The sequence below is a fragment of the Nilaparvata lugens genome, chromosome X (assembly GCF_014356525.2).
Source record: "Nilaparvata lugens isolate BPH chromosome X, ASM1435652v1, whole genome shotgun sequence".
NCBI classification, from domain to species: Eukaryota; Metazoa; Arthropoda; class Insecta; order Hemiptera; family Delphacidae; genus Nilaparvata; species Nilaparvata lugens.
In genome coordinates this window covers 17,047,017-17,335,374 of record NC_052518.1, presented here as the reverse complement: position 1 = coordinate 17,335,374, position 288,358 = coordinate 17,047,017, and the positions used below count along the sequence as shown (strand labels likewise).

The 288,358-nt window shown below is 33.8% G+C and overlaps 7 protein-coding genes and 2 long non-coding RNA genes across 29 annotated transcripts; 3 read left to right on the top strand and 6 right to left on the bottom strand.

The window, feature by feature from the left end:
• Window positions 1-26,299: 26,299 nt before the first annotated feature.
• On the bottom strand, window positions 26,300-47,787 carry LOC111049443 (sperm-associated antigen 7 homolog). 2 transcript variants are annotated; one of them, XM_022335515.2, is made up of 6 exons: window positions 47,587-47,787; window positions 44,046-44,113; window positions 42,662-42,750; window positions 41,989-42,160; window positions 37,425-37,605; window positions 26,300-35,475 (listed from the first exon to the last, which is right to left on the bottom strand). In XM_022335515.2, exons 1-6 carry the CDS (start codon window positions 47,663-47,665, stop codon window positions 35,354-35,356), a joined length of 711 nt encoding a protein of 236 aa, XP_022191207.1. In that variant the 5' UTR covers window positions 47,666-47,787; the 3' UTR covers window positions 26,300-35,353. The 2 variants fall into 2 exon arrangements, with proteins under 2 accessions (XP_022191207.1, XP_022191208.1); XM_022335516.2 differs by lacking the exon at window positions 47,587-47,787 and adding an exon at window positions 46,768-46,858.
• Window positions 47,788-51,758: 3,971 nt separating this feature from the next.
• Window positions 51,759-77,580, top strand: LOC111049441 (UPF0183 protein CG7083). Its single transcript, XM_039442556.1, has 11 exons — window positions 51,759-51,981; window positions 52,983-53,065; window positions 54,330-54,413; window positions 55,139-55,182; window positions 56,394-56,553; window positions 59,182-59,398; window positions 59,566-59,771; window positions 60,431-60,513; window positions 61,887-61,983; window positions 72,636-72,782; window positions 73,762-77,580. The coding sequence occupies exons 1-11, from the start codon at window positions 51,918-51,920 to the stop codon at window positions 73,819-73,821; spliced, it is 1,245 nt and encodes a 414-aa protein (XP_039298490.1). The 5' UTR covers window positions 51,759-51,917; the 3' UTR covers window positions 73,822-77,580.
• Window positions 77,581-78,147: 567 nt separating this feature from the next.
• Window positions 78,148-148,433, top strand: LOC111059974. 3 transcript variants are annotated; one of them, XR_005573196.1, is made up of 4 exons: window positions 78,148-78,755; window positions 140,875-141,271; window positions 144,032-144,144; window positions 144,815-148,433. It is a non-coding gene; the product is annotated as an uncharacterized LOC111059974 (long non-coding RNA). The 3 variants fall into 3 exon arrangements; XR_005573197.1 differs by having other exon boundaries at window positions 78,151-78,800; window positions 140,940-141,271; XR_002606660.2 differs by lacking the exon at window positions 78,148-78,755 and having other exon boundaries at window positions 137,631-141,271.
• LOC111043952 (calpain-A) lies at window positions 80,018-115,036 on the bottom strand. 3 transcript variants are annotated; one of them, XM_039442549.1, is made up of 10 exons: window positions 113,353-115,036; window positions 94,934-95,134; window positions 93,517-93,586; window positions 92,237-92,354; window positions 91,338-91,472; window positions 90,184-90,355; window positions 87,696-87,877; window positions 85,260-85,513; window positions 82,182-82,336; window positions 80,018-81,294 (listed from the first exon to the last, which is right to left on the bottom strand). In XM_039442549.1, exons 1-10 carry the CDS (start codon window positions 113,533-113,535, stop codon window positions 81,058-81,060), a joined length of 1,707 nt encoding a protein of 568 aa, XP_039298483.1. In that variant the 5' UTR covers window positions 113,536-115,036; the 3' UTR covers window positions 80,018-81,057. The 3 variants fall into 3 exon arrangements, with proteins under 3 accessions (XP_039298483.1, XP_039298485.1, XP_039298484.1); XM_039442551.1 differs by lacking the exon at window positions 113,353-115,036 and adding an exon at window positions 112,461-112,894; XM_039442550.1 differs by lacking the exon at window positions 113,353-115,036 and adding an exon at window positions 102,119-102,521.
• Window positions 129,945-134,257, top strand: LOC111059975 (glycine-rich protein 23-like). Its single transcript, XM_039442553.1, has 2 exons — window positions 129,945-133,156; window positions 133,278-134,257. Exon 1 carries the CDS (start codon window positions 132,484-132,486, stop codon window positions 132,910-132,912), a length of 429 nt encoding a protein of 142 aa, XP_039298487.1. The 5' UTR covers window positions 129,945-132,483; the 3' UTR covers window positions 132,913-133,156; window positions 133,278-134,257.
• Window positions 148,434-149,023: 590 nt separating the features above from the next.
• On the bottom strand, window positions 149,024-223,343 carry LOC111059973 (rhophilin-2). Of its 16 annotated transcripts, none has more exons than XM_039442538.1 (14): window positions 223,226-223,343; window positions 216,959-217,261; window positions 172,015-172,130; window positions 164,411-164,539; window positions 161,839-161,914; window positions 161,024-161,101; window positions 160,034-160,158; window positions 158,444-158,702; window positions 156,848-156,946; window positions 155,209-155,482; window positions 152,978-153,172; window positions 151,121-151,350; window positions 150,121-150,273; window positions 149,024-149,284 (listed from the first exon to the last, which is right to left on the bottom strand). In XM_039442538.1, the coding sequence occupies exons 2-14, from the start codon at window positions 217,175-217,177 to the stop codon at window positions 149,147-149,149; spliced, it is 2,091 nt and encodes a 696-aa protein (XP_039298472.1). In that variant the 5' UTR covers window positions 217,178-217,261; window positions 223,226-223,343; the 3' UTR covers window positions 149,024-149,146. The 16 variants fall into 16 exon arrangements, with proteins under 16 accessions (XP_039298472.1, XP_039298468.1, XP_039298471.1 ...); XM_039442534.1 differs by having other exon boundaries at window positions 150,115-150,273; window positions 223,226-223,327; XM_039442537.1 differs by having other exon boundaries at window positions 150,115-150,273; window positions 223,230-223,311.
• A 4,021-nt stretch (window positions 223,344-227,364) lies between these two features.
• LOC111048591 (dipeptidase 1) lies at window positions 227,365-234,987 on the bottom strand. The gene is made up of 5 exons (XM_039442552.1): window positions 234,815-234,987; window positions 233,441-233,766; window positions 231,082-231,157; window positions 230,263-230,401; window positions 227,365-227,518 (listed from the first exon to the last, which is right to left on the bottom strand). Exons 1-5 carry the CDS (start codon window positions 234,985-234,987, stop codon window positions 227,417-227,419), a joined length of 816 nt encoding a protein of 271 aa, XP_039298486.1. The 3' UTR covers window positions 227,365-227,416.
• A 2,541-nt stretch (window positions 234,988-237,528) lies between these two features.
• On the bottom strand, window positions 237,529-260,055 carry LOC120354801. Its single transcript, XM_039442554.1, has 4 exons — window positions 259,778-260,055; window positions 258,306-258,427; window positions 256,690-256,858; window positions 237,529-237,730 (listed from the first exon to the last, which is right to left on the bottom strand). Exons 2-4 carry the CDS (start codon window positions 258,334-258,336, stop codon window positions 237,544-237,546), a joined length of 387 nt encoding a protein of 128 aa, XP_039298488.1. The 5' UTR covers window positions 258,337-258,427; window positions 259,778-260,055; the 3' UTR covers window positions 237,529-237,543.
• Window positions 239,442-248,733, bottom strand: LOC111057924. The gene is made up of 4 exons (XR_005573198.1): window positions 247,862-248,733; window positions 246,428-246,554; window positions 243,041-243,160; window positions 239,442-239,579 (listed from the first exon to the last, which is right to left on the bottom strand). It is a non-coding gene; the product is annotated as an uncharacterized LOC111057924 (long non-coding RNA).
• Window positions 260,056-288,358: the final 28,303 nt, after the last annotated feature.

Here is a 288,358-nt window from a genome sequence, read left to right as displayed (position 1 = left end):
ATATGAAAAAAGTACTTAAATGTACGTTCAAAGACGTTGGAGTGGAAAGGATTTGGCACTTCTACTGCCACAAGCGGTAGAGTGTGATAATTTTGTTCTATTGATGGTTCACTGTTTCATGGTCTCGGCGGGAGAATAGAACGATTTCCTTCCTTGTGCGTTATCCACTCAGCTTTAGACGATGTTGCTATCCAGTTATATGTTTGTAAATGTTGAATGGAATTGGTAATTTGAGATTGGAAATTAATGAGCTCCGAACTATCGCATCCAAATCAATCACAAAATCGAGAAATGTCACTTTGTTAAAACAGTCTTTTTATCCTATCTCACCGTCAAGACGTATTATTGGCGATATATGAATAATATTAAAGGAATGCTTAGTAGAAGGTGTGATTGGTTTGCAAATCCTTGTTTCTGATTGGCTGACATTCTCAAAATAATAAAAAGGCCTAAAATGGCACTTGCTACATGTAGTTTAGAATATGATTGCTCTTGAAATGGTGGTTGAAGTAAAATGAAGTTGAGATACTATTAACTATTAGTACTATTTATACTGTACTATATTTTTATCAAGGTCATGGGTCTTGGGTACCCATCAGTCAAGTTGTGAATATAGGGTCATGAAGAAGAAGTTCAGAGAGACAATTACAGTGGCAAAATTGAACTATAACTGCAGAGTGATCGGCAACTCGTCTTATAAATGCAAAGCAGCCTGGTCAATCATAAACAAACTGAAACCTGGATAAAAAGGACAGAACATAATTCCAATTCATCCAGATACGTCTATGTAGTTTTTTTCGCAAAGTGTGGAGAAATAAGAAGAGAAATTTGGCAGACTGATGTGTCTTTTAGGGAGTTGTTGGAGAATTGCCCTGTCACCAGTGCAAGCTTCAATTATTAGAAGTCCATCACTCCTGAGGACTCTATTCTCAGAGTGATAAGGAATCTGAAATCATCAAGATTCAAGGACTTTCATTTCTTCAAATCTCCTATGAAGAAAATTGGTGAGTGGGTCGCTAAGCCTTTGTCGGTGTGCAATAATGCCTCATTGAGGGAAGAAGTTTTTCCAGATTTTCCCAAGATTGGCTGTGGGTCCAATTTTTAAGAAAGGAAACATAAAAGATCCAGTTGTCAATATTATCCCTGTCTTGGCTGAAGTTTTCGATTGTATCATTTCAGAGCAGCTGAGTTCTTTTTTGGAGAACAAGGGCATTTTTATAGGCTCCAATTTTTGTTTTCGTAGGGGAAGATCAACAACCAATGCCATTGATGCTCTGCTTACGAACATTCTCTATGAATTTCAGAGAAGAGGTTTTGCCTGGGGTACATTTTTTGAATCTAAATATAATGAATTACTGATACTATTTTGGAATAATAGATGTTGAAATGTTATCTCTATTAAATAAATGATTGATGAATTGAATAATAATACTCATTCATAAAAAGTGTCAAGTAATCCATTAAAAATACAATACGGTACAGTACATTCTTCAGCTATAGTGTTAATAATTAGATAATCTCTTATCAGATTTGATTCTTTCGTATCTGTTTAGAGATCAAGGCATGTGACATACTAATTTCTTCATCAGCTTGCTACTAAATAGAACGCCAGACTAATAATTAATACAATAATGTCTGGCAAACTGGAGACGTATAAATAGAAACGATTCTAAATGATTCATTGATAAAAAATCCTGGAGTTCATTGATTCACTTTGAATCGTTTTGTATTTCCGGTCTATATTCTACCTGTTAATCCTGTTATCTTAGAACCGATTTCATCTGGGGTTTGAAAATCAATATTCAAAATTTAATTGATTGGTTTGGAACAATGGTAAGTATTTATTCATTGTCAAGAATAATGTTCTTATCTGGGTATATAGAATGGGAGTGAGTGTAGGATGACATTCAACTCTCATCAAGTATCAATATATTATACAGAGTTAGTGAAGATTATTGAAACAGGTTAATATTCCTTTTGCAAGATTGATTTTCAAGTAGGCTTCATTGGGGATTCTATTCAAATTTACAATGCAAATGACACTAATGTAATAACATTGAAAGATGAAATAATAAGGTAGTCCTTGTGCTATTTTTCTTCCAAATTTATAGGTGACAAAGTCCAAGATAAGGTTAGAATTTCACGTGTACAATTTTTATAAAATTTTAGTCCAAAATAAACATAAAAACTATAAATTTTGAATTTAGATGGCTTGAAATTAAAAAAAAAACAAAACCATTTTTCTGTCGCATCTAAATTTTGATCCGCCATCTTGGATGTCTTTGAATCCGTCATATTGAACTTTATTCCACTTTTTTTTTTTAATGAGAAGGTGTTAAAGATTATCATAAAAACTACGACTACGCCCCGCTTCTGACTCCAGCTGTTTAAAGTCTAGAACTCAGCTAAATCCAGACCTCGGAAACCGGCCCTTATAGTAACATCTACTCACATATTTAACACTTTGAACGGAAAAGTTCTATCTGTCAGACTTTAAATGTACTTGTTTATATCATTTTTGTATGCTCTATTAGTATCTTTAAATGTGAAATACGGTTAGAGTTATCGATATGCGTTCTTCGCCATTCATTTTCTCTTGAAATTCTGTATCGAAATCATGTGTATCATATGACCACCTTACCATTTGAAAAAAATGAAATTGACTGAAGGCACATATGTGTTACAGCGATACAATCACTAATTCATTTCATAGCTATTTAGAACGAGGGTTTCATTCAGAAATTAGTTTTCGGCATTAGAAGAAAATTGAATTTGTATTGAAATAGACAGACGATGATGTCTGCATGAGCCTACAGTTTCACAGTTTTAGGTGGATTCCGAACCCCCGACATGTGTTCTAGAAGACCACAGCTTGGAAGCTGTTGGAGGAGTTTTCCTGAAGAACCCACCCTTTCAGCGTAAGAACTAATGTCACGGCGCTTATCTATGTAACCTGAGCGATTAGATATGTTTGTGACTGCTTGGACAATAACTCACCGAAAGTGGTTTCACATTGCTCAGGTTACTTCACAATATTGCTCGTTTTTAAAGATGTGAAAAATAAATACTTGCTTGAATATAAATATCAGCATGCATGTTAAATTCTAGATGGGGTCTTGTCATGCAAATTCCTGATTCTTCAATATCTATGAGTTGTGTTGACAACCACAAGTATTTCGATTTTCTGGAAGCCTATCTCCAGTATGTTTAAGGCATCCTTGTATTCACTTCTCGGTGGAGGCACCCAATGGGAGGCCAGCTTCAACTCCCAGAGTACAAAGCATCAGATGATATCAAACCATTGGAGAGTATACTTCTACACAAGTAATCCTATGATAATAAGTGAGCAATTTCTGTTTATATGATGTATGTATGTCACCGGATCTCGAAAACAGCTCCAACGATTCTCACGAAATTTGGAACAAAGTAGGTTTATGATATAAAAATTCAATTGCACTGGGTCTCATTCCTGGGATAACTCGCTGAAGGACAATAGAAGGATAATTCATCCTTGGAAAAACAGCAAAAAATTTCGTCGTCTGTCGATAATGGAAGTGAGTGAGCGAGTGCGTGTTTGGGAGTGAGACAAAATTATGCCTCAGCTGCTGAACTATTGCATTCAATCCGCTGATCTCACGAGGAATATTATCCGACAAGAAATTAATCGACAAGATTTTGTACTCCAAAGCGAAGCTTGGTCCCCCGATATTTTAACTGAGAAGACAAGAGATACGCTCACATCACCAAGTATTATGCAATATCAAAGCTTTCAAAAATTCGGTACACCAATAAGTATTATTTTATAATTTTAAACACATTTATCATCCATTTCAGAAGTGTTGGTTAATGATTGATTGACTGAAGGGACGATAATATTTTATCCTCATTGAATGCCAGAGAGCCCCATGTCCAATGCCCCATGACACCCTGAAAGTCCAAATAAACTCTACTTCCTCATTGTAACTTATACTCATAGCAATGACTTCCCTGACCTCACTAAGGATGACACCACGAGACCATGGAATTCCCAACTCCATGAGCTCTAAGAATTCCCCACACCATACGGGTTGGTGGGAAAAAGTGGTACCTAATCATACCCAGTAACCTCCAAGTTCAGTGGAAGAGGCCCGCTGGGTCGTACCGGTGCTTTACCTAATAAAACGTAACACTTTCGATTGGTTGAGTCGTCGCCGTAGTCTTTGGCGACCCACTTTTGCCGCTGACTGTACCTCTAGAGTAACACTAGAGTGAAATCAGGTCAAACACTTTCACTTTCTACAGTGTGTCTGTGGGTCTCTGCGCTGCGCCACTACGCCGCGTCTGCGACTGTGGACTGCGCCGCCCTGCTCTGTCTGTGCCTGCTCTGTCTGTGTTCTGCTCTGTGTGCTTCTTGCTAACGACTGTACCCTTAGATTATGATCGTTGCTGTAACTCATGTGTACAAGACATAGATAGATTCGATCAGATCCCTTTATTTGCGTAGATTACATGATAATTCTGACTGAGTAATTCTGACATGATAATTCAAGTTTAAAATAATCGAATAACACTATTTTATAAATCTTAGAAAGTAAGAATTGAAGAACTGTTCAACAGCGGGAATAGTTGTTGCAAAAGATGCAGGCCATTTTGATTATGTAAATTGCTAGTTATTATTGTAGCCTATATTCATGGATCGGAGAGGTTAAAACTTATCAATTCATATCAAAACATCAAAAAATAGAAAGGATATGCGTTATCCATCACCACTTTACCGGGTTAATCCTGCAGAGATTTAGGTTTTTGATTCCTTTTGTATTTAGAGAGAAAGAGGGAAAGAGCGCTGATATTGTTATCTATTTGAGTACATTTCATATAAAGAAGAGAGAGAGAATTGAATTGAATAATTGCCTTTATTGAGGGCGGAGTTAGAACTCTAGGTCCTCTCTGCCACACAACCCTAAGAGTGTGTGAGAGAGAGAGATTGAGTGAGAGTATGTAAGTGAGAAGGAGAGAGTGATAGAATGAGGAGAAAAATAATTCCTGAAATGTGAGAGATGGATAGCATCAGAAAAAATAGAATGGTTTATAGATAAAGAGAGAGAATGTATGACTGATAGAAAGAGCAACAATGGTTGAGACTTCAATAGTTTTATGATAGTGTTATAAATGAGAGAGTAAGGAATAGAAGGCTGCAGTAGAAATGAAAGGGAAGAACCCTCTGGTGATGAGGGGGTATGAAGGATTATCATATTAATATACTTGAAATATAAGAACTCAATTTTCATGATTTACACTTTACAAAAAAGGTAGATACATAATATTACATAGATACTAAGTATAGTAGCTAAGTAGCTAACCATAAAAATGATCAGACGCCTTCGGCACAGGCTTATGAACCTTTGCTTCTTTAACCAAGACATAGAGAAGCCTTCTAACCAGCATAGAGAAGCTTTGAATATATTATGCATCTGGAGATTGTTTATGCTAAAAATATATATTTGATGAGTAAGATTGATGGAATAGGAGATGTAAGATGTGAGGTGTATTCCACTATGGACGAAGCTAGAAACAAATTACTTGGCTAAAAGAGAGAGACACAGTGAGAGATATTACTTCAAGTTGGTGTTAGAAAGAAAGAGAAACAGAGAAACTGGGAGATTGTGAGAGAAGGTAGAGAGGTGAGTGTAAAGATTCAAGAGAAGGGAAGAGAATTCTAATTCACTTTTTACGGTGAATTTAAGCTGGAGAATAACCTGATGAACTGTTTTACCAATCAATATTGATATTTACAGGGCGTAAATTTTCTTCAGACCTTTTGCAACAAATGTAATTATTGAGCCTGCTGTAATAACTTAGAATGAATAGTATGGGAACTCCCAAGAGCGAAGACAGACTTGCTTGCCGTTATCTATTCCAAGTAAGATAAGATGCTTGCACCATTTTAAACAATTTCGGCTTAGGATACTTACCAAGTGAGATGTGCTTACTACTTATATGAGATGTGATAAGACAAGTCATGTTAAACTCATTATCAGAAAAATGAGACCAAAAAATGTAATAGAATAATGTGTTGATGATTTATGAATAAATCCGTAGTAATCGGAATGAGAAACATAATCAGTGACGCCTTTGGTAATTATGTGCTCACATAAGAAATAACCTATTCATTTATTCAAATTGGTTTGCATTTAAACTCATTTGCAGGTATCAAGTGTCAAAGGAATGATGACAATTTGTAGACCTAATCACTATCTATTACAAAGATGACAAACATGATCGATATTGGATGTGTGTCCTATTTCCTGAGTCATATTTTGCAAGGATATTGCCGTTAATTTTTTGTTAACATTACGGATTTGGGATTACTCATTTGCCAAGACATACATTAATATAAACACGCTAAAATGTCAAATATGGCCCATTACCATAAGATATAGCTTCAAATTAAAAAAATTTGTAGCAACAAATTAAAAAAAAATTGTCAAATTTAAAAATCGCTATGACTATTTGCAATCTAGATAAGCAGCAGGATTATCTGTGTTATATCGCATAAAACTTGCTAAAAACGGAGATTGATAAGTTATAAAAGATCCTCTGCTTCAACTGAGAGATTATTCGGGAAATTCATTAGTTGAATCAATGAGTGGTTTGCATAGTGATCTACCGCATAATAAATGGCTGCGCTGATATTTTATGGAGTTACTGTTATGAATAGAAGAAACTTTTGTAGTATCTTCCACTTCCATCGATAACATGAATGAATTAATGAGTTATACTCAATAGAATTGAAAAATACAGTAAACTGTTATTACTCTATATTCAATACTATTCGATTTATTGCATGTAGGAAATCATTCTTTATTGGATCTGCAACCAAAATGTTTGAGTCCCAAGTTTTTTATTAGAAAATCTTAGAAATATTGCCAGAGATACGCCCAAATCAGCGGTTTATCTTTGTTTTCGTGCGTTTCTTTAGCTGTTTCAAGAACAAATGAACAGAAAATGTTCAAATTGAGCAGGCCTACAAAGCTTAGCTAAGGTGTTGAAATTGACAGAAGTTAAGGTGTAAAAATGTTTTATGAGAATGGTTTTGAAATAAGATCAAACATTCCAGCGGTTCTTCTTTTGCGTTTTCTCAGCTGTATAGCTGAGACAGAATAGACAGAAAACGTTCAAATTTAGTATAGAGGTTAAGTTAGGGTCCAGAAATTTTATGTTAAATGGACTTCAGTTTTTCGCTGAAGATACGCTCAAAATTGGTGTTTCTATGTTTTCTATAGTTATGAGTCCTCTATATTTTTGCAGCTTTCTCATTATCTAATAAACAGAAATTGCTTTACAGTTTCGCCTAATATTTTTTGGGGGTTAAGTAAGTTCTTGCAGGGTGACTGATCTTGGAAGTCTCAACTCGATACACGGACTGAGCTAAGGTAATTGTGCTGAATTGGATGGTTTCTTTTCTCTAGCTATTCATTGAGTTTTCAATGCGTTTTAAATATTCTAAATATTATGGCAGGATTACTCCTTATCAAAATCTTGTAGCCAGAAACGTGCTTATTAAAATTTCCCAGTAAACTGCCTTCTATTTCCTCATCTAATGATAATAATTCATGCTCACTCTTATTAGCTGGCATCGTGGCAATAAGCGGAGAAGTGAAGGTTTCCCTGATACAAATTTCCTATCTTGATTTTTGTTGCTATTTATGTATTTTTGTAATTGCTTCTATTGAAATTGCATAATTTTCAATTCAATTCTCTACTTCTAATTTGTTTTGTTAGTTACTAGAAAATTCTTTATTAATTGTTGTTGTTCAATAGTGCCTCATAATATTGTGTTTCGAGTAGGCGTACTGTGGGTAGTTTTTGCCTCGGCCAATGATACATTTCGAATTTGATAAGTGAACCAACGGCCAATCATATTATCGCTCCATTCTCACTATTTATATTCTGCTGCCCGGTGTTCAAGCTTACAGTTTACTAAGATTGATTCGGTGTAACAATCAAAACAAGTCTCTCAAATCGATTCCGCAAATAATAAGTTGTGACTGTGTTGTTTTATTCAGTACTATCTCTGTTAAAGAATATACATAGTCACAAGAAAGGACTGCTTGCCGCGTTACTCCGCTGCATTTCCATTTTCCAAGCTTTTTCTCGTGGCTGAGAACATCTATAAAATTCATTGGATGCTTTTACGCTCAACATATAAAAAAAATTACCTAATATATTCTTTACCTGAACAGATTCATCTCTGAGAAAGAATAAAATCTTTTGAGAAAATGCCCCAAAAAATCAGAGAAGCAAGTCTTTTCCTGATTCACCTTCTATGCTCACTGTGGATTAGAGCTATTTATAAGGGTTGTTACAACCCAGTCATAGAAGCCTCCTTAAATCATTCACGAGAATCTCTCTATATACATAAATTTAAATCACAATCTATGAATATATAAATCTTTTAAAGACTCTACTTCTCCACGTTTTATATATACATTGAAAAGATAAACAACTTATAGCTACAAACTCACGCTTAATAGTCTACTGATGAACAAAGTATTCAATTGAAAGTCTCAAAAACTATTATAAATGATAGGGTAAGGATGTATCATAATCTCAATATAGATGTAAATAACGTTTATTACCCCATTTTATATTTCTATCGCATCGAATAATGTAGAATTATCAATAATAGGGTGATTACAAAAAGTTATTGGTATTTTTTATATATTTTCTAGTATTATACTTGATAATGACGTGACTGGCCGAAACTAGTTGTGTCTGAAAGAAAACAGAAGAGTACTAGTAATTTCATGTTATTAAAACATATAGTCAACATTAACAAACATATTAAACATTACAGTATGTGATTTCATGTTATTAATTTTATGTTTCCAGTAGCCCTATTGAAATAAAAAATTTAACGAGTAATAGGACTGCTCATAAAACAGATCCCCTGATTCAATCAGTACTTAAGTTATCTGCACTTCTTGGAACAAAAGCACAGCCCAGCAATGCACAAATCAAGCCGAGTGTTGCATCTCCTATATTTAACAACTTTTTATTAGAACGATGAGAATATCCTTTGACAATTTATAATCACCGAATGCACGTGTGTGGCAGTCTGATATGTCTGGTACGTGCCAAATCGGAATTTGGCAAGCTCAACAGCTGTATGTTTTTTGCAGAAGTACGGGAAGGGGTTTGGGGAGTTCTTTTTTCATTCTTATTACTGCAACGTGTAGGGAGGGACTGCAGTCCCCAACTGCATTTCCTGCTTCTGAAATGCATACCTGCACCGCTACATCAATTCAATATGAACGCTCCCACATTTTTTACTCTTCTTTTCCATTATCCTTTACTTCCTAAAGGCCTACTTATCATATGTGCAAGTTGGCCTTGAAACTTCAAAGACTAACTAAAAAGATAGACATTTCAATTGCATAGTATAAAATACAGTAGTTGGTAAAAGTAGAAAATGAGAGTTTCTAGCCTAGAGAATGAGTTGAATGGAGTATCAAATTGAATTCTGTTCAATTTAGTGTGAAGCTGTGGATTGTGAAGTGTATTATTGAGTTGTGAGAATACTGACGTTCTTGTTTGTAAAAGTGCCATTTCAATAGGCGTATCAGGGTACATACGGTATTGGGTAGATGTCGTAGCAACTCCAATGTTCAGAAAAAATAAACAAAAATTAGAAGCATAAGTACTCTCAGTTTGTTTCACAGAAACAAAATTATCATAAATTGAACTCAATTGAGTTTATACCGTTTATAATACACATATAAGAATATAATTATGTATAAATGGTTGTCTTTGGCCCTGTTCAATTAAATAGCATATGTATATTATACATACTATACATAAGGCCGTAGTCTAATGGATAAGATGCTGTCTGTATAATTCAGAGGCCCGGGTTCAAATCCCGGCCCAGCCAAGATATTTTTCTCGGGCCACTCTTGTGTTTCGGATGGACACGTTAAGTTGTCGGTCCCGGCTGCCAAAAACAGTCACAGGTCATGTCAGAGGCAAATCAGATGCAAAAATAAACTAAATTGGTGCGACATGAAAACTCTGACACCAGACCTGAGCCAGCCAGGTCACTCGATATTATTATTACTATAAATAATATACTACAGTATTATACTATTCTATTTCATACTGCATCGATCTCTAACATGGGCATAGCGGAGGAGCATTCGAATCATAAAGTGAGGAAATACTATTATTATTGAATTATTAGATTATTTCTATTATCTCTGACTCGAATAGAATACTCTATACTAATTTTTGGGTATAGCCGTATGGAGGATAATGTTGAGGCCTGTTTAGTTTTCATTGACAATTCCAATTGAAGGGTTCAAATCAAATCATTTTGAGTTCATTGACCAACATTATTTGAATATTGAAAGACCACTTCTTCTAAAATAGGGAAAGAAACAAAGAGCTAGGACAAAAAAGTCGGGAAAGAATAAAAAAATTCTATAATATTGAATAAGACATGAGTAGGTTATATCATCAAGAAAACATACTGAAACATAATGTAATGAAACTAATACATGAATATAAAACCATTTCTGTTTTCTCATACTGTTATTGACCGAACGAAGTGAGGTCTATGTTTTAACTCGGATTTTCTTTTGTCTGTATGTATGTAACGCATTTACGGCCAAACGCGTTCATAGAATTGTATGAGATTTGGCAAGAATAATCCTTTTTTAACTGCGCGTCTATGTATACACAAGGTTTTTTTTGAAATTTTGCATTTCAAGGATAATATGAAAGGAAAAGGAATTTTCTCCTTATTACTACAATATCGTCTACACTGAAGATAGGATTAATCAGATATAGATCTATTCATAATCAATCAGCTGACAAGTGGATTATTCATTGCATGCATCACACAGATGTCTGGAGAGGCCGGTAAACAGGTGACACCAGTTACTTGTGGAGGAGAAAACTGCGTGAGTTCTACTGTTCACAGAACTACTAGTTATATGATTATAATTATATAGATACCAAATACAAACTTATCGTAGTAATTTGAGTACAGTACATCAGGAAAATGTACCGTACAGAGAGAGAGATAGAGAGAGCTATAACAAGACCTTGAAAATACGAGCTGAATAAATATAATCGCAAAAAGATTGGAATGGAACGAAAATCATTAGTTAGCGAAATTATTTATAAAGTACTAATAAAGTTGAAACTGATTATACGATAAAAATTAACAAATATCACTAACCTATTGGCATAGCAACCTCTATTTATTATCAGGATATCATTGCATGCACTAACACATTCTCAACCAAATAAAAACAAACAAAAAATGCTTCATGCAGCTGCAATTATTCATTAATTCGTGATAGTTTCCCCTTCAGATAAATAAGTCATTTTCGTTTTTAATCACACATTATTTGTAGGAGGCTATCAATGTAGGTTACGAATTTTGGCAAATGACCAGTGCAATAATGCAGTTCGGCATAGGAGCAGAACGGAGGTCAGATATCGTTCTAACGTGGAACTGTGAATTTAATGATGAAAAACAAGAAGAAGAATAAAAATTGCATTATGCACTTCCTGCTTTAGCTGTTGATACTAGATAGTGCTCAGCTTCCCCTCGCTCATTGCATCTCACTCACTCCAACTAAAGTCAAGTTGAAGGTCATGCCAACATCACCATCTCGGTGCAGTAATGCAATTGGAACACAATGATCGACCTTGGCGGGAATTTCTGTGTGGAAAATTTTCCCTCTGCTCTGACAGGAGCAGATGGTTGGCTGAGCTTAGTCCATTTTAAATGCGCTATAATTGTTTTTTCCTGCATCTGGGAAAAATCAAGGGAAATTTCCGATCTAGTAAGAATAGATGCTTTTTCTGAACTATGATGCATATAGCCTACTACTAGGTTTACACCATAACTGGCAAATTAAATTTTGAAGTTGAGACAAAATTATTTTTTGAAGAAAAAATATAGCCTACATAGCACAGTAATCAGATTTTTGTCTGAATGACTACACAAGGCGCACTAAACTTAATTTGAATAGATTTTTATAGATGGATAGATAATTACCTTTATTTATCGCACTTTAAAATATAACAAGTATTGTGAGCGAAGTTGAGGCAATAACATCCCCCTCTTCTACTTAACCCAAAGTTATAAGTAGTTGTTTCAAACGATCAAGCTTTCAATTAACCTACGAAACACAATGTTGACGCTTTAAAAGAACTCAACATTCTTCACGCAAAATATAAATATCATATCAAATAATTCATATTAGTTAGAGTAAGAAGCAAACTTTTCAAAGCTCTAAAGATTGCAACACAGGAGTGGTCAATCCAAATAGCAATGTTGAGAAGAAAATTATCTAGGTGAGAAATTATCTAGCGGGTAAGAAATTACCCGCATACAAGTCTATAATCATGGTATGCGGCAATAATAATTATACTATTCATCGTTATAAACCTTATTTTAATAGAAAATTAATTTTGAAATTCTTGATCTTCTCAATTCGATGTTGAAAAATCAGCTATAAAAACATTATAACGTGTATACAGAACGATTCTTCTTATAACAGTACTGTATTATCATAATATCTCAAACAAAATATTCATAGGAGAACTTATTCATAAGTACTAATTCTGATTGAATTAATTTAAAATACTTGGTGAACTATTTTGCTGATATCACCATTAGAAGAAGTATCATTCCTTGCTCAACCAAGAAAGTGAGTAGCCGGATAATCAATGAATCATTCCTAACCCTACATTCCAATTTTGACAAATCAAACATTTTTTCATTCAAAATCTCATCTATTATTGCTTTCTCAGCTCACAAGGTTTTGTGCGTCATCCCAGAATTTCTAAAAGCGATTATGCAAAAATGTTGAAATTCTGGACAAGGGTTCAGCTGAAGACTCAAAAATTAAATTTTTTCTTGCGTTTTCAATTAGTTTTCCCAGACTTTTCGCGATGCAATTGTTTAGAGCCAGTTCTAATGTCAAGCTGAGAACTAGAAAGAGTATTTCGAGAGATTTATGTTCCAAAATCAAGCTTACAATGGATCCTTTTATGAGATAGATAGATAAATGTATTTGCAGTCTACAACATTAAAAGTGATGTGGGCGAAGTTGATACAATAAGGAATATAAGCTAGAGTTGTTTGGCGAAAAATTATAGTAAGTAGTGATAATTCAAATCTTTATCAATAAATTCATTCAACAAACCGAATTGGAAGTCAAGCCCAACCATTGATAGATAGAAAATGCATGAGCATGAAAAAGTTTTGGATTGAGTCTTTTCACTGTTCTGTCGAATAAAATAATAGAATAAAATAGAATGACTGCCTTTATTTTTGACCTAGGAGGGTGAAGTTAGGGCGCAGTCGGCCCTCTCTTACACTTAACCCTCAGCTAAGCTAAACTAGCTCAGATAAGCTAGTAGTAGAAAATTAAAGTAACATCTTTACACTTTGAAATAATACAATTAGTGTACAAAGTTAACATTTCGATCTTCAACTTGACCCTTGAAGATTACTTAATTGGTTGGGCTAAAAAGTAGTGCAATTATGATTTTGATAATATAGCATAAATTGTATTTTTCACTGCACTGTTGAATAGGAAATGTATGAATGAAAGAATAAATTGAACTTTCAAGAAAAAAAACAACAACTTGAAATTGCAAGCATCAAATAAATATTCGAGCAATTTGTAGGAATGCGTTCAAGATGATTAATAATTGAATATTTATTTGCTCCAAAAGATTACGGAGCTATAAATATGAATTCGCATTTGAAAGGCATGAACGTATCATGAACTTGACCCCATTAGTATTGGATTTGCGATTCCAAGTTCATTGGGTCCCTTCCAATCTAATAACTTATTGTTACACAAAACTCACTCTATGATCTTGTTTTTTATGAGATAGAGCCTAATGACACGCCTACACACACTATTATTATTTTGATGGAGAGTGACCGAATCACCTACTGTAATTCGATTATCGGATATGTGCACAATTAAATAAATCATATACGGAAATAATGTATGTTAACAATGAAGGTCATTTCTCTGGTATCACGTGAAATTATTTCAACATTTTGCAAATAAAGTTGGCGAGAAGCAATTCACGTTTTTACTACCTAATCAGTGCGAATTAGATTAATGTAGTTTTTTTTCGATTATCATGCACAAATAAAAACCTATATATTGTGTATACTTTTCAAGTTCCAATTCATTTCCTTAACAGATACATTAATGTGCTCATCGAATTTATTTATTTTAGCACTCAAAAATGCTGAATAAAGGGGAATTATGCTGTAAAAATATTCAATCCTAATTATAGCATGAATTGCACAGTAAGTTATATGTCATGAATATATTTATATTTGAATTATTATAATCCATTCGTAGAATAACAACATGACTATAGCTTTGAATTTAGCAAAGTTTGAAAAGCTTCAACTAATGTCTTTCTTAAGCTAAAGAATAATTGATAATCTAGGAGAAGTAGCATAAAGCTCATTCTTAATTATGTCATTATTACTAATAAGCAAATAAGTAAATGGTTAATAAAACAGTATATGATTTTATATTAAACTAGCCGTCAGGCTCGCTTCGCTCGTCATATCCGTCTAGCCAGGGGGCTCCGCCCCCTGGACTCCCGACTGGGTCGTCCAAAAATGTGATCAGCGGGCTCGCTTCGCTCGCCTGCATTTTTCATTTGAGCATACTTCATTCCATCAGAAAGTCAAAGTACAGTACTGAGAAAACGCAGAAAAGATGAGAAAAACGCTGATTTTGGGCGTATCTTTGATGAAATATTAAAGTCACCTCATCACAAAATTTTTAGACCCTAGCTAAACCTCTGTACCAAATTTGAACATTTTCTGTATATTACTTGATGAAAGAACTGAGAAAACGCAATAAACCGCTTATTTGAGGCGTGTCTTCATTTTATTTCAAATTCCTTCTAACACAACATTATTACACCCCAGCTGAGCTTCTGTAGTAAATATGAACATTTTCTGTTCATTTATTTATTTGTTGATATAATTACACATCATTCGAATATGATCGGGATAGAACAACAGGCATAGCCCAAAACTATTCTGTTCCCAAATTTTGATAAATGATAAAATGTCCGAAAAAATAGGTTATGTTCTTACTGAGGAAAGTTAAAGTTCAAAGTTCTGTCCAAAAATATATATGAGCTAGAAATTTTGAATTTAGAATAATTGAAATACCAAATTATAGTCAAATATTGCACTTAATATCACCGCACCTTGAATAAATTAAGTTATTTCAGAAAATATTTAGAGTCAAAAATATGCACACAACTCGATAAAGCTGAGAAAGCGCAAAAAAACTCTGGAAAAACGCAGATTTTGGGCGTATCTTTGGAAATTTTTCCAAATCCGTTCTTAGTGCGCCTCTAAAGGGACAACTGAACATACCTACCAAATTTGAATGTTTTTGGTCCGGTATATTTTTAGTTTTGCGAGTGAGTGAGTTGATCACAGGAAGAAATAAAATGAGTGGGGGGGTTGATCATATGCTTTTGCATGTGGAGTCATGTATAAATCTATGATATTGAACCGCCGTAAAATGACGACATTGCAGTTTTCCTAGCATTACATTAGATAATGTCATTTTACGGCGGTTAAGTATTAAGTTTAATAGACGTACATCTGATAGAGTATCTGACTTCCAAACTAGTTGTTTGTGAATATTTTAGTGTCAAAGCAGTGTGTGTTATTCATTAACGAATTTTTCCACGCGACAGAAAAGACCATGAAAGAGAAAGGACTAGACTTGTCAGAAGATTATAGGAAGAGGAAAATAAAAAGCTGTAAGAAAGTATGGATAATCCTATCGCAGTAGGAGATCAAGGTCACTGGGGTACAGAGGAGACTGTTGCTTGAGACAAATGTAAGGAGAAAGAACTTGAAAGAGTAAGAGGAAGAGAGAGAACGATGAGAAGTAAGGAATTTATTATGATGCAAAGAGAAGGTCATCCCCACGTGAAGTAGGCCTCAAATGAACAGAGAGAGAAGTGGCTATTGATGCCATTAGATAATCGGTCGTTTAGTTCAGTAATAGGAGAACATGAAGGAAGGCAACACTTAAACATAGAGTTGGAAAAAGAGGTAGAATCGTATAAACACAAAAAGGTACTGTATAGGTAAGATAGAGAAGAATATTGAGAGAAAAATAGTCAGAGAGTTCGAGAGAGAATGAGTGTGAAAAAGAGAGAGGGAAAAGTGATTGATGGAGTACACGTGGAGAATTATTACACAAAATAATAACAGAAAATTTGAATGGTAGGTTCAAAGTGTTGAGAAGGCTTCTGCTTGATCTTGATAAGTTACATCGATTTTACATTTACATCAACATTTTTTGGTGGAAACTGTATTGAATTATATTGAAACAACATACAACAATATAAGGTACCTCGTTTCTGTTTTTATGGAGTTTGCTCAACTACTGAGATTTCTATAGGTGCATACAGACTTATGCGTCACGAACACATGCATTCCGCTTTTTATCAGCTGATGGAAAGCGAATTGCGAGTGTTCGTGGCCAGTGGCGTATATAGAGAGAATTTCGTGGGGGGGGGGAGGGTGTATCATATAACATTGGTGTATTGGATCTAAACTTTGTTGGTGAGACCGGGGAGCGTGTGGGGTATGGAATACCGCCCACCAAAGAAGAGAACCGGGGACTCTCCCGTATTTTTTTGTTAATATGTTATATATTTATGAAAATTTATCTTCTATTTGGTGCGATTTTACGCGATTTCCAATAAAAAAACTAACATTCCATTCAATTCTTATTGTGTTCAGTAGGTCACTAATTAATTATTCTATTTTCCTTAAAACATTACATAGTCCCATAGTTCTTTAGATTAAATAACACATACAATAAATTGGAATGGAATTACATTTTTCATTCAATTATTTCCAAAAATAATGACTTTGTAGTAGCCCTGAATAGGCCTAATCATTATTAGATAGCCTGATAGCAACATGCTTTAAATTTGGCTCCAAAGCAGTTTTAACAAACTAACAAACATCTTTTAGTCCAGGAAAGGTTATAGAGGGAAAAGTTGAGAAGACAATTTTTGACTTCACAGTTTTGTTTAGGGTAGTAAGGAGGTGAACATATCAAAAGTCCCCACCCCTACCCCCTGTGCTAAGGGGGTGGGGGTGGTTTAAAGTTACCATTTTTTGGTTTCTCGCAAAAACTCAAAAACTATGTATCCTATGTAAGGACTTGACTGTCATTTAACAAATTAAAGCTTACATAATCTCCTACAATATCCATTTTCATAAAAACATATGCTTATCGTGGGTTTGTAGAGCATTAAATTCTCTTTGAAATGATGTATTACTTCATTATTCAAAGTTTTCCTTACATTGTTATAGCAGCTTCAATGTAGGGGGTGACATTTTCATTGCTGCAACAAGTATCAACTCAGCGGTTCCACACCTTCAACAGAGGGGATAAAGATGCGTACTTTTGCTATGTTCACCTACTATCTAGTCCAAATCAAGCTGCAAAGTCAAAAATTGTGTCACAGACACCCCCTTCAAAAGTCATTGTCAAACGATCAATTGTTGCAGCAATGAAAATTTCACCCCCTACATTGAAGCTGCTATAACAATGGAAGGAAAACTTTGAATAGTGAAGTGATACATCATTTCAAAGAGAATTTAATGCTCTACAAACCTACGATAAGCATCTGTTTTGATGCATTGTTGGAGAGTTATAAGCCCTGAAAGAGCAAAACATTGGATAAAAACCTGTTATTTTAACAATTACACACCTTCAAGAGCAAATATCTCGGGAACTGTTAGGAATATCACAAAATTCCACTGAACAAAAAGTGTAGAAAATTTATCACGCTTCATTTTTGATTTGTTAGTTATATCGGTTGAACGCATTGTTCTCAAGATATGTTATTAATGCTCCATGAGCTCATGATCGATATAGATTTTTCCCATCGATTTTTAAAGAGTTATAAGAGCAAAAATAGAAAAAAAGATTAGTGGCAAACGTGGTTTTTTTAAAATGTCACACCTTCAAGAGCGGATATCTCGAAAACAAGAGGAGATATAGAAAAAGTTGTGGAAATGAATATTGTAGGAAATTATGTAAGCTTTAATTTTTTATATGTTAGTCAAGTCCTTAGGAAACATAGTTTTTGAGTTTTATGCGAGAAACCAAAAAATGGTACCTTTGAACCATTTTGGTTTAAACCCTTAGCACAGGGGGTAGAGGTGGGGACTTTTGATATGTTTACCTCCTTACTACCCTAAAGAGAACTACGAGGTCAAAAATTGTCTTCTCAACTTTTCCCTCTATACCCTTTTTTGAGCATTCATTGCCTGGACTATTTGGCTTAGTTTTAAATTAATTTACAGTATTTTTCAAGTTTTCATGATTTTTACTTTACTGCTTGGACTTGAACTTTGTAGTGGGAAGGGTTGGGGGTCTTGAAGCAATATATATTGAATTTCTTCATAATAATAGAGGGTGAAAAGTAACAAAATTGACTAACTTTGGAGTGTTATCTGACGAGTACGAACAACTTGAGTACGAACATCGTACTCAAGAATGTGTTGAAAACCAGAATTCACCCACAGTATCCCTGCTTGTCGTAGGAGGCGAATAAAAGGGACGCCAAGGCAACTCCAGAAGTTGCCTTGCCTTCAAACCCACGGGATCTATAGTGAAATTCTTCTCTACTATCTATCTACCCCATCAGGGCAGTTTCAGAGGGGCAAAAAGAAAAACCCAAGAGACTAGAGATGGGTGAAACTCCAGGCACAAATGCAGGTCAAGAGGCTGAGTCGAGGGTGGCCGGGCGCCAGGCGCCCTAGAGGCAGTTTGGCGTCTCCTCTCTCAGCGGAAGGACCTACAAAAAGACCAGGAATGGAACACACGTAGGTCACAAGTTTTGGGTGGAGAGACCAAACTTCACCACTGCTCAAAGAAGGGCGGGCATTTAGGCAAATCTTCTTGGGAGAGGAGAGGCTTTTGACCCTGCGAAGTTTCGGAGGGGAAAAAAGAAAAACCCAAGAGACCAGAGATGGGTGAAACACCAGGCACAAATGTGGGTCAAGAGGCTGAGTCAAGGGTGGTCGGGCGCCCTAGAGGCAACTTGGCCACCCCTTCCTCAGCGGAAGGACCTTCAAAGTAGGCCAGGAGTGGAACTCATGTAGGTCACAAGGACTAATCAGTCTGAAGAGACTGCCAAGCATATCACACTGGATTGCGACAAGCAATCAGGTGATGAATGGGATGTTAGTATAGGGAAAACTCCTGGTTCTTGTAAAGGACACAGGTATTGGTTTGCCTAACTAACATACTACTTGGGAACACAATAAGCTACGGTTGACGTGTAGGGTTCTTTGAACCTTTGGATCCTTGAATCCGTCCCTTCAAAAACAATAAACAATAATAATACATTTCAATCTGCTTCTTTTTTAATATAGATAGTGGAACGAGGTAGAAAGACTCGGTTGGAGCAGAGAAAACTTCTATTCTTCTATTACTAGCGTTTGTTTATTCTATGGTTGGGGGAATTGAGATCATGATGGAAATAATTTTATGCTGCTTTTATCCTAGTATATATTAATGATCTGACAAGTGCTGCACCTGATATAAGATTAATTATGTATGCAGATGACACAACTGCTCTGGCAACAAGCCCCGATCACATCACTCTTGCAAGTAAATTGAAAAGTGCACTGTCAGCAATGTCAAAGTGGTTTGAAGCAAACGGTCTATCGTTAAACTATAATAAAAGCCATCTTATTCAATTTAGCTCTGCTCGTAATCAAACAGCAGTGAACAGAGTACATCTTCCAATAATTGAAGACAGTGTTAAAGTGTCCTCTTCAACAAAATTCCTGGGACTTATAATAGATCAGAGTTTTACTTGGAAGGAGCATATTCATTCAGGTCCTTGCAAAAAAACTAAATCAAGCTTATTTTGTGATTCTCACCCTCTCTCACTCACTAGACAAAAGCACCCTATTGGCCGTCTACTACGCATATGTCTACTCATATCTAAGCTCTGGAACCATTTTCTGGGGAAATTCTGTTGATAGCGGTAAAATTTTTATAATCCAGAAAAAAATAATAAGAGTCATTTGTGGATTGAGATCAAGAGATTCTTGCAAAGCATTCTTCAAAAACCTAAACATTCTAACGCTACCATCTATTTTTATCTATCAATTGTTAGTTTTTGTTAAACAGAATTTAGATAAATTTCAATTCTGCACAGATAATCACGGGTATAATACACGTAATAGTAGTCTCATTGCTTTTCCAGTACATAGGCACACAGCTCTAGAAAAAACTCCATTCTACTCTGGAATACGTTATTTCAATAAATTATCTGCAGCCATCAGAAATCTAGATTCAATAAACAAATTCAAACTAACAGTCAGAAAAATGCTAGTAGAGAAAGCCCTATACTATGCTGCCGAATTTTAATTTGTGAAAAGGGGCTGTAGAGTGTAACTTAACTTTTTGTGACTTTCATTTCCATGTGAATTTGATGAGATACATCATAAAGTGTATTTATTTATTTTACTTTCAAGAAGTTAGAACTAAGTCTTTTAAATATAATTTTGTTCTAGTATTGACATGTTACCAGTCAAATGAGTGTTACTCAAAAATTGATGTAATGTGACGATAAATAAATGAAATACAATCATTGGCAAATTTGTGAAAACGAACACAGGATTAGTGGATTGCATGTAATATGTGTTACAAGCTGTTGCAAATTTAAACCTGGTGTTGATAAACGTTAAAAATCTGCGAAAATTTTGTTTTACAACCTGCAACTTGAAAATCAGTATAAATTGAATCAAACCTCAGTAGTGTGATTGACTATCGACTAATCAGAAATATAAAATATCATGGGCCAAATAACATGAGATTGCAGCGTCAGCAATAGTGATTTTAGCCACTTGCAAAAGAAAAATACCGAAGTATCTTTAACAAGGGTTGGTTTTCGCAATGCAACCCAAGGGGAGCCTCTTGACCTTGACTGTTCTCCAGACAAACAAGGGTTGGTTTTCGCACAACCCAAGGGGAGCCACTTGGCTATTCGCCAGACCACCCAACTAACAAGCCAACCCTACACAGGTGGCTCAGCTATGCGTACTGGTTCGACATGAATTGTAACAGTATAGTAGGGATAATGAAGATATTGGTGAACTTGATATTTTCAAGCTCAAAATTTATGTGTTTTTATAGAATTATTTTGTGAATTTGAAGTTTGTTTTATGTTTTTACAGAGTTTTATTATTATTCTACATTTAAAATTGTCTGTTTTATTCTGATTTGTATATTCAGATTGATGATTAAATTGAAATTGACATGACCTACATAATATTTGGACAATTTAAGACAAAATTAGGTAACTGAAGAAGTTTTGGGCAATAGCCTGTTTTTTTCTTTTCCGACTAGACTGTATTGTTTAGGCTACTCAACCTCTATCCAATAAATAAAATAAAATGCTGTCTGAGAGTGGACAGTGCAGAGTTAACTTAACGTTTGCCTATCAATTTCTTCCTTCAATCATCAAGGATGAATGAATTCAAATATCCAGTTTTTGTGTAGTTGAGAAGTTAATATTGTGGTAATTATTCATATTGAATGAAAAAGGCTAAGAAATTGTCAAAAACCACAGATTCATTGATACTTTAAACAGAGATTGACAATGGTGTAATAGGGGTGGGGACTTTTGATAATTATGTTTACCTCCTTACTACTCTAAAGAGAACTGTGGGGTTAAAAATTGTCTTCTCAACTTTTCCCTCTATAACCTTTCCTTGACTGGACTAAAAGATGTTAGTTTGTTAAAACTGCTTTGGAGCCAAATTTAAAGCCTGTTGCTATCAGGCTATCCAATAATGATTAGGCCACTAATTAGGACACGTTTGCCACTAATCTTTTTTTCTATTTTTGCTCTTATAACTCTTTAAAAATCGATGGGAAAGATCTATATCGATCATGAGCTCATGGAGCATTAATAACTTATCTTGAGAACAATGCGTTCAACCGATATAACTAACAAATCAAAAATGAAGCGTGATAAATTTTCTACACTTTTTGTTCAGTGGAATTTTGTGATATTCCTAACAGTTCCCGAGATATTTGCTCTTGAAGGTGTGTAATTGTTAAAATAACAGGTTTTTATCCAATGTTTTGCTCTTTCAGGGCTTATAACTCTCCAACAATGCATCAAAACAGATGCTTATCGTAGGTTTGTAGAGCATTAAATTCTCTTTGAAATGATGTATCACTTCACTATTCAAAGTTTTCCTTCCATTGTTATAGCAGCTTCAATGTAGGGGGTGAAATTTTCATTGCTGCAACAATTGATCGTTTGACAATGACTTTTGAAGGGGGTGTCTGTGACACAATTTTTGACTTTGCAGCTTGATTTGGACTAGTTAGTAGGTGAACATAGCAAAAGTACGCATCTTTATCCCCTCTGTTGAAGGTGTGGAACCGCTGAGTTGATACTTGTTGCAGCAATGAAAATGTCACCCCCTACATTGAAGCTGCTATAACAATGGAAGGAAAACTTTGAATAATGAAGTAATACATCATTTCAAAGAGAATTTAATGCTCTACAAACCTACGATAAGCATATGTTTTTATGAAAATGAATATTGTAGGAGATTATGTAAGCTTTAATTTGTTAACTGACAGTCAAGTCCTTACATAGGATACATAGTTTTTGATTTTTTGCGAGAAACCAAAAAATGGTAACTTTAAACCACCCCCACCCCCTTAGCACAGGGGGTAGGGGTTGGGCCTTTTGATATGTTTACCTCCTTACTACCCTAAAGAGAACTGTGAAGTCAAAAATTGTCTTCTCAACTTTTCCCTCTATAACCTTTCCTGGACTAAAAGATGTTTGTTAGTTTGTTAAAACTGCTTTGGAGCCAAATTTAAAGCATGTTGCTATCAGGCTATCTAATAATGATTAGGCCTATTCAGGGCTACTACAAAGTCATTATTTTTGGAAATAATTGAATGAAAAATGTAATTCCATTCCAATTTATTGTATGTGTTATTAAATCTAAAGAACTATGGGACTATGTAATGTTTGAAGGAAAATAGAATTAATTAGTGATCTACTGAACACAATAAGAATTGAATGGAAATCGCACCAAAAAGAAGATAAATTTTCTTAGTCTTTTTCATTCAAAATATCCAGTTACTCAGGTTAACCCATGTCTTCTGTAAATCTACCAAGATGTTCGGAATGTTCGTGGGAACATGATTATTGTTCGAAGAACGATAACACAGATTCGGCACTGTTAGGATATGATATTCGGCACTAGATAGGATATGACTTTTGATAGTGTTATAATAACTAGATAGACTGATGAGTTTATCAGTCGGAAATAGGTGTAACTATAGTATACAGGTCTACTAATCAATATGACTATTATCTGGTATTTATCATTAGCTATTTTGATGGCCATATATGTCTACGGTCTACGGTCGCATCCCCCCCACCATGGATCTGACACTGGACAGATATTTTCTCTAATAAACGATATATTGAATGGAATCACATGTGAAGCAATGTTGCATCATGTTGATTGCTAGTTACACTGGTGTGCTAGCCTACCATTCAGAAACAGCTGCACATTCTCATGTGAAATCACACTTTCAATTGCGGATATCTCGAAAACTATAGAAGAATTTGATATTTGATAAAAAATTGTCTTCCAAACTTTTCGTTCTATACGCTTTTTTGAGTATCCATTGCCTGGAGTTATTCTTCGCTGCTTGATTTGTTGGTGATAAAGATGCTCGTTGAACCGTGCAATAATGTTGCTTGTTAAAAGCTCAGATGTACGAGCCGCAAAAAATGGTAACTTTAAACCACCCCCACCCCCTTAGCACAGGGGGTAGGGGTTGGGACTTTTGATATGTTTACCTCCTTACTACCCTAAAGAGAACTGTGAAGTCAAAAATTGTCTTCTCAACTTTTCCCTCTATAACCTTTCCTGGACTAAAAGATGTTTGTTAGTTTGTTAAAACTGCTTTGGAGCCAAATTTAAAGCATGTTGCTATCAGGCTATCTAATAATGATTAGGCCTATTCAGGGCTACTACAAAGTCATTATTTTTGGAAATAATTGAATGAAAAATGTAATTCCATTCCAATTTATTGTATGTGTTATTTAATCTAAAGAACTATGGGACTATGTAATGTTTGAAGGAAAATAGAATTAATTAGTGATCTACTGAACACAATAAGAATTGAATGGAAATCGCACCAAAAAGAAGATAAATTTTCTTAGTCTTTTTCATTCAAAATATCCAGTTACTCAGGTTAACCCATGTCTTCTGTAAATCTACCAAGATGTTCGGAATGTTCGTAGGAACATGATTATTGTTCGAAGGACGATAACACAGATTCGGCACTGTTAGGATATGATATTCGGCACTAGATAGGATATGACTTTTGATAGTGTTATAATAACTAGATAGACTGATGAGTTTATCAGTCGGAAATAGGTGTAACTATAGTATACAGGTCTACTAATCAATATGACTATTATCTGGTATTTATCATTAGCTATTTTGATGGCCATATATGTCTACGGTCTACGGTCGCATCCCCCCCACCATGGATCTGACACTGGACAGATATTTTCTCTAATAAACGATATATTGAATGGAATCACATGTGAAGCAATGTTGCATCATGTTGATTGCTAGTTACACTGGTGTGCTAGCCTACCATTCAGAAACAGCTGCACATTCTCATGTGAAATCACACCTTCAATTGCGGATATCTCGAAAACTATAGAAGAATTTGATATTTGATAAAAAATTGTCTTCCAAACTTTTCGTTCTATACGCTTTTTTGAGTATCCATTGCCTGGAGTTATTCTTCGCTGCTTGATTTGTTGGTGATAAAGATGCTCGTTGAACCGTGCAATAATGTTGCTTGTTAAAAGCTCAGATGTACGAGCCGCTTATTGACTACGGAACATTGTTATCTACAAAATGTATACACTATTCGTTAAGTTCTGTGAAAACTAACAATCACTGAGTCACTTTTCACAAAACCTTACAAATAAGCGATATTAAATCTTTGCTTCATTGTGACAGAGATTGTTATCCATCATGAAATTAAAGAGTAATCATCCTATTTTTCATACCCCAATCCACCATCGGTATAATACATTTCAAAACAAGAGTAGCCTATTCCATGTAGATCTTCACCATTGGAAACTAAACGTTTTATTGATTTAATCAAAGATTAATAACTATTCTATATTTCTGAATTCCTTACGAGACAGTAAAAAGTAGAAATCGCGCTATGAACAGGAATGTTGAGTAAAAGTTATGAAAATTTTCTAATACACTTTAGACAAGAATTAAAATTTCAAACCATTGTAATAAGTGTTGTTTTGTCAGAAGGTATACTATCAATTCCACCATAGAAAATGATAATTGTGGAAGGAGTTACGAAATAAAATACAATTCATCAATCTGATCGTAAGAACAGCCATCATTGGCATTGAACATCTTCACAAGAGAATCTATTGAGAATAATTTCATTTCATCTATCAATCTATGTTGAAATATGATTATTAAAAGTGCCTTTCGGGTAATAAGGGTAAAATACATTTCGAGTACACATTTTTCATCTTTTACTGGAGAATAACTTGCCTTTCCGAGCGAGTCCTGAAGTAGAAACTATAGTGAAGACCACATTATGACAGTATTATTTGATTTACAATGGTGTTTTTATCCTTGTCTAACATTTAACAAAGTAGATAGTGCTATCCTTTTATAGGTCCGCGACGTTGCTAGCCGTATTTTAATAATGCAGAAATATAATTTATTAACAAAATATTAAATCTCAATAATGAAAATGTATTATTCAATCATTGAAAATTATTCTTTCTTGACGAATAAAATATAATTGACCATTCCAAACAAGAACAGTTAGTATTTCTTCAGATTCACCGGTATCAGCTATGATTTATAGAAGGCAGTGGCAAGTCAACGCTGCCATCTTACCTTTCTTCACTACCATTATAACGTGGATCTCACTACAGTCAATATGAATGAATGAGTAAAACACTCAATAACTTTCCACATTCTGTTAGCAAACCTTGTATAAGAGCTTTTCAAAATCTCTATGCAACTGAATCCTGAATATTCTCTTGGTTTATGAATATCTAGGATCTAATATGTAGCAGAGAGAATTAGATTGAGAATGAGAAATTCTAGTGTTTATAAGGATTTGTCAAATAATAGGCTCGATTTGAAAATATTTCATACATTTAATACAGGAAACTTGGATCTGCAGTATTTCAACACATATTTTATTCTCTTCCATGAAAGATTATAAAGATTATGTAATGAACATATATTTTATATTCTACATACATTCAACAATACTGAGGTTCGATAAGATATTGGGACACAATATTCTGCATTATATATCAATTATCGTCGATAAAAAATATATATATGAATGATTGAAATATAACTAAATATTTTCAAGTCAACTAATAAATTTGTGTAAAACATAATCTCCAATATTAATTCGAAAAATAATTTACAATAACAGAGAAACTTGAGTACACTTGCATGTGAAGTAAGCTAATACCAGCGTTTTTGTGTTACTCTGAAAATTCAAATTATCTAAATTATCCTTAATTATTGAAGTTCTACTGTAATTGATTGAAAATGAGAAGTTGAAAGTGAATTATAGTAAAAATTGTTGATCAAAATATGATTTCAACTTGTAGAGAAGAAATTCCATTATAGGAAGTTCAGAATAGAAAATCTCCACTTCCACTTAAAATAAACGTAATATATAACGAATCTAAGAATTCTTGGCTAATTTACGTCAACAATTATGATAATTATATAGAGAAAATATAATTTTTTCCAAGAAAATTGAGTTACAGTATGTATTGTATTGATCTCCTTATCTTACAAAATGCTGAATTTGTTAAGGTATTACATTTAAATTGTATACCAAGTAAAATTTTTTTCTCAGTTGGAAAAGATTTCTCAGTCGGCATGACTTACTTGAAAAATACAATAAAAAAATTTCTCAACATTCAGTCTAGTTAATAATATTCTCAACGAAACAGACAAGAAAATACAAAATTAAAATTTGTGCATGCACCTCGATTATTATTGTCCGAAATAGAAGGAGAATACTGTGCGTTAATAATTGTTTGATTTTGAAAGATCTATAAAGAGGTGAATTAATATAACCTTAAGACGGACTTTGAAATGACATACACTCAGTAGATTCAAACTAAAGACATCTTCTTCTTCTTCTGACTTAACAGCTTTGCCTCTCGCACAAGAGCCCTCCACACATTACGGACACGCCTTTCGTCTCCATGCTATTATTTATTTGTAGATACAATCACAAATCATATAAATATGATTGGGAAGGAAGAGCAGGCTTGGCCCAAAACTATTCTATTCCCAAATTTTGATAATTCATATAAATAACATAATTAATTATCCCCATCTTTGGAAATCACCCTCCAATTCATAACAGAATAATATTATAATTAATATTATATAACATCGGTTGCGTAGTCTCCCCTCCTGGTCTTCTGCTCTCCATCCTGGCCTTATAAATTGCTTTTGGCACTCGATGTTCTGCCATTCTCTCAACATGACCAGCCCAGAGCAATCTTTTTGATTTAATAAAACGGAACACATTCTCACCTTCAAGAATTTCATTTATTTCATCGTTCGATCAGAACTTAAGACATTTGAGCTGATATTCTCATTATAATGGACATGTTTCCTTATATTTCTTGTATTAATTTTCTATGATATGGGAAAGGGACATACAGTTTGTAAAATTATGTTCAAGATGTTTTTGTTCAGCTGCATTACATATTGTGATTATGCAATCTATATTTCAACAGTCTTGAAGAGCCAGCTGGCCATAAGTTTCTAAGGAAGGTGGTTGATCAAAATATGAGAAGAGAAGATGAATGCAGATTAAAAGAAAATATGAATAGAGAATAATAACGGAGGCTGTGGATCCGAATGGTATATGGACAATACATCCTGTTGTGTCTCCGGTTTGTGAGAGAGGAGGTGGGCAAGTTGTCAACGAGAGAATCGATCCACAGACGGAACTTAAGAGGAGGAAGCATTATTGAGCTGGCTCACCAAGACCATGGACAGACATCCATACCTCTCAACTATCTTGAACTCTCAAATATCAAAGTACTGTAATACAATGATAGTATTTTCATGAATATACCTTCTTTAGATGCTCACCTATTGAAGAGATGTTAAAAAAGGCTCATACCTACTATTTCCCTGTTCTCTGAGTTGACAGAAACGTATCATTCATGCTTTGAGGTTTGCCTTGAACACTGTGGCTTTTTGCTAAGAGAGTATCTGCGAATTTTCACCTGGCTTACCTGGCTCTCAATCAAGATGTACAGCAGGTTGCCACAGAGAATCAGGGATTTAGAAGCAGGCAAATTTGCAAGGACCATGAAGAGATGGCTGCAAGAGAATCCTCTCTACATCCTAGATGAGTTCCTGGAAGCTCATTTGAGGACTTGATAAGACACTACCCAGATGTGACACTGCCAATCCAGGATCCTGGTCATGATGGAAGCGGAAGGTAATAATGGTGAAGGTAATAGAAGGAAAAGCAGACAAGGAAGATTTGGATTCTGATTTTCTAACTGTGGTGAATTAATAATTATTATTAAACGAAAATCCAAATTAAATGCTATATCTTATTTTATATGAATTACAACATTTTATTTGGATTTTCGTTTAATAATTATTATTAATTCATTATCATTTGAATAATTGCAATATCTCAGTAATTTCCATCTGTGGTGAAGCACTTTTTAGGGAAAATTCTAGAAGTGACGATAGCAGTAACCAGGAGGAACTGCAAGACTCGACTGTCAACTTCTCCCCTGTGCGTGGCATGAATGAGGTCATCAACATTTGTCGCAGAAATGTATCAGGTGCTGCCATCGCATCATCGAATCTGAGGAGAGACGAGGCGACCTCCTTGTCTCGCAGCGAACAAGTCGTCAAACTGAACAAATTCAACCACGACCGCTTGGCCTCCAAGCAATAACGTCCAAATAATTGACCTTCAATAATGTACACGGATCATCGAATCACTGAGTCAGTTGGAGAGGACGAAGAAGAGCTGACAGAGGATAGAGTAAGAGTGAGGAGAGAATCGCATGCAGTTGAGCGGAGGAGAACGGAGAGTAAATATGCCAATCCTTGTAGATTATGATGATGATGACATTATCCAAGCCTCTCCAGCTTCCAACGTGAACGCAACATGCAACAACATCAAAAACAAAACCCAACAATTTGTCTACAACATCCGTCACCAAAGTCCTGTTTGGTGGTTTGTGAAGAAATACTTGTCCCTGATTCTGATTGTGAGACCATTGCCCGACGAGTTGTCAAACCGATCCGACAACTCAAAACTGTTTACTGGCTTTGTTTAGGGAAGTCGTGAGAACTTGAATGCTATGAACAGAGTCATCAACGACATCGATCAGGAAGCACCAAAACGAAATCACTGAGAGTGATGGGACTGACGTTATCTATTTTGATGAGCCTTTGGGTGCACAAAATGTGGAAAGAGAAGTTTCACATCCCAGTTCTTCCGAAAAAACTGGTCATGATGTGACGGGCAGGGAATTGAGAATACCACAGGTGTTGTAGGTAATGTTAGTAATATTACCAGTAACGATGATAATGTTGTCAGTTCCTCATGTCCGAGAGAATTCTAGACGAACCTGAAATCTAACCAGCCCTCCTGCCTCCTTCCGCACATGAGCAAGACAGAGATCTCCCACCAAACATGTGAAGCCTGTCGAGAATGTAAACTCGTCAACCGGACGTCCAAGTATTGAAGAAGATTATATTCCTATTGTACTTTTGAAAACCGAACTGCCACGTCAGTCCTAGAAAAATATCGGCAAAGAATCACGGTGATAGATTGAGTAATCAAGAACGAATCCTCGAAGTAATGATGTGGAAAGTGAGGATTTTGACTGTGCCTAAAATTGCTGTCGGTTGCTTTTTAAAGACAAAAGATGAGATGTACTCCTGCAAGCAGCAGCTAAAATGAGAGCAGCCGGCAAAGTTATTGCAGGGAAACACCTAACGAATCAATAAAGAAGAAAATCTCACAAGAATGAGGTCAGGACCAGTCAACAGTTTCCTCTTTTGATTAATTCGGAGTATACAGTATATATAAGATTATTCAACCCATCGCAAGTAGTTGAAGGACATTGTGGTGTTTCGAACTCCACTTAAACTGTGGATCCGTGGTGTCCTAATTGAAGCAGTTGCAGGTGGAACCATCTCGAGAGGTTTCCTTCGCCAAATAAAACTATCGATAGTTTCTAATATTGGACTTCAGTTCTTAGCAGTGAAGATATAACCTATTTTTTGAAAATTGAATAATTTAAGATATTTATCTCGGGCCACTCCCGTGTTTTGGATAGACACGTTAAGCCGTCGGTCCCGGCTGCCTAAAAAGCAGTGGCTAGGTCTTGTCAGAGGCCCTGAAATTGATCAGTTGCGACCTGAAAACTCTGACACCAGATCTGAGTCAGCCAGCCAGGTCACTTCGATATTATAATTATTATTTATAAAATTTGGGAGTAGAGCAGTTTTGGTTTAGGCCTGTTGCTCTCGCTCAGTCATATTCATATATTATTATGATTTGTGTTTGTATTAATGAATGAAATAAATGAGGTTCTATTTGAGCAACTAAGTTTATCATTCAAATATTGATACTGGTATAATAAAAAATCACATATTAAGATTGATATAATATAATATGAATCAATCCTCAAGATTGATATGATTTGAAATAAATATTGCTCCTACAGTGATGACTGATAGTAGTAATAACGAAATAGATAAATAATCAATATTAGTTCTATACAAATATATAAATTGCGTGTGTCATAGAAGATGATTGTATAAACTAAATCAATAAAAATTAACAAAACAAATACATCTTTAATATGATATGACGAGATATTACACGAGAAGGTGAATATCATTTAACTTACTTCAATGTGTTTTATTAATAAATGATCTAATCTCATACTAAGGGGTGGATAAATGAATCGACTTGAATAAAAAAAAAACAAAAAACAACAGTACTAATCAAACTAGAAATTATAAAACTAATATGTGTTCTAGAGATATTTATAGCTTATTTACAGAAAAAATGAGAAATAATTCGATTGAACATGACAAATTAATATTAATGCCTTTTGGTAACAATAAAACTTATCTACAGAAAATTGAGAAATAATTCGATTGAACATGACAAATTAATATTAATGCCTTTTGGTAACAATAAAACTTATCTACAGAAAATTGAGAAATAATTCGATTGAACATGGCAAATTGATACTAATGCCTTTTGGTAACAATAGAACTTATCTACAGAGAAATGAGAAATAATACGATTGAACATGGCAAATTAATATTAATGCCTTTTGGTAACAATAAAACTTATCTACAGAAAATTGAGAAATAATTCGATTGAACATGGCAAATTAATACTAATGCCTTTTGGTAACAATAAAACTTATCTAAAGAAAAAATGAGAAATAATCCCCCTGAACATAGCAAAAGCACTAATGCTTTTTGGTAATAATACCATATAATAGAGATCAAACTTGACTTTTTCACAATTGAAACATTCTTTCCTCACAATAAAGCTACTAAGAGTACCCGCGAATAACTATCATTATTCTCTCAAAACCACTTACAGGCTTACTACAAAATAACTTAACAAAGTTATAGCACCATCGTGACACTTCAGAAGGTATTGGTGAATAAGTTGGATAAAATAGACATTACAAAATATACTAGTATCTAAAACCATCAAAATACACTCTTCCTTAGTGTTGGGTCTAAATAAGCTACATTAGTGTACAGTGTACATAGTAATAAGGAACTTCCTAGTGACAAAAATTTAGTTATAGAATACATTCACCTAGATTTGTATGAGATCTGAGATAGTGCGTTTGTTTAATAATGGTGATCATGCTTAATAGAACCAAAAAAGAAAATAAAAAAATCATGCTGAATAGAAGCAAAAAATGAAATAAAATTTGTCACCTGGTCATATGGAACTTATAATAATATATTTATCTCATATTGATCAGGATTTTACAGTTTCAAATTATAATTCAATGAACAGTCATTTGTCATTGGCAGAAAGATTCTTTATTTGTTTGTTTTCAATATTGACTGTAGCTTTCCTCTATTTAATAACAAACGTGTGCTCGAGCGATAGATAAAAATGTTATTGCATACTCGAGGTGACTTTCATGTTTAGCATTGACGGATAGTTTATTTATACCCCAAAATTATCTTTTTGGGGAGAGCTCGTTTGATAGGACTGATAGTAAAGTCCATCTGATCTAGTGAAGAGGATAGGCTTGTTTTTTATAGGTTTTTTCTGTCGCAGTTCGGGCAGTATAAAAAAAGAATTGTATTATTGGAGAAGACAATTTTGTCCGATTCATTAGTTCAGATAGTTTGATCTTTTATTTTAATTTGTAAAGTCGCGTCTATCAGTGAATTCCAAACGGAAGGGCATCTTGAAAGGTAGGTGTTTTTTTGTTGAGATCCATTTCATTTTATTACCATAACAATTGAAATCTTTGCAGCCAAGCGAGTAGCGTTCATATTTCTTTATTCAAGAATTTTTTAAATATATATTTCAAATTGAAATAGTCCAATCATAATATTCAACCATATTACATTCCGGGACAGGTGTCTTCCTGGGACGGGTCCTCACATAACCTTGCAGAGGGTAGAGGATAGGCTTGTTTTTTATAGTTTAAAAAAAAAATTGCTCAATAGAAACCATTGCGTCATGAAACCCCCTACCAACAGAGTTTGGCATACAGTTTGCTGATGTCATTGTTATCACACTTTTTGCAAATCGACCACTGGTGAAAGCTTTCTTATTCACTGTTGTGCCGGGTGATGAGCTGTCCACTCGGCGTCCATGATGGTTCTTCTTCTAATGCCTGAAGAGACCAACCGTATGCGAAGGGATATTCTCCTTGTTACCCTCACTTTCTCGTGTAGCCCATTCAACGCATGCAGTTGTACATCCTTTAGCATTCTTGTTTCCTTTACAACATTCGTAGATCGATGTTCGATCGAACTGTGGCCGCAGTTTCCCCCAGTGATACAGACACTGCTCAGAGGTCAAATACCTCCCATCTTGTGAAAAAAAGTCACAATGCCACACCTGAAACATTTCCTGCCTCCTTGGCACTCACTGAGCTTCTTCAGGGATGTTGCTGCGGGAATCTGCGCCTTGAAGTCCGGGTTAGAGTTTCGTTTTATGAGAGTTGTCCCATAGTTGAAGAATTTGGGCGCAAATTCCCTAGCGTTCACATCTAACCCAATGATTGGTTTGGTCGAACTGCTCACTTGCCGCTGTCTTGATTGGGCTTTTGCTTCTTTTGTAGAGGTGAATGTTGTGGATGGTCTTGGAGTGATTGATGGATGGCTTGAAGACAATGGCGTGGCCAGAATAAATGGAGCTTTACACAGAGTATCCCATCCAGAGGAGATCATCAGGGTTTATGACGCACTGCTGCAAGTGATGGATGATGGTCATATCCACACCGGATATCCCCTATACCCCCATACCAACAGAGTTTGGCATACAGTTTGCTGATGTCATTGTTGATCACACTTTTTGCAAATCGAGCACTGGTGAAAGCTTTCTTATTCACTGTTGTGCCGGGTGATGAGCTGTCCTCTCGTCCGCGAAGGGATGTTCTTCTTGTTAGCCTCACTTTCACTCGATGTTCCGCTGCTTCCACCGTCTTCAGCACAGGTGGCTAGGAATTTGCCGTTCGGGCAGAAATCCATGTCAAGAACAGCGCCGCCATGTCCTTCGAGTGACGTCATCATCCAGGGGTGCGCGAAGTTGGTCGGCTTTTTAAGAATAAGAATATGTTGTTTGCCATTAAACAATCAAATTGTATTCCTTGCTTCGTTCGTCACAAACGAAGCAAGGAATGTTTGGTTGCGCCGCCAGATTTGCTTAACTGTTGCTGCTGTTGCTTGTGTTGTTTGCGACGCGCGTTGCCTGCGCCATTCGCGTGATGAACGTCCTGCATATGCGCGAGCACTTGCTTGCTGCCGACGCCGCCGCTTGCACTCTGCTCACCCACTAAGCTTCCAGATCGATAAAAGCACTTAGTTTTGTATCTTCTGGAATGCCGATGTCAGAATGTCTTCGATGTTCTTCAGATTGAATTGAATGTACAAACAACTTAAACGAACTTGGATAGTATTGACCAAACTGTTCATTCTCTAATAATACAATTTTTTTTAAACTGCCAAAACTGCGACAGATAAAACGGTATTATAAAAAACAAGCCTATCCCCTTCACTAGATCAGATAGACTTTACTATCAGTCCTATCAAACGAGCTCTCCCCAAAAAAGATAATTTTGAAATATAAATAAACTCAATGCCAAACATGGAAGTCACCTCGAGTATACAATAACATTTTTCTATCTATCGCGCGAGCGCACGTTTGTGGTATATAAACTTAATTACCTATTTTGTGCGGTATATAAACTTAAATACCGTAATACTGTAAGTAGTAAATTTTGAGCGCATTTTTCAAATCTCAAATCTTTCCCTCGATCTTTTAAATGACAAATGAGAAAAAATAAAATAGGAAAAATTCAATATAGTGATATATCAAGTAAGCATGATAGAATTGGGGGGAATTCAGAGAAAATAATAGCTGAAAACGAAATGAATAAAAAATTAAGGTATCACTAGATTTGAATAACATAAAATTGTGACTAGTACATTTTGAGCGCATCTTTCAAATCTCAAATCTTTCCCTTGATATTTTAAATGACAAATCAGATTTATGGGACGACTGGATGATTACCACTCTATGAACACGAAAAATAAGATTGAGAACAAGATTATTCTTCTTGACCAGTAGAAAAAAGTTTAGTTGCACATCAATTTTATGGTTTATTTCTAACACTTACACTGACTGGGAATTTCATTGTAGGTGATACCACACTGGGATAAGACTTATTCAAACAAGTTTACATATATCTACGGACAATGGAACCAATAGGTTCAATCAATGCGACAATACAATGATTACATAAACATCAATGGTTTAGAGATACAATTATGTCTCAGGGTAACCTACTACCACTCTTTCAACAAGGTGGACAATCACATTTTCTGTGAATAATTGAAGATTACCGAATACTGCAGCAGCTGTTACTGAGGATGCTTTTAGTAATCTGGACTGCCAGCAGCAGAACTGTTTGGGTTATCCAGCTTCTGTCGTTTCTTCGATTTTATATCGGCCAGAGTTTGTTCAATTGATCTTATATCCTTCTTATTCTCGCTTGGAACTGGAAAACAAAATTTAGATTCAAATATATCCAAATGGATTCAATTCAACATTTATTTGAATATATTATTGAATGAATCGATATATGATATGTGCGAAATTAGAGAAAGTGCAAAAGAAAAGGATAGAATAGAATAGTTTTTATTGAACAAAATTAAATAAAATATACATGGATCTTGTGAAGTAAGTGAGGTAAAAGAAAGTGCAATATACATTATTTCTGTAAGAAGTGTTTCTTGAGTTCCTTTAGGGATTGCAGCAACAGCTGCTTCTTATACTTTAGTAATTTCTTCTTCAAAATAAGAGTATCTCCAGTAGCAGAGATCTGCAGCAACTGCTTTAAACCCATTTCAGCAAGATCAGCTGTTGGTGAAGACACTTATACACGGTCCTTGATGAAGCCACCAAGGTAAAAACCGCATGGCGTTAGTAAGGTGAGAATTACGTAGAGTTTGGACACTTGCAGCCTATCCAGTTTAACTTACTCTAGTGGTTGCGGCACGCACATGCAAACTGGTGCAAAAAAAAATCTGGTGTGGTACACTCACACAACTTTCCTTGATCATTGATCTATAAGCCTCATTAACGAGGATAATTTGGGGGAATAACATTATATGCCGATTGGCGGCTAAATAATTTAAACTACGATTATACTATTGTTATTGAGTTCAGAGTACATTTTCCTTTGTTTGAATTATGGAATTTGAGGATTTTTTAGAAGTTGTCAGAACAGATGTTCTACAAATAAAATATCGACATGAGTTCTTTTGAATAAAGTGCTCTACCTACCTACCTCACGCACGAGAAGGAGGTTACAAAGTAAATTTCTCAAGGATGGGGTGGACCCCCTGTTAATTTCTCAGGGAGGAGACTCATGCCAGTTAATAGAGCTGATTTATAACTATACAGGGTATGAATTTGAAAAAAATCGGTCAAGTCATTTTTGAGAAAATCGTGATAGAAATTCAACAAAATTCATTCTTCTCAGGAATATTACGGAGCTCCTGCAATTTTCCCAGAAATGAATTCAGAGTCATGTCAGTTGATAGGGCTTATAAATAGCTATCTAGGGTATGAATATGAAGAAAATCGTTAGAGCCGTTTGTTTTCGAGAAAAACATGGTTTTTTAGCTAATATCCGCCATTTTGAATCGAATTTTATTGAATTTCTTACCGTCGGATCCTCATGGGATAAGGACCTTAAGTTTAAAATTTCAAGTCAATCGGTTAATTAGGAATGGAGTTATCGTGTTCACAGACACACACACACAGATCAACACCCAAAAATCATGTTTTTGGACTCAGGGGACCTTGAAACGTATAGAAAACATGAAATTAGGGTACCTTAATTTTTTTTGGAAAGCAATACTTTCCTTACCTATGGTAATAGGACAAGGAAAGTAAAAATACTGTTTGAGATGCTTTTTCATGAAACTGTAAGTTTAATGCAAGAAATATTATAAAGAGTTGAATCTCCAATATTCATGTAAACATAGTGTTTCCGAACTACCTACCAATATTCTAGGGCAATGTTCCTGGGTACGAAACATATCTAAATATTATAATTTAAAAACTTTCTAAAAGTCCTTAGTTACTCACCCAGCTGCCATTTCGTTTTTGCACTGTATTTTTATAAATAACTCAAGAAATACAATTTTAAAAGACCGTCATTTCGTCTCATGAATTAAAAAAATTGTCATAATTTTGTAGCTCTGCATAGTTGTCATGAATGATTGTGCGAAGTTTCACTTTCTGTTCAGTCATTAATTGGAAAATACAGTAAGTGAAAAAAATACAAAATGGCGGCTAGGAGAGTAACTAAGGACTTTCAGACAGTTTGAAAATTATATTTAGAAATGTTTTTTTACCCAGGAACATTGCCCTAGAATATTGGTAGGGAGTTGGGAAACAGCCTGTATAAACTCTGTATAGTAGAATAGACCTACTTACCGAAGCCATAGCTTTTGTTGGTCTGAGTAACCCTTGCAGCATCTTTGGCAACTTCAGTGCCAATTAAATGCTGGTACTTAATTTGGTAATTGGTCTTTGGTATTATTTTTCTCGGTCTTGCCTTACGTTTTGACTTCTTTGCGCACTCTTCAGCTGCTTTTGCTTTTTCAGCAAGCTTTCTCTGTAATAAATCAATGTATTGTAATTAAAAAAAGAAGTCTTTCTGAATAAGACGTGTCCATTTATGCCTAAGGTAATAATATTACTACTAATAATGATTTGCGGTCAAATACATTTATTGATTCGAATATATAATATTAGAATACCCTATTCCACCCTCTAGGTTTCCTAATAATTGCGAAGTATTGCTACAACGCGGACTAGCTACAGTCGGATATGGGTCGGGGTCAGTAGCCGTACTGAACAGGTGGAGTTACCGGACCTACACTTCTCCCTCTATCCTGATTCTTTACCCTCTGCTTCTTTCGCGAGATTTTTAATTTCAGGGGAAGAGTGTTTGTCCGTGCCGTTGCTGGCCGATTCGGCCTCGGCCTTTGGAATACAGGGTGGGTATTAAGGGAGATTAAGATAACCCTATACAAGGAGACGGATCTGACTATCAGATCCCTACCAATAGTTCTATTTATAAAGGTAGTACGCAATCTGAACCAACTGCGAATTGACGGCGAGCAAGCTGTACCTGCAACCCCGGGATGTGGTTTTTCTATGGGGTTTAAGGTGAGAGCTATGGGGTAAAGGTATGACGGAACTATGGAGTTATTAGTAGTATTTAAGATGTAGTTAAATAGGGCACGGTATAGGGTGTAAGCTATAGAGAATAGGGTGCAGGGTATGAGGTATACGGTATAGGGTATAGGGAACAGAGAATCAATAATAAGATTATTATTCTCTACAGCAAATAAATATCTGCTCAATAATCCGCAATCTGAGAATTGCGCTCTAGCTCTCAGCAGGCTGGACCTGCTAGCTAAACATAGTATATCTATTTCAATTTTATGATAATTAAAGTTTGGAGGATGAGGTTTCGGGTGTCGGATTTCTGAATCGCGAGCCTGCAGCTGCGAAAGGATTTTCAGCAATTCTGAAACTGCTAAACAGGATTTCCGCGGTGACTGCGCGCCGGTTATTAAGGGCCAATCTGTGACTGCCCTTAAGGGTATGGGAATCACTCTCAATCGTCCGAAACGCTTTTAAATTAATAGTCACTATGTCGACTATTATGAGAGAATAGGGAAGGGTTTACAAGGATTCTCCTAAGCTTCTCGCTGGTCTGAGAACCGCGACTGGGTCGATCTCTAATCTGTGACTGAGATCCTGCTCTACATAAGGTTTCCTACACCTCTCGCTGGTCTGAGGACCGCGACGGGGACGATCTCTAGTCTGGAACTGAGATCTCGTGCTAAACAGGAAAGGAAAAATTAAGGGAAAGAAAGAGAGAGGATGCCGCAGTCTATGAACTTCGGCAAGGGAGTCCTCAAGCTGTACCTGAGAGCTAGAAGGATTTTAGAATAGGGAAAGTGAAGAGAAAGTAAGAGAAAGGATGCCGCAGTCTAGAAACTTCGGCGAGGAAGTCCTCAAGCTGTACCTGAGAGCTAGAAGGATTTTAGAATAGGGAAAGCGAAGAGAAAGTAAGAGAAAGGATGTCGCAGTCTACCAACTTCGACAAGGACGAACTCAAGCTGCACCTGAGTTCTCTAGGAAAAGGATTGGATTTTTCCTACTTGGAATTACAGCAAGTCAGGAACTGCTGAGCGAATTTAAAATACAGGGCCACTCTATAGTATGAAAACTAAGCAAGGAAAATTTACCATAAATGATAATAATCTCTCTACAGGGATAAAAATTAATCGAGAAAACTTTTCTCAAAAAGAATAGGGATTTTCCCACAAGAATAAAAATTAATTGAGAAAAACTATTCTTAAAAAGGACAGGGATTTCCCTACAAGAATAAAAATTCAATGGAGAAAAATTACTCTTTAAACTGAAGGCCACTTTACTACAGAGAAGGAAAAATATACGGACTACCAGTCCTGACATACAATTACCTGAATCGACGTGGATACTGATACGGAGAATAGCGAACCGATTCCCACTTCCCGTATTATAATTAAAAACGTCGTGAAGCGACAGAGTCGAGACTTATAAATTAAGTACTCAAAAATAACCCGCTACAAGAGCCTAGTTAAATTTCCCACTTAACTGTTTGTAGTACAAACTTAAGATCCCTTACAGGTTTCAAAACCAAGAATAACTCGTTCTCCCCCAGTGATACGAATTTAGGAAAAATAACCGACAAGAGAGAAAATCCCCCAGGAAGTTCTATCTTCGAGTTGTCCGGAACTCGTCCTACAATATTCTATATTAACACAAAGTAGAATAATTCCCCTAGAAATAACTAGTACCGGGAACGTCGTAAGGAGAGGAGATTCGCGACCCGATCTCACGCTCAACCACCGAACAACTGCTTCTCTCCCAGGTCTTCTTGAAGCAGCACCGGGTTGCTGAAAATTAGGAGGCCGGGGGAAAAGCCGACCAATGGGAGTCTGAAAAGACGATCACGCCACTAGTCATGTGACAGGGTTTGACTCAGCTGCTCCTGATGTTAAGGGTGCAGCTAATGATGACAATGATACTAATTACTACACTAAATCAGGCCGGTAAACAATATTTCTCACCAGAAATTACAAGAAGAACGATACCGACTCAACTCGGTAGTTGCCTATCGCTTTGATGATACGGCTGCTGCTAATGCAATACTAGATACGAGAACGCTCAGAGTGGTAAACAAGATCTGGAAATTTCTAGTTATAATGAATCTGTTGCTGATGATTTATAGGGGTTGACGGCGATGGTGATGATGCACATACACAACTACAAGTCCAACAAAATATATCTGGAAGTCGACCCTATTCTTATTCTAAAATAAAATAAATTTGCTAAATTATACATTAGACGACGGCTCTACGTCCGTCACAAAAATTCACTTTGTGACAATAAATACAGTTCTAATAACGTATTTCATAAGGGCTACTTGATTTGTTACTTGAAAAATAGTCCCATAGTACACTTTTTATAAAAAAACTTTCTTATATAAAATCCAAAAACAACTAGTTTCAGATGTTTTTAAAAACTAGAAAATGGATTGAACATCCGAAACTAGTTGTTTTAGTATTTTATATGAAAATGTCTTTTTTTTAAGGGTACTATTTTTCTAAAGGGGAATATTTTTCAACTGAAATAATATTATAGATTTTACACATTATTGAGAAACATTTTGGAATGTTTATTGAATTCCGATTTTGAGATTGAATACAAAGCAAATTGATTGAATGTTATTACTACGGATTTTTTAATTTTACTTCTGACTTTAATATAATTTGAAATATTGGAGACTGTGAATACATTTTATAATTGGGAAATATCATAATAACGTGGTTTTTCAAACGGTCAATGAATATAAATAGTATATATGACAAACAATTTCAGATTTTCTTTCTGCTTGTACATTCACCCAATGTTTAGGGTAATCACTCAGACTGTAGAGTGATCCTTGAAGTAAATTTGATGAAAAATCGAACAAAAAGTATTTAGAATATTTAGATACAGTAGTTTGAACTGATGGAACGGTAATGTGGTAAGTTCATGTCTTCAATCTTGTATTCTCCTATAAACGTTATGACTTATGACGTTATGAGATTACCATACTCCTCTGAAGCATTTCACGAGGAACATTCCTGATTGTTCATTACCACAGACAAGAATGAATCTGTGGCATAACTCAATGCTTCATGTGTACAAATGTATTAATCTACATTTGGGGTTTTCAACTGAAATCTTCCTAGAGACCTACAGTGACGATGAAATTCTCACAAAAATTGTATAGATGAAAATGACCGCATTTAACAGACGTTAAATTTGTTCTTTCATTGATCTATGTTGTGATTTGTCTATGCCAACATCAAAAGATATGAAGGATGTAAGGTGCTACATACCACATAAAAGTTTTATATTCTTAAAATATCATCTTCCCACATTACTGTGTTGATAAATTATGAGAATGTGATACTTTTGTACGTTCTTTCTATCTACTAGGGCTTTATAATTATATACATAAAATTACATATCATTATTGATTTTTCAGATTGTATGGACGGATTTAATAAACTGAATTTTGGAAGAGAAAAGCCTAAATAATTTTGAACTGTAAATCGTCATACAAAAAAAATAGTTTGTTCTGTTTAAAATTAGCTAGTTGACCGCTGAATCCACCATTGTACCGTTGAAGTTTCACGGATCCTTATATCGATATTATTAAGCATGTTATTTTCAATTATAATGATGAACATATTTTTTTAGATTATCTGTACAGGGTATAGTTTAATATTTTAGTAGTCTATTCATAGTTATATTCATAGTAAGCATAATATCATCTTAAAAGTCAATTATAATATTGAATAGAACTTTTTCAAGATTTTCTGAACAAAATACATTATTATTGAATATCGTGAGTTCTGGAAAACGAAAAGAGTACCGTAATACTTACTTTTTCAGCCAATTCCTTTGCTTTCTCTTCATTCCATTCTTCGCCATTTCTAAGTGTAGCGATTTCATCATCACATGGAGGATAATCTCGTTTATAAACCATTGTATGTCGATCATAGCCTTCTGCTCCAAATGAGTATGCTGTCATGCCAGCTATTTCAGCTACGTCGTGACTGCGATAAATGAAAAAGATCAATAAATACAGTAATCATAGAAATCTAGGGGGAAAAATCAAAACAGTTTATTGTCAAAAAAGTAATACATGTCATAGCAAAGTAGAAAAACAATTATTACTGAAATCTTGTTAGAAAAAGTCTGTCAAAATGAACATTTCAAAAAATGTTGAAATGAATTTTGAATGATTGTGACAAGAAATTGATTTAGTTTCATGAAATAAGAACACAACAGAAATGCTTGATCCAAGTGACTGATTTTCAAAAAAAAACAACAATTATCAGTCCAGTGTTACTCAATATTGTAGGTTTTTGACATTTAAGATTGAATCGATCAAAACAAGTTTTGTAAGTTCTTATTTCTGAAGAACAACATTTGTATTATACTTTCGATGTGATGAGGTTTGTCTTGTCGATATGCTGTAAACCTCTGAGTTGCATTATCATTTTCATGTAATACATTCTCAATAACTTAATAAAACATTACAATTTAATACTTACATAATACCACGGAATACATGATCCATAGGTTCGAACTTCAGTCTTTTTTCGTTTTCATCCTTCTGAAAGAGATTAATCCTTTCCTCGACCTGAAAATTAATATATATTATGACGGAAAGCAGTAAGAAAAATTGTTTATAAGGATGTTTCTGAGTCATTAGACAAGTGCTTTTGAGCTATCAAGACATTTAACTGTATAATATATTTTTGACGAAGGTTCTGGATTATGATCCAATACGTATGTTTCACTTATTGATGCTTGAAAAAAATCTTCATTTGAAAATCATTTAATCAGTTCATTTATAACATAAAATAATAACACAGCAAAAATATAAACATTTGAAATAAGAGTGACCAACCCTTCAGCCCAATTCGTAAATAAATATCAATAATCTTTAGATAAATTACAGCCTACAAGATCTCGTGTAACATTGACTTATATAAATCAATGAGAAAAATATTCCTAGTTACTTTGCAACATCGTTGCAAAAATATGCCTACTAAAAAGAGATGAAATATCAGATTCATGCAAAATGAGAAATTTGAAACATTTATCTAATTTTGATGTTATTATCAAGAAATAGAAAGAAAAATAAAAATCTTAGTACCCTTTTTGAAATATTCAATCACAACATGTTTCGGACATTGATGCCATTTTCAAGAAATATGTGAGTTTGAATCTCTCTTGGAATCAAAATCTATGCAACCTATTGTTAGAAAATTTTATCTGAACTCCAATATCTTACCCAAATACCAATCAAGAAGTCTTTGACTTCAACTGACTAATTCTGTTTTATCTGTACAATTAATTAATTCTAGATTCTTCAATTATTGAATATAATTGAAAAACAGGCCTGTGTGTGAACAACTGATGTCGTGTGAATATAATGTGTAGACCTATGTGAATGATTAAAACATTCAAATTGATGTGAATTCAATGTTATTCATAGAATGATGAGAATTTTATTTTGCACTTTTCTATTATTTTTTAGTTGATGGTTATTTCATTTTATTTATCAAATGAAGTTATTTCTGTAATTATAAATAAGGTAAATTATGTAAACAGACAATTATTTTTTGTCATAATTTTTGTATTGATGTGCATAATAAATACATTTTGAATTGAATTGAATTTGAACACACATAATTGAATAATAAAAACACAACATTATGTTGTCTAATTCAATTTTTAGAGTTTCATTTATAGACAGTTTCAACTTCCTCAGAAACTGACAATGATGCCATGAAAATTGAAACCTGTATCAATAAAACTATATACTCAAATATAACAATATAGGATTTGGATATTTTTCCAATTTCTATATTATCCTACAGTCCAATTTCTATTGACACTTTTCTTTTAATAATCAAAGCTTTTTCTAACCTTCCTCCTGAATTTACAAAATTTTTCTTTCTCCTCACTCCGCATACGTATCATATCCTCTCTTTGCTCTGAAACATATAGAAAGTATATTGCAAAATTAAGAGAATTACAAAAGACGCTTGAGAAAATATTTGGATTTTTATCGTGGAACTGGCCCAACGTGGAACTGTTGTATAAAAGAAAAATGACACAATGATTTTTATCTGCAGGCATATTCATGAATATTCTGTATGTGGCTTTCATTGATTATTCCACACACACTTATTTTAGATTAATGCAAAGCACTTTACAGTTTTCAGTCTGCAGTTGATTATCAACTATCAAACATCTAGAAAACTTTGAAGAAATATTTCATTCAAACTAAAATGCGAGAGTGATAATGGTTGACGTCGGTCCCGGCTGCCTTAAAAAGCAGTCGTTGGGTCATGTCAGAGGACCTGAAATTGATTAGTTGCGACCTGAAAACTATGACACCAGACCTGAGACAACCAGGTCACTCGATATTATTATTACGTAGGCTAATTCAATTTATCCTTTTTTAGCTGCGTTAACACAAAACTTCAGCAGCTCAAGCTTATGGTCATCTTCCCTTTCATCATATCAAGCTTCATGTGAATCTTAATAAGGCACACACTAAATTAATGGTCCTTGGGTTTTGTTTGTTCCATAATAATTCATATAATGAATAGTATCACTTTCAAGAGTATTGAGGTTGACAAGTGCTTGGATAAAACGAATCACATCTACATAAAAGCTTACAAACAATCCACATCTCAACTGAATCCATTCTTAAACATTATATAGTCGACGTTTTATATACACTATTTATCAACAATACATCTCTTATGGATAATGAATAGCACACCAACTACTTGTTCAATTGCGGTGGCAGCTGGCAACTTACCAATTATTTCAAGGCCCACATGAGTGGGTTTCCCTTCATGAAGAGCCACCCTACGGAATAGGGAAACTCATCAATTCCCTCTATCCCTTGTATAGAGTAGAGCAAAGTAGTACTTGGATTGATTGGTAGGGAGTTAGTTATAAGACTGAATTAATTTTGCAAGTCTTCATTCAAAGTCTACATTTTTGTAGACACTGTAATAATAAAGTTTTGGCAGTAGGCAGAAAGTGGAGCAGAAGTTTGCTTATTTTAAATAGCGGTCAATTGAAATGGCTATTATAATAATGATGGGACTGAAGCAATCCACCATGACTGTATATCATGAGATAGCTGGAATTTTAATCTTTCTATTCTAAGGTGTCATCAGAAGTGGGTGAAGGTGCAACGCAAATTTGCGTAAGAAGAAATAATTTCAATAACAAAAATGCTATACTTCTCCAACAATCCTCTATATATATAATCGTTGCACAATGTGCAAGTTGCTTCTATTCCAATATGGCACCCCATCGATGTGTTTCTTGCCGTCATCAACTGTTGCACCGGTCAATAGCTCCAGAGAAACTAATGGCATTAAGAAGAAGTTTGCATGTCAATTGCAATGGCTATTAGACCAATGAACAGATTAGTACTTGGACTTCACCCTTATGCAATAAAGAAACTAACAGAAAATTCATTTTGTATAAAAATAACGTGATGACTTTTGGTGAATTACAATTTCTCAGCAAATTTGCGTTACATCTCCACCCACTACATGATGATGCCTGAGAATGGAGGGATACCAACTTCGAACTATTCCATTAAATTAGTCATCAAGGATAAGTCCCAACTTCGAACTATTCCATTTAATTAGTCATCAAGGATAAGTTCCACCTAATGACAGCCATTTACTAAACAGCCGTGACCATCAACTAAAAAAGCAAACTTCCCTGTCCCACTCTGTATTTACTACCAAAGCTTCATTATTGCAATGTCTTTATCTAAAAAACGAAGGCCTATTATAGAGGAACGGAGGAGACTTGAAAAGATAATTTTGCAAATTAGTTCAGTCTTACAACCTACCTAATTTATCTTGTCAGCTCTTCTCTGTAACCTGCTAACCCGTTTAAAATTCTGACAGAACCTATCTTAGAAATATTACCATAACAAGAACTTATTATTAGCAGATGTTAGAATGATTTTGTCAAATCTGAATTATAATGTGATATGTGGTAACTTTCTATGTGATCGTTCCAAGTTTCCATGACAATTTTTGGTGATATTATAGAAATTTAAAAAGGAGGGAAATCAAAATATTTTGTTACTAACAATTTACTGACACCTTATCCTAAAATGATCGACTACATCCAGAAGTCAAAGGCTTTATGATGACGTTTATAGAGCACCATACCTACCAGGTCTCAAAACAGGATGCTCATAGTCTTGAAATTTATAAGAACCTTTTGAGGTTCATGAGAGCTCTTTGCTAAGTTCTGAGATGTTGCGTTTCGGCAGACATGCTCGTTGGCACTATGTACCTAAATGAATAAAACGGCGGTGATGGGTACGTTTTTTGACAAAATTTTAATAATTGGAAATATGATTATCCAATTGGAAATTGTGAGATTTCAATTAATGAAGACAAATTGTTGAATAATAATTCTCAAATTATATTCCTCACTTAAGAAAATAAACAAAAATAACTTAATACAAATGAATAATATAGACTAACCTTCTAGGTTAATAGTAGGCTATAGCATAATATTTACGATGTAAATGTTAAAGGATACAATATATTATTTCTTTGAATATTCCAGTCATCTTACACTGCATAATACTTACGGCAATGAGAAAATCGTGCCAACGAACACACAAAGACACCACTTAACAATAATTTTTATTAAATTCTTAGGCATTCGAACTCAAATAGCTCGTCTAACAAAATCCAACTTGCTACAAAAACTTTGCCCAGATTGGCGGTAAAACTGTAGGACAATCTAACCTCAAAACTGTCCTTTGAAATACATTTTTTATTATTTAAATTTTAATGTGCATGGCTAATTTATTATTTTCCTCATTTGTAATATTTCATTACTTTATAAACTGTCAAAACTAAATTATAACAAAATATTATGTACTATTATAGTACTATTACATTATCATGTACAAACTATTTATGAAATGATTACTGAATGTGGCGCGGGATTTGTATCATTACAGTTCTTATTATAATTTATGCAAAATATTTCTCCAATAAAACCTTGATGATGAATAATCAGATGAAAATAGTCTATGAAAAATAAAAAAACCAAATAATCATTACCTAATTTAATTTGAACATCATATAAAAAGGTACTTTACTCTCTGAGTGACTGCAAAGGAGAAAATTTTGTTTGATGCGCAATTGAGCAAGAGGGCTAGTTGTGTTTGTTTTCATCAAATTATCAGGACACTTTATCAAGTAGGGAACCTTCAAAAATTAAAGCAACACTGATTGATAGATGAATTTCAAATGTTAGAATAACAATTCTCGTTGAACCAAGCTGTATTTAAAAAAAACAACGCCTCCAAATAGGTAATTCACCTCTTCTAAGGTGTATTCGTAAAGAGCAAACATAACCTCTTATTCAAACAAAATAACGAATTCATAATTCAACTTACTTTTCATGAGCTCTCGTTGATCATCACTTACAGATGGTGGTTTATCCATGGAATTTATAATAGAACTCAGAAGATCCATATTAATCAAATTGAAAGCCTAAAAAAATAAGACAACTATACAAAATAAAGCGGTGCGTAAACTGCAAAAAAATACAGGCAATCACGGAGCAGCAGTGAGCAATTCCCAGATGCCCAGACCCCAGATAGATAAGGCGGGACGTTGAGAGCAGAGCATAGAGGTGCCAAATTACGGGAAATAATGGAACTGAAACAATTCATGCATTTTGCAAAATCAAGCAAACTCAAACCTTCTCTTTTTAATATGAGGATCAAAATTCGACTAGTAATTCATAATATGCTTGGTAAATGAATTACAGCAATTAATTCATTTTCATCAATTATTGGATCCAAGCTCCAAAGCTTGATAAAAGCCTACAGAGTAATCATAAATATTACAAAACATCGCTAAAGAATGAAACTGCAGCAAACAATATTTAAGCCTTGTACACACGTCCGTACAGATTCGCGCGAACAATCGTATGTACACATGCCTCAACATTCACTGTACGTCCTTGTGGACGCGATCCACGTTTGCCTCGGCATTCAAAAAGCTATCTGATTTGCAGACGACACGAAGCAACATGACAACAATGACAACATGACAACATCACAACATGACAACAATGGCGTCATTCCATCATTGAAGATAGTTATCACAAATTGCAGCAGTATCATTTTATTTCAATGACTTATATAATAAAATCAAAAATAAAACTTGACAAACGATGTTGGTGGGTTGAACGATTGTAGGTTGAAGTAAGGAAATAAATTGCTACATGACATAAGATTGACAATTCAAACTTTATTAGGATGTCAAAACATTATCTTGTTAATATACTGAATCTAATTCAACTAGTTATCTAAACAAATGATATCATCATGAGGGAAGCAATAACTCCACAAGAACGGCTCTAACTTTGAGATTCTTGGCATTAGGCGATTCATTTGTTGGTTTCCAATATCTATTCTGAATCTCAAAAAAAGAAAATTTCTACAATAATTCCACAAGTTTTGATGACCTAATCAAAGCACTTAACACTGTCTCACAAAATTGACAGTCTTCTTTGAGGAAATTAGCCATAAATTGGATCAAATACTAAATTGCTGCCCATTTTAAACTAACTCTGCTCATACACATGACAAAACAAGATTCTCCAAAAGATTAGCTAGAAGATTTACCTTCAAGGGAATACTAGTTCAAAGTTTGAATAAATCTCTCTATAGATAGCCTAGCTATCTAAAACGTATAATATCATATCGAAGATTACAATTTTAATTAACAACTCTGATTGATAACATGAAACAAACACAAGATGATTTGATAGCCACAGTAAAATAATATTTGAGCTATACTTTCTTGTAGGAACCCTGTAGAGAAGCTTTTTTCACTTAAATTATGCAGTTCTGAATTTGTTAATCATGATACAAATATACTCCATGCATGTTTCTATTTAAATATTTGACAATCCACATATCCTACAAAATTACAAAAATCCTACAATTGACAATTAGTTATTGGATCATAATTTGAATTGTCATTCATCAACCTAATTCATTGGAATTAGGTTATGACGCCTTCAATGTTTACGTTTTGCCTCACCCGTATGGCAAAATCGCGTCCACACGTACATTCAATGCTCGCCCGAGGCGCCTTTGAGCACGCCAAAATACCGACAGGGTTCCGGTTCGCCCACATGCCTCAGCGAACAGTGTCCACACGTGCGAATGCAAGCCCATACACGTATGCTCACCCGAGGCAAACGTACATGTGTACACCGTTTTACATTTTGTTTTGACCGTTTTAGCCTGGTCCCTGGTGGCCTGGTGGGGTTTTTAGGCCTATAATGAGCATAGGTAATGACTATTTATTATTTTATTTTTCATAAACTATTTTTAGCTGATCATTCCTCATGGTTTATTGGAGAAATAATTTTCATAAATTATAATAATAACTTGGTAAAGAGTAAATGAAGAAACATAATATATTACCCTATCCTAATATATGTCTACTTCTTTTGTTTTCTGTCCTTTACAAATTCAAAAAGACTTTTGCCGCCCTTATCTGCTTCAAGATGGAAATATATCATATTAAAACGGTGTACACACGTACGTTTGCCTCGGGTGAGCATACGTGTATGGGCTTGCATTCGCACGTCTGGACACTGTTCGCTGAGGCATGTGGGCGAACCGGAACCCTGTCTGTATTTTGGCGTGCTCAAAGGCGCCTCGGGCGAGCATTGAATGTACGTGTGGACGCGTTTTTGCCATACGGGTGAGGCAAAACGTAAACATTGAAGGCGTCATAACCTAATTCCAATGAATTAGGTTGATGAATGACAATTCAAATTATGATCCAATAACTAATTGTCAATTGTAGGATTTTTGTAATTTTGTAGGATATGTGGATTGTCAAATATTTAAATAGAAACATGCATGGAGTATATAATTTGTATCATGATTAACAAGTTAAGAACTGCATATGTTAAGTGGAAATAGCTTCTCTACAGGGTTCCTACAAAAAAGGATAGCTCACATATTTTACTGTGGTTATCAAAAATCATCTTGTGTTTGTTTTATGTTATCAATCAGAGTTGGTAATTAAAATTGTAATCTTCAATATGATATTATACTGAATGAAAAAGACTAAGAAATTGTCAAAAAACCACTGATTTATTGATAATTAGAAAGACCGGTTTCGGTTATTACACCATTGTCAATCTCTGATAAACAATATGATAAACAAGAAAGTTTATCAGAGATTGACAATGGTGTAATAACCGAAACCGATCTTTCTAATTATCAATAAATCAGTGGTTTTTTGACAATTTCTTGGTCTTTTCCATTCAATATGAATAATTACCACAATATCAACTTCTCAACTACACAAAAAGTGATTTCATACGTTTTAGATAGCTAGGCTATCTATAGAAAGATTTATTCAAACTTTGAACTGGTATTCCTTAAAGGTAAATCTTGAAGCTAATCTTTTGGAGAATCTTGTTTTGTCATGAGTTGGTTTAAAATAGGCAGCAATTTAGTATTTGATTCAATTTATGGCTAATTCCGTTGAAGAAGACTGTCAATTTTGTAGAACAGTGTTAAGTGCATTGATTAGGTCATCAAAACTTCTGGAATTATTGTAGAAAATTTTATTTTTTTTGAGATTCAGAATATATATTGGAAACCAACAAATGAATTGTCTAATGCCAAGAATCTCAAAGTTAGGGCCAATCGTTCTTGTAAAGTTATTGCTTCCCTCATGATGGTATCATTTGTTTGAATAACTAGTTGAGTTAGATTCAGTATATTAACAAAATAATGTTTTGACATCCTAATAAAGTTTGAATTGTCAATCTCATATCTTATGTCATGTAGCAATTTATTTCCTTACTTCAACCTACAATCGTTCAACCCTCCAACATCGTTTGTTAAGTTTTATTTTCGATTTTATCATACGTAATTAAAATAAATGATACAGCTGCATTTTGTAATAATTATCTTCAATGATGAAATGACGCCATTGTTGTCATGATGTGGAAAATTTACATCTACCATAATCTTCGTGTCGTCTGCAAATCACATAGCTTTTTGAATGCCGAGGCATACGTGGAACGCGTCCACATGGACGTACAGTGAATGCCGAGGCATGTGTACATACGATTGTTCGCGCGAATCTGTACGGACGTGTGTACAAGGCTGAACAGAACCTTAGATCAGTTACTTCTATAGAAGTTCTATAACTGGTCTAAGAACAGAACAGCTGATAATGAAAATACTATGCAGACAATGACAGCTGACAATATACAGCTGGGCTGCAGAATAATGAGGCCGGCTACACTACTCATTGGCTACTCGAGCGCCCTCTACATTGAAGATTGTAAATGAGCTGGCAAACGGGAATCCAGCACTATAATATTTACTATAAAAATGTATAAGATAACATTTTATGACCAGTAAATTATAAATGGTAGTAGATTGGAATAGATTTATGGTATAAGTTATCCTGTTCCCATAGGAATTATCTTATTTTATCTTAATAATTAGTGAGGACTTCGAGTACTCTCGTTGTACAACTCGTTGGTGCTCGACGTTGGATACTTCGAAACGACTTGGAGCTAGTGTAGGACGGTCGTATCGATGGTTGGCATCAATAACATTAGGACTAGGACTAGCTTGTAGGACAAAGGCATTGTAAATACGTATTTTTTATTTTCGTAGTTTCAATTATTGTTTTTGTGACATTCTGATTTGAATAATAAACTTTAGTAATCATGCTTGAGCTGGAAATCGTTCCAGAAAGATCTCTTGGCTGTGATCATTGGGAATTTGTTTTAGGTAAGAAGTTAAATCCTTTATAAGTGTCCTTATAAACTACGTTTTAGTTTAATTTTTCACATTGGGCATTACAAGGTTTTATTCATATATTGTTATTAAATCATTTATCAGACTCAGTTAAACGCACAAGATTTTAATCCAAATCTCTTTCAAAAAGCTTAATCATTTGTTTGAGAAAATTGAGCATTATCTACATTTCTATTGAGATACTGAAAATTTTATTTTTAAATGGGAGTGGTTCTTGAATTGGATTGCGAATTTGATTTGTGAATATTTCATCGTTATTTCAGCAACATGACAACCTAGTTATTTCATAGTACATTATTTTTCTATTGTGAATAGCTTGGAGTTATTGTGATCCGTGTCACTTATGATTGTGACGAAATCACTGATAACGATTCTGAACGTGCTGCCAATAGAAATTTCTTTATCACTTTCAAGTGGATAGAATAAATCTGCACATTTCTCAGGTTGAATTATTTCATAGCATTGCTTTCCATTAAATTTCTATTCTGCTGGGCAAAAATAGAATACCTTTGGCTTAAATGGGAGGGTTCACACAATGACAGGATGCAAATGTGTTAACACTACTATAAAAGAGCCCATGTCATTCTTTTTTTCTAGCAGAAGATACATTTATTGGAGAACAGTGCTTCAGGAGATGAAATTATCACTGTCTACCAACTAACTTATTTTTTTTTAAAACTATATCTTTTTTTGAAAGCTATATCCACTATTTATCTTAGTAATTCACTTAATATTTATTATCAAGTTTTTAAGTTGTGTAATTATTATTGAATAAATATTTCAGGTAGACTAGATAATATTGTAATGCTTACATATCAATCTGTAGCCTATTTAATGTTTTGTAAGGCAATAAATGTTTTATTCCAATTTGTATAGGTAATCAGTGTGTTGTTGGATGCTCATATTCAGAACTGAAATCTGTTTCCTAAATCACTTGATTTATTCATACTCCAATCTCATTTTTCTTTCTACAGGCATGCATTTTTCCCAAGCTGTGGCAATAATCCAGTCACAAGTGGGTATCATCAAAGGAGTACAAGTCTTATACTGTGAATCGGTAGGTAATGTAGGCCTAATCACTAGTTTCTTCTTTATCTTTCCGGCATCCCAAACCAGCTATTTAGCATTCATAAAAATCAATTTCCATAGCAAATGAATCTTAAATGAAAATACTGTTGCAAATTCAATTCATAAGAAATAGCAATTCTAGTAGCAAATGAATACTGAAAAATGAAAGAAAATTGTTCCCAGTTCGAGATATTCTTGGAATTTGAGTCATATTTATAATGATAATAGCATTAATATTGTGTTACCTGGCTGGCTTGAATCAAATAAAATATTACTTTATTTCATAATGCACTTTACATCAATATTATATATAATCTTGACAACATTACCGGATCATTATATTTGTTGTCAGATTTTTCAGGAAACAACTACTGATCAATTTCAGGGCCTCTGACATGATTAAAACGACTATTTCCAGGCAGCCGGAACCAATTAATCAACTTGTCCATCCTAAACAAGTTAACAAAGTCTTCTTTGTTAAGCGTGGGTTAAAGAAACTCACTGTTTCAGTTGTCCAGTCTGTCTGATAGAAACCGACCGCGGTAGGGTCGGATTCAAATGGATTTTATGATAGAAAAATTCAGATTTAAAAAAATCTAATTTTAAAATTGAAATCTAATAAAATACTTGATGAGAAGCTAGCACATCATGACTCAATCTCTTTAACGGTATGACCTCTCTTTTGGGGCCAGCTCTGCTTGCAATGATCTTGCAAATCATCCATCATGGTCAAGTAATCCAATTCTATGACTCTAAATACACTGTGTTTAAATACTGGCTACATAGTACTCATAAAAAGCAATGAACGACAATATTTTGACTTGTAGAAACTATTCCTTATTCATAGACTTTATATTTTTCTTTATTCATTGACAGAGTATTGATGTGCTATAACACTGACATTGACTGTGTTTTGTTTTGACGAACATGTACATGCAAGAAAAACTATTAATGTATTATTATTCCCAGTTGTTTGTGATAGCTACGGATAAATTATTTGGAATTCAAGTTAGATATCATGAAAAAGTCATTTTTGTAAACAGGAATGACAATTGACTTGAATTTCATATACCTGTAACCTGTCACTATTGCTGTAATGTGCTCGGTAGCGTTAGTCACTGATTAAATTATCGTGTTGTTAGGGTTAATGTAGGATGTGAACCTCTTCTCTTTCACATCTGAATCGAATAAATTTGTTTAATAGTTTAATAATGATTGTGTGAATTATTTTGATTGTTTATTTTATTTTTCAGAACCCACTCAGTGCAGATCTTTGTATCAATCTCTCGCAGGATGGAATCAAATTGGTATTCGATCCTGTGGCCCAAAGACTGAAGGTTAGTATCCAATTGTATTATGTATTAGGTCAGTATTCAATTGAGAATACTATGCTTGATTATTGAGACACACATTCATTCGAATACGTTCATTGAGACAGAAATTTCAATTGATCATTGTTATATTGATACATATTCGCTAGAATAAGTTTATTCAAACAAAAATTTATCATTAGACAGTCGCTTTGCTAATTTAAAATTGTTTTTAAAACTTATGTAAAATGATCTAGTCAACAAGATGAACAAATAAAATTAATACCATACATGCAACCTATTCTGTATTCGTATAAATGCTTGCTTCAGCATCTGGTTGTAGGAATATTGCCTAATAACAAATAATAATATTAATATTAATATTACATTAATAACAAAACAATGTGATTATAAATAGTCATGATTATAATAGGGCATAAAATATATCGTGTGGAACAACTATTACGTGCATTTGATTCTATGAAATTTACCAAAAAAAATTCTGAGTGTTTTTGCGTTGTATTCTAATATTATCTATGATTATAAAGTTATGTGTTATTGACGTATGTGTATCTGCTGTATATGCAATGCAAATTATATTTTGTCGTTCATTGTTTTTACAAGTATAATGACAATATAAGATATTATTTATTCATTGAAAGAAATCATTCAATAATTTGTTGGCTAATCACAAAATTTATTACGTCCAATAATTGAAGAAATTCTTAACTTAACATTCTTGTGTTTTACAGATCATTGAAATCTATAACATGAAGTTGGTGAAATTGAAATACTGGTAAGTATACAATTCAAAATAAAATAAATCCATTTTTATTCACATTACACATGAAGCACTGATTTTATGACTTCAAATGTGACGGTTCAAGATAATAGAAAATAGAGAGTAGAGCAATACTCATACACTAGATTTAACTACACAGCATCCAAGGGCTTCGTGGCTGTTCAAGGAAGATCATAAGGAATTCATAAGTTATTGAGTAAGTTTTTGAGGAATGTGGACTCATGGTATTTATGAAATGAATAAGTGTAACAATATCATATTACAGTGACAATGGATCTTGAGTGAATCAAGAATAATTCTTGATTCAAACAATGAAGAGTAAATTCAAAATGGCAATTTTTGTGGTTATTTAGACATCGAAATAAAACGAAGAAAGATTTGTTTGAATAGTCTACAATTTAGATTTATTAGTCTATAATTAAGGTAAGTCTATATATAGGATGTACTTTTTTATTCCATTCTTGTACTTCAGATATCTTTATTGAATTGGGATGAATAATTACCATTATATTATTTGTATTTCAATACATAGTGAAAATTCAGAAATCAATTTACTTTTGGAAAAGTCTTTCGTTCAGCAATCGATGTGGGAAGAAAGTGCAGTAAATGGGCTTCTGTCAATGATTTTTGAAAATTATTACCTGGACAGATCAGGTTTGTTTCATACTGTGAAATTCACGCCATTTCTAAGATAAGCCATTGCACTCTATAGAAGTGCAGTATATGGAATTTTGTGTGAACAGCTCAAATTCCCAACCTAGCTTTGCCAGACCTAACTAACCTTACTGGCATAAGTTAAGGAACTTTGTGCGAACATTTTTTAGATTCTCAACCTAGCTTTACCAGACCCAACTGACCTAACTGCTATATGTTAATTTAGTGCACTACAGCCTAATGTGGCATATGATTAGTCTGAATTATGAGCTTTCGGTACACTTGTTGTTCGGGTGACCGCTAGTTGGCCAGTAAACCAACTTCCAGTTATGTGGTGTGTAAACCACTTGAGTGTACGGTATTCACTGTTGCTACATACTCAACGGTACTTCATACTCATCATCATCATCATCATCGTCTCTCCCGATATTCATGCTCATGTCTGGGAATCTTCACCAGCGAGGAAAAACATTGTTATTAGTTTCAAGTTTATTAGTTAGGCTACTAGTTTATTTCGAAGACCAAGATTTATGATTATGCTTTTTTAACAGTGGAATAGAGTTCAACTCTCCAGAGGTCTGCCCCAGTATTCAGCAAGTCGAGCATTCATTTGGAGCCACTCATCCTGGTGTTTATGATCCCGAGAAGCAGACCTTCGTTTTGAACTTCAGAGGGCTCTCGTTCTCATTTCCTGTTGACACGAAATTCCAGGTGAGAGTTGCAGGTGTGAATTGTATCGATCTACAGTCCGATTCATTCAGGGAGTCAGAATATCACCATTGCTTGTATTGACACTTGTATCCTTCTCTATTTCTAGTTCAATGAGTAGCCCATAATTATGTCTTACTTGATCGTCTTTGACGTTTTGTCTATCCTGAATGTTCTAGCTTAAGTTCAAGTAGCGACTGTGAAAATCTTCAAATTTTCATCCTAAAAATCTATTGAAAGTAATAACTCAATTTCTTACTTATGCGCGAACAGCGCATTGTTGTACATAGAAGCAAATTCGTTGTATTCTAGACGGTTATTCCATAGTTACCTGGAAAATGTTCTTTTATCATAGATTTTTATAAAGAATTGAATTTTGTAATCACTTTGTCAATAAATTGACGTATCAAAAAAAAATCGTATTTTTCCAGGTTTTATACTACATACCTGATTTTTATCAAATTTTTCCCCCACCCATGGAGCAAGATTGATTGATTGATTGATTCTTTATTGATTAATACAATATGTACATCATCAAAATGATAGGAAGAGAAAAAATAAGGTAACCTTTTGCTATTCCTTTCCCAAATTTAGATAAGGTTACACATAGTCCGAAATAGGTTGTCTTGTAGTTGTTCACTTAACAAAATTTTCAGTCCTTAATTATTTTCACAACATAGATTATTAAATTTAGATGCTTCAAAACCAAAAATAGAAGAAATATTTTACAAGACATGTAGAATATTAAAAATTATAAAAAGATTATAAAATCTGCATTGTGAAGATGCCTATATTCTCCGTTTATGGAGGTATGCCACTGTCAGGAGTATAAAATATTCGAGATATCAGCTATCAACAATGTAGCAATTTAAAATTAAATATATTCGAAAGCACGGTTATGTGAAAGTACTTTCTCAAGACGATTGAAAGACAGTCTCAACAAAGAGGTTTGCTTTATAGAAAAATACATCATCTGCTTTTGTCTCCCGAGAAACATGACTACTTTGGTCTCTCATCTACTTGGAGCTTCTTGATGTTAATTGGACTGTAATGAAGACCAAATCCTTCATTTTAGGCCTAATTTCAATTGTTATAGAAATTCTAGTAATCATTTTTTCATTAAAATAATTTTGATTAATAATTAATAAATAATTTTAACGATCTTGGCTGTTTTATTGGATCGATTCACATGCCGTTTTAAAAACTACATTTGAATACCTGTTGCACATTACTAGTTACACTAGTTATATACTAAGAACCGTAAACTAAAGATTTCAACCTTGAAATTACGCGACTCTTGAGTCAGACTAAACTTTTAACCTTTTTCAAGTGTAAACTCTTATTTACTAAAAATTTAATTTCCTTTATAAATACTCACACAATTATTACTCATTCTTTTAAAAAACTCTGTCGACCTCAACATTTCTCTGACGATGTCTATCTTCTATCAATAAATATTCATTTTATTTATAATATTCAGCAGGTTTGAAGTGCTCGGTTTACTATCACAAGTGTTCTGTGTACAGTTCCTTCATTACATATATTTTTCTCCCTTAATCTCACCCTTCTACTTATGCTCAATCCTTTTGTGAGAATCATCTGCAAAATCATTCTATTTTGCTGAATAGTTTCCAAAGTTTTGTGGATGCTTTGAAATGTATTATGGCCAAAGCCCCATAAAAATAAATATAACAGAATGCGTAGAACAATAATTGATGCGCTTCTAAGAATTCCATCTGTATCATATGTTTAAGTTTATCATGTAAATTTAGGCTTATCTGTATCACTCCTTTTGGTCTTTTTCTGACAAAAACTAGGAATTTCAAGTATTTAATAAGTATCAAATCATATTCATCATATGAATTTATCACAACATGTTTCTGGTTATTTTAGACAACCAAGAACGGCGAGAATGTTTTCTCAATAATGCATCTCAACGTCCATCAATTTTGGAAATACATTATTCCATGATCACGATTGAACTTAGCCTAAGTTAGTTGTGGAAAATTGAGTTATTCTAAGAAAATATAAAATTTGTTATGAAACATATTTGTTCTCTAGTAATTGTTTGGGGACCTCAGTATAGGGAATTGGAGACCCCTAGCTCAGATCATCAAGTTCGAATTCAAATTCTTCATCCTTATAATCATCTCAGGTCTATTTAATTGAAGGATAGGTTGAATTGTGCTTATCAGAAATTATTTCACACATATTCATAGGCAGAAAAAGAGCTCAAACAGGCAGCCAGTATTCAAATACTCCTTGTATATATTTTCCGATGCAACACGTTGCTTTTTAGAAGACACAAAATAGCATATGTTGCTTATGGAAAGATACATTTTCAAAAAATTTCGATGTTTTGGAACGGGTAGAATGCCTAGTGGCCCTCCGCCGATTTGCAAAGCTACATGACTTTATTAAGTGATTTCCTTGTTGCACTTGAATGCTTCATCTAATTGAAATTTTTGTTGTTTACTTCGTCTATTATCTGGATACTTGTAATTTCAATAATTTTTTTCTCAAATTTTAGTTAATTAACCAGTTCAGATTATCTATCAACTTGCATTTATGATTTACCATTTGTTTTTCTGATCAACAATATTAATTTCTTATTCCATTTTGGAAATTTAGCCACGTTACTGCCACGGTCTTGGATCCCTTCAATTCCCTACTGGAGCTTCTCCTTGTGTGTCGAGGACTTGCATTTACACAGGACACAGTCTCGTTGATTGTGTGCCGCCTATCTTGCCGCTCGCTTGCTACTGCGGTCAGGTGTATCTGGAGAAAGCTGAGGTCATCAGAGAGAAGGATCGTACATGTGGACTCCGTCTTCATCTCTATTTGGAAGGTGAGACTTGAATAATATTATAAATTACTTGAAAGTAAATTTTGAAACAAATTCACAATTCATTCTATCATGGTTCAGATGTTCGTAGACCAATACTCAGGACTGAAAACCATCATTATCTTATAAAGTTTATTCTCCCTCTAACTATTCCCATCTATTGATTGCAGGATTGCCAACCAGATGTAAAAGACAATCGCTGGTTCGGGACATTTGGCTGGGTGATACTTGTCAAGATGTAGCTTCACTTATCGGAGCCCCTCAACGTATTTTCTATAAATCTGAAGACAAAATGAAGATACACAGTCCAAACGCTCACAAACGAGTTTCCACTAGACGTTCAGATTATTTCTTCAATTATTTCACTCTTGGAATAGTAAGTAACCAAATATTTGTTTCTAATGGATGATATCTAAATAAAAGGATAGAATAAGAATACAAATCATAACTACTAGTTTCGGAGATCATACCATCGTTCATCGTCACTACCGAAACTAGTAGTTATAATTTGTATTCTTATTCTATCCTTTTATTAATTTCAAAGGGTACTATAATTATTGTATATTATAAATAAAAGAAAGTAGCCCTGCATTCATACATTTCAACTAAATAAAAGGATTTACTTGTATGTGGATAATGATGAAATCAATCAACTTTGCGCTTGGTGGGATTGGAACCCTAGACTGATCCGACAGGTGTTCCATAGTTTGATAATGCCTTATCCAACTGATATATCTTGCTATCGCAGTTCTCATTATTATCTTATTAGTCGAACATAATTATGAGCATCACAATTAATTGACTCCTTTTTGATGTTTAAAGAATTTTATAGAGTAGAATATCGAATTCGGATTTGATACTTAAGCACATTCATGCAATGGATTGACTGATTCTGCTTTAGTTTTAGATTGATTCAACTAATGTTTGATTAATGATTTTAATCTACCTGAAATTACGTTTGTTTATCGATTGATTGGATTAATGAACGCATTCAGAATAACCCAATCTTTTAAATAATTCACTTTTATCTTCTAGGACATGCTGTTTGACGCTAGAACACAAAAAGTGAAAAAGTTTGTTCTTCATACGAATTTTCCCGGACACTACAATTTCAACATGTGAGTAGTAAAAGTACTGTTTTTAGGCGGGCTATTTGATCAATGTTCGACGTATTTTAGTTTTGTGTAATCTTCATGATGATAAATTTATCAATATGTGATATTATAGTTATGGCTGAGTATTGTAAATAATACTTTATTAATCGTAAGACGATCTCAAGATTTAATGATTTGAATTTGAATAAGTATAGTAATGTTTATTCTAGTTCTAGATTCAATTCATAATGCAAATAAAATTGAATACTCGATAGTCTGAAGTAATGTCATTCGGTGATGTCCCGTTATCAACGGTGATTCATCGAGGTATCGTAGTTACCACATCAAGTATTTGAGAGAAAAATTCTCAGCATAATTTTTGGAGGGGTGCTGTAGGATGGAGTGTGGTGCAGAAGAAAGAATAGTGATCTGTACAACATGTATGGTCACACTGATGCGCTGGCTCTAATCCGAGTAGGTAGGCTTAGGTGGACAGGCCATGTTGCAAGAACTGATGAGTCATTTCCACCAAAAAAGATAATGGATTACAACATGGAAGGTAGAAGACCTCCTGGAAGTCCAAAGTCCCGGAGATGCAAGAGTTGTTGGGGTCAGGAATTGGAGGCGTGCTGCCATGGATAGAATAGAATGGAGGCAAATGTTAGAGGAGGCCAAGATACGCTTTGGATTGTCGAGCCAATGATGATGATGATGATGATAACTACAGCAAGTAATTTACGTTTTAATGGTAGAGTCTCGAGTCCTAACGTAAAATGATTTGTTAATTTTTCAATTTTATTTACGATAGTAAATACTAGTGATATTATCCCAAATACTCAATAATAATTGATTTCAAGGAAAACGTTCTACTGTGAAATCAACAAATTAAGTTGCACAACAAGAAATTGAGCAATAACCATTTTGATCTTAATGATGATATGGAAGTTCATGAAAGTTTTTGTATGTAGGTAAATTATTGCTCAACGACTATTTTTATCGGTAGCTTTTCTTAGCTTTATAACTTCCATTGTTATTTATTAATAATTTATTTCAATTTCACTTTTTGTGTAATTGAGAAGGTGATACTGTGGTAATTATTAATATAAAATAAAAATAATTTGTCAAAAACCACAGATTTCCAATAAAATCTTGCACGAAAGCCGGTTAAATTGTAATCGTGATTAATTCCACTTGACTAGAACCAATCAGAGAAGACGTCTTATCAAAAAAGTCTTCTCTGGTTGGTTCTCATGAAATTAATCACGGTTAGAATTTAGCCGGTTTTTGTGTAACTGGGCCTTAGTATTTCATTTTCATTTAATATTTCAATTTCATTTATCACTCATGGTATTTGTAACTAAAACTAAAATTTCAATTATAAATTATTCATCTTTCAGGTACCACAGATGCGAGTTTCATTTGAGTTTCCCTGCTGACAGACACTTGATATGTACAGATTCTAATTCGGATAAAAAGACTGCACCTTCGATAATCGTGAGTGCAATTCTCAATGTTCTGTTGCTTGCTCTCTTCTCTCTTGGCTCTTTAAATAAGTCTATGTCGAACATTTCCATTTTCAATCACCGATTGTTGTGTTTTAATGCATTCCACTTATTCAATGGAATTTTCACTTATTCAGAAACGATTTAGAACTTCTTCTTTGAAGAACTGCTATTCATTACTTATATTTGAATATCGTTGTTGATCCATTCTCTCACTGAGAGATGTAATTGTGATGAGTGAAGTTAATCACTATGAAATGAAAAAAAAATCCCAGTGTGTAACTCACTAGTGTTGAATAATTGTTTTGTGCTGGTATGTGCACATTTTTGAGTCAGGAAAGATGTTACTGGTCAATAATGTGCATATACTATCACTGAACAATTATTATAACCAACTTATTTAAGTTATCTTATTAAATGGCTTCAATAATTTCCATCACTTTATTTCAAAATGTGATGAACAGTAAATATAAATACAGCTACTGTATATTTCTTAGATTTAGATGTATAGAAATTCAATTTTCAAGTATGTGTCTTGCTGACATTGTAAAGTTTGTTCAAATCCTAGTTTAATAGATTTTCTATCAACAGTTTTAACAGAAAGAACATACACCAAGGGCCGGTGGTGACATTTTAGAGTCTGAACTGAATTTAATCAGCTGGTGGCTTCAGATTTCTCTTCATTGTTCATGTGATCTGTCCTAATTTTTTTGAGGTCCAATGTAAGTTTACTGTGGTTAAACATGTTGAAATTTGGATGATTCAATTTTGATTCAAAGTTTTCGAGTGATACACATTGATAGTTCTCGATAGGTTCAATTTTGATTGGTTGAATGAAGTTTAGAGTTTTATTTTCTGTAGTGGGATTCTTAATTGTACACAAAGCACGACCGTCTGTCACTTTAACTAACGACTCAGGAATTTCTAAGCGCGGCTGGTGATACAAAGTGTTGAGGTTCCACAACATGCCCGATTCAATGTGTGTGTGAGTTCTTCCATTTAAACCAATAAGCAAGAAGCACCTGGATGCAAAATGCCGCATCGCCCCTCCTCAGGTGTATATCCAGCTAAAGTTTTTTCATTTCTAAGCCTTTGATGTTTCTGTAATGTAATACACCATCACCATTCACAATGCCATTGACCCTCATGCAAACAATACGCGATGTTCTGGCTTCAATGAGATGACTTTCTATTACCTTTTCATTTGCCTTCTCTCTCTGATCTAGATTGTGGTAGAAAATAGGTAGTTTTTTCCCCACGCAATATTATTACATTATTTACAAAGTCACACGAGCATTCCAATTTCTTAATGTTATCTAAGCCTAACAACAGATCAAATTTGTCATGAAAATCAAATAGATGGAATTTCAATTTTTGTTTTCCTAAAATTTGGATGTCACAACTTAAGTTCTCTTTTGAAGTTCCGTGAACTGTGGTTACTTCGAAGGGATCTTTTACCATCGTTTCTTGTCCGAGAAATGGTTTAATAAATGATTTTGTACTTGCGGAATCGATTAGTATTTTCAAGTTTGTTTTTGGGTCATAGAAATACGGTAGCTCATTATCGGTGTCTCGGAGATTCATTATGGAGAATCGTTTTGTAGGCTGGTGTGGCCTAAAAATGGTTTTCCTCAATTTCATTGAACTTTTGTTCGTCAAAATAAATTTGACTGTTCTGCTGATTTTCAAGCGATAGATTTTGGAATTCGGGTATTTCTTCGAAACTGTTTGTAGCTTCGTGTATTTGATTTTGTTGCTAGTCATTTGAAATAGATGTGGATTTTTCTTGGCTGGTCTGTCATATGTGTTTCGAGTGGAAATACTCATTGGGGTATGCTGGTACTGTTGTTGTTGTGGTGGTGGTTTAGGGTGTTGATACTGTTGTGGTTGTCGAAATTGTCTGTTTAGAAATTCTCGGGGTTGAAACTGGTGGTGATTGTGTTTGGAATTGACGGGGTTGAAATTGATTTGGGTTTCCTTGGAAATTTCTTTTGATTGGCGGGTTGCCTGACAGTTCATTGAAAACAGGGGTTCTTTTTTGTTGGTAGTAACTTGCTAAGTTTGATTTTTGGTGATTTTGTGTTGGAGTTGGTGTCATTTTGAATTGAAAATCGTTACACAACATGTTGAGTGCTTGTTCAAGAGAGCTTGGTTTTTCGTTCTCATTAGGGAACCGACGGGTTCACGTAACCCTCTCAGAAGTACTCTTAATGCTAATTTCGATACATACTGGCAAAGGACATTGGAGGCATGCGGTTCTTTGTTAACAAAATAAGCGATTTGAAGATTCAAACGTTTTTGGATTCTCTGATAGAAGTTGAAAGGTGTTTCGCCAGGTTCTTGCTTTAATTCACTCAATTCTAGATTCAAAGTGAAACAGTCCCTCTTGTCTAGATAACTAGTTAGCAATACGTTTTTTACGTCAGGCCAGTCATAGCTACCTGAACTACTCACTACTTCATTGGCTTGACCTTTGATTCAAGATTCAAGATTTCTTTATTGCGAAAAACATTTATATACAAATGCATAGCATCGTCATAATAAATTAAACATGGTAAATAAAAAGTATTCAAATTCATAGAAATAAAAATTCAAACACAAGCATACAAACAGCAAACAAAAATACCCTCAAATTAAAAACTCCTCTTTTCTATACGGGCTTTTTTCTATTAAAATATTTTTCATGGTTCTCTTAAATTCACCCACTTCTAGCTCCTTCAAATGTGCAGGAAGCTTATTATAAGCTCTTATACCAAACTCCTTAAAGCAGTTTAATGTATTTGCATAATTGCACTGGTTCACTCTAAGAGATTCAGAATCTCTTGTGTAATGGTTGTGAACGTTGCTATTCACAGAAATACTTGCTAAATTAATTTTTACATACATGAGACATTCAAGAATAAAAATAGCTGGTACTGTCAAAATGTTGAATTTTCTAAATAAATCCACACAATGAAAACGACTATTCACATTAGCAATGACCCTTACTGCTCGTTTCTGTAACACAAATAGTTTCTTTACATTCGTATCATTACCACAGGCTACAACACCATAATACAAATGAGAATGAAGATAAGCAAAATACACTGAAATTAAAACACTCTTGTCAACAATGAACTCCAATCTATTCAATATAAAAATTCCCTTCGACAGTTTGCCACTTAATATTTTGATGTGTAAGTCCCATTTTAAATTGCTTTGAACTGTTATACCAAGAAACTTTGCATTGTCAGGTTGTAATCTAAATCCAAATTCCAAAAGTTGAGTTTTGTCCTTATTAAGACACAATGAATTAGAAGCTGTCCAATCTTCAATTATCTCATTAACCGTATGCAAGCTACCAGAAAGACTATTATTTATTATTTGAACAGCTAAATCATCAGCAAACATAAAAGGTTTTACATTTTTACAACTAATTGCTGCAGGAAGATCATTAACGTATATAATGAAGAGGATAGGGCCAAGTGTGGAACCCTGTGGAACACCTGATGATACTTTTAAATAATTAGAAAAACAGCCATCGTAAAAAACAGTTTGATATCTATCACTCAAGTAAGAGACAATAAAATTGGTTGACATATCATCGAAACCATAAAATTTGAGCTTTTGTAATAGGATCATCGAAACCATAAAATTTGAGCTTTTGTAATAGGATGGGATGAGATATTGTATCAAAAACTCGGCTCATGTCATAAAAGCTGCCTAGTAGATTACACCTCTCATCAATGGAATAGATACAGTTTTCCTTGAATTCAGATATAGCTGTATTTGTGCTTCTATTAGGTCTGAACCCAAATTGACTATTGGAGAACAGTGAGTTATTTTCAAAGAACTCAACAATCTGACAATACAAAATTACCTCAAAGATTTTAGAAATAACTGGAATGATAGAAATTGGTCTAAAATTATTATACTCACTTGCAGAACCTTTCTTGAAAAGAGGAATTACTTTGACAAATTTCAAGCTATTAGGAAAAACGCCATCAAGAATACAATCATTAAACAGAGAGCACAGTACCTCACAAATATGAGGAGAAGCCAGTTTCAACAAATGAGAATTCAAGCAATACACATCAAGGCAAGCACTATTCTTTAAGGAAAGTATTACACTATGAACCTGCTCAACACTCGTAAGATGGAAAAGAGAAAGAGGGGTTTGAATTTGAAGAGTTTGGCAATGAGTTTTTGTAATTGTCAAGATAATGAAAAACGTCATGGACAGGATCTGCTATTGAACGCAATTTTTGATCTACACTGTCAATAAAAAAATCATTGAATCCATCTGATGTATGACTAGATATTTTATCACCTTTAGCCACTTCATTCCTATTTAAATTTTCTCTGACTATTGACCGCAATTCCTTTGGTTTATTTTTGTCACGCAAAATACGATTGTTATTGTAATCGAGTTTAGACTTTTTTACCATCTTTTTGAAAGATCTTTTCAACTGATTGATTATACATGCTTTTATGAGTGGCAGAACAGGAAATCTTATAGAGGTCGTACATAAGTAAGCATTGTTCCTTTATATTTTCAATCTCTTCAGTGTACCACAATAGTTTTACAGGAGGACATCTGCCACTTTCTACACATCAGATGGGAAGAGCTGCATCAGCAATACAAAGAAATTTATTTAAAAAATGGACAAATTTATCCTCAATACTATTGATTGCATAAATATCTAACCAATCAGTTCTTGCAATTATTGATTCAAATCTAACAATATTAGAGTAATTAAGTGGCCTGATAATTCTTTTGGACTTATTATTACCTCTTAAAGATTCTAAAGCTGTATGATCAGTCACATCAAGTTGGCAGCTAAGCACTAAAGCAAAATGATCCGAGACAATCATCGGCTCAACCTCTGCTGAGATAATCCTTTCAAAATGAATTGATGTAGCAATATTGTCAATACACGTCCCTTCACAATGAGTAGATTCACCTGGTCCAGTAACTTCATTAATTGTTAAATTGAGATTGAAACTTGACAGCAAACAACAAGACCATACTGTTGTTAGAATCCATCATCAAATTTACATTAAAATCCCCACAGAGGATAATGCTAGCATTGGAACTATTATTGCTATTTAAAACATCAAGCATGCCGAAAAGCGGCTCTGTGAAAGCCTCGAAATTACTCGCCAAAGGTACACGATATATTTCAATGCTAATAACATTATATTGCTCAATCAAAACAGCCGAAATCTCACAAACCCTATCGACGGATAATTCAACCAAAAATGGAACTTCAACTGCAATTAAGGATGACTTTACACAGATCAGAGATCCACCTCTTTGCCCTGTAGGCCTGCAATATGCGCTGATGCATGTATAGCCACTAATTTCAATATCATCCAGCTCATTTGAATCCAACCAATGCTCAGAGACACATAATATGTCCTCGTCAAATTTGTAGTTGAAACTTATGAGTTCATCCAATTTATTTATCAAGCCTTGAACGTTCCAATGAGCAACTACTAAATTAGATGACTGATCAATTATACGTAAACTATTACAATTATCATCTGTTGTTTTACGTCTGTTAGTTTTTGTGCTAGTAGGATATCCGTTACTATCTGAATTTATACAATCACTATCAAGTCTACTCAATCTAAATTCATCAGATTTTGTCCTAAAAAACAATCGGTATCATTGTTCTTCAAGGGGATTGGGTCAGGTATCAGTTCCTTATTGCCGTCTAGCTTATGCACAAATTCCAGAATTCTATCAAATACAAACCTTTTACCTAAAGAGTTCAAGTGAAGTCCATTTGATGTATGGAATCTTCCCCCTATATTGTTAATATTAACAAATGATACATTATTAATTTTTTTACAAATAATAGAGTTCTCTTTGGATCTCCTTATTGATTGCCGACCGACCAGCTTGGGAGGTCATGCCTGTGAGGTACCGAGAACACCAGCACATTCCCCGATCGACGGCTCTGCAGATCGCGTAGTTTGCTTCTAAGAGCAGAATGTAACTCCTTCCTTTCATTGCAAGCTAGATCGTTTGTACCGGCTAAAAAAACACTTATATCATTGGCGTTCACTTGACTGCTCTCCTTCACCACCTCCCTGAATCGAGCTCCAGGTTTAATCATACTTGTGAATGTATGAGTATCATCTTTAAAGTATTTGTACAAATCCCTCCCTTGGCTATCAGCATAAAACTGAATATTGAAGGCCCCAGTCCTAGTAGTCCTTCTTCGCTGTGTCGGAGAAGCAGCTGACGAAGAGCCGCGTGAATGCGTTCTGTTCGGAATAACTCTGCTGGCAGGTGACGCGAAATGTGAATCATCTTCATCTAATATTGCAAATCTATTTGCAGTTTGAACTGATGGATTCAAAGTACAACTTTTAGATTTGGCAGTTTGCTTAGGTGTAATATAATCATCTGTCACGAATGCTGGTTGAGATAAGAGACGAAGATTTTCACAGTCCGATCTTACAAGACTAGTTATCTCATTCTTTGAAGCTAACTCCTGTCTCAGTGTAAACTGACTTGTTTTCAACGTCTTTATTTCTGATTTAAGAGATTTTATTTCTTCATCAGCTAATTCTTCGCATTGGAGAGACTCTTCGAAATGTTGCTTTCTTTTATTTTTCTCTATTTCCAAGGACTTCACCAGCAACTGATTTTCCTCAGCCATATCCTTGAGATAATTTTGTAAGTCAATATTCACCTTCACCGCCGCATCGTATTTGTTGAAAAGTGACGTAATTTCAGGCACTAAGTCAATTATTGCTTCGCTAGAGTATTCATCACATATCATAGATAAAGTCCCGTGAACAGCTACTGCCAATTCCACTACTTCTTGGTTAATAAGGTCATCCTTCATATTATTTAAATTTTGATGTATGTTACAACTCGCCTTGTCACATTCATTCCGGGTTCTAGTCATTCTACTTGATAGTGTGAATCCCAATCTCAAATGATGAAAGAGGAAGGATAAAATAGGAAATGAAGGAGGCGCCAAGAGAGTTTTCAAGGCCTTGGTTCAGGTGAGGTAGCTCCTGAGATCAAAGGAATTAAAAAGAGGTTGAATGAAAATGAGAGGAAATAAATACGGCGATTCTTTGAGCTAACTGCTTTTGGCTTGTACAGAGATAATGATTATATTTATATCTATTGGTAGGGGTATTCAATGAATGACTATGAGTAGTAGGCCCACTGTCAAACTTGTTGCATCTATCCCACTTGTTGCATCTATAAGAAACCTTGTTATCATTCGTCAGTAGAGAAAACACTGATTTCAACTAAAGTAAATTTCGATACAGTGAAAGAGAAATTCCAAGGGAAATTCCTTCAAAATCGGTAATTTCTTTTATATTAAAGTAAGTTGCATTCTTGGCTTATCTCTCTGATTGGAGGACAGGAATTGTAGATTCAGTTCATTGAACAAAACTCATAATGAAGCACATAAATAGGTCTATCTCATACAATCAAGCGTATACTCACTACTTTTCAAGGTTGAATCATTAACCAGTTCTTAGTCGGGGAACACTATCACAAAAAATGTATCAAAACTTATCAAAAACTCATGTTAATTGATTAAATACGACAGAGCACATCTGCAAAACACTACACTGTAGGAACCAGGCCTATCACTTTTATGATTTTAGATAGAACTGTTGAATACAAATACTCATTTTGAAAATCATTGGGTTACTTTTTACATAAAACTTAGCTACTAACTTATCTACAATGGTTATGAATCTGTTCAACAGTGTTGGTTTTCCAAAGAACTCAGGAATCATGTCAAGATACTCCTTCTTGAGAACAGGAGTAGTAACTGGTGGTACACAAGATCCTGCTGCTGGCAATTTAGGGGCAGGTGGTGCTGGATTCATTTTCAATAAGTAATGATGAATATGTGGGTCAAAAATGTCACAATAATAAAATAGTTCAAAAGATAAATAATTGCTTCTACTCACAAGATAATATCCAACATTGCACTATGATTTCTTAACACTATTTCACTGATGACAATACGCACTTGACACAAATGAAGTTCTCTGTGGCAATATTAACTTGACACAAATGATGTTCGCGACGACTTCTCAACGGTGAAAACCGACGAATTATTTCAATGTTTCGGAAAATTATTTTCACTAATTTCACGAATTGACTAATTCTGAAGCCGTCCTACTGACTGCGCCAGTTATAGTTTGTCAATAAATAAATTACTTTTTAAAAAACAATTTTATTTATTACAAAACATTACTAAGTTTTTCATGAGGTCCGTTCGCTATGTGCGCTAGCGAGGAACTGAGCTCTGAATACAATATTGTCTTCCACTACGACTATGCTGACTAAACAAGTTAACAGTGATTCTATGCAGTTTTCACTCATATAACTTATATGAATGATTATACAGGCTGGGTGAAAAGTCTGAGAACGGCTCAATATCTAATACATAAAGGTATTTTGATGGTAGGTGTGATTGGGGATCCTACTCAAATCGAAAATACCACTTTATTATAACTTTAAAAATCTGGTGCGCCATCTTGAATCCACTGGCGTAATTACCGGGGTGGCAGTTGCTACCCCAGAATTCCCAAACCATTTTTTTCGCCACCCCAAAAATCTTAATAATAGGCTGTCAGATGAATTGGCAATAATCAGGAAGTATTAATATCAGTTATTCAAAAACAAGTGAAAAAATTAATACGCAGTTTATAAACTTGGCACAATCTTGATTCGTTATTGATCTTGTCTTCTCTCAGAAACATCCAAATATAATGCACACAATAATATAGCTTTCATGTTAAAAAAGTCGACAGTGGGACAGTTCAGAAATGTAACGAAAATAAAAGGAAGAGCAGACCTTCTTGTGAAGTCATCTTTGAAAACTGTGTTTTCTCAGATTTTTGAACTGTACCGGATTGTAAAATCCCAATGAACACAGCTTCCTGTGAAAGATCGTTTTCGTGCCTTCGTAGGTTAAAAACTTACACTAGAAACACAATTGGCCAAGAAAGGTTGTCATCATTGGCCCTTCTGGCAATTGAAAGGGATATTGACATCGATATTCCCAAAATAATTCATGTTTTCAACTCGAAAAGAAATACAAGGCTTCATTTTGTTTGAAAAATTATTATGTTTCAATAGAATTGGTTTTGAATAGAAAACTTCAAAAAACATTGCTTATTTTAATATATGATTGACACAGATGGAAATAAATTGGAAGTAGCATTTGTTAAAATGCTAATTAATGAATAACAGTATTATTTACAGCATTTGATTGGGATTTTCGTTTAATAATAATTATGATTGACACAACCCAGAATTTATACCCATAAATTTTACTATTTGTATAACAGAATTTATAAAATTATGATAGAGTCTAAGACCTAAGATTGAAGATTGTATAGAAAAATTTATACGGTAATATTGATTATTCTATATTCTAACATTTGGACTCAATAATAAGTTGCATCAAAATAATTTAGGAACTTTCAATTTTTAATTCTCAGTACAAAATTTTCAAACTCAATAAAAAATAAACAGAACAATAGGTATTAGAGTCGACTATATTGTATATAGTAGCCTGTATGACATCTCAATAATATTATTGATGTTATTTTTGTTTACACTAATACAGAGTGTTATTGTTAAAAAGCTTGAAATCTTTGGCCTTTTTTCTCATTTCATCTTAGAAGTTTCACTAGGCATTTTCTTGAGTAGAATACGTAGTTAAGGTAAAAAATCCTCACTGAAGTAGCCAGGGAATTTCTCACCAGGATTGGACAATATTGTGTGCTGTGTTTGGGGAAACAAGAATGGAATCCAAGACTTGGAAAAATCAGGTCTGATTACAATAATTTCACCAGCACATGCCACTCTACGTCAGTGGTACTTCTCCCCCCTACTATTCGCTCTCAAAATGTAAAAAAAAACATTTTACTAAACAAGACATATCTAATAATATGACCAATATGTATAAATTAAACATATTTATACTTGCATGGTATGTATAAAAGTTGAAAATTTTAAACTATATCATTTTAATGCCAAATTCAAATCAATGTTCATCCATACCTACCACAACACCCTCCTGCTTTGAATAGTATTGATTAATAATGTGAATATCTTAATCTGAATAGGTTTGAGATATCGATATGCTGCTTCCATCATTCATTTTTTCTTGAAATTCCGTATCGAAATCACATGTATCACATGACCACCTTCCTATTTAAAAAAATAAAGTTGCAATCAAAATGGCGGATCCATGATGGCGGACCATATTTTAAAGTCTTAGTAGAGTAGTATATTCAATTTAAGTAGGATCCCCAATCACACCTACCGTCAAATTACCTTTGTGTATGAGATATTCAGCCGTTCTCGGACTTTTCAACCATTCTGTATATTACTGTACTTCAAAGTGATATGAGAATACGTATCGACATTTTCCTTGGCATTACGTTCCTCCATTCTCGTAATAGGTAATACAGGTGCTAGGTAACACATATCCAAAATGAACAAGCTTAAAAAATAAATTCGAATCATGATTCATCAGTTGAAATTGTAGTAGATCATGATATAGATGAATTCATTATTACAACAATTGAAGTATTCAATTGATTATCAATGGATTTGGTAGACCAAACTGATAATAGGTTGTATTTACTATGTTTCAGGTCTCGGCGTATTCTAAATGGGACGTAATCTCTGATCAGTTGAAGCCTAGTGAGAGACCAGTAGTACTTAACCGGGCTTCTTCGACCAACACAACTAATCCATTTGGGTCTACATTTTGCTACGGCTATCAGGATATGATTTTCGAGGTAGATTTATATTAACACCTTTGTTTTCAATGCTTATTTGTGATCACCTAGTTTTCAATAATTATCGTATTTATTTGTATTGTTTCTCTGATAATATTTCTTCACTGTCTTTGATGATTATATTTCTTCCATGTCTTTGATAATGATTGGCATTAATTGACCGAGCGAAGTGAGTTCTAAGATTCAAGTCGACGGTTTTGCATTTCTCTTCATGTTTATATTTATGTTCCGCATTTACGGCAAAACGCAGCAATAGATTTTCATGAAATTTGACAGGCATGTTCCTTTTTGAATTTCGCGTCGACATATGTATAATGTTTTTTGAAATTTTGTATTTTAAGGATAGTACAAAAGGAAAAGGAGTCTCCTTCGAACGCCAATATTACCGTAAAAATCAGACTATAATTATTCATCATAAATCAGCTGTCGAGTGGATTATTAATTGCATGCAATGACGCATGCAATTAATATCTCAATGTAACTTGATAAAAAATCAGCAGTCGTGTGGACTATTTATTGCAAGCAATGAGGCATGCCAATTGATAACTCGAATTAGTATATTATTTTTTCTTGACTTTTCTCTGCTTTCAACTCGGTAAGCTTTTGATGATAGAAGCATAGTTGTTTACAACAAATTATTGTCGATACAACAACCCAAACAGTCATTAGTTATTTATACACCGATATCTCGCCAACACGTCAACGCAGGACATAAATTCACTCTGATGGACAGTATTAGAGGAGGCTGTTGTTTTTAATTGCGCGTGTTCTACTGTTCACAGAACTACTAGTCTAATTTTCATTACTTGTATTTTAACTGATATTTGCACTCATCTAATTTTCATTACTTGTATTTTTTCTGGCATTCCTGTCTTTGATGAAGATTTGTGATGACCGGATTGATGACCGGATCCAATGATTGTGTTCTTTGTAATAATTATTTTTTCTGGCACTCTAAACTTCCAATGTTTTGTTACAGGTTATGCCGAACCATCATATAGCATCTGTCACCTTGTATGCCACCAATGATGATGTATGACAAAGGAAGAGCGATGTGGCCCTAGTTCACAGACGTATTTGTCTAAGCACAGAGTTGAGTCGTTAATTGAATATTATTTTAGTTTTGATTTGATTAGTTGAAATTCCTCTGTAAATATTTATATCCACTACTCTAGGCTCATATGTTCAGTTGTCAATTAAATTCACAGCCTTCAAGACGAGTTGCTGGTATTCATAGGATTGTTAGATTGTAAAAAATAACGAGTTAAACGGTATATTTATTCCCGAATGATAAATAAGGACTTTCCCTTTAATTATTCCAATTATCGTCATTATTATTTGATGACAATCATGATATAAATATGATTTTTCACAGCCCAAACAGAACTATTTTGCAGCTCAGTGATAACAAAAATGAAAAAGTATTCTAGACAATTAAAAAATGAGTTGTATTTCAGTTTGAACCGTTATTAGTTACCAACTACTGTTTGGGGTAAAGCAGTCACGAAAATCTGTACTTTTAATTTGTATTGTGAAAATCTTGCTGATCTGTTCCCTAACTAGTTAATCTACCATTTCCAGTGGTTCGCCCCAACTGATAGTTAATGCTTTCGTAAAGTATCATAAAATAACAGTTGAAGGATTGGAATATCATTTCATCGTGAAGTCGGCGAATGGTTGCTAAAGGCTGATTAAATCATAATATCTCAAAATCTTTCAGTTACCACAAAACGTTTAAGAATTTTCAAGTGGATAAGTTCATTATAAAATATCTCAACTTGCTCTCCTTATCACTAACCTTGCAGCTTTTTTTTATCTATCATTGTTATGCATCTAAATTATCAATATTTTCGAAATCTGAACACCAATTGAATTCATATTAAATTTTAATTATGTTATTTTAAGAATCTCTATTTATTAAGTTTTATTTCTATCATATTAAAATTTAATATTTAAATATAATTTAATATCACTCTACAATAATACAACATTTCATGCATGTTTCACTGTGTGAATCGTACAGTTTACTCGATAGTATAGTATAACATTGAGGTATATTCATAGCTCATGCAATTCCATTATTCACATGTCTACCTGACTAAATTCTTCTCAAGTCCAGTTAATTGATAAAAATGAAAGTGTTTTCATTGTATTACTCATTTTCCCAAAGTAATAGTTTATATTTTAAGAGTACCCAACAGTAATAGTTGTAGCTCATGGTTTTCATCATCATTAAATTGAAAGCTATATTATTAGTTTCCTTTCAATGCGATCCTCAAATGAATAATAGTTTGATTGACCTGTTAGGCCGTCAGGTTTCTCAGTAGGTAATCAAAAAAAAAAAAAAAATCTATGAAACACTAAGTATTTTTCAAGACTATACAAATATGAAATAAAATTGTTTTCATTGTATCACAACACAAAGTAGTATATGCTACATTTTTTATCATTAGACTTAACTCGACAGAAAATAATGAATTTACAACTGAACCAGTAATTTATAGTACAGAGCCACTATTGACTGCCTCAATTTCCTTCTCATCCTGCGATATCTGTGAGGTAAATGATAATCTTGGATAGTGTGACGAGCGTGCACTTGTCCCGGCTTGGATGATGGATGAGCTTGTTGTCGGAAGAGGTGATGATGAGCTCTGACCACTATTACGACCACCACCTTTCCTCAATTGTATCATGGCAACGTGAGGTTTTACAGTCTGCATTGATCTTAATAGGATCAGAACCCCATTTGACGATTTTACTTTCTTGTCAATATTTCTTTGAAAAAAGGGACATATTCGAGTGAGTTGTTGACAGAATTAAATTTAAGTTGAATTATGTCAATAAACTATTAAAAAATCAGAATAATAATGTATTTTAGGCTAGGCGTTCCTTCTCTCTTGAGAAAAGATGAACATTTTTTAACGTTACAAAAAAATGAAATAAAATGAGTGCATTATAAAAAGCGATAAAAATCAATAAGACAATTTAAATTTTAAAAAAAATGTTTAAATAGTAAAAGAGAATAAAAATTAAGTGCATAAGTACATTTTTAAAAATTTAATTTCCGACCAATATTAACAATTTTAAACTATTATAGAAAAATCCCCACATAAGTGTAAGCTAAATATCAATACCTTCAATAATATAAAATTCCGATTACATAGTTCACATAGGCACACAAAGTTTTTATCATAAGTTATCATTAAGAAACCTTATTTTCATTTGCAAGTCATCATGTTTTATATACTAATATGTTCGAGAATCACTTTTTGATCTCCAATACTATCATTAAATTGGAATTTTCTTCTTAGTAGTGAAATTTAGTAATTCTTAGGTTATTTTTATTAATTTAGTATAATTTGTAGAGTTAAACATGGTAGTTCAGTGAGTGGTTTGTTTCAACACGTTATTTTGTAGGGGACAGATCTCATTCGTTTTTGAGCCCTAGGAAATACTAATTTATTATTTTGTGTAAATTTCATGTCAGGCTTTACAAATATAATTGTAGGGAATTAAATAGGTTAAAATAATTTTTGCAAATTCACCCCCTGAAGAGAATGTACATCTTTGATGAAAGCTGAAGTAGTTGGATTATAACCATGTGAATCTTTATTCAAACTGATACTCATCTAATTAATCCACAACTTCCACGAGAAAATCATGATTTCATCATTCCTCTATACTGAATTTATGAACATGAATGATCCAATGTAAATTTTATGTGATATCAATGTAGTTCTTGTAATTAATCAAATCAAACAAAATACCATAAGTATTCATATTATTCGTGTATAAATCAATACTCATCCTTCAATCATATAAGAAACTTGGGTAATATTATTTCAAGTGAAATCTGTATGACAGACAGTTAGATCTACAATTATTCTCCTCTAGCATACTATAAAACTTTGCAATGCTCAAAGCTTCAAATTTGAATCAAAACATTAGAAACTTTATTTAATTAATAATCTCTAGCATTATCACAGCCATTATTATCATTATTAGTTTATAACTTTTATTGTTATTATTAACTTAATTATTAATACTATTATTATTGTAATCAACGTTTTAGTTTTATTTCACCATTATTGGTGGATTATTTTTTGACTTTTATTTGTTTGAGGCATTTGATGGTGTATCGGAATTATAATTCTTCCATCTTTATTTGTTAGTTTCATCCATTATGTTTTCAGGATTTCTATTCTCTAATTCTAGAAAGGGAAAAATCTCCCTGTAGTTCATGTTCCTCTTTCCAATATTCAAGAACAGGCACTACTTAATAGCTATAAATAGAAAGTTATACAAAGACTATCAACCCTCCATCATAGACGAAAATGTCACGATTTTTACTAAAATATCACCGATTTTTATAATTATTATTAGTATGAAAAATAAATGCTATTTTTTATGAAAAACTGCCGAAACATTCAGTATGAAATTCAATATTAGAAATTGCAATATTTGCAATGTATTTTAATATGTATCACGGCTATAAATAATATACTCAAATCACTTGGATTATGTAAATCCAAATAGATACGATGTCGTAATTTGTTTGCTGATATGTAATGAAAATAGAATTAGATTCACATCTCGAATTTGTATAATGTGTATTATAGTTATTTATTACAAAAGGTTTTTTATTTTGATAAAGATTATCTACAAATTAGAATTTGATGAAAATTATCAGGAGATGAAAAATGTATTATCAAATAAAAATATATTTTATTCTTTGTACATAAATTATGTGCAATTTTTTAAATTGTTTCAATAAACATTCATTTCAAACTTTTGTGAATTGCATGATTGTTTTATTTCTTATTCCTATCTTCTATCTATACCGTGTCCCACTAGGTTTACACGTTTAATTGTATATTACGTGCCCATTCATGCACCGAACTTTTTTAAATTTTACACAGTTTACAAATTAGGTTCTAAACATAATCTGGGAAAATTTCAAATCCCTAACCTTCATAGAAACAAAATGGCGGCGGCCTATCAAAACTTTTAATGAATTGGTAAAATTTTCAATAAGCCGCTATTTTATTTCTACAAAGGTTAGGGAGATGAAATTTCCCCAGAATATTTTTAGAACCTACTTTGTAAACTGTGTTGAATTCAAAATCATCTAATTTCTTTTTCCAGAGATTGAAAATTTTAATGAATTGGTAAAATTTCAATAGACTGCCATTTTGTTTCTACGAAGGTTACGGAGCTGAAATTTTCCCAGAAAATTTTCAAGTACCTACTTTGTAAACTGTGTAAAATTTTAAAAAGTTCGGTGCATGAATGGGCACGTAATATACAATTAAACGTGTAAAGCTCCTAGTGGGACACGGTGTAAAAAAGCAAAATAGCACTGATTCATTCACTCACTCATTCACAATCAACAGAACTAAAAATCTTCTGAACCAAATACGTTCACATTTGGCATATGTGTTCAGTTGGCCTTCTAGAGGCGCACTAACAATGGATTTGAGAAAATTTCCGAGGATACGGTAAGCCCAAAATCTGCGATTAGATTTGTCAAGTTCGCCACATCGTATCATTGTGTTTCAAAGAACTATTAGACTGAAATACAATAGTTCTCACAATACCCTAACAAAGTCTCTTGATAAGAAATAACTGAATTCTATTTATTATTTCTGATAAAACATAATTATTGTGTTTTTGTTTCATGATAAATGAATTAATATAGTGCAGAGGACGTGGGTGTATCTGTGCGGAAGTGTTTCTGTCACTATCACATTCTTTTTTCCTTAAAAAAAAAATCCTTCTACTAGTGGGTGGATTGGAATTGACGCTTTGTCTATTGAAGTAAACTAGTATTCGCTTCACTTGTGATTGAGCTTTCAAACTGATCAGTGACTTCTCTCTACGCTCTTTCTCCACCTCAGCGTCAGCACCTCCTCCACTCTCTCTGCACCTCAGGACTTCAGCAGCACAACCAGCAAGTAGGCAATAGGACTGAAGGTATCTGGTCACCTCCACTACCATGCATAAACTCTTTCAGTCAAGGTACGAATTATAATATTGAAAATTGTTGGTTCCTAACTGTAAACATTCTGAAACCAACTGTTTCCCTATATCCTGGCTTTTCAGGCCAATAAATTGGTAACAGCGTCATGGATGCTTAAAAGTTGCTAGTTGATATGTAGAGATAATTGAGATATAGGCTAAATCAGAATATTGGAATAAAATGATGGTTATTTATTGGTAATGTGAAGTGAAGAAAGTATTGGTGATATGAAAAGTAACATAATTTATTATTTATTCATTTATTTCACGTTCCATAATACACTATTCATTTATACAGAAAAGGGTCAACAGGCCTAGCTCAAAGCTGTTCCCTTTCCGGATTTTGACAGAAGTGCCAATATATCTTAATAGTATTAGTGATTATCAATTATTGATAATCAATTACCAAGGGATTGGTATAATCAATTAGATTCAAATTTCGAGTTCAAAAATAATCAAACCAAAATTTAGAATTTAAATGGACTAAAAACCCAAAACAATTAAAATATCGCATTCTCGAATTCATTCAATCTTTGGCAATGATTTAGAAATACAATCCTTTTTTTAGAAATGTTCGTATTGATGTGGCTTCTAGTAAGCGAGTCATTCATTAACTTTATTCATCGATTGACTTTTTTCATCTTCTACGATGATTCAGATACGGTACCTATGGGCTATAAAATCTTATATATCCAAAATTAATAAATTTAGTTCTTATTTACAATTTACATGGCTTTGAGTGAGCAAATCTGTAACTCTATTTTTTATCGATTAATTAATTTATTTCATCCTCATTTATCTCAGCTCATATTCTATACTTGAGGAAGAGTTCTACTGTTTCTCTCTCAAAGTGGATCCCCCATTGTCAGTATACGTGTCCGAGTCCAGTTCAGTGAAAATATTTCTCCCAACAGAGCTCGTGGGAGGAATATTTCCTCTCAACCGAACACGGGCACAAATATTTGACAATCATTTTTTAATATGAAGTCCAAACCCGAATGTAGGTAGTTTATTCATATACCTACTGAACATTGAAATTTCCTAAAAATATCTTTCCTGTAAAGATGCACTCTTCAAAAGAACAATAATTAGAACAATTAATTGATATTCAATGAGAATAAGAAATGGCGAGAACAGTTTATAAGTGCTTTCTAATAATTTGAAAAGATAGAAAGGTGACAAATGTACGTGGAAAATAATAAAATAACGAAAGCAAAAAACTTCATCAAGTTGTCTTCAATTCTTTTTTATAGAGTTTATTTAACATCAATTAACGTGATTATAAAATTCTACACAGTCCTTATAAAGAGTATGTATAATTGCAATTGATCTTCTACCAGGTTAGTTACGATTTGTGACTGCTTTTCAACATTGACTATCTTCCCATTAATTTCAATTAAATGATCATGATTCACGTGTTTGAAATCCGTTCTAAGTAACATTCATTATTCAAACGATGCTATTTCGCTACTAAGCTGGTTAACTATCCGTTGAATTCTTTTTTTACTTTATTTTAGAAAAACCATAACATACATTAGCATAGTGTACGTGTTAGCTTCTTTTTCAGCTTTAGAATCTAACATTCGAATAGCATCTTTAGCTGAAGAAACTACAATATTAAATTCTTGTACATCTATGCTAACTACGACTGACCATTTATCATCAGTGATCAATATGATTGTCATCTTCCTTTAAAAAAACTAAACCGGATTTCAAACAACAATGTTCTTCTTCACTCGACTGATTTCCACTTCGTATTATCTCAAGAGACAAGAATAGGATTCCTAAAATAAAGAAGGAATATCTTTACAAACTAAATTCTACTATTTATTTTTCTAGAAATTATATTATATCATCTGGGTTGTTGCTATGAAGGTAATACTTTAATAAGAAATTATGTACAATTACTTTGTAATTGTACAAGATCAGACCCAGACTGTCTGAAGTTTGATCTGAAAATGTGTAGGGTGCTTAATCCATCAACTAGTTGCGAAATTATTATTAATAATTAATGTCATAATCATTTAGACGTGAAGGCAAACGTCGTTCGCGTTTAGGCCTTATTGATGCTTGTGTCTCAACATTGTCCGTGTTTTGAGCTCCAATTTGATTAGAGTTTTCTGCTGTAACATTAGCTTCTTTTTCAGCTTTAGAATCTAACATTCGAATAGCATCTTTGGCTGAAGAAACTACAATATTAAATTCTTGTACAGGTATGCCAACTACGACTGTCCATTTATCATCAGTGATCAATATGTCATCTTCCTTTAGAGAAACTAAACATGTAATTCTTGGTCTCGGAGAAGACGCGTAGTAGGAACTCGCCCTCCTCGTTCGGATCGAATGTGGAGGGCACGATGCAATAGACACCGGGTGGCAGCTTAAAGCGAGCCGTCACCTCACGCTGTTTGATGAATTGAGTTTCCGCCACACACGCGTTGTACTTGAAGAAGTTCAGGTCCAGCGGTTTCGGAAGGTTATTTGCGTCTTCCATCTGTCACGAACCACAATAAAGAAACTCATCAGTATCAGATACTCGTTTATCAGTTACAGACAGTAGAAAGAATTTGTTAGTTGCATTTTATAGTAGAAGAAATTTATCAGTTACTGAATTCGGTTTAGTAGTTACCTATAGTAGAATAATAAGGGACTCATTAATTACTGAGAGTAGAATTAATAAAACGAATGTAATGTTGTTCCAATTTAGGGTGAACAATGGACATTGTTCTTGAAGAAAACATTATTTATCAATTAGAAAATATTTGGTGGTGGGAACAGTGAGTAAAAGGAATGAAGTATTATCAAATTGAGTGGTTTTTCTAGGTCTTCCAACACAAACTCATAATAATGTATTACCCTTAGGCCTGGTTGCACAATAGCCAGTGAAATTTTAACCGTGATTAATTTCACGAGAACCAATCAGGGAAGATCTTTTTGATAAGACGGCTTTTCTGATTGGATCTCGTGGAATTAATCACGATTAAAATTTAACTGGCTTAGCATTTACTATGGGGTATTATAACGTGGGCCCCACTATAGAGACATAGCGAAAGTAAGTGAACCCTTTCTGACGAAAGTAAGTGAACCCTTAATCAAATTTGATTTGATTTGAAGTGGTATTTGATAGAGACATAATTGGAAAATTAGAAACAATGATATCGATAGTATGATTGAGAATTCAGTATGCACATTCCACACTAATCCAGGTCTTGAAAGAGCTTCGTGAAAAAAGTCGAAGACTAATTACAAGTTTAGTAACTGGGTAACAGTAGAAGAGTAGAAAGAGCAAACAGTAGTTATTAGGACTTGAAAATAGAAGATTTATTCATCGGACCATAATACAAAATGGCAGAGGAAACTGATAATTCTGAAAACACTCACATGGTACACGGCAAAACCAATGTGTAGACTCTCAGCACCCATTTTGCGCCTGTTCTTCTGCATGAGAGCAACAAGGACAGTACACTTGTCTTCCTCGTCCTTCTCATCAGGATCAGTCAGAGTGATGATGTATTGAGGATTGTGCCAGAACGTTTCTGTGGATTTCAAATAACATTCATTTATAAAAAGAAACATGTTGTCAACTATGATGGTAGTAATGATTACAGTAACTATATAACCAGGATATATAGTTACTCTGTAGTAACGATATACTGAAGACAGACATAAACCAAAGAAACATGTACGGTATTCGATATCCAATGAATCTTAAAAAAAGAATAAAGGATGCCATGAGAAAATTATAACAAGTAGTAGAATTATAAAGTTGGAACGTAATAATTTTTAGATTTGTACCGTACAATTTGTTTTGAATTGTGTTCACGTTTCCCTTACTTTTGGATTTTGTTTGAAAATAATTTTTAGAATTACTCTCTTCAGACATTAAACTCTGAAATTTCAAAATCAAGAGCATACTATAACATTCAAGTTAAATAAATGTAGGTAGTATATTTTAAAGTGTCTTTCTTTACAATGAGACACTTTTCCAAAATTGCCTACATTTCTGTATTGAGCTGTGCAATCTCTCATTTCGAAAGCAGCCAATGAGAATATGGCATGAAAGAAGAATTCAACTTTGTTCCAAGAAAACTAAACTGGCATACAACAGTTCTCAAGATCTCAATTTGATCCTTAGGTAGATAATGTATTAAAATATTTACAAAGAAGACGTGGAATAAAAATAACCTTACAAATAAAAAAGAGAAAAAATGGTACCGGTAACAAAAAATTCAAAGTTTAAAAAATTAAATTTTAATTTCAAAAACAAAATTGAAGGGTAAGTATTGATTATGTTCTTTTCAAGTGTTTAGAAACTCCAATTCGATTCGGCTTGACAAATTCATCCTATAAAGTTTTCAATATAATTCAAAACTTTTTTCCAAAGGACAATACCTATTCTGTCGCAGTTTGTGGAGAGATGGTTTTAGTTAGAAGACCTTGATAGATGAGTTTTTGTACGTGAACAATATTGGGTTACATGAATTTATAAATTATTATATCATTTCTATCTAGGATCAGCATTTATTTATGGGAACTTTAACAGATTATCATTTTATTACTTTTGAATACAGTGCATGTCAGTTTTTCTTCTAATCACAGTATTCAGGAAATGATTTTCAATTTTCTGATAATCAATATAAAATTGAAACAATTATTCAGGATATGATTTTCAATTTTCTGATAATCAAAATATCAGATTGAAACAATTTAGATGTTATGAAGGTTTCCTTCATAACATTAGAAAAATAAAATCACACAATGATTTCAAAAAAATTCTTTTAAACTCAACGATTATAACATTTATTTTCAAGGTTAAATTTTTTGGCGATAATCTGACTGTCTTTATCGCACAAGTTAAGCGATCAATCTAGTTTCTCTCCCATTCCAAGGGATTCTTTTCTTTCACGTATCATCGAAAGTCTGTGTAAAATAAGTTAAGACTTTGCCTTCAATCCGAAAAGATTACAGGGTTGCCAAATCGTGTGAAATTGAAAATTTCCAATTTAACCTCAGAATTAAATGTAGATATCTCATCCCCGATATCCCAGTAGTGCTAAAAACGTTTCAGTGTTGAAAAATTCAACTTTTTTGATGAAATTGGATACATCGAGTAAATTGTTTTTTTCTTTTGAATATCAGTTCTCACAGAATGAATCAGAGTCTCGTAATGCGTAAGAACTCTATATAAAAATAACGGGGAGAATGTCTTCTTTCTATTGGTGTTTGGATCATTTTTATCCGACCTGTAGTTATTTTTTAATTCATGATTATGGAATTCGAGATCTCTCAACTTGAATCTCTTATAATTAACCTGGCAGCAATTGTGTACTGGCGCTGCCAGTGTCATGAATCTTAGTTAGGTACATACATTAAATGCTATATAGTTGCTACTTTAAAAACTTAAGCAAAGTATTATACGGCCATTGCGGTACAAGTGTATATTCATGTGTGAACAATGATAAAACATCATTTAGAAAAAAAACAAAAGCGCAGTGTTATTAAGTTTGATAATAATGAAATAATACTATATTGATCAAGTATGAGCTAAGGAGAAAAATGTAAATAACTGATTACAAAAAATAAGAAATTGACCGAACATACATGAATATTATTGTAACTGAGTTATGTGATGGGCTCTTAGGAGAGAATTAAAAAATCGTTATCTATTTATTAGTTTTGAAATAGCCAGTCTTTTGCTATGGATGAAAATTCTTTCGCAGTTCTACTTTTTCTACTAGCTTAAGTAGAATACACATTGCTAGATTATATTAATGATTTAAATCTAATCAAAATCGTTGTTATCCTTTTTGATTCATAGAGCAACTCCCGTGATGAAATTTTGTTTTATGAAACATTAAGATTTAATGAAATATCTGTACTCCCAGGTAAAGCTCTGAAGCAGCAGTGCCCAATCAAATTGTTTCTCAATAAATTTATTTGAAATAAGTTCTTCAACTTAACCTAATGAAGTGACAGAACTAAAATCTTGTTTAGTAACCATCCTCAAATTAATTGCCAACCTGATAAAACTAGACTGTTAATAAATTTAATTGCCAATTTCAACCATAACAATTGTTTCAAAAAGGTACTCTCTCTAGATTATAGTTCTATTAACATATTGTATGACATTTCAATATTATAATTAGGAGATAGGAAGAAGAAGAATATACATGCTAAAAGACGAACTTCAACCCTTCAAAAACCACCCTTAAAGTTGAAATATCGTCGAAAGATTTCTTAGTGAGCACCTAGGACCTATAATAGAGAAGCTATATTCTGAGTTTTGTTGCAATCCATCCAGTAGTTTTTCAGAAATCATTATCAGTGAGTGAGTGAGTCAGCCATATGAATTTACCAAGTATCGATATGATCAAGATAGAACAACATTCTTGGCCCAAAACTATACTTCTCCCAAATTTTGGTATAGCATGTGCTAGGAAATGGGTATGAGGGACTCACCCGGATTGACTCTGCAACCACCAGCTGTTGCTCCCCTCACCCACTCTCCCTCGAACACACTCATCTCCCACTTCTTCTTGTCGTGCTTAGTCAGCATATTCTCAAGCAGAGAGTCCGGGCTCAGATTGCAGATATCCAGTTGGTCGAAGCGCTGAGTGAAATCCCGGTACGACATCCAGAACTCGCCGTCATACGAGAACGTCAGCCCCATCTCCTGCTTCGCAGTCTCCGGAATATACTGCCATTCCGGTGATCTGGAAGTGAATTGCAATAATAGAATAAAATAGTCAATCTCACTTATCTACAGCATTCCAATAGCATTGAAGAATGCATGATAGGTCACCTTGAAAGTGTCCTTCCAACCTTCAATTAGGTGATCTGGAGAGTAAATTGCAATGATAGGATTGAAGTTTGGTTGAGTACTTACTAGGGTCCAATCGCAAATTGGTTCGGCTAGATGTCGTCATTTACAGCGGTTAAATGAGATTGGTTTTCTGTGCAACTGGCCGTAGGATTTGCAAGAAGATGTAGCTCAAGTAAATTTTACTCCAGTGTTTGTATCAGTATTAATTTCTGCATGGTTTGTGAAGCACGCAATCAAGATAATCACTTTTCAACGATATACTCGCTGTCTATTACACCGATTTAACACTGTAAATATTTCATTTAATACAAATTCATCAAATTCGTCATCCTATAGCATTTCAATAGAGAACTCATGAAACTTTGAAAGTTTCTTTCCAACTCTTCTCAGCTGAGAAAAATAGTAATGGTTTTATCGATATATAATTATGATTCTCCAATGGTGATTTATCAACTTCAATTGAAACAAATGGGATTTTTCAAAGATTTATCAACTTCAATTGAAACACATGGGATTTTTCAAAGATTTATCAACTTCAATTGAAACACATGGGATTTTTTAAAGACAATAATGGAGTATTACAGTAATTTTTTTAAGGTTCCTTCCCAAAACAAAAACGTTGAATAAACTGAACACTTTTCATAAGAACGTTGCGTTGTACAACATTGCTTCATAGTGGGATGAAACCGTAAAGGTGCGTACAGATCTACGCGCCGCGAACAAGAGCAATTCACTTTTAATCAGCTGATGCCAAGCTTTTCATATCTGTATCTTACCGTTTCTGTAAAAATACATATATAATCAGCTGATTAAAAGTGAATTGCTCATGTTCGCGGCGCGTATATCTGTACGCACCTTAAGACTTCGTCATATTCTATATTGAAACTATGGAGGGAATCTGTAGAAAAAATTTCAATTTCCAATCGATTTTACATCTTTTTAAGGATAGGATACAACAATAACATCTTCATTGTTATATTTCGAATTTTTATGCAAACTATAAGTAATAATAGGTATTGTTTATTGACAAGGAATTGAGAAGGGAAGTAGAAGTTTTGAAATTTAACTACTTTATTATCTCTCTAATATGAAGTCAATAAAGCAATGCTTTTCAAGTGGACAGTGTCTACAATATTCGAATAATAATTGAAAGTAAACAATGTAATCATACTATTACGAAGAACCTAGCTTTCTTATTTACTGAACAATTTGGAAATTGAATAATGTTGACATAGTTCAAGATGTGATTAAGCTCTTACTTTTCAAAACAAATCAAATCAAATGTAATCACCAATTAACAATAGTATTACAATAAAATAAATAAATAATTGGCGTGGCTAGAAAAAGGAATCTTGTGCTCTAGCCACGAGTTCAAACATTCCTCACTATATTAAACATGATTTTAGAATTAATACAACTCTTATAAAAAAAATAAAAAATAATCAAGACCAGTATAATACAGATAGATAAATAAAATATACAAACATATAATTAATGTAAAGTAGTTAATCTTATGATATAACCAAGATACTTTGGTTATATCATATGATTAACTATTTTACATTAATTATATGTTAAATCAAATATTCAAGATCGCTCTATAATTCCAAAACAGATTAGTGGACATTTGCATACTTCAATAAACATATTAATAACATCAAACATAATTATTTGAGAAAAATTGAAAAATATAATTTCTTTAGCAATTAGGAATTTTAAAGTAATAATTTATTTTCACCCATTCCTTTATTGAAATAAGTTTAATTGTTATTTTTGTAGTGATAAAGCACTTTGATTATAAGAAGCAGGTTACACGTGCTCCGCAAGGGGTTCTAATTAAGAACTTGACAATCTGAAAACTTGACCTACTGAAATCTTGGAGAATTTAAAATAGGCCTATAACTATCCTTGGTAAATTGAGAATCTATGTAAAATTTCAAGTTAATCAGTAGAGTAGATCAGACGTGATGAAGTGCCATTCGTGAATTTCCTATCCTGTACATGTATAAACCAGTTATTTCTTTCATTATAATTATAGATGATCTGCTGATTTACAGGAAATGTTCACTCACTTGTCACTCCATACTCCATTCCATTCGACTCCATCACCCCAGGGATTTCTTATCCTTAGTAGAGGGATTTTGCCGGTTTTAGTTGGGGTGGTAATGTCTACCAACTTTACCTCAGTGATACTGTAGGCATGTCCCCTAACCAGGCCTTCTGATGTTCGAGCTTCCCATGCATTCGGATCAGGCTGCAAAATACACAGAAATCTATCAAATTATTGTAAATAGAGAGAATTCAACATTGGAAATACTATTGATGAATCGAAAGAGCTGTCATGCTTGTATAAAGCATGGTAATCCAGTCACTATATACATTGGTGCAGGAGATGCACCAGTTGAAGAAGACGGTAGTTGTCACGCGCATGTTTGTGCTGAATTTCCGGTGTAGCTGAAGCCTTTTTTTATTAAGTCATCTGTTTTCAACGGATAAGTTTCATAAATTTCCAATAGGTGTTGAAAACCTCGGTTGGTGGAGATGACGCAATCTAGCTCTATGTCCACTGCGCACACATTACGTGACCCCTACCGTTTTAATCTAAATACCGTGAATTGGTGCTTGAAATTTATATTGTAGTTCTGATCTTACAATATATTGTTTGGATACAAAAGAGAAGTCCAGAACCAATTTTTTCATGCACAATTTCCTTGTGCTAGATACAGAGTGACTCAAAAACCTTGTATTTTCAGTTCATATGTCAGTTTTCAGCTATTTCCGCCGAATCCAGTAATCGGAAAGAAAAATTCGCTCCCATGTTTTTATAACTATAAAATTCTGAATAAAATGAGATCATAAGAAACTCTCTATCTTCAATGAGTATAATGAGTTATGTTTTTTCAATAATGATTATAATTTTTAAAGAAAATCAATTTTGATTAGTTTTAGTTTTTCATCAACAATATCTTCCAAATCAAATCAAACTTCCGGTTACCATTTGAATGTATAATTCAAAATCCCTCTGGGCGTGATTTTGGGCTCTACAATCTGAGACCAGGTAGAGCGCTCTGTCTCATATAAATTTGCAGGTAAACCTGACAACAATGCTCTTTGTACCTAATTTTTAGCTTCTACCATCATCACCAACTTTATTGTCATCACATTGAGATTTCGCACAAATGATACAACTTAATAAGATCATCTTCTATCAGAATCACCCATTAGATGCATTCGATTTAAGAACACCTTAAGAATCAAAATTTCAAACATGCATAACTTTTGACACAATGATGGGATCTCATCGTACTACAGTTCATTCTTCTGGACTCGTCAAGGCGGTTCAAATTTATGAACCATAAGTCGAATTTTAAAAAAATGGAGAGTTCATCCTCGGGTGTACTTTAACCAGAATTTCAATACCCCCAAAAATGGTCAATTTCTATATTCAAAGCTGTGTATCTCGGTAACCCGTTATTATAAAAACAGTACTTGATCTTGAGATAAAGCGCTCTACATGATTTCAGATTACACCTCCTTTTCAATGTCTATTGATTGGACTATGGGGAGAAGGTGACGCTGTGGTTTGAGAATTTATGTTTCCTCTTCAAGTTCATCATTCTCAAGGCTTAACTAACTTGAATGAATGGTACCGTACTATCTAAAAAATAATCAAATTTGGATGCTCTATATATTCATCAGTACAGTACTGAAGGTGAATTTTAACCAGTCAATAGTCATGACATTCAACTGTGAAGAGGAGGGAATATCACTGGAGGAAGCAAGAATGGAAAAAGTTGAACATTCTTTCTACTTGGGGCAGAAGATTGGAAAAGACAGTCGATGGGGAGAGATCACCTGGAGAGTTGCATTGGGCTGTCAGCAACAACAGCTGTCAGAGCTTCTTTCAACCGTTTGTCTACAAAAATAAGACATTTCACTATTTGAAAATATTAGTTGAGATAGCAGGACTATCTGGCATAGATAATATGGAGAGAAATTTCAAGAGAAATTCCTCAAAATAGGTAAATTAGTCAATGAAGAAGAAAGTTGCGAACTTGGCTTATCTGTGTAGCTAGACTAGTATTTTTCCATTCAATACCATTCTCAATAATGGAAATCCTAGAATGAAGAGGCAAGTATATTCCTTTTCTTCAAGCTTATACTCCTCACTATCTTTCGTATCCGATAAAGCTCATAAACAAAAAACTGCCTTAGAAGTCATCAAAGACCTGTATTGATTTGTTTAAAAACACAGAGTAGACTCATAAGCATTCAACTGTAGGCTTCAGGCCTACTACAATGATTCAGGCCCAGCAAAAACAATTCAGGATGTTCCTGGGAACATTATTTGAGGTTAATTGAATTGAGTGACACTTGAGAGGTCATTACTTTAAGTGCTCTTTGGGGGAACTAGAGTTGAGGAGCCCTAAGTGATAGTTTATAGATACAGTATTTGTCGCTGAATTGTCCCTGTATACTCGACGGTTTCCATATTCAAATCGCTTGGTCATAGCAATTAAAACATGATTTATTATCTGTATATTAATTGGTTGAACTTACATAAATTGAGCATCCCATCAAAGATGACCTTTCATGTGCTTTTTCCATTATTTTGAACAGGTTGGACGGTGTTTTGTCCCTCAAGTTGTAAAACTCTGTGACGCCGCCAGTGAAATCCTCCAAGGCTTCGGAAGCACTACCGCCTTTCAGCGCTTCGTAAGAGCCATATAGTCTGAAAATGGAATCTTTAGAAATTAGAGAATGATACATTACAGGAATATATCATTTCTAAAATTCTACAAATCGTAATTCATGAAATATTATAATATTATTTCGATAATTCAATGAATTAGTTTATTGAGATCTTACAGTTAAGCAGTATTTTTAGAAGAATCCTTTGAATGTGAAACATATTCTTTAGAAAAGCCACCAAAACCAAAAAGTGAGTATGATGGATGCTGCATTTTTTCTCATCAATTTATTAATTTATTGAACAAATCGGTGCTGCAATTTCTCAATTGATTTAATAATTTGAGCAAATGGATACTGCAATGTCATCAATGTCTTTATTGTCATTAATGAATTTGCACAAACACCTATCATTGAAAATATTTTTTCCAGATTCAATTTGAGTTGCATAATCAAAAAAATTGGTCAATATGAAAAAAGTAAAAAAGTTGGAAAAAAGTCACTTCATGTAACTCAACTCTCTTTTGAATACTGGAGGGAACAGTTTTATGGTGAAAGCCTCTAGGCTTGGATTCAATGAATAATATTGCAGTGAAAAAATATTATCACAGAAAGGAAAGTAGTGTAAGAGTAGCCTAAGACACTATATTTTCAAAAATCCCTCCCGAATTTGTCGAGAATATCAGCTCAAATCTTTCTATCCAACTTACCATCACTCTTCCCACAAGTGGAGTTTTATGAGGGCTATGATTGATTCAGTTTGTTTATTTGAGAATGGTATGAATTTCTCGATAAGTTGGAATAGGAACAAAAGATAAAATTGTCAAATTGGCGAAAAAAGTTTCTGAAATAAAGGAAACTGGTATAAACTTGATGAGTTATGACTTTCAGGACATGTACAGCTTAACAAAAAATCAACAATGTTGATTTTTAGCTCAAAAAAATCAACAATGTTGATTTTTTGTTAATACATGTCCTGAAACGCCTTCAAGACAACGCTTTTCTAATTTGGACTTTCATCTTACTTGGCATAAGCCTTCTCTAGCAGAGCGCTCCAGAATTCGTTCTGTTGTTTGGAATGCAGGAAGACAAGCTCTCCATAGTAAGTTGGCAGGCGATCATCTATTACCACGTCCACCCACTCACCGTACTGCCAAAACCTACAACAGTATAAAATATTCACAAATTTGAGAATATTAGAATTAATAAAAATGTTATCAAATATAACTATCAATTTTAAAACAACATCCATGGAATAATGAAGGCACCTAAGTTTCCAACTATACCTATGAATTGTTGAACAATATTAGTATAGTACCACATATTCATAGTTATGATAACTCATAGTTATACAGAAATTCAATCGAGGATTCAGTTTGGTCTATGAATTGTTGAACATAATTTCAAAATTACAATTTTTTTATTAAAGGTGGCAACGACTAAACTGATAGTTATTGCTTATTAATTCATTTGAAAATGAAAAGTAAGTTCTATTTTTCGTTTGATTTCGGATGGATTTCGTTCCACCAGATTTAAAAAAAAATGAAATTGACTTTTGGTTATCATTACAAAAATTTATTGCATTTTATCGATTCACCCACAAATATTTTTTTTAAATTCTGTATCAAAAAATAATACTAACTTTACGTTCCTTCAGAAAAATGAGAGCGCAACTTCATAATTCAGTAACGCTGTCCTTGAACTAAATTTTATGATGCAGCTCACTTACTTCAATAAGCATTTCTTATGCTCAATATATCATTTGTGAAAAAGTATGGATATGCACAAAAAAGCTTTATCTAGTACCAACATCTGAATGATGAATAACGATTATTTTGATAGTATTCAATTTAAAATTTCAGCATTCCTTAATGACGTCAATGCAACAACAACTGCCAGTTGAAGTGAACTCTGTATGACCAACCTGAAATGGAAAATGCCCGCATAGTTGTCTTGGAAGCTCTGATCGTTGGGCACGACTTGCTGGAATAGGTGCTCGTGCGATGTCAGGTTCGCTACGGCCGCCAACAGCCAGCAATCACCTTGAAAATAAAACGTCCTTAACCTTCTAGTCGTATCCGAGGGACTCAGGCAATTTTTGATTCAGTTATAATACTGCTGCCGTTAGCGTTACTATCTATTGTGACCAATGTAAATTCTCAGCGCTTCAAAGCGGTATTATTTATTCCATATAGTCCAGTCAATATAGACATAAAAAAGGGGGTGTGCTTGCAATTTATATTGTAGCTCTGATTTTTCAATATATTATTCGGGTACATAAGAGAAGTCTAGTACCAATTTCTTCATGTAAAATTTCCTTGTGCTAGATACAGAATGGCCCAAAAACCTTGTATTTTCGGCTCATTTCCCAGTTTTCAACTATTTCTGCCAAATCTGGTAATCGGACTGAAAAATTTTCTCTCGCCTTTTTTTAAATTATAAAATTATAAATAGTATGTGATCATTCGGAACTCTCTATCTCCATGAGTACTGAGTTATGATTTTTCAAAGATGAGTAAAATTTGAAGAAAAAATCAATTTTGATGAATTTTAGATTTTAAATCAACAATATCTTCCGATTGTTACCATTTAGATGTATAATTCAAAATCCCTCTTGGCGTATTTTTGTGCTCTACAATCTGATATCAGGTAGAGCGCTCTATCTCATATAGATTTCCAGGTACACCTGACAACAATGCTCCTTGTATATTGTGAAAAACACATAATTTTCAGCTTCAACCATCATCAACAACTACATTGTCCTCACGTTAATATTTCGCACAATGACATGAGTTCATGAAACTATGTTCTATGAGAATCACCCGCTAGATGCACTTCATTTCAGTATTTTCTAGTGGAGAGGCGCCCATAAGGACACCTCAAGGATCAAAATTTCAAACACTCATTGACACAATGCTCAGATTTCATCGTACTACTTCATTCTTCTCGGGTCGTCAAAGCGGTCCAAAATCATGCATAATAAGTCAAATTCGGTCGAAAAATGGAAAATTTATTGTTGAGAGTACTTAAGAAGCCCATATTCCAATACACAAAGAATGGCCAATTTCTATATTCAAAGCTATGTATCTCAGTTTTTTACATCTTGCACACTAGTAACAGTTTACATGCATCACACATTTTAAAATAATTACCATATATTTATTTGTTCACCAAATTATCATCGATGGAGTTGATTCTACTCACCAAGTTTTCCTTGTTGAACATCAAATCTAGTGGCCCCTTTCACGAAAAATTGTGGACCATTGACAATTTCCTGAAGCAAAAATAATAATGTCAGTTGATGGACAGTTACAACCATACAGAACAAAAATAGTAGGAGAGGTTAATACAAATAGAATAGGCTGCATTCTATTTAATTCTATACTACTCATGACATGTGCGCATGTGACTAGTTACTATCAAGTGTTATTATACCAATAGATCATGTAATAATTCATTGTTGCAATAATCCAAGACATTCTTAGAGAGCTATTCTTAGCTATTCTTAGCTATTCTTAGAGACATTCTTAGAGACACTCAACGAAGTAAAAACTCCCTGTCCGCATCTACTTATCTAGCTACTCTAGGATAATTATCCGAATTTTATGAGGAAATCATATTGAGATTTAACAGATTTATTGAAGTATAAAGCACAGCGGATGAGAGTCCATTATAAGGGAATAAAATTTCTTAGCTATTTTGTCTCCTTCAGTAGTTATGAAGTTTTTGCTGAGGGCGATGAGGCTTGTGCGTGGGTGATGAGAAATGAATGCACCTACAGTTTTAGAAGGGCTCCGAACCACCGAGAAGCGATTTTACAACTCATGAATAATATCAGAGGCTCAAAGAAGTTGACCCAACGAAGGAAGCAGGCGCATGATAGCTTATCCTTATGCGCATATTTATTTATTCATTCATTTTCATCACATACGAAGACTCACAGAAATCCATAAAAAGCCTTATTTACACATGTAACTGGAACAACAATTTAACTTATATACATTATGAAAAATAGTAAATAAAAGGAAGCAAAAAGCATTTACACAGTTGAAATAATCAAATTAATTACATTATTATAAAGGAAAATGTGAAAAAAGAGAAGATGAAACAATCTTTTCGAAAGATTCTAGAGAGAAAAAAATAGAAAAAAATAACAACAATTTTAAGATTACAGGAAAGAAAATAATTATTAAAAAAATACAGGGAGGACATGCTTTCTCTATGATTTTATATTATATGTCTGATAGTTGCACTCCCGTGCAATGAGTTATACATCAATTTCACAGTTGAATTTCATAATAGTCTGAATTGATGTTCAATTAAAATATTTACATATGAAAATCGTTATTTCTATCATTTCTTTAATTATTGGACACACTGAATTGGCATTTGTGATGTAGATGTCCTATTCTTTCTCATTTTATATGCTCTAGAATTTTCTATTTTTTACATTAAAAAATTTAAATCCTATTAGGTCGCTTCCGACAATTTTCAAAATCCTCTCAACCTACATCCTACATGCACACAACAAATAGTGGATAGCGATTCATTTAATTTTGATTCGCTGAGTTATTACACTCCACAGCAAATTAAAGCTGTAAATTAAGATGTTGTGACTAACCGTGGGCCTTTTCCACTTGATAGATTTGACATCGAACGATTTGCTAATACTGGGCGATTTGCTGGAAGAGAGCGACGATTCGACCGCATCGAACTGCGAGTCCTCGAACAACTGACCGCTGGCCAAACATGAGTCGCGGATCTTGTAGAAGTCCTGAACGTCATCGGCCCACGGACGAAAGCGTGAGCCATCCTCTCCAAGCTAAATCACAATCACAACAGAAGAGTGCAATTAGATAATATTATGTGATCGAATGGGCCAATGAATAAGCAGCACAGCATTTGAAAAATAATTCGAAACATTAAGCTGCGTACAGACTTGAGCGCCATAAACAAACGCATTTCACTTTGTATCAGCTCATTATCACTCATTATATCTGTATCTTACTACTGTTTCTGTACAGATACAGATATAATCAGCTGATGAAAAGTGAAGCTGCTATAACAATGAAAGGAGGACATAATATTATAAGGAAATGATACACCTGATGTTCATATTCAAACAATAATAATTGAAAGTGAAGTTAGTAAGAGAACTAAAATTAGTAATTATCTAAAAATTACAATTTGTACTTCTTCAATAGTAAGAATTGTGAGATGAGTAATGAGGTGTTCAATACTGATTGTAGTGGACCTACAGTTTCAGGTGGAATTCAAACCACCGGGACGTGGTTTTCCATTTCATGGATCATATTCAAAGGGATTGGCTCAAGGGGTCACCATTACCAAGGAAAGTAAAATGTTCTCTACGCTACTGCACGTTGCACACCAGTCCATGCGGTTACTAAATGGCAATGCGTTCATTTCAATTACCGTATTGTGCAAAATTTCATTACAACGGGAGTAGCAGGCGAATGATTCTTCAAATAACTTATATCTAAGCGATATCTTATCAGCGCAAACATTGATTCAAACCGTTTCTCAAATATATAATATCATTATATTCAAGGAGATGCAATATTATGGATAAATGTAAATATTTATCATATTTGAACAATCAATCAGACATGAATAAACAATCGACCATTCATCAAAAATGTACATGTGCATTGAATACTGTCACTTTACATTTTGTTATAATACTATACTTTCCATTTCAAATTATGAGAAAAAAACACTTGGGAAGAAAAAATCAACTAATCAGTACAGATAATGCACGTCATACAAATTCACTGTATCCAAACAGAAAAATCTTTCTCGAATTTGAGGTCCCAGCCATTACACAGGATTATGTGGAAAAATATCATACTCTACATTATTAAAAATAAAACCAATCAAAACTCATTAAGCTAGCCAAGCAAGTACTATCGACTCCATTCGAGAAACTCAATTGTCAATGAAGATTGTTAATTTGATACCTTGGACCGGACTCCTCAGATACGGAGTATACTATTTCAGTGGTAATAGTTAACAAATTATCATTTTATGATGGTTGAGATGAGAGAGAAACATGAGAAACTTTCATATTGTAGCATTATTTCTCTCTCAAATATGAAGAATAAGGTCCAAGTTGATCTTTCAATAAATTATATTATGTTGGCTAGATAATTTGATGTTATCATAATTTTGTGGTTTTGATGGTTATCTTCTTCATACATTTTATTGTTTGACAGAGTTACAAAAATTCACGACATCAAAAAAGTCCATCAAAAGAACTCAACAATATACTATATCTCCATACCTACAGTATTGCATAAATTATAATTGATCAATCACTTGTGGGTAGATTATTGTAGACATGATTGTAGGCTACTAATCAACTTATTTTCACCGGTGCGAGTGTTTTAATTCAAATTTTGGAATCTACTCCAGAGTTAATTATCTCGTGATTAAATATTGAAAATAGTGGCGTGATGTTTTTTATGAGTAATTCATCAATTTGTCGTTAACCAACCCTTGCCTTCTACTGATACACGCATAAATCCTTGAAAGCTTGACGCCCAAGGTCTATTAATTAGTGGCACTGATTTAATTTACTTGTTATGGTGTGGAGGCTTTTATTGTAAAGATTAATCAGTGATAATCATTAATTTATTTATTAGTGGAATGGAAAATTGTTTACAGTTTATTTGGTCCACTGTTCATCAGTACTGAGGGGTCTCTTGTTCGAATGTTTGACTTCATTTCGTAACGAAATTAGTTAGTTGTTCTACTTCTAATAATTACTTTTTCATTTAAAACGTTTTTCTGAAAATTAATGTTTTTGCAAAATTTACACTCATCAAATGAATATTTCCTACAATCTCAATGATTCCAATACTATTTATCAGGCACCCAATTCGAGGCGGCAAAGAACCTGGTTATCCACAACCTTTTCCCACAATCTGGTTACCCAATCTTCAGCTGACATATCATTATATTTTCCATGAATTCTTCACTGGGGACGGCAAAGGACATGGTTACCTACAACCTTTCCCCCCTCAAGCAGCAAAATTGTTTGAGTTGAGCCCAAATTATAAAACTTGTATGACATGATGGCTGAAGAATGGATTCATAAAATTTACATCGCATTTTCATTGATTAATTCTTTCCTGTGTGCGGTAAATGATCTCGTTACCTTTCAAGCTTTCCCCTCTCTGGGGGCATATTAATGATCCCATTGCTTTAGCCTGTGGTACTTTTCTAAAAGTTGTGTGATTCTAAGTGATTGAATAAACATAATTTCATTATTTTTATTTATTTCTTGATGACGATTAAGATAATATGATAATAAATTATTGTATTTCAGCCCAGTTCTTTGATAGATAGATAGATATATATTACGTCTGGTTGGCCTCAGCGGCGTCAGACAAGTCAAAGTGCTAGCAAAAGCGAGACTACATTAATTTTTCATGAAATTTACATCTAGTATATAATTACTATTTTGTCTTCGACTCTATTACAGTAATCAAAATAGTCCTTCAGACTATAAAAGCACTCCTCCTTTAGAAATAATTTCAAACTTCGTTTAAACTCTTTTCCCGCAACCGAATTGTTAGTACTTGGTAAATCTTTCTACCAATATAACTGGGTTTTTCTTCATACAAAGTCAATCTATGATATTCCGAGAAGGTACTCTTATGCCGTGTATTATATTCATGCGTCTTATTAATAGTCTGTAGTGAACACCTTCTAATATATACACACATTTCCAAAATATAGAGACAGGGAACACTGAGAATCTCCATTTCAATAAAATAGTCCCTACAATGTGTTTGTGGATGCAACCTCAACATAGTGCGCAATGCTTTCTTTTGACAAATAATGAAAATTTGCTGAAGGTTACTCTCTCTAGCTCCCCGTAGGGCCACGAATATGTAATATGTGACTCCACCAAGCAATGGTGATAGACCGACTTCAATAGACGCTTATTATTTAATTCACTTAAATTCCTTAAGGCAAAAATTTCACTCGCTATTTTACTTTCAATCTTATCCAATTGTTCCCTCCAACCCAGCCCCTTCTCCAGTCTCACTCCTAAGAAGTCCGTTGAGCTCTTGATTACCAATTCCGACTCTCCAATGAATAATTTAGGTGTTTCATTGTATCTTAACCTCCTACTCTTATGGGTTTGTAGACACATATAATTTGTTTTCGAGGCATTCAACATCAATTTATTATTTGCAAAAATTGCACAGACTATTTATCTTAACATAGGATTCAATTTCCAATTTTCTCAAGTCTTGACTCCTTGTCACCAGGGTTGTATCATCTGCAAAAACATACAGATTCTCAATGGGAACCGACCCTGCAACATCATTCACATAGATCAAGAACAACAAGGGGCCCAGAATAGAACCCTGAGGGACCCCAGAAACAATTAATTTAGGCTTTGATCGTGTGAATTTTATTTTATTTTTAGTTTCATGTTGAATCTCTGTGACTTGATACCTGTTTGTCATATACGAATCCATCCATTTCAATGCAGAGCCCCCAAAACCATGAAGTCTGAGTTTATTCATTAACAGATCCACATTTACACAGTCAAAACAAGTGTTTACCGCCTCTCCCGACTCAATCGCATCAATACAGTAGTTGAGGAAATCTATTAGTAACAATTTAGTAGACTTGGATCTGCGGAAACCATATTGCTTATTACAAAGGATGTCGCTATCCTCCAGGTAATCTATAAGCTGATTACGAATGGCTCTCTCCAATATCTTAGAAATAACCGGAAGCAGAGAGATTGGCCGATAATTATTCAAATCAGTTTTGTCCCCACTTTTAAAAAGAGGTTTGAGTCTTGCTGTTTTACAGCCATCAGGACAAATTCCTTGTTTTATTGGAGAATTTATCAAGTGTAACAAAGGCGAGACTATTTCTCCTACACAGAATTTTACCACCTTCATACTAATTCCATCCAAACCATATGAAGATTTTTGCGAAAACTCAGAGATTATGTGTTTGAGGGTGGATTCATCTATTTCAACAAAATTCAGCATTCTACTTTGTACTTCAGGCTCTTTCACACTTTGCGCCCTCTTTCCACCCTCTATTCTATCACTAATTGATTCTGCAATGTTAACAAAATGTGTATTCATAATCTCTGCTATCTTTTTAGGTTTTTTAACAGTCTCGTCCTCATTCCTCAAAATCAACTTCTCAACTTTTTTCTGACCCTTTCCCCTAAATTCGTTTACTACTTTCCAGGACTCTTCAGATTTATTACTGGCCTCTTTCATCCTTCTGTTATACCAACAAGCTCTAGCAAGTGCAACATTTGTTTTATACAATCTTTTAGCTTGCTTGTAGTATATATTATTTTCAGTTGTTTTGTCGACTTTCCATTCCTCATAACGGTCTACCATATTAATCTTAAGATTTGTAATTTTCTCATCAATCCATTTTATCTTATTGTGGTAGATCTTCTTCTCTTTGAAAGGACACGAAATATCAAAGTGATACAAGAATAGTTTGACAAAGGTATCATATTTCTTGTGAATATCATTTTCACTGTACACATCAGTCCAATTCTCAAGTTTCAATCTATTCTTCAACTCTAGAAGGTTCTGGCGATTCAAATTCCGTGCAATGAATTTTTTAAAACGACCAATTCTCCCAGTTGGCTGTTTATAAGTGATAGAAACAGCATGATGATCAGATATATGACACTCAATCACCTCATGTTTATTGACTGGAAAATTTGTACAAATGTTGTCAATGCAGGTTGACGTCAGCTCAGTAATTCTAGTAGGCAAGAGAATCCTCAGGTTCAGACCTAGACTCTTCAATAAGTTAATAAAACAATTTGCTGCTCTATCTTTCTTCATTATATTTATGTTAAAATCCCCCCCTTTTATTATTCCATGCGAGTTCAAAAATGGCTCTAATGCTTTGAGATAGGCACTCAACTTTTCAACAAATATATCAACACTAGCATCAGGACTCCTATATATTGATGACAGAATTATACGTTGATTATCCAATTCCACCTGTATGTCACAGCACTCAAAAATCTTTTGCTCGGAAAAATTTTTACCCACCTCCATTATCTTTAAACTCCCAGTCATAGTTGAATCATTTTTATAAATAGCGACCCCTCCCTTTCTCATATCTTTTCTTTCGAAATAATTCAAGAGGGAATAATTGTGCAATTTAATTGAATTTAACTTACCATCAGTCAGCCCATGCTCGCTTACAAGAAAAAAATCTGGAGCTTCATCTTCCAAAAATATTTCCACCTGACCCACCTTATCAGCCAGTGATCCTACATTGAGATGTATCACTTTGATCTGTCTTTGTTTTTCATACATTTTTCATGGGGAAAACGAACTTCTACATTAATTTGTCTGTGAGTGTCTTAATCTTTTGTTGAAAGTAATTAGCGGATTTGTTTCAAGTTTATCATGATTTAGGTTAGAAACATGATATCCATCCTTGTCCTCAGTTATCAGTTTAAAATAATATCGTCACTCTTATTTTGAACGTCTCCACGATACACAGGCAAATCTTTGAGGAAGATTAATCGAGTAAGCCGATTAACCACTTTTACTTTACCTCAAATGCAGTCCATGTCTTGTGAAGTCGTACCGCATGAGGAAAATTTGCAAGCTCTATTATATCTCTATAGAAATTTCCAACCGAGTGAGTAATAAAATGATTTGCACTTGGAATATCATCTTTGCAGGAATCAAGATAATGTTGAGGAATTGATGACAGAATAAGATTTGGCCTGGACGAAACCGGGAGAAATTTCTTGAGGGCTCTATCGATCGATAATCTATATGGGGCCTGGAAGGAAACATCATTTGTCCCACCCATTACAACTACATAATCGTCTGTATAAAAGTTATATTTGAAATATAAATAAAGGAGGGAACTCACAAAACATTGCCTACATGTCAAGCCCTTTCAGCTAGTTTCAATTTCTTGTGAACGTAAATGCAATGAAAAGCGAATGGATAAAACGCTGGAAAACGCTGATTTCAAGTTCATTTTTAGCGTAATTTCGAATCACACTTCTTTACCTTCACACACTTCATTTCGTAAAGGTAAACCTTATCTGAACCTTTGTATCAAATTTCAACATTTTCTGTCAATTAGTCTTTGAAGAAGCTGAAAAAACGCAGAACAATGAAAACCCGCCGATTTTGGGCATATCTTAGGTGTCATTCCAGAGCCTTCCTAAAACAACACTTTTGTACCTAAGCTGAACTTTCGTAATTTTTAATATTTAATATTTCCTGTTGATTTTTTCCTCAAATAAATATTTCCAGAAAAACCGATGAATTTGGCAATATTTCGAAGCCTTCTTACTACAAATCAGCTGAACTCCTGTACTGATTTTGAACATTTTCTATTCATATCTTGTTCTGGAAGAAAGCTGAAAATGATGGAAAGCCCATTAGAAACGCTGAAATTTCTCCTTTTTCAAGTGTATTTCTGTCAATAGCTCAAAAACCTTCTAATGTAATATTTTAAATACCTTAGCTGAACTTACTGACTTTGAAAAGTTTCTGTTCATCTGTCCTCGAAAATGCTGGGAAAATGCAGAAAAATGCTGGAAACATGTAGATTTCAGATCTATTTTTGAATTATTTTTTAAATCCGTTCTTTGTGTCAAACACCCCTCCCCCGCCACTAACGTTTGATTAGCCCCTCCCGAAACCAAATCCTGGATTCGAGTACCTACAGTCCATAAAAACTAAAAGCGAAAGCGTCCATAAAAACTATTGGCGAAAGTACACGGCATATCCTACTTACTTACCACTTTGAATTTAGTCAACGACGGCATAGCCACAGTTCTGGTCTCCTTCACAATTTTTGTAGGAACATCATTCTCCTTATTTCCCGACTTGAGATTGTCCATCAAGTTACCGACTCCATTCAACAAGTGCTCGGTGTGATCAGAGTCGTTGACACTCATGTTGATATTTATTTGTAATTCAAACTGCTTTTACAACACGGTGGAACACAAAATCAGGTACGGTAAACTACACTGGGAACTTGCACTGAACAAAACTAGGGGGCAAATTTCACTTGAAAATTAGAGAAAAGTTTAGAACAATTGATGATAAGCGACTTGGTGCATTGAAGCTATTGAGAGTATGACACATCAATAGTAAGACCGCAGTTTGTCCTCACAGCTGTGATATGGCTATGTCCTACTCCCTACTAATGGATAGTTGTCAACTCAACCGTGTATTTATACTGTATCCAGCCTTCTATCAACAATGAGTTGTCTAGGTTTGGATAGTCATCTGCATGCATGCATAGCTCGTTTTACAAGCCGTAGAAGGGAATATTCACTAAGATGTTGATACTGCATGCTAACATGAGAAATAAGCTGGCAATTATTCCATTACTTGCACCTCGGTATAACACAATACCCGGGTAGAATAGGATTCATCCGTTAGGGTTGTGAGTAACCAGGTCCTTTGGAGCGGTCCTACTGCCATGAAGCTGACCCCAGCATATCGAGCCAGAAACTTGAAACATATATTAATAGTTGGGGCTTAATTTGGGCTTTTAGAAAATCCAAGATTCAGAATCTCGGCTCAACGGAAAATAAGGTGTATGCATTCATAAAATGGTGTGCGAGAATCAAGGATAGTATATAGCTATTCTATATACTATTCTTCATACTTGCTATTTACTATTCTTGGGCGAGAATAACGTTTAACTTTTAGCCCGTTACTCCGATATTCAAAATGAAGGTGTCATTTGATAGCAGGGGCGGCTCCATGACGGTTTCTAGGGAGGGGGGGTTCATGTCAGGATAATTTTGACGCAAAAAATTATATAAAAGAAATCCAACTTGCAGGAAAAATTTTGCATTCAACAACTTCTACCTTGATGTGTTTTAAGGAGCTTGGGGGCACTAAGACCCAGGGGCCCCCGTGAAGGGTTCCATAGCCCTGAACTGGGTTATCCATATAAAATGGGTGATAAATAAGTTGATAAATCTATCCAGCTGAAAAGATTGTTGTATTCAACAATAAAATAACAAATTCTATCTTGTTGTGTCTGAGGGCCCTGGGATCTGGGGCCCTGAAGCACAGAACCATCTACACTAAAACAAGTCAAATCAATACAACAAGCAGAACAATTTTTAGCAGATAAATGTTGAATTAAACAAGCATTCTACCTCTAACCTGCTTGAGTTTGAAGGACTTGACGAGAGCCCCTGGACCCAGGGGCCCCGGGAGAGCCCTGAAGTACAGGAACCTTCACACGAAAACATAATTCATCTATTCAGCAAGAAAAACATTTTTGAAGTTGAATCAACAACAAAATTCAAGTTTTTGAATTATAATTATACAACTCATTTGATGAAACTATAATAGAGTTTGAATTGAAATCTAGAATTTCAATTTTGAAGCAATTATTGTTCCCATACTTCCTCTAAAGCTAAAGACACTCCCGAGAAATTTGCAAAAGGTCAAGAAAACTAAGAGCAATATATTAAAATATACTCTGGAAATAAAATTATAGTGATAAAAGAAGTAATATGATGGAAGTACTCAATGATATGTTTAATGAGAGATGAATGCTACAATAATGAAGAAATGGATGATGAAATAATGGAGAGATGAGTGAATGCAAATAATTATGAAGTAATGACAAAAAAGTAACCTAAAAGAAAAGAGTTTGTTCCGTACCTTCTACGTTTTACTTTAAAATGTTGTAGGTAAAAGAACTAGGTTGAGTGTTTGAGTTTTTGTAGCCCAAGAAGAGTTGTATATTATATTATATTGATATTATCATCCTTGTATTCTCACAGAAATTGAGTGATATTTTTCGAAACTTTGGAGAATAAAGAATGAAGCATGAGCAATGAGTTCAAGGCTTTGCTCACTCTTGGGAACTTTTTACTTGTGAAGTATTTTGATTCGGATACTATCAAGTTACCAAAATGTAACATATTTCTTAGAAGGAAACTTTTCAATCATTTAACTGTTTGAAAAATGAGTGCCTAAACTTGAAATCTAAGGTGAGATCTATTTCCGGAATGGTAGCTGGTAGCAAATAGATATGGGATTTTGAGGATGCATTCTTCAAGATATTGTTCATCTCATGAAATATTCTATTTCTGAAAATAAAAATTCTAGGAAAATTCCTCCCATTCTGAAAAGACAACCCAATTTGAGTATTTTTTTTAATTGATTAATATTGAGTTATGATTAAGATATGAGATTTATTGTATTCCAGGCTGGTTCTTTGAAATTGGAGATAGGAATGATAACCTATAGAGAACATTCATGTCCAACTCTTTAAAGTTTCAATCTTGTCATAAATTTTAGAATTAATGCACTGAAAAAAAATCCTTCAACTCAGCATCGTCTGAACCTATGTATCCAGTTTGGACTTTTAAGCTCTTTAAATTGCATAGCTCTCTAAATACAGCATTTGTACACCTCAACTGAACCTGTTTACCAAATGTCAAACTTTTCTGTTCATTGGTTCTCGAAAAAAACCAGAGTAACGCCGATTTTGTCCTTCCAACATACATTTTCTAAACTATATCTGACCGCTTGAATAAAATTTCAACACACATTCTTTGTCAATATTAGTTCTTTAAAAAGCCGAGAAAACACGTTAAACCCGCTGAAAAAGCGGTCCATTCTAGCGGTATTAGTCCAGTCACGAGGTAGTGAAAAAGGCCGTTAGCGGAATTAATTACGAAAACGCAAAATTTTTCGTGCAATGGTTCTGGAGTATTACACAGCTTAAATAGTTGATTTTCTTGCCCTGGAGCTTTTTACAGAGTGCCCCGTAAACCAGAAGTTTTCGGTTCTTTTTCCAGCTCTTTGATATTAACACCAAATCGAATCATCGGACAGTAAACTTCACTCCCGCCTTTTTTTTTAGGTAATAAACTTTCGAATACAATGCCATATTTCGGAGCTCTCATTGAATGCTGAGTTACAATTTTTCAAAAATGAGTCCAGGGGGTTAAGTAACCGGTCGGAAAATCAGTATTTTGTGATTCCAGGCTATGTACTATGATCTATGAATCCTGCGAAAATTCATTAGTTGCGCAAAATCCTGTTTTTTCTCTTTGTTGACTGGGCTAATATTAGGGAAATATTGAACAATTACGATCTTTCGATCATGCATGGTTATCGTGAATCAATCTGTGAAATACCCGATAAGAGAAATTCGAAATGTGGTCGTGGATGTAGAAAATTTTATCATTTTTCACTCCAATAAACGATTCTATTCGTACGATTACAAGTAAATAAAAAGTTACAGCTCAGTAAATGCCGAAGTTTTTCCTTTTATTACGATTATACTAATAATCAACCGCCTCTGAATAATTGCCTCTGATACATTATAGGAACTAGTGACTGGTCTCAAATTGTAGAAAATTGCATGTACAATTGCCTAAAATGTATCTTCAACCATTTTTCTTCATCGAAAACCACGTAGAACATGTAATGAGAAAAACTCAATTTCCATGATTTTTTGAAACGAGCGAATCGAACTTTCCAAAAATATATTTTTCATGAATTTTGTCACTTCTTTTCCCTTCGAGGCAAGCAAAAATCGTTCTTGATCGAGATACATAGGACAAGTGGCGGCTTTCACATGATGATTCTACGTCTCAAACTTACATGATGATTCCACTTTTTCTCAAACTCTATCTCTATTGAAAATGAAGATAGGAAGATTTTGATTTTTGATTTGGATTCAACGATCCCAAATTCTAAAGAGTGTGAGTCACATTTTCGAAAATACCCGAAAACAAGGGAGTTATGGCTGTTTTTAATTTATCTTTCTATTATCATATAATGAAGATTTTGATTTTTGATTTGGATTCAACGATCCCAAATTCTTAAAAGCGTAAGTCACATTTTCGAAAATACCCGAAAACAAGTATTATATTATTTCCCTTTTAGGATAAGATAACTTAGATTGTATCCGTGTAAAAAATAAGTTGGAATATTTATCTTGATTCCTGAGAATACCTGAAAATAAGGGAGTAAAATAACATTAAAAAAACCAAAGTTTTCCTGCCGACCGAAAAATAGAAAATAGCTCTTCTGAATTGTCAAATGAATTCACTTATGAAATTTATGCTTATCATAACTATGTCTTATGACTAAAATTAGGTATAAAGTTTAAACTAAAAACATTCAACAGATATCCAGATCACTATTTTTATATCTTTCCATTAACTTCTTTGTTTCCTATGGCATTAGGTTTGCGCCCGACGTTTTCACATAGACATTTGTGTGAAAATCATAAAATTGATGACAGAATACATCATTGTATGGATCTTCGAAAGCCAGTTACACGCACATCGATTATTGGACGTTCCATTTTTGGCCGTCCTTATAAATTCTACCAGATGAAGCGCAACTTGTCAAAAATCATCTGTTTGATCTAATAGAATTTATAAAGACGGCCAAAAATGAACGACAAATGAACTCGATGTCGATCGAAATCGACCCACTCAGCAATTCTAATATAAACACAAGTATTAGTTTTCGTTTTACTTGAAATAGAATGATTTATTTTAGATATGGAGACTATCTATATTGTTGAGCTCTTCTTATGGACTTTTTCAATCCCGCGATTTTTTGTAAAATATATGAAAAAAATCGAGCTACGCTCGACCAAAGTAGAGAGCCAAGAATTTGGTTTGACGACTAGACTTTGAACTCTGTCAAACAATAAGATATATAATTATTATCAAGAAGATAACAACCATCAAAACAACATCAAATTATCTATCTAACATAATACAAATATTAAAGGATCAACTTGAACCTTATTCTTGATATTTGAGAGAGAAATTATGTTAGAATATGAATCCTTTTGGTTCTCTCTCATCTCAAACATCGTAACGTGATAATTTGTTGACTATTACCAGAGACAAATAGCTTATTCATCATTTGGGAAGTCCGGTTCAAGTTGTCGAATTTATTAATCATTAACTCAAATGATCAATCTAATAATATTGTTATTTTATACTATCCTTCCTCTATGTGCTATTACAGTACATACATGGATCTACTCAGTTGATTCAATTTCAATATTCTCTTACAATTTTCCAAAGTATCTTTCTCAAGTAGCCACTCAAGATCTACAATAATAGGAACTCAGAGGTGGCACAACCTGGCGGAGGCCTATGCTCGGTTACTGGCTCAGTTTTCAAAACATGGATAAAAATTATGAGAAAAAGACTGTTGAAAAATTTTCCTTGAATAATCATTCCCTGCGCGGCAATGGACCTGATCACGTACTTCCTTTCCCTCCTCTGGTAGCGTAACTGTTGAACCCAAATCATGAAAGTGCTATAAAATGATGGACAGAGACTTAATTTATCAATTTTCATAACATTTTTCTTGAATGATTCTTCCCTGGGGGCGGCAAGAGACCTGGCTACCTGCAATCTTTCCATCCTCCGGCAGCGTAATTGTTGAGCTCCAATTATGAAATTGGTATAGCACGATAGCTTAAGACTCTATTCAAAGATATCGAAAATTAGGTCTACTGCTATTACTATAATTATACCGCTTACATAATTTGGGCTGAACGCTGCCAGAGGAGGTAATGGTTGTGGGAATCCAGGTCCTTTGACATCTTCAGAGAAGAATTATTCATGGAAAATGTGATGAAAAAAGTTGATCCATATCTGTAGCTATCATGTTACTTCAATTTCAAAATTTGGGATCAACTTTCTTGCTGCCAGAGAGGGGAAAAGGTTGTCACAAGGTACTTTGCCGCCCCCAGGAAAAAAATAATCCATGAAAATATGATGAAAATAGTACTTTGGTAGATGTATGCCTGCATAATAAATAAATAAAGCCTTTATTTCTCCAAAACATACAAATCAAAATCAAATCAAATCAATTTATTCCTCTTTATAAATACACATTACAAAAAATTATAGAAAGCATTATAGGAAATTTTCTTCACATGGGCTATGATGCCTGTGTGCGAAGAAGAGTCCGAATCATTTAATATATTCATTCTAATTCAGAGGAGGAAACAAGAGGAAAAACTAACTGATGAGAGAGAGAGAGAGAGAGAGAGAGAGAGAGAAGAAAAAAAAATGGAAGAAGAGAAGAGAAGGGGGAAGAAAGAGAGAATAAAAAGGAGACAGATAGATAGAAGGAGAGAGAGAGATAGTAAGAAGAAAGTACAAAATAGAAAAGTTTTAACTTGGGTCGAGGATCATCCATCAGGGCCGCCAGGCAAGCACATGCCAGAGACGGACATAGCGAATTAAAAACAGATTATTATTTCCAAAAAACTTTCTAGAAATGGTAAACACCTGGAAGCCCAAATTTAAATTTTCCTTCTAGATTTTTCAGAATTAATGTTCAAATTTAATCTATGCTACCGTATATGAAGTTCCATACGCTAAATTGTTGCAGCCCAGAAGTGTGTATTTTTAATGCTGTTATAAGACTATGATTTCCGAACGTCCGTGTAGCGTAACGGTAAAACTCTAGCTTATGGAGCGATGGTTCCTCGGTTTGAATCCCGATTTTTCCCAATTTTTTTGTTCTTAATTTTTTCTCTCAAAACGTATTATTATCAATTATTTTTTGAAGGAATTTGTTTTCATTACAATTGAACTTGGATTTTATCAAATAATTATTTTTAATGTAAAATTTTGCCACCAGTACAAATTAAATGAACATAGTCTTCATGCTGTAGGCCTATCATTGAATTTCATTAAAAAAACATGAATAGATCACAATAAAATAAGTAATAATTTATATTCTTCAATTATAGTGTAATCAGACACGAATTTGCAGGCTGCCTGATTCAAATGTAGGAGGATCTAATCGATACTAAAATTTATTGATGTATTGGAAAAATCAATATGATTCTGTGAGATTTTCAAGTATTATGTCGTCTTCAGTTTTCTATACTATAATAAAGGAAAGAACTGGCTTATACACGTAAGGAATAGGGAATTATGTTTGACGCATCATCACGTCTGAAATATACTCAACTGATTAATTTGAAATTTTGCATATAGATTCTTAATTAACCGAGGATGGTTATTTATGCCTATTTTCAGTTCTTCAAGATTTCATTACGTCAAGTTTTCAATTTGTCATGCTTCCAGTTGTTGTATAGAAGCAGCTGAACATTTCTTTTAAAAGGAACATTAGATGATAGGTATGATTGGGGATCCTATTCGAATAAAAATAACTGGTTTTCTGTCGCATCAAAACCGCACAGATTTCTCAAACCGTTCAAAAGTTATTCTCATTCAAAGATACTGTTATATCATCCATCTATCCATCATCTTTACTATAATAATGGAAAGAGCTGGCTCATACACGTACGTGATGTAGGAAAATTATGTTTGACACATCATCACGTCTGAACTACTGGACTGATTGATTTGAAATTTTGCATAAAGATTATTCATTAACCGAGGATGGCTATAGGCCTATTTTCAAATTTCGAATTCTTTATTACGTCAAGTTTTCATTTTGCAAAGTTTTTAAATAGACCCTTGCGAAGCACGGGTTACCTATTAGTATGGAATATTTTCAGAAAGGGGCAGGACAATCATCGCGAGAAACGTTCTCCACCTCCAGCGGGCACCCACAGACTACCGACTCTACAGACAGAAGATCCTCAACTCTATCATCTAAATCAAAGTTCATCTCAGCAAAGAAGAAGAAGAAAGAAGAAAGAAGAAAGAAAGATATATAATAAAGAGAGAAGGAAAAAAAAACTTGCTTGGTTTTTGGATAGAAAAAAAAACTCGCCGCCCGGGTCCACCGACCAGACGTGCCGTTAATAGTAATAATTATTGTGTATAATGAGTGAAGTGCATTAAATAAGGAATGCCAAGACAGATACCAGTAAGAATATCCGCATAAAAGCTAGATAGATTCAGAGGCTACTCCATTACGAAGTAATGTATAAAAAAATGCTATAAGTTTATAAAATAATAATACTAAAAAAATAATAAAATGGAATGGGCTTTAGCATAACTAATACAAAAAAAATGTCTATTCGAAGAAAGATGTGGAAATATTATTAAAACAGGCAATGCTAAGGATTTTATATCGTAATTTTGGGCAGAGGGACAGAGAAAACAGATAGAGAAATACAACTCGTGGAAGCATATCATTTATCAAAGTGAGTGATGATAAGGACCGATAAGTTTAAACAGAGTGCAATATAAATGTCAATAGTCAATCGCTTTTCAATAATTATTATATTAGTCTGCTCGACCACTATTTAAGTTTCAGTGAAGAATAAAACATCAATGAAAAATTATTTATACTTTAAGCTAATATGATTTTTCTACTTTTCAATAATTATTATGTTATTTATCTCGACCACTACTTGGGTTTCAGTGAAGAATAGAAAAGTCAAAGAATAATAATTTAAACTCTAAGCTACCGTGACTTTATACTTTATCAATTCATCCTCAAGTTAACTATATATCAAAATCACAATACATCGATCATAAAAACAATTTATACTCTACGCTACCACGATTCTATACTCCATCAATTTATCCTCAAGTTAATATAATATGAAAATCACAATACATTGATCACTTCATCGTTGAGATATATTCTGGGTATTCTGAGGCAGATAATAGTCTTCAAGAGCTATTCCAGAACAATAACATCGAGAGGCAATGCTCGCCTACGTACATGTAGGGGAAAAGGATTATAATAACATAAAAAAGGAGTCATGTAGAAACAATAATAAATAATCAATAAAAATGCGATGAAGTATGCCAATTACTTGTGCCAACATTACGTGCCAATATGAAAATGCTGAAATATTAGTGTCTTTAAGTTAGCACAGTAGATATTTATTATACCGTATGTTGAACAATAATCATTTTTTATCTGATTAAGTGGTGTTTAGTTGTAAGCAAAAATTGTCATAGCCTAGCATGAATACAATAACATAAATTATAAATAATAATTGAATTAAAAAATAATAAGTCAATTTTTGTTTACATGTTAAGAGTTGCATGGTTTCTGGAGAGAAACATGAAAGCTTCATCTTGCGGAGCGTTGAGAGAATTTATTTTTAAATTGTAGCTAACTTCTTTTCTCCCATGCCAGCAACATAATCTACTATATATCTCTTTTCTGTATAGGGCTACTTGTAATATAAATATAAAGAAAAATAAAAATCTCAGTACCCATTTAGAAATATTTTATCACAACATGTTTCGGACATTTATGCCATTTATGGCATATTCTGAATAATGTAATACAGCAGAGCTATTTATATCTTTATGGTGCGTTTATATAATATAGTAGATTATAAACATGTTGTGATAAAATATTTCTAAAAGGTTACTGAGATTTTTCATTTTTCTTTATATTCATAATCTACTATATTATATAAACGCACCATATAGATATAAATAGCTCTGTTGTATTACATTATTCAGAATAATACTAATATGCACGTCAACTACTGTATCTTTTGTATTAGAGAACACGGATGTAGGCTATGTTATTTATTTCCATTTCAATATGAGATGATGATGCATTGCACTTCATTGGACACGGTATTCAGTAAATTTTATTGTATATATAGTGTAAGTAGGCCACCTTTAGGCATTGAAGATCTATTTATCATAATTGTATTATTTGCTGACATTATGAATGCAATAATTATACCCATCATATTACTCTAAGAACTAAAAAAATACACATAATAATACGGGATAGGTTCAAAAAATTTAAAAGATATATAGATCATCCTTACTCCCTGGAAACCCTAACAGCTTCACGCGGAAAACAGAAAATAATAGACAATTTAAAAATAAAAACCAAATGAATAATTTCCCCCTTAATTACTTGAAGGACCCATATATATATATAATATAATTGTTCTTAACATAATAATATTGTCGACAGGGGAGCATCGCTGTGATAGTAGTTATCAGCCACTTTGGTTTGATTGGCCTGCACTATTTCACGAAGGTGACTCTCACGCACACGCATCTTCCTGTCACCTACGTTAACCTTTATTTGGATAATGGTCCCTGACAGCCAGGCCTCCGCAATTTCGCCTTTTTTCACAGCTTCTTTAGCTTTATAGAGTAAAGCTTTGTTTTCTGGAGTTGAATGATTGATCATAAATACCTTAATGTCCTTTGGAAATGTCGGGTGGATATCGGATGCTTTCAACTTGGCCATTTTACCTGCGGCTATCCACGAATCTCGCTTCCGTCTAGATATGAATTTGCCAATAATTGAAGAAAGACCTGTCCTCTTATTTTTTGGAAGTCTGTGAGCGATTGAGATCTCGTCGCCGTTGTACCGTACTCGATCTTGAGGCGTTCCGCTATCGTAGACAGAAGCTCGTACACGTTCTCGCTTTTAGTTTCAGGAATGCCTACTATTTCTACGTTGCATTTACGGCTGTATTCACGACACTTTTCAAATTTTCGTTTTCAGCTATAAAATTGCGCAATCAGTTTCTACTTTACTGAAGTTTCGCGAAGCCTCTTCAAACGATTTTTGCAGATCGTCAAATTTTTGACTGAGGTCTGAGGCAATGGTAGACACATTAGCTATGTCATTTTTTAGGTCACGTATTCCATTTAGGGCCGGTTTCCGAGCTCGGGATTTTGCTAAGTCCTAGACTCTAAACAGCTGGAGTCAGAAAATTGGTTTACCAAAACGGGGCGTAGTCGCAGTCATTGTCATAGTCACGTATGAATTAAATTTCGAAAAACTAGAAAATTGAACACAAAATAAAATAAAGAGAAAATAGTGTAAAGTTTCAGCTATTTTGAATTATTTAGGAATGTTTTATTCCGTCAAGGAAAAACGTTTCCAATTATAGAAATGAGAAAATAAAAACTACAACTACTGTTATAAAAGCTGCGACTACGCCCCGTTTTGGAAAGCCAATTTTCTGACTCCAGCGGTTTAAAGTCTAGGACTTGGCTAAATCCCGAGCTCGGAAACCGGCCCTAAGAATCGCAGAATCAATGTTAGTGTTTGGATTGCCGTGAATGGGTGAACTTACAGTTTTATTTTTACTTTGGACGCAGGTATCGCATTTCCAAGAGCTTTTGGTAGCAGCACTCATTTTTTTGAATTTTTCTAAATCACCCAATCGCGTACAGGTAGCATGAAAAGAATTAGAACAAACAGAACACTGTATCATGTCTTCCACGTTTGAGTCCGAACACGCACTGCACTTGGCCATAGCTGAATGGAATAATAGAGAAAAAAACTCACTCAAGAAATTCAATCTAATAATGTAGGGAATGAAAGTTCAAAACGCATTAAAAGATTCCCATTACTGAATTCAACAGAACACGACAGATTCACTGAACAGAAAAAGACACGCCGGTCGGCAGAACGAGCTAGTTGCTGATTAGATAACTCTCATCGACCCTACCTCGACCACTGCTGGTCGCAGACTAAATCATCAATGCTCAAAAAACATAATTATAAAATTAATATGATTTACAACTCAAACAAAAAATGTGATAGTAAAATTTTTCAACAGTCTGTTTCTTATAATGTCCATTAATGTTTTGGAAATTGATCCCGTCACCGAGCATAGTTCTCTCTCAGTTTGTGCCACGTCTGACGATCTCTGGCAGCTACCATCCAATTCGCTTCAGCCATTCTGACGATGTCGTCCTTCCCCCTCATCATTGGCCTGTTGACGTTCCTCTTTCTCCATGTTGGCTCCCATCCATAGAGATCTTCTTCGTCCATCTTTCATCTTGTCTTGAAATATGTCCTGCATATTTCCACTTCAATCTTCTTGTTACAGTGACACTCCCAGCTTAACTTTATTCTTGATGGCTGCGGCAAGAATTCCTTGCATTCGAAAATATTAAATATTCAAAATGCTCCTTTCCATTACCAATTACGTTTCTCGAATAGAGTCAATAGTACTGGCTTGGTTAGCTTGATGAGTTTTAATAAGTTTCATTCTTATTATGTAGAGTATGATGTATTTTTTACATAATCCTGCGTAATGGTTGGGACCTTAAATTTAAGAAAGACTTTCCTGCTTGGACTATTGTGTCCTTCCTTATGCTGCTCTTCCATTTTTTTTGTGGAATAAATGATTTCTTTAAATGTACATCATATAATATTCAGTATCCCAAACTTCAATGGTATATTGAAATAGTGAGTGCGCTTATGCAATAGCTATTTGAATCTTGTTCTTGTAACTTGTAGTTCTATACTTTTGTGAATATTTCGTATGAATTTCGAGCGAATGAATTTGATTTGATTTGGTTTGTGCAACTAGTGCAAAGTGACAATTGCTGTACCAAAATGAACATTTACATAGGAGCCTTAGGCGAGGGCGAAATAGTTTCTTGAGTAAAGCAAAGGAACTTTCCGAACATATACACTAAATTTACTAAGGTTACTAGATTTTTCCTACAGTGACCATTGAATATGGGAAGTTAGTAATTGGGGGTAAAAATGCCATGATAGGCATAATAGATTTGTCTGTGTCATTTTGTAATTGATAACACATTTAATTCAACGGATTTAACTTGAAGTGAATTCAAAGGAGTGAAGTTCAATTTACTTGGAGAAAGCTGACGTATTCCTGCTACCTTCCTCTCTGGTTGTTTGGATTGTTGTAACTTTCAACTTCCAACTTCCTGAAAAAAAATATATCAAAATTTAAATTCATTTTATTGAGCCAAAACAATACATATACAGGCCAAGTCAAAAAATAAGAATATTCAATAATATAAACTTAATTCAACATGCAACTTACAACTTTCCACTTTCAACTTTCAAATTCTCCAACTTTATAGAAATCTGATGTATGGAAAAAACTATCTCCAAATTTACTAAAAACTGTGCAACCTGATGCTTTTTGATGCAAGGAACACGAATCTGTCACCAGAATTCTGATATTCGCAACTAAGACTAAATCTAAGTGCAAGTGCACATGTGCAAGAGTGTGTGGTAATTAATCTCTTTGAACACAATTAAAGTTCACAAAATTGAATGATACGTTAGTAGTATAAAAAGGAGGACTCTGGGACACAAGTGTCCCAGAGTCCTCCTTCACCCCAAGGTCACCCATGACGTCATAACCTAACCTAACCCAAGTTTTTGACCTAACCTAACCTCAAGGTCACCCACCTAACCCAAGTTTTTGACCTAACCTAACCTCAAGGTCACCCAAGATGACCTAACCTCAAGGTCATCCAAAAAAAAAAAATAAAAAATAAAAAAATAAAAATAAAAAAAAAAAAAAAATAAAAAAAATAAAAAAATAAAAAAAATTAAAAAAAAAAAAACGATAGATAATAAAAAATCAAAATTAAATAAAAATAAATTAGAATTAATTTCACGACCTTTGGGAGTGGTGGGAGACTGTTTGGGTATATATATGGGAGCTCCTAGCCATAAGAGCTATCATTGTGTTGCTGACCTAGTTGGAGACGAGTTGCTGTTTTTAGTGTGTGCTACAGTGCAGTTAAAGTAAGTACAATCTATATTGTTCATTATTATTTTAAAAGACCCATTTTGATGAAAATACTTTATGTGGGGATGTCTCCTCACACACACATCATGATGATGATTCAGTTTGAGAGAATTTTAAAAGACCCATTTTGATGAATTCTATATTGTTTATTATTATTTCAAAAGATCCATATTGATAAATACTTTGTGTGTGTGTGGGTGACTTTAAGATGTCTCCTCACACACATCATGATGATCATTCAGTTTGAGATAGAGAATTTTAAAAGACCCATTTTGATGAATACTTTGTATGGGGACTTTAAGATGTCTCCTCACACACACACACACACACACATCATGATGATCATTCAGTTTGTATACTATTCATTTTTTTCTTAAAACTATTCTTGTTGAATGGGCATTGTAAAATCCAACCCTCCCATACTAGATAACCACCCATACAATATTAGAGAACCACCCATACTAACGGCATGTATGTCGTTTTCATGAGCGGCAATGGTTCTAATGATCAGGAGCACCCATCCTACCTTCCCCCTATCACGAAGTAGATCCTAGACCCCATTCACACTCCCCACCATACAGCTCCCTACTATCATCCCCTAGAACATTTAATAAACATCTATGAACCTCCATCCCCCGACACACACCCACACATCCGACCCTTGATCCTAGATATTGATACCGATACTGATTCACAGCCTTCATCCCCCCACATCTGTTGATAGTGATGAAGGTATATATATAGAGTTGAAGACTGCATACCATAGGTATACAATATTGTATTGCATTGTTCCAGATGAACAAAGCTGCATGATGTCGACAAACAGCAAACTCAGTGGACGAGTTTGTTGTTCTGGAAGAGGCATTTAAATCTTGGCTCAAGACTCTATACTACAATAATGCATACAAGGATGAGCCTGCCAAAGATTTCCACACTTTTCTGAGCGGTCTGAAGGATAAAATTGTTCACATCATCAGTCAGCAACACCAGACACATGGAGCAATGAAGTTCAATCTAGTATTGGAGGCAACATATTTCCGCAGCACCCTTGATAAGAACATCCTCGAACAAGAAGAGTTTCAGAATGTCACCTTCAAAACTCCAAACTACACCATCTTCAGTATCATCAATCTTCCAGACATCATCAACCAAGCGTGCATGACCCTACTGGATGAGGAGTCGAAATTCAAAGGAAATTCCAGTGGATGGAGTTTGCTTATCATCGATGGATTGCTCATCAGGATTAGCAGACATATTCCCCTACGTGGATCATCCTACATCAGTCTTTCACCTCTTCTATCAGCGCGAAAGGCAATCATCAATCCTATAAACATGGACCAGCAATGTTTCAAATGGGCTATCCTCGCCAAACATGTACAAGGCAGTCATCCTGAACGAGTCAACGACCGATACCATCAATTGGAGGAGAGATACAACTTTTCAGGCATTGGATTTCCCACTACCATCAGTCAAATCGATAGATTTGAGAAAGATAATCCGGGGGTATCAGTTAATATTTATGGTGTGGATGAGAAGAACGTTATATTTCCGAGAAGAGTTGGAAATGCAATGAAGGCAGATCACTTTGATCTTCTCCTCCTCTGTGAGAGTAATGATGATGATGATGATGATGATGAAAACAGCACCCTTGAGGATGACAATGAACATAAATCAAATAGCCACTACTGCTACATTAAAAATTTTGAAAGACTTGTAAGATCCCAACTCACAAAACTTAAAAGTAAAATTATCATCTGCAGACGATGTTTCACCCATTACACCCTCGACAGAGATGGAGAACGCAGGATGGCTGAGCATGAGGAGTATTGTGCTAGCAATAATACAGCAAGAATCATCATGCCACAGGTTGGAAAAGATGGTAAACCTCCAACCTTGAAGTTTGAGAAACATGTGCAAAAGTATAGAGTACCTGTTGTAGCATACGCCGATTTTGAGTGCATCCTGGAGAAGCCTGATGGAGACAACGAACAATGGATTGGTAAAGCTACCAAAGTTATCCAGTATCATCGGGCAATGAGTTACTGCTTGTACTTTGTGCGGGACCCTGATTTAGAAGATTCCTGGCTGACAATCACTAACCTAATCCCTCATGACAGCTTCAACGACCTCACTCCTCCCCTGTCATTATATGTTTACAGTTTTTTTTGTCTACTGCCCAATATCTATTGGCATGTTGCAACAGGTTGACCAAGATGCAAAATATCAAAAGATATCCATTGTGGTGTAATGGTATACAACCCTGTATACTTACCCCAACAATTGGGACCCGACATCAATCTATACCCCCCTGAAGGTTCGAACCTGGGACCTACAGCATGGAAAGCAACACCGCTAACCACTACACCACAATGGATATCTGTTTATTTGATGTTTTTGAATCCTTGTTAAGCAGCTTACTCTGTATGACATGGTAAAGGATAATGAAAACTCAATAGGAAATTGTTCAATTCTTTTTTATATGTACGTGTATGTGCTACAGTGTAGTGAAAATGAATTGAAAACGTTCCAATACTTTTATTTTCAAAATTTATTACAAGTAAACAATACATTTTTTCTGGAATTTGTTACATCGAGATAAATCTTATAAGACAATACATTTCTGAATTCTTAAGCATAATGTTACAAGTATACAGCAATACAATTTTTAGAATTTCAAGCATCAAATTGTTACATCAAGATAACTCTTATAAAACAATACATTTCTGTATTCTTAAGCATAATGCTACAAGTATACAGCAATACATTTTTAGAATTTTAAACAAATTTTCAAGAATTTTAAGCAAATTTTCCAAAGTATACAACATCTTTACAATACCTATTGATAATACAAGCCAATCAGTTTATGCATTTAGGCTTCGGAACATGGAATTCCATTTTTGAAAAATTCCAATGTATGTGTACGATTACGATTTTTCAAAGGTGAAACTTCACGTTTGATAACACTATACCCAGTCATATCAACTGGATCTTCCCCCACTCTTTTGAACACTGTGTTGGTATACATTTTGGGCATGAAACAACGTGCATAGTCATACTCTCTTTCTAATTCAGCAGTTATTCCCTCCCCATTTATACTGGTTACACGTTTCACATAGCGTAAATTGATCTGTACTCCTCTGGGCATTTTGGCAAGATTCTCTAGGGTGACAGGTTTGAATACTCTACCCTCTCTGAAGATTGCTCCAGCTATCTCTGCATTGTTGGCAGCATTGTTGGCAGCACCATCAGCGGTTGGGGCGGCAGTGGCATCAGAGGCTGTGGCAGAGGTGTCAGTTGTAGCGGAAGCATCAATGGTAGCGGTATCAGTTGCAGAGGCATTGCATGGGGTGGTAGATGTGGCATTGCATGGGGCTGTAGTGACATCAGAGGCTGCGGCAGCAGAGGCATCAGCGGTAGCAGAGGAATTCGGCATCTGTAATTTCCATATATTATGTTAATAGTTGCTCATTACATTTCTACTGGTAATAGTTTGACCTATATTAGCGACATCCATAGTTGTAGGGGTACATGTTTGCAATATATATAATAAGCAGTATTATTATATTATTTTTTTTTTGTATCCATCATAACTGTCATGCATAGAAAGAGGGTTGGAAGCATTGTTCATGCAGTGTTATTTGATAAAGCATTGAAACTTAATTTTTCAATGTCTAACCTTATTTATTCTGACGTGATGGGTGTAGCTGTACTGAGGGGTATGCTTAAAGGAAGGTTTGGGGTGGGAAGGTTGGGTCATCTGGCACCCACATTAATCGAAAGTCTCCATGGTTCCAGGGTTGGAATTGATGTGGTTGAGGGCGTGGCTGGGTACTTGGGTTTCTTGAATTAGCACTGGTTTGGAAGCATGGAGGAGGAGGAGGAGAAGGAGATGGAGGATGAGGAGGAGGAGTAAGAAGAGAATGAGGAGGATTTGATGTAGAACGGTTAGGCTGCTGGGTAGAATTGTTGGAATGTTGAATACTGTTTGGTAGAGGAAGGCTATTTGTTTGACGGTTGATATTGTTTGGTAGGGGAATGCTATTTGTTTGACGGTTGATATTGTTTGGTAGGGGAATGTTATTTGTTTGACGGTTGATATTGTTTGGTTGGGGAATGTTGCTATTGTTCAGAGTAGGATTCAGAGTTGGGCAGCTAATAGTAGGATTGAATGGTTGTTGTGGGTGATTGATAGGTTCGCAGGGTGGGGGATTGATAGATTGTGGGCCATTGACACAGAATGTTGGATTACGAGTTTGGGTAGAAGTAAGGCTTCGATTTTGTAGGTTGTAAGGAGCAGACCTGTAGGAATGGAGGTTATTGTTGTGGGGAGCTTGTCTAGGGTTGGGTCCAAATGTAATTGGTGGTAAATGAGGATTGTTTGGAATGAATTGTACTTCCATTCTACCCCTTGACATCAGTTCATTGTAAGTCCTTTGGTCTCCCTCATCATGAGGTACCCACATTATCACTAGACGTCCTCTAGATATCTGGTCAGCAAGGTAGGCTGCTTCAAGCCTGCTGTTCATGTCAATACCATTGGATCGGATCATGGCTGAAAACGACATACATGCCGTTAGTATGGGTGGTTCTCTAATATTGTATGGGTGGTTATCTAGTATGGGAGGGTTGGATTTTACAATGCCCATTCAACAAGAATAGTTTTAAGAAAAAAATGAATAGTATACAAACTGAATGATCATCATGATGTGTGTGTGTGTGTGTGTGTGAGGAGACATCTTTGTGTGGGGACTACACAAAGTATTCATCAAAATGGGTCTTTTAAAATTCTCTATCTCAAACTGAATGATCATCATGATGTGTGTGAGGAGACATCTTAAAGTCACCCACACACACACAAAGTATTTATCAATATGGATCTTTTGAAATAATAATAAACAATATAGAATTCATCAAAATGGGTCTTTTAAAATTCTCTCAAACTGAATCATCATCATGATGTGTGTGTGAGGAGACATCCCCACATAAAGTATTTTCATCAAAATGGGTCTTTTAAAATAATAATAAACAATATAGATTGTACTTACTTTAACTGCACTGTAGCACACACTAAAAACAGCAACTCGTCTCCAACTAGGTCAGCAACACAATGATAGCTCTTATGGCTAGGAGCTCCCATATATATACCCAAACAGTCTCCCACCACTCCCAAAGGTCGTGAAATTAATTCTAATTTATTTTTATTTAATTTTGATTTTTTATTATTTATTGTTTTTTTTTTTAATTTTTTTTTAATTTTTTAATTTAAAAAAATTTTTTTTTTTTTAATTTTTTTTCAATTTTTTTAATTTTTTTTTAATTTTTTAATTTTTTATTTATTTATTTTTTTTTTTTGGATGACCTTGAGGTTAGGTCATCTTGGGTGACCTTGAGGTTAGGTTAGGTCAAAAACTTGGGTTAGGTGGGTGACCTTGAGGTTAGGTTAGGTCAAAAACTTGGGTTAGGTTAGGTTATGACGTCATGGGTGACCTTGGGGTGAAGGAGGACTCTGGGACACTTGTGTCCCAGAGTCCTCCTTTTTATACTACTTACGTTGATACACTGGGTGCGCGCACACATGCTGCTGCTAGCGAGTAGTGTCTAAAGCTGACTGATATCGTGCTGTGTAAAACACTCGACTAACTCGAAAAATCTAGACCCCCATCCACGGAAATGGGGATATTATAGAATGTACTATGATCATAGTACGCGACAATTTGTACTTTTCTTGTGCCTATTTCCATGAACATTTCCCAAATCTGACTACTAGTTCAAGGATTTTCCGACATAATTGTAGAAGAAGGGTCAGTTCCAAAGGGACGATAACTTCTATCTTTAACATTTTCTTCTATATTTTACAACTACCATTTTCAAATAACTTACAATAAGCTACAATAATTAAAGCAGAAGTCAATGAATCATCACAAACAATCATAAATACAAATGAAAGTACAAATATTCCATGAATGACAGGATTAGAAATATACATAAAATTCAATTTAAAAAAAATTGTTTTTTCATGTAATTTATTTCATTTTACTTTTCAACGCGATTCTACTATGAACTCCAATTTGAATTTATCCAAATAGTTCCCCATATTTCTACCTCAATATTCAATTCTCAAAACTGTAATCAATTAGACTCAATTTTAATATTTTCCAACTTCGAGAAACGCTTCCGGTTCGGAATGTTGAGGAATTGTATGAATCAGAGAGACACTTTCGAGAGCAGATTAATATTTATCACTTTATCCACCTTTAGAAGAGGAAGAAGTCCTTTAGAAGTCTCTAGATACTTTTGAGATGTATTGACATCTTTGCACCTCGTTGGCCACTTCGAATGAGGTAGTCGACACGGGCAGGAGAGGCAGGAGAGGTCGGGATGGAGAGTCACTCACTAAATACGTGTTTTTCAGACTATGCTTCTGAATGACCAAAATGCGTTAGAATCTTCCTTGAGGAAACACCAGTCTCTCTCATGAAAGGAGATGTGAGAGTGAGAAAAACCTCTCTATATCTCTCGACGTACACTACACAGAATTGAATTTTTCATCTATTGAAAAATCATAGAACATGACAATATCAAGTTTATTTGTGCAATCATTTTGCTGTCAAGTACCGTATCGATGGTGCTTTATGGTGTGGTAGCTCCTCAGCTGCTCAAACTTATAGTGTCTTCACTTCTAATTTTTTATTAAACTTATGTGTCTTCTTATTCTAAATATTTATGCAAATTTCCACTGCTGATTTGTGCAAAAAAATCTATTTGAATGTTTTTTTGACTTGATATCGTCCTCTATGTTGATAGAATCAAGCAGAATTGACATAATGTGTTCAGCTCTCAGTTGAACTTGGACAATAAGTAATATCACTATAATAAATATATAATTACCACTTATGTTTGCCATACTCTTCGAGTGTGACTTATCCATCGTAACCAAAGTCAATATAGTTACGAGGAATAGTATAGAAACAAGCACCAACAGGATGAACGATGTAGAGTCGGCTGGTCTTTGGGACGTTGTCTCCTAAAAACTGAAGCTTTGTGGCCTCCACTTCACGAGCTAAGTCATTGATAGAGACACCTGTCGTGGTCACTTGATTTCGCTGTTTTAGATTAAGAATTTCGGACCTGTCACTTGATGCATTGGACAGTTTATGAGGAAGTTGTCTTTTTTCATGGCAAAATATCATTATCACCAACAACTGGAATAATGATTGATGTTCGATTCATGTCAATCGTTAGTGGTACCAGAAGTTGACAGGAGCAACATAAATGTGTCTGAATGTACGTAACAATTCTGAACATCCTTCAGTACCGTATCCCTAAACCTTGTACCTGTCTTGCTTGAATGTGGTTCAGCTAACGAGCACTCGCGCACAATACGAGTAGGCTCGTGTACACTGTAAATTCAGCCGTTCGTTTCTTTGAATTTGAATAGAAACGGTTCGAATTGTTCTGATATAAAAACTTTCTTACAGTATCTTTGCACACTTGTCCGTCACCGATAAACATGTCAACATGTGGTAAACGCAACTGTTCGAAGGGATCATCACTGGTAGGTTCGGAGGGTACAATGTATATAGTTCTCCTGCACACTTTTTTACATCACAGTGAGTCATTGTGCCTCTCATAAGATATGTCTGATATCTTAAGACTTCTTGCACTTTTGTCACCATGTATTCTCTGTTAATAGTGTCCAGGAAAGGTATAGGTTTAATGGACTAAAGAGTAGAGTAGCGGTTAGGAGACTAGAAAGGGATGTCAAGGAATAGGCAAATTCCGGTAATAGTAGAGAGACAGCGTGTACGGTTACAAAATGATAGTACTCATAGATTTGATCAATTTCCATAGTTGTCAATAACAAGAACCCGGCTGGCGATTTACTAACCACTTGCTGTATTATCAAAGATAAGCTTTGTTGCTTAACAAGCAATTAGCCCCATATTTAATTGCAGAAGTGTCTTCTAAAGATTGTCGTAATTCTAAAAGTTCTTTTTGGACATAGAGTAATGAAAGTTCCAGCTCTCTTATCAAAGAACTGCATTTACCTTGCAAGAGCTTGTTCTACTAATTGCAACTCTGACCAAACGCTAAGATTTGTTCGACTAGCATTTTCCAAAATGGTTTCTAAAAGTGTTTCATTCAATACAATACCATGATTTTGAGTATCTTGATCAATTGCAACTCTGACCAAACGCTAAGATTTGTTTGACTAGCATTTTCCAAAATGGTTTCTAAAAGTGTTTCATTCAATACAATACCATGATTTTGACTTTTAACTTGATTTCTGACTACTATTGAACCAAATGTCTTATAGCCTGTGACTGAGTCTCTACCTGAGAAATGTTATTGTTTAGTTGAACTAAATCATCATCAAATAACACCAAACTTTCAATATAATGCATCCAGTGTTGATAAAACCATGTTTCACTCTAGTGATATTAGAAGCTACGAGACTATTGGCAACATTGATTAGGACGGTTCTATTTCACTGCTTGGATCGAATGTGCATCGAACATAGAATCCTATAGATTTCAGATGAACAAACATACATGATGAAATAATTTCATAAAATTCCTGCACATGTATGTTGACCACTACTGTCCGTTTGTCACCGGTAATCTGTAAATCATCCTCTTACAGGGATACGAAACCTGATTTCAAGAGACATTGTTTTTCGTTACAAAACTCATTTCCTTGTCCTATCATCACATGGAACAAAAGGAGAAATCCTAGAATATAAGATAGATAGAAAATTTCTATCAGAAAAATATCTGATAAGAGTAGGCTAGCTAACATGAAACAGCGAATACACAATTGAGCATAAGCATATCATATAACCTTATTTCATATATAAGCTTATGTCTATCATAAGCAAATATAGGGCCTATTTCTATTTTTTTTCTAATTACTTCATGATATTAGGATCATCTTGTGCGGTTAACAATAGAAGAGAACAGCTTAATCAATCGACATCATCATGGTTTTTACCTGGTTTGTGATGAATCTCGAATTCAAATTCAGATAATCGGAGAGCCCCATCTCGCTGATCGAGATGTAGGATCTTTCAAATTCAATAGCCACTTAATCTTTTATTAGGAGCATAATTTGTTATAACAATGAATTTACGACCAAAAGTAGCAACGAAACTGTTTGGTACTCCATACTAAAGAAAGTAGGCCTAACTCACATTCGGTTGCAGAATAATTGGTTTCCGCGTGATTTAGTTCAACTTGGGTTCTACTTGCTTGGGCAACCGCAAGTTCTCCCCATTTCTGTGGAAGTACGGTCCTCAAATACAATTGAGAGGCGTCCACACTCAGTATAAATAGTTTACTGAAATCTGGATATTTTTAAATTGGGCTCTTACATGAAGCAACTTTTAATGTTTGAAATGCGTGAGTTTGAGGTTCTTCCCATATAAACTTTGTATCCTTTTTAAACAATTCAACTGAAGATTAGTTCGCTGAATGGGCTGCTTCAGAGAAGTTATCTATGTGTCCTCAATAATATCACACTGGCCAAGTCATGGGCCAGGCTTCGGAAAGTATGGATTCAAGATGAATGGAGTTTATAATGGAAGGAATACACTTTTTGTAAATGTTCAAACAGCAGTCCAATTACCTTCGGTTAATAGAAACATCATGAAACGATGTCTCGAGATGGGAGAGCAGAGCGTGAGAGGATATGCAAAACGATGCGGTGGATAAGTTCACACAATAGCTGACAGAATAGGAATGATCAAATAATTCGAGTACGAGTTTAGAGGAAAACTGCAATCCACCTACGCGACTGTAATCCATTCTTTTTCTGGTGAGAGAGAAAGAGCAAGGGTGATTGAGTAAGTAAAACTTATGCCCCAACATCAGTACTCTCCTATTCACTACAAAGGGTTCAATATCAGTTGTATTTGTGTGTTTTGAATTCTTGTACACTTCTTTTTTAACTTTTCAGGATTGGGACTTATCCATTCTCCCAAAATTAAATGTCTAAGATATTCTACTTGAGATTCAGCAAAAAGGCATTTCCATTCCTGAATGGATAAATTTGCTAATTTTAGTTTCTGAAAGACTTGTCTTAATCGACATGCATGCTGTTCTATTGTTAGCCAAAAACAATTTCATCCAGGTAGACTTAGGATTCATCATCTTCCATACCTGCTAAAAGATTATCTGATAGTCACTGCATAGTTGCAGGTGCATTATGTAATCCAAAAGGTAGAACTTTAAAATGATAGTGTTCTCCAGTGGGTGATGTAATGACCCCAAAATGGGTCAGGCTTTGGAGGGTTTTGGGTTCGGAAATGTTTAGGTTTCTAGATCAGGATGATAGAAATGACATCATCCTCCTCTCTTCATAGCTGCCTAAATGATCTTGATTTGCAGGGGCTGGGGATTGGGCTGGGGTTGAGGATCGAGGTCTGCTACTTTCAGCTGTGCGGGATGAAGGCGGTGAATCAGTGTCAATATCTAGGATTGAGGGTCGAATGTTTGGGTGTGTTGGGGATGGAGGTTCATTGATGTTTATTTGAAATGTTCTAGGAGATGATGGTCGGGAGCTGTATGGTGAGGGTGGGGAATGTGAATGGAGTCTGGGATCTATTTCATTATAGGGGGGAAGGCGAGATGGGTGCTCCTGATTATCAGAACCATTGCCGCTCATGTCTGAAAACCTGAAAACAACATACACACCTTCATCACTATCAATGTCAAACATACTGTGGGGACAGCCTAATTCTATGGCAAAGACTTATTATACGATTTTAGGTTAGGATGGAATACAACCACCAACTCTATGTATCAGAACCCAATTCAGTATTCAACTTAAAACTTCCAATACTTGAAGCATGCAGTCTCTAACTCTATGTATCAGAACCTAATTCAGAATTAAACTCTCAACTCGCATCATACTCTATGTATCAGAACCTAATTCACAATTGAACTAAACATTTTCGAATTTAATTGACAGTCTCAAACCACCTACTTCAGAATTCAACTCAATTTTTTAAAAATTTAATTGTCAAATCAGGAATACAATATATATATATAGCCATAAAATGCACTGGTACTTACTCTTAGATGATGATAATAACGAAAGTAATCCAAAACAAATACAAAAATCACACACACACACATACTGACAGCACAACTGCACAAGACACAAGGAGTGGGACCCTTGCAGATAAACTCCTTTTATAGCAAATCCCCAGTTATTTATTTTTATTTATTCTCGATTATTTTTTATTTATTTTTCTTTTATTTTTTTTATTTTTTTTATTTCATTTTATTTTAATTTTTTTTTAGGTAAGGTTAGGTTAGGTTAGGTTTGGTCGTCTTGGGTGACTTTGAGGTTAGGTTTGGTCGATTTGGGTGACCTTGAGGCGGAGGAGGACTCTGGGACACTTGTGTAGATTTAAAATCTAGACTTTTATAAGTATTAAACTATCCTACATTTAATTCTTTAAATATCAACTATATTGACTTTATCAACCATATCTCAACAAAATCTTATTTTTCAGGGTTAGGACTTATCCCTTCTCCCAAAATTAGATGTCTAAGATATTCTACTTGAGATTCAACATAATGGCATTTCCATCCCTGTATGGATAAATTTGCTAATTTTAGTTCTTGAAAGACTTGTCTCAATCGACATCCATGCTGTTTATTATTCGAAAAAAACACTACACTACAAAGGATTCAATATCAGTTGTATTTGTATGTGTTTTGAAATCTTGTACACTTCTATCTTAACTTTTCAGGGATAGGACTTATCCCTTCTCCCAAAATTAGATGTCTAAGATATTCTACCTGAAATACAGCAAAAAGACATTTCCATCCATGAATTGTTAAATTTGCTAATTTTAGTTTTTGGATGACTTGTTTCAATCGACATGCATGCTGTTGTATTGTTCGCAAAAAAAAAAAAAAAAACTATGTTATACAGGTACACTAAGGATTCATCTTCGTCCATACCCACCAATAGATAATCCAATAGTCACTACATGGTTGCAGGTGCATTACATAATCCAAAAGGTAATGTTAGTGTACTCCAGTGTGTGATGTAATGACCCCGAAATGGGCCAGGCTCTGGAGGGTTGTTTTTGGGTTTGGAAATGTTTAGGTTTCTAGATCAGGATGGAGGACACAGTCCTTAGAAAGCGAAAGTCCTTTTACTACATTTAATCCTCAACATGATAAGCATCATCATCATAAGCAATATTGGTACCTTGAGACGAAGACGAGATGTAGACCAGGGTTTGGCCCAACAAGTAGAGCGAAGAGGTAGATCTGTGGAAAGCGTGTGTGTACTAGCCCAGTTACTACAAGAATGTCGCGAGATATGAATTAGATCAAAGAGAAAAACGTGAGATCCACCCACGTGACTTGACATCGCTCTCTCTCTCTCTCTCTCTGGAGAGAGGGGGTGAGCACGTATGAGGCATTACAGTATTATGGCTTTGAGTGAGCGACCTCGTAGCTCTATTACTTATTCATTGTTTAATGAATTGATTCATCAATTCATTTGATCTTCGGCAATGATTCAGAAATACAATCCAATTTTTTTTTAGAAATGTTTGAATTAATATGTCATGAATTAATTGTCATTATTTTTGTGATGGAAATCACCTTCATGGCAAATGTATCATTTACTCTCGTTGCCTGGCAACACTTAAAATAAAGTTTGCTATCTTGTGTTTGATCAGATGACTGGCCTCCTAGTGGAACAGCTAGCAGCCGCGGACTGCAAAACTCACAGGTGGCAGCCACCCGCAAGGTTTCCACGATGAACATCATTGTCCCCCAGGGCTCTCTATATTATGGAGCAGGAGGGTCATAGTCTAGCAGCAGGTCCTCGTTTATTCATAGCCTTTCCAAAACCATGATCTCAGCCCGGTCGAAAAGCCTATCAATAATCTCGATCACCCCCATAGAGTTTTGAGGAACTGCAGGATAGCAGGGGTCTCTGTCTCACCAATACTTCACATTCTACAAGGGCAACATAATATGAAACGTTAACTTTATTAACTGTAGGACTAGTTTTGAAAAATGTCGAGGTGAATCCTTCAAGTTTCAATGGAATCGGACCAATTCCCTAGAGCTGTGACATTCTCTATCTGAGCAAGAAAATCTCCTACAGAAACCCTAGATGGATCACCGTGCCATGGCTCAATCACATTGGCCAAGGCAAAGTCCTTTACAGTCATAGGTATACTAGGTGGTTCACATTGCCTTTTTATTTGTTCTACTGCGACTTTAGTCTGTTCTGATAACGGGTTTGTCCTCTGTGACGATTCTCCAGAGATAACCATTCTGAGGAAGGTTCAGTCCCAAATACACGATAACTATCTTCTACAATAGTATCCTTTGCTTCACTACGAGCAAATTTTGTCTTTTCCTTCTCCATGGACTTTATAAACCTTCTATAATCAATGAACATCCCTGTTGCATCTAATACGGGTTAACTACGTCATCTTCTGAAATCAAAGTACAAACGTATGATACATTGGGTCTTGAGTCCTGACTAATGACTTTTCCCTTTCCTATTACAGTGGTATTCGGTTCATTGGTGTATTAAAATTTTTATGTATCAAATATGAAGTCTTTTTTAGCGCTATTCAGAGTTTCAGATAGAATGTGTTCCTCTCCATTAACAGTATCTCCCTGAACAACTTGATAGTAATAGATGGTTGTTTGAATGTCTCTAGCAGCAAAAAAAAAAATATATATATATAAGTGTTATGATTTGTTCCACTAAGCGTCCTATGAATACAAATTATATTTGAACATATCTGAGACATCATTTTCAAATTTCTAATAATAAACTACATTGAATACTATTCATGCTCACAGCGGAAGTCAAAGAATCATTATAATTACAAAGTCAACAAATATAAATACAAGTACAACTACAAATACTAATACTCTATGAATGAGAGAATTAGAACAATACATAATTTAAATGTATCTCTTTTATTCATTTAATCCATTTTGCTTTTCAATGCAATCTTAATACTTTCATACTCTCAACCAACTGTAATTGGGATTTATACTTCAATATCGAAATTTCAAATAATATTTTAATCAATTGTACAATTGGACTGCATTGAAATATTTTTCCCAACATCCTGATTACTGCCAGCAATGTAGTGAGCCCTATATGGGCCACATCATCGAGAGACGTTTTCAGGTTACAGAATATTGGAATAGAAGGAATAAACACTTTTTGTAAATCAGAATTATTATTGAGTTCTTTCAGTTAACGATAACTCTAGTCATGGTTGTTCACTTGGCACCTCTATGGTCACTTCAAATGGGGCGGTTGCTGTCCCAAAGGCCGGGCGTCGGGGTGGAGAGTCGTGTGCTAGATGAATGTAAACACTATTTGATTCATAGTCAGAATGCCGCTAAGTGTGTAGATTCTCCCTTGAGAAAAACTTATCAAAACTCTCCACACCCACGAGAGACCCTGTCATGAAGGGTAAGAGACAACTCATGTTCTCTCTACATTCACTACGTTCCACTACAACCACCTCAACGTAATATGAACATCAATAGATAATGCACTTGGAACGTTCCAATCAAGATAAGAAATGAATTTATGTCAATTGGGAAAAAATTTAATTATAGGGAAATTGAATATTTCTTCAAAACTATTTTTTAACAGATTTCTGTTATCCATATACTCTTCCTCAAAAATATATTATATCATAATATCTTCATAAAATCTAATAGAAATACATTATATTATGAAAGACTAACCCCGTACTTTACTATAAATCCATCCCACTTAAACAGGGTATTAATAGTATGGAAGGAAAAACATAACAGGAATGAAATTCACATTTTACATTAAATCCAGAATAAATTCATTGAATTCAAATCCACTACAGAGCATCTAGTCATTGATTGAGACACATGATGTGGTCGCCTTTAGTCACCGCTGTAGATTAGGAATTTACGAATCCCGAAGTGGTCAACTAACGTATGGGATGTTTCATGGAAAGGTTGTCTTTATGATCGACTAATATCGCTTTTATAACCCAGGTAATGGTTGATGTTCGATTCATGTGAACGTTAGTGGTACCGGAAGTCGACAGTAACAATACAGATTTTACTAAAGGTACATAAAAGCCAAGTTCTGAACGTACTTCAGTATTCCTAAACCTTCTATTATCTGACTTGAATACAGTTCGGTATTGAACTAAATTAACCTTTGTATTGGCTAACTCGAATGTTGGTTGTTTGGGAATACGCTGATTCAAGCTGTATATCTAGTCGTTGAATTTCACTAATTTTGAATAGAAATATTCTGATAAAACAAATTTCTCGCAGTATCTCTGCACTTATGCAGAAGATATATTGTTCGTCTCCAAAGAGCATGTGGAATACTGTAAGCAACTGTTTGTTTCGTGGAGCAGCACTGGTAAGTCCAGAAGACACAATGTATTAATATTATATTATATTGAATTCTATAGAATGTATGAATGTATTCATGTAAACAATGTATTCATTCTCCTGCGCACATGCTAACATCACTGTGAGTCATTTTGACATATCGTTGTCAGTCAGAAGGGTTGTTACTATCGAGTGTGACATGTAATCTAAAATTTCTTGGATGTCAGAACACCTGCAGGGTACATCTTCCAAGCAATTAAATGGTTGGAGGAGACGTAGTTTCTTTTATACTCATACAATAGGTTAGATGATGACTTGGGTAAATAGTTTGTCTATGGGTGAATCTATATTCTATCATGACATCAATTGCAGCTAAGTATTCCTCTTCATTGTAGCCACTCTTCCCCATCATTATTATCAGATCTCTCATGTTGAAACGTTTGTTAACTGTTGTCATCAAATCTCGAGTTAGTGTGGGAAAGGCGTTATTAGTTGGGATTCGATATGGATGATATTTTATACAGGATGGTAGCTGATCAATGTCTACACCATAGTAAAGAGCTTCAACAGTTGCACACTGCGCCAATTTGTAGAGGCTGGGAGGGTCTGTCATCCTGTAAAAATTGAATTCAAATGTTATTTTATTGCACATATATAATACTGACTAGAATAGATAACCATCACTGTTGTTGATAGTGTGTCAAACCATCATACAGTTGGTTAGGGAGTAACATATTGGGAGCAATGGTTGGGGAATAGTTTGCAAATGGTACACCACTCCATTGCATGGCTGGTAGAAGTTCATCACCATACTTATCCCTTTAAGAGATCTCTTCTGGTGGTGGACAAGGAGTTTCCACACTTGTACCAGCTGCTTCATCCAACCAATCCTCTTCATCAATTTCATAATCTAAAATCTCCTCAGCAGGTGGGGGACTGCCTGCTTGCTGTTGTCTGGCTCTGAAGGCAACTCCCCACTCAGGGTTGTAAGGAGGAGGTAGATCATCCTCAGGTTCAACTGCATTGTAAACCTGAGGATCAACTATCTCCTCCTCATCCTCCCACAGCTCAATCCAGGCTAGGGGCTCCAATTCCTGTGGAGGGGTTGCTGGCGTTGGAGTCAGGTTTTGGCCAGAATTCTGCAATCCCCAGTTCCTAAGGTTCTCCTCTGAGTTTGCTAGCTCCCAGTTCTTGCTAGGCATGGGAGGCGTGGGAACTCTAGGGATCACCCAGTTCCTTGTGGAAGTTTGCATTCTTGGATCCTGCGGTGAGGCCAATTGGTGGGATGAAGGGCTACTGCCAAATTGAAGCTGTCTTGGCCTCAGCTGGTGGGATGATTGTTGGTGGCAATATGGCTGCTGTTGGTGGGGTGACTGTCGACGGTGGGGTGACTGGTGGCGGCGGTTGGATGACTGGTGGCAGTGGGGTGACTGGCGGCGGTTGGATGACTGGCGGCGGTGGGGTGACTGGTGGTGGCGGTTGGATGACTGGCAGCGGTGGGGTGACTGGTGGCAGCGGTTGGATGACTGGCGGCAGTGGGGTGACTGATGGCGGTGGAGTAACTGGTGGCAGCGGTTGGATGACTGGCGGTGGTGGGGTGACTGGTGGCAGCAGTTGGATGACTGGCGGCAGTGTGGTGACTGGTGGCAGTGGTTGGATGACTGGCAGCGGTGGGATGACTGGTGACAGTTGGATGACTGGTGTGGTGGGGTGACTGGCTGCGGCGAGATGAGGAGCTGGCTGGCAAATGAGTTGTCCCCTGGATTAATTGTAGTCCCTGCTGGATTGATTGAGCTCCCAGCAGGGTGAGGCAGTTCATTATGGCTGCAGCAGGCCCCATCATCACTGTGATGACTCCATTATACTGTGATGACTCCATTACTGTGATGACTTGCTCTCAGCCACCTTGAACAAAGCAATGATTGGTTAGGTTCTGAAATGGTATGATAGGTTGTGAGGTTCAACAAAGCAATGGATGGATAGGTTAAGGAATGGTTAGGATAGGTTAGGTTAGGTTCGGTTTGGTTAGGTTCGGTTGGAAAAGGTTAGGTTGGATTAGGCTTGGTTTGGTTAGGCTAGGCTAGGTTTGGTAGGAATAGGAAGCTAATAATGGGATTGCCTGATGTTAAGCCAGCCATCAATCCATGTGTGGCAATACCTGCATTTTCTTGCTCCTAGCATGCATATTTTGCATGCTAGGTGCATGCAGGGCAAGAGTAGACAGGAGTTATCCACTTCTCTGCATACAGAACATACACTCACGAGATGATGACGATGATCTGGCTCTTCATCACTGTAATCATTGTCATCAACTTGTAAGCTCATGTTCTGTATGTTGAGTCGTCTCCGGATGTGGACTTTGCTCCTTAGAAATGTCATCATCCTCCTCTCTTCATAGCTGCCTGAATGATCTTGATTGGCAGGGGCTGGGGATTGGGCTGGGGTTGAGGATCGAGGTCTGATACTTTCAGATGTGGGGGATGAAGGCAGTGAATCAGTGTCAATATCTAGGATTGAGGGTCGGATGTTTGGGTGTGTTGGGATGGAGGTTCATTGATGTTCATTTGAAATGTTCTAGGAGATGATGGTTGTGAGCTGTATGGTGGGGGTGGGGAATGTGAATGGGGTCTGGGATCTATTTCATCATAGGGGGGAAGGTGAGATGGGTGCTCCTGATTATCAGAACCATTGCCGCTCATGTCTGAAAACCTGAAAACAACATACACACCTTCATCACTATCAATGTCAAACATACTGTGGGGACAGCCTAATTCTATGGCAAAGACTTATTATACGTTTTTAGGTTAGGATGGAATACAACCACCAACTCTATGTATCAGAGCCTAATTCAGAATTCAACTCAAAACTTCCAATACTTAAAGCATGCAGTCTCTAACTCTATGTATCAGAACAATTCAGAATTAAACTCTCAACTTGCATCTTACTCTATGTATCAGAACCTAATCCAGAATTAAACTCTTAACTTGCATCATACTCTATGTATCAGAACCTAATTCACAATTAAACTGAACATTTTCGAATTTAATTGACAGTCTCAAACCACCTACTTCAGAATTCAACTCAATTTTTTTTTAATTCAATTGTCAAATCAGGAATACAATATATATATATATATAATATATATATATATATATATATAGCCATAAAATGCACTGGTACTTACTCTTAGATGATGATAATAACGAAAGTAATCCAAAACAAGTACAAAAATCACACACACACACACACACACACACGTACTGACAGCATGACTGCACAAGACACAATGTCCCACTTCTTGCAGATAAACTACTTTTATAGCAGATCCCCAGTTATTTATTTTTTATTTATTCTCGATTATCTTTTATTCATTTATTTATTTATTTTAATTTTTTTTTAATTTTTTTTTTTTAGGTTAGGTTAGGTTAGGTTTGGTCATCTTGGGTGACCTTGAGGTTAGGTTTGGTCGTCTTGGGTGACCTTGAGGTTAGGTTTGGTCGATTTGGGTGACCTTGAGGTGGAGGAGGACTCTGGGACACTTGTGTAGATTTAAAATCTAGACTTTTATAAGTATTAAACTATCCTACATTTAATTCTTTAAATATCAACTATATTGACTTTATCAACCATATCTCAACAAAATCTTATTTTTCAGGGTTAAGACTTATCCCTTCTCCCAAAATTAGATGTCTAAGATATTCTACTTGAGATTCAACATAACGGCATTTCCATCCCTGAATGGATAAATTTGCTAATTTTAGTTCTTGAAAGACTTGTCTCAATCGACATCCATGCTGTTCATTATTCGAAAAAAAACACTACACTACATAGGATTCAATATCAGTTGTATTTGTATGTGTTTTGAAATCTTGTACACTTCTATCTTAACTTTTCAGGGATAGGACTTATCCCTTCTCCCAAAATTAGATGTCTAAGATATTCTACCTGAAATACAGCAAAAAGACATTTCCATCCATGAATTGTTAAATTTGCTAATTTTAGTTTTTGGATGACTTGTTTCAATTGACATGCATGCTGTTGTATTGTTCGAAAAAAAAAAACAACTATGTTATACAGGTACACTAAGGATTCATCTCCGTCAATACCCACCAATAGATAATCCAATAGTCACTACATGGTTGCAGGTGCATTACATAATCCAAAAGGTAATGTTAGTGTACTCCAGTGTGTGATGTAATGACCCCGAAATGGGCCAGGCTCTGGAGGGTTGTTTTCGGGTTCGGAAATGTTTAGGTTTCTAGATCAAGATGGAGGACACAGTCCTTAGAAAGCGAAAGTCCTTTTACTACATTTAATCCTCAACATGATAAGCATCATCATCATAAGCAATATTGGTACCTTGAGACGAAGACGAGATGTAGACCAGGGTTTGGCCCAACAAGTAGAGCGAAGAGGTAGATCTGTGGAAAGCGTGTGTGTACTAGCCCAGTTACTACAAGAATGTCGCGAGATATGAATTAGATCAAAGAGAAAAACGTGAGATCCACCCACGTGACTTGACATCGCTCTCTCTCTCTCTCTCTGGAGAGAGGGGGTGAGCACGTATGAGGCATTACAGTATTATGGCTTTGAGTGAGCGACCTCGTAGCTCTATTACTTATTCATTGTTTAATGAATTGATTCATCAATTCATTTGATCTTCGGCAATGATTCAGAAATACAATCCAATTTTTTTTTAGAAATGTTTGAATTAATATGTCATGAATTAATTGTCATTATTTTTGTGATGGAAATCACCTTCATGGCAAATGTATCATTTACTCTCGTTGCCTGGCAACACTTAAAATAAAGTTTGCTATCTTGTGTTTGATCAGATGACTGGCCTCCTAGTGGAACAGCTAGCAGCCGCGGACTGCAAAACTCACAGGTGGCAGCCACCCGCAAGGTTTCCACGATGAACATCATTGTCCCCCAGGGCTCTCTATATTATGGAGCAGGAGGGTCATAGTCTAGCAGCAGGTCCTCGTTTATTCATAGCCTTTCCAAAACCATGATCTCAGCCCGGTCGAAAAGCCTATCAATAATCTCGATCACCCCCATAGAGTTTTGAGGAACTGCAGGATAGCAGGGGTCTCTGTCTCACCAATACTTCACATTCTACAAGGGCAACATAATATGAAACGTTAACTTTATTAACTGTAGGACTAGTTTTGAAAAATGTCGAGGTGAATCCTTCAAGTTTCAATGGAATCGGACCAATTCCCTAGAGCTGTGACATTCTCTATCTGAGCAAGAAAATCTCCTACAGAAACCCTAGATGGATCACCGTGCCATGGCTCAATCACATTGGCCAAGGCAAAGTCCTTTACAGTCATAGGTATACTAGGTGGTTCACATTGCCTTTTTATTTGTTCTACTGCGACTTTAGTCTGTTCTGATAACGGGTTTGTCCTCTGTGACGATTCTCCATAGATAACCATTCTGAGGAAGGTTCAGTCCCAAATACACGATAACTATCTTCTAAAATAGTATCCTTTGCTTCACTACGAGCAAATTTTGTCTTTTCCTTCTCCATGGACTTTATAAACCTTCTATAATCAATGAACATCCCTGTTGCATCTAATACGGGTTAACTACGTCATCTTCTGAAATCAAAGTACAAACGTATGATACATTGGGTCTTGAGTCCTGACTAATGACTTTTCCCTTTCCTATTACAGTGGTATTCGGTTCATTGGTGTATTAAAATTTTTATGTATCAAATATGAAGTCTTTTTTAGCGCTATTCAGAGTTTCAGATAGAATGTGTTCCTCTCCATTAACAGTATCTCCCTGAACAACTTGATAGTAATAGATGGTTGTTTGAATGTCTCTAGCAGCAAAAAAAAAATATATATATATATATAAGTGTTATGATTTGTTCCACTAAGCGTCCTATGAATACAAATTATATTTGAACATATCTGAGACATCATTTTCAAATTTCTAATAATAAACTACATTGAATACTATTCATGCTCACAGCGGAAGTCAAAGAATCATTATAATTACGAAGTCAACAAATATAAATACAAGTACAACTACAAATACGAATACTCTATGAATGAGAGAATTAGAACAATACATAATTTAAATGTATCTCTTTTATTCATTTAATCCATTTTGCTTTTCTATGCAATCTTAATACTTTCATACTCTCAACCAACTGTAATTGGGATTTATACTTCAATATCGAAATTTCAAATAATATTTTAATCAATTGTACAATTGTACTGCATTAAAATATTTTTTCCAACATCCTGATTACTGCCAGCAATGTAGTGAGCCCTATATGGGCCACATCATCGAGAGACGTTTTCAGGTTACGGAATATTGGAATAGAAGGAATAAACACTTTTTGTAAATCAGAATTATTATTGAGTTCTTTCAGTTAACGATAACTCTAGTCATGGTTGGCACCTCTATGGTCACTTCAAATGGGGCGGTTGCTGTCCCAAAGGCCGGGCGTCGGGGTGGAGAGTCGTGTGCTAGATGAATGTAAACACTATTTGATTCATAGTCAGAATGCCGCTAAGTGTGTAGATTCTCCCTTGAGAAAAACTTATCAAAACTCTCCACACCCACGAGAGACCCTGTCATGAAGGGAAAGAGACAACTCACGTTCTCTCTACATTCACTACGTTGTCTTTATGGTCGACTAATATCGCTTTTATAACTCGGGTAATGGTTGATGTTTGATTCATGTGAACGTTGGTGGTACCGGAAGTCGACGGTAACAACACAGATTTTACTGAAGGTACATAAAAGCCAAGTTCTGAACGTACTTCAGTATCCCTAAACCTTCTATTATCTGACTTGAATACAGTTCGGTATTAAACTAAATTAACCTTTGTATTGGCTAACTCGAATGTTGTTCGGGAATACGCTGATTCAAGCTGTATATCCAGTCGTTAAATTTCACTAATTTTGAATAGAAATATTCTGATAAAACAAATTTCTCGCAGTATCTCTGCACTTATGCAGAAGACATATTGTTCGTCTCCAAAGAGCATGTGGAATACTGTAAGCAACTGTTTGTTTCGTGGAGCAGCACTGGTAAGTCCAGAAGACACAATGTATTAATATTATATTGTATTGAATTCTATAGAATATATGAATGTATTCATGTAAACAATGTATTCATTCTCCTGCGCACATGCTAACATCACTGTGAGTCATTTTGACATATCGTTGTCAATCATAAGTCATAAGATGCAGCTAAATAGTCATATTGTACTCTCGTCACAATTTATTTGTTGTTTTTTGTGTCAAGGAAAGGTATGGGTTTGATAGAGTAAAGAGTGAAGTAACGGTTGTGAGGCTTGAGAGAGGGATGTCATGGAAGAGGTGAATTATTCAGGTAATGGTTGAGAGAGCATGTACGGTTACGAAATGATAATATTCATAAATTTGATCGATTTCTTTAGTTGTCAATAGCGACAACCTGGTTGTCGTTTTTCTAACAAAGGATAAAATGAATTTGCATTTTTATATTTGTTCCACTAGCATTCACACAATCATAATTTGGAGACTCTGCTAGAGTTCCCATCATACTTTGCCTCCTCATAAAGCAGGGTTGTGCACGCATTCTTGATGTCTCCGGTATTGCTGTGAGATGATGTACACAATGTTTTCCTCTAGGCTGCTCAGAAAGGTGTGGATATCCTTAGCAGGAGCATCCTTGTGGGCATTGTTGTAATATAGAGTTTGAAAGCATGATTCGAATGCCTTCTCTGAGAAGACAAACTCATCCTGAGCACTTGAGGTTTGCTGGCATCTGGCGGCTTTGTTCATCTGAAACATGCATTATAACTGTTATACCTCAAGCACATAATTTATATTTGAGTGAATCAAAAAGTAATGATTATATATTTGCATAATGGGTTCATGCAATTGTAGGCTATGATACATAGAAACATGACAGCAATTATGAATAGGTATAACTAGACAGCAGGTATAATTATGAAAGTTTGAAGTCTAACCTTAGTGCTATCTCTCACACTTACTCTATATGACTTCTATGTTGAGATTTGTGATTGAGGATAGGGATTAAGAATTGAGTTTTCAATTGTGGTTAGCATCCAACCAGGCTAAAACGTATCCTCCCCAGACTTTACTATATTGCTTCTCCAAAACGAAAATTTCTGCATGCAAGTTGCATGCACGTCAATAACAGCCGGCACTGAACTTTGTATTGGCAATCCCGGCATCTCTCTTTCTTCCACATCCACATATCTCCTTTCAGCATGCCGTGGTTGCCAATCCAACTCTAATTTTGAATAGATTAGCATACTTCTTTCTTCGCCTAAGGTGCATCTTACATCCAGCAAGGGGGGTGTTGAGGGCAGGGGTTCCTGGTCAGATTCTTCTAGTGATGAGGAAGAGGAGGAAGTCAGAAGGGAGACGTACATTGTGAGGAGCTGGCATAAAGAAGGCTGGTAGGATTTGAAAACTCACCAGTTTTCCAAAGATTTCCATTAGTGGCCTAGGAAAAGACCATTAATTCCGATTTCAACAGATTATTTTATAAAAATGTAGTCACTGCTATAGACTGGGGTTCTGATTGCGTGGACAAAATTATATTTCAAATCAAAATAATATATTTGTCATTCATAAAGATAACAATAATAAATGAAACAAATACTTCATATCTATACAGAATAAAAATGAAATTCAAACTTAATTTTTCAATTGGCCTTGCCATTTTATGAAGATACTCGTAGTATGCAGTCATTTGTCCTGAACGAGTTCCTATTCTCATGAAACATAACTTACAAACATCAGAGCTTGGATCAATAATTGGTCAACTTGACATGAGTGCAGCAACTGAGTCAAACGGTATCTTCGTGCACTCAATTTCTTCAAAAATTCGTTGAATCCAATGCCACTAAAGAGCTGAGTGATTGATTGAGCCACCTGACATTATGGTTGCCTAAAGTCGCTGCTGTTGATTACGAATTCCCAAGTCAACAAATACAAATGAAAATACAACTACTAATTCCTACAAAAATACTCTATGAATAAGACATTTTCTTCTCAATACAATTTACTTCATTTTGCTTCTCAACGAAATTCTACTGTCAATCAACTGCAATTTGAATCTACTCAAATGATTTCTCAAATTTCTACTTCAATTTAATACAGTATTCCAATCAATCACACATATATATGAGATGATTAATAATTACATGATATTGAATGAGATATGCAGGTACATGTTTTACGATTTGTGTCACTGAGAGCATAAATATAAATACTTAACCGGGTATCCCATTCCGAGGATCTTAGACGCCATCCCAGATCATACTAATAAAATCAAATTATAATACTAATGAAGGTAGTCGATTAAATCAATATCATGGAGAAAAATTATACGAAATATAAAATAAATTATATAGAATATTCAAGAAAAATAGATATTCAGGTCCACTAGAAGCGATAGAATTTACTTTACTCAATGCTATTCAAACTCTAGTCAAAGATTTCTTTAGATTTTACTTTCCTCCACTTCTTCACTTTACACTACTTTTTACTTCTTCACTTTACTCTTATGAAATCTTCAATAAATAAATCACAAATGAAATGAATTCAATATTTCAATTATCTTAGCTAATTTTCCAATCATCCATGACGCTACGACCAATGTAACGGGAGGAGGTTGGGTTCGGATGTTTAGGAGAAACATACATTCCGTGAGATCAATAATATTGTTCATTTATTTACCTGACACATGCTGTTAAGTCATGATGAGACGACCAAGGGACCCAAAGTCGACAATCGGCGATGAACGACTTCAATGATGAGCAATTCGGCGAGGAACTTTCGAGTAGTCGACAATTCTGCGATGAACGTAATCAGAAAATAGGAAAACTATGAGTGGAGAAGAGTGTACAATGAGGTGGACGAGACGGAAGATTAGTCTACTGTTGAACAGTCCGACAAAAAAATCAACGAATTTACTTCTCTGAGGGAAGTGTTTCACCTTCGAACGCTGATAGATATTCTCTCCAAAAGAAGAGGTTGAGAGAGAACTCACACAACTCTGCACTACTCTCAACCAGCTGCTCCCTCATGTAAGTAAAACTTCACATAGACATCTTTCCTATTAATAGAATAAAGAGTTAAAATTTATATGTACGGGATAGTAAATATATGTTGACGCATGATAATTTCTGCATTACCAAACTGATTAACTTGAAATTTCGCATGAAGATTCCGAATTTGACCGAGGATGGTTATAGGCTTATTCTAATTCGTAATTATCAATTAATAATAATTTATTAGTAGAGATTCATACAATTTTCAAGTCTAATTTCATGTGATGATAGAAGCCCAATCAAAAGTCTCTTTATAAACTGGATCTCTTGATCTTGGGTTAGTGAGCAGGACTTGTGAGTGAATGTTTGTGATTTCGAGTAAAACTACAGTCATTTTTGTGAGAGTTTTCAACTTCAGTGAAGATTATTCATCCTCGTAATTTTGACGAAAAAGAAATATATATTTTTCAATTAATTTTCTATTGGTAAATTCATTAGTATTCTACTTTTAATTTTTATTATGGAGCTATAAAACTATAATTCAAACTAATTGTGTTTTTCACAAACCCTTGAGGAGCGCAGGTTACACCTGCTTGTCTCTCATATAACTCTAGTTTGCAGGCTGCACGTAATAGCTTCTACTAGTTGTTGCGGGAACACGAAATTGGAAATGCCATGTACATTTGAGTTCCGGACAATATTCCATTTCAGGGTTCCGCGACAGCTAGTGGAAGGTGTTATTGTCCCTGTGTGCAGGCTGCTTCACTCACTCCTCTACCCATCAAAATAATGTGAAACCAGTTCAGGCACAGCCCCCTAGCCTTTGGCGTCACACTTTATTGGTTGACTTCAACTTCAAATTTGATGGATTGTTGAGAAAATTTGCTAACAAAAATCTCAGAGACTCAGCTTCTATCTTTTAGTAGATATATTATGGACTCTGAAAAACTTTAAATGAGAATTATGCATTACAGGTTGTGCTTTCTGTGATGTGATATTTTTCCATAATGGAAACATAAATAGAAATTGTCAACCACATTTCTTATTACCATACATAATATTCATAACAGAACCTGGCGCACGTCTCATAATGTATAAGGCAAGCGCAGCGGATCTACAGAAAAGTATCATAATATAATTATTTTAATTCTTGAAACGTCCTCAATTTCGGCGGCCATGCGTAAATCCAATCGGGAAACCACATGATGAAATTTGGTAATCTCGTTTGACAGGGTGAACTGGGATTCAGCCTGAAAAAGGGACCAGCCTCATGAACGAGGTCTCATAATTCACATGGGTGGTAATCAGCAGATGACTCGCCACACCTAATTGGTCCCACCCGAAGACATGATAACGCGTCGAATGCCTTTATTAAATCCAAATATCACTTGAAGTTCGATACAAGGTATTCAAGAAGAGAACGCCCTCAAAACTATATTTTTCTGATAAAAATTCTAAATTTGGGTACTAACTAAGCATTCGATTCAGAGATATTTATAATATGCTCATTTAGGAAGTAGGAAGTAATTTAGGAAAAAGACCTATTGTTGTGGTTCTAGACCCAAATGATTAAGAATTTATGATTTATCAACAGCATTCCTTTCAAATCAAAATAAATAATTTTGTTTTGAAACACAAAACTACTATTGAAATCACCAAAAAATGTGTTTGGGAAATACTACCAATAATATTATGTACAACAGCCTAGGAGAATACTCGGTCTCTTTAACGGTCAAGACAAATATTAATTAATTTTTGGAAGTTTGTCAATGCTTGGCCAAACAAATCCGTTGCTGACTTTTTTTAGTGAAGCATTGGGGCCGGGATGCTCAGATTCTGGAGGCTGTCAAAGACTTGCCTAAAAGGTTGTGTAAGAAACGGTCAAGGTTTCCCCGTAGATACATTACAGAGCACAGTAAGTGGTGGTCCAGGAATGGGTACACGTTCCAGTGAAAGAGAATATCTCTCTTGTGTTATTATCTTGTGAAGTTCTTCATAATTTTTTTAAGATTTAACCAATAGATCGAGTATTGTATTAACAGCTTCAATACGTAAGAGTGTATCAGCAACAATGTTTTGGGTACCTTTGACATATCGTATATCCGTTGAAAACCCCGAGGTGAATGATAATTGGTTGAGTTGAATAGGTCATAGTTCTTCACAATTCTGTTCAAAAGCATAGACTGAAGGCTCGTGGTCTGTGTAGATAGTGAAGGGACCTCTCCTTGTAAGAGTTGGCGAATATGCTGCATCGTTAAATAAACCAAGTAGCTCGCGATAGTATACTGGCCAGCAACTTTCTTCCAAAGATTTTTTTTTTAAAGAAAGCAAGAGGTTTCCATAAGCCTTGAACCAGTTGTTGTAAGCATGCTTAAACTGAATAGTTAGAAGCATTAGTAAATAAACCAAGTGGTGAGCTAATATGAATGGACAAGTAGAGAATCTGAAGAAATACAGGTTGTTGCAGGTTTTGAACGCTTCTTCGAGTTCAGGAGTCCAACCAATCGGTTGAAAGCCTTTTAAAGGTGATTTACTGATTGCTCTATATAGGGGAGCTTCATACTCAGAAGCGTGTGGTATGAATCTCTGATAGAAATTGAGTATAAACCAAGAAAACGGCGGAGTCTTTGAGCTGTTTTTGGTAGGATATTCTTGAATTACTTTTACACGGTCTTCAAGTACTCGAATACCGGCAGCAGATAATATATCCAATATCCGGTATATCCAATCCGGTTTTTGCGTTTTCCATTTTTTTCGAGAACAAGTTAATAAAAAAAAAAATGAAATCTGTTACAGAGGGACAGCTAGATTTTAGAAACGTTGTTTAGAGAGGGCTTCAGGAGTCTGCTAAAGGGTTTTATGGAAAACTCCCACCACCCCACACTACTCCCAACCAGCCTCACCCTCATGTAAGTAAAACTCTACAACTCATCACCTACTCTCATTATAATTCTCGTTCTTGCTCCGTCACAAACAAACTGATACTGATTTCATGTGAAGCCAACCAAGGCACAGCCCTGGTGGTGCTCAAACAACTTCAACCAAAATTTAATGAATACCCAGTTGGAGAATTTCCCAACTGAAAAATCTCAGAGATTCTGGCCTTCTAGACCACAAACACAAGAAATTTAAATAAAATTATCAAGAATCTACTTATTTAGATAAAATTGATGCTTTGAAGATGCCTTTTGAATCTACTCGTTCCTTCCCATCTTATGAATATTAGATAGACCTATTAACTTTAACTTTAAAATAATGAAAAAGTGATTGAATTTGTAGGCTTGCAACTTCCTATTTTATTATGGATTTCAGTTCAGAATGATTCGCACTTCGCAGCTCATTCAATTTGTCGTTATAACAGCAAGCTATGAACTTCGTGATGTTCCAAAATCTCTTCAATATAAGCCTGTTTTACGTGTTTCATCTCCAAATTTTATTGCTGAGTTTCTGCCTCAATCAATATTTCGATAGTCATACTGTATCCAGACTATATCATGTACGCTCTTTTCTCCTATTACTACTAAAATCTGCCCAACACCTTTCTCATTAGTACTAAGACCCTCTACTATTATTTTTCAGGGGATGACAGTGACCAGTTCCTGACACCATACCTGACTAGACTTTGCTGACATAATACGTAAGAGATGCTGACATCATACCTGGATGTAACGGCTACTGGACAACACTCACCTTGATTAGCGACAACATCTTCATTGTGCCAACTGTGATATCAATAGGCTACTATGAATCTGTGATATCAACTGTGATTCTATGATATAAACTGTGATTAATATGATATCACTGATATCATACCTAGCTGTAACGGTTACTGAAAAATACTTCACATTGATCAGCGGTTACCTGTGTTAGGGCCAACTCTTCACTGTGTGTTTCTCTAGTCTTGTGTTATGTACGTCACCAACTAAAAATTGTGCATTTAATAATATGTGTGCCGCAAACTCGAATCTTGTGCAAAATTCTGCAACTGTTCAAATAAATAGTAACTTGCAACTTTATCTTTACAAAGTTGCATAATTATCATAAGAATGTTATTAAACTCTTGTGACACACTCTTGACTGCTCTATGCCCAATAGGAAAAGAAAAGTTGAAGTGCATTACATAACAGAGTAATGCAATTGATTGCTGAATAATACGTAATTTGAGCGGGTTTCTCTATAAATGAAAGTTTATACCTCTTCCTTATCTATATCAATAAACTCTGCCGCTCTGGCATTAACAGTAGCTCTGGCATTCCTGATGATGTCGATCATGCTGATTTTCACATGTCCAGACAGTCTACCCTTTCCGTTTGTTCGCTGCTTCTTGGATGCTGTATTCCAAGGATGAATGTTAATTCACTCAATCAGAGAGGCAATTTTTCACGATTCAACTAAATGAAGGTAGTGCCAATAAGTGGTTTAAGGAACCGTAATCTTCAGCTGCTAGCGATGCCTGGTCTGGGTTCGAATTCCGCCCACAGGCATGGATGTTTGTTCTTCTCATATCATCACTCACGCACAAGAAACATGCTCATGTGGGCATCATCTGCAAGAGAGTGTAGCCTATAGGACTACTTAGTGCAAATTCTCAACGTTGGTTTATGAATCCTACATACAGTGAATACTGTATAATACTGGGCTATAACGAATTCAAATAGTGAAATCAAATTGGCTCATTAGAAGTATTTATATTGGACTTTGATTTAGTTTTGTATTGATTGATGATTTCAATCTTGTATGCTTCAATGATTATTTGCTCCTCAGATATGAGACATTTTACTGTAAAAAAACAATTCATTACTGTACTTTGCTGCGTCATGATTTTTTATCATTTCTATACTCAACAAGTATTTCATCATTGATTCCGTTACTTAATGATAATGCCTCTGTACTCACTTTCAGTTCTGGATAAAGGTGAACAAAATCAAGATATCAAGTAAAAATCAAGACATCAATGTGAAAAATTTAGGAATAAAGAATGAATACGTATCGTACAGGTACCTTACTTTATACGTTGACAAAAGCAAAATCAAAACATAATCATAATCACATTAATCACTTATTACCTACATCATACCATAATCATAGCATTTCAGCTCATTTATAAATGTGTATTTGTATTTTATTTAATTTCCGTTATTGATTGTAATGTATCTGTATTGAATACAAGTACAATGTATCTGTACATGTATAATAAATATAGTGTTTCTTTATTTGTATTTGTTGCATTGCTTTGTTTCTTTCTTCTGTCATGGTGATCACCACATCTTTCCTGCTGTTGCTCTACTTAATCTTATTCAACTAATTATGTACTAGAAATATTATTTCATATTTTTTCAATTTGTTTTATTGAGTGCTGATATGCAATGATAATCATTTGATATTGTTTGATAATTTGATTTTATTTGCGATTAATAAGATATTATAATGTTTTGATTTTGTCAAAGTATAAAGTAGGCCTATAAATATTAACTCTATATCTAAATTTTTCACATTGATGATGTATTTAGATTTCCATCTTTTCAATTGTTCACGATTTTGTAATGTTGTCAAAAATTCATGATAAGTTGAACTTTTGTGACATTTTCACTTGGCAGAGAAAAGATAGAATAGGGGTACCATGGTGAAACAAGCATTATATTTAATATGTCTGAGGGATTTTCTGAATATGGTTAACTACTAAAGTTCATAGAATGTATAGGAATTTAATTTGTTGATTTCCTATGTTGAAATTGATTAAATGAAATTAGATGAATGCTTGAATGTTTTTAATGTGGTGATGACAAATTTTGAACTGTTTTCAGTAAAAGTATTCAAATGAACTGTTACAAGTGATAAACAAACTATACCAGTTGAAAGCATCACATGTGGCAAATCAGATGATTCGCCACAAATCTAATACTGATTCATCGTGTTGTACTCCTAATATTATGTTGAATATAGTCCTCAATTTTATTTCATATAATTATTGCAATATTGTCCGTTGCTTTTATTTCTATTTATCTGTTTTTTCAACTAAGGGTGTTTTGTACTAAACGGTATTGGGATCGACCTATCACATACAAACAAATAATAAAATATAAGATATTCTATTCAATGAAATTTTTGAATTCTTTCAATTTTTCCCAATTGTTGGGAACATTCTTCTTGGAATGAGGGAGGAATGCAGTGATAAACAAAATATTTCGCAAAATATGGAACCGATTATTTATCAATTTAGAAATTTCAAATCCCGTCGGATTTTCAACTACAATATTCACTACACCTTAACACAAATTCCAAATGTCTGTGGATGTGTGCTCCTATGATATGAAAGATTCTATAATTTATTGACTCAATGGCTCAACTTGGCAAATCACTTGAGGGTTCATACCATTTACTATAATCCTTACACTGCAAGATCATTTTTCTCATAGTCTGTCTCCATCAGAGCAGCCAGTAGTTTTTCAACTACTACTCAACACACAAACTACCACAAAACTACCAAGGTCGCCCTTGATACCGAATTCACCGTATCAATTCGAATGTTTCAATTTATTTGCCATAAAATTAGAGAATTTCTGTTCTATGTAATGTTTACCATTCTTTAGTGTCTCTCATAATACAAACTAACTATACAATTTAAATCCATGTTCCTACACGTAGATGAAATGGAATTCAAGCATTATTTGCTTCTAATCATAGTTATAGTCACAGTGATTCTGAATGATTTTTTTCCAGTTTCTCTAACATTTTATAATGCATAAACAAGGGAAACACTATCTATTTGAATGATACAATGTATCATAAATGTCATTTGAATGTTTTCAAATTAAAATTGTATTAATGGTTTGAGAGAAATCTACTCTATTCTATAAATGAGTTCTCATCTGAAGCCTGTGATATTTATGTATAAATTGTGTTATTACTATATTTATGTATGAACTGTGTTATTACTATATTTATGTATGAACTGTGTTATTACTATATTTATGTATGAACTGTGTTATTACTGTGATGTATTTTGTATAATTTTACCTAGATATGTTCTGTGATTGTCATTGTGATTGTCATTTTTGACGAAACTATATAGGCTTAAACTCTCTAGTGAATGAAACACATTATATTATTATCAAGACTGAGATGAAAATGATAAACTATCATGTTTTTTTATTGAATTGAATCTTGTATTATTGAAGTAAAATATTTTATAAAATTTTTGATTGTGTACTAATTGCTATTATAATTATTGGAATTTGTAATCTAAATTTATTATATTGATTTGGAGCAAGGAATTTGAGAATTATTGGAATCTTGTTCAAGTATCAGTTTGAACAATCAGTACTATTTTTGGTATAATATCTTAGTCGTCAATCTTATGAGGAAAATATATATTTTATAGGCCTACACAAAATAGCATATTAAATCTTACAGAAAAGTCAATATTATCCTGTTCAAGTGAGACATTTTATAGTATTTTTACAATAATTTAAGCTATTAACTATCATTAAGCGAGACTAGACTGAAGTTACAATAAACCTGATAAGTACCAACTGCGATGTGCAAATACAAAAATTTGGGTCACGCCAAAGCCAAAATGAACAGGGTATTTATATTTCATGGAAAATTTGGTAGGTTATCATGCAAAAATGCTCTTGACATGCATGAAAAACAATTTGATATTGCCTTACAGTAATTAAACAAGTTTACGTAAAAATATAACCATCCGTTATAGATTCACCAACCTTTAAGGAATACGTTAAATTTGTGCTCATCCACGGTATTTTAGGTATAATTAGGAATCAATCCTCCAACTTTCTTACAGCATTTATTCAGTTACTTCTTATTCTATCAGTTATTAGCTATATATGACAATGGTAGATGAGCTTTACATGATCTATATACATTCTTGGCTTTGTTGCCAGTATTTATTCATCTCAAAATTAAATCGCGGAAGCTAGTTTCGCGTTCTCCGCGTTTTCTGAATGGATTCCACGTCAGTTTTTTGTGTGTTCCACTGGACCCTGTAGGTGTGGGCTGACTACTTGTAGTTTTTGTGCTGCTCATTGGCTGCAAAATACATAACATGAATGAATTAAATATGAAAAACCGAAATAATAAATAAACTATAGCAAGCTTCAAAAATGCGTTAAAGGAGTATTCCGATTCTGAGGTCATGAGATCATTATTAAAATCATGAATGGGAAATATATGTACCTATCTCCCACGGATAAATTGTTGCTGAATCCATGAATTTATCGAATGAGTCTTTCCCTTTCAGGAAATAAGTGAAGAGACAAAAGAAAATCTACTATAAACTTAATGCACGTAGCTGAATTGATTGATTGTTGTAAATAACATTCTCACAGTAAGCCTAAATATTTAGATCCATGCGACTATTATAGATTTTTTTTTTTGGTTAGAAACAATGGGTTTGAATTTGAGCTTATCGATTATTCTTTCATACCCTTTCAGATTCACTCAATTTCATTGTTTCTATAAGAAGAGGATGACAAGAAAATCTAACAAAAAAATTTTCACAGTATTGTGGAGGCAAAAATCTTACACAAGACCTTAGATTAGTTAAACATGGTTTCTCGAATATAGGTTATTACTATATTCATGCTTTAAACTTCACTGTTTTCACTGTTATATTATCACCAATCTACTTCTATTCGGAATTTCACATTCTGAATATTAGATTGTAAGTATTGATAGAAATATTGATAGAGAATGTATTGATAGAAATCCCATCAAATTTTATAATTTAACACCAGGGAATTTTTCATGTAATCACACCTTTATTTTGAATTCATATTGTTTTCAATTATTGAAATATACTCAAGGTTGATATAATATTTTAATACCAAACAATAGATATACCAGATATTATTCATTACCGGTACCTTGAGGTAGTTTCTGTCCATTGGAGTAACTAGACGCATACTTAGGGAATCTCCAGCTTCTTTGATGAGTTTGACAACATCTTCATGTGGTGACCACTTCACATCATTATCACCAATAGCCACTATGAAATCCCCTTCTTTCATACCGCCATACTAGAAAATAAACATAATTATGATTAAAACGTTTGAAAATTATAAAGTTAGAAAATAATTAATTATATAATATAATAATTGATAAATAGTAAAATGATTGATATACTAATATAATAATATTAATGATAATTAACGATTATTTTATAAAATGATAATTATTGGGATTTTTATCGATATAAGGCAGTCATCAGTTCCAATTAAATGCAGCAATGTGAGAAATGATGTTGATTATTAAGATATATGTTTGTTCTTCAATTTAATGATAACGAAAACTGTTGAAGATCTAGAATTGTGGATCTGAGAAAGCTGTCTGAAAAAGGCAAAACAGACTTTGAGTTTATTTTTGGAATGTGGCTATTTCATTAAAAAAAAAGTGGATGAATGGATGAATTAAATATGATATAAGTAGTCTACCTTAACTTATTAAAGTTTTGAATTGAAAAAACGCGAAAAAATGATTTTGAAATAAATGTAGGAACATCAGTCATAATATTTACACAGCTCCTACTAGCCAATAAAAAAATCAGCCAATAAAGCTAGCCAATAAAATCATATTCTCATAGCCTCTATTAGTCCTGCATTGGGGATTTGGCCACGTTAATACTTCTTCAGAAAACACTAGAACTTGTTAGGAAATACTCTTCTCTAGTATGACACTATTCAACTATTAGCATATTTTTGCTTAACCAATGACATTTTCACAAGAAATGTTTTGAGCTCGCTCAAATGAGGTTGTGAAAGATTTATCATCAATAATCACCATAAAATTTCTATGTTTTTTATGATCACCATGATTTATTTCAACTTCGCCTTGCTCAAATATGAAAGATCAGCATTGGAAACTCACATGTGCAAGTGAACCAGAATCAACACCAGCCACGATGACAGGTGAGTCTCCCCGCACACTGAATCCAAAGCCGGTGTCGCCCTCTCCCCTCTGCAGTTGCACACTCCTTGGAGCAGTCCAATGGTGCTTGGCTGAGAATATAGCCACAGGTCCAAGTGTGTGGAATAGGTCATCCACCCTCATCTGGGCAAAATCTGGTGGAGTCAAACTCAGTTGGAAGTTAGTCGATGCTGGAAATGGAATTTCAAGATGTAATTCAACTTTTCAAATCTAATAATCAATATTTATGCCAATAAGAGAGCGGGGTAGTACATCGGCCATATTGAATCATGTCCCTTGATATCAATGTAATCTTAAAGAACATAAAGCGCCCATATTCGTTCACGTTCTATAAGTCATTGGAAAGATAATTTTATACTTCAGAGCAGTTGCTTCCTACTTCACCAATTTCTAGAATTATTCTAATTTCTAAACTCAATAATTTCAAGAATTTGGAAAAGCGATTGCTCTGCTACATCAAATAACACTTCACCCAATGGAATGTGAAGTGTGGACGTTGTGTGCTCCAAAAAGAATTCATAACTTGACTGTTTTTACATTGATCTTATGGAACATCAATTTAATATGATCAACTTAGCCGACTACTACTGAGTACTCTTTAAAGAATATGTATAGAAGGGATTTAAACTCACAAAGTAAAAATATTGTCTAGAAATATTTTATAAGTAAAATTGCTACCTATGATATATTTAAAAGTGAAAAATTGAAGAACCGGTAGTAAGTATGATTTGCTTTTCATGAAACTAGTAATCATACAAGAAATGATGACATTTTGACCATTTCATTTAGATTTTGCAATGTGCTGTTGACTTGCTAATATAATTTAAAGATCATTGCAAATCCAGATATTTTCTCTATACTGAAATTCATCTTGAATTGATAACAGAGATATCTGTTTGTTCAGATTTATGAAACTGTTTGGATTATCTGCTTGGTAATTTACAGAAAATTGAACTGATTCAATGATTTCAAAGCCCTTGATAAAATCTATTATGTGATAGTATTAGCTCTGTAGATAGGATGTGTTGAGAGGACAATTTTATGTGATCTGTATGATTTTTCTGTACATTCGATACAAAAATGAGATTTTGAACTAATATAGCCTTGATATAGGCTCTTGTACATTCATAAATCATGCTATTCAAATTATTGAATTATTCATATCATGCTATTTTTCACTGAGGGTGATGACCGCGCTCATTAAGCTTATTATAAGCTCCAGATTTGTGTGTGTGTGTGAGTGTGTGTGTGTGTGTGTGTGTGTGTGTGTGTGTGTGGTGTGTGTGTGTGTGTGTGTGTGTGTGTGTGTGTGTGTGTGTGTGTAATGGATATTTCACTCAACTTAAATTATTGATGTGTGTGTAGGCTATCAATAGCCTATAGTTATCAAAATACATTGCTCATCATCTATTAATTGATGCGCTTGACTTCACTAATTGATGAGCTTGATCATTTGGCTGATTTTTATATTCCAGAAGAAAATTGTTTTCAATTGAAAATGCGTTCTGAGCCTTTTTACAGACCTGATAACTAGTAGGCCTAAATTTTTACTGTGACCATTCAAAGTCAATAAATTGTAAAATAGTGGAGAAATTGAATGGAATAATAAAATAAAATTAGGTGCGAAGTGTTTCGATGAAAAAATAATGGAAGGCGACAATGAAATCATCTTCTTCTGAAAAGTCACTTCCTTTTATATAGAATTGGCATTGATGTGGTCAGTTGCTTCAAAGAAATGTTTTGTATAAGATAACAAATAATTTGTATGGGAAAACAAAGTTTTCATTCATTCTCTACCATGAATATGAGGAGGATCCAATAGATCATTGAACTCATCTTCAGGATCTGTGTCAGAATAAGAAGCCATTGTATTTTCCTTAGCTTTCTTCAAAACTTGAAGCAAGGCATGCTTGTTTCGCAGCTCTCTGCACATTCTCAGTAGACGATGACTCTCTTCGTGTAATAGAAGGGCTGCCCTCAGATGTGCTCGTCCTGCAATAAACAATATTCCTCAATTATTGAGACTAAATCTTTCCCAAAATACCACACAGAACTTGACAGAAGTTGTAGATTGTACTCATAATAGAACAATTTCATCAATTGAATTTTGACACTGTCAACAGATTATGTGGAGCTTGTGTGTTAGTCGAAAAACACAACAAACGAGAATGTCTCAATTCATTGGCAGTAATAAACTAATATAATACAGCAGAATCAGATTAGCAGTATTGAGCTTTCAAAGTATAACAGTATTGTAGCTAAGTGGGTAATGATCTTTGATTTGATCCGGTGAAGTAAAACTATCGTTATTCTATGATATTTGAAACATGATCGTGATAGTTCGTTATATTTTTATGATATCTGAATCGTGATCGTGGTAATGTGAAGTTGTAGCGTTTTGAGTTTTTGCGTATTGTGCCAGATATACAGAGTGTTTCAGAAGTAGTGTCAAACATTTTAGGGTATTGTACCTGGATGATTCGAGTCTACAAATGTCGTATTTTAAGTGTCCAAAACTGAGCGGTTATCTTTATAGCTGCCATTTTGTTATTTCACTTAGGAATTCTCATCTCAAGAACGAAATGTTGTACTGATCTGAAATTTGGCTTGAATAGTTATGCTATAATGACTCAACTCCAAGAAATAAAATAAAAAAGTTTCGATTTAAATTTTCAAAATGGTGGCTATTTTAAATTTTTGATTGCAAAGTTCACGAAAACCGTTCACTTTACAGAAAATTTACTGTAGACAAAAAAGTTAGCGAATTTTATCAAAATTTCAAGGATACCTCATATATTAAGATTTGTCAGATAATAACAGAGAAATTAATCATTTTCGTACAGCATTCATGATCATGAACAAACAAGATCATCTGAAAAATGTTGTAAAATAAGCTGGATGGCCATATGGAGCCATACCGAGTTTCAAAGCTTCATCTCAGATACAATTGGAATTGGAATTGGAAAAATGTAATATTGATGTTTAAATTGTGAAAAGTGGTCATGCACGCAATACGAAAATAATAAATATCCCTGTTATTCTTCGACGAATCTTAATTAATGAGGTATCCTTGAAATCTTGATAAACTTTTCTAACTTTTTTGTTCCTTGTAAATTTTCTGTAAAGTGAACGGTTTTCGTAAAATTTTCAATAAAAAATTAAAAATGGCCGCCATTTTAAAAATTTACATCGATTTTTTTTTATTTTATTTTTTAAAGTTGATTCATTATAGCACAAATATTCATGCCAAATTTCAGATCAATACATCATTTCGTTCTTGAGATAAAAATTCCTAAGTGAAAAAACAAAATGGCAGCTATTAGGTAACCGCTGAGTTTTGGACACTCAAAGTACGACATTTGTAGTCTCCTATCATCCAGTAACCAACACCCTAGAATGTTCGACACTACTTCTGAAACACTCTGTATATTTCTGGCTGTACAGGTATCCTCTCATATTTGAATAGACTAGTATATTTTCGAGTCTTCAATGTTGTTTTCCATTCCGAACTGCTTATTATTAAATCACTTTTCTAATAGCAAAAAGTGATTTATATTTTCCATTCTCTATAGGTAAGCTCATGATAAATAAAATGCTATCAATCAATGCAGATTATATAATTCATACATTTATGAGGGGTGGGGGAAATTGGAAGTGCTTAAAATGACGACTGAAGCTTTTTTTTATTGGGATCCCCCAGAATATTATGACGGGACTTTGTGCGTCACCGTCTGAACCTGTGGGGGGCCACTCTCTTTAATGGACCCCAATCCTTGAGAGATTCCTGGATACGTTAGTGCATCATCTGTTAACATATTATGGGAAAAGATTTTATATAGTCTATTTGAAAAATCAAGTCTTCAATCTGCATAATAACTCTCGAAAAAGTTGCTCTATATTATAAAGAGACTGTTCAGAGACTACTACAAATAGACTATATGAAACCTTTTTTCATAATATGTTAACATATTATATTATAATATATAGAATTTGGAGAGAATTTGTTTCTGGAAGAACAAGCATATTACCAAGAATTCTTCTCTCCTGATTGTCCCGGGGCTCCCCGATTTCCAACTGGGTCCTCTCGTCAGACTCAACGTGCAGACACTGGAGCACTTCCTTTGTTCTCTCAGACATCTCATCGAGGTCTCGGCCGAGAAGTCCTACTGCCGTATGGTAATGCGCCAGAGCTCCATAATGTTCTCGCTTAATCTGGATCAGCGACACCCATGAGTAGGGAACATAGTCACGGACGGCCGAAACTGTGATCAATGTGTGAACGGTGCAGTAAGTCTCAGCCACCTGTAAAGCAAAAATCAATAATAATAACTCAGGGCAAACAATTCAATGGTAACGGATCCAGTATGATTGTTACACATGGACATGTGGAGCAGTCACTCTGGTAAAATCGCTTGTCACTCTCCTTTGGTGGTTGGAGTCCAGGGGAAGAGTGGTCAAGTAAAACCTCAAACAGGATAATAATAAATTTTTATTTCCATTAATATAAAAATAAGCAATCTAATCAATAAAATGTACATAATATTCAAAAATACAATATATGAGATTTACTACAAATATAAATAAATTGCATTTTTTTCGGAAATTAACCTACGCAACTATGGGAAACCCATGTTCTAGAGCAGGTGTAATTAAATGCTGTGATTTAGATTTTCGTTTAATAATAGTTATTCATTAATTAGCATTTGAATGAATACGATTTCTCATTAATTTCCATCTATAACAACTTTATTTCACTCAAAAGAAGGCAGATCATGACGATCAAAGTTTAAATTTAACTACGCAACTTATATAAAGTATATGTATAGAAATTAATATTCATTATATTGGGGAAATAATTTATTGTTAATGTATAAAAAATGTATTAGTACTGTTTTTATAATCACTGACAGTTTTTTTATTCACTCAATGTTATAAATTCACAATATTTGTCAACATAATGATTATTTAGAATTATTTAGTAAAGTAAAATTTTATTAAAGTACAATTATTTATTCGTAATGAGTAAATTAAAGTTTGGTAAGTTTATTTGAAAAGACAGTGCATTGATAATCGTAGTTTTTGTGATGGGAAATGCTTGAATGAAGGCTATACAAGTAAGAAAATTTCAAGATTGAAAAGTCTAGATACAAGGATGAAACATTTGCGTACAGAGAATGAAAATAATTATGCGGAAGATCATGAATTTTGAAGATGGAAAACCTAGTTAGTAACAAATTGGCGGACATGTGCTAGACGTCGTACTTATTGTTTGGTCATTTTTTGATAAGTTTCATATAATACAAACATGCATTAGTTACAGTATCTGGTAGCCGAATTTTATATGAAATGAAAATTTGGAATGATAATTTTGTTGATAAACTTCTGAGTAAAGCTAGAGGGATTGAATACATTATTATCACCCCTTACCAATCACAGCAAGCCTCTTTTGGACTTGTGCTATTATTCCACCATTTTCACAGTTCTCTACTGGAACTGGAAGTGATAGAATCCACTCCATTGAAAGCTCTTTTCACTTATGAGAAATAATGTTTAAGATTTTAAATACCAGATTTAGAGACTTTGTGATAGATCAATTTATTTGGTGGCTGTTCAATCTTTTCATGCAAAAATTAAGTATTACTATAAAAGTATAAAATTCTGTGTTACTTGAGCTGCTTCTTGAGCAAGATCCAGGCAAACGTCAATATCCCTCTTCTCTGTAGACTGCAGTTCTAATTTTTCAAACAAACATTCTCTCGCCTGGGCCTGTGAAAAAACCATACACAACATGTTAGCCTATAAGCATTATAATAATCAACATTATATAGTGATAATAAATATATTCATTGGGTGAAAGTGTTGTCAACATAAGTTCTGAATATTGAGAATTTTTGGTAATGGATGGATATGTTGCATTATAAACGACACTATATATTAATTAGGTAGATACTAGATAGGCCTATAGGCAGGAAATTATGATTATGAACTATATACGGTACCAAGCGGAGTTTGTGAAATCGGTAACCCAATGGTAGTAGCAACTCGATCACGGAGCCAATCGCTTTTATCTCAATCTTGATCTGTCTATATTAAATATAATTCATATTATATAAATACTTTATATATTTATATATATTAATAAATATAAATACTTTATATAATACAACAAATACTCAAATGATTCGAATAACATCTAGATATATTAAATATCAAATCACATATTAAATATCATATATATTGACGTCGATGTGATCTCTGATCTGATTGATTTGAGTGAATGAGGACCCAATACATTTTTATAAGAAAACGTATTTTATAGGCAAGAACGTCCTTTGTTATTTAATTAAAAATATGAAGCACAGTGATCACTGAATTGATACAATCCTGTAATTTCCTTGGAAAGTGGGATTCACACAAACCAACATGATTAATTGATCTCTACAAAAGTGATAATTTCAAGAAGAATGATTTTTACGGAGCATATTGAGAAACTCTCATTGATTTTGATGAATGATTTATAAACGCTTGTTAAACAGAATATTAATTTATGTTGAATAGTGAAACTTAAAATGTTGTTCCTTTCAAACAGGCATTTCAAGCATTCATTATGGTACTTTCCCATCATCTACTTTATAACTTTTATGAGAAGAATATTTATTTATTGGGTTAAAACATCACTATATAGGAATGAAATAACAGTCACAAGCAAAACCCTTCTTCTCTTCCTGGATTTAGTTTATTAATTTGTGCAAAGTAGGGTTGAGTTTTTCACATTTCTCACTTAAAAAAAATCAGTTGCACAGAAGCCTCTTGAATTTTAACCAAGATTGCATTTTACCATAAATTTTTGGCTTTTATAAATACAGTACGATAATGGATTCATTGTTGTCTATATTTGCTAAGAATAGTTTCATTCATCAACTCAACAATATAAGAAAAGCCACTTGCATATAGTTATTTTGCGTTTTGCGTGAATCGTCAAGTAAGATTTACACAAACCTAGAATCATAATGACAGTTAAAATTATGAACAATTGATGCCAGTTCAACTTGTTGAAACTTCTAGCAAACAGTAAATAATAATTTCTGACGCCAAAGATCCATGAATAATGTAAAATATTGGGCCTATATACTGTTTACAAGATACAAAATAGCATATACATTATGTAATGAGTTTGAGAAACAATTTCAAATTTGAAAGTATGAACTCATCAGAAGGATCAGAAAAAAACGGGACCAAATACGAATTTTTCTTGGCTCTTACCAGCATGAGTTGTATTAGCATTTCCAACATATGTGGAGCCAGATCCATGCTGGGTGCATTTGTAAAGTTCTCATGAACATACGTGAATGTTCCTGCAGCTCTTAGGAAACTATCAACAGCTTGGTCCAGTCCTTTTGCAGTCAAACGATCTTGTTTCGCTCCAAGCTGAGTGTAAAGAGCCGCCATATTGAAGAGAACACAGGCTTTTTCAAATGCCACCGTCCTCTGGCAGCTTGGAACACCAGTCAGAGAATCGTACCTGAGAGTGAAAGATGATGAAATTTTATGAAAATATTTTTAAATGTTCAGAAATACTTCGAAAAGCTCTGTAAAATAAATTTCATCTACCATTCAAAAATCCAAATTTCAATGCTGTAACCACTATGTTAGATAATTTAGATTATTATAAAACAGATTTTTTAAGGACAACATGAGAGATCTGATATCAACACTATGTTGCAAAATGGTTCGAAAGTAATCTTGAAGGTTTTCACGTTGATAACTATTATTGGAAGTATTTAAGGTTTCATAAAATGGAATCTAATTTTTGATTAAGACTGGAATCATCGAAATGAGGGAAATTTTGTACTTTCCTCTTGAGTTCATGAGCTCATGCCCCAGGGTTAGTGGTTTAATCAATTGTGTCAGATGTCGAAATGTCATGTCATTTTTAAACTTGAAAATGGCAAATATAGTGCTCCAAACTAGTTGTGTTTATGTGAAAATGTTTAAAAAGGGTACTACAGTACTAATTTCTATAATAATTTATTATAAAACAATTCGAGTAGCCCTATTAAAATAATCTATTAGATTGAATGTTTATATATTTGTTCCGCATTTATGGCTGAACACGGTAAAGGACTTGCATGCATTAAATTTTATGTTTGTGTCGATGTTTTTGTGAGATAGGTTTTTGAAATATTGCGTTTCAAGTATAATCTGAAAGGGATAGCAATTAATGTTCAATGCAGTAATATTACTATATAAATGATTAATACGATATGTTTGTTGATGAAACATAGAAAACCACGTGATCATTGACTATATTTATCGAGATCAATATTGAATTCATAATCATATGGAATGAAAATGTGATTTCAACTAATGAGTTATTGATGGAAAACAATTCCATTCCCATCTTACATTATTTTTAAAGCTAATAAGTTTATTTTTTGAGAAGGCTCATTACATTTGAGATAATCTTATTAAAACGAATTGAATCTTGAATTTAGAACAAGGATCATGTAAGAAATTAAATACGCACGGTACGTATGGGAAATTAGCTTCTGATGGTATAGAAGTTTACAACAGATGATTTGCATTGTCGATACGTCAACCCAATCAGCCATTGGCCGTTTCCACACCGATTTCTCGGCGGTACGACACACCAGGACAGAAAGTTCTCAATTTTAATCTAATTATTTATTTCAATCTTGAAATATTCCATTAAACCAATTAAAATAATGAATGCAAATCCGTAATTTTATTGCAAGTGAATATCATGAGTGTAAATAATATTTTCTATAATCAGTTAGTTTCTCAACGATAAGATGTTCAGGTGAAGCAAAAATAGTACTTGAATTAACTTACCATTCAAAATATATTCCAAGACTTCTATCTGGTGGGAAAAATCTTCGTTCGACGAAATATAATTGATTGTAATACTGGAATAGTAATGCAATTCCTGTTCCATCTCTGTTTGGAGTCCTCATAGCCTGGAAGCAACCATTTTATACATAGAAAACAGTTTTTTATTAACACATAGTACAGAAAATCTTTCAATCCATTCCACTCCAATCGAAAGTTACCGTATATTATCTTATTCATGTGTGTGTGTGTGTGTGTGTGTGTGTGTGTGTGTGTGTGTGTGTGTGTGGTGTGTGTGGTGTGTGTGTGTGTGTGTGTGTGTGTGTGTGTGTGTGTGTGTGTGTGTGTGTGTGTGTGTGTGTGTGTGTGTGTGTGTGTGTGTGTGTGTGTGTGTGTGTGTGTGTGTGTGTGTTTTTTCTCATTTAACAAAAATTATTACAAAGATTCAACCAGAAGCTTATACACTAAATTCAAACTACCGTATATGTTTATAATTGTATGAGTTCTTGTAAGTTGTTAGTCTCAAGTAAAAATTGGAAGACTTTCCACTGATAATCAGCGAAAATTGATTGATGCTTTTTCCCTCTTCTATCAATAGTATGTTGTAATATTAATAGTACATACTACTAAACGAATTTACATGAAATAAAGTCAAAAAATAGTGGCATGGATTCACATATTTTGATAGAATGGAGGCCACATATTTCCAATTCTCCATTCAATTTAATAGAGATTTGAAAATTAATAAGTACTTGCACATTTATAAAGACTGTAATAAAGAGATTGAATTATTTTGATAAAAATTTCGTGTGATGTTGCAACCATGACCAGAAAAACCATCAATATAAAATTATTCATTCTACACTAAATTCAAACTTTAAAAACTGAACTTCACCATTCTCATAATACTCAGTTGAATGATGAATAAGTTTCATTGCCAAATGATTAGACAAGATTAAATACGTTTTACCATAGATAAAGACTAATTTATACCTGTCTAAGATCCATGAACTCCATAATGGCATCCTCATAGAGTGATCCATCTTCACTGTAATGCTCCAGTATGAAATCCTAAAAACATATAAACATTGAACGTTTAATTTAATTAAAAACATACATTTTAGATTCACATGCTTTGCTTGTCAACATATTCATTTAAACATTTTTCAGCTGTCTAGTTCTTGAGAACGCCATGATAGTTTTTGAGTCCCGCATCACAGGTTTTAGACTACCTTTGATTCCTGGCGTTTTTGAGCACTATCACAGCGACAGCGTGACAACCACCTTTAATGAATGCCATGCTCAACGAGTTGATCACACTGTAAACGTAGATCAGCTATTAACTGTGATCTATGCAATGTTTTTCAACCTATCTCTGACTTTCCACACGCTTTTCACTGCAATCAACTCGGACTGACAAGTTGACTAAACCTACATGAGCAACGTTGCCATTCTAGGACGGGGAATCATATTAAATAGGTAGCTGTGGTAAAGCGGATCAAAAATTTTTTAAATTCCTTAAATTTTCCGCTGTATAGCCAATATTCAGTAAAATTGTAACTGTTTACAGATTTATTTCTACAGTAAGATGTTATATAAATTTAGCAGGTCCATCTTTTTATTGTTATACTTTACACGTTACAAAGTGGCGTACATTATTCTTCGGTTTCAATTCCTCCCATTTTTAGATTTGAGTACAAAACGTATAAAATATTCTTCAATTTCAACAATGAAATATGTTTATTCATTAAAATAATATGTCACAAATTCAAAATGAGGAAAGTTTGACAACCAGTAAATATACTTACTTTGAATGGCTCTCTGAAGTCAATCTCTTTTGTTTCTTTGAGACCAAATGGTATCATAGGCATAACAGGTTCGAGGCTGGAAATCGAAAAATATCTTTGAACAAGCAATGTTTGAGTTTTTTCAAGATGTATTAAAATCATCCACTCAATTGTGTTTTCACAGCTAGCGCCCAAGTCTGACTTTGCTGGCTGTGCCAAAACATTAAGATTTATTATAATTTGCATTTGTCTTATGTATCTTGTATTTTTTTGGCGAAAATACTCAACAACCAAATCATTGTTTTCCAGTACATATGTGTTTAACTTGTGTGTATATTGAATAATTTCTTTGAGAATAAATTTATTTTCGAGAAAGGTGTTACTTTCACAAACTACTCTTCCAATTATGGTTTCAGAATAAATAAAGCTACAACAAATCCTTGAATCTAGGTGTTAATTAGGAGGTTTTTGAGAAAGTCGATTTGTTCAGGTATGTTCATCTGAAAACTATGTTCAAGCACCAGAATGAGACCACTTATAACTTATATGGTGACGTGAGTGCGTGCTCCAAATCAGTTTACACTCTACTTCCTCTCAATCAAACTAATTAATGCAGTGATGCTCTGCTAATATTGAAAAATACTGGTGCTAACGAAAACGCTTTTGCCAATATTTAGGGTATCGATGAATATGATTGGAATGTCTTTGATTTTTGGATCAATGATTCTCTTCAGTGACTTACATTTCTCATGTCAGTGATCTCGACACAATTATGAATTCCTTAGCTTTTTATAACCATGACTACAACCCTCCCATTCTAGCAGAAACTAAACTTTTCTCTCTTCAGTGGTTAGGCCTAACTTATATATTGTAATTTTTCTATTGAATTACGGTAATAAATGAATAAATTGTAGGTGATTAAATGCTACAATTCTGCAAGCATTGTTTTTCATTTTTTCAATGTATAAGTAAATCAATTTATATCTCCAAAGTTCACATATATAAAACTAGTCCAATACTGTTGAATAACAGTGCAATATAATATTCTTAAATATTCCAACTACTAATAATAATACATTGTTTATACCTTGCTTGCCTATAGTTCTAGACACACTATATTTTTAAGCATTCTTATGTTATTTACAATAAATCACTTGTGGGGCCTAAAAGCAAAAGCTGCAAAATCCACTTTGTGAAATTTTACAGGAGAGCAAAAAGAAAAGTTGAGGTGGTGAAACCAAATGTACAGGGATGAAATTTTTTCTATGAATTCGAATATATTAATGATGAATTTTCCCAAAGTATTAAGGCTTCAAATTCATTTGTTGATTAGTTACAGCAGTTTTTAGTTGTGACTTTGCAGGTTTTGCTTCTCAGTTTTGGATATTGCTGATTTTGCTTCCAACTTTCTATTTTACGGCTCCAGATGTTAATGAATATTGGGCATTTAAATCTAGCATTGCCTATTTTAACATAATATATTAAATTTTAGCATTGTTAAACCATCATGTTAGCATTGCCTTTACCATAATACTACTTAGAATTTGAGGAAATAATGATGTACACAGGAATAAAAAGGTAACTTTTTTATTGAAAATGGAAAAAAGTCATTGAAAAGTGAGTAGGTAGTTGAGTTCTTCTACAGTTGATTTTCTTCTAAACAATAGTCTCAGTTGATGATTCTACGGTCTCCTCACACTCCGGTTCTGCTTCTTGCTGAGTAGGCCCATCATCTTCTTGGTCACATACTTTTCGAGAAGATTTTTGTAGAAATTCAAACTCATGTTTTGAATCCAGTTGGGTCCGTAGTGAATTTCAAGAAGTCTTTGAACGTCGGTTAGTTTCACTTTTTTCACCAAGCCAACCTTTCCAGGAGAAATCAACTTAGGCTTGATGTCAGCTTTACTGGGTGACACCGGTGAAATACCATTTTCTTCATCAGGTTCCATTACACTTTAAGTTTATTGAAATAACTTAATAATATGAATATTAATAAATTCGTGAGCAGTTACCGTATTCACTACAAACCAAACCTCATTGGAAGTCAACAACATACAGCCCATCACAACTAAAAGCGGCCATGTTGGTCACATGACCAAATCAAGAACTCTGATTGGTGGAATTGGATTTTGTTGGTTATGCTTCTCAGACGTCAAACTTTGAACTTGGATATTGCAGACTTTGCAAACAAGGCTATATTTCATATATTAAAATAAAATATTTCCGAGCAGTTTTTGCCTTCAAGAGTTACATATTCTGAAACTAGACACAGAACAGCTCACAGTGGTACCAATAACTCAATTCCGGAAAAAAGGGGATTTTGCAGCTTTTGCTTTTAGCCCCCACACTTATTCCTTACATTTTAATTATGTATTGGAGTTTCATGTATCACCTCAACAGTAGGCTAGCTGTATAACAAAAAATGTTACCAAACATTGAATGCCATGTTAGATTATGTAAAGTGGAAAAATGCAGTGAAATAGGTAGGCAATAATACTGCATTCAATATTCATCTGTATTATTAATAATAAAAATTTACTGCATTTTGTCTAATTAATCATTAGATTGTATATAGTGATTGTTATTTACTCACCAGTCTCCCTGGTATAGTTCAACAGAACTATTCAACTCGGCTAACTGTTCCTTCAATAGTTGGAGGTTGGAATTGACAAAGCTCAGCTCAAGTGCTACAGTTTCTTTCAGTTTTCTGTTTGTTGTTGCCCTGAAAATATAAATTTCTTTATTTTCGAGACACAAGAATCAAATCCAAAAAAACAATATAGAAACTAATGTCAACGAACAGTAACGTCGTAACCATAACTTAATGTACCGTACCTATAGTAAAACTTCACCCTTGGAGGTAGGTACCTATAGCATGTGAGACAGATTAGCTACAATTATTCTGAATCTCAGAATAGTATAGAAACATGCCTTTTCTAAAAACATGTGCTATTGTCTTTTCTTTGAAGACAATTTAATTGTTTATAGCATGTGACTGAGTATTCGAACATTTCACACTGAAAACTTCTCACTGGAGATAGAATTTCCATATGTGATAAACTATACGAGCTAATAGAAGCTCTTCATGAGAAGCCATGCATTCTGAAGATTCGTGAAATAAATTCAGCACGTCTAAGATGCGCGTATTATTGAATCCCAAATGTGCAATTATAGGTCTAGCTTAATATTAAATAATAAAATATTCTCATTACTATACCGTTAAACTTCTCGTGTAATGCAAGACAAAGTGTAACCAAAATTTTAATTACTATGGTTACATGACTGGCAGGCATTTAATAAAAAACAAGTTAATTTTCAACCAATGGTTGATAATGGTGTTATACAATTGAATGATTCGAAATAGAGAGCTTATTTCTTCTTACAATAGTTATTATGAGATTATTATGTTATAAATTCTATAAACTTACAATTACCGTACTGAATTCTTTGAAATTATTACACTTATTCGTGGAAGTTATTTATTCTAATATTTTCCAGCCTATGTTGATACGATGCCTAAAAGCACACCTGTTTAAGTATAACTCTTGAATTTGCCACGTAATTTAATAAAAAATTCATTTTTTGTCAATTTTATACAACAATTATAAATATTAAATAATAAATCACCCGAAATTTACAAATTTGGAGAATATTGTCCTTAAATTCCCTGGGAATATTCCCTCAAACTTCAATTCCCGGGAATTTTACAATACTAATCAGAACTTATTCTACTCTTACTAAGGGTAAGGGTATCCCTTTAAGATAAGATCCATTAACGATTATTATTGTTCCTCCATAATTTGTTACAATTCATACATCTTGACGCATTAGCAAAGCATTGTTCGAAAAATTAGTGGTTCCACAAAGAAGTCATTGTTAATACATGTGAACTTTCAAGGTTTAATAATTACTCATCTGGTCATAATCTATGTCCTGGAAAATCTACTGCATTATTCACTGAGATAGGAGTTTGAAGAAGGATGAATGATGATATCAAGTATTGATATAATTGTTGTAGCTAATTTCATGAGCAATTGTGTCATTACCATTGACCATAATAATCTAAATACCTGGTATATGCAGTAAAAACCTATAAACCAAACACCTGTTTTTAGATATCCTTGTTTGAAATTCCTCTTCAAATATGTAACTGAAAACAATTTTACAAATAAAATTTTATAATATTTTTCATTATTTATAATATCTATAAGATTTTACAATAATTGATTTTCTTTCAAAAGCAGTCTATTATTTTATTAATTGAAATATTATTTTTCAAGTGTTCTCATTATTGTGCAATTTTTGCATTTCCATTCCACTATACGATCACTTCAGTCATTTATATCGTATGATACACAATACACATTCTTTCCAATGTGAGTATTTTCATATAACATATTTAAGAATCCTTGAACCCAGAAAAGATCATACTAATATCTTATATGATATTTAAAATAAGTAGGTATCTACTGCAAAAAACACTAGCATTTAGATAATTTGGAAGAGCTGTTGAATTACATTACGAGCCATTTGAAAGAGAAACATAAGTTTCGCGTTTAAAGATGTCAATTTCCAGCGTTCTCAATATCCAGTCTGATAGTCTCTTGATTGTTTGACGGAAGGAAGCAAGCTCAAATGATAAATACTGAAATGTTCTTGGTGATCTGATGATCTTATCTCTGGATGAGTTAGCAGGGGGTCCAGGGGGCGGTCTATCCCCTTACTAGACGGATAGACTAAGTGAAGCGAGTCTGCCGGCTACTTTCAATATATTATTGCCCATGATGTTATGTATTTGCTGTAGCCAATTGCACGACCCTGATGGGATCGGGCTGGAGCTTGAGCTCCTTTGGAGTTCGTTCCTCGCTCCTGTCTCAGGAAGTACTGGATCCACCAGTTGCTGGCGCTGGTTCTCATGGTGAAGGTAAAAACGCCAATCAGGGGGAATCATAGCACACGTGATGACTGTGTGACTCCGTTCCTGAAAGTAGCGTGGCTTATAGCAGTGCTGCTGGGTGAAGGCTCCAGACTATGGGAGGTTCATGATTTGACCAAGTCGCCTGAACTCTCCGTCTCTTGGAGTAGCTGGGCACAGTGAAGAATCCAGTGGAGTTTCGGGGTTAGCCAATGAGAGACCAGACTATGGGAATGAGGGTACTCCCATCTTTGGAAGTAGCAAGCATGTGAAGTAGCATCATAGCATGTCGAAAACCCCTATCGCTGGTGCTTCTTTCCGAAACGCTCATGTTCCCTTCAGTAGTACAGAATACCATCTATCATATACAATTGGGAATCACGAGTATTTTTCCTGGCCTTTAGACGAGTTAGAGGATACGTCCGGACTTCGCCAGGGCCACGTACCGCCGGAACTGTATAGTAGTGGTTCCATTCAATACAGGCTAACTTCTCCATGATATTCGCCTACCGACTTGGCAGTGCCGTCATTTGCAGACCTCATCCCCAGCAGCATGAAAAGTTCTCAGACCTCCATGGAAAATGAAGATAATTGGCATTCGAACAGGAGGTTTTGTATAGTCCGAAGTCTGGGTTCCACATCGATTGACGATTTATCCATTGAAACAACACATGCATAAATGAATAATAGTCGAGATTCCAAAATAATTAAGAAATTATTGATAATATCAATTTTAGTCAATTCATTTTTTATAGATATTCGATTTCTACATTATATTTCTCTATCATTAATATAGTTGATTCAAATATTCAATAATAAATCTATGATTAATATCTGAAAGTGGAATCTGTATGACTTCAATTGAGCTATAAAACTGTAATGATTATCAAAACACAAAAAAAATTTCAATGCTATCAATTATTATCAAACAAATCCTTATATTTCAATATGTTGAGCTTGATCCGAATTTTCAATGTATTAGGTAATCTTCATAATACATCGTTCCTGATGATTGATTCAATATTTATTCGTCTATGCGGACTGATCCTCTTCTGTATTCCACACGATTGATTGCCAAGCTACCAAACAGGCATTCAAAGTATCTTTGTCGAATCTTATTTTTCAAACAGGCATTCAATGTATCTTTGTCAAAACTTATTTTTAACATGAATACAATATTTTTTTTGTCTTCTCGGCCAGCAATCTCTACTTTTCAAATAGTAACATTCCTATACATTGAGAACTTGAGAGTCTATCAACTTTTCGCTAATGTATAAAGTGATAACTTTTTTAATATCATTCTTCAGTCTTATTGATGAAATAATAAATGACATATAATTCGTAAATAAAATAAAACCTAGTTATATAAATAGGATGAAGCATCTTGTGGAATAGTAGCTATATTATGATGGTGTTAGTAGCCTACTTGACAAGACCAATTGCTTTTATAATAGTTTAAGCAGGAAGAATAGTTTTCAAGAAACACATAAAACCACTCAATGAATCAGGAACAGTGTAAACTCAAGAGTCCATCATCATGTCATAACAAAATGTTAAGGAAAGATAAGAATGTTACATAACTTTTCATAATTTTTTTTATAAGCTTGTTTTTACTGGAATCCTTACTAGATTATGGAGACTGTTCTATTTGCAGTGATGGTTTGAAAAACATCTATATTCATCAACTTTTAGACAGTTCTTCGTCCTCCTTTCTTAAAGGAGTCTCAATTACATGCCAGAACCTGAATTTTAAAACCTATATTCAACTATTCCAATTCCTCTACTATCTCATCTACCATCCTTCTATTCCAATGTGCATTCAGTTTGTCTTTTAAGAGAAGGTGTATCGCCTTATGATGATGATATGGTTTCAAGGTCAATTTAGTGTTAGAGAAGACTCTGAAGTCTTAACTTCGCCTAATGAAGAGTATTTTCATTTTTCATCCTATTGTAATGAGGAACTTCACTCCCTCTTTTGGCTGAAACGTATTCAGAAAAATATATGATAACATAGTAGTCTTTGTGTTAATTCAATTAATTGGTTAGAATTTGTTTTAGGTAGGTACTGTATCGCTGGCTATCGCTAGTATAGTCAATATCTTTCTATGCAATATTCAATTCTACTGCCTATAGAATGATAAAAGTTATTGAATTTGGAATTGAATCCTGAATCTGACTTGGTTATTGTTATACAATGAATGGGGAACGCAATACTGATCACAGAACATACTATTGAAACTATTGAACGCAGCAATGTTCATTAAACAGAAATTACGTATTTTTTATGTTCTTGGATTATCATATTTTATAATCTGTCTATATCACCAGATACTGTGGGGTGATAGCGTTGTATCATTTTAGATGATCTTTACTTTAATAAAGGAAAGAACTGGCTTATACAAATATGGGATAAGAAAATTATGTTTGACGCATCATCACGTCTGAACTACTGGACTGATTAACTTGAAATTTCGCACATAGATTCTTAATTAACCGAGGGTGGTTATAGGCCTATTTTCAATTATTAAGGATTTTTAACAATTATTACTTGCTAAGTGCTTGTACACTATAGGAGAATATTTTGAGGTTGACTGGAGTTAGGTGTTACAACGCTGTAGCCTACATCCTAACATTTAGTATATTTTTTACTAATAGCTTTAAGTTTTGTTGTGAACGGTGAACCCAGGGCCGGCTCCAGGGATGGGCAGATATTGGGGGCGGCAAATTTTAAGGAACAGAAATTTTAAAAATACAAATGAATATTAAATTCATAATAGTAGATGTGAATAGTAAAATTATATAAGAAGCTTTACCAAACTCGAGCTAATGAAGACTTTGACTTTTCTGAGATCAACAATGTCCCAGGAACGTCTGAGTGGTCTAGCAAACATAAAATAGCTCAGTCCCTAGATCTTGAAGAATTGGTGAAGAGATTTTCCCATGCAAAGATCAGACGAGTTCTACTTAATTAAACAGGTGTGTTAAACAAACTTGTGTTTGAAATTGAAATTGTAGTTTTAATTACTTTGCAAGATAAGTAGGCCTTATACTCTCTTGCAGTCTGCGTCTTGAGGCTGTGCAAAGGCTAAAAATAAATTTTGTACTAGTGGTATTTTTCGAAGTTTTTTGATTTGTATATTATCAAGCTATCAAAATGAAAAGGTTTTCTTGAGAAATATTTATTTGTGCAACTAGTGCGCAAAGTGACAGATTGCTGCACCGAAAGAAACGTTTACGGAATGGTTTCTTGAGTGCATCAGAGGAACTTTGCGCACGTATTTCACAATGAATTTTTCCTACTGTTACCATTGAATATGAGAAGTGGTTGATTATGGGTAAAATGATGGCTGAAATCCATCAAATGTTTGTCTGTAGAATTTTGTTATTAATGACAACTTTAATTTATTTTAAACTTGATAATCCAATTGAAAATTGATAATCGATAATCTATTCAAATTAAAAATTAAATCAATGCAATTAATTTGAAAAATTAATAATTTTCAGCAAATCTTAATTTCTAAATAATTTTTCAACCAATCAATTTATGAATGAAAAAAATATTATTTGAAATAATGAATAATTAATAATATTCAAAATGTATAATTTAATGAGTTCTCATTTTTATTTATTTAAAAATCAGAAAAAATATAGATAGAACAAATTTGGATTCAAAATACACGCCAACAATGTCAACAGCTGATTGGGATGGATGCAAGATAATACGCAAAGTAATACTTTGCGCACTAGAGCGGAAAAGTGATTCTTTGCGTTCTGTAATTAGTGCAGGAATGGTCACTTTTCAAGGTAACTGTAGGAAAAAATGTTTTCCTCAGAAAACTTTTTCATTTTGATAGCTTGATAATATACAAATCGAAGAACATTCAATCAATTGTATCTTAAACAGCTGATAGCCTTCGGGTAAATTTTCAAGTCGGCTTATAAAAAATATATCTACAACCATAAAAATAATTTTAAAACGTGCAATTTACACTTGGGACTCCTAGTACATAATTATTCAGAGTTTACTGAGACTCTATGGTGCGAATGGCGCGATTGCATCACAGCTGGGACACAATAGTTAGGCGATCGCTCAAGGAAGCGGTGGAAACCGGGATTAACAATTATAGTTTTTGTTAAATAAGTTGAGACTTGGCCCTCCATCCAAAGAATTTACAGGGTGTAAAATTACAGGGTGCAATCGTGTAAAATTGCAACATTATCAAATTTCCAATTCAACGTCAGAATGAAGAATATCAATATTGGATGTAGAATATTATCCCCGATATCCTAGTATAACTAAAAAAGCTTCAGGGTTGAAGGATTAGAAGAAAATTAAAATTTTATGATTGGAAAATATAAAATTATTACGACACCCGATGATTCTGAGAGAAGTGATATTTAAAAGAAAAGCAAATCTTCGCGATGTTTCAAATTTTATAATAAAATTTGAATTTCCTTTTAATCCTTCAATCCTGAAGCTTTTTTGGTACTACTAGGATGTCGGGGATGATATTCTACATCCAATTCTGACGTTGAAATGGAAATTTGAGATAATTGCAATTTTACACAATTTGGCAACTCTGTAATTTCTTCGGATGGAGGGCCAACTCAACTTATTCTACACAAACTATAGACGGGATACTTGTAAGTGGGGGGAGGGGGCGGCGGTTGCCGATCTCGCCCAGGGCGACAAAGTCCCTAGAGCCGTGTCTGTGTGAACATTTCATTGTTTTATGTTGTCTGACAATGATCCATGTATTATTGTAATATTTATGACCAATAAAATATTTATTTATTTCATTACGTCAAGTTTTCAGTTTGTCAAGTATTAAAATTGAACCTTGTGGAGCACGGGTTACCTGCTAGTGGAGAATAAAAACTGGGAATCAAGGAATTGGAATTGCTATTTGTAACGTTCTTTCTAGCATTTTTTTTCCATTGAGAATAAAAAATGTTGTTCATTCCAATAATTCGAAGCATCTCTACTTTATTTGAACAATCAGATTGAACGTTACTCATGTGGCTAGAGCACAAAATCGTGAATCAGTTCAATCAGGAAACATTTAATGTGCAATTTTGATTATAATAATTATTCAAATAACACAGGATCTTCATATGAATCCAACTACCCTATAACAATAGTTGAAGGAGTGATTTTGAAAATTGGTGCGAAAACTGAAAGAAAGAGAATCTATTTTTATTTGAGGAATGATCTCGAATTAAGAGGGAATTTGATTTTTAAAAAAAATTGATTTCAATCAATCAAGATAATTGGAACTTACTTGAATAGATTCTCAGCACCAGCCCGCAGCCTTAATTCCTTATTGATTTCCTGGTTTAGCTTGGATCGTTTGTTCTGTAGTTTTCCTCTGCATGTCGCCACTCGAGGATCGGATCCCTTGAAAAGAAAATACATCATTGAATTGAATTGAATGACTGCCTTTATTCCAATCCCAGGAGGGCAAAGTCGAAGGAGGTCAAATAATTTTTCTATTAAGAGAAGAGTTGGTGAAAACAATTCAGAGCACAAGAGTATTTCAAGGTAGATAGTAAACAAATAATTCTGATAATTCGTAGAATGACAGTTTCTTCAATTAGATTTTTCAGGTGATTTTAAGGCCTCAGTAATGAACCGCCATTTGAAACGTTTTTCTCATGAAAACACAAAGATGCAGTCAAATATCACAAATTAATTTGGAGAAAAACTCAATCTCGTTTCAACACCTATGGTGACATAGAAACTTGGAAGAAAATAAATTCGTGATATTTGACCACATCTTTGTGTTTTCATTATGGATAAACATCACTACCTTCGTCTCACCAAAAACGGTGTCAGAAGTTTTTCTATTTATTGATAGTAGCAGGTAAATTTGACATTTCAATTGGAGTAGATAAACAAAATAAAATATATTACAAACACAAAATGTTTCTGATACCAAATAGCGGGTTCTGATACCACACTATAGTGAGGTTCATGCTATTATGGCAGTAAAGAAATAGGATAAGAGTGTTGCCGATTCTCTGCCTTGCAACTGCCTTCTATAGTGGATAGCGTATATCTGATGTTATATTAACTGTCCATCTTGTTCATAATAAAAAATTATATACTTCAATTATGACATAGCAGTCTGATTCTCATGGAAGTTTGCTAATAGCTTCTACTAACTAACATTTGTGGAGTGATTTCGGATCGTAATGGAGATTGAAATTGAAGAATAAATAAATTATAGTTTATTCATCAAAAAATGGATTTTTCAATGATCAAATAATAATAAATTTTCTTAATTGAGATTAAATATATTGTTGATTATTCTTCTACATCGTTGAAAAACGATTTGACAACATTGCAGAGCTAGAAAAGTATAGTGATATCTGCTTTGTTGAATGATATAGCATCAACAATGAAAGGATAGCATCAACAATGTTCATCTAATTAATACTGCCACTATAACGTGAACCTCACTATAGGTCATATCTATTTTATGTTATTATTGCTAATTGTGATAGGTTTTTTTTTGTATTTGGGATGCACCCAGAGAAGCAGAATGCTTATGAAATAAACTTCACACTTGAGTCGAAGAAATATTTAGTGGTCAAAAAGAGGACATTGTTGATTAGAAATTTAAATGTTAAACAAACGTCCTACAAAACCAATGCTAGCTGAAAAGTAGGTAGAAGCATTTCTTGTAGTATTACTTCTCCAACTGGTTCTTCTTGGTGACATTTCGTTAAATTTCTGATAGTTCACCAATCTCTATAAATGGTATTCTGGTTTCTAATTTTTACCAGCATTTCCTTGTTGTGTTTCTCCTACTTTCATACAGATCTTCAACAATATTGTTGAATTTGTGGGTCACTCAAAATTCTCTTTCATAGATGAAAATACTCAGTTGAAACCTTCCGTTGAATCTCCTGTTCGATTACAATTACAAGGAATATATTTTCCTGGTATGATTGGCAGTAGCTAAGTTATAATAATGTACCATCACGTAAGATGGTATAAGGCTGATTGCATCAACTATACTACAAAGATCCTCAATTGTTGTCAATAAAATATCAAAGCATATGAAATATGTTCTAGAAACTGTGATTGAATTAAATTATTGAACATCCATTGTGACTCAAGAGTATACTCTGTAACTCATTATAAATTAATCGTTCGAGAAGTTGGAGAATATCATGGTTTCGAAATTGAAAAATGAATGCTCTGCTGTTGTGAATAGGCGTGTTATATACATCAAACATCATGCCAATAACGTAGAAGACTTAACTTTTAACAATTTGACTTTGTTATTTAGGGCTACTTGTATATACAATAAAAATAATATATAATTATAATTAATATCAATATTATATTTAATAGTCTATGTATTAGGATGATCTTGTATTATCTGAGGATTAGTCAAAGTAACGTCAAAAATATTATGAAAATATGAAAGAGGTGGGAAACATATAGATGATAAATGCAACGAAGATGTTCAAGACAACAGGAAAAAATCTTAAGCGAATTGTAATTGTGTTTCCAAGAGCAAAAGAAGAATATGGATTAGACAAAAGAAGAATATGATAGAATCTAGAATGAGGTGATAGAGGGATGAGTAATTTCCATCAGGGACTGATTTTTTGAGGGAGCAAAGGTGGGTCGAGGGCTGCATGGAGAGAATGCACTTTATGAATTCATGAATATTATTTTCAGAATCACCAGCTACAGTTTCGGAGATAAAAAACACCATCTCATACACACTAACATGTTTATTAGAGGAATAATTTTTCCTAGTAGAAGATGGCAGGCAGATAGATATGGAATGATGGTTCATTCCATATGATGTATTCATTCCCGTCGTAATATCGTTGATTATGGGACTAAATTATTGACACTTACATTGAATTTTAAAGAATATTTTATAAATCTAGATTATTCATCCACACAGTAGAAGGCTATTTAGAAGGTGAAGGACCTAATGAAAAGCTGCTATTTGAGTTTCGAAGGAAAATTTTACCTTACATTTTTCCCCAATCGACGCTTTGGGAAAGAAAATTCAAGATGATTCAATCAACTATGATCAGTAATCATTACATTCCATGATAGGATGTTAGAATCTTATTAGTTTCATCATTATATTTCTCACATGAATTCAAATGTATGATTCATGTTTCTCATTTCCCAAAAATCTTATTGCAAGAGACTTCTAGCATAGATTGAAGAAAATTATATTCCTGTAATCTCTGTCATCTCTGTTTCCATACTTTATACACACAGCTCTTTGAAAGTATTCATCACGTCAAAGTTAGTGTTGTTGATAAACAGTACCTTTAATATTTCAATTTTATTATTTCAATTCAATTTATTAAAAACACACAAAACAAGACAAAACAAAATTACAAAGATTTACGAAACAAATAAAACACAATAAAATGTTACAAATATAAAAAACCATGGACTTAGTGTTTGGGTGTGTTGGAGAAGAGAAAAAAAGAGAGGAAGATACCTAGCCAACTATGGTTTCCCATGTAATAGGCAGGCAAAGAAGAGAAGAGAAGTAATGAGGAAAAAAGGAAGGGAGAAATGGGGGGAAGGAAGAAAACAGAGGAATAGGTACTCAAAATAAAGGTAAGCGAGTCCACTGAAAAATGAAAAAACTAATGAAAAAAAAAAAAATGCTGGAGCAGAAATCTCGAGTCATATATCTAAATGGAAGAAGAAATTACTGTATGTCCAGTTTTTTATATCCAGTTTAATTTTTCCGCTGATCTTATTGTCCATGAGAAAGTGATTCGGAATGAGGTTTATTATTTTAGTACCTATGTAAATTAATTGCCTCCTTATACATTCAATATTAGTGTTATAGGTTACATATTTGTTAGCAGTGGCCCTTAGATTATAATAATTAAGAGTAGAGTTTATTGTGAGAGGAAAATCGGATCTATATTTTATTAAGTACTCAATTACGGTTTTTATGTATAATTGACGTATAGTCATGACCTCAAAATCACTAAAAACCATATCCGTTGGATAGAGCCTGGGTTTGTTTAATATAGTTTTAATTATCAGTTTTTGTGCTACAAATAATTCAGCAATATGACAGTTGAAACAGCCTCCCCAAACAACTATGCCATACTGCAGAATAGACTTGACTAGAGCATGATACATCATTTTCAGGTGGTTCTTATTAAGAATTCTGTTAACTTGGTAAAATTTAAAGGATAAATATCTAATTTTTCTACATATGTATTTAATATGAACATCCCATTTAAGGTTTTCATCAATTATAATTCCCAAATACTTAGTATTATTGACTTTTTTAATGGTGGGACAATCACAATTACCCAAGTTTAAATTGCACTGAGAATGGAGTCTCAAATCTTGATTCTCGTTAGGCTGCCCTACTCTATTTGCAGAGAAAGTAATGTAATTAGTTTTTTCAATATTTAAACTTAAGGTATTCTTATCTAACCACTTCTTAATTAAAAGCATATTATTTTCAGCTATAGTATGAACTTCATTCCATGAATTTCCGTGAAAAATAGCTGCAGTATCATCTGCAAAGGATATCACAGTTGAGTTTAGAAGTCTTAAATTTAAAAAGTCATTTACATAGAGTATGAAAAGGATGGGAGAAAGTACAGTACCTTGAGGAAGACCATAAGAAGTTAAGTTAGTTACACTAGATTGATTATTTATGGTTAGGGACTGGGTTCTGTTACTCAGATAGCTTTTGAACAATTTAAGCGAGACTCCTCTGAAACCATAGGACTCTAGTTTATTGAACAAAGTATTATGAGGTATTGTATCAAAAGCTTTGCGTATATCCAGGAAGACCGCAATAGTTTTCTTATTGGAGTTTATTTTATCAGATAAAGTATTGATGAATTTTATTAGAGCGTCAGATGTACTTTTACTATTTTGGAAACCGAATTGGTTCTTGTTGATTATTTTGTTAAGATTCAAGAAAGAAACAACTCTTGACTTTATTAGTTTCTCCATTATTTTAGCAAGGTTGCTGATAAGACTAATCGGTCTATAATTACAGGGATTAGTCGGGTCACCTTGTTTGAATAGAGGTTTTATTTTGGCTGATTTGAGGTGCTCGGGAAAATATCCCTCCTCAAAGCATCTATTAAAAATGAAAGCGAGAGGTTGAGATATAAAGTTGGCTATTTTCTTCAGCGTAATATTACCTAGACCATCAATACCAGGACTGCAATTGTTCTTTAGATTTTTAATAGTTGCCTCAACTTCAACTGGGCACGTTGGTCTCATAAAAAACGTATTATCGATCTGTATTGCAGGAAATCGATCACCAGTATTATCAGGGATATTGATAGTTTGAGCTTGTAATTTACCCACATTTGTGAAATAATTGTTGAGGGAGTGAGCATCAAGTTCAGTACTCTTTTCCTTGATACTGGCCTCACCTATAACCTCGTTTATGCACTTCCACAACTTCATGCTGTTGTTATTACAATTTTCAATTTTCCCTTTATAGTAGACTTCCTTTGCATGATTTATGATCTTATTCAAACCATTACGATAAGCCTTATATTCATTCTTTAAGATATTGTTATTAGGATCTCTTCTGAGTCTAGAATGCATTTTGTCCCGCGTGATTATTGATCTTATGATGCCTTCAGATATCCAGGGCTTCAGGGGACGAAGTCTGTTAGGTATCACTTTTACCTTCTTGCATTGATTGATGAGACTGGTCAAACGATCGACAAATTTATCCATAATAGTGTCAATGCTTCCATTCACGGTATAGATTTCTCCCCAATCTTCATTCCTTATGCGTTCCAATAGTGCATGATAGTTGGTTCTAGTTAATGTGTTTATCAATACGTTTCTATTATCCTTATTGATAGGGACCTTCACCAAGTTCAGTACAACCGCGTAGTGGTCAGTTATGGTTGTCCTAAATATAACTCCTTTAGTGAACATAGAATGGTTGCCTGAATTTTTATAAAAAATGTGGTCAATGCAAGAATTTGTTGTGGTTGTTACTCGGGTATCACCATTTATGTAAGACTTATAGCCATTACTATTGAAAATATGCAGATAATCTTGAACAGGAACACTAGTTGAATGTGTATTTATATTCATGTCTCCCGCCACACATACATTTATTCCATTAGGAATTTTACTGATTTCATTACTCAGACTATTAAGAAAATTATCAATATTTTGATTACTTGGTGATCTATAAACCCCAATCACCTTCACAATAAAATCATCAATTCTTAAGTCAGCACTAACTACATTGGCATCAGAGATATCGAGTGAAACTTCATTGAATCCTATGCAATCTTTTATGTACATGCATAATCCATCACATTTATTCTGTTTAGTGTACTTATTTATTGCCGTATATCCAGGAATGTTGAAAATGAACGGCATATCTGCAGTCAACCAGGTCTCAGTTAATATTATAATGTGAATATCAGTTTTCAATTCATTGAGGCAGCAAATAAACTGATCGAAATTAGCATTCAAACTACGTATATTCATAGACATAATATTGAAACACTCAGCATCTTTATTTCTGTCCTCGTGAAAGTGATAGTTCAAATAATCGTCGATTACATCTGTTTCATTTTCTGTTTCTAAAATATTAAGAACCTCTTCAGTGTCACTCATAACTTATTTCATCAGGTCCACTTCTCTTTTCCTTGTTCCATTCAACAAGCCCCTCACTATCTATGAATTTAAGTTTTTTAATTAGTTTGTCCACAGCATCATCTACCAGACTGGTTGTTAAATACCTGAAAGTTTCAGTGTGTCTAGACAAGGCAACAATCGCATGGGGCATGCTGTTATAGATTTCATTCTCCTTGTACTTAATTCTGATTAGAATAACATTTTTATGAGTTAGCCCTTGTGCTTCGTGGATTGTGTGAAGTGCAACATCCTCTCTCCACTTTATAGTATCACCCACCATAAGTTTTTCTTCTTGGGTGAATGTTAATATCAAAGTGTCGGGTTGTATCAGATGGTATTCCCCATTTCTGTAAGTAGGCAGAATTGAGATAGCTCTTTCATTAAGCGTCGTAATATTTCCATAGACAGTGGAAAGGACAAAACAAACATCGATAGGACATCTACGAGTTACCGTTTGTTTTGTAAAAGGTTCGCAGAATTCTGAAATTTTATGCCACCTTGTGGCATAATTACTTCTCTCAATGTAGGGTATTTGGTTTGCGTCACCAACTACAATTATTTCTGAGGCCTTACTCAAGTTAGCAATAAAACCGATGTAACCCGCATGCATAAGTAGAGCTTCATCAATAAAAACTCTATTGTATGTTTTATTCTGATTATGATTTATTATATATGAGCCAACTGTCCTGTAATCAAGCTTAAGACGATTACAATGTTTTCGACCATACCTTTCAATGACAGTTTCACGGATTGCTTTAATACCTGCCCGTGTTTGAGTGAGTACTAGATCCTTGCCAGGCTCATGATGCGAGACTATAAAGTAAGATTTACCACAGCCGGGAACACCGTCATACCACTTTATTTTAGGAAGTTTACACTCATGAAGAGTTATTCTATTTATAGTTTTTATTAATTCGCTATTCAGCATAAGTGTAGTATTACGTGTGACTAAAACATATCGTTCTTTAGTAGAGAATTTTAAAGTATCCTCTTGAAATTCTACGTAACTTCCACCCTGCTCCAAACAATATCCCATTCGGTATTTAGAGTTTGTTTTGAATAGGAATCTTTTCAAATTATTATCATAGATGTTCATATTGTTATTCAGGACGCTTATTAGTTCATCACCTGATATTGACATGTTTCTATGCGTGATCCTAAGAAGAATATTTTTATATATTTTAGCATTTTCGTTATCAGTGTTTTGAAGTAGGGTCCGTAATTCAATCATAGAGTTTATGAATGCTTCACGTTTATTATTACCTTCAAAGAATCCCACTTAATAATAGATTCGAAAAGACGTTCAATTGTTTCATTTTGATCCAAGAATCAATAAACCAGTGAGAAATAGATAACTATAAATAATTGCCTTAGAATTCCTATGTTGAATAGAGTAAGAGAGTTCCAGCCATATATTCAGAAAACAATTTCTTTTATTGGTGCGTATGTGTGTGTAGGTGTGTCTGTGTGTATGATTGCGTGAGGTTGAGGTGCCCTTAACCTTGCCAAGCTTCCTTGTTTTAATGACCTCATCTTGTCCAATAGGATACACGCATCGTCGGCTTTAGAAGGAAGTCGACGGTCTTTGTAATCGCAGACAAACATCTCTGGCTATTCTGTTTCTGTGCACTTCATTTCCCTTGAAGAACAATGGACATGGGTACTCTTCTTATTTTTCCTCCAGTTCTTCTCCTCCACTTTCTTCATTCCATCTCATTCCCCTTCACATTTCTTCTCCACTTTCTTGTCTCAGTCTTCTCCTCGGTCGTTGGTTTTTTGTTGTTTGGAGTCGTTGTCTGCGGTCTTTGAATGCAGTCAGGTTCGACTTGAGGGGTCTGGGTGGCGGTTAGTTGGAGCCTGTGGCAAGTGCGAAGAGAATTCCTTACAGAGGAGATGGATTGGTGTCAAGGAAGGAGGAATCGTCATTGTGGCTGTAATCATGATAGGGTTCACTGAAGATAATAGTAGGAAAGAATCTGGCTGCTTGAGAGTATTTGTTACCAGTGGCGGTTCTAGGCCTAGGCTGGGTAGGCGGCCGCCTACCCAGTTTTTATGAGATTTTTTAAAAAAATTTCATGTAAACCTAAAAATGTTAAATAGAAAAATAAATTTTGGAAGTATATTTAAATGTTTATAGTCATGAGTTATATTTTAGATGATTCAACAGAAAATTGTTTTTATTCTATTCTATTACTATGCCACATTTGCAGTGCGTGAACGCAGGGCTTTCTATGCTTAGAACGGGGAAAACATACCTCAGGTCTACAATGACAACACAACGTCTAACTAATCTTTCAATTTTATCTATTGAACGAGAGGAAAGTGAAAGGCTGATTAAGAACCCTGAAAAAATCTTAGAGGCGTTCAGCAATGTTGGGCAAAGAAGACTACAGTTGTAAATATAAAATGTATTACTCTATGTTCTAAATAATGTTAAAGTGTAATAAACCGTTAATTTCATGAATACTAAAATGTGTATTTATTTCAGAAATTTCCTTCGATATTCCAAATAAATAGCCTATCAAATTGAAATATTATTTGAAAGAATGATTAAAACAGCAAAATTATGGTTGGCCTATTAGCAAAATAGTGTCGAATTGAACAATTAAATATGAGTATTAACAATTTTTATATTTATTAATACATCTTCATTTAATACCTATATGCTTTGACGTCTTTTTTACATGAATTACTTAAGTAGCCCTACCCTAGGTCTATGAATAGACCTACAGTATGATAAGTTTTGCCTACCCAGTTTTTTATGTCTAGAACCGCCACAGCTTGGCGAGTTGAAAAGTATCTTTCAATAATATGACAAAGGAGCTATTCAATAGATTATTGAGAGAAACTTACAGAGAATTTGAAAAATTGAAAATGTTATTAATTGAATAAGCTGAAAGTAAATTACGATGGTAGAATATTGGTAAGTAGAAGTAAGACAGTAGATTGAGATTAGAAAATATTGGAATATTACAAAAAGTAGCTGAATCATTCACGTTAACAATACTTCTTCAAGTTACTACAAAATAATTTCACTGAAAATACAATTGAGGAGTTGGGTGGAAAAACGACCTGAGTCAAGAAATCAAGTTTTGCGTAAATTGAGTTTGAAATATTTAGTACACATCTTCATTATTTCATCAGAATGCAATATTCTTGCAAGTATTTGAACTTTATTGATCTTTTTATACTATTTTCAATGCTATTATTCATAATTAGTCAGTAATCCAAGGCTAACTGATATTAATGGATATAAGGTGTGTTGTCTCAGGTCGTTTTTCCATAACCCTGGTTGTTACATGTTGAGAGGTTCAATAAAATGATGAAAAACCCGTATCAAGAGTAGTGATGATGATGATAATTTATTGCTCATTATATTGGATAATTAATAAGTAATGAAGATCTAAAAAATTTCATTTGGAAGTAAACAATTAAAGATGATATTTTCTTCTTGAACACATTTCTTCCCATAATGAAGACTCTGGAATGTTACATGGTACTGTTCTGATTTTCGGGAAATACATACACCCCAATGTTTTCAGCATCAGATTCTTCTTCAGGGCCGTCTTCTTCAGGAGCGTCTTCGTCATTATTTCCATCATCTAGAGGAAAATTGATTTCCTTGGATGTATCAATGATCTTCTCATACCATTCAGCTTCTTCTTTTGTAAGGAAACAAAATAAGGATTACAGGTTTTTTTCTTTTGCCAGCTTGATTTTTTGCCAGCTTTTTTTGACTCCCCTCTTTGAAAAATACAAATGAGAGCATGTTCTAAGAACCAACAGAATAATTTATCCTGATAAAATATCTAATATGATAGTATGAAAATACATTTTTCGTACATTTTGGAGTAATAGTAAAAAGGTGTGAAGGAAGTAAAAATGAGTCGCTTGCTTTGAATATTGAGAGGGAATTGGATTATTGAACTGAATAGGAGTAGTTTGGATGATTCGTGGAATCTGCTTGTTGGGGTTGAACTCCAGATAATCTCTATTTCAAATGATTCCCAGATAATTATGATAATCTCAGAATCTTCCTCCACCGGTCACTTGAATAACTGAGAATCGTTATTTATATGTTGTGTTACAGGTTACAGGATGTACAATTATTATAGAAATGCCAAAGAAGAAGTATCAAAGGAGTAACAAATTGAAATCAATGAAGAAGTCGAAAATCGAAATCAGAGACGAATAAAGTATGTAGGTTTGCAATGCAATACAGTATAGGGATTGTGTAGAAAGGAATAACTCTCTTATTATCGCCATGAAATAATTAGATCTAGAAGAAAGTCAGGGGAGTGATGTGAGTGAGATAAAAGAAGACTAGTTGATTGTATCGAATGCAGAATTTAATGTGTGATGAAGAAGGAGATTGAGATAAAATGAAGTAGAAGAAGAATGAAAAGAAGTTGATGACTTGGAGCTTGGAGTAAGAGTATTTGAAAAAAGTGAAGTAACCAAAGAGTGTTATTTATTCCAGTGTAGAAACTTTCAAAATTTCGTTAGGCAAATCTCGTTCGAAGAGATGAGGTTCACTCCGCTCTCATGTAAGCGGTGAAATCAATCGACATCATTTTCATGAATATTGGGAACCGAAAACCCTCGTCAAATAGCGGAGCATGAACGTGATTTGCTTAAGCGAACGGGTTTTGTGCATTTTTACAAACCATGTTGTATGGTCCCTACTTTTTTGTAGATGTCATTCCAGCCTCAGAAGGAGGGCATTTAGAACACTACAACACACCATCATAAAATTGATAAAAAAACATATTATTATTATTCATGAGCTTGACGCTTCTCTGTGAGTAATTTGATGTGAAATTGGTTTCAATTCAAATTCTTTATTTGCCATAACACAATACAATTATTTTCAAAACAAAAAATTGGTTTGGGTGCATCGTTTTTTGTTTTTTAATTGATTGTTTAAAATTGAGACATTTTTATTGAATTACTCTATTGTTTGAATATCTTCGTTCATAGAAGCTTTCTTGAATATAAAGAAATAATCAGGAAACTGACTCAGGATTCCATTGAGAATTCTAATGGAGAATTCCATTTTACATTTTCCACTCTACTTCTGTATGGAGAATTGGTTCATTGTTTACATCTTAAGAATTGCTTAGCATCTGAGAAGAGATATATTTCTAAAAGCAATAGATAATTTTCCGCAAACAAGGGTGAACTAATTACTTATAAGCAGAGAAAACTCATAATGAGAATAACAACGTAGTGCATTTATAATATCACGCATAAGTTAGCATAAGTTAGTTCTGCATTGTCCCACCAGATTGCATAAGCATGTCAACAGTCGCTTGTAACGGCTTGTAATGAGTGGAAGGAGAAAAGTGGGCTGGCATGGGAATATGGAAGGAGAGTGACAGTCTTTTGATCCGGTTTTTTATAGCTGCATCTGGCAGCCTGCCAGGCTTTCAACTCATTTCTGAGGAAGCCTCAAGAATAATATTGCAAGCACAACCAAAGGCCAATTAGTGGCCTATTATAAAAGACAAACAATTTCATTCCTTTGTGATATGTAGCTTTCTGCTCTGACAACTCTAGAGCTGAATTATGAGTATATATAATTTCTATTTTTCTATAATCTGTTGATATGATAAGTTCTTTAATATGATAGGAGAAGAAAAGGAGGATGATAAGAATAATGAGAAAAATAAGAAGAAAATATTATTTGATGATCATGAGTAGAAAAGAGTAGGATGAGATGATGATAATAATGATAATAATAATAAGAGAAGGAGGAGTTGATGGGATATGACAGATAAGGAGAAGAAAGAGAAGAAAAAGAAGAACTTCTGATCATTTTCTTTCCCTCTCATAATATTATCCTTCTTCTCACTTCTTCTTCCACTATTATTCTCAGCTCTTCATCTTCTTCTCGTTCTCTTCCTCCTCCATTCTCATCTTCATTTTCTTCTTCTTCTCCTTATTCTTCTTCTGCTATTTCTTTGTTTCTTCTTTTTCTCCTCCTCTTCTTCCTCCTCCTAGAAGAAAAAGAAGAATAAGAAGACACGAAGAAATAGCAGAAGAAGAATAAGATGGAGATGAATAAAATGAAGATAAAAATGGAGGAGGAGGAGCTGAAGGAAGAGGAGGAGAAGGAGAAGAAGTAGTAGTAGTAGAAGAAGAAGAAGAGGAAGGAGAAGAAGAGGAAGAAAAAGAAGAATAAGAAGAAGAAGAAGAAGAAGAAGGAGAAGAAGATGAAGGGGAAGAAGGAGGTGATGGAGTAGGAGGAAGTGTGAGTGTTAACTATTGTTATATTCTTATTGTTGAAGTTAAACTAACAATTTCTTCCAGGTTTCAGACTGGACAGACAACCAGTCCTCTTTTGAAAAAAACATGTTCTATCCAAAAATTGTCTTTGTTCAAAAAAAGGTCTGGTAAGCTTTGTTATGAAATACGGTCGAATCTCTGAAAAAGTCTCTATTTGTTTTTGGGGACCCAGGAGAACATAAGAATGTTCACACATATCAGGTCACGGCTCTCATCATTATCATCATCATCATCAGTCTCATCACCCTTATACAAACCATGACGTGGGCATCATCCCCAGTGAAAAAAATTCTCATCAAAATATTAGATTAATAGATTTTTTGATGTGAGATTTGAAGTTATAAAATAAAATCATGGTAATCATCTCTTAGTGCCACAGGTTTATGCAGTCTAGTAATTTCAAATTATTCTGTGTTTATTTAGCAGTATTCTGCTATTCTGTGTTATAAGTAGGAAATAAAACATGATACACAATCTCTCTAATGATTAGTTTGCCTCAACAATGAAAATTGAATCTATGCATTTTTTGTTCTTAAAAACTTGAAGCACGTTTTCAGATTGTTGAAGACTGTTGGCCGTCAGTTTGTCTGAAAGTTATTGCTATGAAGCTGTGTTTTGTGTACAGACCCAAGCGCCACGATTACAGGCTGTACTCTCTTCATCAGCGTATGATGTACTTATTATACATGTAAATACAGTACAGCTCGTACAGAATATACATATACTAAAACAAGCAGTTGATGGTTAGCGTACAGCGTGGTGCATAAGTCTACACATTTCAAGATACAGTTAATGTGTAGGAAATCTATTGCAAGTCTAGATATTAACTTATTAGCTCCATTAGTCGAAGGAGACATAAACTTTTGAATTCTGAAAAGGACTACTTTATTGATACATGCTTAGCTAAACTTATGTACCAAATTTAATTCGAACATTTTCTCTTAGTTAGTTCTTAAAAACTGAGAGACCGCTGGATAACGTTGGAAACAGGCCGATTTTTTGTGTATGTTTGGAAATTTTTCCAAATCCGTTCTTAGTGCACCTGCCAACTGAACATATCTGCCAAATTGGAACGTATTTGGTCCAGTAGATTTTTAGTTCTGTTCATGGTGCATGAATGGATGAGTGAGTGGATCAGTGCCATTTTGCTTTTGTATGTATTGATAAATTTGGAGAAAAATGTTCAATCTTCAGCCTATTCTGGGCGTATATTGGGCGTTATTTTGAAGACTCTAAACACTGGCTGAACTTCTGTTCCAAATTTGAACATTTTCTGTCAATTAATTCTTTAAAAAAAAACTTAGAAAAACACAGGATAAAACTATAAATAAACCACTGATTTTGGGCGTACCTCTGGCGTATTTGAAAACCGTTCTAATAAAACATGTTTACGCCTGTGCTGAGCCTGATAACCAAATTTGATCAATTGTGTCAACTACTTCTTTTCAAAAACATGAGAAAAGACTTGATCAACATGTGAACGTGGAAGCAATCGAGCTGCTCAACGTGCATGCAGTAAGAAGACCTCAACGCTGAAAACCACACGAATTAGTTTAGTGCTAAAGTGTTCAATTGGAAGTACAAAAGCAGAATCTTTTTTCTTCTCTATTTTTTTTACTGTATCCTTTTATGCTAAAAATAATCTTCAATTTAATCCTTGACCAATATAGAAGGCTTAACCCATGGGGTTTTCTTTCTCAAACAATATTCTTATCAATTTAAGTCAAAATAGAATAGCTTATTAGTCTTTAACTAGGTGCTATAAAAATCAAGAAGAAAAAAAACTAGTTCTTTGAAAAGCTGATGAAACGCAGATTTTGGGCGTATCTTTTGATTTTTTTCTAATACGTTCTCTACAAGGCCAACGGAACATACCTAATTTGAACATATTTGGTGCAGTAAATTTTTAGTTCTCTCCATTGTGATCGAGTGAGAGAGTGAGTCCGTGAGTGATTGAGTCAGTGCCATTTCACGTTTATATAGATAATAATCAGTCCTCTCTTATTTCGTCATCGTGTACTTAAAACACTTATTGAAGATTGACTTCTCATGATAATATGTCATGTTTCCGGCTAACTAGCTGGAGCATGTTTCCGATCATGTTTTCTTGAAATACATGCTGCTGAATCATTGTCTGCTTCTCGAACCAGGAGCAACTACTGTGTCATTGGCCTCTCAAGTTAACTCAATAATTTTATTCTTCAAGAACACATTAAAATATGGTCCCGCTAAGACTGATAAAGATTTTCAGCAGGTGACAATTCTATAATATGATACAAAATGAAGTTGAATGCTAACTATAAAACTGAATTAGGAGAGAAATATTATAGGGTTCAAACTGAAGTACAGGTAGGCCTAATTAATTAGAAAGGGAAAAGGAAACAAGAGGTTGTGAATGAAGGACTCTCTAAACTTCCTTCCGAAACATAGTGGCAAAGTTATTTAACCAAATAAATAGTATTATTCTTATAATAATTATATCATATAGAAATATATATTACATTATTATTCTTACTAAACGATTATGTCACCAAATCAAGACTTTTTGGTTATTGATACAATTGGTGTGGACATAACATACATGGAAATTAGCTTGAAGAAAGTTCGACCATCTTTTGGTATTTCATCCAATTGCCGGTATAGATATTGAATAGAAGGAAACTATGGTTCTGTTCACATCTACTGATTAACTCAATTGTTAATCACTGGTTTGCCGAATTTGATTGAAGCTCACTTTGAATTTATTAAATATCTTAAATGAAATATCATGCATCTCTCAAGCTGATATTTGACAAGCTGACATTAGATAACTTAATCTAAATTCGTTCTAGGTTCTACCCCTGAACAGCATTATACAGCTAGAAACTAGGATAACAGAATTAAAAAATCTGGTGTGGTACACTCACACAACTTTCCTTGCTCATTGAACTGTAAGCCTCATTCTTAAACGAGAATAATTTAGGGGAAAAACATAATGACGATTGGCGGCAAAATATTTGAAACTACGATCAGACTACTGTATATGTGTATATATAATTGTTTCCAGAGTACTTTTTTCTTTGTGTAAATTGTGAAATTCGATGATTTTTAAAAGTCGACAGAACAGCTGTTCTACAGATGAAATATCTCGACTATGTGTTCTTTTTATAAACTGCTCTACCTAACTACCTCATGCACGAGAGGGAATTTACAAAGTCAATTTCTCAAGGATAGGGTGGACCCCATTAGTTTCCCAGGAAAAAGACTCATGCCAGTTGATAGAGCTGATAAATGAGTATAGAGGGTATGAATTTGAAATAAATCGGTCAAGTCATTTTTGAGAAAATCGTGAAAAACATGGTTTTTAGTAACTATCCGCCATTTTTCACAAGAATATTACGGAGCTCCTGCAATTTTCCCAGAAATGAGACTCATGCCAATTGATCGGGCTTATAAATAGCTATCAATGGTATAAATTTGAAGAAAATCGTTAGAGCCGTTTTCGAGAAAACCGTGAAAAACATGATTTTTCAGATATTATCCGCCATTTTTCTCAAGGATACTACGGAGCTCCTGCAATTTTCCCAGAAATGAGACTCATGTCAGTTGATAGGGCTTTATGAATAGCTATCAATGGTATAAATTTGAAGAAAATCGTTAGAGCCGTTTTAGAGAAAACCGTGAAAAACATGATTTTTCAGATATTATCCGCCATTTTTCTGAAGAATATTACGGAGCTCCTGCAATTTTCCCAGAAATGAGACTCATGTCAGTTGATAGGGCTTATAAATTGCTATCCATTGTATAAAATTTGAAGAAAATCGTTAAAGCCGTTTTTGAGAAAATCGTGAAAAACATGGTTTTTCAGTAATTATCCGCAATTTTTTCCGCCATCTTGAATTGCATTTTATTGAATTTCTTATTGTCGGGTCCTCATGGTATAACGACCTCAAGTTTAAAATTTCAAGTCAATCGGTTAATTAGGAATGGAGTTATCGTGTTCACAGACATACACACATACACACACACAGACCAACACCCAAAAATCATGGTTTTGGACTCAGGGGACCTTGAAACGTATAGAAAACTTGAAATTGGGGTACCTTAATTTTTTTGGAAAGCAATACTTTTCTTACCTATGGTAATAGGGCAACGAAAGTAACAAGAAAGATGGCATCAATAAAAATGTTCTATGATATCTGTATCCTAAATGGCGGCTGATTGAAGTTTTATTACTTTCCTTGCCCTACTACCATAGGTAAGGAAAGTATTGCTTTCCAAAAAAAATTAAGGTACCCCAATTATGGTAGTAGGGCAAGGAAAGTGATAAAAGCAACCATCTCACTCTGTACTGATACTAAAAACTGAATAAATCAACAGAAAAATCTACGTTTATGTTCAACACAGAATGAATAGAAAATCCACGTTAAGCTCACGAAATTGAAAAAAAACTTTTGAATCCATTTCTCAGATAAATTCAAGGTCAATAACACAACGTTGGGTGGAATAGAATTTTCATCTGGAGAAAATTACATTGCAATAAATTTACAATGAGAAATACATGTAACTTTTTCCCAGGGATTCGAATGAGTCAAATGAGCAAGTATGCAATCCATAATACTAAAATATGCAGAAGTACTGGTTTTTAAACCAAAACAAAGAAATTCCCCAATGAGAAGACGAGCAGATTGAATATTCAATTAAAGGAGTTGTGAACACTTTGTATACACTATAGAGTGCTAGGGATCAAGAATCATTTAAAAAAGGCTCATTTGATGAAAATTTTTGTTTCAAATTCTCGTAATAAATCTAAGCCAATTTCATGCTATATAGTTCGGGCTGAATAGAACAAATAATTCCATCCCGGTATGAATAATTTTCAACGATTTCGCTTTATCTGTTGGAAACGCTGAATTGCATCGTTGCATGGTGTAAGACATCTGCGTGCATTCTTATCATTGCATATTGCTTGTATAAAATACCTGAATGAGCGGTTTGCTAAGAGAAAGACACATGGAACGAGACTCGATAAAAAAAGTAGATACCAAGCTTGAAGGAGCGGCCTGCAACTTTCACTCTTGGAACCGGTCGGTCCCTACAGTGAGTAGTGAGTGGTGCCTATAGCTTTGAGATGGAGTTACATGAGACCAAGCCTCTGGGCTAATCAGCTTTCGGCTTTGGGTCTTGATATTTGTACAGGAAGACCAGATCAAAGAATATTTCAACGGATATACTAATCTTAATGGAGTAAGTTAGAAGTTGATTTTTTTGTAGAGGAAGTAATCTTGGGCCTGAACACTTTCACATTATAATTATAAAAAAGTAATAAAATTCAAAGTTAAGTATATATACTGTAACTTTTAATTGGAAAGGGAGACTTGGACTGAATCATTTCAAAATGTGCTGGATGCTAACAAATGGGCCAGGACTTTAAACTTCCAATTTCCAATACAAACAAAACTAAGACCTGAGTGGTCATACTGTATCAAATGTTCTATGAACTCAAATGTCTCTATATGGAATGAGATGAGGGACTTCGATATGAGGTTTTCAATCATCAGAAGTTATTAAATTATTGAGAAATTCTTTCGGAAATACCGATCCTCAGAGATCTACCAGAGGAGACAGTCGACCATTGACAACCTATCAATGAGAATACTGAGAGTAGAGGGTGAAGTCAGAGGTGAAGCTCAAGTCAGGAAGAGGGAAGAGGGAGTGTTTGAGGGTTTCAATATCATAGAATTCTTCAATTGGTGGAATAAGTTGAACATAGATAAATCATAAGTACTGGATAGCAGTCACAAACAAATCCAGTAATAAATACTGTCCAATCAAGTAGTGTCCAAATACAATCCAATTGAAATAAACCCAATAAGTACAGATCAGTAATATTAAAAATACGAGTAATATAGTTTAGTTTTAGTTTCAGACACAGCCAAAAAAACTCTTAACTTTTTTAATAAATTGTTTCCTCAACACGGCGTGATATAGTCTATAAGTTTTGTTTGTTGAAAAGTAACTTTCTTTCTTCTATCAATTTGTAATAACAACTATCAATTTATTAATATTTTATGTACGATATTCAATTTACAATTTTTCAATATGCAGCTTCACTTTCATTTATTCTCAATCCTCATCCTCATTCCTCTATCGTTCATCTATATGGAATTCACTGTAAACTGAGAAAAGTGTTGGAAGAAAGACAAAACAGATCGAGCATTGAGAAGTGAGTTGGAGAAATAAGTGGGATAGCCCAAGTCGATGAAGAACAAATCATTGTTTTTGAGTCTTTTGTTGATCCGATCGTTCAACAACTCAGCGAGCAGAGTCTAGTGTATTGTACCGTTAAAAAGCCGCTGACTCGTGATTAAGTAGAAAAAGGAAATCCAAGATAGAGAGACAAGAAGATCGCAAGAAAAGAAGGAAAATAGAGATGGAGCGTACTGGAAGGCGAGGAAGGAGAGCCTTTCCTTCTTCTGTGAAACGGTAACTTCCTTAAGGAAGGAAGAACCTAGATACCGTTCATTTGTCCTTCTTGACCAAATCATTTCCTTATTTTTAGGCTGGAAGTTTTTAATTCACGATTCTATTTTGAATCAACATGTCGGTACCATACCAGAACTGGGATCTACCATAGAGAAAATATAGCGTATGTATCAGTTGTCACCTTGATTCAGTTGTCTCTAGATGTACCTAATCCGTGGTATGTTTCGGTGGAATTAAATTTCCACAAATAGACTTCATGCTATCCTATAAGCTTATAGTGATATGCGTATTGTATTTGGAAAATTTCACACAAGAGAGCCTCTCAGAGCGACTCTCTCAGCTGGGATTTCAATTGATTCTGTACATTTTGGAAACTTAATTATGTATGTCACTGATAGACGAGCAAATGCGTGATAATAATTGTTATGATAGAGGAGAATACTATTTCAAGTTTCACAAGTCATTGTCAGGATGAATTTCCATTCACTAAATCAAATAAAAATCAAATTGTTTTAATTAAATGAAAGAATAATGGGCGGCTACATTCTGATCTAATTATTTTTGAAATGGACCTACATTCTGTCATCCTATCAACAACTACAGAGGGAAAGTGAAGAAAACTATCGCCCTTGAAATGTGAAAAACACAAATTTTGTATAACAAGATTATTTGTAAATGAGTGAGCTAGTTATTTTGAAAGTTTGCGATCCTCAATGGATTTTTTTGGAAATTTACGTAGTTTGAAAGTGAATGATTATTGTCAAATACCTCTTGCCAATCTAATAAGTGAAGTATCGGATGAAGAAAGAACGAAATGGAGAAGAACTTGGATTACAAGCGTGCTTTAATATATTTTCTACGCTCACAACCCATTCTCTTCTAATGAGTGCAAGAGTCCCTCATAATGATACTCATAGAGTAATGATGCAAAGATGGTGGTAAGGTAAGGCCGTAATCTAGAGACTGAAATGAAGCAACTCATAACGGCACTCGCGAATAAATCAGAAAATGATGAAGAAACGTGACGAAAACTGAAGGGGAAAATGGGAATGAGGGAGGAAAAAGAAGAAGAGAATGGTAAGAAAAGCGTATAGAGTGATAGAGTTGGAAAAAGACAGAATACCGCTCTAATTGCCCATTACAATTGTTCAACAATACTGTTCGCTATAAACAAACAGTCTCAGTTCCCACGAAATCCAATTTAGCGTTGTTTCTTTCGAAACGGTGCGGCTTTTGATGTGTCGAAGGCTTCAGCCAGGTCCAAGAATAATGCATCTCACTATGTAGTCTGTAATAGAAGAGTCCAATCATATTACATTGTGCAACACCTAAATTTCCCAAGGAGTCAGTAGCGCACAATTCAGCCAACTTAATTTATCTGATTTGTAAGATAAAGTCAGGCTTCCCAATGCTACCAACTTATGAAATGATAATTTAAGCATGATTAATGTGAGAGAGTTAACTGTGATATATCATGCAACATACGGTTAGAATTTGAGGTGTATCCCCCACCACTGTTCGCTCAATCACCCAACACCCACACATTCTAATATTAAATTTGTTTGAATATTTGGTTTACAACATTTGATCACAATATGATATAACATGGATCATTAAACTATCAGTTTCCTGTGTATAGTTAGTACAGGAGCAGCTGACGAAAAAATAATGTACAAGTTGTGAGAAGATCAGTAGAATAACGGTGAAGAATTAATTTGAAGACATTATAAGGTTCACCAGTGTGAAAACACACGCCGAATTTATTGCTCGGCCAGTACAAATTGAGCAGTGAGTTCACATGCTCTACTGGAGGCCGGAGATGGTCAATATTGAAACCAAGAAGAGACCAATATGCAGGAGATCAAGTCACCATCATTTTTTGCACGAGAAAGATCAAGGATCAGGATACTTTTATCAAGGTGCTCTTCAATTCTTCTTCAAATTTGATTCTTGGTTGATTTACCAAAAAATTAATTTCCAACTCCCTTGAATAGTATATAGTATTCAATGGAATCATCTATACTAGTAAGCCAATACTAGTTACACATAAAATGATTTCAAATGAACAAAACGTAGACAATGCTTGAGATTATGCCTCTAATCACTTCAAGAACCATTAAGGGAAAGACATCTCAACATGTGTAAGAATAGTCTTACAAAAATATATAAAATAGCTTGCAGATTGAGCTATTTGCTGTTTCTCTAAGAATTCACCTATAAACCGTGCTTATTTGTAAGGTCAATCGTCTTTCAAAAAGTTCAAGCCTAATTCTCTCAAAGTTTACTCAATCATAGTTAATGAACTGAGCGGTAATTGTTTATACTGTTTGAATTCAGTTAACTATGAATGTCAATTAACAATTATCAATAAATACTCTCCTCTCAAACTTTCATTCCAATCGTTATATCTGTATAAGTTCATGAATTTAATCATTTGGTGAACTGTTAAAGTATGGAACTGATAACGTAAGATATAGGAGTTTGTTGCACATGAGTATGGTCTTACATCACATCTTGCAACTCACAATAGAAACATACCGATTCTCAAAGTAATTCTAAATGAAACAGCAAAGTATACTATGAAAAGAGCTTGCTGTCATAAAAGTATGAAGTGGTCCATCTTAATTTGTAATGCTATCTCAATGCGAAGATTAGAGTACAATCAGGAATACTAGTTTGAATGCTCGATTTAAAAGGAAATCCTTTCAACTGTCTTTTCAGGGAGAGATTTGGATACACACTGAGATCTCCTTTCACAATCATTATTTTTTAGATGAAAAATGGATGAATCAGTTTCACGAAGTTCCGTAACTCTAAAAAGTTTTTACAGATCTCTCCTCGAGGATAAGTCTGTTCAAAATGAGCTAGCAGCGATGTTTGTATAAATAGATTAGTGGATTTATTATTGAAAAACTATTGTTTCCTCACAAGAAACACCAAAATCTCATAATGCACTAGAGAGCTATTAGTTGCTGCGAAACATCACAGCCCAAACCCCACTGAACCATTTTTCTGGAGTTTCATGGCATTCTTATGTCATGAGATCTACTTTTCTTAATGCTTTACAGAAATTACATTATTTTTTAAAATCATATCAGTTTTTAGACGTACAGTACCTACAAATTTGGTACCAATTTTATGTGTTGGAAGGAATATGGAAGACTCAAGGATATATATGTAGACGAGGTTACCCGTCGACGATTAACAATAAATTCATTATTTTACTAATTACTGCAAAATTCAACAATACAGAATCAAAATAGCTGATGCTCTACCAGAATAACGGGATAGTATATACCTATTAAGTCAACTTTGTTCAAGAGAATTCAACTAGTATAATGTATTTCCATGTATTTTGAAGTAATTTCCCAGTGATCTTTCTATCCAAGCTGACTACGCTCACGTAGTCAAGATTTCTTCTTGAACCTCAAATTAATGAAACTTGGTGCGCGATCCTCACAAAAATCTTGTCCACACAAAAACCACGTATTCATGTTTCTCAGACAATCGGTTCGAGACCTCTGTGAATCAGCTACCACCTCTTCAAATTCTATGCTTCGTGTGAAGCTTCTTCCTTATCATTCAATGCTATTCCAATACAATGTTTAGCACAAAACCTCCAACCTCAGTCCATCAATATCTCAGCCCAGTATTATTTTAAGGGTTCAACAACCTTCATTATATTGAAGTTTTCCTCGTATACATTCAAAACAACTGCTATTACTTGTTTCTTTATACTTTTGGGTAGAGCTGACCAGTTTGAATCAAATCGAATCTCTTTGCAAAAAATAGTAGCTGATTACTTCGATCGATAGTTTGACAGTTTGATCTGCTTCTTGATTCAAGAGATTTTTTCTCAAGTATGTATCATTTACTTCCAGCTCACTAACGATCAAAATGACCTGGCAGAGAAAAGAGAATTAAATAAATATTTAGTGTCAAACTAAGCTGGCTATAAGCTTGATCAGTGAATAGATTGATTGATTGATTGATTGATTGAGTACTTTATTTATGTAGATTACAATATATACTGGCTTATACACTTATATACAATAGCTCAAAATACAGCAAAATTATAGATGAGTTTACATAATATAGACTAAGAAAATAATTATTGAACTGTATATAATATGAAAAAGCAATTTGTAATATAATAACTATAGATAATAATTATATTGTTATGCATCTACATAAATATACAGAGGCATCTACATAGAGGCAGACCGATGAAAATTTAATTTCTTTGTTCAGATGAGTGGACTAATCCATACGAAAAGAAATATCGAACCAATCAGTCAACAATTTTTTTTTCATCATTCATCTACTCCAAGTTTCAGACCTAACCAGGAATCGAACGCGAAAGCCGAGCTACAAGCGCTTAGTTGTTGAACGAGCCACAACGTTGTACAAATTTAAATCATGAAGCTCTTCTCAAAATCTTGTCACTTGTCAGTTATCCATGAAGCGTTTCAGAATTCTCTTACATCATTTTCTCCATTTGTGATTCAACTACTGTCTCAAAACATTTGTGCAACCTTTTCTAGATTCCAACAGCAGCAAATGATCGAGAATTCGTGAACATTCAACTTTCACTTGGCAGCTCCATGGTCTGCAATCATATTTGTGTAATTTTCTCTACGCGGTGATTCGATGTACATCAAACTGGCATTCTATATCTATGGACTCGGCTCAATCAATCGATTGTTCATGCTATCTATATGGACGATCTTTCCATAGTTGCCTACCTAGCTGCCTGGCTTAGCTTTGGTTTGTAGTGCTCTTAGAAGAATGCCGACGAAACATTGTTAGACATGCGGTTAATCGCCGACAAAATTTCCATGAATAATTTTCAAAGTTTTCAATACGGAAAAGTTCCTTATCGTCTTATAACGGATTGCCGGATTAAGGAAGTGATAGAACGATATAGGAGAAGATAATGATAATACAGTGCGATAGAATTATAAAATGTTAGAGGATACATAATTTAGTCTCAATATATTATGTGATATATAACTTGAATAGAAGCTTAAAAATCAACTTGGTTGGATATAGAAGATGTAAGTTAGTTGCAGAGAAGATATTCTCAAATTTCTTAACAGCATATAAATAGAAAAAAACAAGTTTTGTTGTTTGTAAAGTAATCGATGTGAATGAATGTTGATTACGAGTTTTGATCAATTGTGGTGAAATTAAGAAACGCATTAATTGATTTATGTGTATCATGAACACAATAATCGAGAGTGATGTTATGAATTTGAAGAACATGAACATTTAAAACAAGAAGTAATCATCGGACTAATAAATAGCTTCCTAAATATTAAATTTGATACCATAAAATTGATAATGAAAGAAAAATTCAAATCGTTCAATCGTCATCTTGTTCAAAACGGGTTGATCCCAATAATTACTGAGACATTGCTGCTCCACAGTTCGATAAATTATCCGAGATAGCTTATCGGAGAGTAGCTCTATTATTGTTGAGCAATGTACCTCTCCAAGTGCTGGATCCGCTATATTATTTGTGTTCAAGTAGTTCAAGAGTATTATAGAGCCTGAATAGTACACCCGCTGCAATAAGTAAATGACGAGACAACTTGATTGTATAGCATCAAGCACTCCCGATACAAATCGTAAAGTACATTGGGCAATAGATATAGATTAGAAAAATTACATCATAGTCACTATTATCAGAGACAACTGATACAACTGATACTTACGCTATTTTTTCTCTATGCTACCGTATCACATAAAAGCTTATTGATGTTCCAGAATGAATTTGAATGATCAATAATTGTAGGTTTAATGCATGGACGTATTTTGCTTTCGCATTGAGCAATAGAACATTTCCATTTCTGTAAGAATTGACCTATAGTTGAAGAAGTCCTTCAAAATTATCACTATTGTATCCATCTCATGATAATCTTAATTTATCATCAAGTTTATCAAATTAATATGCAATTCTTCGTTGATTGGATACTTCTCTTCGAAAAGGAATAGTAGCTTCATATTCAATGTATTCTAGCAAATCACCGGTATTGATTGTATGTCTTGGAGAGACATACATGTTAGATGATCAGATTAAAATGTAAAGTCAAACTGATTGAGTAAGTCATCACCTTGGACTGATGTTGTCAACTTTCCGAAACCTGAATTGTACTAGTCCACTAGTGAGAAAACTTACAATCTTTTTTTAACATTGGATTAGAATACAAATTTCTATATTAAACTGAAGAAAATGTCTATCTTTCTCATTCAATTCTGAATTTGAATGAGAAATTACAATTCTGACCCCAATAAGCCGTGCTACAAATATTCTTTTACATTGTACTTCATTCTATAATACAAAATAGGCAAAGAAGACAAATGCCCCAAAAAATAATATTATAACAACAAATAGGAAAACTCGAGTTTCAAGGTTTTTATCATCCATCATAATCATTAGGAACTTTTTTTAAGATTAGACTTTGCTGGACGTCAAGAGGGCAAGAGGTTGTAGCGACCACACTTGAAAAAGATGTCAAAACATTTGTTAAAAATAAACAAAGCAACATCCCCGCAAATCTTCAAATCACCTCATGCAAATCTTAAGAATGTAGAGAAGACAATAAATAACAACCAACAAAAATAATTTCGGAAAGATCGTGTAATCAAATGGAAAATTCATTGACGACATTGCTTGATTACAATGATTTGAAATGTGTTTCAAGTTTCGAAACAATAAAAAAATAGGTGTAATAATTTTTTCGGTGAGAGAATGAAATATTTCATAATTGGAAAACTCTTATTACGATATGTTTGTTCTCAAATCGCAATAGTCATGAGTGAATGAATGTACTCTACTTGTTTTAATAGTTTTAACAAAGAATTCAGATTCAGAATCATTGTAGACCATGTCAAAAATGATCTAAAAGAAATATAGATTTAACAAATGCTCAGTCTCACCTTGTTAGCCGCCCTATTTTGCGCCCTTAGAACGGCTGCTTGAGCCATATTTCCAACTTCTATGATTACTGTCCAAAAATTTAATGAGCACAAACTTCTGGTTGATTAAAATTTGATAAATGTTGAAAGTTTCTAAACTAGGACAAATCTTTCAGTCCTTATTTTAATTTTCGTGAAAATATTTGAAAAGGTTCTCAAGCTACATTTCCATGACACGACGAGTTGATAAATTTTTTCAACATTAGAAAAAGTTGGAAATTAAAATTACAACACTTCAAATTCACAAAACAACAATGACTCGAACCTTACTATAGTGTGTAAGAACGCGAACTGAAATATCCAGTTACACTGCCTTTCTCCAGCTGAATTCTCCCTTTTCCTACCACTAAAATTCCCTTTTACTGTCAGAATTTCCCCGTACCGGTTCGCTTAATAAGATAATGTCCACTTTCTTCTTATCTTTTTACGGCATCCAACTCATGTTCTATGTTTCATGGTTTCTATCTCTAGCAACTCGAAATTTACCTTCCATCTATGGGAATTCCCATCCTCCAGCGACCTGTGTCCCGTTACTGGAGAACAGTACCGGGCCCGTTCTCTGACCATTAGGGCAAATAACTATTTTTAAGTTTATGTTCACCAATTTTGATGTGAGGTTAACTTCGATAAAACAAGAATAACGCATCACTTAAATCAAATCGTAACTAAGTTCTGGACGGTACTTGTGGCCGAAGAGAAAGTACTGCCTCTTTTTCTGGTGGCCATATACAGTGAAGAAATCTATTTTACTTGAAAAAAAAATATAGAGTTGTGACGCCTTGACTTTAAAAACCACTAAAACCGCTGTAAGGAACCTTGGAACCAACGCTTATTGCTATTTCACCAACAGCTTTTGCGACTAAAGGGTTCCGACTATGGAATAAACAACAATCTATAGGTTTATTTTGTATAAGTTTATTATTTATGTACAAGTTTTCTCTAGTTCCGACATAAGAAAGGAGGCCTTTCTCAGATGAAATCAGGTGTTCCCTACCCTACAGGTGGTGGGACATTGTTTAACAAGGCGTTGATCACATAGAATTAGCAATTCAGTTGAAGGCTGAATTGTTTATTTATTCAATATACTTTTTATAATTCTATTTAGATTATGAGGTTGAATGATTACTTCTGCAACTTCCATCAGGAGAATATGAAGTTTTAGTTTCTAGAGAAGAGAAACTTTCTGAAAAATTTTTTGCTATAAATGTGAAAAAGTATTGATAGCTTGAAGATATGATCCACAAAAGAATATAGCACAAAATAAACTACGTTTGTAATAAAAATAGATTGTTGACCTACTCAGTACGGTACTCAGAACTATTATTCTGGAAATAATGAATCTGGCTTCCATACAGTGATATAAGTATGCGAACGTTTCGAATAGACCGGCTATTGTTTGCCAATCACCTCGAAGGTAGAGATAGAGATCCCAGACTTGGTGGCAAAAGCCTTCTTTTACCTAGGTAGTTGCAAAAAACATGGTCACAAAGTTAAAATAGCCTGAAAAACCAACTGTGACTAACATGTGTCATGGTCATGAAGGGGTTCCCCCCAGGGGAGGAGGGGGGCTTTGACGCAGACTGCGTCCATGAAATTCTTGGTGGCGGGGGGCTCAAAATCATTCTTTAAAAATACAAAATAAAAAAAAAGCAGCAATGTTTAGAATAACTATTGACAACAATTCAAGGGGGGGGATGTAGCAGCTGATTTATTCATTTATTTTTCCAATTTTATGGAATCCCTATATTGAAGCTCCGATCAAGGACAACTCAATCTCATTGAAATACGTCTTGAATGATAATACAAATATTTTTCAATCTCAACAATTTTTAAATGATTAGAATCCCTTTTTCTGAGAGATTGTTACATATTTGTGACATGTGAACTCAAACCATCAAACATATAGGAAATAATGTAGAACAGGGAAACAGCAGGAGCATAGATTTTGTAAACTACACAGATGTTGATTGGAATCTAAAAAATTGATACTCAGCTCCAACTCAAATTGAAACCTGCCTGAAGACGACAATGTCCCTTGCCGTAGCCAGTTTCTGCCAATCTATTTCTGACTACTCACTATAGAAATACAAACAATGTAACAAACAGAATGTACCGGAATAATAATGTTGTGGTTGCAGAAAGAGAGCCAGCAATGCAGAAGAAATCAGTGGAATAGATGTCGAAAATGAATATCTGAATCATCTATTAATGCCAAAACTTCACAGATTTATTATATATTACTTGTATGTTTTAAAGGTGATACAGTTCTCAATACGAGGAGCTGAAATAAATAGAACTGCAATATTTGTAGATGAGAAAATTCCCAGATTCTATTACAGAAGATCAAAGAGAATGCAGTAGTTTGAGATAGTCCATGTTCTTTTGGAGGATGATGAGAGATTATTGAGAGATGAAGTGCTTGAAATACATCTGAAATGATGAACCAATTCAGTAGACAATTTTTCAAGATTATTTTAACTACATTAGCATATTGTTGGTACTGTTTCTGAAAAAAACTCAAAAGTTACATGCATTTGGAATTGTTCGATCATTTTTCTAATGCCTACACGACAACGATATTTGCGCAAACTTGGCTCAAATCTGGCTTTGAGCCAAGTTTGCTCAAACCTCTGTTCACACGACACCAACTTTTACACAAACCTGTATTATAAACTAAACCATAATTATATAAATTCTATACGAAGTCTTTGAAGATGAATAGTAACTCAAGCATCCTCCTCCTCCTCCTCCTCCTCCTCCTCCCCTCCTCCTCCTCCTCCTCCTCCTCCTCCTCCTCCTCCTCAACTCCTCCATCTCCTCCTCTTCCTCCTCAACCACCTACTCCTCCTCCTCCCCACCTACTCCTTCTCCTCCAACTATTCCTCCTTCTCCTGAACTCTTCCACCTCCTCCACTTCCTCCTCCAACTTCTCCTTCTTCTCCTCCTCCACCTACTTCTCCTCCTCCTCACCCTACTCCTCCTCCTCCACCTACTCCTCCACCTTCTCCTTCTCCTCCTCCTCCATCTACTCCTCCTTCACCTCCTCATCCTCTCCACCTCCTCCTCCTCCTCCTCCTCCTCCTCCTCCTCCTCCTCCTCCTCCTCCTCTCACTTCTCCTCCTTCTCCTCAATAATAATCAATAATACTGATTATCAAGTGAAGAGTGATTAACTATATATCTATTACATTACTATAGGTAGATTAAATAAGATAATTATCATCCATTAAAAAATCGTCCTTGTTATTGAGTATTTTTGAGAATTGACCTCGCACATATTTAATTTGAGGGTGCTGAATCCGAATCTGAAATCGCGAATTCTCTATCTTCATTTTGAAGCGATTTAGGTTTTGATGGATAGATGAGACATAATCTTTTCCTAGAAAAATTGACGCAAACCTGGCTAAGATTGATCGAAGAGAGCACAAACCTTCAAACCTCAGAAATTTACAACGATCTCCCCTCTACACGACGCAAACTTAGCGCAAATCTGGCAGGTTTGCGCTAATATCGTGTAGACCGGGCATAAGAGTTAGCTAAAAGAAAAACACTACGATATTATCCATTGGAATCAATAATTAATAGCCTATCAAAGCATACTTGAAAGCATGACTCATCGATTAATTTTTTACGTTAGAATTCCAAAATACCATAAAATGTAGGAGAAGAAATCTCCGTTATTCATTTGATTAGTAGAATCTTCTACCAACCATTCTTTCAAGATATTTAATAATTTCATTGAGAAATATGACAACTACTTACATTCAAAATTGATGTTTTCTTATCTCCCGTCCTCTGGAGAATGTCTAATTGAGACCATTTCAACATTTTCAAGTTATTTGTAGAAGTCATGAATGTAGGCTTAATGGTCAACGCCAACAACAATACATCTGCTAAATGTCAATGAAGAGTTCAACAAATTTCAACTTGTGGCAGTTTCAACAAAAGGTCACGTGTTTTGTTGTAGAAAACCAATACTGAGGAGGTTTTTATGAATGTGGAAACTTAGTAAAGATTACCAATACACTCATAACGTTGAAATCGATGAATTCAGTAGTGTTTCACTGTAAAGAATAGTGTTTAAGTGTTAACAGCTCTCCGATTTTGGCAATGTACTGATACAGTAGTATAAAATGGCCACGTCCTATCAATGTTATCTACTAGAAAAACCTTTTTATGGTACTCCAATTTTTCAATCGTGCGTTAAGAATAATTCTATTATAATGCTGACTGGATTTACTTTCCATCACGTAGCGTAGAGTATAAGGACACCGATATGAACGAACCTGAGCATAGATATAGATAGAAAATGTAGGTGTGCTATTGCACATGCTCCTGAGTTACTATAGTGAAGATACTGTGGTTTTAGAGGTATTTTTCAACTGTTAGGGTATTATAATTATTATATATGAAGGGAAGAACTGTTAGTCTATTATCAATATTCAGATATCATTCTATTAGAAATGCTTCCAAACCCAATATTTACGGTACTTTTTATCAATCTATACTCTTTTTCATTGTACATTGATATCTTTGATATTTTTCAATCTATTTTTAGTACTAAACCATTGCACCTTATACAGAATCGATGTCTTGAATATTTTGAGTTTATCATCATGGAAAATAATATTGCAATCTTGCCTCGTTCGTACTTTTAAGTATTCCGAGTATTATTAAGTGTAGTTTTAATAATGAAGATATAGCTTTTATTGGTGGGAGGTCTCTGACTGGAGTTCCACCTTGACTATAGAGTTCGGTTATGTTTTAACAAACTTACCAGAATAAATTTAATTCATTGATAAACAGTAATACTACAGTAGTTAAAGAGCTTTTTTCATAAATGTATCTACTGAATTCATCCTTCAATCTATCAATATTGATTATGGTGATTCAGTTACACTGAATAAACAAGCACTATATTCCGCTGATAAACACTATTTTCGCACACAATTCGCGCTAGAAACGGTACTGAGTTTACGGAGCACCAACCACCACGCGGCACGATTCAATACTGAGGCCTTCGACTTTTGAGCACGGTTTAGATGAAGAAGGAGAAGAAGAAAATTGTCTGGCAGAATAAGATTGCGGATGAAGAATAGTAGAATGTATCAGAGGAAGTGAGAGATGTGAGGTGTAAGTATCGTTACTGCATTCTGCATAGTCCGAATAGAGGTATCGAGAAACGGTTTGTTTTATTTTTGAATATAACGGGGATGCCTTCGGGTTCTCCCGATCTCACAGTTGTTTCTCTCTTCATTTGCTTGCCTACAGATGTTTAGGTTGGAGTACAGTGCCCCAGTCACCTCTTGCTGGTTTGGCGACCGGTTTCAGACCTGCTTGTACAGTATTTATCGTTCAAGTTGTTTACGATGTATGACGGAAAAAAGTCAGCATGTCAAATGACTTGCTGCCACTACATCTATGAGACTTCTCTACTCTTTAGCCTACTGCCTGATATTTCACTTTCCTATGTTTGCTTCTAGTGATTCCAAGAGATTTCTTTAAACGTATTCGAGTTGGTTTTAAGGAATGGGTCGACATTTTTAAATTCTCTTTGTATATTTAGGTGTTGTTGTTTAAGAACAAGTTTGATGTAGCTAATGGGAGAAAATTGGATATTATTTATTTTCTTGTTTGAATAAGTGAAAATGATACTCTGATTGGAAAGTTGATTGAGACCCATTTCCGAAGCTCAAATTAGAAATTATTCATTCACAAAATTTTCCAAAATGTATTGACGACGACAGGCAGACTATTCAAGTGAATAATATTTCCGCGTAGTCTACTATAGTAGTCCATTCAAATGATCATATTTCAGGAATAATTTTTCATTATAATAACTTTTCAATGTCTCCCTAACCAATCGAATCAATATTTTCGATCATATTGTTATGGAAGGATTATGTTCTATCAGAATCGCCCTTTAGATGCATTTAGTTCCAGGATTTCCTAGTGGGAGGCGCTTATAAGGACACCTGAAGGATCAAAATTTCAAGCCCTCATAGCTTTTGACACAATGATCGGACCTTCTCGTACTACAGCTCATTCTTCTCAGCTCGCCAAGGCGGTTCAAAATCATGAATCATCAGCGGAATTTGATTGAAAAATGGAAAATTTCTTTTCATTCTGATATTTTATACGCAAAAATGGCTAATTTCCATACTCAAAGCTGCGTATCCTTGTAAAACACTTCACGTAAAAAATCCAACATGTAGAAAGACAGTCTCAAGATTTCCCACCATGACTGTTTTTCTCGCTGGATTTTCTTTCAAGAATAGAAAATTGAAATAATAATATCAATGTTACAACCGTAAATGAAAAATCATGACAGACTCATCCTCTAGAAATGAGTCAGAAAAGTCAGTATAGAAATGAAAGAATGAGAATTTGACAGTTATTGTGAAAATCAGTCCTCTAAATTGTTTTTTCTCAATTTCTGATGGAATAAACTATTGCAATAAATGTAATTATATTGCAAAGGAGTATTATCTTTTTCGAATTGACTACTAGGTCCCACTAGATCTGTAGTGGAGGAATGAACCAATTTGATTCAGTGAAGGTGAAAATTTTAATTCCGTACGAACCCCTAGGGAGTATGAGGAGAGTAATTTCAGCAGAACCGTATTTGAGGGAGGGTGATCGCATAGAATGTTTCTCTAGGAGATTCATTTTCATTATAGTGATTAGTAGATCTAGATTCATCCATAATATTGACTAGATTTTAATTTTCAAATCACAGAAAAAAGTTCAATGTTTCCTTTGATTTTAGAGCCTTGAACCCCCCAGGCGGAGCCCTCAAAGTTTTCAATGTGACGACATCTGCCTATCACCTATTCTATGTAACAGCGAAATATTCATAATAAAGGTAACCCAACACTTGATTATTTTCCTTCAGATAGTATCCTGTTTCTCTCTAAGCTTCTACTTAGTTCTGAATTCCACCACTAGGTGTCACCAGCAGACGGTGAACGCCGAACATACACTGAACATCCAAATTCAAACAATGCGACAGCTTGATAATCAGACGTGTGAAAACATCGCATCCACACTCACTTGTTCCAATTACTTCATTGGCCTTCATATTGTGAGGAACAATAGACATGGTTTTGAGGTTAGTAGCAGTGACTGGCCTGATTACATCTTAATACGGAAGCATAATTAAATGTCGGGTTTTGTTTGTCCTCAACAAAAAATGTTAATTTCTATGAGTTTTTCTTCTGTTCCAGGACCAGCAATTGTTCAACTGAAAGTGGTTTCCTCAACAGTAAAATATCGACAGGATGAAAAACTAATTATTTAAAAAAAATCTAAAATGCAATGTTAAAGGTTATAAACCAAAACGATTATCGCCATGATATTGTTTTCAATTAATTATAATGATTGTTGAAAGCGATACAGAGATCTCTGTACTTGAAAAATGAACTTCACTTAAACTGCAAATAAAACTCAATCAACTGTAATTGTCGTCATATAATAAAGTCAGTAGCACTAAATATTAAATACCTAAGTGTCCTCATCGGCGAAAATTTGAAATGGGACATCCACATAAAATTTATTTGCAAAAAGATAGAAGAACCTTTCCTTCAAATACTATGAAGCAAAAAAATCCGAGTCAAAGCCAGCTAAAAATGGTACTTTGCACTAGTTCGTTCAATAATTATCCAGCAGTAGTTTCTCCGGCATAGTTTTCTCCAGCACGCCACATAATTTTAGCAATTTTGTATTATTTTTGTTGTGTTATATTCACTGTAACTGTTATTATAATTGTTTATTGTAAATTGCTCTTCCATATTCTAGGCTATTTTTGTGTATTGGAAATGAATTGAATGAATTAAAATTTAGAGAGTAGAATCTTCAAGTGTCTGATTCAAGCTGTTGACAACGTGAGCCGGGATAAACTAATAAATTCTCCAACTGATTTTGAGGTGGGTTTTCCGAGACAATCAGCCGTATTGGTTAAGAAATTTTCGTAATTTTTTGTCTTTTGCAGCTTTAATATAATAAGATTCAATATCATCTTTCCTAAGAGAATGACGTAGAAAATTCAGACAATGAGACCAAAGAAGAAATGCGTATCCAAACGTGATATTCTACCTGATTATTATCCTCAGGGTCTGGGGTCAGATTCCCCATGTGTAACTTCGACCCATTTCCGTCCTTTTTCTTGGGTCTGTTAGTTTCTTTTCAAGACCTGAATTTAGTGTACTTTTACTGAAATAGCCTGATAATAATTTTTGAGTGTTCTTTATCGAGACCTAGATATAGTGTCCTTCTACTGAGATAGCCTGATAATACTTTTCGAGTGGAAATTTACTAGCTAGAATCAATGGTATCACGTAAAATTGAAGTAGGCCTACTAAAAAATCGTTGAAATATAAGAGCCAGAACAACTATATTAATCTATAATTACTAGGATATGATGTTTTTAATGTTTTGTTTGGAATTTGCTCAAGTGTTTTGTCAGAAAAACTGTTGTAAAAAATTGAAAATTTTTCAACAATTATTTTAAAAAAGTGGAAAAGATGTATACTGAATTTTGCGGCTTTGAACATTTTCTTTCTTGGGCTCAGTGATTCGCTGGGTCCTTATTTCAGTGTTTGCGCTGTAAAATCATGTCAGTGCTATAAAAACAATCATTATTAATTCAATGAGCCTTGAAAGAGGCTGTTCATGTGAAAAAATGTTTCCAACTTGAGGTGGGCTACTTTTTTCCAGAACGTTAGGAAAATTCATTTGAAGATCAAGAAATCTATACGATAGATACTTCAGCACTCTAGGAAAAAGTTCAAGGGAATTTTTGATTCAATTACTAAGTCGCATTTCACGCATTAATATGTACAGAATAATCTGATGGAAATTACTAAATTATTATTGTAGCTGGAAGTATTAGCATATTATATGGATATAGTTTACAGCACTGAGAGCTATAACTAATTTCAAGAGAACTAACAGAAAAATATTTTGAATTTTCGATCATTGGAGAAGAAGTTTTCACTGTGGCTGATCAAAGCTAGATAAGAGTCGCAATTGCACATCTGTGAAACAGCATCGCACACACAATGTGATGAATTTTGAAATCCCTTCCACCACGGTGTTCAAATACTCATATATGCTTCACTCTATAAACTCACTCTTTCTCTGCTGTACTGCCACCTGTTCTACTATTTCTTATTCACTTGCACGTTTTCACGTGATCACTCAATCTCTCTCACTCCATCACAGCTGTTCAATGTCCGGATGCTCAATTATTCACTGGCAATTCAATGACTAGGATTCATGGCGAGGATATCATGATGATGCCAAAGGCTATTCAAGTAGACCAATGCGCAAAACTCACACTCTTCTAGATTCCATAATGAAATCGATTTAATAATACCATGTACTTGTTTTGCATCAGATTATGCCTATGTGATGTTATAAGGTCAGGATATTTGAGAGAGGAGGATTGTTGATATTCACACTGGGATGACATAAATAATTATGAATAGATAAAATGTAGATAATAGATTTAATGAAAAAAAGATTTATTGAAATCGTCCCTTCTGTTGAAATTTGAATCGAGTCCGAAGCTCATTGGAGTTTCAAATCATCAATTTCATTTGTTTACGGTATTGAAATTCTATAATTCTTTCCGTATTTTTTTTTAATTGTAATTTGACTGCAATTTAACACATTGGTTAATGAACAGTTCAATTCTAGCTTAAATTAATAAGTAAAAGTTTGACATTAAAGGGGTATTCACTCCTTCACAGTCTAAGTGAGCAATGCCCATGCTCTGTTTCTTTCAAAATCACTCTTACTACATTTAAACGAGATCTGTAGGCTTCTTCCTTTTCAGTCTTCTCACTGTATTAGAGTTGTCAATCAGGTGTAGAGCTTGGATGTTCTGATGATTATATAGAGTCTCTTCATGGTTTCTGGCAGCCTTGGGGACCATGATGACTTCAGCTACCTTCCATGACAGTGGCACATACTTCATCCTCAAAGCTTCATTCATGAGAACTGTGAGTTTTTCAAAGCTCTATCTGGTAGGTTTTTCAGAACTTCACCAGTAATGAGATCATATCCTGGAGCTTTTGTACAACTGGTTGTCTTGATAATACTTATCAGGTCATTTGTTATTAAGGCTGGAATCTCTCTCATATCCTGTGATATTCCCATCTCATCATCTTCTACACTACCTTGGAATTGATGAGGTTGAAAGACACTTTACTGGTATTCTGCAAAACGTTCAGCTTTCTGTTCGTTATTCCTTGCCCACTCACCATTAATTTTTTTGATTGGTGTTTCTTGAACTGAGAGGTTTTTCAAGTACTTTGTAGCTTTCCAGAGTGAATAATCGGAGTTCTTATCTGTAGCAAGGTTTCTGAGATATTCACTGATCATATCATTCTTATAGCTACTGTACTGATACATTCCTTCAGTTCCTTAGCTAGAAAATTCAAATGAGTTTTATCCACTGGTGCTCTTGTTCGCTGCCACCTCGCTTTCCTCTTCTCATGGATAAGTTTCAATATGTGATGTGGATAATGTGAACCAGAAGACCTTGTTCTCTGTGTTGAATGTGGAGTACTGTCCCAGGCTGCTTCTTGGATGTCCCTTGTGAACTTTTCTACCTCAGAATCCAACTGATCACAGCTTGTAATTTCCAGCTCAAAATCTATTTTTACTCACAATAATTCTTGGAATGCTGATTCTTGGATTTGCCTATTAACTAGCCTCAAATTACATTCTTTCATCACCATGGTTTCACCCACATTGAGGATCAATGCAGTATGATCAGAGCTCAGGTCTTCACAATCTTCTATTTCCATGTAGTTTGATGATAAATTCCTGATTACAAAGAAATCTATCAAATCTGGTAATTTATTTCTATCAGTTGGCCAATATGTGGGTCTATTTGATGACATTACTGAGCATTGCCTATCATTTATAGCTTGAAATAGCTGTCTTCCTTTTCGAGAGTTCAATCTTGAGCCCCAACTTATATGTTTTGCATTAAAATCCCCACCTATGATGAATCTGTTTCCTAGGTGGTCGACTAAATTCTTGTAAACTTCATCGGCTATATTGTGTCTTAGAGGACTGTAAATGACTGCTACAATCAATTGAAATCTTCTAGTTTCCACTGTAACTGTTGTCACTTTCCGTATTTGACAGTAGTAAATGATCTTGTCTCAAAATAATCACATATCAATTTCTCATATTTTCCATTTTTTCTAAGCATTTATTTGACCATCAGTTTTCTCATAATCTTGTGATGATTCCAAGATTCTTCATCAAATTAATGAATTAAAATAGATTGATTGATTAATTGAGAGAGCATTTAGATAAAGTCAACTTTGAAGTCAACATAATACATCAACACGTTAATACTTTATGAAAAAATCCAGATATTTTAAATGCATAAGACTTATAGTCCAGGCGCTGGCTTACATTAAGCATACATGAGAGAGGCAGAGAATTTGACTTCGAATTATTTTTAGGGGGTCTTTAGTGTATATGAAACTCGATGTCGTCACGTCCCAGGGTGGTCGACAGATTGAGGGAGGGGGGTAAGTTGTAAAAAACGCGCGCTTATAAAATCGCCTGTTCTGCAGTTACTATCCATACTACAGCTTTGAATGTTTTCTCAATATTATGAACACATAACTGGCTTTCAATGTGGTCCTTTACATTTTTGCGATAAACCGCATAGTTTTTCAGTAAAAAAATAAAATATGTTGAAAAATCAATTTTTTTATTATGGACTATTTGTTATTTCACGGATATTTAGTTCGTTAGCTGACTTAGAGGGAAAAGTTCCCAATAAACGTTATAGGTAGTTTCTTTCTGAATCCAATGATATATATAGTTTGGGGGTTACGATCATAGTTGCGTAGGTGGGAGGGGGATAAGTAGCACTGTTACACTGCGGCACGGTCATCCCCCATGATTAATGAGCGTAGTGACCTGTCTATCGCATCGCTCCTACTAGTCTATGCATTCAAATTACGTATTCCAGGAGAGCTATCTTATGTATTTTCGGTCGTTGAACACGATTTCTCAACTCTCAAGCATCAATAATTGATAATTCTCATCATAATATACAAATTATGGTCAAAATTACAAACTTCATCTTATTCTGGAAGGAAACTAAGAAATGACTATTTCTAATAAACGTGACTTGGGTTTCAAGAAATATATTAAGATAGAATAATGATTATATTCATATGTGTTTATGTATTATCGTTTTTATTTCAAATTAATTCATTGTGATGAGCTGCAGGCTAAATTATTAATTACACACTGGCCACGCTTACTTGATATAATGATCTGTTAATTTCCAAGAAATGTTTGTGGAATTTCTTAGTTCTTTATGGTGGAAATGGAATTCATCATTCATTCATTATCATAATAATTATGATTGGTATGAAAATGTTAATCTTTCATGAATCTTCAGTTTGTCGTGAACTTTCGAGAAATTATAACCAATATATAGATAATTATAGATAATAGATAATTATTATATCCAATAGATATGTGTCAAATCAAAATGAAATGAAAATGTTAATATTCATTAAAATTATTTCTAACAGTATTACCATAATGGTATTTCACTAACTTTTGATTGATTCATCCATTTTGGTATTCCCGTTCAGACTGTTTTGAAATGGTAACAAGCTATTCAGTATCAAAATTTGGGAATAGAATAGTTTTGGGCCATGCCTGTTATTCTTTCCCAAACATATTTAGCTAAATGATTTGTAGTTCTATCCACAAATAAATGAATTTATTCCTGCACGTAGCCAACGTATGGATTATTCCTTTATAGATTCTTGCATGTCACATTAATGAATCTCTGCCACAGATTTAGAATCAAGTCTCGATGGTTTGGAAAGCATATTATTGGAGTGATTCTTTTACTCTGCTGCTTCTAGTATGTTCACTACCTTTGAATTTAGACCATAGACATGAAAAACTATGTCCACCTGTATCACTCCATCTTCATTGAGAATTTTCATAGCTCTTCTCATCACAAAGTTCCCATAATGTTGCATTGATTGAAAGTTTTGAAAAGTGAAGTAGGGGTTGAATTCAGGAGTGCCATGTCATCATTATGCGAATTTGTCAACGATATTTAGGGATTTAGTCAAATCCACAACTAGTTTCACTTACAATTTCATGGGCCAAGTGAGATTAAGTGTTTTTTCAAATATCCATCAGATGTTGACAGAGATTGCAGTTATTGTAGAAATGTATGCTGCACTAAAACTTCAATACCGAATTATCTTTAAACAGCTACCTAGTGCAAATACAGATATTACATCTTTCTGTTCTAGAATGAACTAAGACTAGGATTTTTTGTTTGATTGCATCATGAAGAATGACAGAACTCTGTTTCTTCTTGTAGGTGAGAATACACTTTTACAATTTGCCACAACTATGTTCAGATAACAATCGTTGGAGACCGAATAACTATTTCTTTCTACATTCAAAAGAGAATCACACACTCCTCCACTTGCTTCCAGACCATTGATAACATTATGCAGATTCTATTGTCCATCAGAGACTTGAAGAAAAATGTAATGTTCTCGTGAGAGGGTTATGCTTCTGGAAATCACTCTCATCTCCCATTATTCTTGTTTCACTCTATTCGATGACATTCTTCACAATCTCCAGTGATATCCATAATGATGTCAACATACTTGAACAGAATATCTATGAGGGTTTGATCCAAAGCATGATCGGTTGTCACATTATTAAATGTTCAAGGTTTCCTTTTGACAGAGAGTCAATGTATTGACTGTATAGAGTTAATGATTCCTTAATGGGAATGATTTTTTACCTCTGTGGATATTTTTTTTCATATTTTCTAGATATACCACAGACTCCGTAACATAGTTTGTGTGATTGAATGAAAAAAGTATGGGATCTTTTCTCGTACAGTTTCTATGTGCAATACCAGAGTCCTTCCTTATGAGCACGAATATAATTTAAGATAATTTAAACTATGTTACAATTATCAGTCATAAATTTCAAGTAGTTATTGATTTTGCATTGTGATTCTAAAAAAAACTCCACAAATAGCTCCTGACTTCTTTCAAATATACTTTGACAATCTCTCATATTTGAACCGTTCATGAGTCCTTCTTGTAGTTATCTCATTGATTTGATTGCTTGCTCTCAAACGTAAATTATACTGATCTCCCCTCAATAGATTTTCAACAGTATTCTCTCCAAATATTCCAGATTCAACGAAGATATCTCCTATTCCACTTCCATTCAAGTACCACCCCTAGACAATCTCAGCCAGATGAAAAGTACCTATCTATTCGTAGATATAAGTTACAGAAATCAGTTGATATAACTTAATCTTTATACATTCTATTAGATTGAATGGAACTTGACAAACACCTATGTTCGTCATGTTTATGATAAGTTATGCTCAATCTAACAGAATCTATAAAGATTAAGTTATTAACACCTTTTTGGTGTGAACGCAGCTTTAGAGTTGTATTTCCTTTGTAATCAAATATTTAGTCATATCACATGGGAGTAATTGACATTATTTGTGCTTCAACTGTAAATTTATATTAAGAAAATATTTTACTCCTGTCACACGGTGCTCTATATGGGGTAGCATATATTATTTGTTTAACTTACTCCATCACTTGACTTTCGCAATTCCAAAGTGATCATTTTACTAAATCAAATAATTATTCTCTCTTTATGAAATATAAGTTTTTCAATGACTGAGAAACACATAAATAATGATAATGAGATGAAGTTAGTAATTTTGACCATAATTTGTATATTATGATGAGAATTATAAATTATTGAGGCTTGAGAGTTGAAAAATCGTGTTCAGCGACTGAAAATACATAAGACAGCGTTCCTGAAATACATAATTTGAATGCATAGACTAGTAGGAGCGATGCGATAGACAGGTCACTACGCTCATTAATCATGGGGGAGGACCGCGCCACAGTGTAACAGTGCTACTTATCCCCCTCCCACCGCCGCATCTATGATCGTAACCCCCAAACTATATATCTCATTGGATTTAGAAAGAAACTGCCTATAACGTTTATTGAGAACTTTTTTTCTCTAAGTCGGCTAACGACCTAAATATTCGTGAAATAACAAAAAGTCCATAATAAAAAAATGGATTTTTCAACATATTTATTTTTTTACTGAAAAACTATGCGGTTTATCGCAAAAATGTAAAGGACCACATTGAAAGCCAGTTATGTGTACATAATATTGAGAAAACATTCAAAGCTGTAGTATGAATAGTAACTGCAGAACAGGCGATTTTATAAGCGCGCGTTTTTTACAACTTACCCCCCTCCCTCAATCTGTCGACCACCCTGGAACGTGACGACATCGAGTTTCATATACACTAAAGACACCCTAACAATAATCCGAAGTCAAATTCTCTGCCTCTCTCATGTATGCTCAATGTAAGCCAGCGCCTGGACTATTATTTCTTCTTAAAGATGAGCTACTTATAGGTTACAGTGAAATTGATAATAAGCATGAACTCATTACTTTTTTATTGTGAGTCGTTAGACTATCTTATCATATTTATTGACATGGTGAATGAGCTTCTGAGCACTTTAGAAATCAGAACCCATTTAGCTTGAGATTATATTACAAAAACTCTGGTTAAATTCTCTTCCTGCAAGTTGAATAACTGTTTCTATAATGGCTATTCTTCCAATAATAACAATAATTTTAAAATTAGTTTCATCATGCTTCAAGCTGCATCAACAGAATTGTCTACATTTACTTCTTCAGTCTCAAGTCGAATCACTAAATAAAAAATAGAAAGTTTATAACAATTTTGTGAACAATATGACAATGAGTATTACCGATAGTAACTTGGTATGTCTAATGTTTGGTAATACAATTTGAAAACTCGGAATAATTTCTGTCAATAAAATACAGTCTCATTGTGATTGAGTTATTAAGTATATGAGTTATTGAGTATATATGAATTGATGAGTTATTAAGTTATTGAATAAATTATTCTATTACTATGGGCATGTTATGATGTGCTTGAAAGCTTGTTGTCAAACCTCTCACCATTTTAATTGTTTTTTTATTTCTCTCTAATGGAAAATAGGTGTACGTTATAAGTGATATGGATAGAAAAAACGAAGTCTTTTCTTATTTAAAAATGAATAAACAATTAATTATTGAAGGTGATTGATAGAGGATATTAAATCGTATATTCAGATAATGTATCTTGACCCATCCCATTTCTGCAAGATATGAAACGTTTATGCTCGACATATATATTATATTATTTAATCCTTGCAATAACAGTTTCTCTACTGGAATTAGGGAATATCTAAAACACAACAAACTAGATACTCGTTTCCGAAGAAAAACCTGTTTCTATGTATGTCTGCATCGCACTGGGTACAGATAAGTGTCTTCTTGAAAGAGACCTTTCAGAATGCTTCACGACTGATAAAACCCACCACCAGCCATCTGGTAATTTTAGGGTGAGATTGTTTACATAGTTTCCTGTTGACATTCGAAAACATGAAGAACACCACAAAAAAAGACAGAGGAGTACCAATGTGTTCCTAGTGTGTCAACAGCTAGTGTAATAAACCCCAACACATAATAGAGTACACTTTTTATCATATTATATCAATGGATTTTCAAATGAGATGATCAAAAGCGTGGCTAATCTTTGTATTTTAAATTTCCATATCATACATTAATTATTATAATTTTTTCGCAAGTTTTTGCAACTCCTCGCATCCCCTCCGCCATCTCACCAGTCCTCCTCTCGCAAACCTCTGCACTCCATCTCTTTTCCAACATTGGCCATTCATATTTTCCTTGACATTAATTAATCGATTGTAGAAATTATTCTTTGAATAAACAATTTCTCATAAATATAGTTTTGATCTGGTTGTGAGCGCCACTTTACAACTATCACGAAATGTTGATTAATAACTGAATCAAATAAACACTGCGTTTCTTGGCTGTTTGTTACCAATATAAAATTTGAATGAGCAATGAAATGAGATATCATTAACAGTATATTCTGCTGTAGAGTGCTCCTACATTAGAGCCGAAACCATTGGTCACCTTCCATCACCGTTATGAGCCAGAAGCACAGAAGCAAAATAAATGTCAAATGATGCGTTAATTCAAAAGCTCCAAATATTTTTTTTTAATTTATTCTATTTTCAACGGTTTTAATGGATAAGTTGTTGATATTCTATTCAATCTAGGTCGAGGAATTTTCTTCTATTTTTCTGTAGTGGTGAACTATTATTTCTAGTTTCTATACAAATCAATAACAATATGCCCTGATTTTCTAAGGGGTATGAAATTTAACCATAATAAATTGAATGAGGAAATAATAGTTATAATATCAACAATAACAATCAAAACAAATAATGAAAAGAGATATATAAATAGAGATTGTTCACGATAATGATGCCATAAACACAGCTACGTACCGGAAATTGTATTTAGAGTGTAAAAGTGTATCCAGGTGAAGAAAACTTCAAGACTTGCCAAACCCAAAACAAGTGTGCAACCCACTCCCGCCTCTAAAAAAAGGCTTCAAAAAGTAAAATGAATACACTGTCAATGAAGAAAAACAAAGAAGAGAAAAAGAGGGACGAAGACTTCAAAAAATGAGAGAGGGAATAAGAAAAGAGAGCGTCATCAATAATCGAAAAGCAAATATATCATGAAAGCCAACTTATCAGATCTTTACCTCCAAGCAGGTGCCCAGGCGGTAGTTGACGGATTTGACCATATTTCAAAGTGCAGTTTGGTTTGGGATTTTTCCTGTATTTGGGGGTGCAGTGGAATAAATTTCATGTTCTTACTATGGGAAGTATTTTAACGTGATTTTATCCAAAATTTGCATCAGCTAAAGTGGGCTCTATTTTGAAATATTCGGAAACTGTCCACTCCAGTTGTCTCTTTTTGGAACTGAACAACTGATTATCTTTTTATTATTGATGTTTGTATCAATAATAGCATCAAACTTTAATATGATTGTAGAACACAGAAACGTGATTCAAAATTCACAGTTTCATTTAAATTTTCCAAATCTGAAAATTGCCACAATTCTTTCAATTGGGACAGTTTGAATAATGTATTATAGAGGTTGACGATTAGGAAAGTTTGGTTACTTACTTCCAAATCTGAATATCCTCACAATTCTTACAATTAGGACTTAAGGTTACATGAATAATGGAGTAATTATTATTAAAATTTGGTAATAATGTACGATTAGTATAGAGGTTGACGAATAGGGAAGATTGGTTAATTATTTCCAAATCTGAATATCCTCAAAAAATTCTTCTGATCGGGACTTGAGGTTACATGAACAATAGAGTAATATAATGATTGATGATTATGAAAATTTTGTGACTTACTCTTAGGACTTAAGGTTACATGAATAATGGAGTAATTATTATTAAAATTTGGTAATAATGTACGATTAGTATAGAGGTTGACGAATAGGGAAGATTGGTTAATTATTTCCAAATCTGAATATCCTCAAAAAATTCTTCTGATCGGGACTTGAGGTTACATGAACAATATAGTAATATAATGATTGATGATTATGAAAATTTTGTGACTTACTCTTAGGACTTAAGGTTACATGAATAATGGAATAATTATTATTAAAATTTGGTAATAATGTACGATTAGTATAGAGGTTGACGAATAGGGAATTTAAAAAAATAGGGATTGGCTAATTACTTCCAGATCTGAATATCCTCACAAAATTCTTCTGATTGGGACTTGAGGTTACATGAACAATATAGTAATGTAATGATTAATGATTATGAAAATTTTGTGACTTACTCTGATAAAGGCGAAGTTAGTCCTCGTATCATTCGACAACTCTTCATCCTCGTCATCATCGAAGTAATCAATGTCAGAGTTGAGATCTGATGTTATAGCACTGCTGGAACAGTCTTCTTTGGCATTTTCGATTATTTGTCGGTTATCGTTTATTGAGTGGTGTTCCGATGAAGCGTGGTCCTCATGACTGCTCCTGCTACCACAGCTTGAGCCACTCATCGAGACAGCTCACGGTTCACTTTTCACTTCTCTTTCAATCACATTCCTGAATTTGTAGCTCACTTTATTTCATAAATCACTCAACTAAACAAAAAATCACACTCCAATATTAATACCTCCATCTAATTGTTATTGAACACTTCACTTTATAGGAGCGGACAAGGAGCATATTAGGAGATGTGACAACACCTAATAGATATTTTCTCTGACATAGGTTCAAGTGAATACAAAAATCAAGCTATATTTCATATAACTTCCAAATTGGTGTAACATGTATGAGATAGGAAACACAATGTAATCCAAGTCGGAAGTTACATCAAAACTAGTGTCACAGAATAAAGCCTAGAAGTATAGAAGTTTTCTCTGCTAGAATATAGTGTCTTTCTAGAATTATTTAAAGCTCTGTGCACACTGGAGATTGAATATTGATGGAAAGTATTGTCAAATACTGTAATCAGCAATAATCAAATAACTAACACTTTTTGCTATTAGAAAAAACGACTAGCAGTCACATATTTTACAATAAATGAATAATTAATCACTCACTGTGACAACGAGATCTTTCGGCAGGTTCGCCATCTTCTTGCTTCGTAAGAAGATTAATTCAGAAGAAGATGAGTGATTAATTCATTTATTGTAAAATATCTGACTGCTAGTCGTTTTTTCTAATAGCGAAAAGTGATTTAATAATAAGCAGCTCGTGATGGAAAACAACATTGAAGAATTCAAATAACTATCTCTATTCAATTGAACAGAGTGACATAGAATAACAGGAACTTTTAAAAACGCTATAAAACATTAGTGGGAAGGGCAAAAATGATTTTATTCAAACTAATGTAAAGTTCAAGACTTGCCATTTGAGAATTATTGATAACGTCTATCACTTTTTGACAATTATTTCTTCAAGATGGCTTCCTCCTGCACGAATACACTCTGGAAATCTGTGTTGAGATTCCTGAACGATTGCTGCAACATTTCAGCTGGGATATTGTTAATTGTATTTTATGATTCAACCACAGTTATTGGTCAAGTTGTGAAAACGTTTGATTTGAGATAGCTTCACAAACAGAAAATCGCAGGTGGACAGATCATGGGACCAGGAAACGCTGATGTTGCAGCGATCAGTGAGGAATCGTCAACACTGATTTCAAGAGTGTATTCGTGGACTCAAATTTACAGTCTTCATTCACAAGTCACGCTCGCTACGGTATCCCAAGACCCAGAGAAGCAGTCGGGAAGGGAACTATTTGATTGGGCTTCTAGCGTTACGTAAATTTCCAATCATAAATGGTATAAATTCATTTTAATATTAATTCAGAATTTATTGAATAGGTAATAAAAATCAAAATGGACCTACTGTTTAACCGTCCTCGGTAAATTCAGAATCTTTACAGCAAGTAGGAACAAGAAACAAATGATATGAAGCTAATCCTGTAACTTTGTGTAACCTACAGAGTGGAGAATCTTGAGCTGAAAAATGTTCAAACTGAATTCACTTTTAACTTAATCAAATACTTTTCACTAAACGTCTCTATATACATTAACACTTTCTTCTACAAAAATTTGTTAATTTTTTATAAAATACATCCCGAATGTTTTCGACGATGTGTCAAAATAAGCGCTACGACACAATCGGCTTCTACGAATTCATTTCGAGAGTGTGAGCACATTACTTTATGCAATCATGTGTAGCCAGTTCACAGAAGGTTTTGGATACATTTCAAAAAGCATTTTATATCTATCTAAAATAATATTGAAAGATTATATTTTAATGTTCATTTTCAACCAGTTCTGGACATTTGTGAATAATGAGAAAAAATGAGAAATTTTAGAAAGCTTGGTAACATTTTAGAAATGGAGATTTATGACTTCATAATTTGAGTTTTGAGTGTAATTAAAATGTTTCTACTACTGCAGATAGTTGCTCAGCTCTTATATCTGTAATCACCCAGTCTTTATGTTTCAAAAAAGGAAAATAGTTCAAATTTACCGGTAAAAGGCTCCTTCATTCTACAGTAGTATTGTTATTCATTACTACTGTTCTTAAATTTACGATTTGTGACCCTCATTACATTAACATTGTTGACAATTTATTTGTGATAATAATATTCATCACTACGTATATTATTGGTAATGAAATTTGATTATATATTTACTATAAAATACATTCTCACTCTATCAATTCATGATTATTGTTCAACCATCATTCACTTTTATAAGCCTTGGTACCTTATTGTCTTTTTTTTGGTTGCTTGAAAAGTTAAACTTTCGATGGTTATATATATATATATATATATATATATATATATATATATATATATATATATATATATATATATATATATATATATTTACCTACAGAAAATATGTAAAACCCCAAACAAGGGGGTTTCCTCTTCAAGTAGATAATTCAATTTATTTTTTGAATATAAATGAACTCAGAGTAGATCCTACTGCACTCTATCTTTATCTAGAACTCCATTTTTTGTCGTCTTGATGTTTTATTATTCTATTCAAATATAGTTCTAATTCTGCTCCTATATGGAATAGCATATTTACCAAATTCATAGTGTACAGAATAATTGCTCATTGAAATAAATTCAAACAAATTTTTATTAGTCAGTTTTTAAAAAAATATATTATAGCATTCAAGGAGGTTTACATTAACATACTAATAAAGACGATTAATATTTATATTATGTTGTATTTGATAATAGTTTATTTCACGGCAGTAATAAGGGAAAACTTGAAAGCTCAATCATGAAAATTCATAATGATGAATTTCTAAACTTCTACTGAACTCGGAAGCATCGCAAAATTTGAACTGATAAGTAACTATTTTAAGAACTATGTTTACAATGATAGAGATGCCAGAGCGATGCATGGATAGCTATATGGCTTCGAATCATGAAGCCATAAAAAGTATCTCTTACGGTAAGGAACCGTAATAGTATAGAACTTCTCCTCTTTCAAACCTGCACGGATACTAATACTGATACTAATACGGATACTGTACTATTAATAGAATACTATATGGATATACTTAGCACCATTCGCTCTCTCTCTCTCCAATTTGGTCAGATCAGAGGCTCCTGTGTTCTCTATGGAACCCTACCCCCCCCCCAAAAAAAAAACAGCAGGGAGCTTCGAAAACACCTGCTAGAGATAAGAATTTGATGTAGGCAACCTGCGCATAATAAGGCCTTTGTAGGCCTGCTCGACCTTGTGATAAGTTCGTGTACTACGGAAAGTTATGGGGAGGTTTTTTAGAAGATTTTAGCTTCAATATTATAGTAGAACCTCTATAATTCGTAGTTTACGGGACCAAGCGTTTACTACTACGAATTATGGATGATACGAATTATAGAGGCTATGGTGGAGAAGGATGAGAGGTAGAGGAGAAGGAGGAGGCTAATCATGGAGGTTACGGCTGTGCAAAGGCTAAAAATAAACTTTGTACTCGTGATATTTTTCAAAGTTTTTCGATTTTTATATCATCAAGCTATCAAAATGAAAAAGTTTTCTCAGGAAAACATTTTTTCCGATCATTACTTTTTGAGATATGAGCGCCTGAAGTTTGAATTTTTGGGACAGAACATTCCAAATTCGGTAAGATGTAAATCCATGAGATTTAGAGGATGGATTCTTCATGGTATTGTTGATCTATTCAAACAAAAATGTTCTGGTAATATCAATTTTTGAAAAAGTTATTCAATTTACCAAAAATAACTCAATAAAAGTTATTTTTGGTTATTTTCAGTAAATTGAATAACTATCTTAAAAAATTATATTTTCAGAAAGTTTTTGTTCTACAAGAGCAACAATACCAAGAAGTATTGTTCATCTATCCTCTAAATCTCATGGATTTATCTCTTACCGAATTCGAAATGGCATGTCCCAAAATTTAAAACTTTAGGCGCTCATATCTCAATAAAAAAGTAATGATCAGAAAAAAAATGTTTCCCTGAGAAAACTTTTTCATTTTGATAGCTTGATGATATACAAATCGAAAAACTTTGAGAAATATCACTAGTAGAAAGTTTATTTTTAGCCTTTGCACAGCCTTAAGGAAGAAAACCTTTTAGAAATCGTAATATTCACTGAGCAAAGAGCAATCAAGGATGATATAATAATTATGAATAAAAATTATCTTGGAAACATCAAAACGTAGGATTAAGCGTTGATAGATTGAAATAAATGAAATGAACAGATATTGTAGATGAGTTCAAACATAGATAGATTGAAATTAGATTAAAGAATAAATTGAAATTGTAAAATTCCAAAAAATATTAACAAAATTGTAAATTAAAAGTGTTCAAAGTACAATCAACTCATTTTCCAAAATTCTCAATCATTTCTGAGTATGAAATAAGTTCTTATTTAAATGATTTCCAATAATACTAAACTGACTTATTTCTCAATAGACAATTATTTCTTCTGCCGTCTATGTGATTTCCGGTCGATATGACTCATGTCTGGAGAATTAGTTATCGATAGCATAGTACACTCTGTTATCAATTTTTCCTTCCATGATGTTTGAAAAACAGAAACTACGAATAATAGAGAACTCTAGCAGTCAAAATTACTAATTTTTTTAGGTCGGAGATAAGCCAGCGCCCTATTTTACTACGGTACGAATTATAAAGGATTTTTAAGGGATCGAGCTTCCACTACGAATTATAGGGGATCACGAATTATAGAGGTCCGAATTATGAAGGTTTCACTGTAATTAATTACAAAAGAGTACTTATTACAGCATTCATTGAAGTTTAGATAGAATAACATCATAATGTAAAAACTCGTTCATGTTTTACGCAGCTTCCTAGTCTCTATGGACCAGACTTCTCTCATAAATTATAATTCCATCCTATAATAGAAATCATAAGAATGATAATGCCATTGTAACAGAATTCCGCGTATTTGACATACTTCCTATAAGTTCGTAAGCTTTAGTGGTTTGGGTTCGATCAACATCATCAACCACCTTTTTCCCAATCAAAACTAGTTACCTTTTATTTTTATAGATTTAATTAGTTTTAGTAGTAGATCACATAATTGCAAATGAAAATATAATCATCCTTCGTTGGTTTTTCTTGACGTGACTTACATAAATTATCACGATTGTCTTTATTTTTAAAACTGTAATGCAGCGATAATCCATAAAATTTGGGCCCTCAATTTTGTGGAATTTCATAAGCGGGGTGAGGGGATATTTTGAATTTTTGGGTATCTTTTTTGGGCTCATGAGGGAGGGGGGGTTGTAACCTGAAAACTCCCCCTTCGCAACGCCATTGGTAATGCCTCTTATTATAAGGGAAAATAATAAGTTATGGAATAATATTTTTCAAAGCAATGAACGTTTCAATAATAGGAAGGAATAAGGAGTACCGAAGGAATTCTGTGATTAAAATTTTCTTGAGATTATTGAAGTTATTTAGTTAGTGGAGTAGTGACTTTGGAGAGTTTGAAAATACTAATAAATTCATCCTAATTACCTTTCACATTTTTGAACTCTCTTCCAGAGCTCAAGCATTAGCTTTTCTGGGGGAGCCCATTATTTCAATATTAAAATAAAAGAAAACATTCGTTGAATATGTTTTTAAAATTAGTTTAGATTACAATTAGTTATAACATTATAAGAATGTTTTTGTTTCACTTGTTTGTAAAAAAAAGAATGGCAATAAATTGATTTGATTTGATCAGATTCTAGCAGAACAATGAAAAATGTCTACAAAATTCCAGTTTATAAAACTGGTAAATAATATTATGAATCAAATTTGAAAATTCTGTTTTATCTGAGAGTCTACATTCTACATTTATTACAGATTTTTTATGGTAACAAGTTGAAGTTGATTGATATGCTACCGTATTCAATCTTATCAGAAACTTTACAAATATATATAAGAATTTATTGTTGAAATATTTTTAGGATTAAAAATATATCAATTATTGGAGTTGAAAAAAATCCTGTAACACTACACTACGAATGCTCTCTATTATACAATTACTTTTTCCGAACTATTGAAATTGAAATACCTAACACATTACCAACTTGATATTCGATGCACGAACGCGCTACGCTTCACTTCCGAACACTATCACAATCACAAACGAGAAACGATGGGTGCATTACTGAATGCTGAGCATTTTTCCCCTATAAACAACTACCGCTACAGAAAGGATGCTCTTCCCCATGTGATACAGATATTTTTCTAGTTTCTACACGACAAGAGTTGTTTTTTTCAAGTGTATTTACTTTAATAATAAGGATGGCATGTCGGCATGTGAAGACATCGAATAAATATGAGATAATGGAAATCTAATCTCAAAGAAGTGTAATATGAGTCTAAACTTCTCACTAATAAACCCTTTTCAACTCGTATTGAATTCTTCTCAGCCATAGATTAGTAACTAGATAGTATTATAGGCTACGTACTTAATCTTTGCTACTATGATGCAGAAGAGATGTTGCAGAGGCATACATCACCTGACTGATTGATAAATTTAAAATAAAATTACACTTGAAAATATATATGGTATTCATATATTGGCTATTTCTGCACCATATACTCACTTGCATTGATTCACATTTCCAATTTTATTGCAAACTGAAAAGTAAGTTTAATTCTTCAACCAATATTGCATTAAAAGATTAATGTTCTTGTTTTTTATATTTTGTACACAGAAATGAAGTCACATTCATTACCTATTATTATCAATTCACGTATTATAAATGAATATTTGGATAATATTATTTATTAATTTTTTATAAGAAATCGAATTCTCTAAAGAAATATATTTTTTGCTTATTTTTCATAAATTAACGACTAGCAGTCATTTAAGTTTAAAAGTTAGGTACTCAATTGTATGCATCAAACCTAAAAGTTTTGTTTCACTTGGACAAAACCTAGATAATAAACTGGATAAAACCATTATATCCATTCAAGATTAAGTAGCCTAGAGGACCGAGAGACCTATTCACAATAACATTTCCAATGTTTACGCTTTCGTCTCGATTCGAACTCTAGCTTTTCCACTTTTCACTTTTCCTCTTTCAAACGGCAACCCGGCCAACTCCAAGGTCCCTAAGACTGACTACCTTTCATTGGAACAGCCAAAATTTCAAAGAAGCAGGCCAATGTTCGTACAATTCCAATAATACACTAGATGTTCAGAAATGAAATTGAAACTGATACTTGGAAATGCATGGAAATTGCATTAATTTTTACAACTAAGCAGTAACTTAGCAAATCCAATTAAAATATAATCAATCCAATTAAAATATAATCAATTTCCATACTCAATTACTCTTTAAAAAAACTAAGCTCAATTCAATATATTTCTCAAATATGATCATTTAAATAATCTGGAAGACAAGACACAAAAACACACAAAAAGTACAATAATACCCTCACAAAATTTCCACAAATATTTCAGTTCGTGATTGAATCCACAAATAGATGAAATATATCTGGTTATCCTATTATTGATTTGATGAACAGAAACAAAAAAATGGTCTTATAACATACAATCAATCCATTTCAAATTTGGATGTAAAGTTAGGCAGAAATAGAAGAATAAGTTGGCTAGGACTAGGACATGTCAAGAGGATGTCACAGAAGAGAGCCCAGCAGAAGCTCATGCGAGAGGTCTTCTACAGCGCAAAAAAAGAGGAAGGCCGAGAAGGAGCTGGCTGAGGGAGGTAGAGGACGATCTGCATGTGATAGGAGTGATACAGTAGTGATTGTTAGCCCAGGCAAGAAATGATTGGAGGTGAATTGTGGAGGAGGCAAAGGTTCTTCATAGAATGTAGCGCCGGTAAAAGTACTTTACTTAATTAATTAATCGATGTCATTTAACTTGAGAATACTGAGGTACACTACGTAATCAAATGAATAAATCTGAATGCCTGAGATTTCTTTAAGCATTGTAAAGAGATTTATTTGCTATTTCACCTGATGGCTCAAACGGGAAGAGCTGGGGAAAGATAGAGAAGAGAAAGGGAAAAAAGAGAAAAAGAAGAGAGTCGGATTGAGTGAGGGTAGAGTGGTCCACGTCTGCCAACAAAAAACCACCCTCTACAAGATTGTTCCTCCACTGAGAACATACCTCTATCTTTTGGTTTAGGGTTTTTTTGTTCTCGTTTCATCTATTATAATGTAGCAGGTGTTGGGAGCGGTGTTTTCAAGTTGGCGGTGTTTACTCTTCTCTAGAAGAAGGAACGTCGCAAGCAACGCCATAAAGCTTATTAACTGACACATTCCATTGCTGCGTTGCATTGTAAATCGCTATGAAAGGTAAAGAAAGTATTACCATAGAGGAAACAATACTTATATTTGATCTATAATATCAATAATAATAAATCACTAAATATTACTATAATCTATAATAATATTTGATGTCTGGTATTACGTTCAAAAAAAAAACAGCTTCCCTGAATTTATTATTTTTGTAAGTTTTCAGGTCCCCTGAAAAAACAAGCGATAGAATACGAATACATTATAACACTACATGTCATGGCACGAATGCTGAATTATCAAAAACTTTCGGTGGGCTCAATATTTATGTAACCAAGGATGGTTCATAGCCTATTTTCAATTCTGCAAGATTTTATTACGTCACATTTTTAGTTTGTCAATTTTTACAATTCGTCAAGCTTCCAGTTTGTTATACTTTGGTAACTTTGCTTGAAAGTGGTCATAGATAAAAATATTATAGACATAAATAGATATAAATAGATATAAATAGATATAGATATAAATATACACTATTTAATAGTGTCAACGGTTTTATTTTCTCAATCTTCTCCTATCTATATATCCTCTTTTTTCATATCTACACTATTCATAGAGGGAAAAGTTTGGAGGACAATTTTTCACCCCGCAGTTTTGTTTAGGGTAGTAAGGAGGTAAACATATCAAAATTCCCCACCCCTACCCACTGTGATAAGGTAGTGGGAGGGTTCAAAAGTACAATTTTCTGGTTTCTCACATATAACTCAAAAACTATGCAAAACCTTTTTCTATATCACTTCTACTTTTCGAGATATCCGCTCTTAAAGGTGTGAGATTTTTGAAAAACACATTTTCCTTGAATTTTTTGCTCTTATAACTTTTTAAATATCGATGGAAAAAATCCATGCTTATTATGAGGTTACAGAGCATCAATTCTCTTCAATTTGATCTATAATTTCACAAGTTACTCATATCCCCCATGACTGTTGCAGCAGCTTTAGTGAAGAGTGTGAAACTTCAGTTTTGCAAGAATAGACCATATTGACAAAGTAATTTGGATTTATTTATTGATTGATTGATTGATTGATTGATTGATTTAATTTCCTTTGCCAGGTCTGAAGAAATACATTGCAAACTCAAATCACAGAGATAAAGAGAATACAAAAATTAAAAATATATAAATAAAATTGCAGGAGCAAGCCCTTCCTTAATTTCCTCCCTTAGAATTGGAGGGACTGTTTAGAGCACATTTTCTAACTTTTCAGCTTTGTTGGGACCAGTTAGGGGGTGAACATTTTGAAAGTTGCATTTTGCTTCCCGCTTATATCTTGATGAAAAAGCGTTCAACCGACAAAAATGAAGCTTGATAAATTCTTTACAATTTTTGTTCAGTGGAGTTTCATGATATTTCGAACAGTTTTCGAGATATACGCTATTGAGAGTGTGAAATTGTTGAAATATCAACTTTCCATCCAATTTCTTGCTTTTACAATGTTAAAATGTCACCACTTTATTGAATATGCTTATAACAATGCAAGGGAAACATGAAATAGTGTAATAATACATCAAATTTGAGAGAAATCAATGCTCTACAAATCTGCGATAATCATTCATTTTCGCGATGCATTGTTGTAGAGTTATAAGACCTGAAAGCGCAAAAAAACCCAAGTGTATAGTTTGTTAACTTCTAATGACGTTATGAAGGCCTATTTCAATAATATCGAAATATCGATAGGTAACGAAAACTAAGGTTGAGGATTTTAAGGAAGAGAGTTTACTGGACTTTTTTTGCAAATTTCATGTGTAATCTATGGTATTTGGCTGTTACACCTTTCGTGGGACACTCTGTATTCTATACTTCTCAAGTATGGAAATTTTCCAACTCATTCCAATACGCACTTAAATTTCCTTTTTGATTGTTTCATTAAATTAAGAATGACTGAACTATCTTAATCTTCTGTGATTTTTGAAATAATTTATTATTCATATTTTAATCATTGCATTGTTAACGCTGATCCCAATCTGAGTAACATTGCGTAGAATTTTCCGCTACATATTCTTTATCCAGGTAATCTTCAGAGGGTAATTTGTTGCTCTTTGACTTTGCCTGTAAAATATAAAAAATTGAAATTTTTCAATAAGTTAATTAAAACAAATATGGGATCTATCGGTGAAACGGTAAGATTCCATTAAATGACTAATTCTTTCATAATTGGTCGATTAAATAGAAGCTATAGTGAGATCCACTGCATTATAATATACATGGCAGTAGTATATGATTAACATTGGGGCTGCTACCCTTATCCATCATTCGACAAAGCAGATAATATTTATTCTTCTCTAGTTTTGTTAAAGTTAAGTTTGTTAAGTTATCAAGTTTTGCTGTTTTTTTAACAACGTAGGAATAGGCCTATATATAATCAGATAACCAAATATTTAATCTCAATTGTAAAGCATTTTTATTTAACCATTGAAAAATAAATTTTATTGAGAAATAAAATATAATTGATAATTTTAAACAAGAATGAACAGTTGATAAGATATTGCGGTATTAGCCTCTATGTCCTCTGTGGAAGCCAGTGACAAGGCAGAGAATCAGCAGTGCTGTTCTCCTATCTTTCTTCTCAGTGATTATAACGTGGACCTCACAATGATTCAATCACATTTATACGGAACTCGTTGTTTATGGGCTGAGATAGTTCTTATTTCAGAGTGTAATATTACATTTTTTCTCGATTAAAATAATACTTGATAGTAAAAAAAAAAACTTTAAAAAAAACTTATAAAACTTGATAGTAAATATCAGAGTAATTGATATACGGACAACTTTTTGATTGAGAATTTATCGTAAATAATTGTGTTGCATATTCCATGGTATCACCGAAACAGAGTTAACAGAATTAACAGATAATGTAGAGGATGTATAAATTTAAAATAACAGTTTCGAAATAAAGTTTTATTGAGAACAAATGTAAAATGTAAATTCTAAACTTGTAATTTATAATTTTTTGGTGACGTGTTCATGAAGTCGTCACTGGTTTGAGGTGTGTCTACAAGGCTTTGCTCTGTACTTTGTGCTTTTCCTTCTCTCTAAAAAATGGTGGCTGGCTACTGAAGAGTGTTTTGTGCTCTCTGAATATTTTTCTGTTTAATTGAAAATTTTAATGTTTTAAATTGAGTTTTGAACAGTTTATAGTGTTCTAATTTTGTCTATAATTGTTTTGTGTGTTTACAAGCCTATAGCCATTGTTTTCAACTATATAAACTGGATAAGTATTTTAGCTTGTAATGATACTAGGATAATTTAAGTGTGTAAGGTATTATTTTTTTTAGATTTGTGTTGTATATTGCCAAAATTCTTCTGAAGATTATAAGTTGGTTTGCTCTGAAAATTGGATTTCTCATTCATAGGCGATAGATCCATTCATAGTTTATCAAGAATCTACCACTTTGGAGCCGATAACTTTCCTTAGGTTAATAGGTGAAAAATGCTATCCAACCTATTTAGGAGAAATTGGTAGCACGGCAAGAGGTAGAGATCGAGAAGTGTGGGAACACTGTGAATACGGCGTCATTTCCTAAAACCGGGACAAATCCGTTTCCACCCCTGCACCACAGATTTAGCAGCCTGCAAACTTATTCTATGTTGTTACTTAAAAACAGGAGTTTTCCAAAACACTCAACCCAGAACTATCCCAGCCCAAAAGCAACGAATCCAGTAAGAATTTGATGGAATGTAATATGCCTATACTGCGAAATGTCATCGGAAAGTTGATCGTTGCATATATATTCAAATGAAGTACATTAAATGTCTGCTAAATTTTAGCAGATGTTATAATCGAAAAATAATTTTTTCCACCTGTTATACAGTAAATGGCAACCTTTTCACTTCACATATGACCAATCAGAATAGAAAAAGATTTTATTAAGGAATTAGTCACCTATTGAAATCTTATCGTCCATTTCACTGAAAGCCCTTTTGGAACAAATAAACAATAATCTCCTAGTTAATAAATGAGAAATAATTCCATGAGTTGAACATAGCTTGGATATAATGATAGAGTCTACATTGGTGATAAAATTTATCAATGCTCAACTCAGATCGAAACATTTTTATAAATTCTCCACCATCGGGCTTGCGTCCTTTATAAAAATAATTTTTTTAAGAACTGATATTTATAAAAATAAATATAGTCCTTTATAAAAGTCCTTTATAAAAATGATTTTTTTTAAGAACTGATATTGTTGGAAACACACCTGATAGCCTAAGAATTTACAAAAAATGTTCCAACGTTCAGCTCTTTTATATTACCTTAAAACCATAAGATTTTTTTGGTGTTATAGTTATGTGTATATTCTATGAACTGATAACAATTTTGAGCACTACCTATAATTTTCACAATAGAGCTGCTGCAAGCGGTTCCCAAGTATACTATAAAAAACAAACAACTCCAACAGGATCTCAGTTTTAAAAAAAATTTTGGAACCATTTCAGAGCTAAGGGCACAATCGAGAAGAAAGTAGACGTGTAAAGCTATAATTGATTAAATTAAATTAAATTAATAGAAATTAATTAAATGAAATAGTGTTCAAAATCACTTAAACTTGCTAAAGTTTATGAGCCTAAAGGCTCCCACATAGGTAAGAAATACGACGTTTTCTTCTTTAGTTTGCAAGAGACTTTATCGTGTGTGTGGTCGAAGTTATATTTTTGCAGCATATCTTGTGTAAAATGTGATAATTATTTATTTATTTGATGCAAGGAAATCGTGTAACATTGTCTTGAGAAACTAATTTCTTCCAAAACATTCGGCAAACAACCTTTTTGGAAAAATTGTAAAATGTTTTTACCGTTTTGTGCACTGCTGTCATGATACGTAGAAAATTATTTCCAGCAAGTTTTTCCAACTGTTCAATTGTCCAGCCCAACTCTTTGAGAGTATCAAAAAGCTTAGGAACATCTTGAGGTGATTCCAATCCATTCATTTTCCTGGAATGTTGAATATTGAATGAAATTAATCATATTGAAAATAAAAATGAATTTCTCTATCTGAGTTTTTCATCTTTTTGTGTTTACATTTTTGCATTAATCCTCTAGTTCACTTTTGGAATAAGTTCTTGTCCATGCAATTGAAAAGGGCGAACTTTATAATTGTGACCATTGAGATCATTATCTCGAAAAGTTAGATTTTTTCAAAGAAAATAATCTAATAAAACTGTAAAAACTATAATATGCAAAAGATGCACATGTTCATTTTAGCATTTCCAAGTAAATGGTAAACTACGATCAACAGGTACCGTACTAAGATTGGATTCTAGACATTTGTTATGCGTTTTCATTATTTTATTTTTAAGCTTGATAAATCTAATTCAAACTTGTAAATTAGAATTTACAAGTACCGGGTACCATACAAATTACAGATTTAAAGGTCTGAGTATAAAATCTAATAGAAACATGTCACAGATTTCTGGTAATTCGTGAGTTGTGATGCACATTTTTCATGCATAAATTATTATTAAATGGTTTATTCTCATGAGCAATTATTATTATTCTCACTCAAAATGATCTCAATTTACAGTAAATGAATTCCAATAGCATTAAAGATTATATTCAATGTAGTTTAATGCAAGAGTAATAATTGTATGAAATTACAAGTGTTAAAGACTTACGTTTCAAATCCATCAAAATTTCCTCCAATTCCAACACAGTCTTCCCCAACCTTTTGTTTTAAGTAATTCAGGTGATCTGAAACACATTTTTATTTCTCTACTGTCAAAGGTACAAAAAATTGATTGAATTAATTGTAAAAATTAATTCTATCAAATGCTGGATTTTCATTGAAAAGCGTTCATAATGGGTCGATTAAATAAAAGCTATAGTTGGGTCCACACTGCGTTATAATTGCAGTATTCGATTAACATTGATAGTGATATCCTTGTCTATCATTCGGAAAAGCAGATAGCGCTATCCCTTTCTAGCTCCGCAACCTTGTCAGATCGTTTTTTCAACAATGTAGAAATATAATTAGCTAACAAAATATTTAATTTCAATTATGAAAATTTATCAGTTAAGCAGTTGGAAATATATTTTTTAACAAATAAAATATTATAATAATTTATTATTTCAAACAAGAATCAACAGTCTTTTAGAAAAAGACTTTTTGGTTTTTCAGTCGATAAATCTGGAAGTAAGCCTATACCAGTGTAGCAGTGTTTCAATTCACTAAAAAACTATTACGATTGGAAAATCAAGTAATTTAATTATGATAGTAGGTCTATTTTATTTACTTCTTTGTTATTATATTATAGATAGTGAATATATACTGTGCAGATAAGTTTTAAATGAATGAAACAAGGTAAGTTATGAACTAAATTCAATTGAAGAATTAAACCAGCTTCAATTTCAATGCTCTTTGTATTCATAATGGAAGAAGGGTGTTATCTTTTCAAGTTTGCATATTTTTATAGCTTTTATTCTACAATAACATTTTATATTCAATTGTATTGGGTGTTCAGCAGTTTTGAGCATTTCTGTTTATCATTCAGTTTCATTATTTGGTAATTAGATGTACAATAATTCAATTAAATTGTGATTAAAATGTATGAATTCAGGGCTACTTTCTTTTATTTATAAAATAGAATTATAGTAGAGTAAACTAGCCCACGTTGGGACACTTCAAGATGTGAGAAAGTAGTGAGTGTTAGGCTGGCAACAACTGCGTTGTTTTATCAGCTGTTCATAATAATATCCTTATTTACAGACATAATAATTTCAGCTGTTGCACCAGAAGTTATTAAGAAAAAGTTAAAAACACATTTTTGGAACCTCGAAGTTTTTTTGTGAGGGGAGGAACTTTAATTTTCACTCTAAAATTCCACCATTCAAGGAAAGTCTCACAGCTAATATGCCTTCTGTATTATTTTATGGATATTTTGACATATGGGACATTATTGTACTCTTATGTTTAATCCAGTTATTCTGTCTAAAACAAAGCATGACCATCTGCCCACCTTGTGACAGCCCAAATTGGGACACTTCAATCATATGGTAAGCTCCTATTATAATGATGAGCATCGCTTCTGAATCTTATTCTACTTAAAGTAGGCTACATATCAATGGAATAAATTATAAATAAATATGATATTATGATTATATCCTTTAATGTAGCTTCAGAGGCATTAATTCAAACATACTTTGAAATTTTCAAATAATGTATTTATACTGTTAATATTTATAATGAAATGTGAATTCAAATATGTTCTTAATAAATTAACAAAAATAATGAATTGCTTATTTTTAATTCAATGTTCCAAACTGGGCAAGGGATGTCCCATCGTGGGCCGATCTCAAGCCCAGGTTGGGACACTCCCAAAAAAATTATTTTTGCAATAAAAAAATCAATTGACAATCAATGCAGTTGCCATCCTCAAGGATGAAAGTGTAAGCAAATACAATAAATATAACATTAAAAAATGAAGATTTTTCCTATTTTTATCCAAGTTATAGCTGTTTGCATTTTGGTGTCCCAACGTGGGCTAGTTTACCCTACCCTTTGAAATTAATAAAATATTAGATCAAGTATACAAATTATAACAACTAGTTTCAGTGTTCACACCATCTAATAACAAATAATGGTAGATGATGAACAGATATAAATTTCTGGCAAAATGGGAGTAGAACCTACATATCGTACGGGAGTAGTAGACTGCATGAAGCTGTGACAATTCATAATTCGAATTTGTAATTTGTATTAATTACAATTTATAAAATACAATTATAGTACCGGTATCCTTTCAAATTAATAAAATAATATATTAAGAATACAAATTATAAACTTATAAGTCTGATTTTTACGATTAACAGTTCAAAAGTTTTATGATTTTAATAATAAAAATCAGACAATTTTATGTCGTAATTTAAGTATCATATTGAAAATCGATTATTGTTAGCTTGCATACTGACATTGATATCTAATTGTGAGCTTGCATACTGGCATGGAAATCTAATTGATGGACATTATAGACTTACCAATGAAGTTGGTTAAATTCACTTCTTCTCCTTTTTTAATAAGTTCAGGATCAAAGCTTATCATAACTAGTCCATTCTTCTCCTTAATTTTCTCCAGAACATTTTCATCCAAGTTCTGCGAAACGTTGCACTTCTCATAGGCTCCCACATTTGACACAATCACTGGTGCTTCTGATACAGAAATCGCATCCAACTGAGTTCTTTTTGAAGACAAAGAAATGTCTATAATCATCCCTAGACGGTTCATTTCAGAAATCACCTTTTTACCGAAATCTTTCAATCCTGTATCGGTAACGTTATTCAACTCGAATTTATGTGAAATTCCCCTGTAAAAAGATAGTTCACTAATTAAAAAGGACTGGAAGCTGAGATGAAACTATATTTAGGGCTCAAATAATTAGTTCTAAAATTGTTATAGGTGGTGGGGTTTTCAGTTCAAACGGTCAGGGTTTTGAATATTGATAATCTAAAAGCAGAATTTTAGTCCTTTAACCCTATTGTAAGTGTGCGGTTATTCATATCTAAGAAAGTTTTTAATTTGTCGCAAGAAGTTACGGTACCGGTAGCCCAACTGTATATCAATCAATAAGTATACACACAGCAGTGCGAGTTGATTATCCTTGGACTGTGCAGCATTCTGTGAAGATTCCAGTCGTCTTATGAACAGAACGTCTTTCATCATAGAACATGAATATTATGATGGAAAGAGTCAAAGCATGCATAACCTCAATGGGTGGACATTTCCAGCATATTCTTCAATAATCTTTTGCAATTGAAAAAATTATTTTTACAGAAATAATAAGATATAGGTATAAATAGCTGACGAAATGTGAAATGAGCGTGTTAGTGGCGCATAAGTCTGTACGAACCGTTACATTTATTTTGTATAAAACAATAATTACACATTTATTTTTATTACAACTGAATTAACGTTCTATAGACTACATTAAAAACTGTGTTAAATTACTAAAAAATCACCCCATACTTTCAAAAGTAATTTTCAATCATTGTTAAATGACTTTTAAATGATTTACAATGATTCAAGTTGACATTATAATATACAGGACAGACCTGTATCTGTATGATTCAAACAGATCCATCCAAGATCAATTAATCTAATATTGTTTTGCCACCGCTTTTAAACTTCTCAATGCTTTTCGCTTTAGTCTTCAGTAAGGTCTAATGTGTCTATTACTTATTATACCAATCACATGAAAATCTTCATAAATATAGCTGGTCATCTAGGCTATATATGTATCGAATCCGATTAATACATCAAGCTCAACATACTCCCGAAGGAGTGTTATAGATTCTGAAAAAAGTGTAAACATCTATTTGCTATACACATAATTTCGAATAGATGGGAATACGCACCAAGGTGTATCACAATCAGCTGTTAGTGACATGATTCTCACACCTGTCTTGAAGAACATTCGCAACACTGCTAATCGACTATCTATCATGTGACCACCTTTCAACCCAATCATACCTGAGAGTTTATTTTCCCGGAAAATAGTGATTATATCTGAAAAGTTGGAAATTAACATTCATATACGGTACACAAATAGTGAACTTTGTTGAAACTTGATACAAAGAAAAAAATTAGGTCATTTCAAATAGTATTAAATTAATCATCAATTCCGAATATTGGAGGAACTTCAGTTTTGCAACTAAAATATTACAGGCCTACTGATTCAGTATTCACAGTCCAATTAAATTTTTCATTTGTATAGAACATATTATTACGAATAGTAAAATTTTTTCAGTAATTTCAAATACTATTAAATTATTCATTAATTCCGAATATTAGAGGAAGTTCAGTTTTGCAACTACAATATTATATACTGATTTAGTTTTCGCAGTCAAATTAAATTTTTCATTTGTATAGAAAATACTATTATAAATAGTGTCCTAAATACATGAAATACCATGGCGACCTAGTCATGGACTTTGCTATAATGATTATTATTATAATAATTATTATTTTCCACCTGAACAGAGAGGCTAGCTAGAATAAAATATTGTTATTTTCTTTGTAATTAACTTATCTTTAATTCTTGTTGATTCAGTTATGTCTAGCTATATGTGGTAAAATACACATGTATATTTATGTTTATATATTGAATATACATCAAACATAGCGTTCATGGTCTTACATATCAGTTATTGTGAAGCCTACTAATCAAAATAATGACATTACCCGCTTCTACTAACATAGGTTCAGAAATTTATTTGTTTCAGAGTGAAATATGATGGCAGAAGATTGTACTTTACTATATAAATATTCAGAAAATAAAGTCTGCAAACTAATTTTCAAACATCTCTAGGCATAAAATTTAGCCTGAAATAGCAGTTTATACAAAAGTTGAGTCTTAAACGCACGAGTTGAATTGTTCGATTATATGTCTGTATTAGGGCGGAGTTAGGACTCCAGGTCCTCTATGCCACATCCCTGAATTATGTTAGAATTTGAAGAGGAGACATTCTTCTTATCCACTCCGAATCTCGACATTTTCAACTCTGTCAATCTACCAAATAGAAATAATTCAAAATACATATTGAAGCATAATAATATTGCATAAGCATAATAATTGCAATTTTCTCAATGCATAGGTATAGTTCCTTCAGTCTTATCTAGTAACAGAAGGTAGTTGGAGAATTTGGAATGATTGTTTGGTGGAAAATCTCCCTTTTTGAACTCTAATGTACGACTCCATGAGTTAGCTTGCTGTTGAAGAGTGACACCTAATTGGATAAATTGAGATTATTCTTTTCAACTAGTCTATTGTTAATCATAATAGCCTCTAAATGGAAATTAATATGAAATTGGAACTAGTTTTTTTAATTGTGGACAAATTTCTCTACTACTGTACAAGCTGAGTTGTCTTGGAATTGTTCTCCACCCTTTTCATCAATTGAGAAAAATGCTTCAACCGTAAATATCATCAATGAGAGTACCATTAATTATATCACTTTTTCAAATGAACTTTCAGAACATTTTGAATCCAAATATCTGTCAATTCCTTTGACTATTTTATGAACTATGTTTATAATGTTTATTGAGAACAATATAAATTCATTCATCATATTTAATAATGGATCTTTACACCAATTCATCATTACCATCATATAGATTTATATGAAATGTTGAAATACATACAAGTTATAAACTGATAGATAATAATAGAGAAGGCTGGTTCTTTAAATAATGGTATGGAGAGTAGGTACTTTGTACCCTTCCATTATTACAAGCATGTATTCATTTGACGGACACTATGAACCAAACAAATCATTCTTCACAAGCCGCTGTCTTCCAGTAAGCTACCTATGCCATGAATATATATGATAAAATTTTCATAATAGATAAATCCCAATAAAAGACATACTCTTCATTCACGATACAAAGACTTTCACGATAATCGTCAATATCTCTCAAATAAAAATCAATAATATGATTTGTAAAATTTCCAGAAATGTAATTCATACATTCCTTACTTAATTGATTATAGTAGTACCGGTATTTATAATATTCAGAGAAATATTCTTTAATCTGATTAATGAATGCCTGCGTATATATTATTCAATTTCAGTTGATGAGACTCTCTGTGATTCAATCAACAACTAGACATTCATGAGGAAAACCCCTCACTTTCATCTTTTTTCCTTTACTGAACGATTCATAAAATGTTTTTGGTTATAGTGAGATGAACTTTCGTAAGACAGCATTTAATTGCCATTGGTTAACTATCCTTGTCTGTCATCAGGCAAAGCAGATAGCTCCTTTTCCTACTGCGCAATGTTCACAATTTTTTTGTAACAGGCTATTGTATAAATATTATGAACTACCAGAATATTTCATCCAAATTATAAAAAATATTACTAGGTCTAAATCATGAAACCAACATATTTCCGATGGGAAAAATATATTTGAGATAGGTCGTAATTGACCATTTTATCAATGAAAAAACAACTAATAAAACAAGATCAGGTTCACCGAAATCACTCGAATAACAACCATTCAGTGAAGAAGGCAGTGGATATGAAACTGGAAAATAATAATGCTATTCCCTATGAAATCCACTGACTTTAATACTTGAATCTCACTAAAGTGTCTTTTCTTGATCTTCACTCACCTGACTAGCGACCATTCCTTTGCTCAATGTTTCCAAATCAGTAACACACTCCTTGCATTGCTTTTTCCATTTGTTGTCTTTGAAAGCATTGACAAAATTGAATTCATTTATTTTATTTTTCCTGTAGCGCTTCAAGTTTCTGGCGATACTGTTTTCCCTGAAACAAACAATCATATTATACGTTCTGATGTCTGGGAATTGCATTGAACCAGTATAATGGTTTGATATGAATACTTTTTTACTAGTGTCTAGGTTTTATGCTTTTTAGTAGACTTTTTCATATTATAGAATTTATTCGAACTTTGTCAGGGAAAATTCAATTTTTTTTGTTCAGATATACTGTACCCTCATCTAACGTCCGTATAATATACGGTTTGCATAAGAAACGAATAAGTATTCATAGAAACAAATAGAATAATGTATAGTGATATGGAAATTTGAATTTATTACAGGACCCAATCAGCAAAATCAACTTGAATCGAAATCAAAACAAGCTCATTTTGTCAAACTTGAGGGCTTGATTCAAGATTTCATTCGCATGTGTTTTGCTCGAAATGAGTTAAATTCAAGAGCCCGTTTATACATCGTTCAAGCCAGTTTCGAGCTCGAAATGCAGGCTCTAATCAGGCTGGTGCTGCGAGCTAAAATCAAGGTCGCGTTGCGAGCTCGATTCAGGCCCGAGATGCACGGTCAAATCAGGATTGAGATGCAGTCTTGACTCAGGCTTGAAACGCATGCTGGATGCAATCCCCCCATTCAAGGCCACCTGGCACACCTTTCACGAAATTCAAGCTCGATTCTATTGTGATTCTAGATCAATTAGAGTCGGATTCAAGCTGGATGTTTAGAGTGAATCAATCCTGATTTAAGGTCAGTGCAATCCAATATCAATGCTTAATCATAATTCAAATTTCATCCAGAATTTGAAATAAATCTGTAACTCTTATTATTCATGATTCAATTATTCTTCCAAACTAATGCTCCAATCTTACTATTGCCGTAATACTCTATTTCTATACTCAGTGGACATCTATACATTCTATATAATTATAGATGAAATCTATATATAATATATAGATTATATAATATATAGCCTATATTATATAGATTTCATTAATATATAGATTATATAGATGAAATCTATATAATATATAGATTATATAATATATATATATATATATATATATTATATATATATATATATATATATAGACTATATATATATATTATATAGATTTCATCTATATATAGAATGTATGGATGTCCACTGAGTATAGAAATAGAGTATTAAGGCAATAGTAAGATTGGAGCATTAGTTTGGAAGAATAATTGAGTCATGAATAATAAGAATTACAGATTTATTTCAAATTCTGGATGAAATTTGAATTATGATTAAGCATTTATATTGGATTGCAGTGAATCAGATTATTAATATATATTTTATATTTTTAATATTATTCAAATTGAAATATTCTTTAAAATTCTCCTGTGAATGGCAAATTACTTATTCATTCTCTCCTGTCAGGGCAGTCTATAAACTGTCTCTGTAGCTGTATTGATTGAGTCGAGATCGACCTCTGCTAACCAATAACAGCTTGCAGACTGTCCTGAGAGGGAGCAGTGCATGAGTCACTCGCCATTCGATGAATTAATTAAATCAAATCTGCTCTAGTTCAACAGCCCTCTATGCTTGCAACACCTCAAATGGAATACAGTTCATATACATCTGAGTAACACATCAATTATTACTTTGAATATCTATTAAAATATTAAATATTATATATTAATATCTATATTAGTTTATTTTCTTTAAAGCTTAACTTCAGAGTATATCTATATGAGCGAAAAATGTAAATAAGAAAGCATTATTTTCAATAAAATGCAATGATTTTTATTAATATTACAAAAATTGAACTTTCAATTTATAACTAATTATATATTTTTACTTTGAACTGCTATCGTCCTCGATTTGAGCTTCATGAGGCGTAGTCTCTCTGCTCTTGGTCCTGTAAAATATGAAATGTACAGTTTAGTGGGATAACTTAATAGGTTATTATGAGTAAAATATAAAATTTCTCGGTAATCAATTCTCAGAATGCTGATTATGTAGCTTAAAAACTTTTATAAGTTGGAGACTGATATACATACTGTAACTTTCAGGATAAGTTATTGGTCGAATACTCTACCTTTTGACATACATAAATGAATTTTAACCCCTCATAAGTGGTTGATTTAGACCTTCATAAGGACATCTCATTTACATTTATGACAGTTTTGCACACTGTCAAACGAGAGAATAAAGGGGAGCATTTCGGGAGCATCTTTTGAAATGAAATGTAAAAATCTGGTGTGGCGCACTCACACAACTTTCCTTGCCGTTATGAAAATTGATCACCTGACGCTATTGTTCCCGCGCATCTCAAGTCTACTATTCAGTGATTTGAGCCAGCTGGTGACAGGGTAATAACGCTGGAGACACACATGAGGTCTGCTATCTCTTCATAGTGAATGATTTAATAGAATCAACAATAATTTGCAATTGAATAATCACATTTTCTCGAATTTAAAGCTTATTTTCAATTTTAGTTGAAAATGTTACTGAACATTAATTGTAGAGATTTTCATGCTCAATCTACTCCACTTGATTTTTTTTGTTTCAATTGTATCTGAAGCCTGATAATTGGGATTCTATCTGCATTGATGGGGCGGAGCTCCTGAAAATTTTTACAGATATGGGACTTGTGACAGTTGATAGAGCTTATCAATGACTATTTTAGGTATGAATTTGATCAAAATTGTTGGAGCGGTTTCAGAGAAAATCACGAAAAACCTTGTTTTTGACAACATTTTCACCATTTTAGCCGCCATCTTGAATTGCATTTGATCGAAATTCTTCGTGTCGGATCCTTATAGTGAAAGGACCTTAAGTTCCAAATGCCAAGTCATTCCGTTAATTGGGAGATGAGATATCGTGTACACAGACGCACATACACTCATACACACACACACACACACACCACACACACACACACACACCACACACACACACACACACCACACACACACACACACACACACACACACACAGACCAATACCCAAAAACCAGTTTTTTGGACTCAGGGGACCTTCAAACGTATAGAAATTTAGAAATTGGGGTACCTTAAGCAATACTTTCCTTACCTATGGTAATAGGGCAAGGAAAGTAAAAAGTAGGTACCAAACAGATTACTAAATAAATAATCAGTTTTTCAATGTGTTTCGTTATTCATCAAAAAAAGTGTTGTTTCAAGTTTTATTACTTTTATCAATCATTTCTATAAAAACTAAAACTTCAATCAGCCACCATTTTTTATAAAAGTATCATAGAACATTTTTATTGATGTCGTCATTCTTGATTTAAAAAGGCCTTTAAAATTATGTACCACACAATGGGTGTTTACATTTTAAATATTTGAGTTACAAACCCTCATTTCTTCAAAAACTAAAACTTCAATCAGCCGCCATTTTGGATACAATTATCATAGAACATTATTATTGATGTCATCTTTCTTGTTTTAAAAATACCTTTAAAATGATTAACCACACAATGGGTGTTTACATTTTAAATATTCCAGTTACAACCCCCAAGTAAACCCGTTATGTGGGGTTGGAACTCGTTTGTACATTAAAAGGTAGAGTATTCTATCAATAACTTATCCTGAAAGTTACAGAATTATATCTACAACAGTCTCCAAATTATTGAAGGGTTCCCATACATATGACTCACTCTGTATATGTGTATATGTATCGTTGAATTTCAAAGGTTTTTGAAAAACTGTGTTTGAAGGAGGTTCCGTCTTTGGGTAGCAGTGATTGGACATTGGTTGCAAAAAGGCAAACATGTAGAAGAAATTTGAAAAGAGTATTGGGAGCAAGCGGTGAAGTGTACGAAACGATGAGTTCTTCTTTGATTCAAGTAACTGATTTGCAATTTCTCCACATGTATTGGGACTACTAATTTATGATCATTCCATACTTTCATAAAAGAAAGCCTTTTTGACATGATTGTTTTATTCACAAATAAGTTTATTGAATGAACTATTTTCATTTCACAACATATTGGACAATTCAATTTTCTATCTGTAAGTCAAATATTTTCTTGGATTTTTATTTTTATACTTTGAAAACATGATCAATAATAATAATTTACTAATGATGAATTTTGTGTACGTATATGTATGTCATTGGCCTTTGATGATACTGCTATTTCCTTATAATTGAAAAAAAAATGGGTTGGTTCAGGTGGTTTACACTCAAGAATAGTATAATAGTAGGTTGCCTTGATCACATAAGACGCGTGGAGAACGCAGCCTGCTATGGTGTGACGTCATGCTGCGACCTCTCGCCCTGGCTTAACATGCATTCAAATGTAAAAATGCCAACTTTGAGCCCTCATAGCAAATCAACCATCAACTTTACATAGAAGTGATTGACATCAAAATGTTCAGCATTTCATCCCCTTTGAAACAATATCAAACTAATTTTCAGTAAAAATCCTATAAATGTTACCGGCGAGTCTAAAACAAATCGTTTGAACACACAATTTGATTTGATAATACCATATCAAATACGTTTTTGTACTTTCTATTAGTTTTTTCTGCATCGTTTTAGTTCTTTCTCTTAAACAGATTCTATTCTCATTTAGAAATTTTATCCTTATGAAGTCTGTGGAAAGAACTAACAGCTTCTTTAGGAATTTCAGGATATTAACGTTATTTTATCAACTCCTGAAACATAGCAATGCGAACCCATCAACGGTTGCCTAGCTTTATCACAAAAATAAACAGTCTAGATAAGCCCTAAGAATATATGAACATCATTTAAACATTATAAAGATTTTTATTTATCCCAATTATGATAAAAAAATAGATAATCATGACTTTTAATGACTTTAATGCTGTTATTTTATCAAAAAATAAAGCGCATTACACTACTGTACTGTAAAGTAGTTGAATAATTTCATGAATAATTAATGTTATATTATTTGAAGTTATAATTTGTTGAACTATTTAAATTATAATTAAGATCTATTCTTGCTTTACACAAGTGTTTTTTGCCTTCATAAGTATCCCATGGACACATTGAAATAAAAAATATCATACTACCGTGAATAATATATGGTATTTCCTTTGTAAATTTGTGTCCCATGAAAATAATCAATAAAATATACTAATAATCGTCAATAATAATAATAATAATAATAATAATACTGCACTGAGCAGAAACAAAAACACAATACAAGAGCAACGTGTTGGCACTACGCTTTCCAAGAGACAACTGAAATAATTATTAGTAACCAGACAGTTCAACGTTCTAAAAATAACTTGTAACCATGGTGAACAGTTCCATGATTTCGCTAAATTGTTTCTAGGTATATGTCAATTAATAAAGTCTTATATTATTAGGAAATAGTATAGTGCAACTTACTGAAAATGGTTTCCATCAGATGTAGAAAGGAGTTTTGAATCTAAAACTGTAGTTGGCAGCATATTCGTCTGTCATGGTGGATTTTGGTATATGCGTCTGCACTTCTATTCCCACCTTTGCCTGAAATCAAATGATACATTAAATGTATGAAAGCGATTTTCTAATTGAAAGGAATTTTATAAGTGATAGTAAATAAACCAATACAAGAGAGTTTTCAAGGACCTTACATAGTACTGAACTAATTATCAAATTGTAGCCTATCAATGAGAATGATTGCTTCTATTTACAATTTATTTAAAGTATTTCTCAAGGGGGTTATTTTATACTGGTCATATTGGAATAAATATGGTTTAATCTAATCAAAATATTAGAAAAAAATTTAGTTCATGTCCCTAACAAAAATGTAACTATAGTCCCTAATAAATATAACTAATAATTAGTAGGTAGGCCTATTATGATGTTATGAATAGTTCTATTATTGTAACATTTTACAATAGCTTCTTTTATATCATAACCATCCATAGTTAAGGAACTGGAATAACCAACCGGCTTTTTTAAAAAGAATTATTTATTTCAACATACTAATACATCTAATACATGGTTATAAGCGATGTACGCTCTACGAGCTCTGGCAACAGACTGACTCGAAAAAGCAACTAAACTAATGGCTAGTAAATAACAATGCATAGCTACATCAGCATTATAAAGGGGGTTACCAAATGTAACTCCTCCCCCCCAAGTGTGAAGCTGCCCTCAGCTTCAAAAATAAAATAGTATTAAGTCCAAGTACAAAAATTAAGTATTAGTTACATGGCAATCTTGGATACATTTGTTGGGAATCGGTATTAACAATATCGTTATCCACGCCAGAATTACAATTATTTGAGTTAGAAATGGACAGTTTTTGCCAAATTATTTTAATAAAAATGAATATCAATAAAATTACAACCAAAATAAATAATATAGTAATTACAACAATATAGATGATTCTATTGTCTTGTAGAGGTAATTCATCAATAATATCAAGTTGTTGAAATTTTATGTTTGCAGTATGTACTTCATCAAAACTAAAATTAGAAATCTTCTTATTTTCTATAAGTTTAGTTGGCACAATAACTTCATTTTCCCAAAATATGTTTGGTCTGTAATATCCAATTAAAGTCTCTGAGTTATCAATTTTTAACAATTTAGTTTTTCTGTTTGGAAAGAGAGTAACATTTTTCTTCTTGGCAGAACTGTAAATTATACATGAACTTACATTAAATAATATAAAACTATCAATTATGTTAATATATTTCACTAAAGAAGACTCATCTTTTAAAACTAATTTATTACATCCATTTAAATCTCTATCATCTAACAATTGTTCAATACATAAATTTTCAATACTACTTATATTACTACAATAATAATTATCATTGATAAGTTCGCAAGTTCCAAAAAATAATTTATCATTACGGAGTACAAAAGAAGGATGTACAATTGTTGTTACAATTTCATTTTCTTGAATGACAGGATATGACAACAGGAAAAATGTTTCATAAATTGCCGACTGTAGCGGTACTTCAATGAAATAAGAAATGTGGTCTTTAAACATTGCACAATGGACTTTGCTGAGTTTCCATATTACACTGACATCGTTTGAAATGAAGCTAAAATTCGAATTTCGGTGCATGAGAAAAAGTTCATCGTGAGAAATAATAGTCGAGTGGAGTACATTCAATTTACAAAATTCTAAGCTTGTTACAATATCAGAAATTTTATTATTTAAAAGCAAGAGAGAGTCAAATAACAATGAGGATTGCTGATTAAGTTCGATTCTGTTTGATTCATTATACAATGAATTAAAGTAATTACTGATTTTCATATTATTTGATCGTATTGTTTTCATTTCATTGTTGAATTCCTCCATTAATTTATGATTAACAGCAAATTGTTTTTCTACATTATTACTAAGATGGTATTCGTTTGATTGCACAGTTTGTAAAATTTTATCATATCGTTCCTTATCGTTAGCGTCCATATTACCAGTGAGCCAAGAAAGTGCAGATCCTACACTATTAAAAAGGCCTCGTTTTTGTCTATAACTAATTGATTGGATTTGATTTAATTTACTCTTTGTATACTTTAAATTTAATTTCATGATGCTTAGGCGACTCTTATCAATATCCTTATTAGCTAAAAAATCAATAAATGTTTCTATATTACTTAATTCTAATCTTAAATAACTAGTACTTATTTTATGAACATATGTGTATGTCGTGTTTACAATAAAGGAGTTCTGAATTTTAATGGGAGCAACACCGGAGGATTTGCTCAGATCAATCATTTCATAAGGTGCTGCTGGGGCCAGCAACAGGAGAAGTAGGATTGGTATCATCGTGTCAGTAGCAGCAATGGTAAGAACTGGATTTACTTCCGGTTGTTGGATGAAAGCGTTCCGGAAGGAGTCTGCCAGTGTGGTTGCCAAGATGAAAGGAGTCCGGTGGCGTGGTTATCCCGTGTAGAAGTTCCGTTGAAGTTGAAGGTTCACCTCACTTAGTCCTCCGATAGGTTCCTTTTCAAAGTCGAAATAAGCGATCGCGACACGAATCGGAAAACTAATATTGTCAAACGAACAACATCGGAAAACTGCGCGAGGGTGGTTCGGGCGCCAGTTAAGGAACTGGAATAACCAACCGGCTTTTTTAAAAAGAATTATTTATTTCAACATACTAATACATCTAATACATGGTTATAAGCGATGTACGCTCTACGAGCTCTGGCAACAGACTGACTCGAAAAAGCAACTAAACTAATGGCTAGTAAATAACAATGCATAGCTACATCAGCATTATAAAGGGGGTTACCAAATGTAACTCATGATATTGAATCAATCTATTATAATATTACTGAATCATATAATCACTAGCTTAAAATGTATTGAATCATGAAATTAAAACCACTAACTTAATAGATTTTTTACAAGTTTGAAGTTAACCAACAATGGTAACAGTTTAATCAACTGTTAGACCCGGTTGCACAAAAGCCGGTTAAATTTTAACCGTGCTTAACTTCACGAGAACCAATCAGAGAATGCGTTTTTGATAAAACGGCTTCTCTGATTGGCTCTCGCGGAATTAATCACGGTTAAAATTTAACCGGGTTTTGTGCAACCGGGCCTTAGTGTTTGAAAATGATAAACATTCAACTTATACACACTAAAAATTGCAATTACTGTTATATTAGGGTTATTAATAGGGCTTGACATAAAATCTTAAAACTGCTCCAGTAATTCTTGAATATAGGCTATTGTAGGTAGCCTAAGTTTGTTTGTTAAGGTTACAAGTAAGTTTGTTTATGTATGTTGAAAAATTTGATTATTGAAGGAGGTAGAGTGCAACTTACTGAAAATGGCTTTCATCAAATGTAGAGAGGAGAAGAACTTTTTTCAAATCTAATCCTTGGCATCATATTCATCTGTCATGGTGGATTTTAGTATAATATGTATCTGCAGTTCTATTCCCACCTTTGTCTGAAATCAAATGGAACATGTATGAAAGCAATTATCTAATTGAAAGAAATTTTGGCTAAAGTGCACGTCCAGTGCCAACATACCTGTCATCAAATTTTTGGTTGGGATCGATTTAGTATGATATTTTGAGCACAAAATCAAAAAATTAAACGGCGGTCACTATTGTTTTCAAAATAAACTAAGTTCAAAGTAGCATAACTTTACATGCATTCAACCTATGCTATAAGTAGCAACCATAAGTAGCTAAGGTTAGGAAAAGCTTTAGGTTAATAAAGCTTAGGTTAGGAAAAGCTTTGGGTTAGGAAAACTCAGATTAGGAATATCATAATTTGATGATTTCAATAATCAAAATGGCTGCTACTCATAGGTTAAATGCATGTAAAATTGTGCTACTTTGAACTTAGTTTATTTCAAAAACAATAGTGACCGCCGTTTAATTTTTGTGATTTTGTGCTCAAAATAGCATACTTAATAATCGATCCCAACCAAAAATTTGATGACAGGTATGTTGGCACTGGACGTGCATTTACACCGAAATTTTGAAGTAATAATTTAGTATGGTTTTAATAAATTGATAGTATTAAAACAATAAACCAATACAAGGGAGTATTTAAGGAACTTACATAGTACTGAACTAATTATTAAATTGTAGCCTATCAATAAGAATGATTGCTGCTATTTACAGTTTATTTAGAGTACTTCTCAAGAGGTTGATTTGATAGGCTACTAGTCATATTGAAATAATGTTTTATCTAATCAAAATACTGTATTCAAAAAGTTAATCAGGTCAAATGTAACCATAGTCCCTAATATGCCTATAAATAACTAATATTATTAGTGGGTAGGCCTATTCTCTTATTAGCTTTATTATTGTAACATTTTACAATAGCTTCTTATATCTTAAACATTCATAATAATTAAATCAATCTATTATGATATTACTGAATCATATAATCACTAGTTTAAAAATTATTATCTAAATCATAAAATCGAAACCACACTTGATAGTTGTTTTACAAGTTTAAGGTACCAACAATGTTAACAGTTGGTTAAATCAACTGTTTGGGTTTAAAAATGGAAAAAATTAACTTATACACACTAAAAATTGCAATTAATGTTGTATCAGGGTTCTTAATAGGGCCTAACATAATAATTATTTACCATAGTGCTTTTTAAAACAACATGTGCTTTACAAATTTGTCTGGGGAACGCTTTGCCATCACTAGGCTAAACAGTTTTGTTCAGTAAGTAACTTCATGCTATTAAATTTATCAATAAATATCCTAGACATAAATGAATGATCTTACCTTAATTTAAGACCTTCAGCAATCAAAAATCATCATCAACTTGATGACGCGATAAAATAAAGGATAAACAAACAACAAACCAATACTGCAATACTTCACCTTCAACTACTGAAAACAGTGAAAACTGAAGAAGACAGGACGAGGACATCTTTAATGGCTGTCGCTCAAGCGCAGTAGTGCACAAGCACGAATTAACCCGGGAGTTTCAAAGTTATTGATATAGACAATCTTTATTGTTAACATTAAAACAGTCCATATTTCTGGGATGGATTAATGATTTCTTTATGGGGACATTTGTGCTTCCACTGAAATAATGTTGGAATCAATAAAATAGTACCTAGTTTATTATTATTTGAATTTGAAACTTGAAAATTATTTCATAGGCTTGGTGTGTGACATGATTTTCAGCACAAACTGGAATCTAATTTGAAAAAATGATATAACTTTCTCAATTTTGGATGGAAACATTTGAAATTCTAGGACAATGTTTATAACATGAACAGAATCGTTAATTATTTTTTTCAAAATTTTCCATCATCAATTACCAATTATTTAAAATTTTAAACGTTAGTAGCCCGTCAACGGCCCGTCTGACGGGATTTTTGCATTGAGAAGAAGTGCTGGAAATCTACTTCTGTAGCCGAATAAGTGATAAAAGACTGCTTTTTTGAACATTTTTGGGAAACTTAGAAATCGATCAAATTTTTTCCAAGTCCCTATTTGGATTAAAATTAGCGCAAAAGGTCTATTATATCATCAACAGTACGTTGTAGACAATTTTCGCAAGAGACAAAAAGTGTTTGAAATTCAATTCTGCATCCGAACTATTGATTAGAAATACAATTTTTCGACTTTTTTGGGAAACTTGAATATCTGGCAAATTTATTAAGTCCCTCTGGATTTAGCGCAAAAGGTCAATTATATCGTTAACAGTGCATTTTAGACGATTTTCGCAGAAGACAAAAAGTATTTGAATTGCAATTCTGCACCTGAATTGATTAACAAAAAGCTTAAAATGAGACTTTTTGGAAAACTCAAAAAAATTTCAGTCTTAATTTGTGTAAAACATTTTCTTTATCTCGATAACGGTGAGTTGGAGACGATTTTTGAAGAAGATAGAAAGGGATTGGGATTCAATTCCACTTAGGAATATTGGTCAGAAAGCCTAAATTGAGACATTTTTAGGGATTAAGATACACAGGTGAGGGGGGAGGAGACACCTTCTGAAAAAAATGTTTGATTTTCACTTATAACATTTTCACTTAGTGTGTTGACTGGGTAGGTACTGTAGAAATTCCATACTGTACCAACCTTTCTAACATTTATTTTAGTAAACATTTCTAAGTTTATCAAACGTTGTTTTCATAACGTTTATCAGCAATATACATTCTAGACGTTTATTAAACGTTTATAGAGTAAACGTTCATTTTAGTAAAATTCCCTAACGTTTATTGAACGTTGTTTTCATAACGTTTATCGGATTTATACATTTTAAACATTTATTAATTTATTAAACGTTTTTTAAACTTTTTGTGCTGTGTGGGATGAACACTACAGGTTGATCTCTTCTCCCCTGTATTAGAGGAGATTTTGGAAGTGACAATGAGAAATAGACAATGTAAAGAAGACAATGTAAAATAGGCTACTCGAGGATTGTTCGACACTCACAATAGAAACAAAATTTAAGGGAATGCGTAGCAAGCTATATTCAAGATCGATTCAAATCGGCTTTAACCAATACCTACTATTACTTCAGGCCCCACAACTGATCTCTAACAAACTATGACGTCATCACATGTAGATCATCGATGATCTACTGGCGGTAAGCAAGCGAGTAAGTAATAGTAGGTATTGAATAAGGGCGCTGATGCTTGTTATCACATCTGATATGGTAATCAACAAAATTGGAATTACAAATTCAATTTTAACGGTGTTCCATTTCAATGAATATGGTTTGTTTATCATTCTTCTAATATTTGTTTGTGAAAAGTAATAATGAATTTGGGGTTTTAAATCATTGGGATACTGCTGTGTACCGGTACCTAATTGTTGCGGGAATTATAACAAGATTCCAAAAGTTTCCGTACGGTTTTAAAGTTTAAAACGGTTTTTTTACTTTTTCAAAAGATGATACTTTGAAACGAAAATGGATACGAGCGATAAGAAGAAAGAGCTTCAATTCTACAAAACAACGGTTTACATGAAGTGTAGAAGAACAGTGTAAATAAAATGTGAAATAACAGTGTAATTAGAGTGTGGAAGAACAGTGTGAATAAAGTGTGTGAAAGAACTTTTGAATTAATAAATTAAAAAGTAAATGCAAAGTGTTGGAACTGCCCATAACATCAAAATATTGAAGGTTTTACCTAACTGAAAAACATCTCCTGATGGGTTTCTTTGTACTACAGATCAATTGTGATCAAGTTTGTGGGAGCCTCTTTCCTAAAAAAGAGTTAGGAAATTTGGTTTATCTTTGATTTACCTCTCCTTCGACTCTGATACAGGCTATTATTAAGTATTTTTGGTTGAGATGAATTTATCAATAGCTCTATCACTGAATTGAGTAGGCCTATGTCTATCAATCTGAAAATATGGATTAATTATTGCATTTGTGGAATAGTGTTTTTATTTCAATAAAATTTCTATTTATTGAAATACAAGTGTCTTTAATTTGAAATTTAGATAGGATTCCATCCAATAAAAATCCATACAGTAACAAAAGTTACATTGATAAGCTAGTAGAATCTACTACGATCTAGGAAGAATCAATCTACATGTTATGACGTCATTAATTAGTTGTGGGGCCTGAAGTAATATAGTAGGTATTGCTTTAACTGACAAGGGTTATTCAAGGCAGAGTCAAGACTTGTTTGACTCATGCAATAAAAGCTGAAATCGAACGAATACCTTTCGAGCCATATTCAAGATCAATTCTAATCAAGACTGTTAGCTTTGACTGACAAGGGAAATTCAAGGCAAAGTCAAGACTTGTTTGACCCATGCAATAAAAGCTAAATTCGAACGAATACATAGCATGCCATATTAAATTTCGATTCCAATCAAGTTTGTTAGCCTTGAAAAACAAGGGTATGCTGCTTTCGATTCTAGTATGGAAATTCAAGGGGACTTCGAGTTGAATTTCAAGCAACATCGTTTCCAGCTGGATTCAACTTCAGCCTTGATTGACAAGTGAAGGCTGCTTCTAATTCAAGCCTTGAATCAAGCCTTACTGCTGACTGGGGAAAAGAAACAAATAAATATATAACAGATAACAATGAATTACAGATTCTATAGATCCAATCAAATGATTAGATTTCTTCTAGAATTGTCAATCTACTTCAATTGTTGGTCAATGATCTGATGAATGTGAACAAAAAAGGCCTACTAGAAGTATATACTACTTATTGAAGGCTAAATATGGTAATGTAGGGGCTAGAGGTCGTAGCACGATGCCTCGGTTGCGATAGCACTGAAGCAGCACACTGGAAATCTTCTGTCGCTTCGTGGGTGAGATGGTGACCGTCCCGTGACCATTGGTAGGGCACCTTGTAGGAAGAGAGAGGCCGTGCTTGAAGGGCTGGGGATAGTGTAGGCGGTCAATTATCTAATAATAATAATACGGCCGGTACTGTTGGGGAGACTTGGTCCGTTGAGGATTGTATGTGTTGTCGGATTTAGTGGGTCTATTCATTCTTCACCACCAGGCTTTTGACAGCTACCAAGCCTGATGTTGTTCTCCTCGATAAGAGTGCAATATATGTAGTTAAATTCTAAGCACCAGCTGAATGTAATATTGCTACTAAAGAAGAGGAAAAACGGATCAAGTACCAGGATCTATTCTGGTGGAGCTGCACAAGCTGAACAGAGGCTACTCTGTACGACTGGTAGTTCTCATAATTATTGGTGTTCTTGGAGGGCTGCGCCCATCTCTGCTTTTATGTCCAGAGTCTTTGCTTATGCAGATGACATAGCCCTTAATCTATCTAATGGGGAATCTTCAAGGTTATTTTATGAAATGGAATTGAATGAAAAATGTTATTGATGATACATAACTTGGATAGTACAGTGTATGGAAATGAATGTATCACACAAATAATACATGAATAAATTAATGTGTTTGTCGATAATTAGATGTATTAGGCAACATGTATAAATGAGGTACCTCAATTAAATGAGATATTTGTATGAAATACATACAATAGATGAAATAGTGTGACATATTTACGTATCAATCAATACATAAAATAGACATATTACTCAATACATCAAATTTATGTATTGGACAATATGAAGGCTATATTTGATGTATTATTCAATACATAAAATAGATGTATAGGTCAATACATCAAATATATGTATTGGAAAATATGTATACTATACGTATCAAGAAATACGTGTAGTATACATATAATGAAATACGTATAGCATACGTATCAAGAAATACGTATAGTATATACGTATCAAGAAATACGTTTAGTATACATTTCAATAAATACGTATATATACGTATCAAGAAATACGTATATTATACGTATCAAGAAATACGTATATATACGTATCAAGAATTACTTATAGTATACATGAAAAGTCGGGACATTTATATGTAAATGGGACGTATTCAATATCAATGTTATACGTATTATTTACTTGGATTGACATTGGCTAATACATAAGTTTGACGTATTATATACGTCTGTGTGCTGACTGGGTTGCCACACAAAAAAAAGGACTTGGAGAGCAGCGAGGAGACCCTAACCAGTGACCAGCATGCTCTAGCAGTTTATTGCTCAGAATGGAGACTGTGCCCGAGCATGGGAAAAACTGAAGTGTCTGCCTTTCACCTGAATAATAAAATGGCAAATGCCAAGCTGAAGGTAACAATGAGCAACACTAAACTGCGCCACAACAGTTTTCCAAAATACCTTGGTGTTACCCTTGATAGGACACTCTCCTTCAATCAACACATTAAAAACATGGTAGCCAAGGTGAAGACGAGGAATAATTTAATACAAAAATTATGTGGCACCACATGGGGCTCATCTCCATCAACTCTGAGGTGCTCAAGCCTTGGTCTGGTGTATTCTGCTGCCGAGTATTGTGCTTCATCCTGGATGAACAGCTACCACACTAAGTTGTTAGATGTGCAACTTAACAACACAATGCGCATTATTACTGGAGCCCTGAGAACAACACCAGTTCCCTGGCTACCTGTTCTTAGTGGGATACCACCGCCCAATCTGCGCAGATGTCAGGCCCTACTGCGACTGCACAACAGGATATGTTCCAGCCAGCAACTTCCAATTCATGAGGATATCCCAGACCTGAACATGAGGAACCTCAAATCCAGAAAGCCAACAATAAAGCTGGCAGAGCGCCTCAAGAGTGAGAACTTTTTTTTGATGGAGAGATGGAGAGAGGAGGCACCCCCTATAATTCCAGATGCTCTCAGAGAGTGCACCAGGCCACCAGGATTTGGCTTTCCACCGAATCCGAACATCGCACGGTAGATGCAAAGCATCTCCTTTCAAATGGAGCTTTATAGACTCTCCAGGATGCGATTGTGGAGCTCCATTGCAGACAATGAAACACATTGTCTATGAATGTGACAGACGTGCCTACCTAGGTGACAGTAATGACTTTACTGTGACAAGCCCTCAGGCGATCCAGTACATTTTAAATTACATTTTAAATTTGGACGTGCACTTGTAATCAGTGCGAAATTACACGGAAATGCCATACGCTATATCTACATATATATCTCTGCTTTCAAATTAAAAATAAATTCCTGCTCGTGATAAGAGTGCCATTTCACTATCAAGGCAGATGCAGAAAGCGGTCATTTTGAGCTCCATCCGTCTACTCAGGACAAATGATTCGTGGATGACGGACATGGCACATGCTTGTGTGGAATATTTGTATCATTAATTAGCAAATCACTCTCCCTTGTAGGTCGGAACCCTAGGGTTGAGTGGTGGTTAAGCAACTTCCAACATGGAATAATAATAATAATAATAATAATAATATAATAATAATAATAATATAATAATAATAATAATAATAATAATAATAATAATAATAATAATAATAATAATAATAAATAATAATAATAATAATAATAATAATAATAACCCCTCAAGAGATGCTAGATACCCTCACTCAGAAGCTGGCTGTTAAGGCTAATAGGCTGAGACGTTACAGAATATCATTGAGAAGGAAGGAGGATAATTATAAGTTTCAAAAAAGTGAGAAGATTTTCTACAGGGGCCTAAGTGGAGAACAGGTTGAAGATGGAGGAGAGCATCCACAGCTGAGTGAGGTTGAGAAGTACTGGAGAGGTTTGTGGGCGGGTGGCAGGGATCATAATCAAAATGCTTTATGGATTCAGAATGAAAAAGATAGAGTGGCTGGAGCTCAACAAATGCCGAGAATATTGATTGGAACAGCTGAAGTTAAAAACGCAATCTCAAAAACCAGCAACTGGTCTGCGCCTGGACCAGACAAGCTCCACAATTTTTGGTTGAAAAGGCTTCCAATCTTCCATCAATTCATAGCAAGTCACTTTTCCTCATTTCTTGAGAGTCCCAACAGAGTTCCACAATTTCTCACCAAAGGAGTGACATACTTGCTTCCTAAAAATGATAGAACTCATGACCCTTCCCAATATAGGCCAATCACTTGCCTATGTACACTATACAAGGTTCTCACTGCATGTATAACAGATCAAGTGCAGTCATACTTGAGTCGGGAGAGACTGCTGGCTGATGAGCAGAAAGGCTGTATGAAAGGTGGGCTGGGCTGCAAGGAGGTTTTGACCATTGACTCAGTGGCAATGGGACAAGCTGTCAAAAAGAAAAGGCATATTCATATGGCTTATATTGACTACCGAAAAGCCTTTGACAGTGTCCCTCACTCCTGGTTGATTGAAGTCCTGTATATTTACAAAATTGACAACTCAGTCATAATGCTGCTGAAGCATCTCATGTCGATGTGGGGGACAGTGCTGAAAATGAGAAGTAATGCTGGACAAATTCAGACCAATACTATACCAGTCTGTCAAGGTATTTTCCAAGGGGATAGTTTGAGCCCATTGTGGTTTTGTTTAGCTCTGAACCCATTGTCTGCATTACTCAATTCCACAACACATGGATTCAAGCTGAAGGGAGAAGCAAGAGAAATTCATCCACTGTCCCACATGATGTATATGGATGATATCAAGCTCTATGCAGGTACTGAAAATCAACTGAAGGAAATGCTGGGTCTGGTTAGAACCTTTTCTGCTGATATCTGCATGGCATTTGGTCTGGAGAAGTGTAAGACACTCAGTGTTGTGAGAGGTCAAGTCGTGGCACAAATGGTTGATGAGGACCTGGAGAGTGCTTTTGCAGCGATGGGGCCAAGTGATGTCTACAAGTACTTGGGCTTTTGCCAGGCTAGACAAATAGACCAGAAGAATGTCAAGCGGAAAATGAAAGATACATACCTGACCAGACTGAGGAGACTTTTGAAGACTCAGCTAAATGGCAATAATATGTTCAAGGCCATCAACACTTATGCAATACCTGTGCTGACTTACTCATTCGGTGTTGTTTGTTGGACTGCAACTGATTTGGAAGATCTTATGAGATCAACAAGAGTGCTCCTCACTAAGTTCAGAGCTCATCACCCCAAGGCCTGTATGGAGAGGCTCATATTGCCAAGAAAGAAAGGCGGGCGCGGGCTCATTGATATAAAATGGGCTTGTGAGAGACAAATCGGAAGCATGAAGACATACTTCATGGAGAAGGAGGGTGGCTTGTATGAAGTGGTGAGAAAAGCTGATAAAGGGTACACTCCACTTAATCTTTCTGAGCTGCCTACTGCGGACTTTAAAACCAACAGACAGCATGAGAGTGAGATCCTGGAGCAATGGAAGTCGAAGCAGCTTCATGGAAGACATGCATTTGCCTTATCTCAGCCTGGAGTTGATGAGGAGGCTTCCAATGCATGGCTTTGGCACAGGGACCTGTTTATTGAAACGGAAGGATTCTTGGTGGCAATCAGGATCAAGTAATCGCAACAAAAAATTATCAAAGGCATATAATGAAGCTGCCTATAAATGATGATTCATGCAGACGTTGTGGCTTGGCATCTGAGACTATTCAGCACATCATGTCTGCATGTCAATCACTGGCAGCTACTGACTATTTAAAGCGCCACAATGCAGTAGCTGGGATCTTGCATCAGGACCTTGCTCTGAAGTACCAAATCATCAATAAGAAGCTGCCCTACTACTTGTACAAGCCATCCCCAGTCTTGGAGAATGAGACACATAAGTTATATTGGGATCGGTCGGTGCTGACAGACAGAACAGTTGCTCATAATAGGCCAGATATCATCCTCATGGATAAGGTAGCCAAGGAAACAACACTAATAGATGTTGGCATACCATGCTGCCACAACTTGGACCAGTATTATAATGAAAAGGTCTCCAAGTACCTTCCCTTGGTTGCTGAGATCAAGGATGTCTGGATGCAAGAAAAGGTCACAATTGTTCCTGTCATTATCTCCACGGTTGGAGTTGTAACTAGGAAAGTGTCAGCAAATCTTTGTCAGATGGGAATATCGAAAAGTGCAAAATATGCCATGGAAAAAGCAGTTGTTCTCAGCACAGCATCCATTGTGAGATCATTTTTGAACATTTCTGTTTAGTAATGCACCAAAGTCTTGCCAAAGGCCGACTTTGACTGCAATAAACACTCACTTGTCATGTGATGAATGAAATAATAATAATAATAATATGAAGAGATTAACTTATCCATTATGAAACGCTGTTACTCAAGACCACTTACCCAATAATAAGAGGTGCTGTTTTCAACGCTTGTCTTCCTTCTACTTTTGTTTCTACCGTGCTATCGCCTCCAGCATTCATTAGAATAATTGCAAAAATTACAATTACTATAAATCCTCCTACACTGCCGGCTATTATTGCCTTTTGTCTGTTGACAGGATATGTGTACACTAGAACATGAAAAATACGGTAAAGAAAACTAATAAAGCTTAAATCATTCTAGAACATGAAAATATTCTTACTGGAATATAAAAACAATAAAAATTGTGTACTAATGTTTGAAAAGTCGAATACCTTCTTTTTTATAGAGATAAAACACTGTCAGAACATTACTATATAGTATATCAGTTAGTATGCTAAGTTGTTATGATAAAATATTATTTCAGAGGTTCTTATTTTTCAAAATCGTACTTATAAAAAACAGAACTAAACAAGAGATTATCATTTTTCGAGTTATATTTTTGATTCAGTTAAGAAATTCTCAATATTTCACTATTTTATTGATTCAATGGAACATTTAATTGCAAGCTGGAATTTCTCAGGTGATTAAAGAAAATCTAGATTAGTTGGTGGGTACAATTCATGGGCTAACAAATATAACTGTTAGTATAGATGAATTTCAATATTATATTTTATCTTATAGAGTTTAAAACCACCTGAGTTCGAACATTTTTATATTCACATTTCTGAATATTATAAAGTACCTACCCATATTATAGGTCTAAGACCTACAATATTTTTTTTATTTTTAGATTATGGTTTGTTCGATACTTTCAAGTTTTCCAACTCAAAGATTTTCAATTTTGAAATTCTGTGTTAAGTGAATAAGAAAAATTGTTAACTGTTTCTGAATGTAAATTTCAACTGAACTTAGTGTTAATAATGATTTCTGATTTTCCTGCATCCTATCACTCCCTATTTTATCTGTATTATTTTCCTATCTGTATGTAAATAAACGAGTTTGTTCTACAGCTGCAGATGTTTCTCGCATCCCATTTGCCATTTATTTCGATTTCTCACTCTATATTTATCGCTTTATCCATCTCAGTACTCTTCACTCGATCCATCTTTGAAACAACTACGGCTCAAGAAATCCATTTCCACAGCAATACTGTCTCTTTTTGTTAACTACCAAGTTTCAGAGCCATAAAGCAATAATATACTCTGTACAATGGAATGATAAATCCTTTTTTTTTGTTAAGTTTGTAATATTTTTGGGCCAGAGTATGGAATTTAATGTTTGTGTTGCCTGCCTAGCCTGTTCAATTCTACTCGTGATTTCTCTTTTGGATTTACGCTACCAATATTTAATATTTTTAATCATGTTTATTATTTATTCTTAATAAATTTAATTGAATTGTATGAGAAAAGAGGAATATTTTGTAACAGTATTATCAATTCATTTAGTCGTCTTTATCAATTAGTAGGGTTCTAGAGTGGTTCATTATTAGTAGGGTTATTATTATAGTAGTGGAATGCAATTAATATTTCTACTACAAAGATGTACATACATTTTTGAATTCACTGTGAAATAATTTATTTAATCCGTCATCTATCTATAACAGTTACTTCTCTGAGTTATCGTACGCTAAGTTTATAATATAATTTGCAGCTTACCACTTTGACAGCACCTTCCTATCTTGTCCATATTGGAACTGTTTATGGATTGGCGAGATATTTCAGTAAAAAATTACTTGACAATTGCCAGATTCCGAAATTATTCCTCCTGTTGTGTCTCTCTGTAATTTTAGGATTAGATTCTAATAATATGAATCACGCCAGTTTCACCACTGGTAGGCTGGTAGGGCTACTTACTACCAGTCGATAAAGTATCATGAAAACTAGATTCTTATAATGCCAATAACGAACTTAATATTAGTATTAATAGCGATTATTACACAGTATCTTCATAATTTTCTTAAATTAGCATGGCTGAATTATCATTATCTGCATCAAATTTGTCAATTTTAAATATCTTCTATGTGTTGATATATTTATTTATTCATCCAATAATACACAATTTATTGGCTACACAAATTATAGAAATGATTAGGAAATGAACAACATGGTCAACCTGAAACTGTTCCTCTCTCGATTTTTATCGATGTATATCTAAAAAATTTCTTATATGTATATCTCTAAGAAGTAAATTATGTTTCACTTCATGAATTTGAACCAATTTGCTGTTCAAAAATATACAAATAGAGTAAATCTGAAAATGTTATTTTAGAATGTAAAAGTTGAGGGAAAACAACTGGATTGCTCAATATGAAGCTGATATTACAATAAAAGAAATCCAAAATTACGGGATGAATCCCTGCATCAGTATATATTTTTGTCGCCATTTTGTCCACTAATCCATTTCTTATCCATTAGAATTTTATGCAGCTTATTTTGCACTAACTGATTAATATTTCATGGATTATGGTTGAGTAGACACATATTATTATAGCTTCTCGAAACAACATCAATCTCATAATTAAGCATCTATCAGGCCCATCAACTGTTTTGCATAAAATCAATATTGTAGATATAGGCTATTAATCAATTTATACTAAATTATCAATACTGACTTTTTGAATAATTGATGAAATACTGCACCTCAATAATTCTTTGTAATATTCTGAATACTTTCAATAACTTATTCATGAGCAGAAAATTATCACTGATAGAAGTATACCGTACTGAATATAAACTGACTTCAATAGTAGAGATTAATACTTGAAGACTTAAATCGAGTACGTGAAATTGAGGTCATCATTAGTAGGTACTGGTTTAAAACTTTTCTGATGTATTTTAGATGGTATTGTGATTAGCACAGTTCGTATTTTATGACTGAATATAATTTTCTTAAGATAGTGCAGTATTGGAAATAAAATTTTGGCAAAATTACTACATTCCTTGTTGATTGGAAACAAGTGTTATCAATAATTGGTACATCTTTGACTCCATTACGGTATAGAAAATATTGTAAACCTACCTGATTCAATGATTTTATTTAAGCCAAAGTAAATCAGTACATAAGCCAGGTCACATACAACATTCATTATAAATAAAATACAAAATACAATGTCAGAATAATACAATACCTGATAATCTATTGTTGTCCCAGTTCTAAACAATGAAACACGTCCCCATAACAAGTAAGTCAGTATTTAATTGATAATCGACCATAAAGTTTGTTTATGACCATCAATTTTGAAAGATTTGTGAAACGCAAGAGTTCAAAGAGTAAAAAGTACAAAAGTATTATTGAAATTGGAAATATTTCACTAATTGAATCGTGAAGAGTCTCTTAGAATACTGAATGATATCATGACGCACTCCACCTGAGACCTGGAGTTGTTAGTTATGTTCACTGGCATGCACTTCAATTGATGATAAGAGCCTCAGTATACTGTAATCGTAAAATACCTGTTCACAGTGATAATTCAACGTAAATAATCGTTTTTGATCGATGCGTTTTACATTATTTTCTGATTAAACTACCGCGAACTTTATTACTTGAGATCGTATTATTGACAAAACGTTTTGGAAAGGAAATATTCTCCATCACCCAAAAGTATCCTAAAATTTAAAAAATAGTTCTAATGACATATTTAGCTAGATGGATGTGTTTGAATAAAAATAACAATTCTACAATTTTATTCTACTACTAATGAACTTTTAAATATTAATAAAGTAGCATATCAAAGGTTTCTTTTAAGATCTACTTGAATTGAAAAACAAATCTCCGCGGCTACAAATAGAATATAGAAATACTGTATATAGAAATTAAATTGTTCATAACAAACTCACAAACATGAGAATTTTCGGGGAAAAAGTTATAAGAGGATCTATAGTTTCAAATATGCAGAATTCATTATAATAATGAATAATTCAATATAGCTTTAAAAAAGTACGGTAGTAAATTTTTATTTATGAATATTAGTCGTTCTGTGAACAGTAGACCTCGCGAAGCTATAAACCACAGCCTTCTCTAATACTGTCAACTGGTCAGCCCGAGTTAAAAAGGAGAGAAAGATCGAGAGAAAATACTAAGCTACTTTGAGTTATTAATTGCATCAGTCATTGCATGCAATCAATAATCCACTCGACAGCTTATTAATTACGAATTCTATAGCTTATTAATTAAGTTCTATAGTCGTTGAACCACACCTCCAAATATGGTCACCTGCTATATGTATACATAGTGTTCTGAAAAAAGGTGCCCATAAGTCAGGGCGTGATTCCTCACATCAATAGAAGAAAAAATGTTCTAATTAACATTGGTCCGAAAATGCTTGGCTATAGAGAGTGGAAGATTTCGTCTGAATTTCTGTGCCCCTGCTGAAACGAAGCCCTACGGGTATTTATTGGCTGTTAATTAAGATGTACAATTTAGCGTACTTCATGTAAAGTTAACTGAAAAATTGAATAACACCGTTTTCAGACCTGTAGCTACAGTAATTTTTAAGGTATGTGACGAAATACGCGAAACTTGGTCCCGAAAAACAAGTTCCTTAAAGGTTTGAAGCAGATTTACTATGTTAAATGTACAATGAGCACAGACTATTTTTTCACAGAACTTGTAGAAAATTCAATTTTGAAGAGAAAGATGTAGAATAAGTCTATAATAGACAAACATAACCTTAAATAATCCTTAATTACATACGAAACGCATGAAAAAAGGAAAAATCTGTTAAGCTCTCTATTTTTCATATTTATTTTTTTAAGGTTGCGTTTGTCTATTATAGACTACATCTTTCTCTTCGAAATTAAATTTTCAGCAAGTTCTGTAAAAAACTGTTTTATGCATTTTAATTGACAGTAAAAAAATACCCCTAGAGCTTTGTTTCGGCAGGGGAACTGAAATTCAGACGAAATCTTTCACTTTGTATAACTTGGTAACCAAACATTTTCGGACCTATGTTAATTAGAAAATTTTTTTCTTCTTTTGTTGAGAGGAATCACGCCCCGACTTATGGGCACCTTTTTTCAGAACACTTAGTATACCGTAAGGTGTGTGGAGCGCGAGCGACCACTATCCAATGTAGTGCATTTAGAATAGGCCTGGTCAAACAAAATCTGGAGGGTGACAAAGGAATTGGAGATTATGTCTGGGTAATTATTGAATCTAGGCATTTACTGCATGAAAATCAGTGTATTTTGGGCATTGTTATTGACTGGTTCTGGTATATTGAGGCTAAATTGGAAATGTAAAAGTATGTGCCTGACACTCAGGTCAACGAAAACGCATCTGTTTCAACTGCAAAGTCTCAATCACAGTTCAACTGGAAAAGTTTTCCTTTGAGTATCCGAGGGAAGCTGTCTTGAACAATTTTCATATTTTGTAAAGAATTTCATTATATTTTTTACAATGTAAAATACAGCAATATTATTTTTTTTTTGAAATTACTTGACAATTAATATTATTATCGAAATTATTTTTGAATGAGAAGTTGAAAATATGATCTTTAATTTGGAATCAGAACATCTAGCCAATCACGACCTAATAAAGCTTGGTGACCTTTTGATAATCTTAAAAGAAGGTTCCCTCTCAAGTTACTTATAATAACATATTTGATTGTATTATGCCTCACTTACTCTATTCATCAATCAAGTCTAATAAATTGGATATTCAACTCGAACTCTACTTGAACGGATAACCAAATCTCAGCTTTAAAAATTAATCCCCATTGAAGCACATGAAAACTGGAGATTAATCATCTCTCATTACTGTTCCCACATAAACCTTATACCAGCATAATTCAGAGATTATGGAATATATCAATGTTTATGTGAGCCTCACGATGAGGAGAAAATAACAAATCTAACTTACTATGAATACAGAGACAAAATGAATTCCTTTTTGCATCTATATTCTATTCAATAAAATCTTCATTTCATTAGAAAATAGCTTCTTACATTTTCAAGGTCAGATATCTTTTATTGGGAAATGGGTGCAGTCAGCTTCGAAAAATAATAAAATAATAGCATGACTCTTCAAATTGAATGATTCGATAAAAGAAACGACTGTGAACTGGTCTTTAGAAGGTAGGCCTACTTGCAGGTTGGAGTTCGAGAGCCTTATCGCTTAATTAAAACCTTGTTACCTTCAAAGCTATGGAACTGATAACAAGTAGCTACACATTCGAATGGTTACAGCTATTGAAAACTGAGTAGGCTAGAGTAAGCAATTATGAAATAACAGAGACACGGAGATTAGAAGACAATGCCGTTGCCTCAACATTGACTACCGTATGTTTTTGATCTGAATATTTATGATCAACACAAATATAGAATTCTGATATATTGAATTTTTAAAACTTATGACAGCCAGTGAACTAATAATGTAATCAAATTTAGTCACAGTAACTTAATGAGGCCAAAACTGTGGGTCAATTACATAAATGTTCTTGATTTTCCAAATAAATAACCGTTTATATACTGTAGTCTTAGTAAACCAATTTTATCATGTTTTAATTAGATAAACTTGATTAATACTTATGGTATACTTCGCACCTGGGGCGGAAAATGTGCGTTTGCCGGCTCGAGATCGCCTCAAGTTCGAGACCAAGTCGAAAACTTGAAGCGTTTGAGAGCTGGCAAAACATTATTTTTTGCCCAGTTAGTCGAAAACTGCTAACTTGATGAACTAAAAACTTGAAATACTGTACTAAAAATTTGATGTAGGTACTAAAAACTCGAAGGTTTAGAACTGCACAAAATGAGCACTCATCGTCCAACTTGACGTACTGAAAACTTGTCGTTCATTTACTATTCAAGATATCAGATGACTTATATTTTGAGCTTTACTAAAATATTCATTTCTTATTTAGAGCTTGAGTGCGCGAAATAATGGATTTAACCATATTGAAATTGACTCGAGAGAAAACTCTCAAAAGTGAATAAATCATCATATTCAGTGAAATACAATATCTTTTGCAAGTTGAAGAAAGAAAAACTGATGTAAGTTTACTAATATGTTTCTATATGTTCTTCTTCAAAGTCTATAAATGAATTTAGTATTTTTTCGTATAGTTAATTCTCTGTGGAAATTTTTACTTTTACATACAGTAAAAAAGACTACCAAAGCTGAACTAATGAAAGCACTGCGCTCTTGATCCATTCAATATGCTTTGTGCAAAGAAAAAATCTTAGAGCCCTGTTGATGATTTTATGAACGTTTTATAATATTTGATTTAACCAAGTTTGACTTATCTGCCAAACAAGCCACTGATCAGAATCGAAGTGATTGCGCAACCAGGTCGAGTTTGTCATCCCAATCTGAAAGTAGTTCATAATATAAAGCCCAGACTTTTGAAATAGTATGGAAGCTTGATTAATCCTGATACCAACCACAAAATTCATAGCAGTTCTATAATCTAATAACTTATTTCATAAGGGCTACTTGATTCGTTAGTTAAATAATAATCCCATAGTACGTTTTGAAAAAAATACTTTTGGATATTCAATTATTTAAATAATAGATTGTTTTAAGAAAACTTGATAATGGATTGAACATCCGAAACTAGTAGTTTTTGTATTTTATATACAAAAGGGTAATATGGGATTATTTTCCAACTATCTGTTCTACTATGTTCAAAGAAAGATGGGAATAAATAAGAAAACTTTATTGAAATGCACACAACTATTTTATTATTAAACTTATTCTATCGCATTCGTTGACTATCACATTCTGAATGACATATAACAGTATTATCAAAATAAATAAATGAACTATATATATAAAACATGATTCATATACATTAAAAACAATGAACAAAAAAAGTGTCTGCAGCATTCGGCCATATTGAAATATGGCTCATGAGATCAATGTAATCTTTTTGAACACACAAGCGTCCTTATTTATGGAAAAATTCACAATCTATATGTAACTGGAAAGAGATTAACAATCAGCAGGGTGATTGCTGCAACCTTTTCAACTTTTTAAATAATTCTATAATTGAAGGAAGAATAAACTACTCCAAGTAGAAAAACATGTTTAATCTTTTTGGGAGGAATATATAAAATTTGAGAAAAACATAGCCCTGCTACATTAAATACTTCCCAATGAGTTTTTTTTAATATCAGATATAAACGTGATGTGTTCCAAAAACTATGAATCTTTCAACTGTTTTTACATTGATTCTATGGGACATCAATTCAATATGTCTGACTGCTACTGCCTAATCATACTACACCACAGTACATATTATACAACAAACAACTACTATTGAATATCAACAATAAGTATTACTATTGAATATCAACAAATATCAATACAACTGAACTGTTATTGTAATGTTAATGAATGTTGAATAGCGAATACAAAAATAGAAAATTTAAAAATACGAGACATTTAAACACAGTACAATTTGATTTACAAATAATAAATATGACTGCATAATATTGACAATGCATGAACACAATTAATTTGAAAAGTTTCAACAAAAATGAGTACAGTAGTTAGTTTTAACATCTGACACTATGGGTGTATGAAGAGGTCGGGGCCAATATTAGTGTGAAGCCGCATTTTATATTAATAAAAAAATGAACAAATGATATCATATGATAGTAATCATGCACAAATATAAGCCTGTGATACAATAAAGCTTCAAAAATATTACTGTTTAAGTATTTCTTCATATTTAATGCTTATTCCCATGAAGATTCTACCTTTAGAGTCAAGTCAAGAGAGAACAAAACTTAATCCGAATTAAGTAAAACGTTGCTTGATATCATATCACCCTGACTACTTTGTATACAATACATTATTAATAAATAACTAATTAATGAGTAATAATAATAATAATAATAATAATAAGCAATAACTAGTAAAAGATTAATAAAAAAACCAATTATCAATAAATTACAGCTTACACAGGTAATACTAAACCCTATATGCTGTACATTAAATAATTTTCTACACAGATTATCCTCAAGATGAACAGATTATACAGATTAAGCAGCAATGAGTTAATTTCTCCAATGGAGTGTATTAGTAAACAATACCTATATCGAACAAGATAGAAATTAGAAAAAATTGTAATTGAACAAAGTTCAATTACAAAATACAGAAGTAGTGGCAAAGAATGACGAAGTAAAGAATTAAGAAAAGAGAAAGAAAGATGAATCAACAAGTTGTCTGAATTTAAAATTCATCCTCACACCCAATCTTTGAGGGGTATTCTCAATGATTATATAATTATACCTGCAGATGAATTTTTTCCAATATTAATAGAAATGAGTACAGTTGACATGCCCAGTGTCAGACTATATTGGTCAAATGAATGTTGGTATGTATGCTCCTATAGCAGACCTGATAAGCAGGAATAAGTTCCAGCGGATTCTCCAATATTTTCATGTAGTGAACAATGAAAAAATGCTTCCTCCAACCAATCCTCTACATGAAAAACCTTTTTAAAGTTCGCCCCCTCCTCCTCTCTGCTCTACAAAGAACTGTGCATGATATTCCTCAGGAGAGATACATGCTGTTGAGGAATGCAAATCATTCCTTTCAAGGGCAGGAGTGGTTTGAAGCAATATATCAAATCCAAACCCCATAAATGAGGCTACAAGTGCTTCACCTGAGCAGGTAGTTCAGGAATGATATATGATTTCAGGAAAAACACTGCTGACGATCTGGTGATATTGTATGTACATTGAACGAATACTCAGCAATTAACAAAAATTATAAAGTTTATGGAGATAATTCCTTCTCCTCACTGGATTTTGTCCAGCATCCTTGGCACAGTTCGCAAGGATAGATTGGGTAAATGTGTAATGAGCACCGAAGAAGAGCTGAAAAAATGGGTCGGGGATCTCATGATAGGGTCGAGAAAACACAAAATATATCACTTGTTGGCTGGTTGGACCGCAAAGCGATCATGTGAATTTTGTATCATCATTTGCATGTAGAGTAAACAACTTGTTCCACAAAAGTAGTGAATGAATGGAATTTAGAATATGATAAAACCATTCCCACATAAAACCTAATGTTTAGTTTCAATTCTACCTTTTTATATTATGTAGGTATGTATTAGTTATGAAGGCATTTCAATGATAGAGAAACAACAGTCCTACAAAGCTTGCAACATCCTTGTTTTGTGTTTTAATAGAATATGATAAAATGCCACAATGTGGATGATGATGCTGTTCTTCAACTAGGTTCCAAGCAAGAAGGAGAGAGGGAAAGACAAAATTGAAGATTCTCTCTCAGTAGAAAGCTCTGAATCACAGTCTTCTACCACCTCTGTAGAATTTGAACCAGAGATAGACAGTGAGAAAGTGTTCGAGGCAGTGGCATTGGAGAAGAGCTCACAGACGTATTTTATGGGTTTATTTGACTTACAAGTGATAAAGAAAATTCAAGTGTGGGAACAAAGTGTCTCAGAGAACTTTACCGCTTGAATTAGGATTGCAAATGAATTTAATAAGGGGTCAAATGAAATATCTTCATGCATCATTAACCATTTTAATTCTATTATCATGACACCATCAGAGATAAAAGAAATAATCTTTTACTAACTTCTCTCTCACGCCATACACGACTGTTCAACTCATCTATGATGGATGTGGTGGTCAAAATAAAAATACCATTCTAGTCAGTGTAGTTTGCTATTGGTTTCTGAAAGCTCCAGAGAATGACAATGAAGTACAGATTATGATCCCAATGACTTGTCGCAGCATCATCCGACCATTTCGAGTCTTCAGAAACATTGAAAAAAGCAGATTTGAATAAGTCAAAAAAATTTGGAATCCACAAATTCATTCATCTTATTATTTTATGTTTTATTAATTATTAATAAACTACCATGTTCATTTTAATATCACCTATTTTTATTTGCTCTGCTTTATTATTATTATTATTTTGAAGGTATATTTTATGTGGAAGCCTTGAAACAATTCCAATTGTGGATGACTGGAATACCCCTGGGACAAATGATCAAATTTTAGAGGCCCTGGAGAACTAGCAACAACAACACTTTGGAAGGTTTCCCGGATGTTATAGGCCTCTATTTTTTGGAAATCAATCATTTGGCCATTTTTAGAACTTTTGATCTCCATTCTAGATGCTGAGGTTTCATCAGCTTCAATATTCACATTTTTGTCAGTTCTGTTAAATTTCGGCATCCTTTCTTTATGTTTTGTACATTGTTGAGTCTTTCATCAAGTTCTTCATAAGAAAATCGTAAAGAGAGAAGATTCAAGTACATTGACAATGTCAAAGTGGGACAAGCATAGTCATTTCTGGAAGGAGAAAATTGCCTACCAAACCAAAAATACTACAATTAATATCTGATCCACAGTTTCAGTCTTGAGGTAGGTTTCCTGGACTGAGCTGGACGACAAAAATTTCCAACATCACTGCATTCATTAGCCTATTTTGCAGAATTGACTAAAAATGTGAGCCCTTTAGAACTTTATAATGCCAATTTATAATTTTATTTATTCTACCTCTGATCTCCATTCTAGATGCTAAGGTTTATACCATCATCAGCTTCAATATTTGTCAGTTCTGTTGAATTTCGGCATCCCTTCTTTATGTTTTGTACATTTTCAAGTCTTCCACCGAGTTCTTAATTGACAATCCATGTATAAGATGACGAGATTAAATTTACAATCTACAAGCCATTTTTGTAGACTACTAACTTTGATTATTTGTTGGTAATCATAAAAGATAATGCTTTATAGTTCATAGAATATGTGAGACTTCATTTAATAATTTACTGAGAAGTGATATGGGTAACACTACAGTTTTGTAAAATAATATTTCAAAGTACCCACTACCATACACAGAGTATCAAAATAAATGTTTTTAATGGGTGTTAACCATATATTATATTCAATATACACTAAACAAGAGTGCCATTGAGCTTTGGGTTTCAACTTGAAAATATTGATAACCTGTGTAATATAGGTTTTTGATACAGTTTTGAAAGACAAATACAATGAATTGATAGTATATCAAATTGAGATTCTTTGGTATACTTATGAAAAATGGTTTTTAATTCAAATACAGTAATTCATATATATATATATATATATATATATATATATATATATATATATATATATATATATATATATATATATATATATATATATATGGAATATATTAATAAATGTGTGTGACTAGTTTTCATGATAAACAGTGGTATATTATATTTTTCAGTTGAGTAACATCACAAACATTCATCCGATTATTTTATGATTCATTAATTATTAATATACTACCATTTTGTGTTGAATATCATATATTTTTATTTGATCTGCATGATTATTATTTTGAAGGTATATTTTATGTGGAAGCCTTCAGTGTGTTCATCTGTAGTTATATCGAGTGAATTTCACCTTTCAATTTACATATCACTACTTTGTTCATATGCAAGTGATTTGAAACAATTTTCAAGTTGTTTGTCACAATTTTGCCTACTTGAAGCATCGTTATGTACCAAAATTATATTGGTTAATCCCTTTTTTGTTTAATTCTTTGGACAGACATAATACAGTCAAAGAATTTCAAAATTTATAGTTGTTCTGTATATATTGGGAGAAAATATTGCTTTATGGAATTTATCGCCTTATTATGTTGGCAGCCTGGTTTTGTTTTTCGGTATGTGACTTGATCCTTTTGTATTATGGTGACTAGAGCTTGTCCTAGTAACTATGTATTGGAATTTTCTCGAAATTATATTATTGTATTTGGAGAATACTCTTTCGCTTTTGTAAAGGTGCATACAGATATACGCGCCTCAAACACGTTCCGCACTCGCTCCGCAATCGCTCCGATCATGAACGTTACGGGAGATGTTAGCTCTTCTCGCGATCCACTCTTGTTCCCCGGTCGATCATCAATCGATCTGCTCGAGTGACGTTCGATTGCGGAGTAGAGCGAAAGCCTGTACGCACCTTAATAGTTTAGATCTAATTTCTTTTCACATTATGCATAGACCTAAATTTAGTATATAATATGATTTAATTTGTCATCCCTTTTTGCCCATAGTGGTAAGTTGAAATTTGTTAACTTTAATCATGTCAAATTATTTCATAAGCTTATATGTTTTGGAAATCATCCATTTAGCCTTTTTTGGAACTTTATAACACCAAATAATAATTTTCATTTATGCTGCCTCTGATCTCCATTCTAGATGCTGAGGTTTATACCATCATCAGCTTCAATATTCAGATTTGTCAGTCTGTTGAATTTCCATATGATTTTCTTCATTTCAATAGATAATGGTATTTTTTTCAAATGCATGAAAGTTTATTTCTTTCAACTTCACATAACATTTATTAATTAAAAATGATGGAAAATGCTACTATTGATAGGAACCTAAGTTTAGGAGCAATCCCAAAAGATTTTAAAATTTGATGATTAATAACAGATCTGAAATGACTGCTTTGATTGATAATCTTCTTTCTGATCAAGTTGAACATCAAGAAAAACTTGTTGAAAAATCTAATGCGCAATGTTCCAATTTATCCAATGTTGATAATGCATTTTATAATGAGTTAAAAAATCCTGTTGAGAAATATCTCAGTGATTTGTGATGAACTTGATATTGATAGTTTGATGACATTTTTGCATTTATCTTTGAAAATACGTGATTTATCTTATATTTCTGACAGTTATCTTTTGCATTAATTTATCTGGGTGCTGACATTATCTTAATTTTACTGTAAAGTGCATTATCATTTTATGCTGTACTACTGAAAGTGCTTGTATGGTTTATAAAATAAACAACTTTGAATTGAATTAAGATATGTTGTGTATCTACTCTTACAGTGTTGCTTCCTCTGATGATGAGAGATTCAGAAAGTATAAAGTAACCTCAGAATGTAGGCTCATGGGATGATGATGAATCATTACAGAGGAATAGAGGAAATAATTATTCTGATAGAAGAAATAATGGCATTGTTTGTTATTCATGTAACAAAAGAGGACATCTTTCAAAAAACTGCTATTCAAAAAACGACCAGCGCACCTTATAGGTCCAAAGGACAAAACTTATAAAAAAATTTAAGCTAAAAGTTATAAAAAAGAATTTTAAGATGGAAAGTAATAAGAATTTCATGTTGGAAAAATAAAAAATTATTTTTGTGGAATAGTAAGTTTTAATAGTAATTTGGCATTTATTCCTGTTAGCTTCTGTAAATCTGATAAGACCTGCTCTTGTTGATTCTGGCTTTACTTTTCACTTTTATTTCTAATCAATTGTTTGATGAATTATCTAAAATTGAAAATAGTAATCTTGTTTTGTTAAATAAGAGAGTTAGTTGCTTTACTGATGATGAACATTAAGAAATTATGTATTGTTAAAATAAAAATCCAGCATCTTACTTGGAAACATCAATTTCTAATAAATATTAGGGAAAATTTACTGGATCAAATAATTATTGGATCTGATTTTATAAAATTTTCCCAGCTTATTGTTAATCTTTTCAAACAGAGTTATTAGCCTACTTCAGTTTTGATTCTAATAAGTAATGTTTATTTAATTTGTGTTTAATTTATGAAATAAGAGAGTGGGTATGTAGGAAAGTTTACTTCGGACTTGAGATTTCAGAAGATTAATTGACTTTTTGTTCTAGTGCTTACATTGTTATATTGTACATACATTTATATTCTAGTGTTTATATTGCATATTGTTTCTTCTGGTACTAATTGAATTGTCTTAGACATCCATCCTAATTACCTTCAACATTTTTGAACTCTCTTCCAGAGCTCAAGCATTAGCTTTTCTGGGAGAGCCCATTATTTCAATATTATATAAAATAAAAGAAAACATTCGTTGAATATGTTTTTAAATTAGTTTAGATTATAATTAGTTATAACATTATAAGAATGTTTTTGTTTCACTTGTTTGTAAAAAAAAGAATGCAATAAATTGATTTGATTTGATTTGATTTATAATCTTCATAAAAATTCATTGAATTTTGAAAAGAATAGTAGGATTTCTGTCAAAAATGTTTCTCCTGAAGATAAGTCGCATCTTACTGAAACTCAATTAAGTAAATTGAATAATATCCATGTAGGATAAAAATATTTTGTACAAACTGTGAAACGAAGACAGAAACAATAAATTATGACAAAATTGTGATCAATGATGAAAATACACTGGACAAAGTTTTGTATGATGTGAATATCAGGTTAGTATTAGGTTTCGGAGCTATAAACAACTGAAAATAGAGACCTTCCTATTGCAGTAGATGATTCCTGGCAAAAAAGGGGACATACTTCTCTGAATGGTATTGTTTCTCTGACTTCTTTGGATACTGGAAAAGTTTTAGACATATCAATTAAGTCAAAATATTGCAGATGACCTGATAGATTGAAAAATGTTCACTTGGACAATTGTAAAGCCAACTATTTAGGTGTAAGTGATGGCATGGAAGTAGTTGATGCAGTTGAAATGTTTCAAAGGTCAGAAATGTACAATGTCAGGTATTCTGAATATTTGGGAGATGGAGACACAAAAGCTTTTCAAGCAGTGAGTAATGCTTTACCATAAATTCCGGATGCTCCAATAATAAAATTAGACCATAAAGTTCTGATGCTCCAAATACAAAATTAGAGTTCATTAGGCATATTGAGAGAAGAATGGGAACAAGATTGAGGAAACTGAAAGCTAAAGGTAAAAAACCCTCTGATGGTAAAAGTTTAGGAAAATTCAACTTTTCTATGGTTTAGCCATCAGAAAAAATAAAGAGCAGTTTGGGCTACATATATCTACTCTAATAATGATCAGCCTTCCCACACAGTACAAAACCTCTCTGGGATATTCTATTTTGGTTCCCTACCTTTTATAAACATCCCAGGTCATGTAGGATGTTCAGAGGACCTACATAGAATATTCCCAAAGATACATTTCAACAGACAAATTTTTTTCTGATATGTATTAGATGTATTCAAAATAGAATATATAACACTATTTGTCAAATTTTATAAAAAAAAACCTCACATAAGTTCCTCATTCTCTGTAAACATTCCAGGACTTGAAGAATGTGCAAATCATGTTTTCAGAAGGTACCGCAGAATTTCATTACCAAAATCAATTTGAGATATTTGCATATTTATGCTAGGGACGTGTCATGGACATAAATAGGAACCTTCTCTGTTGTGAAGTTGAATGACCTACTAAGAAGCTGAGAAAACAGTTTTGATTGTTGCAAGAGACCATAGAGCAGGGGAGACCGGGGTAATTGCGCCACAAGGGGCAATCGCGCCACCCCAGCTTAAAGAAAAGTGGTTGGCAGTATGAGCACTCTGTGAAGGGAATTTTGTGCACCGAGGTTGGTATTGCTCAGTCTGATAGTGGCAGAACCTTTGCTGTGGCTTGTTTCGATAGAGGATAAATTTACTAAAATTTCTTCATTTTCTTCTAATTTGAAGGCATCTTATTGTTAAGGTGAGTACTCTTTAGACAGTAAAAACAGCTTTATCTAAGTATACTACAGAAATCTTTAGTTATTTAGCTAAATTTCCATATACACAGACATCCAGACTAACAGAAGCTTCACTTCTGGTTGATGTGTTTTTGCCAATATGTCGGACTGGGGTAATGACGCCATGTCACCCAGGGTAATCACCCAGGTGAGTGAAAAAAATATTTTTTCATGGCCTACATTGCCCATTTTGCTTTTTTAGATGGTTCGTGCAAGAAAGCGGACAACTGAGAAAGCCAATTGGACAGAGGAGCAGCTGGTTGAAGCCATTCGACAAGTCTCTGAGGGAAAATCTGTAAAAAGTGTGGCAATACAATTTGGTATTCCAAGATCCACTTTAAGAGGTCGTATAAAATCCAATGACACTTCAAAGCCATCATTGGGAAGGAATAAAGTGTTCAATGATGAACAAGAAAAACTCCTAGCAAAGAGGGTTCTGGATTTGGCTAATGTTTTTTACGGCATAACTCTAACTGACCTCAGGCGTCTGGCTTATAATATTGCTGAGGAACTTAAAATTCAACACAATTTCAACAGAGACAAGAAAATGGCAGGTGAAGATTGGGCACATGGGTTTTGTAACAGAAATAAAATTACTTTGAGAAAGCCATCACCAACGAGTCTGAGTAGAGTTGTTGGTTTCAACAAAGATGAAGTTGATCTATTCTTTTCAAACCTGACAACAGTTGTCGACAAATTCAAATTTGGAGCAGACCGAATCTATAATATGGACGAGACAGGAATCTCAACTGTGCAAAAACCTGGACAGATTCTTGGTCCTAAGGGACAAAAGCAAGTTGGTGGTGCTATAAGCTGGGAGAGGGGCCGTAATATAACCGTGATATGTTGCTTCAGTGCTTCAGGCACATATGTCCCCCCAATGATTATATATCCTAGGAAAAGGATGTCACCTTTGCTTGAGAGAGGTGGTCCAGTAGGAGCCCTCTACAGATGTTCGCACAATGGCTGGTCTAATGAGGACCTTTTTCATGAATGGTTGGAACACTTCAAAAAGTTTTGTAAACCCACTGCAGAAGATCCGGTTTTGCTGTTGCTCGACAACCATGGGAGCCACATTTCGTTGAACACATACAACTATTGCCGTTTGAATCACATCCACATCGTGTCAATCCCTCCTCACACCTCACACAAAATTCAACCCCTAGATGTGTCATTTTATGGGCCTCTGAAAAAATCTTTCAACAATGAATGCAACAAATTTATGAGGGCCAATTCGTACCAGAAATAACTCCCTATGACATTGCTTACATTTTCAATAAAGCATACATGAGTGTAGCTAAACTTGAGAAGGGTGTATCTGGATTCAAGACCACAGGGATATATCCTCTGAACCCTAAAAAGTTTGATGACAACGAGTTCACTGCAGTACAGCATCCAGACACACAGCTCGTTGATGATGAGCCAGAGGATACCTTTGAAGCCCCAGTGCAGCGTGCATCAGAGGTCAACCAGGAGAAGACTACAGCTACTGCTCCTACTGCTGAAGTGAACCTTCCAGGACCATCAGGAGTTATGTTCATGAAAGCATCAGAGGTCAACCAGGAGAAGACTACAGCTACTGCTCCTACTGCTGAAGTGAACCTTCCAGGATCATCAGGAGTTACGTTCATGAAAGCATTGAATAAATTCTCACCAATTCCTAAAATTGCAGAAGCCAAGTTGAAATCCAACACTGACCGGAAATTGCATTCTTCAATAGTCACAGGAACACCGATGAAAACAGTTTTAGAAGAAGCTGAAGCAAAGAAAAAAGATAAAGCTGTAAAGAAAGATGCAAAAAGAAAAAGAGATGCCACAAAAATCCTGAACCCTGACAAGAAAATTAAAAAATCCGCTATTGTTAAAGTGAAGAAAGAAGAAGGAACAAAAGGGAAGATATTGAAGAAGAAAATCAAATGTCGCTGTCTTATTAGTTTTGAATCTTCAACATCAGATGAAGAGGACGTTCCCCTGAAAGACATTTGTGATGACAATGAGGATGACGATACATTCAATATTTCTGATGCAAATGTAGATATTTGTCTTGTTTGTGGAGAATTTGGCCATAATGAACTTTGTTACAGATGCACAAAGTGTGGGAAGTGGGCACATGCTGAATGCAGCGGTGCTGATAGTGCCAAAAATTATATTTGTGACTTTTGCTAGAATTTAGGCTACACTTTTGTCAGAGATTTTGTGGAACTTATCCATAATTTAGGTAAGTAAAAACAAATATTGTCAGATCCACAAATTAGTTTATTTGAAACTTGAGCATTGAAACTTAAGTATGGTTTTCAAATAAACTAATTTGTGGATCTGACAATATTATTTGTTTTTACTTACTTTTGTTAACTTTTGTTAGAATTGAGAAGGATGTAGCCTGTCACTTTCTTTTAACATTCATTACATTCTATATCATTTTTAAATACAATTATTCAGACAAATAAAGCACTTGTGAAGCTAATAATGTTCATGATTTCCCTTGATCATCTGTTTCTGTTACTTTTAAAAGGTGTGGCGTCATTACCCCGGTCCAATGGCGGCATTACCCCAAGTCCCGGGGTAATGCCGCCATCATGCATAATATTTGAAAAAAATTTTTCAACAATGATCCTTAGTAGATACATAACTGAACAAATGATGAAGTATCAATAGGTGAGTGATAAAGCTAACAAAGAAGTTTTGATTGTTTAAACTTATCTCTAAGGTAATAAAATAATTGTATTAGCTTAAGGTGGCGCCATTACCCCGGTCTCCCCCACAAAGTAAAGAATGACTTTCCACAGTATTTGGAAGCTGACTTTAATTTTTTGTTTGGTAATATCACATTGGGCTATACAAGAGGCCTGGATATATTTACAATGGGAGTGAATTGCACGGATTCAGTTATCACATAAGCATTATTTCGGAACTTAAAAACCCTGAAACGAATTGGTCTCAGGAAAGAGATATTTCATCTGTAACAAAGTATTTTTCAACTTCAAGGTACATGGCAACCTAAGGGCCTACTAACAACTAATATTGGGAATTGCATGATAAAAGATAAGGTGCCAATAATTTGGAGAATGGGTCCGCTTTTGACATCAGAAGAGAAGAGTGTGGTAGATTGAATATTTGATAAGGCAAAATCAGGATTTCCAATGAATCCTGACAATGTTAAAGATTCTGTTCAAATGTTCTTGAAGCTGCTAGAAGACAGAATCAATTCACTGATGACCGGCCGGGAAAGAAGTGGATGCAGTTGTTTCTTCTAAGACATCCGGAGGTGATTAAGTGTTGCAGTGAGCTACTGTCAAAATCAAGGGCCAGTGTGACTGAACAAATGATTAGACAGTGGTTAGGAGATGTGCTCATGTAGTGTTCCGAAGAACAGTATTCAGATGTAATTGAATGTGGAAAACGGATATTCAATTCAGATGTAACAGGTGTTCAGTGCTGTCCTAAAAGTGGGGTCCTCCTTGGTCCAAAACAATATAAAAATCTTTATGACATAGCTGCAGGTAATGAAAAAGAATTAATAACTGTGCTCACTACTTTTTCTGCAGATGGAGATAACAAGAGGCAGAGGACCCTAAAGCTCCAAGTTACAGCGCTGGATGCTACTGAATGTGAGTTTTACAAGTTTTGTTACATAAATAAATAGACACTTTTCTCTTGTTTTCCACAAATTTGGAAATTTCAACTTTGATGTTCCTTTTCTCAGCTTCTATTCAAGATAAACACAAGATATTTTAAAAAGATTCAGCACCACTGGGATTACAAACTGAATGTGTGGTTTTCAAATATATGCATTCAGAATAGAATAAATATATATTTAGTAGTAAATTAAAAAAACATCACTCAGAAAAAAATTGTAAAGAATACAAATTCAATCACATAAAAATTAAAATTATTCATATAGAGGAAAAGTTGATCTTTCAAATTAAAAAGAAATTCAAGTCTCTATGTTGTAACAGATGATGTCTATGTGAAAATGAACTTTCTGAATATGAATGGAGCTCTGATAATGATATTGATGTATATTTTACTAGTGAAGGTTGTGGGAAAAGTTTAGAAACAAAACCCCAGTTCTCATTTAAAGAAGAGTTATCAGCTTGGGCAATAAAACATGGAATTACTCTTACAGCCTTGTCAGACTTGTTAATCACACTAAACAATCATGGACACAATGAACTTCCAAAAGATACTAGAACTTTGCTAAAAACACCAAGAAATGTTAGGTACTTTACAAAAAGTTAATCGAGGTGAATATTGGCACTTAGGGTTGGTAAACGGTTTGTGTCACATCTTATCACAAGCAAACTTTGTTATTGAATCAAATCTTATTGAATTAGTAATTATCAATATTGATGGATTGCCATTATCAAAATAGTCTCACAGCTGTATGTGGCCTATTTTGGGTTCAATTTTCCCAACTAAAATGGTTTTTGTTAGTATTGGAATATATCAAGGCCAAACCATACCAGAAAGTGCTTTTGTATTCCCACTTCTACATCATGAAAATTAAATAATTATTCGGTGTTAGTTTAGTCAGTGAATTAGTTTTTATCAAGTTGATATGTGGATAAGTCTTTTCTATTGATGAACTATTATCACAAAACAGTATCTCTAGTTGTGTTGGCCATAGCAGAAATAAGTTATTTCCTTCATCGGTGTTGGATACTTCTGTCAAGTAGGTCTCATAGTTCTACTATCGTATTTATTCATTTTTAGATTTTCTATGCTGTTTTGCCAAATGAAATCAACTAAATCTTCCTAATACAACTCTTATGAGATGATGAGCAAATATAACTATATTGGAACCCAATGTACCTCTTTTTTGCCCAAGTGAAGCAAGGACTGACATTAAATCATCTGTCTGTCAGTATGTCACAAAACTACGGCCAAACTCCATGACTGATTTGTAATGAGATTTGCAATAAATAATGGCTGGTAATTAAAGATTATTACAAAACTGTGCTATGAAGTAAACGTTTTTCAGGCAGTTTCAATCTGTTTTGTTTGAGTGAACTTTTAAAAATTGTTTTTCAGGATGTTGGAAAGGGGTTAGCTAGATTGGTGTACGTTCTGACTCATTTAAAAAAGACTAGCAATGCTTCTAGGTATAAAAAGAAATCATTCTCTCTCACTCTGTATTATATCATGTTATTTCTCAATTTTTGTTTTAGATGAGTATTCGTCAAAAAAAAAGATAAAAGCCACTACAGCTACTGTGTTGCAGACTTCAAAGATGATGTGAAGGTTATACCAAGAAAATGTTTAACATCCAACAATAGATTTGCATACTGCCAATCAATTATACTGATAAACAACTGGCAAAGGCTGTTGAAACATGGGAAGATACCAATACCAATATCTGGCATCTCTGCAGGGTGAAGTGAATTCAAAGATGAGGTGAAGGTTATACCAAGAAAATGGTTAACATCCAACAATAGATTTGCATACTGGCCATCCAATTATACTGATAAACAACTGGCAAAGGCTGTTGAAACATAGGAAGATACCAATACCAGTACCTATCCTCTCTGCAGGGTGAAGCGAATTTGTGCAAGAACAGGTATGAGCACTGATATGCAAATTAATATCTATAATATAAGAATACCGCAACTGATGCACATTGTCTTAAACTGAAAAAACATTATTGCAGTTGGTTAAATATAAAATTTATTTTCCAAACAAAGCCATTGATTATTCCAAAACTTAATACAGATAGTATTTGAAAGCAGGCTGCACCATGCATGAGTTTTTTGTAATGAGAAAAAATTAAATCTCTCCTTATTAGGCGTTAGTTTATTTAACAGGGTGTCTAACTTCAGTCCGGGAATTGTACGGGATTTTTATACTGGCGTGAAATAATCTGGAAACCTCCAGGAATCTAATAATTATAATTGAACCTCCTGGAATGTAAGCAGACTTGAATACTGTAATATTTATATCGTGCTACTTCAATTCAAACGTATATTTTCTTTGCTAAATTGAATTAACTTTTTATATCAAGTTAAATTGTAAATGTTTATTATTTTCTTTTTAGTACCAAGTTGAGGTTCATTAGAATTTTTTCCCTACACACAAACTTGTCTATGTGGGGAAAATTCACAAGTGTTCTGTATTCTTCTATTATGTCTGTACTGAATTTGTAAACAAAAAATTTTGATATGATTAATAAAAAATTTTCACAAATTCAACTAAAATTGTAACAGGATTTAACTATGAATTTATTTGATAAACTTGATTAGAATATCTGGCTTTCAGATGTTATTTCAGATTGTTTTTCCATCTTTGTGGTGTAAAGAAAGTGTCCAAAAGTGAAGTCTGCTTTAATTACCTGGAAGTGATCATTATATTTTTGAATTCTTAATTATAATCATGGAAAATGAGAAGAAAAGTAATTGAATAAACTTAGAACTGTTTTACGCCTATAGATTATGATTGGTTTTAATTCATTTCTCAAACTCTATTATTTAGCCTTCTCTGTTAGTGATGTATATTTTTATGTTTATATTCAGTAATTTATAGTAATATTTGTAATAGGCCTATCAATTGAGAAAGAAATTTCATATTTTTCATGAGTTATGCTACTTTGATGTAAAGGATTATGTTCCTATGGTGGTTTATCTTACACATTTTATGCAAATAGAAGTTACTATGTTATTTCTAGTCCGAGCATTAACATTGTTATCACCACCCAAATTTTAAAATTTTTATCTACAAACAAAGCATAAGTACAAGCATATAGTTTAAAATATGCATATAGTTTGCAATCTAATATACATGAGATCTCTTGCAGCCTATTTTGAAATACGGTATAGAATTTTGAGAATTATAACACCTAAAAACATATGAGTTAATTGCTAATTGATCTATTGTTCAAATTGATGTTTCCTTCCTGTTGTTTTAAATTGAGGTGTTCACTCGAAGTTATAAGTTATAAATGTATAGAATATTTGAGAATTAACGCATAAAAACATAGGAGTTAATTGCTTATTATTGATCTGTTATTCAAATCAATGATTGCATCCTTCAGTTGTTTTGAATTGAAGTGTTTTGTGCAATATGCCTTTTCATGTAAAAATGTCTCTATATTAAATTATCAATAAAATTTCAGATAAGACTGAAATTATAAGAGCTGTAATAACAGTGGGTCTTGTTCAGTTACCTCAAAGTTTTCTACTCGTACAATGACTTCTTGGGCTTGGGCAATAATATTTAAATCAGTTTAAACAAGTTCACCTATTTCATTCAAGCTTAACTCAAAACCTCCTTCGACGTAGCTCAATGAAAGTTTTTGATGTAATATTATTATAATAAGTTCATTTTTAAATTGATAAAAGTATTTTTGAAGTTAGAGATATTTCGATACAGATAAGAGGTCAAAAAATCATTATAATCATGAGATAATAAGCATTTGACAGGTAAATGATCGACCTGTAGTGATCTTAACATAGGGAGCTGGGTTGTCATAATCTGGTTCATTTAATTGTTTTAAAATTGCATCACTTTTCTATCCTTTCTGATCCATTGTAGCCATAAGCTTCAGCTTTTAAATAGAAGTGTGTATGGGCCTTTTAAAAAGTATGTGAACTCAGCATGTGATGCATGGGTTACCACTAATAAACGGCCCATGACTATTTACGACATCCCCCGTAAAATAATAATAATAATAATATCGTGTGACCTGGCTGGCTTAGGTCTGGTGTCAGAGTTTTCACGTCGCAACTGATCAATTTCAGGGCCTCTGACATGACCTAACGATTGCTTTTTAGGCAACCGGGACCGACGGCTTAACGTGTCCATCCGGAACACGGGAGTGGTCCGAGATAAATATCTTGCCCGGGCCGGGATTTGAACCCGGGCCTCTGAATCATAAAGCCAGCATCTGATCCACTCGACTACTGCAACTCCAACCCCCGTCTATAGTGAGAACAGCATTACCAAATGCTGCAGCTCTCAATAACATAAAAAATGGATTTAAGGTCACTGAGATCAGTCCACTGAACAGAAATATTTTCACTGATTGTAATTTTATGCCTTCCTACACTTTGGATAGGCCAGACCCAAAGACTGACAAAAGTTCATCAACTCAAGCTGAAGAACTCAGTTTAAACTATATGTAATATAGTTTTATTTCAAATCCAAACAAATTCATTTCTCAAAATGTATATTTTATTATGGGAATGTAAATTCTAAATTTTTTGTTGGAAAATTTAGAGCTCATGATGAACAACAGGTTACTTTTATGACTTAGGCTGTGCATTTCTTACATGTATATATGTATACATATTGTATGTATATTGTCAAATGGTTTCTATTTTCTTTAAAATCATTCCAAACTACTGTACTCAGTTGATTCGTTATTCTGATTTCATTTCATTTTTCCATTAGCGGCCTTCAAATATTTGCAATATGTCTGAAAGACTGGTACATGTTGCTATTGAAAGTTGAAAGGACCACGTTCAGGCCACTAGCAATTTTTCCCTAGATTTCCAGTCCAATTCTTCATGTGTAACTTCTCATAAGAGAATAATATCCTTCCATTAGCTTACTTTTCTTGATTTTGTTTTGAAACAATCTGCATAGAGGCTACTGTATTCGATGTACCACGAAAAAAAATGTTTGAGATCTGTGTGTACAGAAATTACAATCCACATGTTATTCCTGTCTTGAAAAAAAAAACGAATGGGAAAAGTGGTGATTTGTGACAATCTTAGTTCACATATAAGTGTGAACGAACGTTCTTAGACTTAGTGAAGAGAACAACATCCAGGCGTCTATATTTTGGAAATCAATCATTTATCCTTTATTAGAACTTTATAAATTTTTGTTAAATTATTACTGCCTGTTGGAATCAATTTGCGACGATGCCCGCACGTGATCGCGCACGTGTGGAAGTTCTATATATGGAAAATATAGAGTTCAAGATAAAAAACAGGCTACCTTTCTGACTTAAGCTGTGCTTTTCTTACATGTATATTGTCAAATCGTTTCTATTCTCTTTAAAATCATTTCAAACTACTGTACTGAATTGATTCGTCATTCTGATTTCATTTCATTTTTCCATTAGCAGCCTTTAAATACTTGCAATATGTCTGAAAGACTAGTACACGTTGCTATTGAAAGTTGAAAGGACCACGTCAGGCCACTAGCAATTTTTTCCTACATTTCCAGTCCAATTCTTCTTGTGTGTAACTTCTCATAAGAGAATAATATCCTTCCATTAGCTTACTTTTCTTGATTGTGTTTCAAAACAATCTGCATAGAGGCTACTGTATTCAATGTATCACGAAAAAAAAGTTTGAGATTTGTGTGTACAGAAATTACAATCCACATGTTATTCCTGTCTTGAAAAAAAAAACGAATGGGAAAAGTGGTGATTTGTGATAATCTTAGTTCACATATTAGTGTGAAAGTTCTTAGACTTATAGAAGTTCTCTAACTTACGTAAAGAGAAGAACATCCAGGCGTCTATATTTTGGAAATCAATCATTTATCCTTTATTAGAACTTTATAACGCCAATTTATAATGAAGAAGCCATTTATTGATTTTTTTGTATGTTCTTTAGATTTTTTGTGGGAATAATATACTACTGTTAGTGAATATATACACTCATATATTTGTTTATATGATTATAATGATAATTAGTGAGTCATGTACTGTTAAGGCCGTTGTGCTATGCTATTCAATATTTCATGAATCCCAAAACCGCATTTCTTTTATCACATGCAACATGTCCTCTTTCTTTCTGTTTTGTAAATTGTTGAGTCATTCACAAAGTTCTTAATATGAAAATCCAGAAGAAAGAAGATAGAAAAAACGAATTTGTGAGAGAAAACTACATGAGACTTGAAGAGAGCCTTGACAGTTCAAATACAGACAATGTTACTCTAATAGCCCAACTAAGGGCTTTGGAGACTGAGCTTGAGAAGCACAAATATCACCTGAAACAGGCAAAGATGAACATGATTTGGAATGGAGAAATAGGTCGGATATCTCTTCTTATATATGAGGGAGAGAATTTGTGGACCACATGGACTGAAAATTGTCCAGCAGGGGCTGGTTAGTTTCAAACAGTTTCATTATGAGGTAATGAAATATTTTATTCCTGGATGATTGTTATTGACCATAAAAATTGGAAAAGATACATTTTATCATCTTCAAGCTCCTAATGCGTTTATCATGTGATCTGCCTTTGTGGTGAGTATCAAAAATACTGCTAAACTCTTGTTGCTTCCTGAATCTAAAGAGGACATTGTAATATTATTAGCGGTTTGAACACAAGAGAAAGGTCTAGGTTAGTTTTCATGCGACGGGCCTACTTCATTCAAGGATCTAAATATGTTGTGTGTTGGAGACAACCTGTATTATATTTTCAAATTGGAATAAACAACTTCAAAAAGTCATAAAGCGCAGCCAACCGCACTCACAATTAATAACTCATAAAGATGGTAATGAAGATTTCATCTCCCTCCTTTTCTCCCTCGTTACAGTACCTCAACAAAATCTCAGTCAGTTCAACGGATGATGCCGAGCGAGGCAAACCGTACATCAAACATCACTATATAAATGCTGCAAAGTAAACGAGAATACAAAAGGATGTACAACAGGAAAGCTGCATGTGTTGTAAACCTCTGCCAGGTTTTGTGAGGACTCGTCCCAGGAAGACAAACATGAAAACGATTTGGAATGGAGAAATAGGTCGGATATCTCCTCTTATTTTGAAGGAGAGGATTTGTGGACCACATGGACTGAAAATGGTCCAGCACGGGCCCGATACAACAGGACAAAGCAAGGATGGATTGACAGTGCAACTTTTGTAGATTGGTTCACAGCTCATGAGCTTCCTATCCGAAAAAAAAAACGATGGGAAATAAGTGGTGATTGGTGGCAATCTCATTTCACATATTAGTGTGAAAGATCTTGAAATTTGTGAAGAAAACAACATACAGGCGTCTTTTTTTTGGAAAGCGATCAGTTAGCTTTTTTAGAACTCCATAACACCAATTTATAATGAAGAAGCTGCTTTTTCTAGTATTTTTGTCAGTTCTTTAAATTTTTTGTGGGAATAATGAACTACTGTTGATTGAATATATACAGTTATGAATTTATTTATATGATTATAATGATAATTAGTGAGGCCTGTGACTGTTGAGGCCATTGTGTGGTGCTATTCAATTTTCCATGAATCCCAGAACCGCATTTCTTTCATCACATGCAACATGCCCTCTTTCTTTATGTTTTGTAAACTGTTGAGTCATTCACAAAGTTCTCAATATGAATTTGGAGAATCCTCTTTTGAATAGAGAAATTTTCGACAGGTTAAAAAGTTCGATTGCTGATAACGGCGTAGAAGGTCATGTGGAAACTGCCAAAGAAAAACGACTGGATATCAGAGCCAATGTGGAAGAGGTTGTTGAATTCATATCTATTTTTGGAGATTTGCTGGAATTGTAAGGAAACGAGAATACAAAAGGATGTACAACAGGAAAGCTGCATGTGTTGTAAACCTCTGCCAGGTTTTGTGAGGACTCGTCCCAGGAAGACAAACATGAAAACGATTTGGAATGGAGAAATAGGTCGGATATCTCCTCTTATTTTGAAGGAGAGGATTTGTGGATCACATGGACTGATAATGGTCCAGCAGGGGCCCGATACAACAGGACAAAGCAAGGATGGATTGACAGTGCAACTTTTGTAGATTGGTTCACAGCTCATGTGCTTCCTATCCGAAAAAAAACGATGGTAAATAAGTGGTGATTGGTGACAATCTTATTTCACATATTAGTGTGAAAGTTATTAAAATTTGTGAACAAAAAACATACAGGTGTCTATATTTTGAAATCAGTCAGTTAGCCATTTTTAGAACTCCATAACACCAATTTATAATGAAGAAGCTGCTTTTTTCAGTTTTTTTGTTTGTCACTAAATTTTTTGTGAAAATAATGAACTACTGTTAATTGAATATATACAGATATAAATTTATTAAAAAAAAATATATATATATATATTGTACATGTTATACATTGTAATATTCTGTCTATGTACAGAAGAAACTTTATGCGCTATCGTCATTTCGCGAAAACCGATTCGAGCTTGTACGACAGGTTGAAATTGAGTAGAACCGGGAATTTGGAGAATCCTATTTTGAATAGAGAAATTGTCGACAGGTTGAGACTTGAAGAGAGCCTTGACAGTTCAAATAAAGAGAATGTTACTCTAATAGCCCAACTAAGGGCTTTGGAGACTGAGCTTGAGAAGCACAAATCTCACCTGAAACAGGCAAAGATGAACATGATTTGGAATGGAGAAATAGGTCGGATATCTCTTCTTGCTATTCTATATTTCATGAATCCCAAAACCGCATTTCTTTTATCACATGCAACATGTCCTCTTTCTTTCTGTTTTGTAAATTGTTGAGTCATTCACAAAGTTCTTAATATGAAAATCCAGAAGAAAGAAGATAGAAAAAACGAATTTGTGAGAGAAAACTACATGAGACTTGAAGAGAGCCTTGACAGTTCAAATACAGACAATGTTACTCTAATAGCCCAACTAAGGGCTTTGGAGACTGAGCTTGAGAAGCACAAATATCACCTGAAACAGGCAAAGATGAACATGATTTGGAATGGAGAAATAGGTCGGATATCTCTTCTTATATATGAGGGAGAGAATTTGTGGACCACATGGACTGAAAATTGTCCAGCAGGGGCTGGTTAGTTTCAAACAGTTTCATTATGAGGTAATGAAATATTTTATTCCTGGATGATTGTTATTGACCATAAAAATTGGAAAAGATACATTTTATCATCTTCAAGCTCCTAATGCGTTTATCATGTGATCTGCCTTTGTGGTGAGTATCAAAAATACTGCTAAACTCTTGTTGCTTCCTGAATCTAAAGAGGACATTGCAATATTATTAGCGGTTTGAACACAAGAGAAAGGTCTAGGTTAGTTTTCATGCAACGGGCCTACTTCATTCAAGGATCTAGATATGTTGTGTGTTGGAGACAACCTGTATTATATTTTCAAATCAGAATAAACTGCTTCAAAGAGTCATATAGCGCAGCCACAGCACTCACAATTAATAATTCATAAATTTGGTAACAAAGATTTCATCTCCGTCCTTTTCTCCCTCTTTAAAGTACCTCAACCAAATCTCAGTCGGCGAGGCAAACCATACATCGAACATCGCTCTATGAATGCTGCAAAGGAAACGAGGATACAAAAGGATGTACAACAGGATTTTACTGTACCTATGTATTTACAGTGCCATACCAGTGTCACATAAAAGTTGTTCCATAAAAGTAGCCTTCCATTAGCTTACTTTTCTTGATTGTGTTTCAAAACAATCTGCATAGAGGCTACTGTATTCAATGTACCACAAAAAAAGACAGATCTGTGTGTACAGAAATTGCAATCCACATGTTATTCCTGTCCCGAAATAAAAACCAATGGGAAAAGTGGTGATTGGTGATTGGTCACACATATAAGTGTGAATGTTCTTGGACTTTGTAAAGAGATCAACATCCAGGAGTCTACATTTTGGAAATCAATCATTCATCCTTACTTAGAACTTTTGAAAAATCTAGAGCAACATGTTCTAATTTATCAAATGTGGATGCATTTTATAATACATTTTACACTTTCAAGGACGGATATCTCGAAAATTATTGGATATATCAAAAACCTCTAGTGATCATGTCGTTGAAAGCATTGTTTCCAAGATGTCATTCTAAAAAAAGAATTCATTTTGTAATGAGATGCTGGACATCCATAAAGAACATATTTTTCCAGCGAAAATAAGTTCACTGAATATCTCAACAAAAAAAAAAGATCATATCAAAAAGAAAAAATAAATTAGAAAAATCTGTTAAGAAATATCTCAGTGATATTCCGATTTGTAATTGAGTTGTAATTGTTTCAGTTTTTTGCAATTATCTTCGAAAATACGAGATTTATCTCATATTTCTGACAGTTATCTGTTATGATGTGAAGAACAATTTGATTGCCCTGAAGATGATACACACGACAATCATCGACACAGCATACTGGCTGCTTGGCACTCACTAGTGATCGATTTGCAAAAAGTGTGCTACCAAATTTTGGTACTCCAAGGCCAGGATCACTAGCAAGAAAGATCAATCAATTGTACTGTACCTATGTATTTACAGTGCCATACCAGTGTCACATGAAAATTGTTGTACTTTTATTACCATAGTTTTACTGGAAGTAGCTTCTAAAATCACAGACCTGCATGTGTTTGTTATTAAATTTAGAATTTAAAAAATTAGGAATAACACAAATAACGGTATAATTTGTTGAGTATTTTTTTGTTATTGGCATTATATTTGACTGCTATAAGCATGGAATCCATTGTAAAGTCTGTACCAATGGACTATGATGAATGTCCAGATGACATGGCAGATATAAAAGATAGCCTTCGCCTGACCACGTCAGGCCACTAGCAATATTTCCCTACATTTCCAGTCCAATTCTTCTTGTGTAACTTCTCATGAGAGAAAAAAATCCTTCCATTAGCTCACTTTTCTTGATTGTGTTTCAAAACAATCTGCATAGAGACTACTGTATTAGATGTACCACAAAAAATCTTAGTTCACATATAAGTGTGAATGTTCTTAGACTTCATAAAGAGAACAATATCCAGGAGTCTATATTTTGGAAATCAATCATTTATCCTTCTTTGGAACTTTTGAAAAATCTAGTGCACAATGTTCTAATTTATCAAATGTGGATAATGTGTTTTATAATAAATTAGAAAAATCTGTTAAGAAATATCTCAGTGATATTCCGATTTGTAATTGACTTGATATTGATGATTTGTTGAATTTTTTGCAATTATCTTCGAAAATACAAGATTTATCTCATATTTCTGACAGTTATCTGTTATGATGTGGAGAACAATTTGATTGCCCTGAAGATGATACATACGACAATCATCGACACAGCATACTGGCTGCTTGGCACTCACTAGTGATCGATTTGCAAAAAGTGTGCTACCAAATTTTGGTACTCCAAGGCCAGGATCACTAGCAAGAAAGATCAATCTATTGTACTGTACCTATGTATTTACAGTGCCATACCAGTATCACATGAGAATTGTTGTACCTTAATTACCTTTGTTTTACTGGAAGTAAAAGCCAGTGTATTGATAACTAGTGTTTGTAATTGTCATTATCAAACGTAAAATGTCATTGCAGTAAGGAAGTGCTGCCCTCGAGTG

What these genes read in the sequence shown, in the direction of transcription:
- LOC111049443 (XM_022335515.2), bottom strand. Translation starts at nt 47,665, where the DNA reads ATGGATCTTCTGAGTTCTATTATAAATTCCATGGATAAACCACCATCT. An exon ending in TCAACGAGAGCTCATGAAAA is followed by an intron (nt 44,114 to 47,586) that starts GTAAGTTGAATT and finishes TATATGTTTCAG; the next exon opens with AGCAAAGAGAGGATATGATA. An exon ending in CAAAGGAATTGGCTGAAAAA is followed by an intron (nt 37,606 to 41,988) that starts GTAAGTATTACG and finishes GATTTATTACAG; the next exon opens with AGAAAGCTTGCTGAAAAAGC.
- LOC111049441 (XM_039442556.1), top strand. Translation starts at nt 51,918, where the DNA reads ATGCTTGAGCTGGAAATCGTTCCAGAAAGATCTCTTGGCTGTGATCAT. An exon ending in CTGTGGCCCAAAGACTGAAG is followed by an intron (nt 54,414 to 55,138) that starts GTTAGTATCCAA and finishes TGTGTTTTACAG; the next exon opens with ATCATTGAAATCTATAACAT. An exon ending in TTGGTGAAATTGAAATACTG is followed by an intron (nt 55,183 to 56,393) that starts GTAAGTATACAA and finishes CTTTTTTAACAG; the next exon opens with TGGAATAGAGTTCAACTCTC.
- LOC111043952 (XM_039442549.1), bottom strand. Translation starts at nt 113,535, where the DNA reads ATGGCCAAGTGCAGTGCGTGTTCGGACTCAAACGTGGAAGACATGATA. An exon ending in TCAAGTGGAAAAGGCCCACG is followed by an intron (nt 93,587 to 94,933) that starts GTTAGTCACAAC and finishes TTTTTGCTTCAG; the next exon opens with GAAATTGTCAATGGTCCACA. An exon ending in TGATGGGATGCTCAATTTAT is followed by an intron (nt 87,878 to 90,183) that starts GTAAGTTCAACC and finishes TGTATTTTGCAG; the next exon opens with CCTGATCCGAATGCATGGGA.
- LOC111059975 (XM_039442553.1), top strand. Translation starts at nt 132,484, where the DNA reads ATGAAGGGCTACTGCCAAATTGAAGCTGTCTTGGCCTCAGCTGGTGGG.
- LOC111059973 (XM_039442534.1), bottom strand. Translation starts at nt 217,177, where the DNA reads ATGAGTGGCTCAAGCTGTGGTAGCAGGAGCAGTCATGAGGACCACGCT. An exon ending in TTGCTCAAGAAGCAGCTCAA is followed by an intron (nt 155,483 to 156,847) that starts GTAACACAGAAT and finishes TTTGCTTTACAG; the next exon opens with GTGGCTGAGACTTACTGCAC. An exon ending in ATTCTGGTTCACTTGCACAT is followed by an intron (nt 150,274 to 151,120) that starts GTGAGTTTCCAA and finishes TTTATTTTCTAG; the next exon opens with TATGGCGGTATGAAAGAAGG.
- LOC111048591 (XM_039442552.1), bottom strand. Translation starts at nt 234,987, where the DNA reads ATGTTAATTTCCAACTTTTCAGATATAATCACTATTTTCCGGGAAAAT. An exon ending in GCTGATTGTGATACACCTTG is followed by an intron (nt 233,767 to 234,814) that starts GTGCGTATTCCC and finishes ATCTTTTTACAG; the next exon opens with GGGAATTTCACATAAATTCG. An exon ending in GAATTTAACCAACTTCATTG is followed by an intron (nt 231,158 to 233,440) that starts GTAAGTCTATAA and finishes AATGTGTTTCAG; the next exon opens with ATCACCTGAATTACTTAAAA.
- LOC120354801 (XM_039442554.1), bottom strand. Translation starts at nt 258,336, where the DNA reads ATGGACAAGATAGGAAGGTGCTGTCAAAGTG. An exon ending in AGGAAGGTGCTGTCAAAGTG is followed by an intron (nt 256,859 to 258,305) that starts GTAAGCTGCAAA and finishes TTCATGTTCTAG; the next exon opens with TGTACACATATCCTGTCAAC. An exon ending in ACAGCACCTCTTATTATTGG is followed by an intron (nt 237,731 to 256,689) that starts GTAAGTGGTCTT and finishes TGTTTGTTTCAG; the next exon opens with GGAAAACAGTATCGCCAGAA.